The sequence below is a fragment of the Sciurus vulgaris genome (genome assembly GCF_902686455.1).
Source record: "Sciurus vulgaris genome assembly, chromosome: 11".
Classification (NCBI taxonomy): Eukaryota; Metazoa; Chordata; class Mammalia; order Rodentia; family Sciuridae; genus Sciurus; species Sciurus vulgaris.
In genome coordinates, this window is record NC_136472.1 from 37612539 (window position 1) to 37900896 (window position 288358).

Genomic DNA, 288358 nt, shown 5'->3' on the forward strand with positions numbered 1-288358 from the left:
TTACTCCCTATCAGGGGTTAATGCACTGATTGAGTTAGGGCTCTCATAACCCAATCATTTCACCTCTAAACCTTCTTGTCTTATTTCACCCATGAGGAGCTTTTGGAGCACACATCAAACCTAAACCCTAACAGGGACCTAAAGGCAAAATAAAAATACGACTCAGCTGAAGTTGGAAAGTCAATCTCTCCTTATAGCCTGTGTTCCTCAACCCCTGGTACCTGCCCCACCAAGGACTGCCACCTCCCTGCTAGAACGTGCTGGTTATATGGATGGTCATCCAGTTGCCTATCAAATGCATGCCCACCCCAGACCCTCCCCACACCCTCTCCTAGGCTGCTGGAAGGGATGAAGGGTGGGGCTAGAATACTGCCTTCCTGCCTGCCAACCTGACTCAGTAGCCACCTCAGGTGGAGTGGTGGCAGGAATCTGGCAGAGGGGTGGAGACTTGGAGACCGAACACCCAAATGGGACAGAACAAATGGAGGACGGGCAGGACCATGAGCAAGCTCCATTGTCCTGTGAAACTTTGCTTACAGAAGACAAATTGAAAGACAAATTTAAAAATGCAAAGCAGCAATGGCAATACATTAAACAAAAAGCAAGATCTTCTGAGTGTGGGTTCCTGAGCAACTGCACCACCTGTGTCCTGATGAGTCCGGCCTCCTCGCCCAGACATTTTTGTAGGGGATGTTTTCCATACGAGCTTCAATACATGTGTTGGTCATGTGTTAAGTGTGTGCAATGCTTGGTTGAATGCTATGGAAGAGCTTAGTGCTTATATTGTAAGATCTTTGGGGTGGTGCGGGGGAGGGTCAGAAATACTTTTTTTCTTTTTTATCCCAAAGCACCTAGAACGACGCTTTAGACACACGGCGCACTAACAGCTATCCACAAATCACATATTATATCACATCTTGAAATGCTGAAAGATAATATTCTGCTGCACATATGTGGAGTTGAGTCACAGCTTTGACTGCATGGCAATGTAGACTTTCTGACCAAAAAGCCTCATGTGGCATTTGAGAGTCTCTGATAGAATGGGTAACTTCAAGAGTCAACGTGGGAAAAGGGATTGAAGAGGGAGGTTTCTGAGAAAGATGTTGTTTGCTGGCTCAGAACCTCAGCTCACATCATTGATGCATATGCATCATAAAGCAATTTAGATTCTTCAGGGAGAATTAGGTAATGATGTACATTTGGAAATTATAAGAAAAAATGGAGACACGCCTTAAATGTTGTGGTTAAAAGCTGGAAACCACAACCTCTCAGCCCCTTAGGTGGAGACTTCTTAATAACAAAATCCTCTCCTGACTCCATGAATAATTACCTGGAAGTAGGAGCCCGAGATGAGATTCTTTCATTCTTTCTGGTTCCGATAACTACTGGGTAGATTCACTGGCTCCCTGCATTTTGAAACCTTCATGCTAAATGACTGCTAGAAGTCATGAAGCCAATGGATGGAAATAGCCCTGCCCTCTGGGAGAAAAGAGAATCTTGAAGGGCTCTTTTCTCATCCTCTTACAAATACCAATGAGGCATTTTTGCATCTCTGCCAGTTGCTATGGAGACCAAGTAGAGAACACATGTAAATATTGGGCATGCGTGAGACACGCAGAGGGCCTCCCGTGCAATGTGGTTCCTCTTTTCCTTGGCTTTTCCCTTTCTGGCTTAGAGCAGCAGTTTGCAGCCACATCAGTGACTACTGCGGTTTCAGGCCTCAGACGCGCTCAGTTTAAGGAACTCCTCTATCATGAGGGACTGAGGAGGACCCAATGTTGAGGGTCATGAGACCTGAGTTTGAAATGCTCTTCTGCTACTTTTTTGGTAGCAGAAAGTTACTTCAGCTCCCTGAGCTTCCGTCTTTCCATCTGTAAAATGGAGAAAAAGAAAGCCTTCGTGTGGGGGAAAAATGAGCAGCGACTCGCATGGGGAGGAGGAGAGTGGGAACAGACAGGACAGACTTTGTGAAGTTGAAAGCACCGCTGCATTCAGGAGCACTATTAGGTAATTGCTGGGTACTCCCCAAGGCTTGTCAGATCCTGGGCCTTATCTGAGCACCGGCATGCAGAAACCGTGCTGGCCCATTTCTGGAGTGAGTGGTGAGAAGTGTCCTCTCTCGTTTGGTGTGGGTGCTTCCAGGCCCTGCTCTAAGGTGAGCTTAGAGGAATCCAGGCCTTGGGGCCTTGCTCTTGGCCTCCTCTCCCTCCACTTTGCCCAGCCTCCAGGTGAGAGGCCCCATCTCCCAACCTTACATTCTCAAGAGAGCAGAAATCTTCGCTGTCAATCTCTTCTGACCCCCTTCGAAACAAACAAAAGAAAAACAAAACCCCAGCTCTTTCCTTTACAACCGCAGTGCTAAGCAGCCAACCGATCCAGCAAGGAGAACCTCCTTAAAGAGGCGCAGAGGACCAGAGAGTACGAGCGAGCAAGCGCAGGTTTGAATCCCAAAGGCGACCCCTCTCGCTCCAGCTCCACGTGCCACTTTTTCTGGGGTGTGGGAGGAGGAGGGGCGGAACCGAGGATCCGGGTGTCTTCCTTGCTGACTGATCGCATGCTGCCACCCACGCGCTCGGGAGGTCTCACCGGAACGTTCCTTCCGTCTCCTTGGTAACCGACAGGGTGCTGTGGTGACGGGAGGAAACAGCACAAACAGCCCGCAGGGCGGGGCGGGGCCTCGGCGGCTCTTTCCACCCTTCACTCCGTTCCGGAGTTCTAGATTTGTGCTTGTGATTTATCGTTCGGTGGCTCCCAACGAACAGCGACTCCACGGGTTGGCCCTGGGAAGCAGCAGCGAAGCACACGTTTCTGGTGCTACGCCATCGTGGAGGGGAGGCCGGGAACGCTGAGCCTCCGGGCTCTTGCAGCCCAGCCCAAAGGCGCCAATCGGCCGAGCAGAACTCACCAGGCAGGAATGTGAGAGCGTGTGCGTTGCAAGGGAGCGAGCGGGCGAAGGAGGCTGGGACAAGGGGAGAGCCCGACCAGGTCAAGAATTCCCCACATTCTCTTCCCTTGACACCTTGACACGCCACACCCTCAACTGCCCATCCGGGAGGGGCGGGGTATATACCAGAATATATATGTATCTCAGAGTTGCCATGAAAAAGGGGACCGTTGATTGCATTTTGCAATTTTTCGTTTTGTGTTTGCCAGGAAAAGGAAGAGGATTGAAAGGGAGAGGGAGGAAGGCCATGTTATCGTCAATACAAGAAGGGGAAAGAGAGCTGGGAACTTCATTCATTCATTTTGAAAATATGTGAGCATTCACTACAGACCAGGCGCTGTTTCAGGTGTTGGGGAGCCAGCCGTGTACAAAATAGGCAGAAATTCTGGAGCTCGTGAGAGAAGCTTACCATCTAGTAAGAGAGGTAGGCAATCAAAATTACACATTTATTTTAAAAATTGCCGCAGAATTACAAATCAGTAAATGATAGCGTGCCACACACATACATGAATCTGAGCAGCAGGGTGGGGGGCGTGGTTCAAGATAGGAAATCCAGAGTAGTCCTCACTGCTAAGATGGCATGTGGTCAAGTCTTGACAGATAATGCGAGCTGTTGGTGCTGGCTTGGGAAAGAACGTTCCGTTGCCAATCAGGAGGCTGCCATGGCTGAAGCAGTAGAGACGGGGTGCAAGCAGGGTGAAGCTGGAGTGAGAAGCGTCAGATCAGGAGGCTTGAGGGCCACTGAGGAACTTGGCTTTTCTTCTTCTGAGTCAAATGGGGAACCATTGGAGGTCTTAAGTGGCGAAGTGACATGATTCCACTTCTCCTGGGGAGAAGTGTGCAGAGCTGCAGGGAGGAGAGATGTGTGTGTGTGTGTGTGTGTGTGTGTAAGTGGGGGAGGCTTCTGGTACCCTGAGTCTGAAGTCTGCTCCCACTGTTAAAAGGGGGAATTGGAAAGTATTAGAGAGGCTAAAAAGCATGAATACCACCAGAGCTTTTGGATATGATCCTGACTGAAAGAAACTAAAAATGGGACAATTTGGGGGGTGCAGCGTTAATTAATGGTGTTCACATACCACCTCAAATCATCTTGGCTTTTGCCAGTGGCTCATCTCCCACTCCTTGGAAAATGTGGTCTCCAGAGAAGCCAAACACTCCCTACCTAGAGAGGCTATCATTTACTCAGGCCAGGAGGGTCTTGGCAGGCAGCTGCTATTCAGATGATTTAAGAGACCCTAATCTTGATCTTCCTTAATGGTTTAGCTCATAGGTTGGACTAAACTTCAAAATTAAAATATTTTATTCAAGTGCAATGCGGTCACCAATTCATTCACTACTCTTGGATGTGCAAATTGTACAACTCCTTTGTTTTCTGTGACTGATCAAATCTCCTGTGTGCTCCCTCAAACGAGTGCAGTATGAAAGAAAATACCAGACTTATACGGTTGGTCAGCGTATCTTGATCTCTCATAGCCTCTGGTCCTTTGATATTAGCACCTGCATCTGAGGTTAGAGGAAGTGCCATTACCATGTGGCTATAGGTGTGGAAATCAGCATGTGACCTCTGGTCTTGGTAAACTCCTCTGCTGGGTGTCTGGCTTAATTCCAGCCCAGAGCTAGTGTCCCACCCGCAAGGGGTTTCTGGTCCAGTTTGTTCACTGGCATGCAATGGTGTCCACAGCCGTGTGACACTGGCACATCATTGCCCCTAGATGTCAAAGTGCATGATCTCGGTAGGCTCCATTCCCAACCTCAGGTCTTTGCATCTCCAGTGGTCCCTCATCCACCTCTGACCTTTACCATATGTCACATGGCTACCTATGAAGGTCCTCCTATTGATACTGCACTATCTCACTCATGCCTTATTAGACTGGGTGCCAGGACAAATGTGGGGCTTCTCCCAGGTGCTTTCAGCCTCTTCAACACTCTGTTCTTACTTTCCCAGTATCCTTTTTAATACTTCTATAGCTCCCTTGACCCTGAGGAGCAGGGGAGGCAAAACCCTATATTTGAAAGTCTTACCTTGCCTCCACCTCTCTTTCCACGGCCTCCTTCTTGGACAGGAAAGAATGAACTTGCCCTTTCCACCCTTCCTTTCTGATAAGAACTTGATTTCCAACATACCCTTCCTCTTCATTAAATGGCACCTGTCCTGTCTGGTTCCCTGGTGGGATCAAATACGCCCTTAGGGAAGGAGACACTGAGGCAGTATTGAGCATGCCAGAGTCTTCTGGGCATCTTGGTTCCTTTGGGCTGTTAGAGTACCATACTGGGTGACTTGAACTGCAGAAGTTTATTTCCCACCGTTCCAGGACTAGAAGCTCAAATTCAGGGTAGCAGCATGATTCTCTGAGTTTCTGGTTGCAAACTCCTGCTGCTCACAATATCCTTGCCCTGTGGAAGGAGTGAATGAGTTCCCTGGGGTCCCTTCTGAGGGCACCGATCCTGGGCGCCACCCCCATGACCTAATTACTTCCTAAAGACTTCACCTCTGAGTATTTCCACATTTGGCTTGGGGCTTGGGATTTCCACATTTGGACTGTAGGGTGGGATCCTGAGTCCATTGAATTGGGGAATAACACTTGTGAAGATAACATGGGGAGGAAATAGACTTGGTCAGGTAGAGCATCCAACCACAGTGCAGACCTGAAAAAGTTTGGGCCAACCCAAAGGGGAATTCCAGAACAAAGATTGCTTGTTTGAGGAGCTCTGTTGTGAAGAAATGGCCATTTCCTGCCACACACTGTGCACTTAGCCATTCCTAGGGGCTGCCTGAGAAGAGGATAGCTCAACCTCAAAGGCAAGGTGATGCTAAAGTGCTACCAGCCCAGGCTGGAAGCTGGCCACGTGCCTTGAAGCTGAACAGCAGCTTCTTTCTTAGAGGGAAATCCAATGCCCACCTCCATTACTACCACAATGGTGGAAAGGTTGCTGGAGAATGATTGACAGGGAATAATGAAAATCCTATTAGTTAATACTTTGCTAAATTTTTTACATATTACCTATATTCTTAAAGGCATCACTGTACATAATCTTAGCCCACATCCTCTTCATTGCAGGTGAGGTTTACCCACTGTGACCACAGCAGAGAACAAATTACACAGATTTGACGTCTCTTGAACTTTTCCCAAGAATCTTCACACAATATAGGGCTGGCATGATGCTTCGAAACCATGAGCATGACCCCCACAGAGGCAGGCTGTTTTTCTAAGAGGTTTTCTGTAAAACCCCAAAATGTCCATTTTAATGCAATGTTTGGAACCAGTAAGTATGAACAGTATCATCTAAACCCAAGTTTTAACCAAGACAACACTGTGTGTGCTGCCAGGGAAATTTCAGTGGTTTGTTGATAGCAAACCAACATTAGTGTCACTAGTGGTGATAGACAGCTGCAAATCTATAGCAGAGAAACCTCCAGTGAGTCAGAAGCCAATCACCCAACTGTCTGCTCACCAGGTTTCCTTCCTGTGAGTCACTTTAAGAAGCTCAACTTCTTCTTTCTCTTTCCAGGGGTGGTTAGTGCCACATTTTAGTTCTTGGAAATGGGATCGATGCAACTGGTCCCCTCCCAGTACAGCTCTTGGAATGGAAGTGGTAGGAGATGATCGTAGGTGAGAAAGGTGGTATGTGGAGGGAGAAGCAAAAGGAGCTATAGGTCTAGAAATTTCTTGCTACTCTGTGAGTCAAATGTTGTTTAATTTGATCATAAGTTATTATAGAGTTGCCCAGTTTCCAACGAATAGTTCTATAGAGCAGGGAAAGAAGTTCAGTTTTAATTGTTCCAAGCAAAATGCAGAACTCCTAGTAAAATTTGAATTTTGAATAATGAATAATTTTTCGTATAGAAAGATCCCATGTAATATCAGATATACTTAACATTAGTTTATTTTTTTAATTCGTTTACCCAAAATTCAAATTTAACTCTGTATTTCATATTTTTACTTGATAAATCTGGTAACCCTACCTGGGAACTATTTCAGTTTCAAGGTCATCACCTTTGCTGGTTGAGGGTGATGAACTACCACAGTGAACAGGAAATAGAGTGGATAACTCCATCGTCCTATTATCTAGCAGAAGATCCGGGTTATTTGGACTTGATAGTTCATTCCTTCTGGGATGAGAAGGAGCCTTCCCAGCTCCTCTCAGTACTGAGCTGTTGAGATTGACCACTGATGCAAAGCCACCAGAAGATCACCGAAATTGGACTTGCTGTCCCTGCCTTAGTATCTTCTATGGCAATGTGAACTCAAATCCCACAAGCCTCGTGAGTTCCTTTCCCCTTAATTCCTGAAGTGTTGGTCCTGTCAATAGGACTGATATTTTGCATGGTCTCTGCCTATACCTGAGGCCTTGAACTCTAGAGTATTCAGTGTGGTCTTGACATTCTGCCTAGACCTTACAATTTGTCCTTTCAGAGGCCCCCTCAGCCCATGCCCAGGTGTATCTGCAATCCAAAATCATCACTGGCACTGTAGTAATGACCCCAACCTCACTATCTTCTAGAACAGAGGTCACCAAACATGTTCTGTAAAAGGCCAGGTAGAATATAGTTTTGGCATTGCAAACCCTGCAGTACCTGTCACAACTACGTGTTCTGCCATGGGAGGATATAAACAAACATGTGTTCCAATAAATCTTTATTTACAAAAACAAGTCATGGGACATGGCCCAAGAGTCATAGTTTGCTGACTCCAGTTCTAGTTGATCTTGTGATCTTGCTCTTCCTGCTGAAAACTTCCACTTAGACACAGAGATGCTGGTTCATGGAAGCCACACATTTCGCTTGATGTCTTGTTGATAGCTTCTTCATGCTCCCACAAGAAGCTAGTCCTGTTTTAATGTCTTGACATTTTGGTCTTAAACTTGGCAGTTCCCAGTCCTCTTCTCTTCTCCTCTACCAGCCCTGAGATTGAGACACCAGCCTGGTTTGAGGAACAGCACTCTCAAGTGAGCCAATGTGTGCTTTTGCTTCCAGGTTATCTCTGGGATCCATCCTCCCTTTCTTTCCACAAACACTACCTTAATTTGGGAGTTGGTTTACTAATGCTTTGGATTGGTTCGCTCTTCTTTGGACTTCTATCTGAGGAGTTCTCATTTGTCTTTCACTGCTGATGTGTTTTTGCTTGCATACTAAGTCGATGAGATTACTAATAGTACTAGAAATGGTTTTCCCTGTGATAGGTATGGATTTAGAGAAAACCCTTTTCCTTAGATGATTAAAACGACTTTGCAGAGCCAAGCAAAGATGGCTAGTGAATGACTTAGGGCTACACATTAAGTGTTTTAGCATGAAGAAAAATCAACATAATGAATTATATTGAAGCTGATATTTTTTTTCCAGTACTAGAGATTGAACCCAGGGATGCTCTATCACTAAACTACAACCTCAGCCCTTTTTATTTTTTATGTTGAGACAGGGCCTCAGCAAGTTGCCAACGCTATTTGTGAATTTACAATCCTCTTGCCTCAGCCTCCTGAGTGACTGGGATTACAGGCATGTGCCACCCTGCCTGCTTGAGACTGTTTTTAACAGTAATCATATGACTTTAGAAAAAGCACCTGTTTTTATTATGGTGTGAAGATGCAAAGCAGATTTTACAAGCAACATGTGTAAATATGGGAACATGATGAATAAGTTTAAAAAATAGAATATTACATTAGAAAAAAGTTTTGAAACAGCCTCACACAATCCTTCTAAAATAATGTTGAACAACTCTGGCTAATGCTCTGGATCCTTGTGACCACCTTGTTCTACACATCTTTTTATTTTATGGGGTGGGTATTTCTCTCAAAATTTTAGTGCAAATGAAGGTTTTATAAGCCCAAAGCTATTATTTTAAACAGAAAGTTCACTCTAATTTTGGAGTCTTTCTTCCTTCATTTAAAAACTGTTTTCTATTGATTTTCTTTCATAATAACAGATTTTTCAATAACCACTTTTACTCTAATTTGAAACTCTCTGTGATTGCTTCGGAAAAATACTCTTTTATTTATCTGAATGATCTCAAACCATTTAACTACTGTAATTTAATTATGATGACTTTGGAAGAAATCTTAAACTATCAGATCCTAGGTTACCACCATTTTGTGGGGGACTGTGGCCCTTAGGTACCCATCAAATACTAACTGAGACAAATCATTCTGCAATGATTGAGATCAGTAGCCAAAATTTGATATAATTGTTTTGTAGTAGACTGAATATATTTATAGCATACAATCTGATAAATTTTAACATATATATATAAACATGTGAAAACATTATTGCCATCAGTAAAATGAACATATCCAAACTCCTGAAAAGGCCTTAATTCCTCGGTAATCTGTACCTCTTGGGGCTCCCCATCTGCCTCCCATTCCCATTCTCATGCAGCCACAGATCTGATGTCACCACAGATTAATTTGCATTTCCTTTAATTTTACATACATGGCATCACATACTATGTATATTTTTTCTTTTCTGGCTTCTTTCATTCAGCAAAATTGTTTTCATATTCCTCCATGTAGAATAATGACATGTCAGTAGTTCATTCCTTTTTATTGATGAGTAATATTTCAATTTGTTTAGTAAGGGTTTAAAAATAGTTTATCCATTCACCTGCTAATGGACATTTGGATTGCTACCAGTTTAGGGATATTACAAATAAAGCTGCTATGAACATTCATAAATAGGTTTCCTATGCTTTAATTCATCTGAGGCAAGAATCTAAGAATCGAATGTTAGGTGTGTTTTAAACTTTTTAAGGTACAGCGGAATTATTGAATTATTTGACAAGTTATATGCACTATTCTGTAATCTCACCAGTCACGTCTGAGACCTCCAGTCTTTCTACATCCTTATCAATATTATGTGGTATGTATTTGGAAATTTCACTCATTCTAGTATGTGTGGTACTATCTCATTATTATTTAATTTGCATTTCCTTAATGAGTAATAATGCTAAAATCATTTCATGTGCTTATTTGACATCCGATATTTTCTTTGGTGAAATATGAGCTCAAATATTATCTTTTTAATTTTTTTCTTCTATGGAGTTTCGGGAATCTTTACATATTGTGGATTTGAATCATATCATAATTATACAATTTGAAGATATTTTCCATCACTCTGAGCTTGTCTTTTTTCATTCTCCTAATAAGATCTTTTATGGAAGAAAACTTTCTTCATTTTTGATGAAGTCTGATGTTTTTATTTTTCCTTCAATGTATAGTGCTTTGGTGTCAGGTCTAAAGAATTCTTTCTCTAGTTTTATATCTTGATGATTTTTCTCTTTTTTTTTCCCCTTAAAATTTTTGTTTTACGTGTAAATCCAAATCCATTTTCACTTAATTGTTGTGTAAGCCCTGAGTTTTCATTGCTGTGGTTTTGCTTAGGAATGTCCAGGTGTTTCTCTTATTGAGAGGACTATCCTTCCTCCATTGGCTGGCTTTCATAACACTGCAAAAAACTCAGTTGAGCATATCTGTGTTGGTCTCTTTCTGGGTTCTGTTTCTTTGGTCCATTTGTCAATCCCTCTACCAATATCACACAGTCTTGGTTACTCTAGCCACATAATAAGTCTTGAGACGGAGCCAAATGATTTCTGCCACTTCTTTTTATATATAGTTTTAATTATTTTTATTTACCTTTATGAATAATTTTTAGAATAATATTATCTCTATTTACAACATGTCTTGCAGAGCTTTTGAAAGGAATTGTATTAAACCTGTATGTCAATTTGGGGAGAATTAACATCTTTCCTATGTTGAGTTTCCCAATGCATGGGCAAGGTGTCACTCTGTTTATTTAAATTTTCCCAGTTTCTTTCATCAGCATTTTATGGTTTTCAGCTTACAAGTCATGCATATGTTTTCTTACATTTTCATTTAAGTACTTCTCTTTGTAAGTGTTTGTAAGCAATATTGTTTTAAATTTTGTTATCCACATGTTTGTCATAAGTATATAAAGATAAAATTGACTTCTCCATTCTTATCTTGTATCCTCTGTACTCATTTATTAGTTCTAGGAATGTTTTGTGGGTTCTTTGGCATTTTCTACAGACACATTCATGTCATCAGCCAATAAGGACAATTGTATTTTTTCTTTTCTAGTACATACCCCTTGTGTTTCCTTTTCTTGTCTTAATGTATCGGCTAGACCTAGCAATGCTATGTTGTATAAGGTACTACTCAATAAGGTGAACATCTTTGCTTTGTACCAATTTCAGGCGTATTCAGTCTCTTGACTGAATAAAAATGTAAGCTTTAGATTTTTTGTACATGATCTTTAATCAAGTTGAAGAAATTCCGTTTCTGTTTCTCTGAGAGTCTGTTTTTAAACATGAATGGATGTTTTATTATTATTATTATTATTATTATTATTATTATTATTATTATTATTTAGTACCAGGGATTGAACCCAAGGGTCCTTAACCACTGAGCCTTTTTATATTTTATCTAGAGACAGAGTCTCACTAAGTTGCTTAGAGCCTCACTAAGTTGCTGAGACTGGCTTCAAACTCACAATCCTCCTGCCTCAGCCTCCTGAGCTGCTGCGCTTACAAACATGGGCCACTGCACCTGGCTTGGATGTTGAAATTTGACGTCCATTGCTGTGATCACGTGGTTTCCCCCCTCTTTAGCCTGTTATAACGGGGATTACAAAGACTGATTTTTAAATATTGAAGCAGCTTTGCATCTCTGCAATAAATTCCAGTCTTTCATGGTATATAATTCTTTTTCAAATACTGCTGAATTCTATTTGCTAATATTTTTAAAGTGTATTTGCATTGATATGCCTGAGAGATAGTGATCTGCACATTCTGTTTTTGTACTGTCTTCATCTGCTTTATAATCAGGGTAACACTAGCTTCAGAAGATGAACAGGGAAGTGGCTCCTACCTCCACTTCTACTTTCTGAAAGACATTGTATAGAATTGATATTCTTTCTTTCTCAAATGTTTGGTAGAATTCTTCAGTGCTAATATCATCAGGGTGTGAAAATTTCTTTGGGGGAGGAGTTTTTATTTCAATTCTATTTCAGTTCCCTTAATATTTATACAGCTATTCAATTATCTGTTTCACAGTGGGCAGTTGCAGTAGTTTGTTTTGTTTTGCTGTTGTTCTTAGGAATTGTTCAAGTCCATCTAAGTTGCTGACCTTAAGTGTATACTGTTATTCATAGTATTACCTTATTGTCATTTTAAGTCTTCAGGGTTTATAGAAATATCTGTTTCATCATTTATATTGATTATTTGTGCTTTCTCTCTTTTTCATTGTCAATCTTTCTAGAAGTTTGTCTATTTTATTGATCTTTTCAAAGGACAAACTCTTGTTTTTGTTGATTTTCTTTACTTTTTTGTTCTTTATTTCATTGATTTATGCTCTCATCTTTATTATTCCCTTCCTTCTACTTGCATGACATTTATTTTTGCCCTTCTTTTTCTAGAATATTAACTTGAAAATATTTTTTCTAACGTGTGCTTGTAGTGCTATAAATTTTTCTCTCAGGACAGCTTGAGTATTTTGATACTTTGTATCAAGTGCAGTGCATTTTTTTTTATTCTCTTGAGTTTCCAAATGTTTGGAGAATTTTCTGTAATTTTCTAGCATTGATTTCTAGACTACATTGTATGATTTCAATTCTTTGAAATTTAATTTTTTTTGTTTTGTTTTTAGAGAAGGAGACATGATTTATCTTGGTCTATGTCCTGTGGGCACTTGAAAACATGTGTATTCTGTCACTGTTTCCATAGAGTGCTCTAGAAACATCAGTTCAATTCTCTCGGTTGATGGTGTTGGGTTCTTCTATATCCTTGCATTCAATATCCTTTCAATTTTGTTTCTGCTTTTTATCAATTGTTGTGAGGGAGATGCTACAGTATCCAACTATAATTGCTGTTTTATTTCTCTATTCAATAATATCAGTTTTGCTTCGCATATTTTGCATCTCTTTTGTTTAGTATGTGTGTGCACATATATTTGCACACATAACACACATATGTATATGTATATATGCATTAAGGTACCTTTTCAGTGGATTAAATTTTTATAACTATATAATGTCCTCTGATGATTTTCTTTGCTCTAAAGTTGACTATATATACTATTGTTATATTCTCTCCTTTTTTCCTTTGATGAGTTCTTGAGACACATCCTGCATGGGTGAGGGAAAGGGTTCCTGTAGGAGAATGGACTGACTGCCAAATAAAAGCTATGAAATTCATTTATCAGAAATAACAACAGAAGACAGAATTATCTTAAGAGCAAGGGCATGACCGATTGAACTCTCCAGGAGAGCCTGATTCGAACAAAGGAAGGAGTCTATGTTTGGTTTATTCATATCAGTACAGATCAAAAAGGACCAGTAGGAGCTTCTTCCGTGAAAAACAAGATAGGGGATGGAGGTAAGCAAGCTGTTTGGCTCTAGTAGGTCCCTCCCACATCCAATGCTTGTATTTGAATTTCAGCTGTGAACCAATGCAGGATAACCACATGACTTAGGTGGTCTCTTGAACAATTTTCAGTAATTGTGAGTTCCTGAGGCCAGAGCCTACTGCCTAATGACTCAACTACGCTTGGTTCTCATATAAGCCATGGATGGCTCCCTGCAATTAGTGTTTATATGTATGCCTTAGTCTTTTGTTTTCAACTTGTTAATATCTTATATTTAGGAAGTATTTTCTTGTGGATAGCAGATAGTTGGGTCATGTTAGTTAACTGTCAATTTCTGTCTTCTGATATATTTAGGTCATTTATATTTGGTGTAATTATTGATATGTTCAGACTTGAAGACTATCATTGTGCATTTTGTTTTCTGTTTCTTCTGTTTTTCATTTCTCCATTTTCTTTTTCCTTCTTTCTTGTGGTTACTTGAACATTTATATTTATTTGTAGTGTTTTTGAGTATATCTCTTTGTATAGGATTTTTAACGTATTGCATTATGTATATATATACATATATATATATACACATAATTTATCAGTCTATTGATTTTACCAATTTGAGGGAAGCATAGCAACTTCACCTCTCTTCACTTCCCTTCACTGCTCCACCTTTATAATTGTAAATATTAAATATTAAATATTTATAATTTGCCATCTAATTTGGATTTAATATTTGCCATCTAGTTTCTGTAGATGGTAAACAATATTAAAATTTTTGCTTCAGGTATCCAGTGTAATTTTAAAAATTCAAGAGAAGAGGGAAAGTCTTCTGTATTTCCTCATATTTTCACTTACCATATTCATTTTTCCTTCCTGATAGTCCATAATTCCTTCTTTCATAATACATTTCCTGTTTAGAGAGTTTCATTTACCTAGGCTAGCTCTCTTGGTGACAATTCTTTTGATTTCTTTCAACTGAGAGTGTCTTGATTTCTTCTTCATTCCAGAAGAACATTTTTGCTAAATAAAATTCTGCATGGACATTTCTTTTCTTTCATCACTTGACAAAAGATTGTGTCAATTCATTTTGGCCTTCCTAGCTTCTGAGGAGAAATCCATTGTCATTTGAAGTAGTTTTCCCCTAATAAGTAAGTTGTTCTTTCCTCACTACTTCCAATATTCTCTGTCTTTGGTTTTCAGAAGTTTGACTATAGTATAATTTGGTGTGGATTTATTCACTTAAAACCTCTTTGAAGATTTGCTCAAATTCTTGAATCTATAGATTTATGTCTTTTGGCAAATTTGGGGAATTTTCATGTATTTTTTTCCTTCTAATACTACACCCACATACACACTCTGCCATCTTTCTTGACTTCTGCTACTCTGATTACATAAATATCAGATCTTTTGTAATAGTTTCACTGATCCCTGAGGCTTTACCCAATTTTCCTTTAGTATATGTCTCTTCATTGTTGAAGTCGGGTAATTTCTATTACTCCAACTCCAAGTTCACTGATTCTTTCTTCTATCCCTTCCATTCTGCTGGTTAGGACATCCAGTGAGTTTTTATTTCTGTTATTGCACTTGTCAATTCTAGAATTCCTATTTGGCAATCTGTACTTTCTATTTCTTTGATGAGGCTTTCTGTTACTTTGCTATTTCTTTCTATTTTTTTGATGAGACTTTCTGTCACTTCACTAAGCCATCCTATTTTCACGTTTTTTCAAGTATGTTACGAATTGCTCCTTGGAACATTCTTATGATGACTGCTGCAAAATTATTGCCAAACAATTCAAACATCTCAGTGAGGGTACTAGTGTTTTTCTTATTCAGTTTGAGATCTTCCTGATTCCTGGTATAATGTGATTTAATGGAAACCTGAACATTTGGGGTATTATGCTGTGAGATTATGGATCCTATTTAAATCTGTTTCCGTTGTCTTCTTCTGACATCTCTCTTACAGGGGAAGTAGGGTCACCACCCAGCTACTGCTGCATGCAGATAGAAGTCCATAGTCTATGCTTTTCTATTAACAATGAAAGAATCTCCTCATTCCTGCTGGCTTGGAGTAGGGTTTTGGCTTCCCAGTAGACCTCCACCCATACCTTCCTGGATGGAAGGAACAGGAATGCCTCATAACTACTTCGCATGTGGCTTCCATGGTGCCATGGGGAGGGCAGTCACACCCCTGCCATGGCAAAGGTCCTGATTTTCTATTAGACTTCCTCTGTCACCATAGTTGGAGAGGAGAGGAAGAAGAGAAGGAGGAGAGGAGAGGTTCTTCACTTCTGGGTAAGAGTGAAAGTCCAGGCTGCCACTGATCCTGTGGTGGGAGTACTAATCACCACACGGAAGGAATACAGCCTTGGTTCCACCCTCAGCATTTTCTGACACCACACTGGGGAAATGGAAGAGGTAAGGGGTGGTGTTAGAGAGGCTCGCTACAGCCTGGTTAGGGTGGCACTCTAGACCTCATGAGGACTCTCCTGGCATGGGTAGGGGTGAGACCATAGTTATTTAATCTGTGTTGTTCAGATGAAGTAGAAGGAAGTCAGAGTCTAACACTTCTTTGTCTTGCTAGTCTACTCACTAACTGCTTCCTTGACTAGAGAGACTTTTGCTGAAGCTTTTTTTTTTTTTTTTTTTCTGTTCATCTCCATTGGCATTTCTGTTGCTAGTATCTTCATTTATAAATATGTGAAGAACTGGTCACTGTAGTGTTTCACGAATCCCACATTCCCAAATCACCCACCTGACTCTATTGCCTTCAGAGACTCATCATGTTTGCTCTATATATAATGTGCAGGATTTTCAGTTATATGCAGTAGGAACAACAGGGGAAAGTGCATCTGCTACACTTTCTTGGAAGCAGAGTTACCCACTTGTTTGTTGTTGTTTTAGTTATTCTCAGACTTCATTGTGAAAAATAACATGTCCTAGCAGATAATATTTTTTGTCTCAAATGTAAAAGAATTATATGTAGCTTTATTTTAAAGTCATATATACTGCTTCCGAAAAGAAATTTCTTTCAATGACAATAGAGAGTAGGAAGTCACCTAAAAATTGCATAATCATCTCCCAAGAAATTTTACATGACAGCTGGTGTTCCACCATGGGTGCAACCCTAGGGATGCACGTTCTCACCTACGAGTCCTTCAGAATCTGGGTGAGATGCTAGATGACTAGGGAATTGAGGAGCCATTTCTAGTCAGACACACATGCTGCACAGTGAAGCCCTTGCCTTCCCCATTGGACTGACCACTGAGGTCACTGACTGCCTGCTACCCACAGTGCTCTGTGGGTTCTCTCCTTATGTGTTCTAACCATAGAGCTTATCAGCCCGATCCTGCTCTCTCCACTTCTACTTAGTTTTTACTCCTGGAGGTCGGTTGTATGCTGGTTAAACTTTGGAGTCAGATAGATTTAAATTTGAATTGTATAACTGGTCTTACTCCCTCTCTTGTGGCTGGAGAATAGCTATAGCCTGTGACTGGGTGAGATGGGAATGGGAGATGGAGTGGTTTCTCTCTAACAAAGGGTGGTGAGCAAATAAACACAAAAGTCCATTTTGCCCTAAGTCAGGTTAGTGAGTCTGAGATGCACAGCAGGTGGGGTGAAAACTGAATTAGTTGACAGGGAGTTTCCCAAGACAGGACTGGTCATGTAGCAAAGGTTGTGAGAAGATAACAGAGATGAGGGCAGAAGTGGATAGACCAAAAACCAGTTCAGGGTCTGCTACAGTTCGAAGGTGTCTCCCAAAGGTCATGTGTTGGAAACTCAGAGCCATAAGTTAATTGTGTTTGAGAAGTGGGATTTCTGGGAGGTGAATGGGTCATGAGAGCTGCGCTGTGAGATTCATCTACTTGTGGATTAATGGATTAGTGAATTAATAGATTATTGCAGGAGTGGCTTTGTTAAAAATCCAGCTCTCTCTGGCTTGCTTTCTCTGTCTTGCCATGTGATGCCATGTGCCACCTTGGAACTCTAGAGAGTTCCCATCAGCAAGGCCTTAACAAGATGTGGCCCCTTGACCTCAAACTCCTCAACCTCCAGAACTGTAATAAATAACTTTCTCTTCTTTATAAGTTACTCATTCTCAGGTAGCCAATTATGGTGACATACTAAGACAAGGCTTAACTTTACCGACACCACCCAGCCACTGTAGCAGACCTATTGTGCTTAGCTGATGTGCTTTGTTAGAGAAAGCACCACCATACAAGTCCACATTTGCCAATGGTGGCTAGAGGAAAGGTGAGCAGGTCAGCAAGTCCCATGCAAATGGAATTTGGGTCTAGCAGGGGTATAGAGCTTAACCTGAGAGCTCAGACAAGGAGCTAAAGTAGAGTGAGTCATAGAGGAACAGCAGATCTGGAAAGGACAGAGGAGGCCTGGAGACTGAGGCTGGAGAACTAGGTGGGGTGGACTTCAAATGGAAACAGATTGAGAACTGTACATTAGGGTCACAGTTGCATCATCTAAGCATGGGGGAAGGTGTAGTCTATGGACAAGTAGGAGTAGAGATGGGATTCGAGCTGGTGGGACAGTTTTAGGGACCAGAAGAAAGAGGAAAATGATAGTACTTTCAGAGACCATCTTCCTATTATAACAAAGGAAAGCTTTAGTTTGACTTTCTTTTCCTGGTTTACCATAAAATCAACTCAGTGCTTCCATGGAAGGGCTACAGACACTTGCTGTTGATCTAAAAAGAAGCCAGGTTTAGATGAAGTCTTTGAAGAGAACTTTGTCAATCTGAGGACTAACCATGGGAGGTCGGATTGGGAAGCCTAGGGGAGGGCAACCAGGGCTCATGGGTCTCTGTAAAACAATCATTCAGCTTCCTCTCACCCAGCAGAACCATATTCTAAGTCAGGAAAGTGGCTACTTGTCTGGGTTACCACAGAAGAGGATTTTTGGCTTGGGGTCCTATTAAGACAAACTGACAAATCATAGGATCAATAGAGATTTCATTCTCTTTACCTACTTACTTCAAGCAACTTACCAAGGTCAAGCTACAACCCACCTGGCTTCCGCTGGACCTCCATCCTTCATCTCTTGATGACTTGATGACTTGATCCACTTTTCCCCAAACAAGTGCCCAGTAGTGAGCTTTAGACCCCTTCTCCAGGGAAAGCATCACAGAGAACTAACTCCCTAGACAATATACAAGAAAATGAAAAGGCAACAGAGCACGCCGAGGACAGCTGTTGGGTGGACCAGTGGTGCCCATCACCGGGGCGATTGGGATGTTCCTTTGCTTGATTTCCCACATAGAGGCAAACCACATCATTTGAAAGGCATTTTGGGGGATGTGATCTGCCTTCATGAGATCATGGGTATTACTGATGTCCTAGTTCAGGAGCAAGCAATTCCATTTTAAAATCCTGCTGTGACTCTCCAAAAATCATTTCCTAAGTTACATATAAAAGTAAGTCATAAAAAAATGCAACTTGCTTTTATTTCTATGTTTAGCCTGCAGTTCATTAAACCTCACCCTCTGGGCTAGAAGCCCACAAATATCTCATAGCACTTACTTGAAATGTGTCATGATCTGATGGATTTGTTTGTTTATTTCTTTGCCTTTCCTACTGCCTTTACTGTAAGATTCATCTGCTTGTTCACTGTTTTATCTGATGCATGCAGCCCCAAACCTGGGACAAAGTAGTCATTCAATAAAAAGGTGTGGAATAAATGAATGAATGAAAATCTTGCATGGGTAATCTTCCTGTCTTCAATGGGTGAGTCAAATCTTTGGAGCAGAACCTAGAACTCTCAATGTCTTCCCTAAATTTTTATTGAGCACTAAAGCTTGTTTTTAATATTTCCCTCTGTGGGTCCTGTTGAAGAGTCCCTGATGTCCTTCAGGGAGCACCATGGGACAGGTCCAGGAAAGAAGCCATTTCCATTGACTCCCATCACTGAGGGCCTGCAGGGTTTAGTTACAGCCAATACCATAGTCATCTCACCAGCTCCAAGACACAGAGAGTGAATTGTAACTCATGAATTGGGACCCTGGTTGAAGGTCAGAGAAAGGAGCTGTGTCTTTCCAACTCGCCAGGGAGCTCAACTTCCCCCCGCCCCTTTTTTTGCAGTGTGCCATACTCCCAAGGTGACTCAGAAGGAGCCTCATCCTGGCAGAGGTGGGCCCTGGCTGCATGAACACTACTCTGGCTTTCAGACGTGAGATCTCTAGACCACTTTCCCTGCTAGGAAGTTAAACAAACTAGAGTTTCTGGTGAACATGGGAGGAGGCAGGAGAGGAGGGAGGCCTTCCAGACAGGTACTAACCACCCAAGGCTTTGAAAACCACAGAATCATTCATTGTCCATTGCTTATTTGCCACAAAGGGAAAGAGAAGGAGAAAAGAATCAAGCTGGAAGTGGAGAGGAGTGGGTAGGGATGCCCAGTGTATGGAAGAATCATTGCAAAGAATGACAGCTTGGGTCTCTGGAAGGTGGGCTGCTGGAAAGTGCAGTGCAAGAAACATCTCTACTGACGTCATTTCTCCACCATCCGCTCTCCCTCTGTGGGTGGTATTTGTGACTGAGACTCCCTCGGACACATCCTGGGGAGCCTGAGTGGTGAAGAAAGCTAAGGAAGGGAGAAAACTGGGGAGCATTTCAAGGGCTTCTTCCCCTGCTTCTCTTTGTTGCCCCTTGTAATCTGGTTGTAGAGATAAAGATCAGCGGTGGAAAGCATTTCTGATTGCAGCCTTGTCGTGGCCCCAGCCTCTTCTTCTCTTCGTTCAAACCATGACTCCTGCATGGTTTTTATTAACTTTCCAGCAGGGATCCTGCTCATTTGATGATTCATTATAAGGAGAATGGAAAAACGTTAGGAGAGATTTTCAGCTAATGAGTAAAATGTGTGGGACAGCCCCTCTCCAGGCCCTTGCTGTCTGGAGGGCTACTGTCCTTGAGCCTTGAGTCTCCTTTCCAGAGTGGAAAGGATACCCTGCTCCCCCGGGAACTGCACTCTTCCAGGACAGCAGACTGTCCTGGGCTGGACTGACAGTTACAAAGAACGCTGCATGCTTGGAGAGTCAGTTCCGTGATGGACACTCCAAATTGCTAGTTCAAATCCCATCTGCGTGGGAATGGGGAGAGGAGGGCGTATTGACTGGGAATGCTTGCTCGTGCCCCTCACAGAAGGGTGGTCTCCACTGAGGTCCAATTTCCTGGACCTGGTGTTATTTCACTGTCTTCACACCTGTAACTAATCAGTCATCTGGCACAAAGCTCAACAGGCCCATTCCTCCATGATGAGGATATCTCCTTCCTGCAGCGGAAACCAGATCTAGGGCAGGGCTGATCTCAGAGGGCCCTTCCTTGGATGACTTCTCTTTTTTGTCTATATCCTCTCCCAAGGTGATCTCATCCAGTCTTATGTCTTTAAACACACACCCAAATTTATATCTTTAGTCCTGACTTCTCTTTTGAAGTCAGCCTTATTATGTCCAACTACCTCTTTATCATCTCCACTTGGATATCTAATAGATATCTCATCCTAACAAGTGCAAACAGCATCTGGAACCTTCCATCCACACCTACTCTACCCACGCTCAGTTGACAAGAATTCCATTCCTCCAGTTGCCTCCTCTCTTTGTCTCCCAACCCACCTCCAGATGGCACGACCTGTTTGTCTGCCATACAAGACTTTGGTTCTCACCATCTCCACTGCAGTTGCCCTGGTTTGAGGCACCACTACCTCTCACCTGTGCCACTCTCTTGGTCTAGTGACCTTCCTGCTTCTGCACCTACTCCTGTTCTGTGCATGCTTACCATGCTGCCTATGCAACTCTTAAAACTTAGTCAGACTGTTTCATTCTTTCCATTCAAAAACCCTCCAGTGCCTCCCATAATACTCAGAGGAAGAGCCAAGCCCTTGTGGTGGCTTCTCAGGCTCTCATGATCTGCTGGCGCCTTTCCCTCTCTGACTTCCCCTCCCACTGGTCTGGTCTCGGCTTCTGCCTCCCACCACACTGGCCTCCTGGCTGTTCTCCAGATTCTCACATACTCACCCTCTTTTCCTTCAGGTTTCTCACTGCTGGGTGAGACCTTCCCTGACACCCTCCATACAACAGCAAAGCCTTGCCCCTGGAATCTGCTGTCCCACACCACCAGGGGAACTCCCCACAGCATGTGCTAGCTCATCTGTGTATGCTGTGTATTCTTTTATGTGATGGTCAGTCAAGTGGGGCCGCAAGAGGAGACACAGGAGAGGTTCAGGAAAACAAATTATTATCCTCACAGGACCTAGAGACGAGAGGCACAGCACGCCACACAGGGCCACGTGGGAGAGCACCAGGTTAGGAGCAAGGGGGAGCATGAAACCACAGCCTTTACTGGGGTACCCACGGGAGAAGTAAGGCAAGACAGGGTAAATAGTTTAGGACTGAATAATTTTTGCAGGCTCCAAGCTCATTGGGGTGGACCCTATTTGCCTGGTACCTGATCCTGGGATAATTAAGGATATTGCCTTTTGGGGTGTCTGGGCCAAGTAGAGGAAGTATAGCTCTGGATTTTTGGTTTGCATATCAAAGACATGTTCCAGGATTGGCCCTTTATTGTCTCCAAGAATCGGCCCTGCAAGAGACAGTCTCCCAGACTAGAAAGACTCTTTAAGATATCAATATTAAAATATTTGCAAAAAGTGTACTTTCTACCTCTACTAGAATGTAAATTCCACGAGAACAGGGCCTTTTTCTCTTTTTCTCACCACTCTTTTCACAGCACCTAGAATAGTGCCTGAGTGTTTAATAAATATTTGTCAAATGAATGAGTGAATTTTGAATTCCCTCCACCCTTTCATCTCAGGATCACAACTGCTCTTGGACCCCCCATTTCTGTTTCCTTAACAATAAAGGGAAGGAGGGAGAGGCGTAATGGTTTCATTTTGAGGGTAGGGTTGTTTTTATTTTTTTTAAATAATGATCTTACAAGGAAGACATTTAACTTTTAAATTAAAAAAAAAGTCTGTTAATGAGGTGCATGCCTATAATCCCAGCAGTTTGGGAGGCTAAGGCAGGAGGATCACAAGTTCAAAGCCAGTCTCAGAACTTAGCAAGGCCCTAAGCAACTCAGCAAGACCCTGTCTCAAAAAAAAAAAAAAAAATCTGGGAATGTGACTCAGTGGTAAGTGTCCCCTGGGTTCAAACCCCAGTAAAAAAAAAAATCTGTTGAAATCCATTACATTTTTTTAAATTTTATTTTGACCCATGCATTTGGTGAGAACAAGTTCATATACCTGGGAAATTTGGATGTGGCAGCAGTGTCAGAAACAGGGAGGGAGAAACATTTATCACTTATTTAATAAGCATTCATTTATTTAAACTTTTTCCCCTTTAAGTGGAGTATACATACAAAAAAAAAAAAAAAAAAAAAGCACAAATCTTAACTGAACTATTGATGAATTCTTGCAAAGTCAACGCACCCATGCCCACACCACCCCGGTCAAGAAAGAGAACGCTACCAACACCCAGAGCTCTCTCCTCATGCCCCACTTCTGCTTCCTCCTTCCGCCTCAAAGGGACCACCACTATGCATTGCAACACCACAGATTGATTTTGCTTGGTTTTGAACTTTATACAAATGTAATGAGACCAACATGTATTCTTTTGCACCTGGCTTCCTTCATTGCACATTATATTTGAGAGAGTCATCAAGATCTTATGTAGCAATGGTTAATTTATTTTTATTGTGTACAGTATGCCATCCGATGAGTATGCCACCATTAATATATATGCCCTACTCTTGATGGACATTTGGGTACTTGCTATCTGGGAATATTGTGAATAATGCTGCAGTGCATGTCTTTGAGGAACGTATGCTTTCATTTCTGCCAGATGTCTGCCCAGGAATGAACTTCACAGTTCTTACACACTCTATTTAGGTTTAATAGATATGCTAAACTTTGTCCCAGGTGACTGTACCATGTTAAATTCTCTCCAGCAATGCATGAGAGTTCCAGTTTCTCCATATCATCGCCAACCTTCAGTGTGGTCTATTGTGTTAATTTGTGTTTAGTGGGTGTCCACTGACAACTCAATTTCTTTGTAGTTCCCTGATGACTGATGAGAGTGAACACCTTTTCATGTGTTCATTGACCATTCTATTTTCATGAGGTGCCTGTTGAGATCTTTTTACCCATGTGTTTTCAATTGGGCTGTGTCTGCTTTTGTAGGAGTTCTTTATATAGTCAGAATGTGATCCCTTTATTGGTTATTTGTGCTGTGTCTATTCTCTTTGTAACTTGTCTCCTTTTTAATCTTCTTAATGGTAAAAAAAAAATTAATTTTAATGGAATTTAATTTATAAATATTTTTCATTGTGGCTAGTACTTTCCTGCCCTATTTAGTAGTATTTGCCTACCCCAAGGCCAAGAAGATATTCTCCTCTATTTTCATTCCCTCCCCCACTCAGTCCCCTCCCCCTCTCTATCCTACAGCTCCCAGTATTTCCATCAGTCTTTTCACCCAAGTAACTAAAGAGGTCCAGTGCAGTGCTGCTTAGCTTCAGAGATCAGGCACATTCATGGTGGTATCACAGATAACTCCTCTGTATTATCTTCTAAGAAACTTTTATATTTACACTATAGACAACATAAAAGTGATTTTTTTTTTTTTTTTTTTTTTTGCTACAGTGTGAGAGAGAGGTTGAATTTTCTTCTTATCTTTCCATTCTGGTGTCTGTTTGGCCCAGCCCCATCTGTTTTAAGATGGTCTTTTCCCCACTATTCTGTGGTGCTACCTCTGTCATAAATCAAGTGCTCATACATCCATAAGTCTGTTCATGGATTCTGTTCCATTCCATTGGTTTCTTTGCTGCACCAATGTCACACTGTCTTATTTACTCTAGCTTTATGATAAGTCTTGATATCTGTTCATGTAAGTTCTCTGACTTTGTTCTTCCTTTAGGTTGTCTTGGCTATTCTCTGGAATTTGTATCATGACCTTGCTTTTATATGACATAGAAAGCATCTTTAAAAGTGAAATGTCTTCCCATTTTGGAGCACCTTCCCATCATCCAAGCCACCAGCTCTGGAAGTCATACCACACTTCATTCTACAAGTTGCCTCTGGCGTGGTCCTCACTGTCACATGAGGCACTGCCTGGTCCATTTCAGTTCTTCTCATCCCTCCATCATCTCCAAATACCACTTTCTTATGTGCGGCAGATCAGATCAGTGCTCCACAATATCCTGCAAGTTTCGACTACTAAGACTGCGCCACTTTTGCAGTAATAAAGTGTATTGTGTTCTTACCATTTCATCAGGCCTGGTGTTAACTGTTAAGTTATTTAATCTTTGCCACTACCCTAAGAAGGAGGTACCCTTTTTATGACCCTTTAAGGTCAAAACTCTAATTTCTTCATTCACTTTTCCTCCTTTTAGATTCAATGTGTCCTTAAGAACGTAACTTTTCTGAACTAGAAGGGACCTGAGGAATATTTGATTTGACAAATGAGGATGAACGACCAGAGAGGGAAATGAGTTACCCAGGGCCTCCTCCACTGGTTAGTGGTAGAAAAAGCATCAGAGCTCAACTCTCCAGACTCCATGATGTTATGAATCTCCTGTACACATTTCACAGGTATAGCACCTACCAGAAAGCCCCCAGCTTCCTCATTTATTTCCTTCCAGTTTCCAGAAGTAAAAGAGAATTTCCTCAAAGACTTGTCTATGAGGTTAGCTCTTTCTACTTCCTCATCTCCTTTTCCCTCCTCCACCCACTCCAATCTTGCTTCCTCAATGACACTTCTCTTACCCAGGCCACCTATGACTTCCATGTTGCCAACTGCTACAGTTTGGATCCTAAAAGTCTCCAAAAGACTCACATGGGAAAAATCAGAAGCTAAAAACTTTGTCAACACTGTGGCACTATTGGTAGGTAGTAGACCCTTTGGAAGCTGGGACCTAGTGGAAGGAAGTGAGGTCATCAGGGCGTGCCCTTGAAGGAAATATTGGGGACCCCACAGCTTCCTGTTTCTCTTTGCTTCCCAGTTGCCATGAGGTGAGCAACTTTGCTTGACCATGCACTCCCCACCATGATGTTCTGCACTGCCACAGACCCCAAAAGACTGTGAACCCCAACCTGAAACCATAAGCCAAAATGAATATTTCTTCCTCTTAAGTTGATTATCTTGGTTATTGACTTTGTTTTTTCTGTCTGGCTGCCTGGCTGGCTGTCTCTCTATCTCTCTCTCCTGTAGCTTTGATTCCGCACCCCCCATTGTTCCCATCTTTCTTGGGATTCTCTCTCCTTCTTTTTCCTCTATGACTACACCCCTTCAAGTTTTCATCTTCCTTGTTGGCTGTACTTTCTCAATTCCCCTTTGCTGGATCCACTCCCCTCAGCACACACACTTGAAAATGAGACATCAGAGCATGCTAGATTTGTTCCTTGGTCCATATTTACAATTTCTACACCCCTGACCCCCAGACCTGTGGTCTTAAATACCATACATCTTCTGATGTTTCCCAAGTTAATGCTTTTGATCCTGACTTCTTGCCTGAGTTCTAGACTTTTAACTTCTCACTTGACCTCTCCATTTGGATGTGGTGCTTCTTGGATTCTTTCTAAAACAGAACCTGAGACAAGCATTAATATACAATTTAATGGGGAGATGCAAATCCAAGGTATTGAGAGAGGGAGGCAAAAGAGGGTGAGGTATAATGAAGTGAGCTGCTTTATCATCCTGGCTGAATCTTCAGGGGGCTGACAAGACACCTTGCAGGTCACTCAGAATTGGGGTTCACTAAGTGTACAGGACTTCTCTGGAACCTTCTTGAACATACTGTACCTTGGAGTGGTACATCGGAGAAGGGGAAATGAAGGACTATCTGTCTGACTCCATGTTAGCTCCCATTTCCCCTTATCAGGACTCACCTCAGGGAGCTAAACTTTGAGCTTTTAGTGTGCTTTAAATGACCCTGTGTTGACTCAGGAACCACCCTGAGGTGTGATGTTTCAGTCGAGTCTGAAAATGGAATGACTCAGAGCTGAGAGATTAAAAGAGATAGAGAAAAACAATGAGGCTGTCCCATGTTTATGGTCCCATACAGATGTCCATCAGACTTGTCAAAATGACCAAGACTTGAGAGAACTCTTGACCCCTTTCTCCCAACCAAATTGATTCCCTCCTCCCCCACAGACTGTCCCATCTCAGGAGTTGGAACCCTGTCTCCACAGTGATGCCCTAGTCCATGGAATACCCTGTGAACTGTCTCATTGGTCCCACACTTGCTTTCTATTGGTGTATTCTTCATGCAACATGAGTTGCCTCTCAAAGACAATGAATGCAGGAAGATTCTCTTCCCAGCTCCCCAGCTTTGGAACTCTGCATCAGGTAGCTCTCAAAGCTCCTACTAGGAAACTTTTCCCAGAGACCCCTGTCAAGTTTCCCCTCCCCTAACATTCTCTTATTACCATGTCTTATTTCATTTCCACTATTTAACACTCCCTGAAATCACCGTGCTATGTGTGTGTGCTATGTTACATCTCCCCTCTATAATGAGCACTCCATTCAGGTGCTGAAGTCGTCTCCCTGTAGCCTGAGCACCTAGTAAAGGAGGAACTCTATAAATGCGTGTTGAACAAATGAGGAACCATAAGTAAATGGAAGAATTAACTGTGTGGCAAGAAATATATCTTCCTGCCTAACTTTACATCTAGGTCTTTCTACAAATAAAAATTATTTTAGTACAGAAAATATGGGAAACTTGAAGGGTATGATTTAGGTCCTGCTGAAGTTTAGAATGAGTTTAGGGAATCAGTTAACAGAATCTCTCCTGCCCCATTTTTTAAATTAAACTTTTATCTTGAGATAATTGTAGATTCACATCAGTTTTAAGAAACTATACAGAAAGATACAGTTTTAAGAAATGGATCCCAGTTTCTCCTAATGGTAAATCTCATTTTTTTAAAAAACAAGAACAACCACCACCACAAAGCACTATGGTCCAATATCACAACCAGGATGTTGGCATTGATATAGTCAAGGTACAGAATTTTCCATCACTTTGGGACTTTCCATGTTATTCTTTATGGCCACAGTTACTTCCCTCCTGTATCCACCACCTCAATGTCTGGAAACCTCTAACCTGCTCTCCATTTCTATTATATTTTCATTTCTTGAATATGGTGTAGACTGTTGAGATTTGCCTGTCACTCAGCATAATTTTCTGGAGATAAATCCAGGTTTTGTCAATGGTTTATTCTTTTTCTTGCAGAATAATATTCCACAGTGTCAGGAGCCACAAATGAATTATGGTCCTTGAACTGTGTGGCAACAGAAGTGATGTCCCTCCTGGGAACTCTCTAGCACAAAGGCATCAATTTGAGACTTCTCAGCTGCTGTGGTGATGTTCTGTTCAAAAGGAGGTTCCATGCCAGTCATGGAATTATCAGTTCATGACCTAGAGTTCAAACACCAGCTGCCTGGGGATAGAGAATTATGGGCACAAGCTGATAGTTCTAATTGGGCTGTTTATGCCCTCAACCTCAGTTTTGTTTATCTTAAAGAAACTTTCTCACAATAAATCCTTTTGATGTTAAAACCTACATAATAAACATGCTGAGCTTGTTCATGATCACTTCTTCCCTATTAGGGTTGTTAGTGAACCACCGGGACCTGGCTTTTTCTCTATTTGTGTGTCTGTTTGTATTTTCTTTATTCTCTCACCACCAGGTTTGGTTACCTGAATTAATGACCATGCAGGCTGTGGCACTGTAGTATGGATTTGTCACCATTTGCCTGACCATTCATTCATGGAAGAACACATGAGTTGTTCACAGTTTGGAGCTCTTATGATTAAAGCTATTAAAAATTCACATACAGGTTTGTGTATGAACATAGATTTCCTTTTCTATGGAAAAGGAAAATTGGGTAAATGGCCAAGGGTGAAATTGCCAGAGTGCATAGTAGTTGTGTATGTGTGTGTGTGTTTATATATATAAAAAATTATTTTTTTAATCACATATTGTTTTCCATGGTGGCTGTACCATTTTACATTCCCACCAGAAATATAGAAATGATCTAGTTTCTACACTACTCATCACATTTGGAAAAGTTGAGGAGCATTATTTAGATCCAGCTGGAGGTTCAGGTGTTTGTGGATTCATTAACAGAATTTCTTCTGCCCTCACTTTGTAAAAACACTGATACTGGGTCCCCAGTTTGACCGGGATAGGGAGTTATATTAGTGACAAAAGCCAACTGTCATCCAAATAAAACAGCCCACCAAGTGTTTTCCTCTAGATGACAAAAAGGAAACTCATATGCTTGCTGAACTTCCTAGTCAGTTTTAAATAACACCAGAAAAGATGAGGCATCCCTGGGATTTCTGAGCAGAGTATAACAGGATCTAGACTGAGACCTTGATCAGCCATGGGAAACCACACACGTGGGCCAAGCCAGGAGGTAGAGACAACTTCATCAGACTTCCTGGGACCTTTATCTGCAGATTCTGCGTGTAATCTTCTCTGAATCCAACCTGGATTAAAGGTTGCCTCTACAAGGGAAAAACTTGGTTTAATGTTTGTGACTTCAGTCATTCTGAAATTTTCATTCTTTAAGACAAATTGAGAAGCAGGAAAGTTGTCCTCAGTCCCCCTCATGATTGCCCATAGTATCTTATCCTTGTTTCCACCTCTTCCAGAGGCCCAGTGCCTCCTCAGCCCTCCCTCTCCTCTCCAGCCTTGCCCTTCATTAACCTCAAAATCATTTATTTTCTAATACCTCAATTATTCATTTTTTAAAAATTTAACACATTTATATAGTGCTTACTGTTTGCTAGGCATTGTCTTGTGAGTTTATACCTAGGAACTCCATTAAAACTCATAAATATCTGAGAGTTAGGAATTATTAGAGCCTCAACTTCACAGATGAAGGAACTTAGACACAGAGCAGTCAGGCAACTTGCCCAAGTTCACACAGCTCATAAGTAACAGAGGTGAGATGCAAGCATGAATTTGACTCCAGAATCCATGTTCTTCCATCATCACGGTAAGATGTCTTTCCATTATTGATAAATATGCCTAAAAATATAATTGTCCTCAAGGCCCTTCATTCCAAAGGACAGAAACCTTCAGGTAAAGAAATGAAACATTTGGAAGCGGGAATTCAAATTGCAAGTAACATGTATAGAGAGGCCCTACTACCTTGACCCATATCAGATCCTGTCATCCAGGACCTGCACAAGCAAGAATTAGTGCATGTAACACTGTCTCATGCAGATTGTTTCAGAGAATTACAACCAACATTTAGGAAAAAGAATTACTATGGGCCAGAGAATGTGCTGGAATTGTACATGCATTCTATCAACATCAGGATGGGGAAGATAAGAGTAAACTTTTTTAGAGTTTAGGACATGGAAGCATCAGGTGGATAAATAGTTAAGTCACACAACTTGAAAACAGAAGACCCAGGTCAGTCTGAATCCAACACCAGGTCTCTTTTTACTACACAGAATTGACTAAAGGAAGATTAAAGCTTCTAGTTTTGTTTTCTTTATTTTTGGTCAGAGCATCAATTTTGGCAAATGACGAAGTAAGAATAGAAGCCTCCATTTCTTCACCTGTGAGTCACTTACTCCCCCAGATTTTCTCATCTTAGAACATGGCACCACCCTCACCTCAGGCACCCGGATCAATAACTCAGGACTTGGCCTTTCATTTTTTCCTTATGTTATCTCCAGGTTGCATCTTCCAAGGTCCTGTGATTCTGCTTCCAAAATGCATCATGGGTCACCTGTTTCTGTCTCCTGCCCCTGCAGCCCCTGAGTCTAGGCCAGCACCATCCTATACCCCAACCACATCAGCAATGCCTCCTGCACACACCCGCCTCACCCACAGCCTGCCCCCACGGACGAGATCTGTGTGGTTGTCTTGAGATATGAACTGGATCTCCGTCCCTCTCCTGTCCAAGAGTTTTCTGACTGGATTTCATGCCCTCTGCTACTCTCTCACTAATCCCAAGCCACAGTAGGATGGGTGGCGCTGTTCCACACTCTGGAACTTTGCTCACTCCAGAACCTTTTCCCCCACTCTTCCTTCTGCTGTCACCTCCTCAAAAATGTCCTCTGAGTCTGGTGTAGACATCCTCCCTCTAGAAAGTCTCAATATAGTGACCCACCGTCAAAGTCATAGACGAGTGCCTAACACCATAAGAGCATTAGTTCTTGTTATTATTTGGGTTGTTGTCATAGTAAGTATCTAAAATACTTACTATGATTAGGACAGAGGAATAACAGCAGTGCCTGGACCCCCCAGGAGCTTCTAGAGAGGAAGGTAGATATTCTTAGAGGAAAAACAAGGTGGGCTTGTAAATGCTCTTTCCAGTCTTTACAATAAATGCTATTACTCCTCTTGTCACACATGCAAGTACGGTGTGCTGAATGGAAGTACATTTGCAATAACAGTGTAAAATGTATTTTTTAAAATATAAGAAAACATAATACACATTTTAAAAAGCAGTGTCTAGACCTGGCTGATTGATTTTCGTAAATGGTTTTGCCCACTTAAGTTTCTTCTATGAATTAGCAACGAGTACCTAAAATAGTTTTGTCTTCATTTAAATTTTCTGATCTCCTTACTAACAAGGTAGAGAATGGCTTCCAAAGACACAAAAAGATGAAGAGGGAAGATCAACTGGATATTGGCTCCAAGACCTTTGATCTGGATCATTAGATGCTGTCCCTTTAAGATCTGCCTTCTCACGGAGATGAAGGGCACAGCCATAAGGCCTCACACCCAACAGGGCTCCAGACTGGTCTCTTCTTCCACAAATGGTGCCCTAATGTGCGCGCAGAGAGACCATCCCAGCATTATTGTAATATTTCATGTCCAATGCCAGGGGCCTGGGTCACAAAACCATGGACAGACGTTCAGTGGAACATCATGAGGCCCTTAAGATAATAATAGCAAAGAAATGTCAAAGCCCAGGGAAACCAGGATGCTACAGTATTGAGTGATGCAGGAGGCCCACAGTGGACACGCACCACGATGGGCCAACAAATGAGCTGTACTCGAGACCCTTATCTTAGGAATCATTCCCGAGTGAGGCAGATGGGAATCGTGGGACCAGAGAGGACCGCTTCATGTTTGGCACAGTGCTAAGCTCTTCTTCCTGATCTAACATCCAGAATTGGAAATGCGCTGAAATATGAATACCGTTCATCTTTGCAGGATTCTTTTTTCTCTGTTCCTCTGTGTTTTGTAAATGTCCTAACACTTGTTTAATGAATACAGTCACAGGCTGGGGGTGTAGCTCAGTGACAGTGTGTTTGGTTAGCATGCCTGAATCCCTGGATACAACCCTCAACACTGGAAAGTTAAAAAAATCCAGTGTTCTTGAGCTGGGGATGTAGCTCAGTGGTACAGCATATTAGGCCCTGGGTTTGATCCCCAGCGCCACCAAATAAAATAAAATACAATACAATAAAATAAATAAAACACAAACCCACCATTATCCTTTTTTAAAGTTTCCCTGGGAACTTTAAAATGACAGCTGCTGTGGTTCACATCATCCGCCCTGCCTTCGCAAAGGTGTAAATAAAGAACCGCCTCTTTGCCTTCCTCTTGTTACACGCTCATCTTTCCCTGTAAGCTGATGCTCTGACCGGAAGTTTGCGGGTGGGATGGTGCTGTTTTTTTCTTGCTGTTGTAGCTTCTTTGGGCTGATAAACTAGTACTTAAGTGTTTCCCTTTTCCAAACCCCCAAATAACAAGTGTCTTTGTGGTGAGGTGACAGCCCAACTGTCACTGCCAATATGAACAGTCCTGGGGACACTTATTTTTAGTTTACTGTCAAAGCAAGGACTGGGCTGGGTAATGAGGACCTCAGGGTCCAAAGCTCCAAAATCCTGTGCAGGGAGCATTTATGGAAAAGGAAAGGTGAGGCAACCAGAGATCTTCTGGAAGGACCAACAGCTTTTCTCCCGGTGGGCCAGAAAGATAAGCAGAGGCCTGCAATCCTTTTTAATGTGACTTAATTTTATCAAACATGCTATAAACAGAAACATGCTGAGAATATTTTAAGAAATGTAAACCCAGGTAATTTTGGGTAACTAATTATAGCAACAAGATTGGTGATAACTCACAGAGACAGTGGCAGACAGCTGCTACCAAGACCTGCTCAGCCACCTGTTCAGCTAACAGAACCTTGAGATCCACTGGGGAGCTGCTGATCTCCTTGGCAACAGGGACCTCTGAAGCAAGGTGCTGATCTTCTGCCAGTTGTACTTGTCATGGCCAGTTAACATTTTCCAAAGGAAGTGACGCAGGAGATCCCTACCTAGTGAGTGATCCACTGGTATCTCCTACCTAGGTGTCCTAATTTCCTGTCCTGTGCAAAGTTAGATTCTTTAGTTTTTTATTTGATTCTATGAGCTTCCCTGTAGACTTCTAATATGTACATGTGTGTTCGGGGGGTATTTAATTAAATTAATTTATTTGCTTAAATTAGCTAAAGTTATTTTCCTTTGCTTGGAACAAAAGAACTGGGCCTAAAATGAGACTCAAAACATATTTCACTACATATGCAAATCTATGTCAGCTCTGAACAGAAGTGCTAGCCCCAGATAGCTTCATCTCAGAGAAAATGGAGTTTCCCTCCTTAAACAGGAACCATGGCATGCTGGGCTTGATGAAAGCATTGGTGATTTTTTTTTTTCCTTCCCTTTTCCATGGATGCAAGCTTTATAATATTTGTTAACCAGAAGCAAATAAGCAACTCCTGCCTGAGAGGAACCCCTCAGACAGAAGAGAGAGCAAGGAACTCCCCATCATCTTATCTCACATGGGGGTGTAGGTTCTGACTTCATGTATGGTTCTTGACTTGGAAACCAGGTTCCGGAATGACCTTTTGGACATTGACAACTCCTAACAGAAGAATCTGACTCCATGATGGAAGTTATTAGGTGTCAAAAAGCCATGTTTTCCTTATCACTATGTTCTGTCAAATACAGCTGTGTTAGCGCTAGCTCCCACTCACCGCCGGTGAAATATGGCTCCCGATCACAGTCACACACAGACAGCAGCTACATAAATGCTGACAGGATGGCATTGACACCATTGTTGCTGATACTTTCTTCTGTATGGATGCTACGCTTGTGTTCTCCCCAGAGTCACATGTAATAACCCAGTTCCCAAGACAATGGTATTAGGAGCCAAGTGGGAGGTCATCCTTATTTAAAAAAAAAAAAAAAAAAGGACCCAGCAGTGCCCTGCCCCTTCTGCTATGTGAAGACAGTGAGAAGGAGCCATCTGTGAGAAAGCAGGCCCTCACCAGGCACTGAATCTGCAGCCACCTTGATCTGGGGCTTTCCAGTCTCCAGGACTGAGAGCAATAAATCTCTGTTGTTCAGAAGCCATTCAGTCTATGGCAATTATTATGGCATCCCAAATATATTAAGGCAATGAACAAGGTCTCATGTCTCCATAATGCAAATTTATTTTTCAGGGACTCTCTTATTTCATTTGCTGTATATCATAATCCAGAAAGGTAGGAACGGCCAGTGACATTAGTCCCACTTATCAGTATAGAAACAGTACACTCCAGTATTATCACGTGAAGACTTGTAGCATTATTACTGAAAGTAACACTAGTGGTCATAGATTGAAATTATCAGATATCTCCCCAAGAACCTCTTCAGACCACCAAAAAAGAAAGATAGTTAATATTTATTGCATGCTCCCTATGCCCTTCAAATTGATGGAAGTAGATACATTTGCCCTTATTTTAAAATTGAAGAAACTGAGGCTCAAAAAGATTAAGTACTCTGACTCTAAAGATCTGATGCACTAGACGAGTGAACTTCATCTTCATTAGACCATTTTGAAGAAAAACTCCACCAAAGTAAGTCAACAAGACCCTTAGCCTTTGTTCTGTTCTCATCTAATTCCCTACTGGTAATACCTCTTCATCTGAGAGTAAATAGCTCATCTCCACTAGAAGTAAAACCAGCTCTTCACCAATACTTTCAGCTCAGAGTAAAAAGGCAGAAGAATTAAAAGGAAAAGGGTGTCCAAGTCCAGCTCATAGTCCCAGATGGTCAAAAGGACTTGGGTAAGCACTCAGCCCTAAAATACTAACAAAGCGCCCAGACTTGGCAGGTGACCTCACCAGGGTGTGCCAGGCCAAGGGAAGTGGTAGCCTGGAAAATGTCAAGGATCTGATAATTCAATTGGTGCTAAACTCACGCTTGACTTCCTTCTGCAGTGGGTAGCTCTGCCATCTTAGTCTCCACAACGCTTTAGGTACCCAATCTCGGCTACCAATTTACTTTCAAAGCAGGGTTAGGATCTGGGGAGGGACAGCAGAGGGAAGATAGAACATCAAAGGTCAGATCAGACCTGCCATCATTTGGATGATACCCACAGACAGTGCTAAGTGCTGTTTATAGGCAGTGCAGGGTGAAAGGATGAATCCAAGGGCCATGGTCAAGCGTAGTCTCCACCCTCCTTCAGCACATTCTTCCCTTGGAGAGCTCTCTCTTTGGGACACCCCCACCCTCAACCATCCATCTCCAGAGCTGGGGGCCTTTAAAGTGATTCCTACAGAACTCATCTGGCCTGACTAAGTCCCTGGGCCGGCTTTATTTATTTATTTTTCTTTATTAGAGAAGGAACTTGATATTTTCCCCTTGCTGTTCACTCCTTCAAGGTATTTGTAACTAAACTAAAACCAGTCAATTAATTCATGATTTCTATACTATTTAGCATTAATGACTTAATAAATTAACACTCTCAGAGTACTTTTGCAATTTGCTCTAACATTTCTAAAGAAATTTTCTGGCACTGGGAGGCTGGTGAAGTATAGTGTTTAAAGCTTACTTTTATCCCATTCTCTTCTCCTCTTAGAAAGGTCACATGACTGTGGCCTGTGCATCCCCCGTGGACCTTGGCATTTAACTGCCATTGAATGACCCTGCAGTATGTTCCCCCTCTGTTGTGACAGGTGCAGTCATTTGTTGAAATGGAGGTGTCGGAAGATTTAAGTGGCCTGGATCCCTGAGGCAAGTGTCCTAGAGAATCATCCAGACCTACAAAGGGCTTTGGGTGAAACAGTAATAAAATCCTTTGTGTTGATCTACTAACATGTTGGTGATTTGTGTTATAGCATCTCAATCTAGCACATCCTGACAGATACATCTAGTTACTTTTGATCACCTCAAATTACCACCATAGTTTGGTTCCTATCTACTATTAAGAGAAACTTGTGCTGCTTATTAGCTAGGTGACTTTGACCAGGTTGTTATACTTCCTAAGGATGAGTCTCAGTGTCCTCTGTGGGAAAAGGTCATTGGTCTCCTTCAGGAGTCACTTGACCTAAGTGACAATCTACAATCCAAAATTGTACTGTATCTGCTCCCAAAGGTAACTATTATATGCCAAGGCAAAGTAATTTGTCTTAAAATGAATGGGGATGTTTAACCTGAACCAAACACTTTTTACCTACTTATCTATGAACAGAAGTTTCAGTCTACTAAGCACATGTTTTAGGAGGTTTTTTGTTTTATTTTGGTTTTGTTTTGGTTTTGGTTTTGGTACCAAGGATTAACTCAGGGGTGCTTAACCCCTGAGCCACATCTCCAGCCCTTTTTAAAAATATTTTATTTAGAGACAAGGTCTCACTGAGTTGCTTAGTGGCTCCCTAAGTTACTAGGCTGACTTTGAACTTGTGATCCTCCTGCCTCAGCCTCCGGAGCCACTGGGATTAAAAGTGTGAGCAACCACACCCTGCTAGGAGGTTTGAAATTGTACTCAGGACTCATAACATCTCATTATCTTCTAGAATTGCTCATTCCTGCTCCTCTTAGCCATCAATGTTTGTCAAATAGAGCAGCTTGATGTGAAAACCAGGGAAATTTTCTTAGAGATGTTTATTGTTTGTTTTCTCTTTGGGGGAAATCCCCATTTAACATATGAAGAAGTTATAGCCATCTAAAACAGAGGATTTCAAGCCTTTTCACGTGAAAACACCTCTTCAAAACAAAAACACTCCCTGGATGTGTGTGTGTGTGTGTGTGTGTGTGTGTGTGTGTGTGTGTGTGTTTAGGGGGTACATTACCTGTTAGTGCCCACTGATCTAAAAATTCATCATTAAAAATCCGTTTCAGTGAATTGTCATTCATTTGAAAATGGCACATATTTGTTATATTTAGATATACTATACTTTCGGGGTACAGGCAATGTGTGTATATTTGCATACATACATTGTAAGTTACTCTTACAGTAACTCCAAGGTTCCCAGGAGCTACCGATACCCACAGTCTGGCAATTGTGAACTTAAGGAATCTAGAAGCACGTTGAAACCTTTGTTGGGTTCCTGTTTCCTCCACTTGACCCACAACCCCTTGTTCTCTGGGAAGCAGATGCTAAAACAGAATTAGCAGTATCTAAATTTGGGGGGAAGAAACACCTGTGAAATAAATGGGAGGAGGCAGGACTGAGTATGGGGAGCCGTGCAATCAGGACACAGTCTTTGACAGCCCAACATGGCTGCGTGTGGGAGCTGAGTCCTCATCAGACAGAAGTGGCCAGCTCTCCACTCCATGGCTGTGCTCAGCCTCTGACTTGGGCCATTCTGAGCAGAGTGTGTTGGACCCAGGGTTGGTAAGGGGAGGTGGTCAGCTGACTCCCCTCCCAGCAGCTGAGCAGGGAGTCCTTTACTGAAGGGGGCTCTGAGCCATGTGTCTCATCTGCCACAACCCACTTTTTCTCCTGATTCTATGAGGCAAGTTTTCCCCTTAAGGTTATTCACGGGGACTGCATAACACTGTTAGTGGCAGTGTGAAGTGTCCTTGGGAAATAGGCCACCTCTATACCAGATAGAAAATCGTGACCACATGGTTGCATTGACTAAGGGGGAAGGTTCCCCTAGGACAAGGGTTGAATTTCATTTAAGCAGAATCTCCTTCCATGGAGGGAGCTAATAACAAATCTGAAATAAGATTAGAGAAATGCTTGCCGCAGGAGTCTGGTTATAATCTGAAATACACGCAGTCATGAGTATTGACCATTCTCTGTGGGAAAGTAAACTGTGCTGAAGAAATTGAAGCAGGAAGGCAGGAAGTGAGCTGGGGAAGACAGTTCCCTGAGGAGGAGGAAGGACTCTATTCTAAGTGTCAGGCCTGAGCAGCGACAGCTCCTTCTGGGAAGCTGACTGTGAGGGTGTGTTCAGCACATGACACGAAGAGGCTGCGGTGGATCCAGCTAGTGGGCAACATCTGTAAGACCCGATCTAACAACAGGAATCATATTTTGTTAGTCTGCTTTCAAGCACTGAACCAGTTTAGTCTCCAAAACTGCAGCTTTCAGAGCTACCACACTGGTTTTCGAATAGGACTTCATACTGACCAAGGGGAGCTGAGCAGAGAAAATGGAACCCTGCAGGGCCGACCCATCCCCTACCCACTGCATCCAGCCCTCCTGCAAAGGAGCAGCCCAGCTTCCCCTATTTTCCAGGTTAGCATTTGGGGTATAGTTACCTTGAAGAAAATATTTTCTTTAATGAAAATAAATCAGTGAGATAATTACAGTTTCCTAGCTCTTCCTTGAAACCTGCTTGGAAAAAAAAAAAAAAAAAAAAAAAAAACTCTTTCAGGACTTTGCACTTCTAAAGAAGTTGCTCAGTGTACCTCCTGATGGAAGGACAGCTAGAGAGATGACAGATGTAGTAGAGGAGGGAGAGGGGAGGACAGACAGAGGAACAAAGGGAATGCATAGATAATATACATTTGCCAATATACGAAAATGTAATGCATATTGTAACATGTATGCAAAAATAGAAAATTTGAAAAGATGTAATGCAAAATCATATTTAATAAAGGCTCTAGTACTTTCTCTCATATCCGAAGGATCATCTTGATTTCCCTTCACGTAGGCCCTGCTGCATGGCAGAATTCTCAGTTTTGTTTATGATGGAAGTTTTCAGAAGTCGACTCATCCCTCTACTTTTTCAGGAGAGATTTCAGAGCCTCTGAGATAGTGTCGCTCCACATCCGAGTCTAGTCCTTCCTCTCACCAGGGCTAGGGGTTGGGATAGAATGAACAGTGATTTTAGTTGATTGCTAAGCTGGGAAGAGAGTACATATCTTTTTCCAAGCCTGATGCATTCTTCTCCTTACCCTTTAAGCACACATGAAATCCAACTTAAGTGTAGGTGAGATTTTAAAGATGATCCCTAATCAGTTACCAACATTTGGAACCACAAGTGGAATTGCTGACACTGTAGTTAATAAAATGCCCTGTTCCTCAACTCCACAAGCCAATCATAAAACAAAGTCACTGATGTCTGGGAGATTAAATGGTGAAAGTCTCTTCTGGGGCCATTGGATAGAGAGGAGACTTCAGGTTCTGAGCAAGCAAAGACAAACATCACCAACACCCCAGGGAATAAGGAGGTATAAGACAGAAACCAGAGATGTTTGTGTCACCTCTGTGACTCAGCTTCTATTTCAGCTACTTACAAATAAGGATCATTTCCAGGTATGCTATATTTGGCTAAACCCTAAACTTGGACATTAAGTATAACTCTAAGGTTACCAAAACTGCATTGCTCTAGGCCACAATTATTTCACACGTTAGATAAAAAAAAAAAAAATTAAATTTAGAAGCAAGAAAAATAATATGCACGACTGTGGATTTCCCACACAATCTGCAAATCTCCCTTCTCTATCAACATGACAGGAGAGTTCTGCTTCTGTTTTGACAGCCTTTTCCGTCTCGGAGACCCACTTTCAGAACTATTTCCCCAATGTGTTTTCCCACCTTGCCTTCATTCATGTCTCTTTCCCCCACTCCTTTCTTCTGAATCCCCATATGCCAGTTTCTTTCCAACCCCACCCCCAGGTGCATGTACAGGCTTTGCCCCAAAGCCTCCCCAGTGAGCAATATCTTTTTCTGGGGATAGTAAGCCCTGACTCATTCCTGCTTCTTACCACAGTTTCCAAAACACAGTCCTATTTCGCACCTGTCTCTATGCAGATCTCCATAGGTCTGGGCCACCATGTACATAGACAGACTCTTAATGGGGAATCCCTCCTCATCTTCCCAATGTGCTGTCATTCTTTATCTCTCTTCTAATGCCCGCCCTCCATAACTGAAGGAAGCAGAGCTTAAGGCATGCAGAACTTCGGGATCTGTTCTTGTCTGCATCTACAACTTTTGGTCCACAAAGGAAAACACACTTCTGTTACTAAAATGAGATTTCAAGACCCTCGGAGACATGGTACTGAAAAAGCAGACAACAGTACAGTCCGTTCTATCTTATCTTCACCATCTGGGCAGGAAAAATACAGTAAGAGGAGCCAAGGCTTTCTTTGACTCAGGTAGCTGAGTGAGTGAATTCTACCCCTGCCCTCCCAGCCTCCATGAAAAGCAGTAGGAGAGTTAAATATGGGTGGTGAGCGAGTGGAGTAGTTTATATCCTTGAATAGGGAGTACATGAAGATTCAAAATAGCAGGTTAAATGTAAGCATATTTATTCCCCTACCAGATTCCTACACGGCAGTGTCTTTAAAACATGGAAAAGTGTTGGGTCTGGTGGCACACGCCTGTAATCCCAGTGGCAGGAGGATCTCAAGTTCAAAGCCAGCCTCAGCAAAAAGCAAGGCGCTAAGCAACTCGGTGAGACCCTGTTTCTAAATAAAATACACAATAGGGAGGGAATGCGGCTCAGTGATCGAGTGCCCCTGAGTTCGATCCTCAGTACCAAATGAATAACTAACTAAATAAATAAAAACATGGCAACATAAGAGTTATTAATTTGAGTGTGTTAGGTTACAAACGAGAAAGATGGTGTTCAGCAAATCAATCAGCTTGTCCTCTGAACTGTTCCCAAACTCCTATCTCTGGTTGTTCTAATTGGATCTTCCCAACTCCAGACTCTTTTCTCTGGATTGATTCTTTAGCTCCTTCCCCATCTGGAACATGAGTCTCCTGGAGACGCAGATTAGTCTGGAGTGCTCCCTCACACCCCTGCCTTTCGGATAAAGACCTGCCTTTCCCATACTGATTTCTAACAATGACCTCAGCTTCCTTCCAGACTTCATCCCTACCAAGATGTGTGTGGCCCTCGGACCCAGAAGCAGAGGCAAGTGCCCGGAGCAACCTGTGCTTTAGGGCTCCACAGAGGTGATGTGCAGTTATGCATCAGCTTTCATGAAGGAACACACTGAGAAACTCTTTTGTCCAGAGGAGAAAATACCTTCTTGTGTTCTGAAACTTCACCTTATCTTGGCTTAGATTTTAGAGAAAATTTTATCTACAGAATTTATTAAAGGATTCTCATTCACGCCTTTGGAAGACCACTGAAATAAAATAAACCGAACAAGAGGGTGCGTGAAGCAGTCCCCTGTGAACGAAATGGAGATGTTTCACCTGAAACAATGCTATGGGTCCATGATTGGGACAGGGCCCCTAGAGGCAGCTTGGTTATTTAGACACCTGGTCAGAAGGATTTGCGTTCTACGCGCTTCCGTGTGAGTTCAAGAAGGTGCACTGCAGATCATCTGAGGACCTTTCTCAACATGTCCAATCCTGTTTGTGCATTAATTCTGACTCTGGTGAGTTTCTCAGTATACAGTGCCTGTTTCAGGATCGACCCATAAAGATTACATAAGCTCAGCGTTAGACAATAACAGAGGTAAATCAACCCTTCTTCCAGAACATTTGAAGAGAGCAGAACTTAAGGAGTCAGCACCTACAGGATTCGATTCTATTTGCATATCAAGACAATTACCAGATAAAGAAAGAGTGATTTTGCTGTTAAATAAGGTTCTCAGACTCTAACTTAAGGGACATCTAGAAAAGACCTAGAGAATACAGGTCATCACCTCCAACTTAAGTTCTTCACTCCAGCAGGAAACTCAAAGGTGAATCAATTTTCTCTAAAGAAACATTTCATTCATTTATTCAATTAACATTCCTCGTGTGTTCACACAGAGCTAAAGAGACGGCCATTGATATTTGCAACTCCTCTCATCTCCTTAGAGAGCATGGATCATAACGAGCACTTTTCCACTTTTCCAACACATTTTTTTTTTCCAAATAAAGAGAGTACTTAAGTGCACCATTGAGAATTTCTAGTGCCCAACTAGCACAACTTTGGGGAGCATTAATTTACCTCATCCACATGGTATGTCCCAGAGTGTGGAAGCACAAGCCACAGAAATCAACTCTGGATTAACTGAGGCAGAAAATAAATTTATTGGAAAAATTGAGGAACAATCACAGAACAAACACTAAGGCAGAAGAGTAAAGATGGGAAAATGCAAAAAACCAGAGCAGCTCCAGGGACGTGAGGAACAACACGCATGATCAAGGTCACTCCTTAGCGCCTGGCTGTGGTACACGCCTGCAATCCCAGCTGCTCAGGAGGCTGAGGCAGGAGGTGAGTTTCAGTCCAGCCTGAGCAACGTGGATGATTCTTTCTCAAAATAAAATTTTAAAAGGGTCAGGGGCTGGGGAAGTAGCTCATGGTAGAGCATTTGAGGATGTGTGGGGCCCTGGGTTTGATCCCCAGAATCAGAAAAAAAATCACTTCTTGGGAAGAACTTGTTTAAGATGTGCTATGAATACTGCCAATGCTGCAGCTATCACCTCCTGCCACCGTCACCACCATTACTGATGAATCATTACTGCTGCAATGCTCCTATTTCTATGTGTCCCTGCAGCCTTGTGTCACATTGAAGATTCCAGCACTCACATGGGAGGATCCAACTGGATAAGTATAGCATCCATCACATATTTCAGTCTTGCCCCCAGAAGTCAGCCCTGTGCTCCGTTCCTTATAGCGCTCTAACTTCCTCCCTCTTGTAAAGATACAGAGTTGGGCCTAAGTAAAGCCCTCAGCTTAAGGGACCCAGTTTTGAGCTGTATGGTCCTTACTTCTCACATTATTTGATCTTCTTTAGCAAATTCTGTCACTGTAAGTACATTGTTTGCACTCACATCTGTTTATTCCCAGTTAAATTGGAACACGTGTCTATCCATTCCAAGAAGGACTTGAAGCAGCTTGCAAAATTTAATACACTCTGAAGCACTCCAAGGCAAAATGAAGGCAGAACAGTGTGTGTGTCCCTGTGAAACACTCTGGTGCTCTAATGGCCGCTCCTCTTTAGAACTCGAGGGCTGGGGAGGCAGACGAGGAAGGTGAGTCAGCCTGGGTTCTCGGATACTCTCCATGAGTCAAGGGGGTCTTCTGCTGACAGGGGAGCTTTTTATTTATTTTATTTTATTTTTATTTTTGTTTAGTTTATTTATTTATTTCGGTACCAGGGATTGAACCCAGGGGTGCTTAACCACTGAGCCACATCCCCAGTCCCTTTTTCATACTTTATTTAGAGACAGGGTCTTGCTGAGCTGCTTAGGGTCTTGCTAAGTTGCTGAGGCTGGCTTTGAATTTGCCATCCTCCTGTCTCAGCCTCCAGAGCCGTTGGGATTATAGGCAAGCGCCACGGCACCCAGCGACAGTGGGGAAGCTTTTAGGAAGTCAGAGGATGGGTTTGCTGGCTCTGCAGGTGCTGAGCATGGCTTAGGTGTGTTCACAACAAGTAAGAATTGGCCAGTAAAGGGGTCCAGAGTCAAAGCAGGGACTGACCAGGTGGTTTAGGCAGGACTGCGGATGAATGGGCTGGAGGAAAGACCCCAGAAGGATGACTGGTGTCTGCAAGTCGCATCTGACACCAAAGACACCAAAAGGGTAGAAGTGTAAGGGCTGCGCTGAGGTCAGAGGACAGGGTTGGGTTTCACTAGACACACGAGTGGTGGGGCTTCCCTTGGAAGGGAGGCAGCCAACGGTCCTTCTTAGGCTTCACAGAACCCAGAACACCAGAATGGCAGTTCTGAATTTTCATCTAAAACTTACTCTTTAATCAGAAAAAAAAAAAAAAAAAAAAAAAAGTCAAACATTTCGAAGCAAGCCTTCCAGACAATGAGGGATGGTAGAAGGTGCCTGACTTTTGTTTGAACCCCTCTGTTCTTTAACTGGCTGTGTGACAACGGGCAAGCCGGTCTCTCAGAGCCTCCGTCTCCTTCCATGAAATGAGAAGACTGGGCCAAGTGTTGCCTAAAGACCATGCACTGTAGAAATGGCTGACTACCTCCAGCGCCTATGCGCATGTGCTGGTCTCACACAAAGCAGGTGGATGCTGCAGGACGGTTCCAGGGAGACAGCCACAGAGCCCTGTCCTCGCTGTGCGTCTCCTGTGCCTGAAGCTGGCTCTGGGAGGGGAGAACTTCCTCAAAACCACAGCTGTTGAAACGGCCCAAAGGAGGTTATGCTTGATTCCTGTTTCCTAACATCCTGAACGAGGAGCCCAGCAGAACCGATAACGGGGGTACTTCCCCCAAATTACAACCACAAACTGAAATGGGGACAACCAGGCTACCCAAGGGCTTATCCAGTAGTGGGTGACTATGGGAGAAATAACAGGCCTGTCCTGGGACCCACCAGGTCACAGCTCACGAATGCACGGTGGCAGCCCGAGGAGGATTTCCTCTTTTTCCAAGACAAACCGCACGGACTCTGATTAAACTCCAGGCTGTGCCCCGGTTTCCCTCCTTCTTCATATCATTCCTCCCCAGATTGCATTCCATCACTGGCAGTTTGTTGTTTGCAAATCTTAGAAATTACTCAGCTGTTCTAAGTGACATGCCATCACCAGCTTCTTCACTGAGCCACTTATTGAGTGTCTATGCTGAAGTCTCGGTTCTACATGTCAGGGACCCTGCAGTGCACGAGACTGGCATGATCGTGCCCTGTTGGGCCTGTAGTCCAAGGTGGCAGACAGAAAACGCAGAAAAAAGCAAATGCATATGTAATCATGATGAGTGGTAAAAGAAAGAGGTGATGTGCAATGGTGGATACTGATGATGGATATGGATGATTGATATTGATGAGGGAGGCAAAGGAAGCCTATTTGCATAAAGTGAATAGAAAATGTCTCTCCATGAAAGTGGCACTAAAGCTGAGACCTGAAGAATGATAAGGAGCCAGTTTTGTGAAATGGGGGTTGGGACAGGGTGTGTGTGTGCGTGTGTGTGCAGAGGGGGACGTGGTAGATTTCGTGGCAGAGGAAGGAATAGTTGATGGAAATTCCAGCTGAAAGAAGTCTTCTCTGAGGGACTGAAAGAAGTCTTATCGGAGTGAAGCCAAGGAGAACATGATACGAGATGAGTGGTGAATTTGGCAGATGCCAGATCGTGCAAAGACTTTGTGAAAATCTGATATTTTTCCATAAGCTTTTCTTTTCTAAATTCAATTGGAAAGCATTAAGACATTTTAGACAGAGGAATAGCTGAATCTTATTTCCATATTCCATTTGTTTTATGAACAATAAAGAAGTAGGAATAAAATTGAGAGCAAGAAGACCAGAGAACAGACTATGATTGTGGGTCAGGCAAGAAAGTCTGAGAGTTGGGGTAAGTCAGTGGTCCTTGATACCCCAGGGTCACATGGAAATGCCTGGAATCAGTTTTGATGGTCACATATAGGGGATACTGTTGCATCCACTCAGCAGAGGCCAGGGATGCTGCTAAGCAAGAAAGAATTACTTAGCCCCAAATGTCAATGGTGCTAAGTTTGAAAAACTTTGGATTAGATAATGGCAAGAGAAATGGAAAGGAGTGATTGGATTCAAGGTGCATTGTGAAGCTGAAATGACCAGGAATTCCACATGAATTGAATGTGGACAGTGAGGGAAAGAAAGAATCCAAAGATCACTTTCAGATTTCTGTCTCAAGAAACATGCCATGAGAACATGTTAGATGGTATCTGAATTTCCATCTAGGAGACAGAATCAACTTCAGTTTCAAATTCCAGATCTGCCATTAACCAGTCGTGGGTTGCAAGCTATGCTATGAGTTAGTTTCCCTATCTACAAAAGGGAGACGACAGTGTACCTACCTGAAGTACGTGATGAAGGTCAATTCCTCCACCATGTGAAGCACTTCAGGTTGACCTGGCATGTGGTAAGTTGGTTACTTTTGTGGTTTCCTCTTCTTCTTAGAGTGGGGACTTCATAAGAGCTGTCAAGTTTGGACATATGAATTTGGGAGCCATCAGCTTTTAGGTGGTACATGAGTGTCAACTAAAGCTTGGAAATAAGGATATAGATAGAGGAGAGAAAATGTCCAGGACTGAATCTTGGGCACTCCACAGTTGGGATATGGAGAGAATGAGCACCAACAACCAAAGCCACTGAGAAGACCAGTGAGTGAGGTAAGAGGAAACTGACCTAATGAAAGCATTTAAGGGGGAGTGCTTAGCTGGGTTGAGTTAGAAGAGGATGAAAAGTATCACTTGAGTGCCAAGGACATTGGTAACTTTGTCGAAAGCAATGTCAGTTAAGATGGAGATGGTAGCCAGTGTGGAATAAGCTGAAGATTAAATGGGCGAAGACATGGAAACAGAGTATGAAAACTGATCAATTCTGGCTAAGAAGAACAGAATGGGTACAGGACTGTGAATGAAGGATGGGACTTTTTTCTTTTTGTCTTGTGTTTTAAGATAAACACTACATACTATTTACATATTGGTAAGAATATTATGGTAGAAAGGGAAAAAATAGAAAAGGGAAAGGAGATGGGTAAGTTTCCATAGTTTTTCACATGATACGAGATCAGAGAGACTGCCTGGCTGTTGGTTGGATGAGAGTCACTTTGTGCTTTGAAACAGGAGGCAAGCAGATGATCCATGCTGTGTGGAGAGGTTTGTCATTTTTGTGTTAGGGAAACAAAGGCAGTGGAAGGCTTTATTTTCATATCGAAGCATGGGGAGAGGCACCCGCAGAGCTAAGTAGAGGAAGACAGTGAGTGTTTGGAGTACAAATAGTCACCTTGGAAAATGGGAAGTGTAGTGTGTTAGTCAGCTTTTTGTCATTGTGAAAAATACCTGAGAAAAAAACATTAAAGGAAGAAAGATTTATTTGGGTTCATGGCTTTAGTCTATGATCAACTTGGCTGTATCTATTGCTTTGGGCACGAGGTGAGGCAGAACATCGCAGCAGAGGAAAGCTGCTCAGCTCATGGCAGCAGGAAGCAGAGAGAGAGAAGGAAGAAGAAAAAGAAGAAGGAGAAAGAGGTAGAAGAGGAGGAGGAAGAGGACAGGGAAGAGGAGAGGGAGGAGAGGGAGAAGAAGGGGACAGTGACAAGAGGCTGTCTCAAGCACACCCCTCAAGGACCCGTCATTCAACTTCATCCCACGGCTCCACCACCCCCATTAATGTATTAATCCGCTGATGAAGTCAGAGTCCTTGTGATGGATCACTTCCCGAGAGCCCCACCTCGGAACATTGCTGCATGGAGACAAAGCCTTCAAGACGTGTTTTTTGGGGACACTTCATATCCAAACCATGACACATAGATTTCTAGATGGTAGAATTGTTGGGACACCTTTTGAAATGTACAATCATGAATTTTAAGTGAAACTAGTGAACATCATTTGTTTTGTACTTTATTTTTAATTGACCTATAGTAATTGTGTATATTTATGGGGCACAGTGGGACATTTTGATTCATGTATACAATGTGCAATGAACAGCTCAGGGTAATGGGTGTTCCTTGATCTTCTCTTGCTGTTCAGAGCAGAGGAGAGAGACTCCTCATTGGATTCACTGAGGAGCTGGAGTTTGGCCATATCCATAGGACACAGGATGAGTCAAGGAGGCTGAGAGTGGTAATAAGAGCAGGCTTCATGTGAATGAAGATAGGAGCTGGTATGTAGAGAGAGAGTGGCAGAGGGATCAAAGAACTGGTGGTAAGTTAAAGCAGAATGATAGAGGAGGTGAGATGGACGGGTATGTGACGGTCATAGAGGGGCACTGTGATCCAGATTCAAAGGTGGATTAATGTCTTGGGATGGCAATGTCCAGAATATGAACTGATGAGTGGGTGGCCGAGGAGGTGTGGAGTGGTGTGAGTGTCCCCAAGGGAATCAAGGAACCAAGGAACTAGGGTGCTGGGGAAGGTCCACCTGGAAGTGGAGTCACTGGCAGGACAGTGGGATCTGACCTAGAGAGGAAGACAGGCTTAAGTGCTCATAAAATGAAGTGTGACCTCACTAGGGACTGAGGATGGAAAGGAGAGGAACCTTGGCAAGGGAACAAGCATCCCAAAGGGACAGGAAGGCGAGGGACAAGAGGGCATGTCCACCTCCTGACCCTGAAGTATGTGGGGTGTGAGCAAATGAACAGCATCGGGCGGGGAGACTTAGAGGTGAACGGTAGACCCAGGGGCTGCCAGGTCCCCATTAGGGCAGCAAGGTGCAGTTCAGAGAAAAGGTCACACCATCTCCAACCCCCATCTGCAGCAAAGCCTGTCCCACACCACAGAGCGTGAACCTGCTTGTCAGAACCTCTGTTACTCCTATTCCCTCCGCTCCTCCACCATTCCCTACTTCCAGTGAAAAGAGAGGATTATCAGACATTTGCAGACTAAAAATAACCACAGAACAAGCTAATTAAGTGGTTTAAATAAAAACCCATACTTAGCGTCAAAGTGGATTAGGTGGAGGCTGTTTTTATGTGATCCACGTCGTTCTAAGAACATCCCCTCTAGTATTCAGGTTCAAAACAGACTTTTAAGCTTTGTTTTAAATACTGTAGATTCAAAATGCCTTATATGTATTATTAGAAAAAGAGAACTTGCCCAGTTAACCCAAAGTTTGCTATGACATTTTAAATCCAGTCCTTGCCCTTATATAATACAGACACTCCAAAGCTGTTTATGGTTAAGTGTCTAAGATCAGGAGTATCCCTGTTATAATAATTAATATTTATTAAGTGCTGACTGTGTCTCAGGCCTTTTTCTAAGTAACAGTCCCACATTGTTGCAATTAATATGAAACGCTTATGGGTTTTTATACCAGTTTACAAATTGAAAAAAAAAATCACCGAAGAGTTCAGTGATTTTTCCCAAATCACTAACCACAATAGGTAGAGATAAGATCATCTGAAAAGCTTGCACTTTTAACCATGGTCATGCTACTATACACTGCAAATACGAGGCATGCATACCTTTAGTCTCCCTTCTTCATTCAGAGCAGACAGCACTAATCTATCACAGAGCAATCCTACCAAACTTAATCTCCAATCCATTGCTCTGGGTTGATGAGTACTGGCATTAGAAGTCTCTGCTATTCCTGCCTAAGGTGCTCCTCCCTTGCTTGCTCTTATCCTCTCTCAAACCTTGTGTCTATTCAACTCCAGAGACTGGTTCTACCTTGCATCTGGCCCTCTGCACTTAGCCTATGGTCTTGACCTCCAAATTTGACCTAGGCAGCTCCGGATCTCTTGCCCTTGTCCCCATATCCTGGTCTCTTCATCCATCCATCCCATCTCTACCCTGCACTGGCTCTGTGTTCAGTGTTGACAAGGAGCTCGGGCACAGAGGTAAAGTCATGGTAACAAGCTGGACAGAAAAGGAAGGCTCAATAGCAATTTCACCCTCAGAATCCTGAGCTTTGAGCCATCTATAAAAATCTCTGTGTGAACAGCGTAGGTAGTTAGTTATGGAGGTGGTATCACCTGCCAAAGCTCGTACAGTTGGAAATCTACCACTGAATGAGGCTGACATCTTTTAAGATGGGGGGAAAAAAAAAACAAAAACACCTCAATTATAATCAACTGAATCATAAACAATAATTCTGGAGGAACAACTTAGATATTTGTTGTGTAACAAAGATGCCAGGTTGGGGATTGACAAGCAGTGACTTCTAGGCAGTCTGTAAGCCTGGAGAGTCACTTAGTCTCTCTGAGCTGAGGTTGGTGTGTAAAATGTGCCACTGACACCCAGGAGCTCTCAGGCCCCCGACAGTCCCAGCACGCTGGGTCAAAGTAACTCGCATTTCAGAAGCTGTGCCCCTGTCTGCTTTCACATCTGGGAGTCCCTGGGGTGCCCACAGGCATTTGTGGGGTCTTTTCAGTGTCCACAGATCGTGTGACACCTTATCTCTCATTCACTCTCTGACTCTGCTCACTATTTTGCCCACTGCTATTGTTCATGGGTCCCCTGGGGAGCAGGTTCTGGGGGTCTCATGCCCATCACCCATTGCCACCACCACAAGCAGGAGGCACTAATGTCCTCGAGGTGTCCAAGCTCTTTCAGGATCGTGCACTCTGGTGCTGGAACCAGAAGCAGGGCTGCCAAACTCTGACGCTGTCAGCAGAACCTGAGGCCACTTGTTAAGGGGCTCATTAAGTTGCCTTGAACACTGTCAGAGGCTCCGCTCAGATTCTCAACTGCCGTCTCCATTTCCACAAAGAGCAACGTGAGCTGGCTGAACACCCAAGACCCACAAAATATAGGACTGATCTAATCTGTCCCTGGAAACCATTGAGACAAACCCATTATCTGAGAAGCCAGGACAAGTTATAATTAGAAGCTGATGAGTCACAGCTCATGGGAGTCAGCTCAGAGGTTCTCACTCATAAAGCCAAGCACCAGTTTGACGTCTGCTGAGGTGCATCTGGGCGTCAGGATTCAGTCTTTTAAGAGGAGGAAGGGAATCTGTTAGGAGGACGAGTCACGCGCACAGGCTGGACCCAGCCTCGCCATGAAGATGGGCTCCCTCTGACACAGGAAGTCCAGACAAAGCGATAAAATTTTGCACTAGGAAAAAAAAAAATTCCCTTCACCACAAACCATTTCTCTTTAATTTTTCTTAAGGTGGTGCAGTTGCTAATTTAAGCTCTTCATATACTTTCCCAGATGCACCTTGAGTTTATGGTTTGACTGCACATCCTCACAGGCTTGGTGGGTTGAGAAGAGTATGGGTTTTCACATCTCAGTGCCACTACCGACCAGTTGTGACTGAGAGCAAGCCTGTCAACCTGTCTAAACCCAAGTCCCCTTGTTTATTAAATAGGGTTTTAGGAGGATTCGAAAACAGTAATAAGTACAACGCACCTGACGCTGGATCCCACACGTGACTGGTGAGCAGCACGCCTGAACCTTCCTAGAAGTCATCAGAGGAGACAGACGTTAGGTTTTCTGTCAGACACTGAAGGCACACTTCAAAGTGCTAAGGTTCTTTCAGCTCAGCAGACACCTCATCTCAGGAAAGCCATTAGAAACCCCCAAAGTACTATATTTTTCTCTTGGTAAGTACAGTAGCTCCCTCCCCTCAGCTTCCCACCACTTTGCATTAAGTGAGCCCAACAAATGAATCATGCAACTTACAGAAGCAAATTTGGGAGCCACACCCAAAACAGAGGTCCCTTGGTTCCTCCAGAGAAGCTGTCAGTACCGCCACCACCAAAAAAAAAAAAAAAAAAAAAAAAAAAGACGAAAAGGACACAGAGTTTGAAAACCAAGCTCCCGAGCTACCTTCAGAGTCATATGAAAACTGGAGAGCTTATTTCATTTGTTCTTTCAGTGAATTTCTATCCACGGCATTCAATGACATGAAAGAGTCACTGTTTTGCCATTTGGAAGGTGAATGTTTACTTTTAGGAAACATCTATTATGGCATTTCAATGATCACTATGATTTTCATGAAAATTTTTAAGAATTTGTCCATTGTATAAAAATAGACATACCTTTCTTTATATCATTCCTTTCTGACCTCAAGCAGAAAGCGAGAAAGTTCTTGGTGTTATGTCAGAGGACCAGGACTTACACACTGGGTCTCATCCTTGCTTATTGTGTGATGTGGGGCAAGTTTCTCTCTGAGCCTCAGAGTTCCTGCTATCAAATGGAGAGAACTCTTGCCCAACATGCCATGCCTTTTCTAAAATAATAAAGTGTATGATGCCATGTGGGAAAGCATAATGTGATATAAAATGTTAAGATTGCTTTAAAAAAGAATTATTAATTCTTTGTATTTGCCCTGTAGTCCTGGTACTAATTCCTGGAATTAAGTTTGATGGTCTATCTCAGCAGCCCTCTAAATCAATGTAAAAGGCTATAGCCTTTCAGAACATATGGAAACCATTCAGCTTTTTCACTGCTATAACAAAAAACCTTTGACAAGAACAATTTTAGGAGAAAGTTTATTTGGGGGCTTATGGTTTCAGAGGTCTCAGTCCATAGACAGCTGGCTCCATTCCTCAGGGCTCAAGGTGAGGCAGACCATCATGGCGGAAGAGTGTGATGGAGGGAAGCAGCTCAATGATGATCAGAAAGCAGAGAAAGAGAGACTCCACTTGCCAGGTACAAAATATATACACCAAATGCACACCCCTAATGCCTACTGCCCCAGCCACACCCTACCTGTCTCTGGTTCCTACTCAGTTAATACCTATGAAGGGATTAATTCACTGATTGGGTTAAGGCTCTCATAACCCAATTATTTCATCTCCAAACTTTCTTGCATTGTCTCACACATGAGCTTTTGGGGGACACCTCACATCCTAACCACAACATTCTACACTCATGATTGATTGACTAGAATGAAGATTGTTACAAAGTATTTAATAATCACATATCTAAAATTACACAATGGCATGGGATATAAATGTCGATTATAGAAAATTTAAAAACACTAGCCAACAAAAAATAAGAGTATATGTGAAAATTGCTGGTGGTATTGCCCTCCAGAAATAATTATGACCCACTTTTGGGTATATATTCCTTAAATATATTTTATATGCATGTATTTACATAAATAGACATGTATTTTGTTCATGATATGTATATATGGGTGCATGTGTATATTTGCATATGTGATATGCACACATACAATAAAAATTTGTTCTGGAAAATAAATCTATTTTCAAAGAGAAAGTTCATCAGATTCTTATCTGTCTGCACTGTCCTTGTTGTCCTACTTGTGGTCACAGTCATGGGATGTTACTCACATTTACACTGACATTCCACAAAAATACCCACTCATTCCACCAATGAAAACTGTTATTTTGGGGCAGAGACCAGAGACAGGTCTACCCTGTGGACCATCATACACATGAAGGTCACTTTATCCCTGACATTTCATTATGGACATTTTCAAACAGTACCTTTGAAATAACTTCATAATACTCACCACCTGCTTCCCTTCCTACTATTAAGATTTTTCTTGCTTATTTTATCTATTCTTCTCTCCATCCAATAAACCTAATTTTAAAAATTCATTTTCAAAGTAAATTACAGGTGTGAATACATAGCATCCTAAGTCCCCCAGCATATTTATTGTCAAATTGTATTAATATTCAAGTTTTTTCTTTCATGATGTTTAGTACAGTGAAATACACAAATCTTAAGTGTGCATTCACTGAGATTTGACAAATGCATGAAGCAGCTTAACCCAAACCTCATCAAACTGTAATATATCACCATCGTTCCAGAAAGTTCCCTGCTACCTCCTCCAATCACTCTGCCTGGAGGCAACAACTGTTCTGATTATTATGCACCATAGATTAGTTTTTCTTTCTGTAGGATTTCCTTTAAAGGGAACCAGGCTTCCACTCAGCATAACGAACACTTCTTATTCATGAGCTTAGATAGACGGGTGTAGGAACAATTTACTCCCTTCTGGTCTCCTCCTGGTGGGACACCCACTGGACACTGCTGCCACCCCTGCTGGCCACTTGATGCAGCAGCTAGCTGTGTGGGGGCCTCTGATGAAAATGTCAGCCATCATTCACTATAGTCAGAGAGAAATGGAAATTGGAGTCAGGTCTTTACAGAATATGTGCAGGACCCAGAAACTGATGGATGTGTCCTACTGCTGAGCATACACGCAGTTGTCTGAATAGCTTCATACATGGTTTGTATAGTATAAATCTACAACTATTTGTCTATTTTACTGTTCGACAGCACTGTTATTTTGCAACAGATCCTTTAGGCAACCATGAACCAAAACACTTTAACTATATTAAAAGTGTATGTCTAGTGAAAAATTAAATATGAAACTTCAATATCTCAAAACAACTAATAAATGTATGATGTACACAGTGTGTTTAAGTGTTTACCATCCACTAGGTAACACTAGAGGTGTTATAGTGGTATCACTGATCACAAAAACTAGACGGTACAAATTTGCTGCAGAAACAGCATATCTGTGTCCATTTAAAACTCGGGGAATATTTAAAGAAGAATGTGCCCCAAGGCAATGACTGCAGATAACGAATGTGCATTAGCAAGCTACTTCATAAAGTAACACTTTTCACCGAGATCAATGGAATTTTCTCTTAAATTAATTATGCTTGTTTTCAAGTTCAAGTTCATTGCACACATTCAGAAAGGGAAGTGAACCAACCTTACCTGTATAACTCCAAGTCAGAAGTTCTGTGCACCCAGCGTCCAGCCAGATGCCCTGTATGCAGAGTGCACATGGTCAGGTGTGGGCTGCTGCTCGTGGTGCTGCCCAAACCCGTCAGATTTATTCAAATCAAAACATTGTCATAACACATTCAAGTAACTCCTCCCAGAATACCTCAGCTGCCCTAATCCAGATAAAGCCACCACCAAGGAAGGCAGCTGTGCCCTGCGGTCAACAGCCTCCAAGAGACTTTATTCTCTTTCTGCAACTCTACTATTAAAAGATTCAGGTCAAGAAACATCTCCACTCCCCCCGCCCAAACCCAATTCAAATGGCATTTAAAATTCCCCACGGCATGGACAAAAAAAGTTTTTGTCAAATCTTCTAGTTCCACCCCTTATTTTATTGAAGCAGAAAATGCTGAAAATCCTAAATGGGATTGTTTTGAAGAAGACATAAGAGGTCTGACCAGAAGATGAGTGCCAACATTCAATATGGAGTTTCCTGTACAATATCCAATATTAGTTAAGAAATAATCTCCTTAAATGTGGATTAAGAAATATGAACACTTAAAACTTTATCTTGAAATAAATATTTACTTTATCTGGAGGTAAAGAATGGGATGTGGAATGGAGATTCGGTTTTCATTTGGTTCCTTGAATCTAAAGTCATAAAACAGGTAATATGAAAGGCTTCTATGATTCTAGTTATATATACATTAGAAGGAACTTTGAGGTATTACTGTAAACCTCAGTGTCCTGCTTCTGCAGTACTAATTTAATACTAACATACTCTCTTCTCGAGATAACATTTTACATTTTCATTTATCTTGGTCCTGTTGGGAACTGGAGTCTCTCTGAGGCATTGGATTTGACATTGTATTTGAATTTTTATGTTGCAATTGACATATTCCAGGGCAATGATGGATTGGAATCTATTCTAAATCCAAGAATAATGAGCAACTATTCCTTATGTACTTATAAAGTTCAACAGCAAATATTTCCCATTTCCTATTTCCACTCAACAGGAGCATTTGACTTATTGAGCTAGACTGATTTCAAAGAGAATCACATTGACTTTAATTTGAAAATGCTGACTTTTATTTCTGCATTTGTTGAATACTTTTTAAAATTAAAAATAAAATATGCTTTGAAGGCAAAGTTGGTAAATTTTGACATAAAAAAGGCAAATACAGCATATAAAGGAGCCACAACTATAAATCAAGTACTTGAGAAGGAGCATGGAACCTAACTTGCATTAAATTTACAAAGTTTTGTATGCATTCTGTAAGCACATTTTTAAATATTTTATAAATCAGAATAACCTTATTTGGAATATTAAATGTTAAAAGTCAGTGTTTTTGTATAGTCAGAACCTGAACCTGGTTCCAAACTTAATATGAACTTGATTCTGGAAAGTACATCTTTTACAACTTCCTTGAGACTCAGAAACCTTTTTAAAAATCATCTCTCCCTGAAGTCTTTTGTTTGTATGGCCACACACAGTTGCTGAGATATTCCAGTATCTAATACAGCTGCAGTGGTCCTGATACCTAGAGTAATTTTTTTCCAGTTTTAGAAACCTTCACAAAAGAACCCGGCTCAGCACACCTGAAGCTCCATGTGTATAAATGAACACTCTCTGTGCGTCACACCTGAGTGTTACACATGAATTCCGCATTATGTATCATATTTGTATATGAATGCTTTGATTCACCGTAACTTCTCATGTTATGGAATTGATTTTTATTGAACGTAGACTGCAAATAAAAAGTGATAAATAGCAGTGTGGAGATTCCTCAGAAAGCTTGGAATGGATCCATTATTTGACCCAGCTATCCCACTCCTTGGCCTATACCCAAAGGACTTAAAATCAGCATACTACAGAGATACAGCCACATCAATGTTCATAGATGCTCAATTCACAATAGCCAGATTGTGGAACCAACCTAGATGTCCTTCAATTGATGAATGGATAAAGAAACTGTGGCATATATATACAATGGAATATTACTCTGCCATGAAGAATGATAAAATTATGGCATTTGCAGGCAAATGGATGAAATTGGAGAATAGCATGCTAAGTGAGTTAAGCCAATCTCAAAAAACCAAAGGACAAATGATCTCGCTGATAAGCAGATGATGACACATAATGGGAGGTGGGAGGGGAGCAAGAATTGAGGAAGGAGGGACTGTATAGAGGGAAAAGAGGGGTAGGAGGGGTGGGGGGAAGGGAAAAACATAACAGAATGAATCAAAAACTATTACCCTATGTAAATGTGTGATTACGCAAATGGTACCTCTACTTCATGTACAGAGAAACAAGATGTATCCCATTTGTTTATAATAAAAATAAAATTTTTAAAAAAATTACATTCTATAGAATTAGTTGCTTCAAAGACCTTGCTGTATGTAAACTCTTCAGGCCTCTGTTCATCTGAAAAGTTCTTGATTTTGCTTTCAACCTTACTAGTAATTTAGAATTACTCATTCTAAGTTGCTAAGTATATGTATTTCATATTTTATTTTACATACAAATTACATAAAATTACATATTTTATATAGTAAAAAAGCAATAAATAGTTAAGAGTTTTTAAAAACAGTGAGGCAGTAGTCATTAATGAATTGACTTTATTACTAAAAGCATTTTGCAAACATTAAATGACTCCACTGTATGCACACAGTCACTTGGTTCCTAAAATAGAAAATCAGTTTATTTTCTGAAATTCGATTGTTGTAATCCAGCTCAAGGAAAGCCTATCCAAAGTAAAACCCTTGGCTTTTTTTTATATACTTTTATTTTACTTATTTATTTTTATGTAGTGCTGAGGATCAAACCCAGGGCCTCACATGTGCTAGGCAGGCACTCTACCACTGAGCTACAACCCTAGCCCAAACTCTTGACTTTTGAATGCTACCATACATTCAATTAAAATGTTTAACAATGATGATAAATTTATTGCTTTTGCATTGATAATACAAATAAAAATTTTGGTGGAGCAGGCACTGTAGTAAAAACAGTGTTCTTTCTGAAAGAAAACAGCCTATGGTGTAAACTTATACTCAGAATTGGTTAGGTACACACAAAACCGTCACCTCCAAAAAAGCTACAATAGTCTCCAGGAAAAATTATTGTCAAATTGAGAGAGAAAGAAAGAGAGGCAGAGAGAGAGAAAGGGCACACAACTAAACTACCAAATGTTTTTGACAAGGCTAATGGTGAATTTTTAAAATCTTGGCATAAATGAGGTGTATCTCTTTGTTGTCTGTCATCAATCCAATATTAGAATATTTTAAACCTTCAAATTATTATCAATAAACCTAAGTGTCCTACAATGAATTGAACTTTTACTTATTTACTCATTTAGAAATGAATGTTCTACAATTGAGTTTCATTTAAATCAGTTGGAAATCTTTAAGGTAGTTTACAATAAATGGTGGCCTCCTAATGATCAGCTTCTGAAGCTTTTGGAGAACTGCTGCCAGTTAAAAAAAATTAAGCAAAAAAAGCTTACAAATAAGGAGACATTGATATACATATTAAAGGAAAGGTGAACCTAAACAAATAAAGGGATGATCACTTAAACAGAAAATAGTAGGCGATTTGATCTGGAAACTTGGTAATTGAGCTTGGAATATTTCCTCATCTAGGAAAGCTGTTTGGGTGGAGATTCTATTTGTAATCATTCTGTGCTGGAATGACATGCAATTCAGAAAACCTATAATTTTTCAGCATCTAAATTCAGTGAAAGTTAAACAGACTAATAGAGAATATTTATAGTAAATTTTGTTTTTAAAAATACTTGTCAAAAAGATCGAATCTGAATGGAAGCTGAAAATAGTATTCATGGATTATTTAGTTATTTAATTTAAAAAATAGAACTGAAAATACCCTTCCTCCAATATAAATTGCTTTGATTTTACCATTATTGCGGAATCTGTAAAATAGGATATATTCTCAATTAAATATTTTTTGTACAAAGAAGAGTCAATTGATATGTCAAGAATTTCACTTTTATTAACCACAAATTATAACTTTGAAGATCTTAGGAATTTTATAAAAAGGACACAAAATAATTAAGATATACTGAAAAAAATATTCTCTGGAAATATTGTCATAATCTTAGACTTTTGGATGGCTGAGAATGAATGGGCAGAGCACAGAGAATTTTGAGGCAGTTAAACTGCTTTCTGTGAACAGACACATGACATGGCAGATGTGTGTCATCATTCATGGGTCCACACCCATAGAATGCACAATGCCAAGGGAGAACCCTCATGAACACTCTGGACTTGGGTGAATGACGCATCAGTGCACATTGATCAATTGCAACAAACCCACCACTCTGAGACGGGATGGTGATAGGAGGATACTAAGCAGAGGTCAGAGGAGGGAGCTGGTGGGAAATCTCTGTTCCTGCCACTCAGTTTTGCTGTGAACCTATAACTGCACTAAAAAATTGACTAAAAATATTAAAGCACAAAAACAAAGTTGTTAAAAGTATAATGACCTAATAAATCTATTTGCAGAAATGCAAGCCAGGAAATTTTTATGATAAGTCAAGATATGACATTAAGTCTTATCATTTTTATATTACATAAAATTCTGACACCAAATTAACTTTCTAAGTTTGCTTTGCTACTTTTGTATTACAATTTCATATGTTATGTTTTATAAGAAATAAAATACTTTTAAAGGAAAAAATGCCAAAGAAACTAAAGAACAAGAGAAGTTATTCTGATTATTTTTTTGATAGCCATACAGTCAATATATAAACATGATTTTTTTCACCAATATACCAGGATATGTGTTGAGTTTACTAGAAATAATTTTTGGAAATATTTTAATAGAATAACAGTTTTACTATTCCACCAATACAATGAAACCTTTTTTAGTCAACAAATATTTCAGAAACATAGAACAAATTATTTTATCACTCTTTTCTCCTCTCAGAAGTGTGCTGTTAACCTATTTTTTAAGAACAGTTGTAAGAATCCAGTGTGTCCTGGAAACAGTGTAAAAAAGAGGTCACACAGTGTTTTCAGCATGGAAATTTGTGTGTGTGTGTGTGTGTGTGTGTGTGTGCGCGTGTGTGCTGGGGATCAAACCCAGGGCCTCAGCCTGCTAAGAACAGGCTCTACCACTAAGCTACACCCCCGACCCCAGACATGCAATTTGCCCAAGGGAGACATGAACAGAGATGTGTCATTGAGAGTACCCAGCATGTGAAAAGTCAGTTCTACTAACCCAGTTCCTTCGTCTGTAAAAGGAAAGTCTGCCCTAAAGTGGATACCCCACGCCAGTCTATGGGAATCACCTGGGAGCTTTAACCACTGAACACAAATTTCTGAGTGAAACCCAGAATCCTTATTCTGAAAGGCTTCCCGGGAGACTGATGGGGAGCCCAGGAGCCTACTGAACCAGGTGACTGCTAAACTGTCTCGGAGACTCTCTGACTCCATAAGCTGGGCTCTCTGGTGTGCTTTAGATCTGGGGTCGGGCTCTTCCACCGCACCTTCTCTGTGTGAGACCCCAGGCTGTGTTTCACTGTGTGGTGAGAGGAGATGGTTTTGGTGGACTTACCTGTAGCCTTCTCCCCTTCCTAGTGAAGCTGCCCCTCACCCAAGTCTTCCTTGGGGAGGAAACTGTGCCCAGATTCCTTCTGCTGCAGAAGGTGGAGAACTGACCGGGGACCTGGTGCCCACCACGGTGACTCCTCTCACAGGCGGTATTGTGGTTCTCGTTTGCAAAGTGAGGACTGAAGCGTGAGACGTTTCCACCACTAGGAACGGTCTGTTTGTGGCATGCAGATGTGTGTTCATTTTTTCCCTCTTTCCCCAACCCTTGAACAGTTATTGCACTTTTTCCTCCTGTTGAGCAAACTTGATTTAGAGAAGTGAGGAAACATGGAAAATGATAAAAGAAAATTAACTAAAAATTATCTAAAATATCAATTTCAAGAGAAAATTAACAAGTGAAAACCCTGAAACAACTCTTGTTTTTTTTTAAATAGAGGTGGATTTATACTGCATATATGACCTTAATATCTTAAAAATTAATATTGTGAACATGACCAACGGGTGTGTCTTAAATTACTCTATCTAAACCCACTTTTACTGGAGATTAAAGCCTCAAAGTTGACTTTTTATTTTGGATTGGGGATCAAACCCAGGAGTGCTTTACCACTGAGCTACACCCCAAGTCCTTTTGATTTTTTATGTTGAGGCAGGGTCTCACGAAGTTGCTCAGGTTGGTCTTGAATTTGCGATCTCCTCCCTCAGCTTCCTGAGTTGCTGGGATTACAGATGTGCACCACCATGTCTGGCCTGTTTCTGTTTTTTGTTTTGTTTTTTATAGTAGAAGGAAAATGGGGATGTCTTATTAAAATTTGCGGGCTCCTGTCATGCCTTATTTATATAAGCAGCTTTCCTAATGTCAAGACTCCCTCTAACAAGACACAGACATTGGTGCCCCACAGCACATACATGATGAGATGCACACGTGTCAAACTTGGGCTGAGATGTGTCAGCTGTCTTGAGGGGAAAAATGAGAAAAGTAAGTTTCATTGATACATTTTCATGAACCCAGAGTCAAAGCAAAGAGCAACTTCTGTGTCACATTGTACTTGGGAAGAAAATCTAAATAAGATATATTCTGCTTCAAACAAAATTTGCTTGGTTCTGAAAGACTCCTCTTGTAGCCAAGGATTGCCTTCAGGGTTGACTCAAGGACTGAGTTACCAATTGGGATATCTGGTCTCCCAGTTTTGAGCGTCTGTAGTGCAACAACCTCAACTCATGAACACCACTGTTATGTTGAAAAACAGTTCACCTACAACCGGCATCAAACCACAAAACTAACTCATGTCTTTTTTTTTTTTTTCTAGTAGAATGCACTGCTGGCTAATTGTGCTCAATCTTTAAACTGGAAGAGAGACACCTAACCGCAGAACACAGAGAACCAGGTGATTTAATTATTTCTCACATTTCTCTTTCCTTTGTAGTTAACTAGCAAACATTCCTTTCTCCACCTTATCTCTGTGTTGAGGTCATATCAGCAATTATCTTCCCTCCAGTTTATGTAAAACTACCTGAATTATTCATCACACAGAAAAGCTTATCACCTTTCTTCCATGTCTTATTGGCAAGAATAATCAGCAATGGATTATTTCAAATACGCAGAAAGAGAAGTCAACAAAACCACCCAGATTCTCAAAGGTTAATCTTCTACCATTCGTGCCTAGGGTATTTTTAATAAAGCTCTTCAGTTATCACTGCTACATTTAGGAGAATATTTGACCTTTTGCTATAGTTCCTTCTGAACACTTTGCCATATGTAGGTGTTTTGTAGGTGTTTTGTAGATGTCTCTGAGGTGATTGCAGATCTGTCAGCTGCCTGGTCTTTATTGATCCAATATGGCCAACTCCACAGGGCAAGGCATGAGACCGAGGGCTGTAGTGGCTGCAGCGGCTGCAGCAGGGCTTTGAAGCCACAGACCTGAGTTTGAACCCCTGCTTCCTTGCTGGGCAGATGTGAGCCCAGTTTCTCACTTATAAAGCAGGGATAACAACACCAACCTTGTGGAGAGGCTGTGACATGAGCAGAGTAGAACAGTACCTCGCACATGGTACGTGGTTCCTGTCAGCTCGTGGGTCTGTCCTACGAGCTGAACAGGCCTCATAACGTTTGGTCCATCTTCTCCACAAACTCTATGTGCCCAGAGCCAGTCATTCACTGCCCAGAAAACAAATGACTCCTTATTTGTGGATTTACCAATACATGACATTTTCATCTGTGAGGCTAGAAATGGCAGTCTGCTTTAAAAAAAAAAAACACACCTGGAGGTGACTTTTCTTCATATTTCTGATTCCAAAAACATGATAGAATTTTAGTTTTATAGCACTTTGCATAAAGTTAAATGAGCCCATGAGATAAGAGAGCAGCTGGTCTTCACCATGAAGCAAGCCCCTTGGTGAACATGGCATCACTCAGCCACTTCATTTCTGTGAGCATCTTCTCTTCCTATGCGTATGTGTCCTATATGTCATTAAAGAAATTGCTTTTAAATGATCGTGTTATCTCAGAGGTTCTCAACAACGCCTGAGCTTCAAAACTCACCTGTGGTGTTGAAGACACACACACACACACACACACACACACACACACAAAACCAAGGTCCCATCCAAGTTATTCTGAGCATCTCTGAGAGTGACAGAATGGATAGGAAGAAGGTGGGAGGGGTTGATATTCCCCAGAGGAGGGGCTGTTATGGATCCAGAGTTGAGAAGCTCACTGGGTGAACCACTTGAAATGGTTATCTACCCAAAAGACAGTTCAAGACTTTGGAATTAATCAGGAAGCCACTGAAAAAAATTTGTTTTTTTATAGGCAGGATGCTGTTATCCCAAGTCTTCTGTTGCAAATTATGTCTTCCATAGGAGCGAAGCATACGGCGATCGGTCCAAGCGCTTAGTAAATCAAAACACATGTCCATGGCTGGAACAAAAGCATTAGGACCATCTGACTGGATTCCATGGGAGTGAGTCTGCGTGACACCACGCTGAAGAAAATGTAAATAATCACCCAAAGAAAGCTACACGAAGGATGGCCAAAAACCAATGAATTTAACTCAATTTTCTAAAGAATGGTATAATGTGCACATGCCATAGTTTTGTGAATAAACAGCACCAAATGTTGGAAACCCGCATCCGAGGACATCAACACGAAGCCCATGCCTCCCTTGACCAGAGCTTCTCATTTTTCCTTCCCCGCCTCCCTTCTCCATCCCCAGTAGCTAGATCCTCTTCAGGTAAGGGGCAGGGAGGAGCTTTTCCACTGGTCTTGAAAGCCACAATGCATCTAAAGCTGGAGGCCTTTCAAAAATCACGCTCCTCTTTATTTACTAGTTTCCATGGCAAGAGGAAAACAAAAGGCGACTGTGTTTGAAAGGAACGGCCATAAAAGGAGCCACAGAACTCAAGCAGGCAAACCTGAGTCCAGTTACACAGCCCTACTGGACAAGGCTGTGGACCTTTCCCACATCCAGGGGGTGACTCTTAGCTCTGGCTCTGCCAAGAGCCAAACTCTAGACCAAAAGCTACTCTTAAAAGGTGATAACTTTTGCATTTTCTTTTAGAGTTCTGCTGCCAAGCTTCTCTTTCAATTGGCCTTAAAAAATCAGAAGGTGAAAGCTACGGGGTTTCTGGGCCACATAATTCAAAGTAATCAGGCACCAGCACGGTTCAAAATGCTGACTGATGACTTATCAAACAGGAACTTGGAATTAGGGCTCCCAAGAGATTAAGCCAATTCTCTCTCTGAGGACAGAGTCTGCAGGCACAAAGCCCCAGGTGGTCAGTTCTCTGGTGTCTGTGGCAGGCAACTTTGAAGCTGCGTCCCCCTCCCTCTGAGGCATCAGGGACATCACCTTGAACCTGTTACATAGTCACATACTCCCCCTGAGGCAGCCTCAATCCTTCCACTGCTCACCTTTGCCTTACATCCTGGAGTCTCTTGGCCCCTGTGGATCTAGCACATTGCTTTCCTTTTCTATAGAGGCTCCAAGTTCCAAGTGGTCAGTCTCAAACTGTCAAACCCAATGACAGTGTCTCCTGGATTAATGTCCAATGGCTCCTCTCAGAAGGCAGTGAAGAAGTAAATGGGTATAGAAAGAATTGTGAAAGCAGTAGTTTCTAACAATTTGTTTTCCTTCTTCTAATGGAGGGGAATTCCCTCAGTGGATTTACTTAGAGCAAAAATGGCATCCCGCGTTAGACTTCCCCCGGCGTTCATTCATGCTGGTATTTTTCATTTAACTTTTTATAGTAGGTAGGTTTCCCCTCTACCTAAAAATCAAGGGGGAAACCCAGGTTCTTTCACTTGCTCACATTCTACAATGCTTCTTTGGGCTTTCCATTTTCATATCATCTTCAGCTACCACAGCCTGGTTTGAAGGACAGTGGGGACAGGTCAACTAGGAGGTGTCCTGACCTCAGAGCAGGAGAACTCCCGGGTGTCTCTTCCCTATAGCTCTGGGCTATTTGAAAATGTCAGCAGGTCTCATGATAGAAGAAAATACCACTTCTTTCCCAATCTGTCTGGGCTCAGTGAAATATAAAGAATAAATTGATTATTTCACAAAATCTGATAATTGTCAGTCCCCAAGACCCCAAGAGATAAACAGTAAGAGGTTATTTTCAACCTTCAGGGAAATGAAGAGACTTTCTTGATGTAACCAAAATAAAGGAATGATGCCTATCAATTAGGGGAGAGACTGTCCTCCTGCCCTGGGGGTTCCCTGTGTCCCTGGCTCTAGGAGACCACCTAACCGGTAAAACAGTTGCCCACAAGAAAAGCTTGAGCCATGGATTGGTTTTATCCTAAGCGTGATTTGTAATTCTTTTCTTCCTGTCAGGGCAGTTCACACTGTGCCCTGTCCCAGGCTTTGCACTGAGGTTAACTCACACTTCAATGAACTTTGAGCCTTGTGGAAGAAGGCACCACAATTGAGGAGGGAGGAAAAAGAGAGAATGGTACCCACCTGTGAGTCCAGTGACTTGGGAGGCTGAGGCAGGAGGATGACAAGTTCAAGGCCAGTCTCCCCAACTCTCAAGAACCTGTCTCAAGACAAAAAAGAAAAAAGGGCTGAGGGATGTAACTCAGCAGTAAAGTACCCCTGGGTTCAATCTCTGGTTCAAAACAAAACAAAACAAACAAACAAAAAACAAAGCCATGATGCTTACTTTGGCTAACAACAGTCATGATTTTGGAGAAGGGATGGTGGGGATTTTGTGCAGATAATACGTGAGAAGCAACTGTAAAATAAAGGCATCAATTTATTGCCTGGGTGGTGAAACCAACCAATCTCTTTACTCTGCTGTCACACTGAATGTATAGGAGCCACAGATCTTTTTTACTTTATATTTTTTTAGCTCCAGCTGATGAATCCACACTCTGCTCCAAATCCACCTCCTGCTCCTCTTATGCAGCCTCCTTAAATCCCTATCCACCCATCACCTACCACCAAAGACAAGTTCTATGGCTCTTGAAATACGGGAGTGCTCTTAGATTTGCTATCTAAAATTTTGCCCTGAGATTTTTTTTTCCTTCTGAATTCATGCACTGAGAGTTTGGTAAGGTAGACACCTCAGAGTCTTCCATTTTATGTCCATTCAGAAAGCCAAGCAAAACAGACTAGTTAATCCAGGAAAAGGCCAATTTAGTCTGATCATCTCATGGCCCAGTAGCCATGAACCTCTCTGAAAAGTGGCCTCTGATGAGAGGGAGCCCAAATGCGGGTTCTTGCTCTATTTCTAATAGCCACGTGACTTTAAGAAAAAGACCTCTTTGCTCTGACCTTGAGTTTTCTTCTCTCCTGCATAAAAACAAGAAGTCACATCTCTTTCAGCTTCATGCTCTATGCCATGAAGTTGAAGATACAACTTGTACTCACCAAAGGGGCTTAAAAATATTAGTACCTAACACTCATGCACTTTATATGTATTAACTCATTTAATCTTCTCAATAATCCTGTGAGGTAAGAATTATGATTGCAACCCCTAAATTTTAAATGATGAAAAAAGGCACGGAGAGAGACCTATGCCAGACAGTATTGTAGAACTGAGGTGTGCTTTTAATCACCATGTATACAGGAGAATAAGCAGATCTGAGGATTAAGCTTCCTTGACGTCTGCGTGCTTTGAAGGTAGAAAGGGAGCGTGAGAATCAGTTCACCTGTCAATCAACAGCATTTCAGAGAAGCAAGAGCAGAGCTAGAGTGTGCCCTCTCTGCTTCTTGTGGGTTTCCCTTGCATTATTTAGTTTTCAACATTACTACAGAAAAACACAAGCACTTCATGGAAATGTGTAAATCAGGATGATTCTGGCAGCAAAGCCTAGACTCACTCAAAGATAAAATGATCAGTTGGGATCTCTTTGCCACTTACTGACCTGCCTGCCAGTGTATTGAGATGGGAAATACTAAAAAGATAGTAGTAGATGAGAGAGTAAAAGAGGCTGGGTGGACAGACTGACGCTTGAGACAAACTTGGAGAAATATGTTATTTCCAGGGGTCTTCAAAATAGCCACTCTGAGGTTCACTACCTTATTCTAATCTCCAACATGAGACTCCTGGAAACAAGCACCTTTCACTGAGCCTGATCCTAGCAGATTAGGATCTTTGCAGAAGAAAAGACAACATGCTTGGTCATTTTAAAATAGGTCCATTGAGGACCCTCAAGTCAAACAAGACTGCGGGGAAGTTACCCATCAGTCCACTTCAGAAAGGCAGGGATGAGAACTCGTAATTCTCTTTTAAGTCCATTGATTCCAAGTTCTCTTCTTGATTCTTATACTCCGTAGAAAAGCTTCACAAAATTATTCAGGGTCATCTAGTTCTCTTCACTTCCGTTTTTTTTTTTTTTTTTTTTTTTTTTTTCTCTGTCAGTAATCCTTTGGGAGTAGGGTGGAGTTGCCATATCATTTGTCTTCATATGCAGCCCATCTACAAGTGAACACCTTTTGGGGCAAATCAACAAAATAGCGCCTCTTGATAGGATCTAGGTCGCTAGCGATAGGTACTACTGGAAACTTGGAATTCTATATATTGATACTTTCCACCAAATTTTTACATGCTATATATGCTATTGTACAGAATGAAATATGTTTCTTTCCCTTGAGCTGAAAGCACCCCATAATAAGCTGCAGATTCTTTGCTACTGTGCCATTGATTTACCTACTGTACTTTGTAACCAAGGAGAGCTATGAATCATCTTTCCTAACCCTTCAGCTTAAAAAAACAAGATCAGTTTTGATACGATCTCTTCTTTATCTAGATTTATGTGTGCAGAATACTGATGCATTCTGAGGACATTATTTCTTCTTGAAGACAGCCTGCCCTCAGTGTTTGTTTAATGATAATTTTTCTTTCAAGCTCTTCCTGTCTGCTTGCTCCCTTTCAAGGCTTTGTATTCACAGCAATCCCTGAGTCACATGCGGTTAGCTTTCCAGCATTCAGAAATCACAGGCAGGGAGCATATTTTTTGAGCTTTCTTTTCCATGGGTCACTAAACCCTCTTAAGATTCTGATTTCTTTAAGAGGGGGGCTCAAAGATAATCTTCCCACCCCCTTCTTATTCATTAATTTTCATGTCCAAGTAATGTCACAGATTTCATCCAAGTGTTGGACTCTCAACTGTATGCTGGGGATACCGAGATGAAGAATCATGATCGTGTTCTCAGAAGCTCACAACATGGTGAATGAGATAAGAAAGGTCATGATTAAACAAAGTTGGAAGTGCTCTAAGGAAAAGCAAACGGCATTTGCAAGCACGCAGAGGAATGCTTGACAGAATCTGGAAGATCCCAGGGAAACCCATTCCAGAGCCAAGAGGAAGTTATGCTTGGGATAGCAGTCATGGCGGGTTGCACCCAAAGCAATGAATGGGTTGATGAGAATGTAGCAAAGGGGCATAATTAAAGGGAAAGTTGGAAGGGGTCATGGTCAGAGCATGAAGGGCTTTGTCCCTTGAGCAAAGAATTTTGAACTTAAAGTAGAAAGGTGTTACCAAAGGGCAGAGATGCCAGAATTGTAATATAGCGTGGTCATTTATGGAGGGACAAAACCCCTGCTAAGTTCATGTACATTAGTAAGATTTTGTGTTTGTCTCATCTGACATTGCTTCTTGGTCCTAGTGACAGCATTCCAGTACAGTCACAGGGAGGCCTTTTCAGGCTTAGTGCCAAATCCCAGAGCCAGTCTACCTCTCCTGGAGATGCAGTGATGACCTTCTTTAAACTCTCACAAAGCTTCTGGTCTACAGGTCAGAGAAGAGTGTTCAACCTGGAACAGGATCTGTGCACAAAGTCATGAAGTGAGGGACCCAGAGAAAGAGAACAGTGCAAATGACCCTTAGGGAAGATAGCATGTGAGGAGGCAGAGACACAAGTCCACAGACCCCACCTGTCATGTCCAGTACGGGAGCGAGGGGGTATGGTGGGGAACAAGGAACAGGGATCAAAAGAGCCAGTGGTTCCCTTGGTTCTGTGGAAACGTTGTTGCACAGAATATTATACCATTTCCAAGTTGGAAAAACTAAGGAACAAAGAAACAAATTAAAATGACTAAGGAAGAAAGAGAGGCGGTAGTAAATTAATGAACTAAATCAAGGCCTTTGTTTCCAGTATTTTTTCCATGTCCAAGAGGAGCCTGTCTTATCAAGTGAGACATTCTTCCTCTGAAATCATGCATTCTCTGAGCTCAGGAAAGGTTTCAAATGGAAATGTCCTAACCCTCAAGTAATGCCCTAATCATCACCTATTGTCACTCCTATCCGTAGCATAGCTCATGTGCAACTAAGTACTTAAGTCTCATCTTAGGACTTGGAACCTGCATAAGCAAACAATTGCATTTCCAGTGATACCTGAACAATTCCTCCTATTTTTTCCTCTGGTCCTTGACCTGTTCATTTTTCACAAGAAATTTTGGATCAAGTTAATACATTATTAAATTTCCTGAGTGCATGGTACATTTGGCTTTTCTGATTTCAAGGCACATCTGCCTCCCAGCTTTTCGACAACTCCTAATCTTTTCCCTCACAGGAATGTGTATAATGGACTTTTCAGGCATTTAAAATGAAAGTTTAAAACTTTCACTGAAGCTCAGGTGCTTGAGTCAATTTTTATTGGTGACTTCACTGACCAGGATGTTATAGGGACTACCAAAGCAGTTTCAAAATGACTGGCTCAGTCTCGTGTTGCCCAAGTGACTTTCAGCCCAGCAAAAAAGGTCTTCGTGTTGTTAACTGTCCTGAACACACCCTTAAGTTAGGGTGTAACTCCCCAGTCCTCCCCTTTGGGTCACATTTCCTATTTTATAGTTGAAACCAAGTTCTGGATGCTGTACACTTAATATAGATTTAGTGTAATATGTACAATTCTGCAAACATGCACAAAGGAGGATTTTTTATAAGCACCATTTAAAACTACTGAAGGGTAGTTTCTAAGAAACTTTCTATGAATCTGTTTATAACGCAACAACCTTTTTGAAAACAATATCACTCCCTGTATCAGTGTACTAATTTCATTGTATTAATTTTACACAATTGTAGAGGCGACCATTCTTTTTTGTTCACTAAGCAAGCTCCACACCAGCAGAAGAACCAACCACACTTTGTCCTTAAGCTTTACTAAATAATATTTAAAAATGTGGGCCACTGAGACAGAAACTTCCCTGATGAGTCAGTAACTAAGCCCAGCAAAAGATCTCATGGTTCCAAGTAACTAGTCCACGGCCTTTTATACACAGTTCTGCTTTCTGCATGGTCTGTGTCTAATTTCTGGTTAGGAACTGAGAAATTGAGTTGATTTCTACTTCCGTAGGACAGTAGTGATGCTAGTCAAGACATCCCATGCTAACAGAAAAAGTGGCAGAATCCCAGGCTCTGGGAACTCTTTCCCACTTTAGCCCCCCACCCCACCCCATCTCCATGAGGTCCTAAGGGATGCAATAGAGAGCAGAGAACAAGACCAGACAAAGAAAGGGACACTGTTAATGGGCTCCTACCTCAAACCCTGACGAAGTGGGCCCTGGTGAGCTGGCCTGGCCCAAAGCACTCCGTTTGCTAGAGGAATTGTTCCTAAATCTGGTTGCACACCCCAACCCCCTGAGAGGTTTGTATTTTCTTTTGTGCTAGAGTTCCAAGTCTTACCCAGACTTTTCTGCAGGGGTGGGCCCTGGATTCTGTTTTAAAAGCAGGGGTATTGACATGTGTCATGATGCCCATCTGCCATCTCCTGGTCTTAGGGAACCACCCATCTAAGTTAAAAGGCTTAGGTTCGTGGTTTGCTGCAGCTGAACAGTACCAGCTTGTGGAGCCAACTGTTACATTTTCAGGAATTTTGCAAGTGAGTACACAGCCATTAAACTGAATTTTATCAGCTTAAGAATAAAAATTCTATCCAAAACAAATAACCAAAGCTCATCACTTCCTAATAATTTACTATTATTCATGTTCTTGAGATTTTATGTCTTTCATATTTTAATGGTGAAATGATATACAATGATGTACTAATCTACATCTTTTCCCAATTTCCCATTCAGTGACATCACATTGGATGCTTGAAATCAGAACACTTCACAGCATGGAAATCAACCACCATAACAAATCAGAGCTTGATAGGTTGATTGTCTCTAGACTTAAGAAAATGATGGAGAAAATGTAAATAATACAGGTGAAACTTAAAATGTCATGCCTAAAAAAATTAAAAAAACAACAAAAAAGTCATGTCTATCACTAGTACATTGTAAGCAGCACAAAAATCTGAGGACATATTCTTCTAGTATTTGAGAACTGTATAAGAAAGTATTCTTTTCATTGACAAACATGTGAAATAACATAAATCCCTTTTGCTTCTGGTAAAGGAAAACACTAACTTTCATGTTGGGAGCCAAATTTATTCATCAACTGCAACTGCAATTGAATTACATATATATATATATATATGATATATATATATCAAGTATATATATATATCTGATTTTACAGACTCATATATATATGAGCATTTTGTGAAAATTACCTATATAAAATTAAAAATAAGAGTACTGCATATTCTAGTATTTGTCAATTATGTACCTTATTATTTGTACATGAGTAAAGTTTATAGTAGACTTACATTTGGTTGTATATGCACATTTCCTCCCTAGAGGGCTGGTTGTTAAACATTTACCAGCACATCACTGACCAAACCAAGAACAGAAACAGTGTGCAGCCTCATGGGCTTCTATTCTACAGGTCTTCAGTTTGCCATTCTCTTGTCATGAAAAGTACAAAGGATTATACAGGTACATCAAAAGGAAAAGAAATTGTCCTTAAGAGCCAAAGCAGATAATTTAATGTGCCTGAGTCCTTGGTAAGATAAGCTGCCTGACCTCTCCTGCCAAGTGGGAAAATTGAGTGAATCCTAACAAGAGGACACTGTTGGAATCACAATCTGATGAACACCTTCCCTCTAGCGGAGTCCCCATCAGATGTTGGCTCCTTGGGGGCAGAGCAGAGGGGTATAGGGACCAGGAGAGAACACAAGAAGTTTGAATTTCCTGGCCAAATTTGGTACATAACCAAGAACACTACCTTCCAGCAAATGGAGTACAGGTGAACACCACAGCTCCTTACACATTTCGAAATCATCACTTGGCGATTTGAAAATGTCTTCACAAAGGTCAAATAAAACACAATTACCGAAGTATAGAAATTTCTAAAATCCTGTTACCTAATGGTCTTGTTTGGTAACTTTAAGCCAATAACCAACATTAAGCATTAAGGGGTTTTCTTTAGTGCAGGTTGTGTGGGGGAAGCAATGAAACTTATTTTTTTGGAATGGTAAGTCCTGTCTCTAATCATATCAGAGTACTGACTGTCCATGTTATTCTTAAGTTCTTGTCCATGTGACTATTCAATTTTTTACATACAGTAAAAACTATAACCGGTGTTCCATATTTTTTTTCATTTTGTCTTAATCCACCCATCTTATTGCCTCTTTAATGATTTTTTTCTTTTAAAGATGTGGGGGGAAGAAAAGTCCACCAAGTATCTCTTGTTATCATCTAGTATAATGAGGTAGAAACCTTTGCTAAAAGGTCATCTTCCATAAATTTTCATTTATGGAAAAAACACAACTGTTCAATAACAGACTCTTTAGGTAAATTGCTTTTGAACTCCCTACTCATGGTTGCAAAAAATAAATGTGCAAAAAGACTTCTCTGGCCTCCAAATATGAGATGAGTCAATGCTACCACCTTAAAATGTTCATGTATCAATCCAAAATAAAAGGGACATTGGCCTTAGAACATTTCACAAAATGCATATTATGGGCCAGTCTTCGATATTAATAATGCTTTTACTTAATAGTATGTTCTTGAAAGCTAGGCACAGAACTGCTCCAAAGGGATTTCCCCAGTCCCTTAAAAAAAAGGAATATTTGGTGAAAGTCAAACTGACCCCTAGTGGGGTCAGCTGGGGAACAGTGGAGAAACCCAATCAGCCTGGCATCCTACAAGGTAGAAGTCTGCTGTCAATACTTCACCAACTAATATCTGTGTGATATTACGTATGATAGTACGTCCTGGGTGGAAAGTGATATACTCGATACAAAAGCATATCCAAGAAACTTAGAAAACAACTCAGAAACCTATCAAGCTTTGGTGGCTGCATAGAAGGAACATGTGTTTTTAACCACAAAGACATTTACTATATCTTGTTTTAAAAATTTGTCAGACATTTCTTTTTCTGTAACTTATTATCCCAGAGGAAAATTTTTAAAACTCTTCGGTTATCACCCACTTGCTCTAAAAGTGAGACGTAGAAGTGGTTTTCTCATTTGACCCTTAATTATTAATCCATACAGGCTTACCCCTTCATGAAACAAAAGTTAAAGAAATACCTCCCTTATCAATAGTAAAATCCAGGAGAAGCTAAAATGTCAGACTTCTGTGGTTTCAGCCACAGATTTACTTTTATGGTATGTGCAACGCCAGAAGATGCTCCTGGAAAGCTCACCGAGCTGTTCCCACTGTCCCAACACAGCAGCTCTTCCCCAACTAACCATTCCTGCTAATGTGCTAAACTCATTTTCTGCGTGATCTTGGACAAGCTACTCGTCTTCTGTGAAGTACTGCTGATACTTAAACACCTATTTTATTGGTTGCGATGAGGACTCTTGATTTAATAACACTTGCAGAGTATTTGGAGCAATGCTTGGAACACAGTAGGCTAGCTATCAGAACTGTATTATTCTATTTTCATGGATAGCATATGCAGTTTGAAGGTTTGTAGATATTTATGAGAACTAATTTCCATATAAAATGACTTTTGTTTTTGATTAATCTATACTTATTTTACCAGTTTCTCCATTTTGAAGTTTTTTTTTTTTTTTAAACAAAGCCATTCCTCTTGATAGTCTCCAAAGTTGCAATGGTTTATTCCAAAGATGAGAAAACAAATATGCAAAAGTCCTACACATCACTGAATATGCACTTCCATTTTGCCCAATTCACTAACTCATACAGCAAAGAACATTTTATTTTTGAGAAGTAAAATGTAAAGTTCTTTCTATCTAAGCAGCTCCCTATATGAGCAAATTTCCTCCTAACTAAAAATTTCTTATTGTAGTGATATGTACAGGTACTGAGTCAAGGTCTTAGAAATGAACTGGTGAGCTTGTGTATTTGGGTAACAAAATTTTGGTTAGTGAAATCAGACCGAAAAACAAAAAAAGAGGGGAGTTGGTTATAAGAGCAATTTAAAACCTGGTTAAAATGTCACCTGCTCTGTGAAGTCTCTCTCTCTTGTTGAATTGTATTCAGGCACATAAATATCCCTATGGTTTAAGCTGATTGCAGTTAAGGGCTCTCAGCTATGCACAATAGGTGTTCACAACTGTTTAATGAATAATGGCTTTCAACATTTTACTTAAATGTCTCTTCCAGCAAATCAGGTATTTTATTTTACATGGAGTGACAATATTTTCCGAATAATTCCTATAACTGGACAGATTTCTACCTACAAAGGTTCTAACACGATCTGCTATTCAAACTGTCTGAACATTTGTTCTTATTCTAAATTGTGAAATTACATTTTACTTCCCAGGTTGTCGACCTCTTGTGCTAGCAGTTACTAATTCACTGTCTCAGATTGAAAGATACCCTGTGAGGCCAGCTCTACCATAATAAATGCCACTTTAAAAACCATTTCTCCTTTACAGAAGCCCATTACTCAGCTTCCTCAGTGAAAGACACTTGAGAGACATCGATAGTTCTGCTGCTGCATGGCTGGTCAGCAGCTGTAGAACATCCAGGAATGATTTGGCCCTGCTGTGAGTCTGGAATGGCGGCTCCAGTCGGCTGAGGACCACCTTCCCATGTTCCCAACATAGACACCACGTGCTCCAGACTCCACCCTCAGTCCTGCTTCCCTCAGCAAGCCAGTCCACCAGCTGAGGCACACTGAGTCCTGGAGACTGGCTTGGTGATAGGGACAAATCTGGCCTGGGCAACCGAATGAACTTCTCTGCCATCACCCATTGGTCCTGATTGAGTGGATGCTGACTTAACTGACTTAACTTACAGAAGCCTGGAATCACTGAAATAAAAGCTAAGTTAACTTTGGCTTTGAACTTGGACAAGATTCAAAACTATTTACAAAAGGTAAAGTAAAATGTTTTATATACTTATCCTTACAGGCACTAAACCCCTAAATTTTTTTTTCTTTAATTTTTCTAAATCTTCCATTAGAAACATGAGTCAAAGCACTTAAGTTTAGCATTTCAGGTTATCAGTAGTTGTTTACAATAAAAACAACAAAAAAATTCCTCAGTATTTTCTGCACACTTTTATCAGAAAAAGAACCATGACAGAGAAAATATGAAGGTATGGTCATGTAATAAACACACTAGTGTTATCACTGAAGAACAGGCCTTTCAGTAGAACCATCTCACCTGCAGTATCAGCTTAGAAATCTCTTATTTTGCAATACGGAAAGCTTGACCTTTTGCACCACAAAACTGAGTTCAAACTCCAGCTGTGGCACCTCTGAGCTTTGGCCCTTCTGTGTACCCTCTGGGTATGTATGTGTAATCTCTGAGATTCTACGGAGGTATATTGTTGCAAAACAGAATACACCTCCCACATAGAATGGAAGAAATTAAACAGGATAAGCTACCAGTACAATGATTTTTCCTTGTTTCCTCATTTTATAGGTAAAAATATGGAAACAGAGATAGTTTTATGCCAAAAGCACAGCAATTTATAAAGCTGAAATTAGGTTTAAACTACTTCTCAGTTTATAAGTATACAAACTTGGGAAGTAAAGTATGTACTAACTACCAGTAAGTAGTTCCATTGGGACTGACGACAATTCATTACCATCCTGTAACAGCCTGATACACACCATTCCTTAAGAGATTGATGCTGAGGCAATGATAACAAGTGGAATGTGAAACTTTTTATGATCAAAGAAACAAAAAAGGCTGCTAGTGAAACAGGTTCATAATCATATTTCAAAGTACATCCGTACACTACCTTACAATTTCAATTAAATGGTATCTTCAATATTATAATAGTACACAAATCACATGTCCCTCCAGCCCTGTTTCCATCTCCCAACACCAATGGACACTAGAAAAAAAATTTAAAAAACATAACACTATTTAAAATGACTTCATTGAAAAACTATTGCTTTTTCCAATTACAAAAAAAATTTAAATGTCTTCTGAAATATACCATTTGCTATATGTAACTTATCAGTCTTACTTTTTGATATTGGCAAAAGTGAGCCAAGGGGGACTGTGCTTTGGATGGGAAAGGACGCCATTGTTGCTGAATGTCTGATCAAACACACCCAGCCACGTGTTCAAAGCACCCCACAACATCCCTCTTTAAAGACACTGACCTAGAGCAGATCCCAAGGAGTGAGTGCTTTCACTGGAGCAAAAACTTCCAGAAGATTCCTGCTGACAGGAATTTTCCCATTTTTACATACATTGCATATAGGGCCAGATGAATCTTTAAAAGTAATTCTGCATTGTTACCTCCTTCTTCAAAAATTCAGAGTTTCCCATTAAAAACACCACGTTTAAATTAATGGTTAATTCTTACCTACAGCATACTTGGTTCTTTCATTTTGCTTTACCTGAGACAAAGTCCATCAGGATGCAATGTGTAAAGAGGACAGATTTTCCTTGGAAACCAAGATTTAAGTGCCATTTGAACTCCTCTCCTGTACTCTCACTATAATACATTAACTCACAGCACCACCTATCTGTCAATGAAAGATTAGAAAACAAGGCTTTCCACATAACAGCCACATGGCTGGTCTATACAATTTATTGTGAAATTAAGCCCAAAGTCTAAAAAAGGAAAAAATTCTAAAAAGAGGTTGCATTGGACATTTTATATAAAATAACTTCTACTGGTATATATAAATGTCTTGGTCATGTTTCAAATAAAAGTCTCATTAGCAGGATTCACATGTTTTTAATCTAGTATAAAACAATGAATAGACTGTCTGTAAATATTAACTAGAAATTGCAGTTAGGGAGAAGCAGAGTCATTTTGACTTATAAATCCCAACATTCTTAGGTATTTTCATGCTTAAGTGTTAACTGGAATGTGTGCGGCTTTTTCCTTAGAAAGATTTTAGTCATTTCCTGTTTAAATAAGAAACAAGACCAGTTACAGCATTCCATTTTTCTATCCTTTCTATATGACATCTATCTACTAGAAATAAATCAGTATAATGTAGCAGGGGCCTGTTGATGCACATACAGTTCAAAAGTATACCAAATTCTTTTCTCAAGTCAGCATTATTCTTTGATCTTACACTGTAATCAAATTCTTTTCAGAAATGACAATTTCCTATACAAACCTTATCTCTATAGAAATATTTGACAAAATATTTGTAGTAAGAATGAATAAGCGTTTGTAGTAAAAGCTGAAAATTCAAACCACAAGAAGTGTTACATGAACAGCCCAGGTGGGATGTCTACAAAGAATCAAAATATCTTCAATTGATACTACACATGTGTGCAGTTTACAGCAGTTCTACAAGGCAGGTTTAGGCGGGTATCAACACCCATTTCATCTACAGGGAAATGGTACACTACTGTCTATGGACATTAGTCCATGGAAACGAGAACTCCAAGGCAAGGTTTATGTATGCTCCAATGTTCAAAACAACCAGCGGGGGGACCCTCCAAATAATTTCAACAAAAACGGACCTTGGGGCCAGGTGCAGTGGTACAACAACTCAGGAGGCTAAGACAAGATGATTGCAAGGTCAAGGCTGGCCTCAGCAACTTGACAAGACCTTGACTCAAAATAAAAAATAAACAAACAAAACACAAATAAAACACAAAAAGAGATGGGGATGTGGCTCAATGGTAAAGCACCCCTAGGTTAAATCCCCAGTACCAACAAAAAAAATGAACTAAACCAAACAACAACAACAACAAAAACTGAACTTGAAATAATGTAATTTATAAAAGTTATTTTGAAAATTGCATTTGATTACAAATTTCAGAATGTTAATTATGACTTTTAAAGCCTATTGTTAAAAAAATGGCTATTAAAAATGAGTAAATTAAGCATCTTCTTAGCAATTGATACATTGAGGCAGTAATTATTTTAGAAGGCTCTTTTGTTAGGGCTTATAGCTCATCATGTCATACCTAATACAACTTGTATCATGCAGTCTTTCTTCTGGTGATTTATGACAGCCGATACTAGTGGAAACCTTTATGTGACTGGTGAATTAAATTACCATTCGTTACTATCCAATTTTTTAAATACAGTTATTTCACCGGTATAGCAGAGTTGCCAAATCAGAGTTCTTCTAACATTTGTAAGTCATCTGTTTTGCTGCTTGAGTCTTCTGTTCTACTCCTTCCAAAGTTTTACATTCCTTATCAGTTACTTTCTAATATTATATTATTTAAATTCCTTCTTTCCTCCTGTAGAAAATCCTTTTTAAGATGTGCTAGAGAACTTACTAATCTACTTCCAGGTTTTAGTTAAACTTCTATGTCCTAACGTTCAGAGTAAAATAGAAATTTTTATATTCTCATATTTTATTGCACAATACAAACTTGATTAAAATGCACTAAGAAACAACATTTATGTTTAAATCAACACTAACTTAAAGTGTTTGGTAGGAGAGATAACAATTTATTCAAATATATCTCAACTCAGGATGAAGGTGAGCACTTACTTATGAAGTAGTTTAAATAAAGAAAGGTTTTTCATTGAACCAAACAACTTTTTTAGTTTCTCTTTTTTCATTTTTCTTTTATCTTCTCAAAAGTTCACAGTGTTACAGAAGTGAAAAATAAAACGGATAGAAACATATATGGCTAAAACATATATGGCTTTATATACATAAAAAATTTAATAATGTTGCCACAACCCCTGATACAGTGTGATCCTCATTTATTTACTACTATCCAGAATAAACTTCTGTACATATTAAATTGTTCAAGTATATCTACAGCAGTGTTTGTAAAAAAGAGGTCCCACTGCTAATTCTCTTTGAAATCTCTTTGAAGACTACTTCTAACTTCAACACAGTTAAGGTAGACTGTTATATTTGCATTTACAACATATTGTACATTCTAAAATATTCCAAAATGTTCAAATGAGCCAAATGTAAAATCTGATTTTTTACCTAGTTTAATATCCCTTCTGTACAGCACCAGAGGTTAAAAATGGATCTGGCTAAGCAAATGTTCTCTTTCCTTTATTAGTTACAGTTTATCTTCACTTATTTCTATAATAATAAACCCAAATTGAAAATGAAGACAACTTGAGTCAAATGCTTTCCCCTTAAATAAATAAATGTTTCCTTTCCTTCATACTTAAATACTTAATTGTTTACTTGGTAACAGCTACTCAATTAGCCTCTTGACTTAGAGGACTAGGCAAGTCGGATAGGATTCTCTAGGTTTGCTTTAAAACTTTCAAGGAACTTGGTAGCCAGTTCGTCATCAACCACTCGACTGTCACTTGACATTGTGACCGTTATGAGCTGGTGCTGCTGCAGTCTGGCATTCCCCTCTTCATCCTCGGTGAGCTTGAGCACAGGTCGGAATCTCCCAACAGCCAGAATGCAGGCCTGTGGAGGGTTGATCACTGCAGTGAATTCATCGATGCCGAACATCCCCAGGTTGGAAATACTAGAGAGGGAAAAAGCAGCAGAAGGTGGTGTGTCCGCGGTCAAAGTATGTTCTCCCTGAAGCATTATCTTTTTACTTTACTAAAAAACAGTACTGTGCTACTGAACCTTCTACCAAGCTACTCAAAGACTAAAGAATATGTATAAGCACACACATAAACATTATATCTATTATCAAACATTCAGCGTTGGACTGGAGGTCCTAGGCAGTGAACTATGGAAAGAAAAAGAAAGAAAAGGAGTAAGTACTATAAAAAAGAGTAAGAATTGCTATTATTCAGTTGATTATGTACATGGAAAATTGGAGGCTCTATGGATAAATTATTAATAAGTGAATTTAAGTCACTAGATAAAAAGTCATATAATTATAAACAAGTTACTGCGATTAGACAAATAAACTGAAAAACAGTACCATTTATAATGGTATTGAATACCAAACACCAAGAAATAAATGTAATGAAAAAAACATACATGAGACCTCTACAAAGAAAATTATAAAACATAACTGAAAGAAATCAGAGAGTTCAACAGGACTCAATACTTGGAAGATGATAATTTTCCTCAAGTCATTCAAAAGAGTTAATGCAATCAAAATACCAGAGGGTGCAGAATGTGTATGTGTGTGTGTGTTGTGTGTATGTATAAAATATGTCAAGTTGATTTTAAAATTTATTTGGAATATAAAAAGCTAGAAAAGATAATCTTTGAAAAAAATGTGGAAGATTTTCCTTAATATATACCAAAGTTATTATAGCTTAGCTATAACTGAGCAAGAGATAGAAAATAGGACAATGGAGAAGAAGATAGAACATAGAAAACAGAAACATATTAATACATACATGGTCACCTTCTCAATGCTATGGAGGAGAAACTATTTCAATAAATGATGCTGGGTTCAATTAATATCCATATGGAGGGAAAAAGAAAACCCTGATTTCTTCATTACCATGTAAAAAAATCCAATTTCAGATGGACTATGATCTACATGTGAAAAGTAAAGATAGATTGCTTCATAATGACAACTTAGAAGAATTAATTTCATGACTATTGGTCAGGCAAAAAATTCCCAACAAAACAAATAATGCCAAGTGCCATTAAAAAAAAAAAAAAAAAAAAAAAAAAAAAAAAAAAAAAAAAGAAACCTTGATAAATAGAAATCATTAAAATTCAGCACTTCTGTTCATTAAAAAAAAAAAAAAAAAAAAAAAATCACCAAGAAAGACAAAAAGCAAGTCACAATGGGAAAAGGCACTTGAATTAGTACCTCTACACAAAGGCCTGTGAATCTGGAAATAACAATAACTCCTACAAATAATTTTTAAATCTGGATGCAAGACTTCAACAGGTACTTTATCTGATGAGTTACCAAATACCCAAATGGCTGAGAAATGCAAAAGTACTCAACATTATTAACTGAAATTTCCCTGACCAAAAAGAGCACCACTATACCCTCCAAGAATCATTAAAATTTATAAGCTAACATTAAAATGTTGGCAAGAACATAGAGCACTGGGAATTCTCATGCACTACTGAAGGAAGTGTAAATCTGTATAGCCATTTTGGAAAATTATTTGGCAGTATCTATTAGAGCTTTTAATTCAAGAATTCTACCTTTAGGTCTATACTGTGTCTATAAAGCAAAAATGTCATATATTCACCATAATACAGTAGGAAGAACATCTACAGTATCATTATTTCCAATGTACCAATCTGGAAATGACACAATACCGAGTAAAATGGATACTTGGCACTTTCATACAACAGAAGGTTATATTCTGCAAAACTGAATAAATGGCTGCTTCACATGACATTTGGTGAATTAGACATTAGTGATGAGTGAAAAAAAAATCAGGCAATAAAGAATATACAGTATGTACATAAAGATCAAAATAAGTAGAGTGGTTACCTTTGAGAGGGGTGATGATTAGGAAGAATAAAAGGAAGCCTCTAGGATATTAGTGATGTTCTCTACCTTTCTTTGGGTCATTATTTAAGTTTCTTCACTTTGTAAAATACTCATGGTATGCTCAGTGCACTTTACTGTATGTGATACTTAAAAATATAGTTGATAATAACAAAAATAGAGATCATAAGTAGAAAGAAAACTTCTGAAGTTTATAAATCAATCATATTCATAAATTCATTTAAAATAAAAGTTTAAGAACCTGAATGTCATTTTGTGCTGGTCACTGTCCATTCAAAAGAATGCTTCCTTCAACACTAATGGGTTCCTATAACTTTAACGGGAAAGCATAACTAGTCTAAAAAATATTTTATATATTCTGTTATCTAAATAAGTTATGTGATATTTTGCTTAAATTAAAAAATGTTTCATATAAATAAAACAGGTTGACATGGACTTCATAAGTTATATCTATTTCTTTGATGCTACTGATAATTAAGGATTTAAATCTTACCTAAAAGATCCTCCTTGGTATTCTTCAGGTAACAATTTTCCATCTCTTGCTTTCTTTGATAATGCCTGAGAAAAATACAAATGAAGCATGACAACAAAAAATGTTATACATTTAATCATGTCACTTGAAATATTTGTACAGGCTACATTCTGACCTGATATGTCCGAACTTAACTTTTAAAGATGTTAGATCTATAATTTTCTCTAATACAATTTTAAGAACAAACAAGTTACAGATAACCCAACAAGCTGAAGTCCAGCAAGTCCTTAAAAATTTTTCAAATGTTGGACTAACCCTGTGCATCAATAATATGCATAATGTTTCAGTATCTTCTATATATCCAAAGAAATTTTCTATTTTGCCTATAACTCTTTTTCTTGTAAGACAAAAATTCTAAAAAACGCATCTGCCAAAATTTACTTAATCATTTTCCCAGTGTTATAATTTGGTTCATTGGTTTCTTCTGAACTAGTCCAGATAAATTTTCAGAAGTGGAATTACAGTGCCTGGAGAACGCCTTTTTTATTTCTGGACACCACAGCTGAAACACTGCTTAAATGAACCAATCCAGTTTATACTGCCACAAGGAATATAAAGACATCCTAGTTTCACACTGCTCTTTTTATACTGATTTCTAAAAACTGAGAAGGAAGTGCCAGATGACATTGGCATTTAGGAACTAGTTAAAATTTTCTCTCACTTGCACTTTAAATTAACAACAGTTCTGTTAATCTTTATTTCTCAATGCTTCAAAAGCAAGGAACAGAGGTTGAGTCGTCATACACAAAAATTAGTAATTTATTTATGAGAGGAAGGGTAGAAAAAAAGTAAAGTCAGTCATTTGGTAGATGAAATAAATTTGGGGCTTATGTAATACTTTGTACTTATGTAATACACAGCCAACAAAGACACTATTACAATCATAGTTGAGAACTATTTAATTCTAAGTCACAGACAACTTAAGTACAAAAGTGATCAACACACTATTTTAACTTATTGTCAACTGAAACAATTATAAATGTATACTATTTGGATATAGCTACTGATAAAACTATATGAATTTAAAGTGAAAATGAAGATAAGCTTTGACTTGTATAGTCTTTGGAATATCAGAAACAGTACAATTTACAAATGTATTATTTTTTTGCCTTTAAGCAATATAGTAATGCACATGATTTGAACAAACACATACCACATGAACTTTGAAAGACATTGTTTTTTAAAGGCAGATGATCTCAAACAGATCCTAATGAATTACCAGGATGGAATAAATAAATAAATTTCATCATATGAAATAGATTCAAATAAACATGTTATATCTTTAAAAAAATCTCTGTAGACAAACTACCAGCAGGATATGTTTGTCTATGAACTCGAATGAGAAACTAGAATACATATAAAGTCTGATGAGAATTGCTGATTCTGAAAATTTGCAATTCTAACTGGGATCTCCTGGCAATGCGAACTTAAAACCAAAGTGCGTTACCTGAACAGGCCTAACAAATGTTTCTAGATATTTCATAAGCTTTGCTGATTCATTCAGAAAAATTCATTGGGTCCTTATGAGGTAAACTTTGTCTCTGCCTTTAAAAACTCTTACAATTAATGAAGAATTAAGCATAGCATGGGATCTAGGGCTTAATACTATTGTACTAAGGGAATTACACAGTTGAACTTGGTTGGCACCTACACTGACATCCTTACAATTAATTACTGATGGTTAAAAAGTGAATATTTAGCACAGGTGTCTTTAATGAAGCGTCTACAGCTCTACAAACACTTCAAAAATTATCAATAAATGTTTTTATTGAAAAAAAATTTAAAAATAAGTTCACTGAGAAACTACTATTCCAAGCTATCTACATACAGACATACATGAAATGCCTCAAAAAATGGTAAAGAAAAAAAATAGTCTGTCTAGGATTGGATAGATGGCAATGAACAAGACAGTTAACAAGACAGTAGGGCACACAGAAAGGTCAGCAAATAAATAAACAAGACAATTTCAAAGACCAATAAGCTAACGGAATAATGGGATAAGTTAAGGGCTACTAAAGTATGGAAGCTATAGCAAGACTTATAAAGTGGCATCTGATGAAAAGTAGTCAGTCAAATGATAATAAGGAAAAATGCGTACAGGAGGTCTGTGTCACTAACAAGAGTCCAGAGCTCCACCTGTCCATGATCCGACAGTCCCCTCAAAAAGTCTGCTCCTGCCCTGTCAGGTAGAGCATGCTTTGTTCTCTTCATTGCAGGTTTTCTTGTCCACTGCCTGCTGCAAAGGCCACAGCCTCACATTCCTGCTGAGTCTTCACTACTTCTTTGGGAGACTATTCTCTGAACTCAGGTCTCTCCTTTCTCATCTTTTTTTGCCCCAGTCATGTATCCCAAATTCTGAGAGAATACCAAAAGCTGTAGTCCTTTGTGCACTGAGTCAGCAATTACATTGCATTTGGTCTATAACTGTCTGATTCTTCAGACAGTCTTGACGTGTTTATTTCCAGAAGTCTGGGAACTATTTATCGAATACTTTCTTGAGAGGACATACTACGGATTCTGGAAGGATAATGATCCGACTATGACAGACAAACACGGCTGTGTAATTACTAAACGAGCAGTAACAAAGCTGCTGGGGAGCACAGCCTGTCACCCAATCTACGGGGTCCAACTACCTGCTCTATCTTTCAATAGATAAGATCATGGACACATTACTTCACTTTTTTTCCTTATCAGTAACTTCACTGACTTGATAAATTATCATTATGTTCTTGGTAGAGTGGTTTTAAAGATGACTGAAAAGAGTTTATATAAAAGGCTACAAGAAAGTTGACACAGTAATGCCAGTTGCCATTATTATAATTATTCACTGTACAAATAAATACCTTTAGGATTCTTTAAGCAAGATTACTAATACTATATTAATATTGAATTAGGCATATTGTTCTATCTGGTCTGAAGCAGATTTTATTTGTAGAATTAAAACCATTCTGAATTTTGTCTGTTCAAATACATAAATATTGCACTTTTTAACAAACCACAGTATGAAGCTTGATGTAGAAATGGTGACATGATTCCAACCAAGTAAAAATGACACTCTAAAAGTGAGCCTTTATTGTCTGTTTTGGAGAGTAGGGTCAAAATATAAGAATACCTGAAGCATAAGAGAGTGCATTTATTACCAAAAGAAAAAATACAGCTATACTTGGATACCTAGACAGATGCTGTTTTCTGCAAAGCAGGACAGATTCCAATATAATTTTGCTTGATTTGGACTAAATCAAAATCTTTATCGGATATGAAGGACGCACACACACACACACACACACATTCTCTCTCTCTCTCTCTGAAGGTTTCTAATATATACTCAATTCATACATAAAAACAGACACAAGCATACATATAAACAGACACACACACATATTAATAAACATATGCTCTTGGTTTCTAATTGCTGGACAAATGCTTTTTAATGCTTGCTAATTCACAACAGCTAAATGAACATTATCTTTGTGAAAAATATATAAAACAGTTTTGAAGCCACAGTTAAAAAAGTAAGACAAACAATACCACCCAAGGTTTTTTCTTTTTTAAATCATGTTTTTATCTTCTAAACCATTTCAGCAAGAAGCTAATTTTGGAAAAAAAATCAGAGGTTTCTCTCTCTCTCTCTTACATGTACTCGTGTACACATGCCTCTGTACACTAAAGAACTACTATGCCGATATACCAAGCAAGGAGCCTGTTTCTCACGAAAAGCTTTAGGGTGGCTCCAAGCTTTTTCACTCCTGAATGCAACCAATGATGCTTATATCCATAAAAGTCGTTATGCTTTGTACCACGTGATCCACAGGTCTGGCATGAGACACGACCAGCAAGAGTGGTCCATAGAAGATTGTACGTGTGGTGGACCAATAGAATCCAATTATTTGGTAACCAGGAGCGGGAGAAAGAAAAGGTGGCGACAAAGAAGTGGAGTTAGGAAAGTAAATAAATCAAAATGAAAGTAAACAGTGAGGAGGAGAGAGGTAGTTTGGCATAGAAGTGATGATGAGATTTAGGATCAAACTGCCTGGGTTTAAATAAATCCTCACTTCTACCACTACATCACCCTGGGCTAACAGGATTATATGAAATACTTGGCCCAATGCCTGGTGCATCAGAGGATCAAGGGTGGAATGTTGATCACAGACAGGAGAGTGGGAAAGAAGCAGGTAGAATGGAAAGCACAGAGATGCACCAAAGCTTGGCAAGCCTTAGCAGTGCCAAGTGCCAGGAAGTGCTCAAGGACTACCAGGGACCATCACCTTCCAAAGGTTCTGACTGCCTTCCCACTGCTGGCAGGCCCAGCTGAGGTCTGCTCTAGGGCCTCACTATCTCTAAAACGTGGCTGTTTCAGGACTCGAGGAAAGAGAATGCTACCATAACTGTTCTATGTATTACCACAGGAAAATTGCTGAATTGTCAGGAATCAAAGAAACTATACCCTAATGGTTAATTTTTAAAATTTAATGAATATAAAAAATAAAACTCTAGGTCTACGGTTAAGGTTGGTAACTAACGTTTAAATAGTACCTTACACTTCACATGTAATCTCAACACTTAATCTCACTTGGACTTCACGACAACACTGAAATGCATGTGTTCTCAGTGCTACTAAAAACCTTTGATAAAGGCATGTATAATAGACCTTGTGTCTACTGATTCACTTTTCCACAGCTTCAGTTAGTTACCCATGGTCAACCTCAGTCTACAACCATTAAATGGAAAATTTCAGGCATAAACAGTAGGTTTTAAATTGCCTGCTGCTCTGAGTAGCAGGATAAAATCTTGAACCAACCAACCTGCCCAGGACATGAATCATCCCGTTGTCCAGTGTATCCACACTAAATACAGCTGCTTGCCCACCAGTCACTCAGCCTGTCTTGGTACTAAATCAACTGTGCTAGAATCACAGTGCTTATATTCAAATAATTCTTATTTTACTGAAAAATGGTGGCCCGAGGGGGCAAGAATAATGATACTGGCAATTTTATTATAATGTACTATTATAATTATTCTACTTCATTATTAGTTGTTGATCTCTTACTGTGCCTAATTTATAAATTAAACTTCATCATGGGTAAGTAGGTAAAGGAAAAAAACCCAGCATATTTAGGGTCGTTTCAGGCATCCACTGGGGATTTTGGAATGCATCCCCAGTGGATAAGGGCAGATTACTGTATGATGTCTCAGTAAATCAGTGACTTTTGACTTGGATAAATTTGTATCATCCTTCAATTAAGAAAAAGTTGTATTTTTCATCTATGCAAATATACTCTGCAAATCTTCCAAGGAGGAAAAAACATCTTAAAATGTCAACTACACTAAGTTCATTTTTAATTACATCTGAGTCTAAAATTCAAGTGAGCTCAACATTTAGGGGTATGCATTTAAAACCAAACTAACTTCCATTCACTTATTTTGGGTAAATAGTCCTACACATTTATACTAACAGTTCACCAAGTAAGTCTTCTGTCTTTTATTCACCTTATAACTTGTTTCACCACTAAACATACAATAGGTCCTTGGTAGATGGAAAAATGAAATACATCACTTACTCAAATGAACCTGAAGATTTCAATATAAACACTTCAAAGTCCTATGATACTTCTGCCAAGAAATACCCTTGCAAATTACTGAGGCTGTAAAGGCTGGCCAACTGCCTGTATTTCTGCTTATTCAACAAGATTTTTAGTGAAATCAGATTCCTCCATATTGAAGCTAAAAAAGAAAACTGCTTTTCAAGATATAGAAAAATAAAGTACCTTGCCTGGAATGCTAATTACTTTTAGAAGTCTCAATTTTAAAGAGGAAATGAATAAAATAAACTTGATGAATGGAATGTTGTTAACACTGAAGTCTGGCTATGATGACTTTCATAGAAACGTAGTTTCAGCTTTATTTCAAATTTAAATAATCTAAAGCTGTCCTAAACAGCATCTTTAGGACTGAATTCTGGACTCTGTGAAATAAAACTTGTATCTGGAACTTAAATGAAGTCACCTTCTAACTTATCTATATTTTATTTCTGAATTTTTGAATATTAAGTTTTCTTAAATTGGGTCATATCTGAATAAAAACTTAAATGTTTCTAATAGGCAAATGAGAATCACTTGAAGTATCTCCTCCCCCGAAATCCAGTGTAACCAGAATGTCAGGACTTTATTGGAAAGTAATTACTTGAAAGGGCAGTCTAACAATTTGAAAGCACAGTATTTGTTAAGACATACCTTTACAGAGTCAGCAATTTCCTGTATACCTTTAGCAGCAGCATCTTTTATGATTGGTGTAATTAAACCTTTATCTGTTGCCACGGCCACTGAAATGTCAATAGAGGGCAGTTGCTTTGGACCCTCTCCATCCCAGCTTACATTCACTCCTGGCATTTGCTGAAAATAGAAAAAAAAAAAAGTGTTATTAAAGAAGTGGCTTTTCTAGTTACAGAAAAATAATTAATAGTTAATGCATTTTCCAAAGTGAATATAACTGAACAGAAGAAAATAAATAATAATTTGGTTTAAATCTCTATATTGTTTATATTTGAGAAAAATAATTAACATAATCTAATGCTGTCTTAAACAGCATCTTTAGGACTGAATTCTGGACTCTGAAATAAAACTTGTATCTGGAACTTAAATGAAGTTGTCTTCTAATTTATCTATATTTTATTTCTGAATTTTTGATTATTAAGTTTTCTTAAATTGGGTCATATCTGAATAAAAACTTAAACGTTTATAATAGGCAGATGAGAAGCAAGCATGAGGAAATTCTGATGGTGTACATATTTTGATCTTTTTACAGCATGGCTAAAAAAGGGTTTCCTTTGTTAAAAATAATTGCCAGAAGGCAGCTGATGTTCATTATGCTTCCTGTCGCATGATAAGCAATATGACCTTGAGGAGGAGAAGGGAGCAGAAAGGGTTAGTGATATTCAACCTCATTCCTTTGCCATAAAGGAAGCCTGACTTTTTAGCACAGTTCTGGAATATATATTAGCCTACCCTCAATAAATGACTACCCTATTTAAAAAGAATTTCCAAGTTTCATGAGCTATACGCTACATATGAGTATACATTTAACATATAAGCAACTATATTGAAAGATGGTGGGGGATAACAGATGGGATGACTAAATGCATGAAAACAGTGCACTGATAATGACGCCGAATATCACAAGATAAGGTGGTGATGAAAACAGGCGTCAAAAGGTAACTTCTCATCCCCCAAATTCTTTGCTTTCTACAGAATAAGATCCAAACTGTTCATTATGCCATTTAAGAATGGCAGTCCACAATCCGGAGTTGCTCTATTGAAGTCATTTTACTTGCAATCACCACTAAGTCTCCATCTTAGTCCAATTTCCCACTGCCATGCTGGGCTTGGACACACTTCAGGATTACCTTCACATCATTTCTTGACTGCTCTTTCCATTTCTCCATCTTTCAAGGCTCACATAATTTATTCATTCAACAATGAGACAATGTCAAAAGAATAAAATATGAAGTTCCAACCCCCTGTAAGATTTTTAAATTCTTCAGACAACACTAAAGTAAAACCAAAACCCAACCAAAATCAAAAACCCCTCCCAAATGAAGACTATCTGGCAACAAATTCAATTAGAAAACTATGTAATAAAAAACCATGGAACATGGTCTAAGTTGCAGTCAAAGGAAAATTTATTATAATGTTAAGCCTTGTTAATAAAAATAGAATTAAAATGAATTACACATTCAGTTTTCTAACCAATATGAGGTTAAAGAAATAAAGGAAGAAATACAAAATAAACTGAGAATACAAACATGCAATTATAGATTCAAGACAGTTTCAAATAGTTTCAGACAAGAAGGACATTTAAAAGATTATAAGAAATAAATTTAAATGATGCTAAGTTAGTAAGTGGGAATAGGAATACAGCTGAAGAAGGTGATTTTTCTGGGGAAATAAAAGCTTCCATAGTTGGTTTAAGAGAAAGTTAAAAATTAAAGAGATCAAAAACTATGGGGGGAAAAATTGAAAAACAGCCAAATGCCCTTCTAAAAATAGAACTAGGTTCAAAATTTCACTGGTGAGTTCTATAAAACTTTAAGAAATAAAAATCCTCATTAAAATGAGTACAGAGAAAACAAATTAAAGAAAAAAAAACCTGACATGGCTAGTACAAAATTTAAATTACAATTACTTATGGTTTCTGATATATGAGAAACATTAACAAATAGCTAATGACCACTAGAGAGTCACTTAAGGAGTATGAAGTTGAACCATGATTAGAAAATCATTACTATAATTCAAAATATTTGGTTAAGAGAAAAGCCATATGAACATTAAGAAAAATGTTAAAAAGGCTTGCCTTCAAAATTATCCATGATTGTATTTTTTGAGAAATAAAAATGAATTCATGTTAAGTGCACTACAAATACATTATTAAACAAGCAGCAATTCAGAAAACAGACTCATTACAGAGAGAAGGCAGGATGGAAAATGGCATTGAGTGGGAAGGCAGGAAGCTGGGTTCTAGATGATATCTCCAGTCAGCCTCCTCCACTTCACTTGCCTTTCTGCTATCCACGCTTCAACATCTATTAGGCTCCTCTAACTTAACACATCCAGAACCAAACTGGAGATTCCCTACCTCAAACTTGCTTCTCTCCCAGTTTTCCCAATCTTAGTAGATGGATTAAGTCTACCTCCCACTGCTTGAAAAGAACTCCTTATTCTTTCTTTCTCTCATGTCCCACATTAAACCCTTTAGTCAGACCCACTGGCTCTACTTCTGAGATGTAACCAGCTCCACTGTTACCCATCGTCCTTTGTGTCATGGTCATTTTCTGCAGCCTCCTAGGAAGGCTCCCTGGCCTCTCTACTGACTATAGTCACATGTGAACAGAGCAGACTCTCTCTCTCTCTTTTTTTCTTTTTTTCAAGTAAGTCTGATTACATTCATTCTTTGCTTAAAACTTTCCAAAGGCATCCTTCTCATTCACAATAAAATCACTAGTCTTCACTGTGGCTGACAAGGCCTCATGGAGGCCTTTGGTTTCCCTTTAACTCCTCCCTCTTTTTTTTTTCTTCTTACAAAACAAAACAAAATAAAAAAACAACTCTCCACCCTGTTCACTCTTGACACACACCCTCAGGGCTGTGACTCTGGATAACAGGATACACTCCTCAGAGCCACTGGTCTGGAGTGCTCCTCCATCACATATCTAATTGGCTCACTCCCCCTCTTTTGTTGATCCCTGTCTGTTATCACCTTGTCAGAGAGGACTTCCTTAACTCTTGAAAACAGCACCTAGTATTCTGGCTCCTTATCCCACTTTTTATCCTCATCATTTTCACCACCTGCCATGTTTATTGTTCCCCTTCTAGAATACAATACCCACGAGAGCAGAAGCTACACGGGCTTTTGTTCACTACTATCTCTCTATTGCTTAGAATGTATTCGGCACAAGATAGTGTGGTTCAATTAGTATTTGTTTTGGTACCAGGGATAACCTAGGGGCCCTGAACCACTGAGCCACATCCCCAGCCCTTTTAACTTATTTTGAGACAGGGTATCACTAAGTTGCTCAGGGTCTTGATAAGTTGCTAAGGCTGGCCTTGAACTTTATTACAGGCGTGCGCCACCACACCAGGTTCTTCAATTAGTATTTCTTGAATAAATGGTCTTTAAACTGCTAATATTAGTTTGGGAGCCCCTTTGATTTTCAATTTCTTCATTTGGAAAAGAGTGAGATTAAATGATAGGTTATTCTAGCAATAAAATAGTAAAATTTGTGTAACTTAAAAATGAGTTTTATTCTTTTTTATAAAAATCCCAAGACATGAGACTATTTTACAAGCCGAAATTATTTTGAGACTGACTAGTCACTTACTTTAAGAGTAACGGCTGCTGCCTTGATGATAAAATCATTTACTGACACTTTAATGTCATCTGAAAGAAAAGTAAACATATTAAAATTAGTTTCACAATAAAACTTTTAACATTGACCTTTACAATGAAAAACTTGTAAATTATGGACTGCTCTGACAAACAATGATGAAAAATATCACAGATTTTTATTTTCTGGCTTAGTTAATAAAGTTCCCCTGATGAGAAAAACTTGTGTTTATATGGTTCCTAGATAAACAATAAGTGTAAAGTTCACTTCTAGGGATTGAGGGTGTATCTTAGTGATAGATCATATATGCTTAGCATGCTCGAAGCCTTTGACTTGATTCCCAGCACTGCCCGCTCCCCACATATCACTTCTGAGTCTTAATTACAATTTTTTGCAAGCACTCAGATATTCTGCATGAGACATTAAAGGCTATATTACAACTATAATTAGAAAGGAACCAACTCCCATGTCTCTAAAAAGACAAAAGGTCTCTTTGTGTTTTGTGTAACAGGAAGTTTTCAAGATTATTCTTTTTTTCCTCATTCTCTTCAAATGTCCTTATTCTGTGCTTGCTTTATAATATATTGACTGTAGTTGAAAGTGGTATAGGTAAGTACTTTAGATAAACAATTATATGTATTTATAGGGTGTGTTCAAAAATTTCTTCTTACTAATGGGTGTAAAAAGAATTTAAGATGACCACTACATTAAACAAGAGCTGCCTTTAAACTCAACGTGACAGCATCCAACAAATGCCAAAGATGAAGCAATGCTGGTGTCAGTCCTAGTGCAATGAATAAAATGAGGTTCTCTGTCTAGATTTATGGTGAATCCATTTGAATTTATTTCCTCCCAGTATAAATAATGATTTTATGATAAAGCTGGGTTGGGGCAGGGGGTCCTGTCCCTTTCTACAGAACTGATCACAGCTAAAGCATTAGCTTTATACCTCAGCTTTTGCAATGGTATGAAGGTGTTGGAAAACATAAACCACAAGTGATTCTTTCTTACAAGAGATTCTTGAAAAAGATCTAGACGATGGTATGTGGCAAGAAACACATATCTTGTTACCACAGTATCATGGAATTTTACATGAACAATTGCTCTCTCCAGAAGTATGCTGGAGATTTTAGAAAGAGATAACTGCCAGAAACTTGATACTGATAAACTGTCATAGTAAATGTTGGCTCCACGATAACACAGCTCTTCTAATTCTAATATCCAGAAACACATGAACGTTCTGGATTGTTTGTTTAAAACCCCTTTATGAGTAGCAATGTAAATAGATCTTCAGTGTTCAGAGACTTTTTTATAATAACAACACAACAGATTTGGTCTGAAAAAACTCAATCGTGTCCCTCAGTCTCTTTCTTACTTTACCTACTATCTTAAGTACAGAGTGAAAACCCACAGCCACCTCCCTGCTGATGACTCCCAAGTCTACTGCCTAAGCCACAGTGCTCACCGAGAATTCTGTCCTCACCACAATCCAATACTTGGAAGCACCCTTGAGTTGATCATTTTCTTCCCTTTAAAACACCTTCACTTATTGCTTCCTATGTCACCACACTCTACTGGGCTTCTTCCACTCTCTATCTACTCACTCAGTCCCTCCCTTTCAATGTTGGTATCACCCAAAAAGGAATTTTGGTTTCATGATTTTCATACCATTTATATAATGCTGACCCCTCCAAATTCTGTCTATCCTCACCTGTTTGGATCTTCAGACTTGCATATCTTAACTTTTTATGTGATATTTCTACCTACACAACTAACAGGCATCTCGATTCTAGCATGTACAAAGGAGATTTCTTCCCAAGTTCCTCTATTTGTAACTTGTTTTTATTATGGAGATTTCAAACACTGATGACACTTATTGAGTAGGAAATAGTTTGTTATGATGTATTAACAATAAAAACCAAATGTTTCCATTTGTATATTGTTTAGTTACAAATGTAAAACATGGAACAAGCTTGTGGATATTTATAAGAAAAAGGAATGAAGATAATGTGGGTTCTCTGAAGACTCATGAGAAAATCCCTAATTGTAAGGGCATACAAAATTATGTAAAGATAATAAGTTAACTCATATCTCCACTGAAATATTACTGCCTCCTGTCACACAAGAGGAAGGAAAATTATTTATGACTAAACAAGTATAATTTGAGATATGGAAGGGCTGCTTCCATTGTTAATTTCTTTTTCAAAAGGTATCCCTTTCTCTGGAATGGCCTTCCATTTGGTTCCTTGAACTTTAAATAGTTGTCAGGTTATCTTCATATGAAATGCTGAAAGTCAGTATACAAACTGACTTATCACTCTGGCTTTCATTCAGGACCTAAAAAGCTGCAAGAAAGTCATTTCCACCCTATCAGGGTGGGGAAAAAAAGCAGGAAAATCTTTTCTTGAGTCCCTTAGGGAGCTGAGGTTATAAAGCAAACAGATGAATTGAATGCCTAAGGGAGATAATCTTCTGAGGAGATCAACACAGGAAATGATTACCCACTGTCAGGGCATGGGAGCGTATAGGACAGAGTATGTCACCATATGCATGAACAGACGGGGAGTATCAGCAGAGATGGAAACCATGAAACACATTCGAGTGGAAATCCAAGGAGAAAACATATGCTATCAGATATAAATAACAGTTTTTGTCAAGTTTTATAGACTAAACAAAGCAGAAGAGAATCTGAATTTCAAGTTCCATAAATAAAAGTTATCCAAACTGAAACACATGGAAGAAAATAAACAGTGCACCAAAAAGAACAGAGCATCTAATGGCTTCAGACAATCCAGTCTAACACTATAACTTGACTTTCAAAGAGGAAAATGCACAAAGCAGAAGATACAGTTAATAATTTGAGAAATTTTCCAAAATTATAGTTAGACAATAAACTACAAGTCCAAGAAGTCAAGAAAAATCCAAACAGGATAAATATAATATGGGGGGAAATCCTAAGTATTTAATAGTCAAATTGCTAATAGAGAAAATCTTGAAAGCAACAAGAAGGGGAAAAAGCATACACAGGGGAACAAAAATTAAGAATAGCAGAAGACATTCTGCAAGCCAAAGGACAATGGATATTAAAGTTCTGAAACAAAAGACCCTTAACCCAATAGTTTACAGTCAGCAGAATTATCTTTCAAAAATGAAGGTGACACATCCACCAGGATATTCTTTTTTAATATAAAAAAATTAGAAGATAACAAGTGTTGGATGGGAAGAAATTAGAACCCTTGTGCACAATGTTGATGGGAATGCAAAATGGTACAATCAGATTACTCAGCAATTCTGCTTCTGGGGACGTACCCAAAAAATTTAAAAGTAAGAATACAGAGGTACTGCATTCATGGCAGTACCGCTCACAACAGCAAAAAGGAAGAAACATACCAAGTATCCACTGATAGATGAGTGGATGAACGAAATACGGTCTGTATATACAATGGAATATCAGCCTTAAAAAGGAAGGAAAGTCTGATCCATGCCAGTTAAAAATGGATGAACCTTGAAAACATTGCATTAAGTAAAATGATAAGCCAGTAAAACACCAAGTACTTTATGATTCCACTCATATGAGGTGCTCACAGTAAACATATTCAGAAAGTAGAATGGCAGTTGTCAGGGGCTGGGAGAAAAGAGTAATGGGAGTTATTGTTTAATGAAAAATGTCTCAATTTTGCAAAATGAAAGAAGTTCTGTGATGGACAGAGATGATGGTTGTATAAGAATATGAATGTTCTTAATACTACTGAAATAACATTTAAGATAATTTAAACATTTAAAATAATTAAATGTTTAAAATGTTTAAAATACTGAGTTATGTATATTTTACCAGAATTAAAAATTTTAAGATGGAAAAAGTGAAAGAGAAAAGTAATTTTGCAGAAAGCTGAGAAAATTTACTGCCAGTCAATCTGAGCTACAAGAAATATTAAAGAAAATTTTTTACAAAGAGGATGATAGCGATAGCACTTTAGAGTCATATGAAGGAATGAGAACTTTTGGAAATAGAAAAAGTATGGATATACAAAGAGAGCCCCCCCATTTTAAACTCTTTAAAAAAGACGGTTGATTTACTACGACAAAAATCATTAAACATGTATCCTGGGCTGGCCTACACAAAGAAAAGATGACAATAATAGCACAAAATATAAGAGAGAGAAAATGTAAGGAAATGGTTGTAAGGCTTTTATATTATACATGAATTGGTGTCATAAAAGTTGAATACAGACTGGGATAAGTTAAAGAATTAGATTGTAAACTCTAAGAAACACATTTCAAAAACAGAAAAAATGGGATAAAATAGAAATAAAATGCAATCATAAAAAGAACTAATCTAAAAGGAGATAAGAGGTGAAAAAAGGAAGAAGAGACAGGACAACTAAAAGTCAAAGAACAAAATGGTAGATCTAAATCAAACCATTACATCAAATGTGAATGGTCTAAACACCCTAATCATAACAGAGACTGCAAAGTTGCATAAAAAAGCAAGAACCAACCATGCACTGTCTGCAAGAAACCTATTTAAATATAAGCACATAGATTAAAAGTAAAGGGATATTCTACAAAAATACAAATCAAAATATTCTTGAGTGGCTAATAAAAGTAGAAATCAATGAAATCAAACTCACAGAAACAACTGAGAAGCTTAAAACCAAATGTGGTTCTTTGAAGAGATTAAGAAAACTGATAAACCTCTAGTCTGACAAAGAAAGCAAAAGAAGACTCAAATTACTAACATCAAAAACAGGCTATCACTTCAGATTACAAAAGGGTTACAAGTATAACAATATGTTATTATGAACAACAATATGTTATTTGCCAAGAAATTTGGTAACTGATACAAATGATAAAAATACAATTCCTTAAACGCATATATTATAACAAGTTAAAAAAAAAGATCTCTGTATCTGGTTTTAAAAATTGAATTTGTAGTTAAAAAAGAAGATCCCAGGCCTAGACAGCTTCACATTTGAATTCTGCCAAACAATTGAAAAAGAAATAATACAAACCCTACCAAAACTTTTCCAGAAAATAAAGGAGGAGGAAACATTTCCCAACCTATCTATAAAATCTGGTAACCCAGAAAAACAATCTCAAAAAAAGAAAACTGCAGGCCAGTATTTCTCATAGGCATATGCTTACAGACTCTCAACAAAATATTAGAAAATGAAATCAAACAATATATGAGAAAGTTAATGATTTAATGATTTTATATGTGGAATATCAAGTTCATTTCACATGTGAAATCCAGTCAATATTAACAAGTGGGAAAAAGATTATATCAAAAGATGCACAGAAAACATCTGACAAAATTCAACATCTCTGGAAACTAGGAATGGGAATTTCCATAACCTGATAAAAGAGTATCTACAAAAACCCTACTTTTAATGTTAAAGACTAAATGTTTCTGCCAAGTCAAGAATTTCTGCTTATACCACTTATATTCATTGTACCAAAAGCCATAGCCAGTGAAATAAGGAAGGAAAACAATAAAAAGGCAAAAAGGTTGTAAAGACAGAACTAAAACCAACATGCTAAAAAAATCCATGTTTCTAGACTGTTTGATTATTAATTGATTTTTGGGAAGAGTATTACATATTTAATAACCTAAAAATACATTTTGAAAAAATATAAAATTAAAATTTGTGAAAAAACCATATTAAGATGTTTGTAACCTAAAATAGTCTTAATAAGTGTTCAATTTTAAGCTTGCTAAAATGTTAATGATGTTTTGTTCAGATGTCATTATCAAAAACTATTCAAAATAAAAGTAACCATCTAGCTTGAGTAAGTCATGCATGTGTCCTTACAAAAAAATCCACCTATGTGAAAGTGAAAAAGTATTAAAAAAAAAGTCAATTTTTACCAAACTAAACAAATCAAAGAAACTACAACAACCATCCAACGAACCAAACCATAACATTATTTATAGAGCTGAGTGTGTGGCACAGAGCTAGACTCAACTACATGCCAAAAGAATGCTAAATAATTGTACCTTATTGAAATATCAAAAAGAGATTCTGTAATAAAAGCAAGACAGAACAGAAATCCTTATTCTGCACAAAGGTAACACATCTGTGATTTATTCATAACTATGGAACCAATTTAAATTTACACATAAGAAAAGAGAATCAATTCTTTTCTCTAACACTAAAATATACCCAGAGTGCGATTATGAAACTGAAATTAAAAGCTACATAAATGTGAATTTTAAAAATAATGGGTTCCATGATAGTTAAGTTAGAATATGTTATTTATTGCATTAAGTACATTCAACTTAACTAACCTTTGACCAGATCTTGTCTAACTTTTAAAACTGCTCCAAGGTCACAATTGGCAGTAGCATATGCATGAGGTACAGTACTTTTAGATTCAGTTAACCTCTTGGCAATAACTCTTCGTATATTGCTAGCAGGAATTTCAGTGAATGTGCCCTGAAAACAAAAAACAAAAAAACAAATAAATAAAATCACAGCAATGTGTCCATTGAACTATAAGTAGAATGGAAAAAGACAGAACAACTTTCTATCTGAAATCCAGTCTCTGACCCAATTAATGATATTAATTAAAGATTAATATAGAAAAAATACTATTAATAACTTTAAAGGGGAGAGGAATATAAAAAATCTGAGAAGTTTTAGGCTTTGGTATACAACTATAGGAAAAAGTAAAATTCAAGTTTCAGTTGTAAATGGGACATCTTACGTTACTATGTTTAAGATAATTCAAAAACACTTCTACTAAATGATGATTAATTCCCCCATGGATGCATGTGATGAGTACATCTGTATGTATATATGCATACAGGTACTATATATGTATACTACACACACACACACACACACACATAAACATATGTATATTACATATAAATTGATATATAGATACAGATATGTGGACTATAAGCAGCTTTTGTTATTTAATAAAACTCAAAGCAGCCAATAAAACTACAGGAAATTCTTATAAAAAAATGGCATATAGAAGAAAAAGATAATCCAATATAATGGACAGTCTGTCAAATTATTTATTTTGGTTTGCAACTTGAAATAAAATCATGAGTATCTTATACCTAGGAATTAAAAATATACAGTATGAATAAGATAATAAAATCTTCCTATAACTTTACTGTAGCTTTTCCATTCTGTTCCTTGAACCTCTTGCAAATGCATGATGGACCTCAAAAAACATCTAATCCCTTCCTTCTCCTTCACTCCATTCTGGGACAGGACTACATCAGGATAATATAATGCAACAAAAAAATACAGCTGATTTCTTTCTTTCTTTTTTTAAAAATATTTATTTATTTATTTCTATGTGATGTGAGGATTGAACCCACACATGTGCTAGGCAAGCACTCTACACTGTGCCACAACCCAAGACCCTGATTTTTTTTTTAATAAATCATTTCTTTGAAATTAAACATCTTATGTTAGTAAAGTATTTGACCAAACAAAATAAATGTTCTCTACATAGTGTAAGCATTTGAAAGTAAGGCTTTATAAGACTCAACTATGAACAAAGTATATACAGTCATGAATCATTAATGTACATTAAAAAATCTGTCTCCCATAAATTTGTACTCTTTTCATCTCTTTTCAAATATTAATATGAAATGTATTTCTCCCTAAGTAAAAACAATACAGGTATTCATTCCTTTTTATTTTTTTAAGTGCTATTCAATCTTTAATCTGACTATTCTGAATTTCTTTGATGCCAAGAAAAGGAATACAGAGAGGAAAAATCTGAAAACAAAACAACTAGCTGTTCAACTGCATATGTCTGAGAAGTAAAGTATGATTAGTTATGATTCGGTCTATATGGTTTTTCATTGTGAGTCTATCAATTCTCTAGCCAAAAATGAAAACATAGCCATAAAAAAGGAGCCAATGTCACCTAAAATTATTATTACCTCCATGAAAAAAAGAAAAGACATGCAGCATCATGACTGTAGAGCATACGCATGATATTGATGCTGTGGAACTTATAAATTTAAGCTGAATCATAGTTACAATGTTCTATGTAGAAGTTGGTGCAAATTCAGTCTGTGCTGGGAAATCTGCAAGCAAAGCATTTGGAGCATTTTTTTCTTTATAACTTTACTACTAATATAACTTTAAAACTACCACTACAATAAAAATACTCATAAAACACAGTAATTGTCCTACTTTTCCCTCTTGCTTATCTAAAAAAATGAAAACCTTACTCAAAGGACATTACCACAGCATTGGGTTGTCCAGGAATTGATATTGCTGGGATCATTGGCCGGGGATAAGATGGTCCAGCTGTGGCTTGCGGGGGCAAAGGTGCTATGGGAGTGGTCGGCGGAGCTGGGGCTGGTCTGGATTCAGTAATCTTGCCCATCTGTTTCAACTGGACCAGGTTGAGAGCATCTCTGGAGGTAGGAGGAAATCAGGTATATATAAGATATATAAGACAGTTTTTAGAAAATAGAGGCAAGACATGAAGATACAGAAATACAAAGACTAAAAGCATATAAAGGAAATCAATTATTTGAGCTAGAAAAGTAAATTTCTTTTAATTCTTCTACCCACGTGCGAGCACACTGTTCATCATCTCTTAAATGGATAACCTTATGAGACAGCCATACCTCAACTTCCTCCTTACCTCATATCTTTGCCCCAACTCATTTCACACAATCTTGAAGAACCAATCCTTCTAAAGTGTAGCTGTGATTATTTTGCATTCAGCCCAGTATTAGTTATCAATATTAAACATGAAATGAGTGCACTGCTTTGGAACACTAACTCAACTTGAAATGTTTGATGTGACCGCCAAGAGAAATGTAGCTCATATCACTATGGTGGTTTTACATTATTAGTTCATAAACCTATTTGCTTATTCTTTGTCTACTCTCTTAGACTGAGTCCCAAGAAAAAAGGGGTCATCTATTTTAATATCAAGTCTTGAAAGACTTGAACATTTGAACAAATGGGAAGACATATCAGTTTCTTGAGTAGAACTATTCATTATCATAAAGATGTTAGTTACTTAGAAATTAATTTAGTACAATCCCATAAAAATACCATAGCACTCCCATCCCACATAGAGTTAAAAAACTTGTTTTAAAATTCGTTTGGGATTGTTACATTACCTGCAGGTTTGATTACACGTGGCTGCCGCCATTTTGAGACAACAGCCAGGCCCTGTAGGACCCCTGACCGGACTGACTGAGTCCCGTCTCCAGGATCCCTCAGCCCGACCGATCACTCCCTGCCTCTGGGGCCCTCACATCAACTGACTGCTCCCTGCCGCCAGGACCCCCAGACCAACTGACTGTGCCCTATCACCGGGAACCCAGACCAACTGATTACACCCGGCCTCCTGGATCCCACAACCACACCAAACACACCCGACCGCCAGGACCACTGCCGGACAACTGCATTCTGTCTCCAGGACCTCCAACTGACCACGTCCACCCCTGAGCTGCAGCTCCCCATTTGCCAACACATTTGGAAGCCAGAGCAGCCATCTTGGGATAATCCTGGAAGCCGTAGCTCTAATCTTCGGGTGGGGCAAATCCCATCCTGAGACGCCTGCTGGAGGCTTGAAGCTCACTGTCAGGTACCTCTCATACATCAGGTTACTGAACACTGGGAGGTTTCATTAGTATATGACTGTTATACAGTAGATTTTCTTTTTTCTCCTTTTTAAAAAAAAATATTTACGTTTTTATTTCTTTACTTTTCTTGCTTTCTTTTCCTTCTGTGTACTTGTTCCCTCAGAGTTGCTTTCTCCCTTATTTACATGCTAACATCCGATTTCTTTTGATTACACGCTCACCCTTTCTATTTTCTAGAACTTCCGTATATTCTTTTATTATCCCATTAACAGCCATATTCTTCATCCCTCTGCATCCTCTTTGTCCTCCATTACAAACTGCAGACATTATTGTAAACCTGTTTGTTTTACCAAAGATAACATTTGAACACATTTTGTTTATTATGACAATTTTGGTATTGTCCCCATAGGGGCTATTTGGTCTAGGATTGCATAGTGTCTGATTTGGGCACTGCTAATATTGATCTCCCCTTAAAGAAAGGGTTTTGGAAACCTATAGGGCCACTATAAGCCTATAGGGGGAAATCTGCAATACCCCAGATCTGCACTGCCAGAGGGGAAGATGAATGAACAACATGAAAAAACAAGGGAAGAAAATGATCCAAACAAATCTAGATTCTATAGTAATAGAATCCAATGACAGTATGTTAGAAGAAATGTCAGAAAAGGACTTCAGATTATACATGATTAAGATGATTCGCGAAGCAAAGGATGAGATAAGAGAGCGAATGCAGGCAATGAATGATAATACCAATAAGCTGAAAGAGCACCTGCAGGAAGCAAAAGATCATTTCAACAAAGAGATAGAGATTCTCAAAAAAAAACACAAACAAACAGAAATCCTTGAAATGAAGGAGACAATAAACCAAATAAAAAACTCAATGGAAAGCATCACCAACAGACTAGACCACTTGGAAGACAGAACCTCAGACAAGAAGACAAAATATTTAATCTTGAAAATAAAGTCGCCCAAACAGAGAAGATGGTAAGAAATCATGAACAGAATCTCCAAGAACTATGGGACATCATGAAAAGACCAAATTTAAGAATTATTGGGATTGAGGAAGGCACAGAGATACAAACCAAAGGAATGAACAACCTATTCAATGAAATAATATCAGAAAATTTCCCAGCCTGAAGAATGAAATGGAAAATCAAATACAAGAGGCTTACAGAACACCAAATGCACAGCATCACAACAGATCTACACCAAGGCACATTATAATGAAAATGCCTAACATTCAAAATAAAGATAGGATGTTGAAGGCTGCGAGAGAAAAGCATCAGATTACATATAGGGGGAGACCAATACGGATAGCAGTAGACTTCTCAACCCAGACTCTAAAAGCTAGAAGGGCCTGGACCAACATATTTCAAGCTCTGAAAGAACATGGTTGCCAACCAAGAATCCTATACCCAGCAAAACTAACCTTCAGATTTGAAGATGAAATAAAATCCTTCCATGATAAACAAAAGTTAAAAGAATTTACAAATAGAAAGCCTGTGCTACAGAATGTTCTCAACAAAATATTCCATGAGGAGGAAATGAAAAACAACAATGGAGGTCAGCAAAGGGAGGAGCTACCTTAGAGAAAAATCACTCAAAGGAGAAACCAAGCCAACTTAAAAACCAAAATAAGCCAAATGACTGGGAATACAAATCATTTCTCAATAATAACCCTGAACGTTAATGGCCTAAACTCCTCAATCAAAAGACATAGACTGGCAGAATGGATTAAAAAGAAAGACCCAACAATATGCTGCCTGCAAGAGACTCATCTCATAGAAAAAGACATCCACAGAATAAAGGTGAAAGGATGGGAAAAAAACCTACCACGCACATGGAATCAGTAAAAAAGCAGGGGTTTCCATCCTTAAATCAGATAAAGTGGACTTCAAGCCAAAGTTAGTTAGAAGGCATAAAGAAGGACATTTCATACTGCTTAAGGGAACCATAAATCAGGAAGACATAACGATAGTAAATATTTATGCCCCAAACAATGGTGCATCCCTGTACATCAAACAAATCCTTCTCAATTTCAGGAATCATATAGACCACAATACAATAATTCTGGGCGACTTTAATGCACCGCTGTCACCACTAGATAGATCTTCCAAACAAAATCCAACCAAAGAAACCATAGAACTCAATAACACAATCAATAACCTAGACTTAATAGACATATATAGAATATTCCATACATCAACGAGCAGATACACTTTCTCAGCAGCACATGGAACCATCTCGAAAACAGACCATATGTTATGCCACAAAGCAGCCCTTAGGAAATGCAAAAAAATAGAGATACTGCCTTGTGTTCTATCAGATCATAATGGACTGAGAGTAGAAATCAATGACAGAATGAAAAAAGGAAATTACTCCAACACTTGAAGATTAAATAATATGCTATTGAATGAAACATGGATAACAAAAAACATCAGGGAGGAGATTAAAAAATTCTTAGAGGTCAATGAGAATGATGATACAACATATCAAAATCTCTGGGACACTATGAAAGCGGTACTAACAGGAAAATTCATTACATGGAGCGTATTCCAGAAAAGAATGAAAAGTCAACAATTAAATGACCTAACATTACAGCTCAAAGCCCTAGAAAAAGAAGAACAGAATAACAGCAAAAGTAGTAGAAGACAGGAAATAATTAAAATCAGAGCTGAAATCAATGAAATTGAAACAAAAGAAACTATTCAAAAAATTGACATAACAAAAAGTTGGTTCTTTGAGAAAGTAAACAAAATAGATAAACCCTTATCCACACTAACAAAGAGAAGGAGAGAAAGACTCAAATTACTAAAATACATGATGCAAAAGGAAATATCACAACAGACACCACTGAGATACAGAACATAATGAGAAACTACTTTGAAAATCTGTATTCCAACAAAATAGAAACTACCGAAGATATTGACAAATTTCTAGAGACATATGCTCCTCCCAAACTGAACCAGGAGGACACACACGATTTAAACAGATCAATATCAAGCAATGAAATAGAAGAAGCCATTAAAAATCTACCATCCAAGAAAAGCCCAGGACCAGACGGATTCTCAGCCGAGTTCTACAAGACCTTCAAAGAAGAACTCAGTCCAATACTTCTCAAAGTATTCCAGGAAATAGAAAAGGAGGGTACCCTACCAAACTCATTCTATGAAGCTAATAGCACCCTCATACCCAAACCAGGCAAAGACACATCAAGGCAAGAAACTTTTAGACCAATATACTTGATGAATATAGATGCAAAGATCCTTAACAAAATATTGGCAAACCGTATCCAAAAACATATTAAGAAAATTGTACACCACGATCAAGTGGGATTCATTCCTGGAATGCAAGGATGGTTCAACACTCATAAATCAATAAACGTAATCCATCATATCAATAGACTTAAGGATAAGAATCACATGGTTATTTCAATTGACGCAGAAAAAGCATTTGACAATATACAACACCCCTTCATGCTGAAAACACTAGAAAAAATAGGGATAGTAGGAACATACCTGAACATTTTAAAGGCTATTTATGCTAAGCCCATGGCCAACATCATTCTTAATGGAGAAAAACTGAAACCATTCCCTTTAAAAATGAGAACAAGACAGGGATGTCCTCTTTCACCACTTCTATTCAACATTGTCCTCGAAACTCTAGCCAGAGCAATTAGGCAGAATAAAGAAATTAAAGGGATACGAATAGGAAAAGAGGAACTTAAGCTGTCGCTATTTGCGGGTAACATGATTCTATATTTAGAGGATCCAAAAACCTCCTCCAGAAAACTTCTAGACCTCATCAATGAATTCAGCAAAATAGCAGGCTATAAAATCAACATGCATAAATCTACAGCATTTTTATATGCAAGCGATGAAACAGCTGAAAGGGAAATGAGGAAAACAACTCCATTTGCCATAGCCTCAAAAAAAATAAAATACTTGCGTATCAATCTAACCAAAGAGGTAAAAGATCTCTACAATGAAAACTAAAAAACACTGAAGAAAGAAATTAAGGAAGACCTTAGAAGATGGAAAGATCTCCCATGTTCTTGGATAGGCAGAATTAATATTGTCAAAATGGCCATACTACCAAAAGTGCTATACAGATTCAATGCAATTCCAATTAAAATCCCAATGACATACCTCTCAGAAATAGAGCAAGCAATCATGAAATTCATCTGGAAGAATAAGAAACCCAGAACAGCTAAAGCAATCCTTAGCAGGAAGAATGAAACAGGGGGTATCGCAATACCAGAACTTCAACTATACTACAAAGCAATAGTAATAAAAATGGCATGGTATTGGCACCAAAATAGACAGGTAGATCAATGGTACAGAATAGAGGACACGGACACAAACCCAAATAAATACAATTTTCTCATACTAGACAAAGGTGCCAAAAATATGCAATGGAGAAAAGATAGCCTCTTCAACAAATGGTGCTGGGAAAACTGGAAATCCATATGCAACAGAATGAAACTAAACCCCTATCTCTCACCCTGCACAAAACTCAACTTACAATGGATCAAGGACCTTGAAATCAGACCAGAGACCCTGCATCTTATAGAAGAAAAAGTAGGTCCAAATCCTCACCTTGTTGGCTTAGGATCAGACTTCCTTAACAGGACTCCCATAGCACAAGAAATAAAAGCAAGAATCAATAACTGGGATAGATTCAAACTAAATAGCTTTCTCTCAGCAAAAGGAAACTATCAGCAATGCGAAGAGAGAGCCTACAGAGTGGGTGAATATCTTTGCTACTCATACTTCAGATAGAGCAGTAATTTCCAGAATATATAAAGAACTCAAAAAACGCTACACCAAGAATACAAAAAACCCAATCAACAAATGGGCTAAGGAAATGAACAGACACTTCACAGAAGAAGATGTACAAGCAATCAACAGATATATGAAAAAATGCTCAACATCTTTAGTAATAAGAGAAATGCAAATCAAAACCACCCTAAGATTCCATCTCGCCCCAATTAGAATGGTGATTATCAAGAATACAAGCAACAATAGGTGTTTGAGAGGGTGTGGGGAAAAAGGTACATTCATAACATTGCTGGTGGGACTGCAAATTAGTGTAGCCACTCTGGAAAGCAGTGTGGAGATTCCTTAGAAAACTTGGAATGGAACCACCATTTGACCCAGCTATCCCACTCCTCGGCCTATACTCAAAGGACTTAAAATTAGCACACTACAGAGATACAGCCCACATCAATGTTCATAGTGGCTCAATTCACAATAGACAGACTATGGAACCAACCTAGATGCCCTTCGATTGATGAATGGATAAAGAAACTGTGGTATATATATACAATGGAATATTACTCAGCTATAAAGAATAATAAAATTATGGCATTTGCAGGCAAATGAATGAAATTGGAGAATGTCATGTTAAGTGAGATAAGCCAATCTCAAAAGTCCAAAAGAGGAATGATCTCACTGATAAGTGGATGATGACACTTAATGGGGGGTGGGAGGGGACAAGAATGGAGGAAGGAGGGACTGTATAGAGGGAAAAGAGAGGTGGGAGGGGTGGGGGGGGAGGAAAAAAATAACGGAATGAATAAAACATCATTACTCTAGGTAAATATATGAATATGCAAATGGTATGCTGTTACTCCATGTAGAAACTGAAACAACATGTATCCCATTTGTTTACAATAAAAATAAATTAAAAAAATTCATTTGGGAGAATGAAATAAGAACATACTAAGAAAATTAGTTTATTGAAAAAGAAGACCAATGGAAAAACATGGTATCTCTATCAGCTTTTAAGGTATAACTATAAAATCCTTTTAATTTTAAGTATGGTGCTAAAAATGTATGGTACTAACACAGAAAAACATCAATGGAATAGAAATGGAAATACAAAAAGAACCAAATGCTTTGTACCAAGCGAATTACACTGAAATACACAGGAATTAAATTATTTTTAAAAATGTATTTCCATAGTTTAGAAATTTAAATGTGATTGGGTGACAGTTTAACACAAACTTGAAACAATATGAAGTTTTACTGTTCTACACTTAATTTTCTGCTTTTGTCAGAATCTTAGTTGCTATATTAGAACTGTTTAACAGGGATGCTGCAGTTACTCAGAAAACAATCCTGTTCACACCACAATTTAGTGACAAAAGCAATTAAAAGCACAAAGGAACAGCGTATCTCCTTTTTAATGTTAACACTGAATAGGCTCTTTCTAAATTCTTTCAGGGAAAAAAGATAATGGACTTGATTATTATAGAAAGCACACACATACTCTTTAGTGAATATCCCCCGAGGGCCAGTAGCTGTACCCTGGCTGGCATTCAGTGCATGTTTTTCCAGAATATTTCGGGCAGCTGGACTTAAACGGAACCTAAGGAAAAAGCATGAATATTAATGGAACTAATTAACACATATGGATTCAAATAGATCTACATGTCAACAGTTTGCTGATAATTACAAAAAATAAAATCTTATACTAAAATGACAGATGAACAGTCAAATAAATCTGTATCAATCTAGTTTATTATATTGTCAAACATTTTTGTAAAACTTTAGTTACTATTTCAAACTATTTGTTTAATAAGAGTAAATATTTTAGTGAAAAAAGCTTCAATTTTGAACTAATTATGTTTCACATGGTTCCTATCATATACACCAAAAGGAATTAACTATATTATTCCTCTATTTTTTTCTTTACTGCAGTAAACACATATAATTTACCATTTTAAGCATTTTTAGGTGTACAGTTGAGTGGTATTAAGTACAATTCCACTGTTGGGAAACTATTATCACCATCAATCCCCGGAACTTTCTCAGCTGCCCAAATCAAAACTCTGGGTACATTAAACGATAACAGTCCATTTCTCCCTCCTCCCAAATGCTGACAACCACTGTTCTATTCTTTCTCTGTACCAATCTGAATACTCTGGGTGCTTCTTCCTGTAAGTGGAGTCATAATATCTGTCTTTTGGTGAATTGCTTAGTTTACTCAGTATAATGTCTTCAGAGTTCATCTATGTTGTAGCATGTCTCAGAATGTCCTTCCTTTTCTGACAGAATAACATTTCAAGGTATGTACACAGCATTTTAGACACGAATTGCCACCATTTTGCTACTGTGAATAATGATGTATGAACCTGGATGTACAAACACTGACAGTCTGCTTTAAATTCTTTAAAGCATATACCCAGAAGTGCAATTGCTAGATGAGAAGGTAATTCTCTTTTTCTGAGGAAATGCCATATTGTTTTCCATAGCAGTTATGCCATTTTCCATTCTCATCAGCAATGCATAGAGTTCCAATTTTTCCACATCCTCACCAACACTTGTTATATTCTGAGGTGTTTTTGTTATTGCTTGTTCTTGTTTTTTGGACAATAGCCATACTAATCAATGTGTGCTCAGCCGGTGGTTTTGTTTTGCCCTTCTCTAATGATTAGTGGCACTGAGTAACTTTTCCGGTGCCTACTAGTCATTTGTTTATCTTCTTTGGAATAATGTCTATTTAAATCTTTAAGCCATTTTCAAATTAGGTTGTTTCATAATTACTAAACTATATCCTTAATATATTTTTTAAGTCCTTGGTATTACCTTGAAAATGGTTCTATTTTTACATATACTCCAGAAGAGTAAGAGGGGGGAAAGACAAATTGATGGATTTTATGGGCTAGTAAGCCCACAGTCATCACTAGTAAGCATCAACTCTTTATTTAAGGACTTTGAGCAAAGTAGCAAATATAAATAACTTACATACTCTCATGAGGAAAATGAGTAGAATGGATTGGGTCTGAGAGTTTAAAACTGACAAATGAAGAAGAACATTTTAATGTATTTGCTACTGTGAAAACATCTACTTAATATAGGCCTACTGTCACCAAATTTTTAGATTTTACAAGAAAAACTTAAGTTTTAGACTGCTGAATAAGATTAAATAGTAACCAAACAATTCAAAAAAACTTTCTAAATCACTGCATGGACCAGTATCATACAGGTTTACAGGCCAGTTGGTGTTTAAGAAAATATATAGTGGGACTTCAGATTTGTGAGTCTCTAATGATGACAGATTTTTGACCTAGAACACACAGTTTGTCATCTTTACAAGGGGAGAAAATCATTAAGTACTGTGAGACTATTTTCTGATTTTCATAATAAAAGAAAAGGAAATTAAGAGAGTCCAGATACTGAAGTAAGAAATACTTTGTGTGGTAAAGGAAATTAGAAAATTAGCACTAATTACCCTGATCTATCATTAAGCATTGTATACATATATGGAATTATTATATCTCATAAATACCTACAAAATTAAAAAGAAAAAAGAAAAAGAAAAATCAGTACCTAAAAATTACTATGATTTTTTTTCTGACAAGCACTGACAATGGTAAACTAAAGAAACACTATTAAAAAATGAAAAGGTTCACATTTTTACTCAAGTTGAAAAAAGATCCTAATAAGACCTTGTCACTCTGAAGAACTTATTAAGAAAAAAAAAAAACTTTGTATAATTATAAGGAATATTAAATAAATGAAACTTAGAATTTACAGAGTTCATCCATTATACCTATGTAAAGCTAAAGTAAAATGATATTTACTAAGTATCAGTGTGGTTACAAAGCAATTAGACAAAACTGAGCTCTCATCTATGTGTGAATCTCAAATGCAGGGTAGTTTGAAAAGGAATACATGTTTAATTGGTAATTAGAATTCCATGAATGGGAACACAATAATGAAGTTTGGAATACTGAATTCCACTCTGAAATTCTAAAACCTAATTCAAGTTCAATGTGAAAACAAAAGCAACAAAAACAAGTTGTTTTTGTTCTCCACTGGGCAAGAAGGATCTTCAGAGCACCTGGAACATAGCAGATATTCAATAGCTATTGCTAAATGAAAAATAATGGTAGAATAATCATTCCTAGACCTCAGTTTGCTCACAGAAATAAGGGAAATTCAACAACTTCCTATGAAATGTACAAAGAGGCTTTAAATAAGATAATGATTAAAAACTGTAAGTGTCAATAACCATTGCTTTTTTTAACATTATCATACAAATAAACATACTCACTGCGGTGTCCCTGCTGTATGTTCCTTCTTAACAGGGAGAGAAATCTGTGGTTCTGGTGAGGGGCCAGGCACTGATGGTTTTGAAACTGGTGGTGGGGGACCTACATCTTTAGGTATTTCAACATGTTTCCAATCTTGTCCTTCTTCAACCATCAAACCAATCAGGGAACCCAGTTTTATGTTTTTAGCTCCTTCTTCAACCTATATTAAAAAAAAAAAAATTGCATAGATACAAAGGCTCATGACTGCATCAGGTAGTTTATGCCATGGAAAGATCTCTTAATCTGAGCTGAACGTTACTTTCGGATAGCTTGCCTCCACCCTCAACCTGCTACTTTCTTTCCCTTATGCCTCTAACTTGTGTCCCCCTTCACTACCCTTCCTCTCCCAGTTATTAGTAATACTTTCTGAGATGGAAGGAAAAATCTAGATTCTTTCCTTTCTTGGCAGCCTTCAAATATATGAGTTACCATTACTATTGTTTTTGATGTCAATTAATACATATCTAAAACAGGCGACTGTGGTTACATACCTCAATTATTTGTCTTTTTCAATTTCTACACTTTGGCTTTGTAATTTCAAGAGTTCATAAGGCCTTACTCCCCCCAAATTAGTTCTATCTACTAAAATGAATTTAAAATAAAATCTTTTCAGTAAACTTTAGTCTCTGGGGGAGGGGCAGGGAGGGATATTCCATTGTACAGATAGAACTGGTTAACTTCTGGTTAATATTAAGTTAAATAATATCAATATTTAACTTTATTATTTAATTCTTTCCCTGAATATCTAATTATAAAAGCTGAAAATAAAACAAAATCATGAGTTTTTTTTTTTTAAGTGCATCAGTTATACTATGGTGTCCTAGCTAACTAGCTTTTCAGATAATATTTACCAACTAAAGACCTAAGTAAGATCAAAGATGATTTTTTTAAAATTAAAAAAATATATATTTTAAGCATTTCAGCAGCATTAATTTATAAAGAAAAGGATGATTCTGATTTACTCGTTAGTTAAAAGATGTCCCTAGAAAATCTGTAGATAACAATAGTTCATAGGCTCAGTACTGGAAGAAAATGTCAGTCCTTTAAAATTTTCTATTACTCCCTTTCAATTATTCTAAATAAGGCTCATTATAGATGTATTTAATGAATAGCAGAATGGCTGTAGGACATTCATTAATACAGTAATTAGAAGGAAAAGCATAACACCTAGAATGCCTTTGATGTTTCAGAGTGACACTAATTCTGATGCTTATTAGTATGTGCATTATTCTTAAAACAACAAGGCATAAATTCTGAGGGTTTGGAAACCTTCTAAATTTATTAATTACCAATGGGGAAGAAAAGGAGTAATACCTTAATGAAGCACATGTATATATACATGCACACATTCATGTGTATATATATATATATATATGCATATATATATAAACAGATACATGAAACTAAATAAGAATATGTAATGAACTGCAGGCTGTGGGAAAATACTAAACAGTCCAAGAAAAATGTAGTTGCAAAAACATTTTACTTTGCAAACTGTTCATTTTTCTTTATGTCGAAAAGATGAATTAAGATTATTATTAGGTTAACATTTTCTCAATCTAAGAGTGTTTAATTATCTGTCTATGGGTTGCCTACTAAAAGTCACAAAGTAAAATGAGTAATTCTTTAAAAACTTATAGAAATAAGAAGAATTAAATGATATGAAGTCCACTTGATAATTACTTTCAAAAGTGAACCAGACATAAGATCTGTATCCAAGTGCAAAGAATGTGATTCAAATGTAAACCATTTTCTTTTGGGGTAAAGTTTTGTTTTAAAAATATCAACAGTTTTCTGAAATAGAGTCAGATACAGTATTACATCTGAAACTGACATCTCTTCTGATTAATTTACTGCAAATCATATGAATGATTCCACACATAGCCTTATCAACACATTAACATTTTCAAAAAGAGGCAGTAAAAAGCTTTTATTATTGTTTCAATTTTTACTCTATCTAAATATCAAACAAAATTTAATTTTAAGTACTCACATTTGTCTCATTCTTAAAAAAAAATGAGACCATGAAGCATAAATATTCAGAACTGGTATACGCTTACTACACAGGAGCAAATAATACTCTGTAAAATTGTGTTTAGAAACCAAATAGGTCTTTGGTATTTTTCTGTCTCCCCTGTCTGAATTAGCACTGTAGATGCTAAAGTACCTGGAGCTTTAGGTCATCTGAAACATACAGGATACACCCTTGGCTTACTTGATCAAAGCTTTCTATTACTCTTGTGGAACTGATTTCTTAATATTAAATGAAAATAATTTGCACTTAGCCCTATAGAACTTACAGCTCATTAATACTGAAATTCTGAATTAAGTCTGTCATTCAAAGAATTAGCCTTCCTTCCCAGTTGTGTACAGATTTCCTGGGTTTCACTGCTGGCTACATTAGTTACTTGTTATATAGTCTTAGTAAGGTTTGTCTATTTCACCATGCCTATTTCTTGATCTGTAAAATAAAAAAACAGTAACAGCAGCTATGTGTAGAGATGTTATAAAGAATAAATGAGTTATATATAAGGCACTTAGAAGAACATGTCACCACCACAAATGTTAAAGGTACTATTATTATTGGCTGGTGGGGTTTCCTACAAGTTACTTATTTTTAAAACAAGAAATACTATCAAAAAGGATCAAGATTAGGTGCATCTTGATAAGGGTTAAAAATTCATGCCTGATGGTCCAGCATGTGGCTGATAGCACAGAGGGCAAAGAGCAACATATAATGGGTGGTAAGGCCTGTGGCAAATTCTTAATAATAGTCATAGGTTGAATTCCATCCCTCCATCTGCACCAGAGATGTTCCCAAGGGGTGATATCAAACATCCACAAATGTACTAAATACAGCCCACCTAAATTTATCAGCATACCCAAAGACATGGAATGCTGAAGTAGAGGCATGAAGTATCTACAGCAGTATTTCCCAACAGAGCAAATTGTTTGAAAGGGTTCACTCTGTTAAAAGTACTGATAAAAACTGTCTTTTTGCTTCGGGCATTATAAATAACCAATATCAAGCAACTATTTAAATATTTTTATTCTTTCAAATTGAGTAATTTGAGAGGTAACTAAATGAGCTGAGTCACGTGACTGACTTACTTGGTTTAACTATGGTTTTCCAGCACAGTGTGAATTACTATGCCTTTAAATTACTTTTATTCTTTAAGATAACCTGTTTAATTTATATGCATAATTAATTCTGGTTTAAAAGGAAGATACATAAGAAACAATGAAGATGAAATCAAATCAATGACAGCTAAAATGCAGTGAACACAAAGAAACAGTAAGTCCTTGAATCCTTTCAAGTGCTAGGTATGATCCGAACACACTTATTAACTCATTTAATTCTGTTAACAACCTTACTGAAGTAGTATTATTTCCATTTGTACACATGGAAACTGAGGCACAGAAAGACTATATAACGTGTTCAAGATCACAAGGATACTAGGTGACAGATCAGGATTTGAATTCTGAGAGAGCATTCAAAGTGATCAGCATCATATCTGAAAATCACAACCACTGATCAAAACTATCATCCAGTATCTCAAGAGGGTTCTAGTATTAAATTAAAAAAAAAAAGCTTAAAACAGAAGACAGAAAGTAGATACAACTGATTTAGCTTTTAATTCATAGAGAAATAGACTACCTTTCCTCACAATTTGTCATTTACCCATTTCAATAGAAAAAAATAAAACTGAGAATAAGCTTGATTTAGTAGAATGTTTTGAGCTTTGAGATGGTATTTTTTCAATTAAAAATATCAAGATCTACAGAGAAGAATCTACTCAAGGTTTTGCTGCTTCAAATTTTAGCCATAAACTTTCAAACAATAACATGCATTTTTAAAGGTAATTGTGGGCCACTTAATGAAAAATAAGAATGGGGGAGGGGTAATCTAAGAAATAATCATACTGAAAAAAAATACATATTTTTAGGAAAATACCAGAGACATAGCATTAAGAGTGAGATACAGTTAAGAAACTAACTGAGGAATATGACTAGCATCAGGTGTAATTATTCTATTGTTTTCAATATTCAGATGATCACAAGTGTTTTTTAAATTGCTTTAATACCCATGGATGTTATGTTTCAGAATGACCTTTTTGAAAATTGTTTTGAATAATGGTCTAATATAATAAAAATTATCAATAGAGATATTGTCAGTCAATAAAATAAAATTTAAAAAATATATGTTTAAATAATTTTAACATCTTATACCCTTTTCACCCCCAGAATTTATAGCAACTCTAAATATACTGGAAGGCAGATCACAAAACCTCTAATAAACCCTCCATGTATGTCAACCTAAGATTTTGCTGTATTAGTTTATCATTTAAAACACCTGCAAGTCCAATCTGCTGAACACTAAATTTAAAACTAAGTTGATGAACTGATCTCTGTGTAATAATTAAAGGTTTTCTGCACAATTTATTAGGAATTGAAAGGGAATTTAAAACTTTTTAAATTAACTGAAATATATTAGAAATAAATAATAAAATTATACACAATGAGCAATTATTCTTTATTAACATAGTAGGAACACAAAACAAAATGTAAATATAAAATTAAAGTGTAATAAATATTTTATATTTAAAATGAAATTCAGATGCAAAACTTATGAGTATTTAGAAAGCCAAATCATGAAGATAAAATACAAAAATCTCTTAAATTCCTAAGAGTAAAATGTACTGTAATTTCTAATCCTTTCAAATATGTGAGCGCAAACTAACCATTAGAGTTGTAGTACTTATTTTCAGTGTTCAGTTTAGTTTTATTATTATCCCTTGCCCTTTAATAAGCTCAATTATCCAACTCCTTGATTTTGAAAGTACAAGTCTCTGGAATGTACTTCTGTAAAAATCATTTTATTCTGTTTGCAAAAATGAGAATTATTCCACAGTGAAAGATAAGGGTGCAACTTTTGCTAGCGGTGATGGTGGTGCAGGCTGGAGTGGGGTAGGAGACAAAAACTAAAAGGCACTAGAAATACCACCTTGATTTGTTCCCTCTGTAAAACTGCCTAACATTGTGACACGAATATACTCCCATTCCCATTATCCAGAAAGCATGTAAAATAATAATAAAAACACAAAACCCTAAAGTACACAGTCTTTTCTTTGGTAGGAAATACTACTCCGACCTTTCAGAGCTTTAGGGACCCTAAGAATAGGCACTACTGAACCACCCACATGGTTAGCCAGTTGAAATGCATTATTAAGCAGTTAAATGGAAAATGTTATAAATTCTGAGAGATTTTTTTCAGCCAAGTAATTCAGAACTAGGGCCAAGAACATAGCCTGTCAAAAGCACACACAATAAAATGCAAACTGGATTTATTACATTTAAGCAATCTTTTTCTTCTTCAAAATACTGCACATATTATTCAAATTATTTTTGGTACGAATATTTTTATTTTCCTAGTTATAAAGGTAAAACAAACATTTTGTTCCTTTGGTTCAGACTTCCGTTAAGGAAGTCAAATGTATTTTCAACAATGTGCTTCAATCATATACAGATGTTTGACATACTAGAATGTCAGGAATAAAACAAGTGGCTAGAAAAAATACATACAAGAGGACGTTCTAGTAAGAAACACAGATTGAAAAGTGTTATGAGACCTCTATCTAAATAGAATGTAACATTCCAAAGTATAGTCTTTGGACCAAAAAGACAATGGAAGGTGTTATATCCATCTTAATGCAGAGGTGAACTGCTGGCTCAGAACCAAAAACATATCCGCAAGGAACTACCACTAGAGGTATGTCTTACCTGTACAAATCAAACTGTAGAAGCATAAATGAATACCTATTATCCAGTCACAAACAACCAATACAAATGCTTAGACACACAGAATGACATGGGTCATTTATGTATTCTCTCACTTAAACGCCCCCACTAACCTAGGATCTTATAATCTTCTCTATTATGAAGTAAAAGGCACCAAGGATAAAGAATTTGCTTCTCATTATGGAGTTATAACTGCAGAAGACTTTAGTTACATACATCAGGCAGCACTGTGACTCCCAGAGACCACAGTATTAGCTGCTATACCATTCTGTCTGGCAAATGTTCTAGAAATGAAGAAATAATAACATATTGGTTGGTTCCATCAGTAGAGATGTACTTTACCATATGTAAATTTATGCATTTTATTTTACTTATTTTTTCACATTTTAAAATTCCATTTAAAAATAACATGCACTAACAATAAAATAAAAATAGAAGCTACTCTAACACCTGCAGACTAAATAATACACTATTGAATAATGAATGGACAGCAGGAGAAATTAAGGATTCATTTAAGTATAAAAAAATACTTAGAGGTAAATGAGAATACTGATAAAACATATCAAAATCTCTGGGACAAGGGCTGGGGATACAGTTCAGTTGGTAGAGTGCTTGCCTCGCAAGCCCAAGACCCTGAGTTCAAATCCCCAGTACCGCAAAAAAAAAAAAAAAAAAAAAAAAATCTCTGGGACACTATGAAGGCATTACTAAGATCAACACTGCATGAGCTCAATCATTAAAAGAATGAAAAGTCAACAACTAAATGACCTAATATTATATCTCAAAGCCTTAGAAAAAGAAGAACAGATCAACACCAAAAGTAGTAGAAGACAGGAAATAGTTAAAATCAGAGTTGAAATCAATGAAACTGAAACAAAAGAAACTGAAAATATTAACAAAACAAAGTTGGTTCTGTGAAAAAATAAATAAAATTAATAAGCTCCCAGCCACACTAAAGAGAAAAAGAGAGAAGACTCAAATTATTAAAATATGTGATGAAAGAGAAAATATCACAATGGACACAACTGAGATACAGAAGGTAATTAGAAACATTTTGAAAATTTATACTCCAATAAAATAGAAAATCTTGAAGACAGTGACAAATTTCTAGAGACATATGAACTACCCAAACTGAGTAAGAAGTACATATACAATTTAGATTGATCAATTTCCAGCAATGAAATAGAAAATGTCATCAAAATTCAACAATCAAGAAAAGCCCAGGACCAGAAGGAATCTCAGCAGAGTTCTAACAAGACCTTCACAGAAAAATAAACGCCAATACCCCTCAAAATAGTCCATGAAATAGGAGGAAACCCCTCCAAACTCCTATGAGGCTAATATCACCCTGATACCAACCAGACAAAGACGCGTCAAAGAAAGAAAACTTCAGACCAGTATCCCTGATAAACATAGATGCAAAAATTCTCAATAAAATTCTGGAAAATCACATACAAAAACATATTTAAAAGATAATGCACCATGATCAAATAGGGTTCATCCCAGAGATGCAAGGTAGTCCAACAAACAATATATATAATTCATCACATCAATATACTTAAAAACGAATCATACGACCATCTCAATAGATGCAGAAAAAGTATTTAACAAAATACAGTACACCTTCATTTCAAAACACCAGAAAAAATAGGAATAGTAGGAATGTACCTCAACATTGTAAAAGCTATGTATGCTAAACCCAAGACCAATATCATTCTAAATGGAGAAAAATTGAAAGCATTCCCTCTAAAAACTGGAAGAAGACAAGGATGTCCTCTTTCACCACTTCTATTCAACATATCCTTGAAATTCTAGCCAGAGCAATTAGACAGGAGAACAAAATAAAAGGGATATGAAAAGGAAAAGAATTTAAACTATCACTATTTGCCAATGACATGATTCTATATTTAGAAGATCCAAAAAATTCCACCAGAAAACTTCTAGAACTCATAAATGAATTCAGCAATGTAGCAGGTTATAAAATTAACACCTATAAATCAAACACATTCTTATACATCAGTGATGAATCCTCTGAAAGAGAAATTAGGAAAACTACCCCCATTCACAAAAGCCTCAAAAAATATATATATATATATTTGTGAATAAATCTAACAAAAGAGGTAAAAGATCTCTACAATGAAATCTCCAGAATGCTAAACAAAGAAATTGAAGTTCTTAGAGGATGGAAAGACCTGGATAGGCAGAATTAATATTGTCAAAATGGCCATACTACCAAAAGCATTATACAGATTTAATGCAATTCCTATTAAAAATCCCAATGACATTCTTCATAGAACTAGAAAAAGCAATCATGAAATTCATTTGGAAAAATAAGATACCCAGAACAGCCAAAGCAATCCTTAGGAAGAAGAGTGAAGCGGGAGGCATCACAATACCAGACCTTAAACTATACTACAAAGCCACAGTAACAAAAACAGCATGGTATTGGCACCAAAACACTCATTTAGACCAATGGTACAGAACAGAGGACACAGAGACAAACCCACATAAAAACCGTCATCTCCTACTAGACAAAGGTACCAAAAACATTCACTGGAGAAAAGATAGCCTATTCAACAAACGCTGCTAAGAAAACTGGAAATCGACATGTAATGAAATGAAATTAAATCCCTATCTCTCATCCTGCATGACACTCAAAGTGGATCAAAGACTTAGGCACCAGAACAGAGACCCTGCAGCTAATAGAAGAAAAAGCAGGCCCCAAATCTTTACCATGTGGGGTTAGGATCTGACTTACTTAACAAGACTCCTAAAGTGCAAGAAGTAAAATCAAGAATCAATTAATGGTAATAATGTGTGTTTCACTCTACTATTCAGACATTATTACCTCATATACATATATGACTGCATGACCGATGTGATCCTACAATCAGAAAAATGAGAAATTATACTCCATTTGTGTATGATTTATCAAAATGCATAAATGCATTCTACTGTCATGTATAACTAATTGGAACAAATAAAAAATTTTTAAAAAGAATCAATAAATGGGTTGGATTCAAACTAAAAAGTTGCTTCTCAGCAAAGGAAACGATCAGTAATGTGAAGAGAGAGCCTACAGAATGGGAGAAAATCTTTACCACATGCACCTCAGATAGTGCATTAATCTCCAGGATATATAAAGAACTCAAAAAACTTAACACCAAAAAATTAAACAGTTCAATCAATAAATGGGCTAAGGAACTGAACAGACCCTTCACAGAAGAAATACAACTGATCAACAAATTACATGAAAAAAATGCAAATGAAAATTACTCTTTCATCTCACTCCAGTCAGAATGGCAATTATCAAGAACACAGGCAACAATATATGTTGGCGAGGATGTGAGGGAAAAGGTACACTCATACATTGCTTGTGGGACTGCAAATTGGTGCAGCCATTAGGGAAAGCAGTATGGAGATCCTCAGAAAACTTGGAACCACCATTTGACCCAGTTACCCCACTCCTTGGTTTATACCCAAAGAACTTAAAATCAGCATATTACAGTGATACAGCAACATCAATGTTTACAGCAACACAACTCACAATAACTAAACTATGACACCAACCTAGATGTCCTTCAACAGATGAATGGATAAAGAAAATGTGGTCTATATACACAATGGACAATTACTCAGCATTAAAGAAGAATGAAATGATAACATTTGCCAGTAAATGGATGGAGCTGGAGAATATCATCATGCTAAGCAAAATAAGCCAATCCTAAAACACCAAAGGTTGAACATTTTCTCTGATATGAAGAAGCTAATTCATAATAAGTTGGGGGGTAGCGGGGGAAGAATAGAGTTACTTTAGATTAGGTAGAAGGAGTGAAGGGAGAGGAGGGGAGGGGAATGGGGGCAGGAAGGATAGTAAGGATAGTAGAATGAATCAGACATTATTACCCTATGTACATACAACTGGTGTGATTCTACATCATGAACAAGAAGAATGAGAACTTATACTTCATGCAGTATGATGTATCAAAGTGCATTCTACTATCATGTATAACTAATTAGAACAAATAAAAAATGAATTACAGAAAATTTAGAAAATACAGAAAAAAGGCTATTATTAGACCTTAACAATAAAATACTTTAAACATTTGAATTAAAAATGTACTATGCAAGAAATAATACAACAATATAAATAGAGGTTAAAAATAAAAGGTGACTTTATTCCAAAGAGCTTTACATTTAAGAAATCTTTATCCTACCAATGTAATTCCACATGATATACACCAGAAAAATGGGAAGTTGTAGTCCATATGTGTATAATATGTCAAAATACATTCTACTGTCATGTATAACTAGAAGACAACCAAAATACAAACTTACCACTATTTTGGCCAAGATGCCATCATCACTTGCATCTAAGGTGACCACAGCTTTGTCAGTCTCAATTTCACATAATGCATCTCCAGCACTCACAGCTTCACCTACAAAACAAGACTGGGTTTGTTTTGTTTTTTTCTTTTTTTAAATATGAATATCTGTATTTGTGTGTAAAACATGATTAACCACCAAATACTCTGCAGTTATTTTTAGGTTGTGGAATTATAAGCAGGTCTCATCTCACATACATGTGTGTGTGTATATATGTATATGTATATATTCTGTTATATTTTCTAAAAGCTTTATTGGGGTATAATTCATTTGTTATAATAAAAAGCTATATTGCTAAGATAACTGAACAAATATTATAAGTAAAACCACACTTTAGAGACAATAGCAACAAATGAATATACTCTTTAGAACAAACCAATTCAGACCCCATATCTCATTTTCTTTTAACAGTGCTGAGGATCAAACCCAAGGCCTCATCATGCCAGGCAAAATCTCTATCTCTCAGCTAAACTCCCACCCCATCTCTTCCTTTTTAATGCAATTCAACTATTATTCTATGGAGAGAAACTTCATAATTAATAGCACTTTTTAGTTTATATTTTAGGGTAAGTTCAGAAATCCTATCAGCACAAATGAAATCCACACAGCATAAATGAATAAAGCATATACAGCATAAAAAGAGAAAATTAAACACATGGCTAATGTCAAATTAAGGATCAGTTCTGTGCAACAGAAGAAAATATAAAAACTTAAAAATCTGAGCAGGACCTGACATTACAGACATGCTGGTTTCTGGATCTAAAAGTAGGTTTGTGGTGGGAGGGAAGTGGAGAAAGAGATTTCTGTCAGGAAGTACAGGGAACTAAAAGCAGCCTGGTGGAGCCAGGGCACTCAAATAAGCTTCACCACCTGAAGCTAGGGCTAAGTCAGGCTGATGAAATGAGCAATCAAAACCTGCCTGAGGTTATGGCTTTATTTAGAAAATGTGGGTGTAGGAGATGGGGGACAAAAGCACTGCCCCAATATCAGAAAGTAAGTCAAACAACCTTCTGGCTTCAGGAATGCCATCTGCCAATATTCCCAGTATCAATAGCAAAATCCAGGGGCTAGGGGGAGGATAAGGGATGGGAAGGAGGGAAGACACTGAGAAAAAAAGAAAAAACTTCCACTCAAAAGTAAACCATAAAACAAGATCCTGAAACATATTAAGAAACCTAATGCTAAGAAAGCAAGTTACAAAATCAATAATTGGAACAGAAACAGATTTGAGAAGCAATCCATTTAGTGCAATCTGCCAAAGATTTTAAAATAAGTATCTAGAGGATGTTAAAAATATAAGTGAAGATAAAACAGTCATCACAAGAACAATAAAAATTTTTAAAAATGTACAGAAATGAAAGGAAATAGCATCAAGTAGAAAGGAAAAAAGCTAATTAGAAATCTTGGAAATAAAAATTTAAGTCACTGAAAATAAAAAAAAATCAGTGGTATATATTCTAGAGTGGACATAGTGAAAGAGTGAGTGATATTGAAAGCTGGCACCAAGGAACTATCTGAAACTTAATACACGCAGATAAAAAATTAAAAAAAAAAAATAGAAAGGAAAAGAAAAGAGCAGTTAAGTGACATAGACCAAGGCTGCAATGTGTGGGTTATGGACTTCCTAGGAAAGACTGGGGGTGCTGGTGGAGAGGAGATACATGAAGAGATAATTGCAAAAATTTTTCAGAAATAGAGAAGTGTACCTCACAATATCAAGAGTTTGAAATAGTTGTTATTGACAGAGAGGGGGCACAAGAGAGCCTTGTGGCAGGTCCTAAATCTAGTAGGTGGTAGTAACATAGGCATATGTACATATAAATCTTGAGATTACATTCTATGCAAGTTATACGTTGACAAAAATTTAACAGGAAAAAGAGTATTAGAGCATGTAAACATAATCCACATTTAGATACACTGTAGAGAAACTGCATACTATCAACAATAAAAACAATTTTAAAAGCTATCAGAGGAAAAAAAACATTACCTCAATGGAATGACAGACTGAGAGCACACTTCTCAGCAGCTGCAATAGAGGTCAGAAGACAATGAAGTAATATCTTCAAAACGCTGGGGAAAAAGAACTGTCTAGAATTTTACATGCAGCCAAACCATCAATTAAGAATGATAAAAGTGTTTTTTAGACACATAAAGGCTAGAAAATTAACCACTATGGCCAGTCACTTAAAAGAGCTCATACAAGATTCAGTCATCAAGAAGGAAAGTAGAAACATAAAGGACCCATGGGACAATAAGAAACAAGTTACCACAAAAGTTGCTATAATGCCAACCATTTACTATTTAAAAGGTTGTGTTTGAAGGTCAAAAAAGTAAAAACTCAAAAACTAAACATCAATAAAATGAATAAGGGAATGCTCAGGTGATAGTTAACCATATTGAATGTTGATACAATTAAGGAAAAATATTGAATAACTACACATTTTGGGGCAAAATTTAAGAATTTAAAAATAGAATTATCATCTAGAGCAATAAAAAAAATCAGAGGCAAAATAGAAAATAAAAATGATCACTTAAAGAAAGTATGTCCATGGAAAGAAAAGCAGAGAATAAAAACAGAAATGTACCAAAAACCGCAGAAATAAATCCAAATGTATGAGTAACCACAATAATTATAATCAGATTAAAACTACCTATAAAAGTAGTAGTTATGAAAATGCACTCAGAAATAAAATCTCGGTAAAGGTAGCTTAAAAGAGACAGACCTAAATTATAAACAGAACAAAAAATAAAGAGATAGAAAATATAAGACATACAAATACACCCCCATCTCTTCACATACACTCCTAAAATAGCTGGAATAGCAAAATTAACAGGTGAATGCAATAAGAAAATGTGAAAGAAAATCTAAAACACTAGTAGGTTAACAAGTACGCTCTGAAAGACTCCTTAGAATGGTATCTCTTCTGAGCCTGAAAAGATGAGGAGGATATAAAAGGATAGTGTGATTCAGGCAAAAAGCAGAATACCCACAGCCCTGGGGGCAAGAAACAGGCCACTTTGGGGGAACTGACAAACAGTACATGAGAGAAAAAAATGAAAGATTGGGCTGATGAGACAAGCAGGAAGGGACCAAAAAGGACATTTGTATGTCATACAGAGAAAGCACCAGTGTCAGATTATATATATATATATTTATATATATATATATCTTACATCTTTTTTTTTTTTTTTTTTTTGCGATGCTCGGGATTGAACCCAGGGCTTTCTGCGTGAGAGGCAAGCACTCTACCAATTGAGCTACATCCCCAGCCCTACATACTTCTTTATACATCTGGTGTTTCAGTTAAAACAGATTATATTTCAAAAGGAAAAATAAAAAAGCACTATTCTGTTTCTGTAGTAACCATGGGAGAGATCACTGATCTATGCAACCTAGCCATTAAACCACGTCTTAGATGGAAAATAAGTTCTGGTCATAATAAACCAAGTCAAATATCATTGTGCTCAGTTTCAACCACTCTTTAAGAACTATCTATAATTTCACTTCAGTCATACAACTTTCTCTGGTTACTTCAACTGACAAGTTTTTGTTTCTATTCCTGAATTCCTATAACCATTAAAATTAATTTGAAAAGAACCACAAACTGCAATATAAAATGTCATACTGCTGCTATTAATTACTTTTTAACAATTGTATTTTTTTCTACTTACTAGACTGTGAGCTTTTCCACAACAGAAACAGGGCACACTTAGAGATGTTTTATATCCCACTCCCATTCCTCAGGTCTCAGGTCAGTGCTCCACATGTAATGAATTTAAGATTAAATGCTTTATAAACAAACTGTGATAACTTCGCAAATCCTCATTTCCTCATAAGGTATACATCAAACTGTCCTTTACATGTCTTTTCATTCTCCCATTTGATTTGTAGAATGCTTCACATTTTAAATAGGTAGTCCTGTTTCTTATATTCTTCAAACAATACCCACATCTAACCACATAACATAGGCATATACGTCAGCTAAATAAGAATGCTGAGAGAGAGAGAGAGAGAGAGAGAGAGAGAGAGAGAGAGAGAGAGAGAGAGAGAAGGAGAGAGAAGGAGAGAGAAACAGAGTGTTGTAGCGTGGAAAGCTTTGTCCATGAACCACAGCAAAATGTAAAACATTATACTTTTATATAAAGAAGCATTAACCCTAATTTATTATGAAACTAAAGTTCAATCTACTGATAATCAAATACAATGTAAATGCCAAAAGAAAACTTTGAGACTAAATAATTAGTCACAACGATCCAAGTCTGCTAAGTTTCAGCTTTGATCAACAAGTTAGCACTATATTGAGAAAGACTGCTTGGTAGAGTAGTTAAAAGGAACCTCTCCCAAGACAGAACTAAGTTTCATTTAAGGCTGAACGCTTACTAGTGATCAGTCACTTAATCTTCTTTTGCTCTTGGGAAAACATTATTTAAAAAAAAAATCATGGAGCTGCAAGTGTTAGGTTAACACTTCACTTACATCTCTACATAACACTTCACATCTTCAGGTAGAAATAAAGACAAAACATTAGGTGTAGCTACTAACAACCATTAAGACTCAAGATCCATTGTAGCTCCCTATTCCATGGTCTATTCCTTCAAACAGATCATTCAACAAACATTAATGTATAAGACATTGTAGTAAGCACTGGGTACAAAAACAAGATACGTTTCTATTTGTAAAGAGTCTATAGTCTAGTAGAAAAGACTGAGCAGCCAGGACAGGCTCATGGACGATGTGAGGGGCAGAAGGCTTCTCAGCTGTCACGTTGATGGCTGACTGGCTGCAGAAGATGGCAGCCCTGGAGCGTTCCTGAGCCATCTCCTCGTTGTCGGTGTCAGTGGCGTAGGTGGAGCGGGCCCGGAGCGAGAGTGCGGGCCCCAGGAGGGGCCAGACCAGAGGCCCGCCCGGGGGCCGCTCCCCAGCACCGACGCCAGCATTATATCCTGTTCCTTTGTCCAGATGAGCAGCTGTCAGAGCTGAGAATGGCAGTACACAGAAGCTTCCCTCTCTCTTAGTAAATTCTAGACGTGAAATAGTGTCTCAGTCAAACACAGTTTATATTAACTAAACATTATAGTAACCAAACACATCTTGTGGTTTTTTACAAAATATTTTTGTTCTGCCAAAAAATTAAGAACAAGTCTTTATTTCAAATTTGTATATGATGGTAGAAGGCTACTTATTGTCTGTAAGACCAAATAAATCAGATCTACATAAACACAAAAGAGAAAAACCTCTTCTTATTGCTATGGTGAACCACAATGACAACTGTGATTAGAGACATGGAATTATTTGCTCAAAAACATTTACAAGTTGCCCCTATGTGAATGACATTGTACAAGACACCATGGTTAAAATTAGTAAGACAGAAATGCTACAAGAAGTTCCTAATCAGACTGAAGAAGAGTACAAGCTGGCAATGCCAATCCCATCCAATTAGGACACAGCCGAGTTCGAACAGAGAGGAGGGACCCCTATCTGTCAGTGTTTATCATTTCATCACAATAAAAAGGATGGACCCAAGACCTGAGGCAACCTGGCTGCTAGGCCAGGAGAAGTCCTGCCCCGAGGGCTGAGAGCACAAGTGGTAGTTTGAGAAGGAGCCTGTCATGTCAGGTTCAACTCCAAACATCCCTTTGGCCTCTTCTTTACCTGTTCAGTGGCTACTATATTGTACAGTTAAGGAAAGAACATTTCTATCACCACAGAAAGTTCTATTAATAATCTACAATTCATTCACCAATTTTAAAATTCTGATCTAAAGAGCAGCAATAACTATAAAAAAGCATAATGGTGAATGCAATTCAGCAAAAAAGGAATGAACCACTAATCCATGTTACAGTATGGATGATCTCAACCACGCTAAATGAAAATTCCACATTATTCTGACTCTATTTACATGAAATGTCCAAAAAAGGCAAAATTTTAAGAGATAGAACCCAGATCAAAGTCGTCTAAAGCTAGGGATGGGAGAAGCAAGCAACTGCAATCAGGCAGTGGAAACCATTCTGGGATAACAGAAGTGTTCTAAAAATGGACTATGGTGATAGTTGCACAATCTATGCCTTCACTAAAAGTAACTGGATTGTGCACAAAAAATAGATGAATGTTTAAATTATACTTCAAAAAAGTTGTTAAAATAGTAGTATACAGAAAAAAATACTGAGGCTATTTATGAAATGTACTTTTCAAAAATTTTCCACTTTAGCACCACAAACAAATTCCCAGAAAAAAAACCAGAAACCAAAGCTTCTTCTATAGTAGAATCCAGAATCTTGTGTAATGGTAACTAGTGATATAGGATAAAGCCTCCTTCAGAACAATTTTACTTCTCAAACACTAAGCTTGAGACAGTCTTAAGACTTATACAAAGCTACATGAAATATTCAAAAGTCTCAGTCACATGACATAAGAAAGGCTCACTAAGAATGATAAGTCTCTGTATTGGGGAATCACACCCAGAGCAGCAGGGGTCATCACTTACTGAGCACCTATGTCTGTTCCAGACACTATGTGCCTAAGCATGTTACACAATTGTCCAGGGTGGTTTTGTTTCATAGTGCTTCCTGGCAGAGCAAAAATCTCAAATATTAATCTCAAGGAAAATAAATATTTTTTATACATGCAAATATTCTCTCATGAAAGGGGAACAAAAATTTTTCTTTTAACAGATTTGACTTTTCAATTGATGAAAAAATAAACTATGGCCACTTAAATTAAATAGAAATGACCTGAAGCAAACTTTCTGTACCACAATCCTCCCCCTAAAAAAATCTGTAATAAAGATATAGAATTATAGTTCAACTCACCTTTTAAGAGATTTTGAAACTGTGTTATTTAGCACTTTCAAAGTGTCTTCTCTACTGTCTTCTTATATTGGCAGTACAGAGGATTGAACCCAGGGCCTTGTGCACACTAGAGAAGTGCTCTGCTATTGAGTTATATAACCAGGCCTTTTTAGTTTTATTTTTTGAGACAGGGTCTTGTTAAGTGCCTCAGGCTGGCCTCCACTTTGCAATCCTCCTGCCCCAGCCTCTCAAGTAGCTGTGATTACAGATGTGCACCACCACACCCAGTTTCTACTAATTTTATGATGATACTTTTAATTCAATCCTGACTAAATAAGCATCCTAATACTTAATATTAAATCATGTTCTAAGATTCATTAGCTCAAAAAGATGAAAATAATTTATATGCTATGTTACTGCATGTAACTTAGAACATAAAAATAAGTTATGATTGAATTTTGAAGCCATCATATACTTTAGACTTCATCTAGCTTGACTCACTCCCAGGTAGTTCTCATGGCAATGCAGAAGCTCTCAAGGGCAAATCATGTTTCCTGAGTCAGAGTTCTTTTACTGCACCCTTACCTCGCTAGCTTATAATACGCAGTATTAACAAAAGTGGCTGTGAATTAGGGTCTCAGATTTTTAAGAAACCTTTATATAACTAAACTTCTATCGACAGGCTATCAGATCATTATCTATCCTTTGCTTAAAAATAAACTAGATTCATAATTAGATACAAAAGCATTATTTTTCATGAAAAATTTTTCAATATTCTGAATATTTTAAATTCTAAAATAATTATTTTAAATAACAGTAACCATACACTAATAAAGATCTCAATATAAACAAAAAACATAGCTAATGAGAGAGGTATACAAAAGAGGACTACTTGTTAGACTATACATTTGTTGTCAATATAAAATGAATGAGCCAAGTCATCATCAACATACAAAGCCCCAAGCACAGACTTATCCCAATGACTACATAAACATTAACGAAAAGAAGGTATACTCAAAAGAACACAATTAGATGACAAAGTTTAAAAAACAAGCTAGTGGATTATCAAGAAATTAGGCTTTCAATAGCTCTCAATTATTTACTGTATTGGTAAACAAGATTTTCCCTTCATTAGGCAGAACACAGAATTTTAAGAGCAACCTTCAGGGAAATATGATTCGGGACTTCAAATACATCTTGGCCTGCCCTACATGAAAACTGCACATTGTCATTGAAAGTAAAAAAGATAAAATGATGAGACCGTGTGCCTTCTGGCCCATAATCACAGTCCATATTTTAATGGGTATGCACAACTTATTATCAGTGAGCTAGAAGTCTGAGAAAGAAATGTGGCCTGATTTAAAAAACAAAAACAAACTCCCATCTGCTTGGCTATCCATTCTCAAAGTGTGAAGAAATTTAGTCTTTTTCTCAGAAAGCCTTTTACTACTCTACCACTGAGCCACACCCCCAGCCCTAATCTTTTTTTTAAAGACCCATATCAAATACCACCTCATCTACAAAGCCTTCCTGGATCCCTGTCACATTCCCTGCTTTTGGTTTACTCTCCCTTCTGTCCCTATATTTACTAATCAACTGTTTACGGTGCTGTCAGGTCTGTTCCAATTACTGCATTAGTCATTCGAGGGGAGGGAACACATTAACACATTTAGACATATTCCCTACTATGGAAGAGAATTTAGCAATGCTTCCAATCACACGGGTACTTCCAAAACCAGGCACAGTCATCTGGATAGCCTCACTGTGCCACATCTCCTTTATGGATACCGGCCTAATCCAGAGGACCACGCTTCTGCTCTGAGGCCCATTTTATTATCTATCTTCTTGCTTTTCCTAGCACCCCAGAAACCCTCAAAGAATGGCAGCCTTGTCCCAAATTCCCAAGCTTACTTCACTAGTACTCCCAAGTAAGTACTAGTGCCAGCCCTCTTCCCAAGCCTCACATGTTATCCCTGGCAAATGTAATAACACGAGTGGCTAGACCTCTTGGAATCAGAACTCTGCCACACTCTCAGTTCTTGCCTATTACTTCCTCTATATATTTGTTGCACAATGCCTAACAGACTGAAGAAATTGTCTTCTTTCCTCCTGTGAAGCTTAACCTGGTGCAGAATGAGTATAGCAGGGAGGGAAAGATGCCTATACCACATGCTAAGAGGCTACCTGAAGGGGTGACCCAACCACACATGGCAATGATGAAAAGAAGAGAAAAAGGAACAGAAAGCTGCTGCCAGAAAAATCAAAACATTTTCCCCCAGCTTTCTGTTTCTGTTCTTTTTTTTTTTTTTTTTTTTTTTTGGGGGGTAGTGGGGATCAAACCCAGGGGCACTTGCACCACTGAGGTACATCCTTTTTATTCTTTATTTTGAGACAGGGTCTTGCTAAATTGCCAAGGGCCTCACCAAGCTATAGTAGCTGGCCTCGAACTTGGCAGTCCTCCCCAGGCGCTGGGATTACCGGTGTGGCCCTTTGTCCTTTTAACTGATGAGCACCGTGGCATACTCTTACTGTTTTGCCTTCACATGCTCAGACTTAATTTTAAGCACCGTGCGAGGTACTTAATATAGTTGGTATAGTATCAAATATTCTCTTAATAACATCAGAATTCAAATTCATCTAGTGCTTATAAAAAATGGAGTAGTTTTCCACCTCAAATTATATCCTGCAATACATACAACTTTTAAAAATATGCATAATTACAAAAGTTTCAAATTTATACAAAAGTAGTGGAGAAAATTAATGAAGCCACACATGCCCCTTACCTGACATATAATTTTTAGCTGATTCATTTAGTCTTGTTTCATCTACACTCCTCTCTACCCTCTTATCTTTAAACAGGATTATTATGCAATGAATCGCAGACATCCTATCATTTTATACATACATATTTTGACCCTCTTAAAGATAACATTTTTTAAAAATGTAACTGCAGTGTCATTATTAAACCTCTAAAATTAGTACTTCCTTAACACTGTTAAAATGATCAGCCAGTTTTCAAATATTTCCGTTTTATTTGCTTGAATCATAATCAAAATAAGGTGTACATATTGGCAATGATCTCATAAATATTTTATGCTACACATTTGCCTGCCTCACCCCTTTGAAATCTGTCTGTTGAAGAAACTGACTTGTAGAATTCCTCACAGTCTGGGTATTGTGATATACTTCTCCTGATGTCGCTGAACATGTTCCACTTTCCCCTGAATTTCCTGGAAAATGGTAGCTTAAGCTACAGGGCTGAGCATATTCAGTTCAATTTTCTGGTGAGATTACATCATATGAGGTGGGTGTACTAACACCTGAAAGCACATAACATATGGTTGTCTCTCTATTTTGATGTTAGAAGCCATGGCTGATCACTGACTACATCCATTATCAGTTTTTGAAGTGAGTTAATTTCTTAGCATCCTCCAAAGCTAACAAAATATAAATATACTTAATTTATATTTTAAAATACTATAATTATTATAATTATTGATCCTCAAACTGTCTTCTATCTTTGACTCCTGAGTCATCCTGTAAGAAGCCCTCAGAAGTTTTTGAGAACTTCCTTGTTTTCTGAACTGAAAAGATATTCCAAGTTGATATGTACACTTCCTGCCACAGAACAGAAAGTAGCTAGGAACCTTCAATCCCTTCAGTGGGAACTGTCTTTAGAGAATACAGTTTGGGTTCTGGATGCTCATACTACCTAGCTGGCCCTTGTTTACAGACATGACAGGGGACAAACACAGAAAATCACCATCAAAAGGGATTTTCTTAGCCTTAACCATCTTTTTTCTGTTTCTTCTTTAAGCCACACCAAAGTCCAGGTTCTTAATATCATCTTAATCATTCATTTGCTTTATCCCATAAAATACACATAAAAGACTGAAGAGTAACAACACCAAAATAACCACATAATATGATTACTCTAACAGTTTAGGATAATCTTTGGGAGATGCTTCATCCTTCAGTTAAAATCTATTAGGGATACATAGTCAAATTTACCAATATTTCAAATAGCTCTCCTCTGTATGGTTATACCAGCCACTTGATATATAATCAGTTCATTTCTTCATTTTACTTTAACTGTACAAGGCTCTTTAAAAATTTTAATTGTTTTAAAATATGCACAATGTGTCTATGCTTCCAAAGTGAGAGATAAACCAAGATATATTCAGAAGTCTAACTTCTACTACTTTTTCCACCATAATATTCCCTCCATTAGTTCATAGATAATTATTTACTGTTTTTTAATTTGTTTTATCCTTTTTAAATTTTTATAACATTAGCACTGCCATCCCTTTCTTTGATGAATAATATACTATAAATACTTGTCTCTACTCTGCTTTTTCACTACAGATCCCTTTGTAGTGATAAAAAGAGGTATTTTTCATTCCTTTATGTAGTTGTAATTATTATGAAAATTATGTAACAAATCCTGAATGGATCAACACTTCAATTGCTTCCACTTACTGCTTTATAAACAGTGCAGTGATAAAATAGCTTTGTTTCTTATTTTTGCTAGTATAATACTGAGATAGGTCCTGAAAGCAGAGTTGCTGGGCCAACTGTAACTTTTCTAGATATTGCTAAACTCTCTTCCCTGGAGTTTATATTATTTTGCATTTCCTCTAGCAATGTTTGAGAGTGCCTGCTTCCCACTATTCCCTCCACAGCCACATTAACAGAACAGCTTGTCAAACTTCTTGTCAATATGATTAGTAAGAAATGATAACTCAATGTAGTATTTGTAGGTTTGTTTTCTTATCAGTATAAAGGTTAAGTGTCTTTTTCTATGTTTATGAGTCATTTACAACTCTTTTCCGTAAAGTATCTGTTCATATTATCTTGCCAATTTTACTACTGAGTTGACAGTCTTATTCTCTATTTTTTAGGGGTATTAGCCCTTTGTCATATAAACTAAAAATGTTCTTTTTCATTTTTTCTTGATTTTTTTCTTTTTTACTTTTCATGTTTTCAGCTATGTAAGTTATTAATTTTACCATCAAATCTATCAATATTCTCCTTATTGTATCTGGATTTGGAGTTATGGTTAGGATGTTTACTTTCTGGTTCAGAGGAATTGATCATCAATTTCTTTCCCTAGTATTTATAGTATACTGTTTCATGTAAGCTTCTCATCCATTTGTAATTTATTCTTGGCATAATACAAATACTAACCTAATATTGCCTTCCTTCATCATGCACCAAGTATCCAAGTATACCTACTTCCTCATTTTCTATTCAGTTCCATTAATCTGTCTTTTAAAACACCAACTCCACTGTTTTAATTATAAAGACAATATGTTTCAATAACTAGGAGTCTACCTTCTCTATTGCTCTTCTTTTGAGGCTTTTCCTTATTATTCAGACTCATTTGCCCTCTTCTAATCAACTTCCCTAGCTCCAGGAAAACAGGCCGTCACACAGTCATGATAAAGTTATAAACTAAGGAAACTGATAAAAGCATGAGGTTGAAACTAAAATCTAAGAATAAGGATCGAAAATTGAGGAAAACCCTTAAAATATTTTAAAATTCAGTGCTTGTGGAAACACAGGATCTACCAAGAAAACTTTGCTACATTAACATGGAAGATTTTTATTTAAACAAACCTATATTAGTAGCAAAGAAACAATTTACTTCATTTATATTATGTATGTATAATACAACTGATCAGAAAACATCAGAATGATCAGGAAGAGTGATCAACAAAGCACAACAGACCTCAGTGAGGTTCTTAACTCACCTTCCTTTTTCAGCCATTTGACAATGTTTCCTTCTTCCATTGTAGGTGACAGTGATGGCATTAGGACCTTAATAGGATCAACTGAAAGTGAAAAAAAAGAAAAGATTAGCCTCCTCCCAAAAAGTTCTTTACAAGGCATCAATATCAGTTCCAGTAAATTACTATCAACTTCTGTTGAGAAAGAGGGTCCTCCAGAGACAACTCCCAAATGGCAAATAAAAAAGTGTTCAGTAAATACTAAGGAAACATAAAATTCTCAACTGTGCTTTTAATAAAACTCTATTAAAAAAAAAAAAAAACTTTTGACTCTTTTATGCAAGGTGCTTACAAGTTAAAAAAAAAAAACAGAAAAACTGATTTAGGATTGATTTAGGTTTCTCCTTTCCCTTTTGTCTCTGCAAAAAGTATTTATAGGTAAAATGATCAAAAGAAAAGAAAAAAAAAAAAAAACATCAAAACAGGGTTTTGATGACCTACAGAATAATCGAGATTAGACTTTAAGAAATTGGTTGTTCTAATGTACCTCTAAATCTATACTATGCAATATTCAAAGGTATAATATACTTTTCAATATTCAATACTATTCAGTATTCAAACAGTATATTATAGCACTCAATATTCAATGCTAGCAAGACTGAAAGGAAAAGTTTACCTAGTCAAGGATAATCAGGCAACAGAACCTAAGCAGTTGAACTGATCTCAGATTTTGTTCCCTACCACAATTCAACTGGGGATCCAAAAAGGCTGACCTTAAACCTGAGACACCTCTCACTGAAGCAAGCTACTTTTTCTTTAGACACCTAGAAAAGGAGACAGTATGTATTTGTCCTGCTCTACTTCCCAATAATTACCCACTGTCCAGGACCATACTCAAAGAGCACACAGCTTTTGATTAAAATTTATATAAAGCTTATACTATAAATTATCATAACAACAAATTACATTTTTTGAAATCTTTCACAGAACCATGCTCTCCTCAGATTATTCAACATTCAAGACCGAAACAAGTAAAATACCGCAGCACAGCTAACATATTTCAAATGTAGAAGAGGACAGAATTTTTTTTTTTTTTCCTCCGTTAATGTATTAGGGTTAAAAGTAAAGAAATTTAGATTCAAGTTAAATGAAGGTTAAGTATTTCTTTTGGGAAATGAACTAATATTATAGTAACTTTTGAAGAATTCTGATGGTTTCATGTTAAACGTACTTCCAAGTACATATTAAGAAGAACGGTTCTGTCTATTCTCTACTTCCTCACTCCTCCGTAAAGGACTGGGAAAAAGCATGTCTAACTGCCTCAACTTTGGTCTCATTTTCTTTTAAGAACTTCCTGTCTATAAGGAACCTGAATTTTCCTCTCATGAGGCTCTTTCATGGTCCAGGCAACAATGAACCTGCCTTTCAAAGACAGATCCACAGGATCACCTCTCACTGTTCCCATGATCAGGTCCCACTGGGTGTGAAGTGACAATTCACGTATGTGTGTTTGCTTTGTATACACAACTCTCTCCCTCAAACAAAAAGTCAAAGTATAGATACAGGGTTGTACTGGGTAGTCCAACTGTACAAGGCCTCAGTTCTAAATCACATTCTCCAATCCAACCTAGCAGCATTAAGACTTCACCCACTCATTCAATCCTTACACACCTGACTCCTTTCCTCTCTCTAAATTTGGTACCAAATTCTAAGACAGCTAGAATTATCACTCCTAATGGTCCAACAATGATAGAGCCCAAACTAAACTCAAAGTGAGCATGACCATTTCATCAAAAAGAAGACTACAGTTCAGATTAAGGGACCTGAATCTCTTAGCCTAGCTCTCTAGGCTGGTCTCTATTAGACTGTGTTACTTTGCATCTCAATGTTCCTTACAAATACTGATCACCAATTGATTGTTGATTATTTATAGCCTATTCATCAAACACAGTAAATTCAAATACAGCAAACCAGACACATCAACTCCAAGTGAGCATTCTTCATATACTGAATGCAGTATTCTAATAAACCCTTGCCCTGCTTTGGGCATATAGAATTCCAATATTAAGAAATCACCTTTAATAATGACAATGAACATTTCAAATGCAGAATAAAACATTTGCTAAGTCCATTATATATCAGAAACATGTAAGGAAAAATAACCACAATCAATAACTGAAGTCACTTAATTATTAATAATTTTATTAATAATATATTTTTAATTTTAAAAAATTTAATGTAATTTGGGGGGGGGGGTTGGAGATTGAGCCCAGAAGCACTTTACCACTGAGCTATATACTCACACTTCAAATTTTTTTGAGTCAGGGTCTCATTAAGTTGCAAGGCTGGCCTCCAACTTGTGATCCCCCTGCCTCAGACTCCCAAGTAACTAGGATTGAAAGTATGTACCACTGTTCCCAGTGTAACTTACTAGTATAACTCAGTTACTGCCAGGCACTGCCCCTGTAACCCCAGAGACCCAGGAAGCCAAGGCAGAGACTGCAGGTTTGGGGCCAACCTCAGTGACTTAGTGAGACCTTATCTCAAAATAAAAAATAGAAAGGGCTGGGGATGTAGCTCAGTGGTAATGCATTCTTAGGTTCAATCCCCAGTATACACACACACACACACACACACACACACACACACACACACACACACAGAGTTGTTTTGGAAAGGACTACAGAATATAGGGCATCCAACTCCTGTCTCAATAATTGATGTTCCAAGTTTCATTTAATTTCCAAGCTAACTCTAATCAAAAGACAAGTTATAATACTGTATAGCTTTATAAATTTTTGTACTTTTTCTTAGTAAAATAAGTCCTTGTGGACTAAAACAGGCACATCAAGACATTACATAGGTAGAAAACAAAGCAAACTACTATGCACAACCTTAATGCATAGGATCTATAGAACACTGGAATGCCAAATTCTTGAATGAACTATAATTAGTGAAGTGTGCTTAGGAAGAACACCCCCACACAGATCAAATCCAAACCACAACAATCCTACATTTGCAAATAAAAGAATTTTAAAGTGCTAAAGTATAATACTCTAAACATATTTGGAAACAATAAATTTTCTAATTTCCTAGATTATTTTGTCTGAGTCTGTTGCCTTTCTTTTTTTTACATGGATCGATGAAAAAAGTTTGCCTAAGGCATGCAGAGCCAACTCAACCTCTAGCATTTATTTTTTAAGCTTATAATGAAAAATGTGTTTTGAGTTTAAAACAAAAAAACAAAAAACCCTTAATTTTGAAATAGCATCATGGTAAGAAGCACAGTTTAAAAAAAGAAGTTCCAATGTGCTGATTCTATCAACAAGTTTAAGCCTGGCATTATGAAACTGAATACTTTGTGTGTGTGTGTGTATGTGTGTGTGTGTGCGTTTGTGTGTGTATGGAAAAATAAATATGAATTCATCAAATAAAGTTCCACTTCAAGGTGCAAAATAAATGAACCTCAATGATTCTACATTCAGATTCCAATTTATGACAAATCCTAAATCAATTCTCTCAAAACAAAGTCTCTCCTCAATATTTTAATACTTTGGTTCAGTTGCCATGATAAAATTCATATTTTATGACTCTATCTCCTATTATAATTTCTCACCTAGAGACCTTCACGTTTGCATTATTCTTGACGTTAAGGACTATTTTATGAAATGTCTGCATTTATTAAGTATTTTTTTCCAAAGCACAACATCAAGCACCTCAAAAACTTTCATGTTTTAAAAATTCAAAAAACAAAAATCATTCTTCACATAGTCACCCTTCATGGATGAACTGAAATTGCTTCTCTGAATAATGATAATAAAATATAAAAATTCTGTAATAGATCACTATCCTTATTCTGCAATGAAGGTGACATAAATGGAAGAAAGATTTTGACATCTCCATTATTCAGTACCATCTCTTGATTGATTATACTGGCTTATTATGGAATAAAATGTGTAATATATTCTCTGACTACTCTAACCGATCTATCCTGACTTTTATGGTAGAAAAAACATTTCAAAATAAAAGCATTAATTTATTAGTAAGAGAACATATTTCATTCTAGTACTTTCTTTGGATTGGAACATTATATACATTTTCCAAATGTATTTTTCTGATGGGAAAATAATTTATATAATCATAATATCAGCTTTGAGTGTCAAGGTTGCACATAATTAATATCTATCTTTTAGGGTGCTGTCAACTGTCTTAAGATAGTGGAGGCTTTTCTAGACTCCTTTGGAATGGAAATGCCCTATGTATACATTATTTAATTTTCATAAGAAATTAATGATAGTCCCCCTCTTCATTTCAGTAAGCAGTACATTCCACCATTATTCTGTTAAAATGCATAGTAAGTGCAAATGCACCCATTATTATTTCCTACTAAAACCAACTGGCATAACTACAGGTAAGAAAAAAGGAAACGTGATTTTTCTAAACTGGTTATATAGGTTATTTCAATTAGCACTCAAAAATATTCAAAAATTAGAATCTAACCCATTTGTAGCAATCTATTGTTCTATTCCTTTCTATAAAACTAGCAAATTATACCTAATTTTCTTATAAAGTCTGCCATTCTGTAGCAGTTATAAAACATTAAAAAGTCTTAAGATGACTCTGGTAATGTATATTTCCAGTAATTTAAATATATTGATTTTAAAGGTAAATGTCTCATAAATCATTATAACTATCTTCATGTCTTTTTGCCTCAACAGAATGACACGATAAATTAAACTGTTTAGTTTACTGCTGCTTTACCTGCCATATCAACCACATGATCAACCTATCAATCACTGAATTTTATAGAAGCTTCTGTAACCCATTTGTGTTTCTTCAAATTTGTTCTTCCGATTTTTCTACAGCATACTTCTGACTTTCATTTCAAATATAGTACACTGACCTAATTCTCATTTATTTGTAGTTCTTTTGTTCTAAAAATAAAACACTCATACTTAAACAAAATCAATTATGTTACATATTTTAAACCAATGATAAACAAGAATTATAAAAGGTGTCTGGATTAAAACAGAACACAAGCAAACTCTTAAAATATAAATGCAGAACAAACTGCTTTGTGTTTAATATGAAGCAGATCTAAGCTCCATTACTTTGACTAAAGTAATTAAGAAATCCAGCAGTTTACATATGGTACACTTAAAGCATCATGCTCTGGTCCATTTAGGCGACTATATTCTAAGCACACAAAAATTGTGAAATAGATCGACCAAATGAAGAAGTAAATTACCCAGTACTTTCTTAGTATGGCCCCTGTCCCTAACATTAATTTGCTTCTTCTCTAATAGGCAGAGAGATCACTCATTTAATTACTTCTTGTTCCAATGCAAGAACTTACTAAATAAATTGAACCTTTAAAATTGCTGTTTAAACAAACCAATTGTGCCATCTGCAGGCTGAATTAAATAAAGCAGAATGAAATACAGGTAATTTTAAATCCGCATCAGGGCACAGAATATTAAAGTGGGATCTTTGAATAAAGACAGCGGTAGCTTTTTTTTTAATGAGTGCTTATCACATGTTTTATGTGTTCAAAGTTATTTTGGTATGGTACTGGTATAAAAATAGACAAAATGCCAATGGCCCACAACAGAAATGAATGTACAACAGTTTGTGTGAAAATAGCATTTAGACAAAGAACCTACCAACAGTACATAAGTCATAATCCAATCCATAATCTGCCCAGCTTGTACATACACAAGGACTGAAAGGACATACTCCAAAATGACAGCAGTAGTTACCTCTAGCTAGTGGTATTATTATAGTTATTTATATTTGTTTCTTATCTACAATAAGTTTATCCAATTTCACTCCCTCTCCAAAACTTACCTAAATATAAAACTGTGCTTTCAGATTTTGTTATTTTTAAACAGAAACCATCAAGGACGTGGAGTGGGAACAATGGTTCAGAACTTTAGAAGGAAAAAAATAAAGAGCTAGGTAGTAACTAACTAAAGGGACCCTAAAAAACTGAATCCTATGCCAGAGAGGATTTGGGTCAACACTGAAAAGCAGTTAGTGCCTGGTCCCTCAGTCCAGAGATTAGGTAACAACACCATCCTCTTTCAATACAAGACTGGAGATTGTTCTCTTTGGAAGGGTAAAAAGAAGACCTTTGGTACAGAGGTTCGACCTACATGGCTGCAGATCAATAAAAACTGCAGAATTAAGTTAACTGAAAAGTGAGTTGATGTGACTGATGTAATAGAAAATTCTGAGTAGACACTATTAGATGGTGTGTGATAGTTACACACAAAATTAAACAATTTTAAAAGTTGGTAATTATCATAAAGAAAAATCGAAGGTAACAAGTAAAATATAGGACAATATCAGACAATCTTCAGCAGTGCACAGTATTTGTCTACTATTAATAATGAATATGGATTTAACCAAAAATGACAAAATAACTACACAGAGTAGGGAAAACAGGATAGCATTGACCAAATGTCATCCACAAACAATGTTTAAACACAAATACGGAAGTGGGCAAATGCCAGAAGAAACTGAGACAGGGACTTACCATATGGTTATATACTTTTAGAATTATTAAACTATGTGCGTGTATCACTGTGCTAAATATTATTTAATAAATATTAATAAAAAATATTTAATTATTTTTAAAAATCTTATGGAAAAGCAGGGTACTGAAGCAGTTTTACAAGCAATCACTGGAGACAAACTGCTTAGGTTTAAATTATAGATCCTCCACCTGCAAGTTACTTAGTCATTCTGTGCTTAAGTTTCCTCTTCTACAAAATGATAATATAAGCAGATTTTTATAAAGAAATAAGGTAACACAAACAAACTCTACAATAGAGCCTGGCAAAGAGTAAGTCTCAAAAATGTTAACTTATTGCTAGAAGCACAGAAATGTGGTTAAGAGATGGACTTCAAAGGCATCCAGAGAGCTAGAGGTATCCCAATATCCTATACCATTACGGGCTATCACAATTACTTCCTGGAGGAATGAAAGATGAATTCACAGGTTTCTTTAACCTTCCCTACCTAAACTTGAAACTTCCTTTTTATTCTCTCCTATACCCAACCTTGTCCTTATGGCTGATGTTCACTCACTCTTAATTTCTATTCTAACTGCATTTCACATTTGAAAAGCAAACTATCATTAGAATCACCAGCCAGTGTTCCACTTTCAGTGCAGTTATAATATTCACTACCAGAGCTTAAAGCCAAAGTAAGCATTTGTCAAATGTCTATGAAGTGCCTGTTATCTTAGCCTAGACCTAGACAGTTTCAAAAGCATTATAATAAAGATAGGAAGATAAATACACAAGTACTTCAGAGTTTAAATAAAAGTGCCATGAGACCATAGAAAAAAAGAGCTGAGATTCTAGTTTATTGAGAAACGAGAAAAATTTGGGCTAGTTCCACTTAATATCCATTAGGATGGTATTATAAAAAAAATTCTAAAAACAGAACAAATGTTGGTGAGAATGTGAAGAAAACAGAATTCTACACACCGCTGGTATAAATGTAAAATGGTTTACTCACTGTGGAAAATAACAGAGCAGTTCCTCAAAAAACTATACAAAGGATTACCATGTTATGCAGCAATTGCATTTGCAGGTATGTACCCCCAAAAATTGAAATCAGGGACTTGAATAGATATTTGTTCACCCTTGTTCCTAATAGTATTATTCACAAAAGTCAAAAGATTAAAACAACTCAGATGTATACCAGGATAAAAATGGTGGAAATATGACTGAGCCATAAAAATGAAATTGAAACATCTGCCATCAAGTAAAATGTCAGACACAAAAGTTCAAATATCTTATAACCCCATTAATATGAGGTACACAGAATAAGCAAACTCAGAGACAGAGAACAGCAGTTGCCAGATACTGGAGAAGGGACCTGGGGGGTTACTGTTTACTGGGCAGAGTTTCAATATGAAGTGATGAAGAGTTCTGTGACGGCTGCACAGTGACACAAACATCAGGGAAACGGTACACTTAAAAATGTTTAAAATGATGTGATTTATATGTCTTTTACCTTGGTATAATGAACTTTAAAAAAAATCTGTGCTGGGCAAACAGAACAAGGGGAGAAGAGGAATAGACATTCCAGGTAATGGAAGCATTTCTATGCACAGAAATAGGCGGCAACTGTTGCTTAATTTTCCTGAGGAATAGAATGTAACAAAAATGAAGAGTGGGCCATGGAAGTTAAAAAGTACACTCGGACTACTTTGTAGTCATCTATAGCACCATACTGTCTTAAGGTACTGTATAGATCAAGTTAATTTTGGTATTATTTAAATAGAAATGAGAAGCCAGGGAAATTTTTTGGAGCAAGTAAAGAAAATGATAACAAAAAAATTGGACTTATTTGGAGTTCCACATCTACAGTTAATTTTCCCAAATCTATAAATTACAAAAACAAAACAAAAGAAAAAAACCTAAAATTCATTAAACCTTGCACATCCTTTTGAGGTGGTCACAATAATAAACCTTGCAGAGGAACTAAAATTAACAAGCCTTCAGATTTTAAGTAAAAAGTAAAGATACCCATGCCCGTTTTTACTCGTGTACCCCTGATTTGACCTGAGACTAAAAAGGCACCTGGGGTCCCAGATATTTCTAAGTTTGAGCTTCAACATCACAGGGACAGAAATAGTAGAGTTTAACACATTTTGCCCCATTATCTCAGAAATGAACACCCATAAAATCTTAAACAGAGAGGCTGGGGAGATAGCTCAGTCAGTAGAGTGCTTGCCTTACAAGCACAAGGCCCTGGGTTCAATCCCCAGCACCACAAAAAAAAAAAAAAAAAAAAAAAAAAAAAATCTTAAACAGAGCAACAAATATGCCACTTATATTAACTCCAAAACAATTATTCTGCTTTTGGACATCTTTTGAGAAAATAGATGAATGACAAATGCTTGAAAATATTTTTAAAATTTATTGTGAAAAAGTTGGAGTAGTGTTCTTTGAAGATGGAGAGAAGAGACTAGTTAGAAAGGGCAAGGAAATAGATTCTCTCCCACAGAGCCTCTTAAAGGAACACTTCTCTGCCAGCCTCTTAATTTTAGGTCCTCTGACCTTTACTACCACAAGGAATTAAACCTGGCTGGGCACAATGGTGCACGCCTATAATTCCAGTGGCTTGGGAGGCTGAGGCAGGAGGACTGAGAGTTCAAAGCCAGCCTTAGCAATGGTGAGGCCCTAAGCAACTCAGTGAGACCCTATGTCTCCCTAGCCTATAGGGCTGGGGATGTGGCTCAATGGTCAAACACCCCTCAGTTCAATCCCCAGTATCCGCCCCCCCCCCAAAAAAAAATTAAACCTGGATTATTTTTATATTATATTTATATTATTTTCAATTTGTGGTGCTTTGTACAGCTGCAATAGGAAAATAATATACATCTTACAAAAAATTATTTTGCATTGTCAGTTATCTACAATTCAAGCTGTAAAATAACTCAAAAGCAATGTGTTATGGACTATCTGTGTCCCCCCAAACTCCTATGTTGAGGCCTTAATGCCCAGTGTGACTGTATTTAGAGATGGGTTCTCTAAGAAAGTGATCATTTAATATGAGGTCACGTATATGAAGCCTAATGCAATAGGATTAGCATCCTTCTCAAAAGAGACAGTAGACCACTCATGTTCACGGGCACACACTCTCTCTCCTCTTCTCCCTTTTGTGTACAAACACTGAGGAAAGGTAATGTGAGGACATAGAAGATGGCCATCTATAAGCCAGAAGTTAGCCATCACTGGAAACAAAATCAGCCAGAACTTTGGTCTTGGGCTTAAAACCTCCAGAATTGAGTAAATAAATTTCAGTTTAAGCCCCCCTCACACAACAACAAAAAAAAATTATGGTGAAAATGGCAACACTTTGTGGTGAAAGTTACTTCTACCAAGTGTTCAACTGAACAAAATAAGCACATACATAACTTACATGTAAATTATTTTCTAGAACTAGGTAGTCATTTTGAGGAATGCACTGTAATTCAAATTATGTATGGTGGAAAATAGCTGTCCTGCACACAGGACACTAGTGTATGCTGTGTAATCATGTGCAGTGCAGTGGACTGCTGCCTGACAGACTCTTAACATTTGCCAGTTGTCGTTATTTGTGGACAAGTTGTGACCTTTCTTCATGCTATTGCACTTATTGCTGTAACATTATTTATAAGAGGTAAATTCATAAGATATATAAATTCTATGCACTGTGAAATGTTGAGATTTTGCTATAATTGATGTATATTATAGAAAAGGTGCTCACCAAGGATCTTTTGCTTGGAAGGAAGGTATTTCTACAAATGTATGAAGTGGTGGAGAACATACACTGTTTTATTCAACAGTCTCTTCACTGGTTATGACTTGATGGTAATGGATTCCAAGGTACAAGCATCATGAAGGAAAACAAACTAAATAAGTGCCCTCTGAAACTGACTAGAACTGATGTAAAAAAAGAGGGCCATTCAATGAGGGAAAAAAGAAACAGAGTGAAGTCAATATGTCTCAACTAGGTAGCTATAATAATTTCAGTGGCTGCGGGGATGAATGCAATCAGTTGGTTTCCTAATATTACATTTGTTAGAGGTAAAAAAAATAGTATTGGCTTTTGTTCATCTGAATAATTGATAAATTATAGTATACATAGGAATTACAAAATTTGTGAAGAAAATTCTGTTGCTGGATTTCAAAAGAGACACCTGCTAGGCATATCTAAAATGATGCAAGAAGAAACTATGAGGAAGAAAGCATACTACAATCCAAGATAATCAGATTTGATATGAAAAGTCATATTATTTTCAAGGCAAAATGAAAACATCTAAACAAGCCCCATCATGTGAAATCAACAACACATTGTCAAAAATGTAATATAACACCGTTTGAAGTGTTTTGTTCCCTTCTACCAAAAATAACAATTGAACAGATCATGAAAGTCACTTCTTTGTATACGGTGTAACATATGAAAGGATACCCTATTTGCCCAATGCTCCATTTATAGGATGGCTCATCCTATTTGCCCAATGCTCCATTTATAGGATGGCTCATATATATGTAAAAGATACTATGTTGTCCGAGGGTCCTATTTATAGGACAAACTATATTTTCATCCTTAACAATAATAAAGGATATGTAAGTTCTAGATTACAATTTCTAACCTATTTTAATGTACCTGTATAGACTTTGTTAAACTATTCTCAGAATTGAAAACTTGGGACTTAATGGGTTAAAGCTAGAAAGCAGGATCCTCTGACATACATTTCTGGAAGATTATTTCATGGCACAGGAGTAGAGTGAAGTGGAGGAGAAAGGCTGAAGACGAGATCTGCTTTTTCACTCATTCATTTATTTAACAAGTATTTCTTTGGCACTTACCATAAGCTAATTAGGCTTTCTTCTGGTGTTAAAAATATCAAAAGTGAATTAAAACAGATGAAAATCCCTACTTTTCTGAAGCTTTCATTTTAAAGTAGAGAGAAAAGAAATAAAATTTCTGGTGGTGATAAAAAACAAAAAAATTAAACAAAGGTACAGAGACAATGACAAGGGAGGAACTATTTTATTGGTTGATCACAGAAGGTCTCTTTGAATAGGTGTGTTAGCTTCTCATCCCTACGACCAAAATACCTGATAAGAACAACTTAGAGAAGTTTATTTTGGGCTCACAGTTTTCAGAGGTTCAGTCCATGGTGGCGGAAGGGTGTGGCAGAGGAAAGTTGCTCAGTTCATGGCAGCCAGGAAGCTGAGAGAGAATGAGCAAGCAAGGAAGCAAGGACGAGATATAGTCCAAGGCCACACCTCCAGTGACCTACTTCCTCCAGTTACCACCTACTAGTCCATTCCAATTATTGATCCATTGAACAAATTCATCCACTTATTAGGTTACAGCTCTCACAATTCAATCTCTTCACTTTGAACATTACTACATTGCCTAATACCGGAAATCTTTAGGGACATTTTTAGATCCAAACCTTAACAGTGAGTTGAGCTAAACGGAGGAAGCCAGTATACATATCTGATGAAAAATCCTCTGAACATGGTTAACAGAAAGCACAAAGAATGAAGAGACAGTGTTTGTTATGTCAAAACATAACAAGCAAATCCGTTAGTTAGCTGCCAGAGTGGGAGTGAGTGAGCTCAGTGGAGCATGGGAAGAACTGGGATCAGGGGTGGGGGGCATTCATTTCCCGGGGCCTTGTAAACCACAGTAAGGGGTTTCAATTTTAGTCTGAGGATAATGGAAGTTCTTGGAAGGTTTTCAGCAAAAAAACTGACAGCATCTGGCTTCCAATTTAAAAGCAGCACTCTTGAAAGCTATGCAGCTTGTGAAGAAGACCTCTAAGGGGAGGGATCCGTGTGTTCTGCAGTGGAGGATGCAGCCAGTCCCAGGTGACCTGATAGGAGGGACAGAGCCAGGGAAGAAATGCCCTGCCCAAACGCCTGTTTCCCTTCATTCTCCTGCCTGTGCTGCCCATTGGTAAACCCAACTGAAAGGCAGGTAGTGTGGGGAAGGGCAAATGGAAGATACCCATCCCTACCTGAATCGTCCCCACCAGTCATGACACTTTATTTCTACCTCAGTTTAAGCACTTAAACTGTCAGGAACTGTATGTGTGTGTATGTGGTAGCACTATACTGGGGCAAAAGATGGCAGTGAGGACACCTACTGGGACACTCCGTGTAATCCAGATTAGTGATGGTGGCTGCACGGAACAGTCCAGTGGACAGAAGCAGAGTGGTGAGGAGGGTTTAGATTACATTTTAAAGGTAAAGCAAACAGGAATTTCTGAGAGACTGGATGTGGAATATGAAAATAAGGAGTAAAAGGTGACTCTCGTTAGGAGCACAAGTGAGAGAACAAAAGCAGTCAGATGTCATGGCTCCAAAATAAAAAATCTTTCTTCCTATAAAGTGTCCAAGTAGCCTTATAAACTACAAACTTAATTCTTATTCAGCTATTCAAATGAAAGACAAAAAAAAAAAAAAATCTCATTAAAAGTCAGTCAGTTTAAAAGATCCTGATGTAGAGTACTTAGCATGCATGAGGCTCTGGGTACAACCCCCAGCACCACAAAAAACAAAATAATAAAATATCCTGTGCTTACACTTATGCAAGTCACTAGCCTACAGGCACAATCCAGAGAAAGTACTTGATTTAAATGTAGAAATTATACTTGATCTCTTCCCTTCTCTTAGCATGAGAACTACCCACACACAACCACACACAATACAGTGTTTGACAGTTTAAGTGCTCAAACTGAGGTACAAACAAAGTGTCATGACTGATGGGAATGAGTCAGCTGCGGGTGGGTGTCTTCCACTTGCCCTTCCCCTCAGTACTGTATCACCTGGCTTCCTTGCACTTGGCTTTCAACTGTGTTCAGCCAATGGGCAACACAGGCAGAAGGAGGAAAGGAGAGAGGAGTTTGGTCAGACTACTTCTTCCCTCACTCCCTTTCTCCTGTGGGGCACTGCAGCTGGCTGCATCCTTCACTGCAGGGCACACAGCTCCCCTCCCTGTGAAGGTTCTCCCGCAGGCTCTCTCCCTTCCCATGCCTCTTAAAATCTCTTGGTAGCGGTGACAGTACCTTCTTCCAAACAGCCCTACAGGATAGCACTGTATTTACATCTGAACTCACAAAACTGGTCACTTATTAAATTCTCCTCAAGTTAACATTTTGAGACTGCTGTTTTCTGCTTAAGACTCCCTCAATTATACGGAAAGAATTGGGAGAGTGGCAGCTAAAAGAGAAAGATGTCAAACTCTAGGCAAGCTCAGTCCATCTGAAGGAATAGAACAGCACAAGAAAGGAGAAAGAAGCACAGATGTTTTGGGAAAGGTAAATGGTCTAATAAGCCTAAATGCAGGAGTAAAATTAACTCATATCCAGATGAATCAGAATTCCCAAATTGCTGGTTTGTAGTCACACATACATGTATCCACTAGTCATATATTTATGTTGAAACTTCTACATTAAAACACAACTTTCTTGTTCTCAGATACATTAAATATTCTTGCAAGGTAGCATAACTATTTTCTGCAGGAAATGGCCAAAATGTTTATGGATATAAGTTGGAGACTAGGTAGTACATTATGGGTAACTTATATGGAGAATCTTGAGTCCCTCAGAATCACATAAAAAATTTGCATGTATGCATTTTTCTGAGGAAATGTTATAGTTTTTGAAAGAGTTTTCAAGTAGATTTGTGCCCCTCTAAACACCGGTGATAGTATATTCCCAAGCAAACTGTCCTAAATGATACATATCAATCCCAATTCATCCCTAGAAATATTTCATATAGTAGTAATAGAGAAGAAAGTCCTTTATACAATTACAGAAATGTACCAAGTAGATCACTACCTACAGTAAATATACTGCCTTTAAAAAAAATCACCATACACATATTTTGTTAAAGACCCTGTTGATTTTTTTATATGTGTGTGTGTGTGTGTACATTTTCACATAGTATTCACTGGTACATTTAAAAAGAGACTAGCTGGAATTATTGTGCAGTATACTGCTGCAGCATGAATTTCCTCTGAATGAAGAGATTTCAGTTTGCAAAACTGGTCTTCTTGGTTCTAAACCATATTAAAATTCTACATGAATTCCTGTTTATTTTGCAATTTTGGGACAAGAGCTAAAAGAAAGCATCGATCCACTTTAGGAAAGAAATCAATGCATACATAATTATGTATTAGGGGCACTGACACATTTGTCACAAAAAGTAAAGAAAGCTCAAGATAGCAATAAAAAGGCATATTTAAGAGTATACCATTTTAGAAACTTAAGACAGCAAGAAATTACAAATTTTTTCTCTTAAGTAGTCCTGTTACCTGTTATACGGTCTAGAATTTTAGTACTTTAAATTGTTACATGAGTAGCATGACAACTATTACCGAAATATTTCACAATGTAGTTATTATTAAAATAAGTCTCACTTCACAAAACAAAAAAGTGGAAATGTTCTCTTGTAATATATAAATGGTTAATAAAACTCTAGCATGCTGACACGGTTCTGCTGGTATCTATAACCAGTCACTTGATACTAAGGTTGACTGTGTTTAAGGTAACAGGCTTTGGTGCTTAGCAGACATGGTTGAAATGGGAACTCTATCCCTAGAGCACAGCATTAGCTGTAAACAATAAATGAGGGGTGCATGGTACACTGTAAGCTCTGAAAACATGCTATTTATTATTCTAAAACCCACTCGCTCCAACTTCTTTCTTGCTGCTAGAGGCTCACTTTTGCTCAACTGTTTTTCTTGTGTTCAAGGTTAGTGACCCCATCACCCAGCTCCTTCATTAAACCAAACCAATCCATTTGTCCCAACAGTAAAGTCAAGGTAGTGACTGGCTTAGGAAAGAGCACATGAACTAATTCTAGTCAACACAATAAGGGAATTCTGTGGCCTTAACACATAAAGACGTTTCCCTGTTTTGCAAAAAAGGGACCCAAGGAGAAAGACCCTCTTCTACTGGGCATCATCAAGCACATAATTTAAAGTAATTATCCATTTAATTACTATTCTTGGGCAAATTATTAAAGCCTCTTTCAATCTCTACTTACCAATACAATTTGATTAATCCTTTCAGTGTTCTTATAATGATTACAAGTGATGCAAATAATCAAAAATGAAGCCTGACAAATAGTGAATGCCCAGGATGTGATAGCTACTTCTAACGTCCCACTTTCACAAACAAAATGTTCTAAAGCAAAGCAAACATGCAGAAAGTATTCTTAGCTTCTCATGTTGCTACTTCTACTCATTTAACCTCCTTTAATCTTTTCCTATTTTCCCTGGATGTTCATACAGCTCAACTACTGAGTGGCGTAAAACTACTTTGCTTGGATGATTTTACTTGGTCATAACTTAGCCTAAAATAACTACTACACTGTGGTCTCATTTTAATCAGACTGTAGCAGTAGACATGCCAGTTGTCGGTTCATAACTCATAATTCCTTCTTAAAAAAAGTATTCAAACTTCAGCCTTTGAAAGAATTAGCTCTTGAGTGTTCCATGCCATTACAAATTCATACTGGATTAATTGGCCTCTTTTTTCAAGAAATTTGGAATTAGATCACAGAATGATGCTGGGTACTTGAACAAAACTGAAAGAGCATGGAACAAAAAGGACTGACTCAGCATTAAGGCAAGGTAAGCTGACATCATAAAGGAAGAAAATGTGAATAAGTAGCTTGGCAAGCTTGCAGAGAAAAACAAAGCACACAGAGAAACAAACAACAAACAATAGGAGCCCTAGAAGATACAGATGGAGTTGTTATGGTTACTGTGTAACCCTGCATCATTTCATATTTTTGGTGTTGTATACGTTCAATAAATCCCACTTTTACTTCAGCTTTCTGTGTTTTTGTTTCCACAGTTATTTTAAATGAGAATTTGAGAAAGACTATCAATCTCATCAATATCAGTATAGAAGCACATAATAAGAATCAGTCCTAAAAGAGCATCCAAGTCCTGGCAAAAATATCGTACCAGCAATTTTGTTATCAAAGAAAAGATGCTGCCTTGTTGTTATAGAACCTGCTGTCAAAAACTCAGGTGCCTAGGGTGAACAGGTAGGTAAGAGGAGGAGGCTAGCATCTTCAGGTTGTTGCTGCTCTTCTGCTGCTGCTGCTGCTTCTTCTTTAGACTTGTTTATTTTCATATTAACTGGATAAAATTTTTCCTTCTTCAAACACACATTCATTTACTCTCTCCCATTTTTCTCAGTTTATCTTTTATTTTCTGCATTCCACAGAGATGAGAGTATGTCTCAGTCCATTTTCTCTTGCCATAACAGAATACCTGGGACTTAGTAATTGATAAAGAACAGAGATTTATTTAGCTCAAGGTTTTGGAGACTGGGGGTTCAATAGCACAGTGCCAGCACCTGGTAAGGGCCCTCTTGTTAAATTATAACATAACAAAGCATCACAGGGCAAGACAGAGCAAGTATGCTGGCATAAGCCTGATTTATCTTCCTCTTCCTATAAAGCCACTAAAGCCATCAAGGGGCCCAACCTCACAATCTCATCTGATCCTAATTACCTCCCAAAGGGTTTGCCCTATTATATAATTAAATATGAATTTGGGGATTAAGTTTCCAAAACAAATTTGGAAGGATATATTCAAATCATAGCAGGATACATGAAAAGAATGACTAGAGGTGATGGTATGTACCAAGGCTGACTGAGAGGGTATAGAGGAAGGTAATGGTAAACTAGGAAGTAATTTTCTTCATTTAAAAAAAAATCATTACCGAGTCTCAGGTGGTGTCACCATTATATGCTCTAACTTGAAGTTTACAAGAGAAGACAACCATCTAGATTTTTATGTAAAGTCTCGAAGTTTTAAAATGTTGTCCATAAATTTTCTTCTACAATCAAGTGGGTCAGTTCACTGGCTGTTGAATTGTAATCCCACTGCAGACTTTAGGGTCATTTGAAACTTCCAATATTTCTAACTTCCTTAGATTATGTTTAACACCTATAATATACAAAGCCTATAATTATGTACTAGGGAAATTACTATCAAAGTTGAACTCATTTGTTTTTCTATTCACTTAATTCAAAATTCAATGTTGTTCCTTGGCAATTAACTTAAAACAAGTGTTAATTAATACTAAATGCCAAATCATACCACATACTCTTAACAGGGCAGCAACATAAACTCTTCAAAGTTAACTGCCTAGAGTGGGTTGAAAAACCACTTACAAATGCTGTCAGTTCTGTAAATGTTACATTGTGCCCTCTGGATCCTTGTTTCTGTTGTTCCTTCAGCCTGGAAGGGCTGGCACTTCTTCCACTACATACAACTTCCTTATCATCCTGAACTTAGCACTCAGAGCTCACGGCACACTCTACTGAAATCATGTCTTTATTGTTTATCTCCCCAAACAGACTATAAATACTTTAAGGATAAGGTCTATATCAAATTTGGGGTTGTACAACTGGAGCTAAATATGAAAAAAATGGACCATAAGGCAGAACACTGAAAGTATTATTTAGTAGATCACTTTTATCCAAGGACGCTACCATGTACCTGGCACCTAACAGATGCTCATTCCTTTACTCAAATAATATTAGTCAAGTTGCGAACAACATATTCATCCTTTTCAATAAACATGTCAGTTGAAAGAATGAAATAAATGAAGGATTTGTTAAACATAAATGAATGTAGATATGCCCTTTGGTTCACTAACATTAAAGATGTACAGTTTAATTTCTCTACACTTAATTTAGTATTTTTACCCAACTAAATACAGACAAAGCCAAATTTACTAGGTTGTTGTGAGAAGTGAATGAAGGGCAGTCATAATTCGTAAAAATGCTGCCAGCAAACATCTTTTAGGGAAACCAAAACCCTAAGGATACTTCCAAATGACAAATTTTTAAATCTTAGATGTGTGAGAGAGGGAACAGTTCAATAATTGTTGCTTAATTTATATAGTCAACAGTTATCCAAATAGTTATTTAGTTTTATTAAACTAGTTTTTTTTTTTTTAAATCAAACTCTAAGAAAAACTGTCTATATATAAAGGCAAACAAACACCATTGCAAATTCATATTTGCTGTGCAAGTATTCAGCATGGCAAAACAAAAAACTGTGGCTGGAAGTTAGGAGATAAATTTTGGCTCAGTGTTGGGGCGGGGGAGTGCAATTTTTCCACATAACAGCAATCTAACAACACAGCTTCAAATGTAGCATAAACCTCCTCTTCTGAGAATTAAGGCTGCTAATCAACTGACTTGAAAATGAAGAGACTACGGTGGGCCCTGTGGGCCCTGGAAGAAGGAAAGCAGGAGGGAGTGGCAAGAGAGATGTAATGTGATAAATAATGGACCAGTCATGGAGGACAGCCATGAGTCAAAGAACCTGAGAGGCCTTTAGAAGCTGGAAAAGGCAAGGAAACAAATCTCTCCTAGAACCTCCAGGAAACAAAAAAGCCTCTGCCAAACATCTTGATGTTAGCCTACTGAGAGTCATTTTGTACTCTGACCTCTCAAACTATAACATAAGGATTTGTCTGTGGCAGCAGCAACAGGAAATTAATTCATCTTGCCTTGGAATGTAAAACTCTTTCCCTTATAGATGAAATCCAGAGTTAGACAATCCTGGTGCTGTTCATGGTGTACCTCTGAAGAACAGGGCAGGGGGAGTACTAAAATGTCAAGATACATTAGATAAAGACTGCCTAAGAGAAATTGTAAAAGCAGGAGGAATTAAATTGTTTCTAAGGAAAACGTCTAAAACTGCATGCACATTCTTGTGTGTGACCATGTAAGTTCTTTTCTTTGTTGTCCGGAGCATTCAAAGATTTTTCAAAAGGATATTTTGTAAACAAGAGTAAGCACCTTTCTAGATTATTTCCAACACATGGCTTTTAACATTCCATGATTTTCTAAGGCAGTAAGTCTCAAAGTATAGACCATCAACCCCCAAATAAAGGTTAAAGCTCACTTAACGTTGTTAGTAAAATGCAGACTCCCAAACTCCACCTGAAACAAAATCTCTAGGAGCTGTAGGAAAGTTCAATACTTTAAAACTTAAAGAGGGTGGAGAAGCGAATCCTAACACACTGTAAAAGAACCACTGCTCTAAGGAATGTTGTATAAAATATTGCACTGGAAATTGAAATAAGTTGTTTCCATCGCCCAATCTTTAGAAACCTCAGTCATTTTACCGTCAGACTGTGTAAGCTGTTGTTTTTTTCTGAACCTCAGACAGCATCAATGCATCTAATTTTTTGGATGCAAATTCATTATGTGATGTGCCAAGAATGATGACAAGCAGGTAATCTATCAAACTAAAAAAAAATTAGTTTTATTCTCCAATCCCTCGCTCCAAACCCCTATCCCAGACTCCCCGGTTTAAGAAAGAATAATGTTTGCCATGCGTTTTACATACTGTCCTGCTAAATATTGGAAGAATTATGTTTTTGTGCCAGAATCATTACTAGACAAATTTCTACAATGAATTTATTTTCCCGTCCTAAATTTTCATTTTTCAAGCGAATGCTTTACTTGAAACATTATCCCGATCGTACGAATGTGATACTACAGATATTTACAAATTAAATCTTATAAATTACGTGTCATCAGGTGGGGCAACAAGACTGGCAGTCAAGACCTTAAATCTCCCAAAAAGGACAGGTCCTGAGAATGAATAAGAACAGCAAGCAGAGGCTTTAGAATCTAAGTAACCTCAGGCAGCTTTTCTCGGTCAGAGATTCCTGACAACAGTGAAAGAATCTCAAGTGTGACTGGGAAGGGGCCCCGAGAAGGACGTTTAAAGCGAAACTCTCTCGATGCCTCACACACAGACCAAATTCCAAGGCAAGGTCACAGAGAAGCCATACAAGCCAGGGGGTCGGAGTCAAGCTTTCTCTCAGCGCCCAAGGCATCCCTTTGTGGCACGCATTAGACCCAGCCAGCAGACCCCTCTCTGAAGGGAATAAGAGACCCGGCACCTTCATACCCAGACCGAGGCCCTCAAGCAAGAATGCACTCAGGCCCATTGCTCAGCTACACAGAGAAACTGAGCGAGCCTCGGCCACTCACCCCGCAGCCAGTGAGTGCTGTGAAACCATCTCCAGCTAGCTCCACGGCCGACAGACCACCCGGCAGCGCCTCTGGATACTCCCAGGTTTCGCCGGCCACCGAGGCCCAAGAGGTAGCGGAGCAGCGGAGGGTCACAGCCCAGCTTCCAGGAGGCCGCCATCTTCCCGGCTTTCCCTCGGGCTGCCCGCAACACAGCCTGACCGCCAGCCTCAGGCCCCTCCCAGGCCCCGCCTTCCACCTGGCTAGCCACGCCCCCTCGCTCCCGCCTAGCCTGTGGGTGTCGCAGGCTTACTCTCTTAGCCCCGCCTCCAGCCTCGTTGGCCACGCCTCCTGACCGGGCAGTAACACCAGCACCTCTCCCAACCAGCGAGGCCCTCCCAGATCCCGCCTCCCGACCTGTCCGCTCCGCCCCCGGGATGCCCCTATCGCCGCCTGTCTGCACTGTGGCCTGGCCGCAGTAGACCAGGCGGAGCGCCGGGCGCAGAGCCGTGTAGAGGCTGGAAACCGGGGGTGCCCCTCGTCCGGACCATGTCTGGCTGCCACGCTCCGGAGGGAGACTGCTGCATGCGACGAGGCAGCGCGCAGGTAGGGGCGGGGCCGTCGGCGCCGCTCTTCCGAGGCGGCGGGGCGCTGGCGTGGGGTCGCGAGCCGCGGGGTCGTGGGCGGGGCTTCGGCCTGTGCGAGCGCGGCTCCGCGTCTTGGCTGCGCGCTCGACGGCAAGAGCGGGGTCCCAAAACTGATAAAGCGAGTGACCGAGTGAGGAGCGCCTTTGGGCTGCTGTCGCATGTGTTTGTCGGGAAAACAGACCGAAGGAGTCTTGAGGCACCGGAGTACAACGAGCGAAAGCTGAGCTCCTCGAGCTCCTTTTCTGCGTCCGGCGACCAGCTTCACGCTGCGGAACCGGAGCTGGGCCTTCGGAGCCCTCGTGGAGTTGCTCCCTACCTGTTTAGATGAATGACGGGATGGTTCTGCCTAACGATTCTTCCTTAAGCAGAAAGGCCTGCAGGTTTTTCATTCACTTACACCAACAATCTTACGGAAGTCTTACCGAACGCCGCCTAAGTGCTCAGAGTGGTGAATACGAAAAATGGCCCGGAGTCCAGAGGAGAACTAGACCAGTTAACAAATGCAGTACAATGCATAAGAGGCGGGAAAAGCCCCCTAAAGTTGGCTCCGTTATCAAAGGGCTGAAAGTCTCAGTTAAACACTGGGGAGCTTTTATTGCTAAGCATTTGTGAACCGTTATGTTGCTTTGAATAAGTGACTTTTCCCAAATTAGCAAAGACGACAGGTTTAGAATGCTGGATAGACACGATTGAATGAGGAAGAAGGTGATCTTGGATACAGATCGGATCACTGGGGATCATTCCTAGGCAGGTGGGTGTGGAGAATGAGGAAAATAAAAGCAGTCCGTTAGTATAATCATTGCTAAGCCATTTCAGCACAAGTGTTCATGCCCCCAGTAATTAAATCGTTGGCATTGTCTAAGAGAGCAGCATGTCTAAGCCTTAAAGAGCCTGAAACAAGAGACCTGAAAGTAAACTAGGATTCTCAAACCAAAAATGGCCAGAGGACAACATGAAGAACTGGCATCTTTTGTTTGCTTCACTCAGTGGTCATGAAAAATCTGAGCTAATTTTCAGAGTCCAGAAAAATTGTGACTTCTACTGGAGCTTAAGAACATATGGTATCACTGGGCCCTTATTTCTTCATGCGTTCTGGATTGAGCTGACTAATAGCTACCAATTTAACCCAAGGCATGGGCTTCCACTTCTCAAACTAGATTTGCATGTGCACTTAAATATATTAATCCCACTAGACATTTTTGTTTGCCTGGTTTTACAAAAATAAATAAGAACAGCAGTAAGAAAAGTTTTAAGACAAATTTTCAGTGTAGTTTTAGAGGGTTCAGCTGAAAGAGTTTATTCTTAAGAGAGGAGTGTCCACCTGTTGTGATAATTTCAACAAATACTGAATGAGGGCCTACTGTGTGCCAGACATTGTGAATTTAACATAATGCAAGTTACATCTAATTCCTTACCCAATAGAGAATGCCATGTAATAGGAGATACAGCAAAGAGACAGCATGACAACATGACAGCACTATTATGGGAAAGTTTTAGATGCAGTAGTGTTAGAAAAAGCCTCTGGAAGAAATAAAGCTATCAACTGGAGGCTAAAGGATCAGGATGTCCAAAAAGTTTTAATTTCCTAGTGCATGTAAAAGTTGTGTTTATACTGTAGTCTATTAAGTATGCAATAGCATTCTGTCTAGAAAATGAACATAATGTAAAAATACTTATTACTAAAAAAAAAGTAATTATCATCTGAACTATTGAGAATAATGGTACTACTGATAGATTTATACAACTCAGGGTTGCCACAAACCATCAATTTGTAAAAAAATGCAGTATCCAAAGTGCAATAACATAAAGCACAGTAAAGGTATGCCCGTAGAAAGGAGTAGTGTGCACAGAATCTTAGAGACAAGGGCATTGTATGTTTTCATATCAAAAGAATCTTGGTGTAATGGGAACAAAGTAGGGGACAGGACTTGGGAATGGGGAGGCGAAAAAGATTAAAGTTAGGACCTGACTAGAGGGCTCTTTAAGCCATCTTAGAAATACACATTCTTATATTAGGGACAATGAGATAATAAGAAAGATGACTAAAGAAAGTGTATGGGGTGCTAACTGGAGTTGGAATCTGGAGGCTTGGAGACAAACCAGGAAGCTGTAGCAACAACCCAGGCAAGAAATGGCAGTGGCCTAAGTGAGGGATTTAGGCAGTAAAGTCAGGAGGACTTAGTGTTGATTAAATGGGTATGGGGAGAGAAGGAAACAAGAATGACTTTCAGGTTTCTGATGGAATGGCTGGGGCCTGGTGGACTCTCAGAAAGAACATGGGAGGAAGAAACAGTTGATGATAAGCCTGTTGTAGACATAACGAATTTGAGGTCCCTAGTTGGGGTGAGATATTAAAGGCTGAGTATTTGTGGCTCTTAAGCTCAGGAAAGAGCTGTTTTGGAAAACTTGATCACCAAAACCTTTCCCCTTGAGACATGTATTTATTGTTCTTTATTTGATGAATACCCTCTCCCTAAACTCCTATTACATTAGTTGCCATCCTCTGTAGGCTTTTCAGTAATATTATTTACCATGCTTGGCTATAACTTTTAGGTGATTTGTTTCATGGACTTTCTTTTAGTAATACAAAGTTTTCTCCGGCACTGAATGTATTATTTTCAAAATAGGTTCAGCCTATACCAGTAATGTCTAGGCTGATTTTACAGTTCAAAAATTCAATCCCCAATGACTTCTGACTCTTGGTCTAAATTTTTTAGCACCAAAAAGTCAAGGGGTATTTCCCTAAAAGAGAAAGTGTTTACTTAGAAACTATATATTAACAAATTTCAGATTCTAAAAGTGCAAACATGAATAAGTCACTATTCCCTGCTCTTAGGAAACTAAGGCAATTATAAATGCATACAAGTAACTAATATATGATATACCAGAATTGGACAGTGAAAGGAAGAGGAAAAGACTAAGTTCTTAAGGAAGAACAAAGCATTTTGCAAATGCAGAGGAGAGGAAAGATGATTTGAAACATCTATTCATAGAGGGTTTTATGGAGAATTTTGGATTGGCAGGGTTCTAAGAGGAATACCAAAAGACACTTACTTAGGATGACCATTTGCCCTGTCTTAAGAGTTTACAATACACAACTCTGACTTTTTTGTAATGGAGTATGGACTTCTGCTATTTTAGGGAAACCAGAAACTGGGATTTTGTATGTAATCTTTTGATTTTAAAATGTCAACTCAGATTCTAAGCATTGTGTAGGCCAAATTAACTATTTCCTGGAAGTCTGATCCAATTCACAAATTATCAGTTTGTAACCTTTATATTTCGTTCTTTAATGTAAGATATGTGATCTTAATTCACAAAGAATTAAGCACTGTGGTAGGGGTAACTTAGAAAGAGCGTGTTGTCTATCCTTTAGTGAGCTGTGTACAGTTGGGGAGAAAAATCAGGTAGGCACTGTTTTTACTTTTTATTTTAGCTTATGTTACAGTGTCCCTGAATAAATATTTGTTCTTTGTTATTACTGCAACACAAGACCATCCAACTTCCTGCCCTTTGTTTTCCTTGACCTCAACAGTTCTGTGGAAGCAACCCAGTCTCATGGTCATCTCCTCGCTGCCCAACACCTACCACACAGATTTGGGGGTGAAGGAATTTTTTGTTCTGTGGTTCCTTCTGTGTGCCCTCTATCAGAGGATCCTCCACACTATATTATAAATAGGTGCCTTTACTGGGAGGCCTCCCACCAAGTCAGCCTAGCACATTCCCAGGAAAGGGTAGGAATTGCTCAACTGTACAAATTGATGTCTCTACAAATATGGTGTCCTACCACAGCTAGCCCACCTTTGTTCCTCCACTAGCAGCTGAAAATTCCTGGAGATTATATTCCTCAACTGTGCTATCTGAGCTCACTTCAGACTCATGATTTCAACCTCACACTGCCAGCAACCCTCCTGTGTCCCCAGTCGTGCCCAATCCCTACTGCCCACTCCCCAGATGACCTTTATTCTCTTGTCATGCCTTTCAGACCCTATCCCCATACTTTCAGCTCATGATTCCATTTGTACTTAAGAAAACAGAAGTCTTTCAATGTGAACTTCTTCACTTTCCTACCATAAAACCTACAGATATGCCTAAAAATGAAACCAACTTCTCATTTCATAAAATGGAAGCGGCCCAGTTCTTCCACCAGTCACAGGATCTCCACATCTTCACCTTCTGAAGTTACTTCTCTCCCGCTCCCTGTCTTACCATCAATCATTTCCTCTCTGGGAGGACTGTTCTCATCAGCATGGTTTTCAAACCTCTACATGATCTGGTCCCTGCGGTCATTTTCCACCACTCTCAGCAGTAATCCCTGTGCCCTATCCAGCTGGTCTTCCTCGGGCCAAGCGCTTTCTCACTCCAAGACCTTCACACCTGTTGTTTCCTTTGCCTGCAGTTACTTGCCTCTCCCAGTGAAGTAGGACAGAAGAGGCTGGACATCTGAGGAATTTTCAAGAAGCAGGTTTATTGACTGCAGGGTTCAGAAGTGGCTCTCACCTAAGAATTCTTCCTCTGAACAAATATTTTGGAAATTCTTTGAACTTTTTACCCAGTGGCAGGGGGTGAGGAGTGTTCACATGACAGGTGCTCTCTGTGCCATCCCCTCAACCAGAAATAGGTTTCACAGTTAGTTTGTTTTAACCAAGAAAACAGAGATAGTATCTTTTCATACAAGGAGTTTGCAGACTTCCCATCTTTTCCCATCTTTTGTGGGAGCCTGGCATTTACAAGGAGGAAGCTTCAACCACAGTCACCTCTGCAGGCATCCTGCTCATCTGACCAGAGGAGAAGCTTAATTATGTCAAGGGTCATTTGGGTAGGGGGCTCTGACCTGCTCCACCACAAAGTTTAAATGCCACTTGCTTAGGCCTTAACAACCTTGCTTGAAGTTGATTCCAGCTGTTTTTTTCCAAGTCCCTCTTTGTTTCTTAGCATTTATTACAACTTACTTATCCTTTCATTCTACTCTTTTAACATTCTACCCTGGAGTGTAAACTCTGTTAGGGCAAGACTTGGTCTTGTTTGTGGCTGAATTCCTAGAAAAGTGCTGTGCACGTAGTAAGCCCTCAGTAAGTGTTTATGACTGACATCCCAGAGAATGGTATGACTGGCCCACTCAGCTGTTCCGCCAACCAGAATTCCCAAGTCTTTGAAGTGTTCTTTCTTTCCTTCAGTTTCCTCACCTAGAAACCTTTCTTTTTAAATCTCTTCCAAATCCATTTCTGCCATCACTCCCTCACAAGTTCATTTTTAAACTCTCAGCAGCCTCCTTACTGCCGAGGTCTTTTTCTTTACCACTCTTCAGCCTCTTCTGTTCACTGACACCATAGAACATTTCAAAACCAAAATCCGGTCATCTTAAATTCCTCAGTGGTTTTTGGTTTTAAATAAATCCCAAACTCCATGAAAGATCCTTTATATGCTACCTCCCTCCCGCCTCCACCCCACCAAACCTAATTTGTAACCACTTCCAACTACTGGGAGTTCTCTCCAACTGCAATGCCCTTCCTCTTCATCTACCCAGTGTACTTCCACCATCCTTCAACACTGGCCTTAGTCATCCTTTGTGAAGCTTTTCCCAATTCCTGTCCCCTTCCATCAGGAGCTTCTGTACCATAATGCCCTGGGCCATCTTGTATTTATGAAAGCTTTTGTCATTTTGTAACAATTTCTTTACTAGGTTGTACTCCTCAGAGGTAAGGATTTTTATCTTATATTTGTGGCTTCAGGCCTTACCACAGTATCTAGCACTCAGAGTTCACTGAATGAATGAAAGGAGTATGTGATAAATACACAAGAAAAGTGCAGAGTGCAAATGCCAAGGCACAGCACTGGAGGAAGGGTGGCCGCTTCCCACTGGGAGATGAGCGAAGGCATCATGAGGGGAGTGAGCAGGAGCCTGGTGTAAAGGCTCTCAAGGAGGAGTTGACGGGGTTGTGGTAATTGGATATTCAGCATGAGCAGTAAGAGTGCAAAGAAAATTTTAAAAGATGTATCCTTGACTGGTAAGGATAATGTCTTACTTATCTCTTGCTGCATAGCAAATGACCCCATAACTTAGCAACTGAAAACACAAAAAGGGATAAGTGTCCTATAGTTGATGAGGATCAGGAATCCAGGAGCTGCTGAGCTCAAGTTCTGGCTCAGCATCTCTCATGAGGTGGCAGTCAGGCTGTCGGGTGTTTGATAGTCAACCCAGGGCTTGATGATAGCTATAGGCTCTTCTAAGATCACTGAAGTGAGTTTAGCAGGCCTTAATTTCTCATTGGTCATTGACCTTGGTCCTTTCCAGATGGCCATCTTCATGGGCTTTCTGATTATCCTTAAACCTCAGCAGGTGGCTTCCCCACAAAGCCAATGATTCAGAGAGAGAGAGATCAATCAAGATGTAAGCTATAGTCTTTCAGGACCTAATCTCAGAACTGACATACTGTTGCCTCTGCCATAGTTTCTTGGTCACACAATCAACTTGAATACAATGGAATGTTCTTCAGGAGGTGGGGAACTTTTAAGAGCCATCCTATAAGTTGACTACTTTAGGGTGACTAGAACTGAGAGATTTGTATAAATGTATACAAAGTGAAAGAAAATACTTGAAAAGTTAAATTGGGATAAGAGAGGACCTAGCAGACCATGGAGCATTTGAGCATTAAATGATTTGAGGAATGTAGTTCAGTGATCAAAATAGTGGATTAGTTTATGACTCATATTAGAATGGAGGGTAAGCTGGAAGAGAAGGAGAAATTGTAGGCAAGGAGACTAAATGGGAAAAGTTACATCCGTACCCCCCGAATGTCAGTCACTGGGAGAGTTTTTACTAGGACAAAAATAAAGACAGCAAAAATTCACAAAATTTAATTGCATTCAATTTTAAAGACTAGTTTTTATTCTGAGATTATCTCCCTATTCTTTTTATGTTAAAAATGCATTTCCTTTTTGAAGAAGGTGGTAATGAATAGTTAAATGTAATTAATGTCATAACCTGACAATCTCAGGTCATTTCCTAAAATCAAAAGAAAAAAAAGTGAAATTGCTATTGAAATTCACAAGTCTGAGAATCACTGATCCAGATTATTAATATAAGGAAACAGCAGAAAATGTCATCAACTTGACTTAGGGCACACAGCTACCGGTGGTCAAAGCTGAAACCAGACTCTTTGTCTTTGATTTCTAGTCAGCACTTGACTGATGTGCAGAAGAAAGAGAAGAATTTTTTAGTGTGGCAAGAGGAAGAGAGAGAAGGGGCTTCTGAGTGAAGGTGATACTGAAAAGCAAAGCATTATGCACAGAGAGGAGAGTGAAATAGATGTGCAGAAAGACACACGGTCCAAGCACAGAGAGGAAGTCTTGACAACTACTGGACATACATCAGTCCCTTCCTGAAGCCAGTGTCAGGAAAAACTATGAAAAACTTTGAAATGAGTGAAAAAGATGACTAGGTGTTTTGGGATTATCTTTAAGCTATTTTGTAAGTATGTAAATTACAGAATACTGGCAGTAATGCACATGACTTGTTTATGACAGTAAGCTGTGTTCAGTAGAGATTCAATTTATTGTTACCCACCTGTGGATATTGTCTAATTCAGCTTTATTTGTGAATTCAGGATTCTTGATTACTGTTTAGGTGCTTGTTTTGGGGATAAACCTGGGGGTGCTTTACCAGTGAATTTCATCCCTAGTAGTTTTTGTTTGTTTTGTTTTGTTTTAATTTTGTGACAGGGTTTCCCAAAATTGCTGATCCTGACCTGATCCTCCCCTGCCTTTGCCTCCTGAGCCACTGGGGTTGTAGGCGTGTGCCACTGTGCCCAGTTAGGATTCCTGATTACTCATATAAGTGTATTGAATTCTCCTGAACCAGTTCTAACATCCTACTGGTTTCCTTATTAATTCATGAGCAAAGTACTATTTTTGATATTGTTTCCTCCTCCTCCTAATCATCATTTTTGGTGCTGAAGGTTGAACCCAGGACTTTGCACGTGCTAGACATGCACTCTGCCACTGAACTATATCCCCATCCCAACACATTTATTTTATATTTGTATGAGTCTCCCAGGAAAACTATATTTGAGTAACAGGTGCCTGAATGTTCATTTTTTCTTGTACTGGAGATTGAACCCAGGTGCACTGAACCACTGAGCCACATCTCCAGCCTTTTTTTATATTTTATTTCCAGACAGGGTCTCACTAAGTCTCTTATGGCCCTTGCTAAATTGCTGAGGCTGGCTTTGAACTTACGATCCTCCTGCCTCAGCCTTCTGAGCTGCTGGGATTAGAGGTGTGTACCACTGAGCCCAGCTAGTGCCTGGATTTTCTTAAATTAAAAGAAAACATTGGAGAAGGAATTAGAGCCATTATAGGCTACAAATAGGTATCTCAGTGACAAGTCTGATTTCCTTAAAATAACTAAATTAATAATTGGAAAAAATAAAATACTAAACCAAAAACTTTTAGGGCTTTAATATTTTTAATATGTACTAAATACTGTTAAATATGTTTCTGTCTCATAATAGAACATCCATTTTAAATAGTTTATTATAATGAATCTTTATATACTTATTTTAAATTTAATAATCAAATTGAAAACCAGATCTAACAACAGAAAAATAATACTGTTGATATTCGGAAGAGAACTAGATACTAATTAAACCTTTCTTTCTTGTCAATTCTCATTAAAATATATATTCTGATTTTTACTCTCTTATTCTGGAAAGTTTTCTAGGGCTGCATTTTTCACCACATGTCTCTGTCAGTGACTTTTAACGGATCATGTTGCTTTAATTGAAATTTTACAGGTCTGAATGACTGAATGAAAATGTACTCACAGCAGCTGCCTTATTGTTATTTGTTATTCCTGTAAGCAGGAAGCTTGCTAATTGCTACAATACCTCAGTTCTGGAAAAGATGAAGAGGAGGGGGAGACCCATAATAACAGACCATTTTCAATAATGTTTGCAGTTTGCTGTGCGAATTTGCTTTTAAGGATTGGAAAGCTGCAGGAGTCTTCCCATTAACTCTATTTTAATATGTAATTAAAATATCATTTATGTACTTAAAAAAGGAAATGGTGAATTATACAGGGCATGGATAATTTGGGCTGGATTCTTTAAGGACAGATATGAGAAATATCTTTAATTTTAAGTAATAACAAAATAAATTTTAATTCAAGAATTTTTAACTCTTTAAAACAGGAGAGAAGTTGTCATTGACTATGTTATACATTGTGCTTGGTGCTTTATATTTATTACATTCATTGCATCTCTTTTTAACCCTGACAGCATGCTCATTCTGTGAATGAGTAAACTGAACCACAAAGCCATGTCAGCAGTGAGTGATGTCATGTGGGTTTGACTTTATGTGTCCTAGCTCTAGAGCCTGTATTTCTAGGTTCCCATGTTCCTGATCGTATATTTTGAAGGCTGCTCCATCAATTATCATTCATAATACTTCCCTAAAATGAAATGTATATATAAAACATTAACAATAAATTGGGAAAAACGTTATAATTTCAGGCATCCAGTTAAGTAGCTAAGAATTCGGTTCATTATATAATGGTTCTTCTTTTCACTCAAAGATATTTTCTCCCTTTATGCGGCACCAAGATCAGTAAAGGCAAGCTTGCTTGCCTGTGCTTTTCTGCATAGTACGTTTGTTTCTTGTTTGCCCTTTCCTGGAAGGTGTAGCCCTTGGGTTCTCAAGCTTATATGGGGATTTTGAGCGAGCCTTAGGATTTACGGCATTTTTCTAATGGCTTGTATAACCATCAGATTGAAGCTCAATGTCATCAGAGTTTTGCAGATACCTTCAAGAAAAATTTTGGCTTTGGAGCTCCCAGTTTTCCTCCCAGATAGTATCACTCTCATTTCTGTATGGACACTATGAAACTTTACTTTCTTGCTAGTTCAACAACTTATTTTAAAATATTTGTAAAAATAATTTACTTAGTTTCAAGGACTGTGTTGAATAGAAGTGGTGCAAGAAGGCATCCCTGTCTTTTTCCAGTTTTTAGAGGGAATGCTTTCAATTTTTCTCCATTTTGAATAATGTTTTCCTTGGGCTTAGCATAGATGGCTTTTACAGTGTTGAGGTATGTTCCTCCTGTCCCTATTTTTTCTAGTGCTTTGAACATGAAGGGGTGCTGTATTATGTCATATGCCTTTTCTGCATCTATTGAGATGATCATATGATTCTTATCTTTAAGTCTATTGATATGATGTATTATGTTTATTGATTTCTGGATGTTGAACCAACCTTGCATCCTGAGATGAACCCCACTTGATCATGTTCCAGTATCTTTCTAATATGTTTTTGTATGTGATTTGCCAGATTTTATTAAGAATTTTTGCATGAATGTTCTTCAGGGATATTGGTCTGAAGTTTTCTTTCCTTGATGTGTCTTTATCTGGTTTAGAAGGGATCCCTCCTTTTCTATTTCATGGAATATTTTGAGGGGTATTGGTATTAGTTCATCTTTGCAGGTCTTGTAGAACTCAGCTGAGAATCTGTCTGGTCCTGAACTTTTCTTGGTTGGTAGGTTTTTGATGGCGTCTTCTATTTCTTTGCTTGAAATTGATCTGTTAAAATTGTATATGTCCTCCTGATTCAGTTTGAGTGGATTGTATGTCTCTAGAAAATTGTCTGTCTTCGAGATTTTCTATTTTATTGGAGTACAAATTTTCAAAATAGTTTCTAATTGTATTCAGTATTTCAATAGTGTCTGTTGTTATATTTCCTTTTTCATCATGAATTTTAGTAATTTGAGTTTTCTCTGTCCTTCTCTTCATTAGTGTGGCTAGGGGTTTATCAGTTTTGTTTCTTTTTTTTCAAAGAACCAACTTTCTATTTTGTCAGTTTTTTCAGTTATTTCTTTTACTTTAATGTCATTAATTTCAGCTCTGATTTTATTTTTTTTTTTTTCTGTCTTCTTTGGTGTTGATTTGTTCTTTTTCTAGGACTTTGAGATGTAATGTTAGGTCATTTATTTGTTGACTTTTCATTCTTTTAATGAATGAGCTCAACACAGTGAACTTTCCTCTTAGCATTGCCTTCATAGTGTCCCACAGATTTTTATATGTTGTATCAGTATTCTCATTTACCTCTAAGAATTTTTTAATCTCCTCTCTAATGTCATTTGTTATTCCTGTTTCATTCAATAGCATATTTAGTCGACTGTTGGAGTAGCTTCTATTTTTTATTTTATCATTGATTTCTAGTTTCATTCAACCATGATCTGATAGAATGCAAGGTAGTATCTCTGTACTTTTGTATTTGCTAAGAATTGCTTTGTGGCATAACATGATCTGTTTCAGAGAAGGATCCCTGTGCTGCTGAGACAAAGTATATTCACTGGTGGGTGAAATATTGGTCTGCTAAGTCTAAGTTATTGATTGTATTGTTGAGTTCTTTAGTTTCTTTGTTTAGTTTTCATTTGGAAGATCTATCCAATGGTGGATGTAGGAGTCACCCAGTATTGTTGTGTTGTGGTCTATTTGATTCCTGAAATTGCGGAGAGGTTGTTTGGTGTATTTAGAAGCTCCATTGTTTGGGGCATAAATATTTACAATTGTTATGTCTTGTTGATGTATGATTCCTTTAAGCAGTATGAAATGTCCTTCTTTATCTCTTCTGACTTACTTTGGGTTGAAGTCCACTTTATCTGATATGAGGATGGAAACCCCTGCTTTTTTACACAGAACATGAGAGTGATGTACAATTAGACAAAAGAAATTATAGGGATACAAATAGGAAAAGAAGAACTCAAACTATTATGATTATATATTTAGAGGATCCAAAAAATTCCACCAGAAAAACTTCTAGAACTAATAAATGAATTCAGCAAAGTAGCAGGATATAAAATCAGCACTCTTAAATCTAATGCATTTTCTATTCTTAAGTGATGAATCCTCTGAAAGAGAAATTAGGAAAACTACCCCATTCACAATAGTCTCAAAAAATAAAATACTTGGGAATCAGTCTTACAAAAGAGGTGAAAGACCTCTACATTAAAAACTACAGAACACTAAAGAAAGAAATCAAAGAAGACTTTAGAAGATGGAAAAATCTTCCATGCTGTTGGATAGGGAGAAATAATATTGTAAAAATGGCCACACTACCAAAAGCATTATACAGATTCAATGCAATTCCAATTAAAATCTCAACATCTTTCCTCATGGAAATAGAGAAAGCAATCATGAAATTCATTTGGAAAAATAAGAGACGCAGAATAGCCAAAGCAATCCTTAGCAGGAAGAGTGAAGCAGGAGGCATCACAATACCAGACCTTAAACTACACTATAGAGCAATTATAACAAAAACGCATGGTATTGGCACCAAAATAGACAGGTAGACCAATGGTACAGAATAGAGGACACAGAGACAAACCCACATAAATGCAGTCATCTCATACTAGACAAAGGAGCCAAAAACATTCACTGAAGAAAAGATAGCCTCTTCAACAAATGGTGCTGGGAAAACTAGAAATCCATATGCAGCAAAATGAAATTAAACCCCTGTGTCTCACCCTGCACAAAACTCAACTCAAAATGGATCAAGGACCTAGGAATTACTCCAGAGATCCTGCACCTAATAGAAGAAACAGCAGGCCCAGATCTTCATCTTGTCGGCTTAGGACCTGACTTCCTTAACAAGACTCCCAAAGCACAAGAAATAAAATCGAGAATCAACAAATGGGTTGCACTCAAACGAAAAAGCTTCTCAGCAAAGGAAACAATAATGTGGTGAAGAGAGCACCTCCAGAATGGGAGAGAATACTTACCACAAGCACCTCAGATAGAGCACTAATTATCAGGATATATAAAGAACACCAAAAAATAAATAACCTAGTCAATAAATGGGCTAAGGCACACTAACAAAGAGAAGAGAGAAAACCCAAATCACTAAAATTCGGAATGTACAAGGAAATATCACAACAGACACGATTGAAATACAAAACATAATTAGAAGCTATTTTGAAAATCTATACTCCAACAAAATAGAAAATTTTGAAGACATCAGCAGGTTTCTAGAGACATATGAATTGCCTAAACTGAACGAGGAGGACATACACAATTTAAATAGACCAATTTCAAGTAATAAAATAGAAGAAGTCATCAAAAGCCTACCAACAAAGAAAAGTCCAGGACCAGATGGGTTTTCAGCCGAGTTCTACAAAACCTTTAAAGAAGAGCTCATTCCAATACTCCTCAAAGTATTCCATGAAATAGAAGAGGAGGGAACCCTCCCAAACTCATTCTATGAAGCCAGTATCACCCTGATACCTAGACAGAGACACATCGAGGAAAGAAAATTTCAGACCAATATCCTTAATGAACATCGACGCAAAAATTCTCAACAAAATTTTAGCAAATCGCATACAAAAACATATTAAAAAGATAGTGCACCATGATCAAGTGGGTTTCATCCCAGGGATGCAAGGTTGGTTCAACATCTGGAAATCAATAAATGTAATTCACCATATCAATAGACCTAAAGTCAGGAATCACATGATTATTTCAATAGATGCAGAAAAAGCATTTGATAAAATACAGCACCCCTTCATGCTCAAAACACTAGAAAAAATAGGGATAGTGGAAACATTCCTTAACATTATAAAGGCCATCTATGCTAAGCCCATGGCTAATATTCTAAATGGTGAAAAACTGAAAGCATTCCCCCTAAAAACTGGAACAAGGCAGGGATGCCCCCTTTCACCACTTCTATTCAGCATTGTCCTTGAAACTCTAGCCAGAGCAATGAGACAGACCAAAGACATTAAAGGGATACGAATAGGAAAAGAAGAACTCAAACTATCCCTATTTGCTGATGATATGATTATGTACTTAGAGGAACCAGGAAATTCCACCAGAAAACTTTTAGAACTCGTGAGTGAATTCAGTAAAGTAGCGGGATATAAGTTCAATGCACATAAATCTAATGCATTTTTATACATAAGTGATGAATCTCTGGAAAGAACAATTAGGAAAACTACCCCATTCACAATAGCCTCGAAAAAAATAAAATACTTGGGAATCAATCTCACAAAGGAGGTGAAAGACCTCTACAATGAGAACTACAGAACACTAAAGAAAGAAAGTAAGGAAAACCTTAGAAGATGGAAAGATCTCCCATGTTCTTGGATAGGCAGAATTAATTTTGTCAAAATGGCCATACTATCTAAAGTACTATACAGATTCAATGCAATTCCAATTAAAATCCCAATGACGTACCTTACAGAAATAGAGCAAGCAATTATGAAATTCATCTGGAAGAATAAAAAACCCACAGTAGCTGAAGCAATCCTTAGCAGCAAGAGCGAAGCAGGGGGTATCGCAATACCAGATCTTCAACTCTACTACAAAGCAACAGTAACAAAAATGGCATGGTATTGGTACCAAAATAGAAAGGTAGATCAATGATACAGAATACAGGAATACAGGACACAGACACAAACCCAAATAAATACAATTTCCTCATACTAGACAAAGGTGCCAAAAATATGCAATGGAGAAAAGATAGCCTCTTCAACAAATGGTGCTGGGAGAATTGGAAATCCATATGCAACAGAATGAAACTAAACCCATATCTCTCACCATGCACGAAACTAAACTCAAAATGGATTAAGGACCTCGAAATCAGACCAGAGACCCAGCAGATTATAGAAGAAAAAATAGGTCCAGATCTTCAACATGTCGGCTTAGGACCAGACTTCCTCAACAGGACTCCCATAGCACAAGAAATAAAAGCAAGAATCAATAACTGGGATAGATTCAAACTAAAAAGCTTTCTCTCAGCAAAGGAAACTATCAGCAATGCGAAGAAAGAGCCTACAGAGTGGGAGAAAATCTTTGCCAATCATACTTCAGATAGAGCACTAATCTCCAGAATCTATAAAGAACTCAAAAAACTCTACACCAAGAATGCAAATAACCCAATTGACAAATGGGCTAAGGAAATGAACAGACAGTTCACAGAAGAAGATCTACAAGCAATCAACGAACATATGAAAAAATGTTCAACATCTCTAGTAATAAGAGAAATGCAAATCAAAACCACCCTAAGATTCCATCTCACCCCAATTAGAATGGCGATTATCAAGAATACAAGCAACAATAGGTGTTTGCAAGGATGTGGGAAGAAAGGTACACTCATACATTGCTGGTGGGGCTGCAGATTAATGCAGCCACTCTGGAAAGCAGTGTGGAGATCCCTTAGAAAACTTGGAATGGAACCGCCATTTGACCCAGCTATCCCACTCCTTGGCCTATACCCAAAGGACTTAAAATCAGCATACTACAGAGATACAGCCACATCAATGTTCATAGCTGTTCAATTCACAGTAGCCAAATTGTGGAACCAACCTAGATGCCCTTCAATTGATGCATGGATAAAGAAACTGGCATATATGTACAATGGAATATTACTCAGCCATAAAGAATGATAAAATTATGGCATTTGCAGGCAAATGGATGAAATTGGAGAATATCATGCTAAGTGAGATAAGCCAATCTCAAAAAACTAAAGGACGAATGATCTCGCTGATAAGCGGATGAGGACATATAAGGGGGGGGTATGAGGGATTAGTGTTAGGGTTAGGTTTAGGGTTAGGGATAAGGAGGGTGGTAAGAATGGAGGAAGGAAGGACTGTATAGAGGGAAAAGAGGGGTGGGAGGGGTGGCGGGAAGAGAAAAAATAACAGAATGAATCAAACAACATTACCCTATGTAAATTTATGATTACACAAATGGTACGCCTTTACTCCATGTACAAACAACATGTATCCCATTTGTTCACAATAAAAATAAATAAATAAAAAATAAATGGGCTAAGGAACTGAGCAGGCACTTCACAGAATATATACAAACCATCAACAAATATATGAAAAAATGTCCAACATCTCTAGTAATTAGAGAAATTCAAATCAAAACTACTCTAAGATATCATCTCACTCCACTCAGAGTGGCAGTGATCAAGGATACAAGCAATAATAAGTGTTGGTGAGGATGTGGGGAAAAAGGTACAATCGTACATTGCTGGCGGGACTGCAAATTAGTGCAACCACTCTGGAAGACAGTATTAGAGATTCCTTAGAAAACTTGGAATGGAACCACCATATGTCCCAAATATACCACTTCTTGGTCTATACCCAAAAGACTTAAAATCTGCTTACTACAGTGATACAACCACATCAATGTTTATAGCAGCACAATTCACAATAGCTAAGCTAACCTTGATGCCCTTCAGTAGATGAATGGATAAAGAAACTGTGGCATATACACACAATGGAATATTACTGAGCCTTAAAAGAGAATAAAATTATAGCATTTGCAGGTGAATAGGTGGAGTTGGAGAATATCATGCTAAGCAAAATAAGCCAATCCCAAAAAAATTAAAGGCCAAATGTTTTCTCTGATATGTGGATGCTGATTCATAATGGGGCAGGGGGGATGAATGAAGGAACTTTGGATAAGACAGAGGGGAGGGAGAGGAGGGAAGGGGTCAGGGGAGTGGGAAAGATGGTGGAATGAGATTGACATCATTAACCCAGGTACTTGTATGATTGCACGAATGGTATAGACTCTACATCATGTACAGCTAGAGAAATGAATAGTTGTGCTCCATTTGTGTACAATGAATCGAAATGCATTCTGCTATCTTCTATAACTAATTAGAACAAATAAAAATTAAAATTAAAAAAAAATTTACTTAGCATTTTAACTTGATTTCAAGTTAAGGATTGTATATCATACTTCATATTGCCAAAAATGGAATTCATTGTATTTCTATTTGTTTTGTTTTTAATAAGTTGTTTAAAAAGCAGGGGAAGTCATTGGTGTGTTTTTTCTGAAGAAGTCATTATTGGACTTGCAGGTAGGGTTTGATGTTTATCACAGCCTTTATGCATATACTCATACACACATCTTCATAAAAGTGGATTCAGCAGGTATTGTGATTGTATCTGAATGTTTTTTAATACTCTTTGCTTGATTTTATTTTCCATGATGAGCATATATTACTTTATAATAAGAACTGTAAAGTCGTAGGGGGTACCAGGCTAGCTCAGGCAGAGGTAAGAGCTGCCGAGTCAGGACCCAGACCCCAGGAGTTGGGTAGGAGCAGGCTTGTGGCAAGCAGCCTGCAAACTCGTTTATTGCAGGAAAAACCATACATTTTGTAGACTTTTAGCCCAATCACAATGTGCCACGGGGGATCAAACCACCAGGCTCCCTTGGTAACACTAGGTCAACTTGGGGCAGTTGTTTACATTCCTAGGTGGTCAGAGCAGAATGCTCCTCTCTGCAAGTTTACACACTTGAGACATTAACTGCTGCAAGCCAAGAACTAGAATTTCTCCCAACATCTCCCCATTTTTATTAATTTGTACAAGGGATTCCTTCAGGAGGACCTAATTCACCTGAACCCTCATGAGTCTCTTGTTGAAAATGGACCATAAACATTTAAGAACCGCAAGAATTATAAGGAAGACTTTAGCATATTAAGCAGGTTCTATTTAAAGGTAGTAACACAGACCTCTCCCCGGGAGGGAGAAGGGGGCCACAGCTGATGTTTCAAAGCCCCAAGAAGCGAGCACACCTTAAATCCATTATAGGTTAAGGTCTCTTTTGTTCTCCAGTTCTTTCCCCCTTATCTCTCCTCCTTGCCTATGTGATTAGGTCTAGTTTTGCAGGTGAGATGCATAAAATGAGAAGTGAATGGGCAGGGGAAAGTGATTCAGCCAGGCAAATCTGGTCATTAATGGGCTCTGCAGATCCTGACATTACATTTTCCCAGGGGTAGTCTCCAATTTCCAGAGGCAGATGGCTCTCATGGCCTCCATAAAGTCACTTTGGAAAAAAGAATATTTTTAAAATAAAAATAAAATTGAACAAACAGAGTCTAGGTTGAACATGTAGCTATCATAATCTCATGTATACCCTGCCTTAATTGATAAGGTGTTTTGTAATAATAAGGTGTTTGTAAATTTTCTGGACAGACTGAAGCATGTTCCTTTCAACACCAGTTTTTTTCTCTTTCAGCCATTTCAGTGGGCCCTTTGTAGTATGTACTGGGCATCCTGCCTTGTTATTGCAGCCCGTTCCATCGTGTTGAACTATATGGTTCCATACTGAATAATCACAGGTTGCCAAATAATATAGTAAATCTACTTCCTGAACATTAAAAACAAAATATGTTTGTAATAGTTTTTTCCCTCTCTTTCCCCTCTGTATAGTAGATTTTCTTAAGCTTCTTCAAATGAGCTTCTTTTTTTTTTTTTTATTTTTTTTTATTTTATTTTATTGTAAACAAATGGGATACATGTTGCCTCTCTGTTTGTACATGGTGCAAAGGCATACCATTTGTGTAATCATAAATCCACATACAATAATGTTGTTTGATTCATTCTGTTATTTTTTCCCCTTCCCCCCACCCCTCCCACCCCTCTTTACCCTCTATACAGTACTTTCTTCCTCCATACTTGCCCCCCTCCCTAACCCTAATTCTAACCCTAACACTAACACTTCCCTCCCCCCCATTATGTGTCATCCTCCACTTATTAGCGATATCATTCGTCCCTTGTCTTTTTGAGATTGGCTTATCTCACTTAGCATGATATTCTCCAATTTCATCCATTTGCCTGCAAATGCCATAATTTTGTCATTCTTTATGGCTGAGTAATATTCCATTGTGTATATATACCACAGTGTCTTTATCCACTCGTCAATTGAAGGGCATCTAGGTTGGTTCCATAGTCTAGCTATTGTGAATTGAGCAGCTATGAACATTGATGTGGCTGTATCTCTGTAGTATGCTGATTTTAGATCCTTTGGGTATAGGCCAAGGAGTGGGATAGCTGGGTCAAATGGAGGGTCCATTCCAAGTTTTCTAAGGAATCTCCACACTGCTTTCCAGAGTGGCTGCACTAATTTGCAGCCCCACCAGCAATGTATGAGTGTACCTTTCTCCCCACATCCTCGCCAACACCTGTTGCTTGTATTTTTGATAATTGCCATTCTAATTGGGGTGAGATGGAATCTTAGGGTGGTTTTGATTTGCATTTCTCTTATTACTAGAGATGTTGAACATTTTTTCATATGTTTATTGATTGCTTGTACATCTTCTTCTGTGAAGTGTCTGTTCATTTCCTTAGCCCATTGTCGATTGGATTATTTGTATTCTTGGTGTAGAGTTTTTTGAGTTCTTTATAGATTCTGGAGATTAGTGCTCTATCTGAAGTATGATTGGCAAAGATATTCTCCCACTCTGTAGGCTCTTTCTTCACATTACTGATAGTTTCCTTTGCTGAGAGAAAGCTTTTTAGTTTGAATCTATCCCAGTTATTGATTCTTGCTTTTATTTCTTGTGCTATGGGAGTCCTGTTGAGGAAGTCTGGTCCTAGGCCGACATGTTGAAGATCGGGACCTACTTTTTCTTCTATAATCTGCAGAGTCTCTGGTCTGATTCCAAGGTCCTTAATCCATTTTGAGTTGAGTTTTGTGCAGGGTGAGAGATATGGGTTTAGTTTCATTCTGTTGCATATGGATTTCCAATTCTCCCAGCACCATTTGTTGAAGAGGCTATCTTTTCTCCATTGCATATTTTTGGCGCCTTTGTCTAGTATTAGAAAGTTGTATTTATTTGGGTTTGTGTCCGTGTCCTCTATTCTGTACCATTGATCTACCTGTCTATTTTGGTACCAGTACCATGCCGTCTTTGTTACTATTGCTTTGTAATAAAGTTGAAGTTCGGGTATTGCGATACCCCCTGCTTCATTTTTCCTGCGAAGGATTGCTTTAGCTATTCTGGGTTTCTTATTCTTCCAGATGAATTTCATGATTGCTTGCTCTATTTCTGTAAGGTACGTCATTGGGATTTTAATTGGGATTGCATTGAATCTGTATAGCACTTTTGGTAGTATGGCCATTTTGACAATATTAATTCGGCCTATCCAAGAACATGGGAGATCTTTCCATCTTCTAAGGTTTTCTTCGATTTCTTTCTTTAGTGTTCTGTAGTTCTCATTGTAGAGGTCTTTTACCTCTTTTGTGAGATTGATTCCCAAGTATTTTATTTTTTTCGATGCTATGGTGAATGGGGTAGTTTTCATAATTTCTCTTTCTGAGGATTCCTCACTTATGTATAAAAATGCATTGGATTTATGAGCATTGATCTTGTAACCTGCCACTTTACTGAATTCACTTATGAGTTCTAACAGTTTTCTGGTGGAATTTCCTGGTTCCTCTAAGTATATAATCATATCATCCACAAATAGGGATAGTTTGAGTTCTTCTTTTCCTATTCATATTCCTTTAATTTCCTTGGTCTGTCTAATTGCTCTGGCTAGAGTCTCAAGAACGATATTGAATAGGAGTGGTGAAAGAGGGCATCCCTGTCTTGTTCCAGTTTTTAGGGGGAATGCTTTCAGTTTTTCACCGTTTAGAATGATATTAGCCATGGGCTTAGCATAGATGGCCTTTACAATGTTAAGGAATGTTCCCACTATCCCTATTTTTTCTAGAGTTTTGAGCATGAAGGGGTGTTGTATTTTATCAAATGCTTTTTCTGCATCTATTGAAATAATCATGTGGTTCCTGACTTTAGGTCTATTGATATGGTGAATTACATTTATTGATTTCCAGATGTTGAACCAACCTTGCATCCCTGGGATAAAACCCACTTGATCGTGGTGCACTATCTTTTTAATATATTTTTGTATGCGATTTGCTAAAATTTTATTGAGAATTTTTGCGTCAATGTTCATTAATGATATCGGTCTGAAATTTTCTTTCCTCGATTTATCTCTGTCTGGCTTGGGTATCAGGGTAATATTGGTTTCATAGAATGAGTTTGGGAGGGTACCCTCCTCTTCTATTTCATGGAATACTTTGAGAAGTATTGGAATGAGCTCTTCTTTAAAGATTTTGTAGAACTCGGCTGAGAACCCGTCTGGTCCTGGACTTTTCTTTGTTGGTAGGCTTTTGATGACCTCTTCTACTTCATTACTTGAAATTGATCTATTTAAATTTTGTATGTCCTCCTCGTTCAATTTAGGCAATTCATATGTCTCTAGAAACCTGTTGATGTCTTCGAAATTTTCTATTTGGTTAGAATATAGATTTTCAAAATAGCTTCTAATAATGTTTTGTATTTCAATCGTGTCTGTTGTGATATTTCCTTGTTCATTCCGAATTTTGGTGATTTGGGTTTTCTCTCGTCTTCTCTTTGTTAGAGTGGCTAAGGGTTTATCAATTTTGTTTATTTTTTCAAAGAACCAACTATTTATTTTGTCAATTTTTTGTATAGTTTCTTTTGTTTCAATTTCGTTGATTTCAGCTCTGAGTTTAACTATTTCCTGTCTTCTACTACTTTTAGTGTTGGTCTGTTCTTCTTTTTCTAGGGCTTTGAGCTGAAGTGTTAGGTTGTTTATTTGTTGATTTTTACTTCTTTTATTGAATGCGCTCCATGAAATAAATTTTCCTCTAAGTACTGCTTTCATAGTGTCCCAAAGATTTGATATGATGTTTCTTTGTTCTCATTTACCTCTAAGAATTTTTTAATTTCCTTCCTAATATCTTCTGTTATCCATTCATCATGTAATAGCATATTGTTTAATCTCCAGGTGTTGGAGTAGCTTCTGTTTTTTACTCTTTCATTTATTTCTAACTTCAAACCATTATGATCTGATAGAATACAAGGTAGTGTCTCTATCTTCTTGTATTTGCTTACATTAGCTTTGTGGCATAATATATGGTCTATTTTAGAGAAGGATCCATGTGCTGCTGAGAAGAAAGTGTATTCGCTCTTGGTTGGATGGTATATTCTATAAATGTCCGTTAAGTCTAAATTATTGATTGTGTTATTGAGATCTATGGTTTCTTTGTTCAATTTTTGTTTGGAAGATCTGTCCAGTGGTGAGAGAGGCGTGTTAAAATCACCTAGTATTATTGTGTTATGGTCTATTTGGTTTCTGAAATTGAGAAGGATTTGTTTGACATACATGGATGAGCCACTGTTTGGGGCATGGATGTTTATGATTGTTATGTCTTGCTGATTTATGGTTCCCTTAAGCAGTATGTAATGTCCTTCTTTATCCCTTTTGACTAGTTTTGACTTGAAGTCCACCTTATCTGAAATGAGGATGGATACCCCAGCTTTTTTGCTGAGTCCATGTGCATGATATATTTTCCCCCATCCTTTCACCTTTAGTCTATGTGTATCTCTTTCTACGAGGTGAGTCTCTTGCAGGCAACATATTGTTGGATCTTTCTTTTTGATCCAATCTGCCAGTCTATGTCTTTTGATTGATGAGTTCAGGCCATTAATATTCAGGGTTATTATTGAGATATGATTAGTATTCCCGGTCATTTGGTTCATTTTATTTATTTATTTATTTATTTATTTATTTATTTATTTATTTATTTATTTATTTATTTTGAGGCGACTTGGTTCTTCCTTTATTTGACAATCTTTTAGGATGGTTCCTCCCATTGCTGATTTGTTTCTTTGTTTTTCATCTCTTCCTCATGGAATATTTTGCTGAGAATGTTCTGTAATGCTGGCTTTCTTTTTGTAAATTCTTTTAGCTTTTGTTTATCATGGAAGGATTTTATTTCATCATCAAATTTGAAGGTAAGTTTTGCTGGGTATAAGATTCTTGGTTGGCATCCATTTTCTTTCAGGGCTTGAAAAATGTTGTTCCAGGCCCTTCTAGCTTTTAGGGTCTGGATTGAAAAATCTGCTGATATCCGTATTGGTTTCCCCCTGAATGTAATTTGATTCCTCTCTCTTGCGGCCTTTAAAATTCTGTCTTTATTTTGTATGTTGGGCATTTTCATTATAATGTGCCTTGGTGTGGGTCTGTTGTAATTTTGTATATTTGGAGTCCTATAAGCCTCTTGTACTTGATCTTCCATTTCATTCTTCAGATTTGGGAAATTTTCTGATAGTATTTCATTGAATAGATTGTTCATTCCTTTGGTCTGTTTCTCTAAGCCTTCCTCAATTCCAATAATTCTCAAATTTGGCCTCTTCATGATATCCCATAGTTCTTGGAGATTCTGTTCATGATTTCTTACCATCTTCTCTGTTTGTTCAACTTTGTTTCAGGTTAAATATTTTATCTTCAATGTCTGATGTTCTGTCTTCCAGGTGTTCTATTCTATTGGTTATGCTTTCTATGGAGTTCTTAATTTGGTTTATTGTTTCCTTCATTTCAAGGATTTCTGTTTGGTTTTTTTTCAATATCTCTAACTCTTTATTGAAGTGATCTTTTGCTTCCTGTATTTGCTCTTTTAACTGTCGATTGGTGCGATCATTCAGTGCCTGCATTTGCTCTTGCATCTCGTCATTTGCTTCCCTGAGCATTTTAATTATGTACATTCTGAACTCCCTTTCTGTCATTTCTTCTGCCATGCTGTCGTTGGGTTTCATTGATGTAACATCTAGATTTGTTTGCAGCATTTTCTTTCCTTGTTTTCTCATATTGTTCAGGTATCAGTTGACCGCTGTGATATTGCAGATTTCCTCTATTGTCTTATAATATCCCTGAAGATTTCTATTATATCCCCTCTTAGTCTTCAGTAGCCTGAAATCTTGGAGGAAGTTGATAATGCAGTGATCCACAAGGGAGCTGACTCCCTAGGGGTGGTGGCCTCCTGGTGGGGTATATTCCCTGCTAGTGGGCAGAGGTACCTTCACTTGCTGATGAATGGTCATCCAGAAGGGAAGTAGGTTGTGGGCTGATGCAAGACCAGTTTGGGCCTGTGTCTCTGATTTTACGGTCCTTTTGGGAGAACCTCACCCAACGGGGAGGAGTCATCCGGTGGGGAGGTCTCGCTGGTCGGTTTTCCTCCCAGAGGTTCCGTTCAATTCACAACTACCGCCTGGGCTGGGCAGCCTTCTTCTGCAATGTTCCCAGGGACCCGGACCTACCTCCTGGGCCTGGAAGCCTCACCCTTCACAAACTAATCTCCTTCGGCTGCCTTTCCTCAGAGAAGCTTCCTGCAGTCCTGAAGCCTTCGCTCCGCCCCTCAGTTTGTCTGTGGGGCCCTTCCACCAAGAAGCCGTCTAGGACCCTGCTCTGCACTTTTCGCCTGGCTATGCGGCCCCTCCTCTGAGCAGCCACCTGGAGCCCCTTACAATCGCTCCGAGTCCCAGTGACCCGCCACACGCCTTTTCCTCTGGCAGCCACCTGTTGTTCCGTGCGGTCGCTCTAAGACCAAGTGACCCACCACGCACCACTTTCTCCACCAGGCAGTCACCCAGAGATCTGGTGCGTCACGAGTCCCAAGAAACTCACTGTGCACCTTCTTGTCCCCGACTGCCTCCCGTAGCCCTGGTGCAGTCACTTCGAGCCCAAGCACCCCGCCGCGCTCCTCCTCCTTCTCCAGACAACCCCTATGTTCAGGAGCGGATGCTCTGGGACCAAACCACTCACCACGCTGTTCCACCGGATAGCCGCCCAGAGCCCTGGCGCAGCTGTTCCAATTCCAAGCGACGTGCCGAGCCGTATTTCTCCTTCTCCTCTGGGCAGCCCCCTGTGTTCAGGGGTGGTCACGTTCAGTCCAAACAGCTCACAAGCACCTTCTCCTTTGGGCAGCCTCCCAGAGCGCGGGTGGGTTGCGCCGAGTCTAAGCGCTGTGGTGAACAGCCACCTCTCCAATGCTCCCAGCTGTGTGCGATCACTGCTCCCGAGGGGGGAGGGGCGCCTCGCCGGCAGTTCTACTTTGCAAAGATCCCTGCTTTCGGGGCTACCGCCCTGTCCGGGGGCTACCGCCCCGTCCGCCTGCCCAGTGGGAAACACTCACCCGGCTGCTTTGAGTTGGTCCCAAGTCTCTCAATATCTCCTTTTCTTGAGTCCTGCGTCCACGCTGCTCCTCCGGATAGCCGCCCGGAGCCCTGGCGCAGCTGATCCAATTCCAAGCGACGTGCCGAGCCCGTATTTCTCCTTCTCCTCTGGGCAGCCCCCTCTTCAATGCTCCCAGCTGTCTGCGATCACTGCTCCGGCGGGGGGAGGGGCGCCTCGCCGGCAGTTCTACTTTGCAAAGATCCCTGCTTTTGGGCTACCGCCCCGTCCAGGGCTCCTGCCCCGTCCGGGGCGCCTGCCCAGTGGGAGATTCTCACCCGGCTGCTTTGAGTGGTCCCAAGGCTCTCTATATCTCCTCTTCTTGAGTCCTGAGTCCTGGAGCAACACGGAACGCAGCCACCTCTAGTCCGCCATCTTGAATCTCAAATGAGCTTCTTATTAGAAATATCAGCTGAAATAGTTATTTGATGAAATATGCCTATTTTAAATTTTTTTTTTTTTTTTTAAGGACAATGAACATCCAAGATACCTGATCCCAGAACTTTGCAAACAGTTTTACCATTTGGGTTGGGTCACTGGGACTGGAGGAGGAATTAGCTTGAAGCATGGGTAAGTTTCTGGCTGGCTTATCTCTGGGAATTTTCCATATGAGCAGACCACAGGGAGCCTAATATGTGGTATGTCCAAAGAGCAGCTAAAGATAAGTTCTATGTGATACTGAATGTATTTAGTTTCTAAATAATCAAATGGCTATTTGTATAACTAAATGGAACCAGTGTGCAGAAATAGTTATAATAAATACCTGAGGATTTATGAACTGCCCTGCCATTTCTAATCAGTATTTTTTCCTCAGTTCTTGGAGTACCAAAGTTAGATCATGTGTTGCAAGTATGTCCATATGTCTGGAATTATAAAGATCCTTTCTAGGTAGACAAGATTTGTTTCAAAGTTCAGATACTTATTTTTTAAAAAATATTTTTGTTTTAGTTGTAGATGGATACAATACCTTTATTTTATTTATTTTTATATGGTGCTGAGGATGGAACCAAGTGCCTCACACGTGGAAGGCAAAGTGCTCCTCCACTGAGCTACAACCCCAGCCCAGATACTTATTTTAAAATCACTCAATACTGATTATTAACCATTAAAATTGTAAAAGTTATGCTTTGTTGAGTCAAAAGAAAGACTATGTGCTAGTCTAAATATATGTATCATTATTTATGGGACATAGCACCTGCTGAGCTTTATTCCTCAGAGGACAAAAAAAGAGGTATTGGACTTGTATCAAACAAAAAGAATAAATAGTTCGTTAGATTGTTCATTAGATTTATTCAGTGTCTTTCCTCCAGGAAGATGAAGAATAAATACCCCTACTAACAATGAAAAGAAAGATTGTGGAGTCTTAATTCTCTCACAGGTTTATAAAATAGGGTTAATTTTTTTCTTCTGAAATATTTTAGGAATATTACTGTCTGGAGACTAAATGTTTAGCTGAGTGACATTGATGACATTGATATATTATTTATCCTGATCCACTTTCTTTAACAAAATTGGATTGTTAAAAACATTTATATGCTATGAGTGTGAGTGATAGATAGATAGATAGTAATGCCCCCAAGGAGGCTGCATTGCATAATAAAAAACAGATATGAAATAAAATCAGAGCGTTTTGGACAAAAAGGATTTTATGACATTCCACAAGATGGTGCCATTGTAATTTCACCTGCTTCAAATTAGTAAGTATAAAATATTAATTGATCAATGGGAAATAACAGGAGTGGCCTTGGTCAAAAACAGGCACCGTTGTGGATTAAGCATGCACTCAGAGTCCAGTAGGACCTTCTTCCACTGGTAGATCAGTGTGTCCCTCTGTGCCGCCCTGTTGCTATCACCCCGGCTGCTAACATGTCAGTTCAGTTGTGCGTGATTTCGAATGATTTTGCCAAAACTTTTCAAGTTGATCTGCTCACAGCAGACTTTATGCTAACAACAATTTATTCATTTCACTTACCATTTAGAAGCTGAGTCACAGTAGTTGGTTTCCCCACTGTATTATTTATAATAAATCATATTCTAAATGTTACCTTTAATTAGCTGCTGTTTGCATGTGTGAGAATAGTTTTTGTATGTACAAAACAAAGCTGTCTCTCAAACTGAGCTAAAATAACCATTTCTGACTCTTAAAAAATATCAGAGTTAAAATAGAATACAGAACTCAAGAGGGTTTTTTGTTTTAACCAAGTCATGAAGACTGTTTCTTTCTAGCAGAACTTTCCTACTCTATGCACTGTGTGTGGCCACCATAAACCACTTATTGGTACATCTTTTAAAATTAAATGGCTTTTTATAGCACTACCATCAATTTATAGGAAAGTTGCATCATGTGTAAATACTTTTCTATAGATTCTTACGGGTGAGGAGCTCCTCCTGGAGGTCACAGATAGAAAAAGCCACAGTCTCATGGCACTATTTGGAACTGTGCTAAATTTGAGCTTTACAGACAGAAATAGATATTTTGGAGTAAAATGTTGAATTTCGTTTCTGATATTTAAATGACTTCGTGAGCTCACATCCCTAGCTTTATCAGCAGTATCATTCTCATGTCAGTGATAGTTTTGGTTTTCTTTTCTGCCTGTTAAGGCAAATACATTTGGAATGTGTTTTCAGAATAGTACTGACAATAAGCCCTTTGGCTGATCCTGAGGTTTGCTAATACCATGCCAGCTTACCCCCTGATTTGTGATATGAAAAGATGTATGTAAGAGATAGCTAAGGACAGACTTAAGAGGTAAATGAGAAGGAAGAAATGGAGGACTAAGAAAATAACAGTAACCTAGGTAATTCCAGGACACTCTGCTACCATTGTGTTTAGGTTGGGTCCTCACCATTCAAATTTTACATTTTGTATTTTCACAGTGTAATACTGATAGGTGTCAGAGACACTAACCCTGTTTCTCACTATTAGGATTACAATTTAAACCCATATCATAGATGAGATCATTGAGTCATAGTAATATCCTAACGATTTTTTTATGAGCAGAGAATAAATAAAAATAGAAGTGACCACAAATCTATTATGAATTATTGTTTTTATTCCCCTGATTACCACATAGTGAAAGATCAGGGAGAATAGAGAAGTAAATCCCAAATCTTAATACCTTAAAACTCAAAATTCTTATGTGTGGCTTACAGTACCAAGTAAACACTCACTGAGTCTGGCATTTTTCCCTCCTAAAATAAAAGCCCTGTCATCTTTGTATTTATTCTGCTATCTCTTTCTTTGTAGGTGTTAATATGTTTTGGCCTAAAACCCATTTAGCTAATCTTTTAATTGCCCAAAGTTGATCAAAGTCTAAATCGATTTCCATTTTACAAAGGCAGTAATAAAGACCAATTAGATTGATAAATCACTAGAGTAAACAGAATAAATACCCTGGGTTTTCCTGCGTCATTGATGGGTTTTATTTGCTAGCAGGCCATTTTGTACTTTATTTTGGTCTGTTCCCAGGACTGCATAAATTTCTTCCTATACCAAAGATCTATGAGTCCACTTACCTGTGGAGGTGAGTAGATGCCATACTACCCAATGATTCTAGATTCTTTTGTGTTACACAAAGAGAAGAGTTTTAGATGACTGCTCTTTGTAAAAGGTCCCTTTTAACAGTGATTCCTACCCATTCCACTGGTCCTGAGGAGTGCCCTCTGTTTTATCCTGAGCAGCAGAACTCTAGAACATAGCTGCTTTGTGAAACCCGTTGCATGCATGCAGCTTATTGTGCATTGGCCTTCACTCATATTATCAGGCATTGATTTTCTAGACTTAAATTTACCAATGGAACTTTAAAGAAACTTTATTCACCTCACATTTTGTTAGTTCCAAATCTACAGGTTTATTAGTAACCCAAACTTTGATAGACCCTCATCCTAATTTTCACTATGAAGCATTTAATATTTGTTGAGTGTCCCTATGTCTGTTCCTCAGTAGCAGAAAGCATCAAGTGGTGCTGGCATTTTCTTGGTTTGTGTTTATGTGACAGCTCATAAACACTTTCCACAGCAACTGAAACTTGCAAGTGAGCCAAAGAACTCTTGATTAGGGTGGAAGGAGTATAGAGAAGATTTTGAAATTAATTTGCAAATCAAATTTGAGAGTGCCTTGTAGAAAATGGTAGAGTGTAGCATCTCCCTTAGTACCATATCCTGTAGTAAAGAGATCTCCACATGTGGCCATTCTTATATTTATACCTTTTTGCATTTGTTTTAGCTTCATTATCAATTATTTTCCAAGATATGTGCTTATCAAACAGGATAGAGTTCTATCCAAAACACTATTATGCTGTAATTTAATAATCTGCCCAGCAGAGGTCTCTGAACTTCATGGTTTGTAGTAAGCATTTCAGCAATAAAATTAAACCTATGTCTTTGCACACAGAAATCTCCTGTTGAGCACATTTTCCTGATTGGATTTTAGAATAGCTGTATTTCACATATGATACGATGAACTCTACTTACATCTTAAGATGCTAAAAGCTTACATGTTCAGATTTTTACTTCTTCCAACTAGGTAAAAGCCAGGTCAACACTGATTTTACAACCATAAAAAGAAATAAATGTATTTGAAAAACAAACAGCTACTAGTTTTGTGTTATTGCCAACCAGCATTACCAAGGCATTAAAGTACTTTGGTGTTCTCTCTATGCTCCTAAATCCTTAATTAAACCAGGAAACCATATAAACGTGATTTATAAATAACATTAATGATTGTACTGCAAAGATATTTTTGTGGCATAAAATTAAATAAATACAATTTCCATATTTTGTGTTACCAGCAATGAAATCTACATTGCTCCTTCAGGAGTGCAAAAGGAACGAATTCAGGTATGGTAATGGTCCTTTTTTAACCCAAATGTCTTGTCTTTTTCTTCTTGACTATTATTTTATGAAATGATTATGTTAGTTTTGAGGGGTAGTTATACTGTGATAATTTAAATAACTAATCACAAACATTTGTTGAGTAAAAAAATATTTATTGAATAATTTAATTTTTGAAAGCGGTAAGTATCCTCCATGCAACCAATATAATAATCTCACTACCAATAGGTAGAGGGCAAAAGTCAATAGTGTAATTGTAAATCATATTAAAAAGTGATTATAATTTTGTAGCCTTAAGCGTCTTGCTATCTTTATCAGGTTAGTTGGGTAATCAGGTTACTGGTTTCAGATGGCCCAAACTGATTCTCATTTCGTGTTAACAAAACTATTTCAATTTTATGTTATAAAACTTCATTTCAAAGTTTTGAGAAGTTTTATTTTATATTAATACTGGAATCAAGCCCAAAATCTTAAGATAAACATATAATACTTCTAAGGCAAGAGAAAAGAAAATATATTTATTGTGGTTTGTAGTAAGCTCTGACAAAAGTTATAGATCAGAAATACACATGCATTACTAAGAAAAGTCTGCAGGTCTATATGGTTCCTTTAAACCTGAAGTATAAACCAAGTGTAGTGGCATACTCTATAATCTCAGTTGCTCAGGAGGCTGAAACAGGAAGATCCCAAGTTCAAGGCCAGCCTGGTCAACTTAGCCAAGATTCTGTCTCAAAATATTTTTAAAAGGAAACTGGGGATGTAGCTCATGGTAGAGTGCTTTCCTAGCACACTAGAGGCCTTGGGTTTGATCCCCAATATTAAAAAAAAAAAATACTTTAAGAATAATATACTTCATTGAAATCAACCTTTCTGAATGCCAATTATGTTTCTCAGGAGATAGGAAATTTTTACTTTAAGATTATCCTCAATGTGGGGAAAAAGGTACACATACATTGCTGGTGGAACTGCAAATTGGTGCAACTGATCTGGAAAGCAATATGGAGATTCCTTAGAAAACTTGGAATGGAACCAGCATTTGACCCAGCTAACCCACTCCTCAATTTATACCCAAAGGAGTTAAAATCAGCATACTACAGTCACACAGCCACATCAATGTTTATAGCAACCCAATTCACAATAGCTAAGCTATGGAACCAACCTAGGTACCCTTCAACAGATGAATGGATAAAGAAAATGTGGTACATATACACAATGGAATATTACTCAGCCATAAAAAAGAATGACTTTATGACATTTGCTTGTAAATGGATGGAACTGGAGATTATCATACTAAGTGAAATAAGCCAATCCCCAAAAATCTAAGGCCACATGTTCTCTGATATGCAGATGGTGACTCACAATAGATGTGGGGCAGGGGGGGAGAAGGGAGTGGGATGGGAATGGGAAAAACAGTAGAATGATTCAGACATAACTTTCCTATGTTCACATATGAATACCTGACCAGTGTAACTCCATGTCACATATAACCACAAGAATGGGAAGTAATACTCCATGTATATGAGACATATGAAATGTGGAAAAAAAATTGTAACACCCATCTGGGAATGTTGTTTTATTTAATCTCCCTGAACTATAGTTGAGAAATCACAGGGCCAAATTAAGCTAAATGAATAAAATGACATTAGCATCATTACATGTATATTAGTTTTTCCTATCAATTTTTTTCTTCACATTGTATTTTTAAACTCTCAAGAAGGGAACTATTTTTATTTTTCAATAAAAAGGGTGCTTCTAATCGATATTTTTAAGTCATCTTTTTCTTTCTCTCCTTCTCTAAGTAGCCGGAAGACATGTTTGTTTGTGATATAAATGAGCAGGATATAAGTGGACCTCCAGCATCTAAGAAGCTAAAAAAAAGCCAGTGCACTCCTCTTTTCATGAATGCTTACACGATGAGAGGTATGCCGGAAATGCCTTTGGCACCAAGAGTATTTGCAGAGTGGGCTCCCCAGTAATAATAGTTCTTATTTTAGTTAACATTTCTTGAATATGTATCCTGTACAAGAACATTAATTCATTTGGCTCTCACATCAGTCTTTGAAGAATGTCCAGTATTACTCCACTTCCCCTCCTACCTATTTCAGGCAGTGTGTGTGTGTGTGTGTGCGTGTGCGTGTTTGTGCGTGTGCGTGTGCGTGTGTGTGTGTGCTCTTTAAAAGCTATAATTTGTCTTCAGTAAGCATGGGACCTTATTCTTCCTCCTCCAGGAGCAGGCGCAGTGATTCATTCCCACTCTAAAGCTGCTGTCATGGCTACCCTCCTCTTTCCAGGACGAGAGTTTAAAATTACACATCAAGAGATGATCAAAGGAATAAGGAAATGTACCTCAGGCGGGTATTTTAGGTATTATTGCTGTCATTTTTTTCTTAAATAATTTGAAATTATTTTTCCTTTTTGATAAATAGGATACTGATCATTTATGTGTATAAAGAAATGCTGTGGGATCTGTGTTAAATAATGCCCCACTTAATATTACATTTCCAGATCTATTCTCAGTGACACAGATCCTCCTCCACTCTTCTTCAGCCATGGTAAATTACTAGCAACATGAATAATGAAATGTTCATTAAAGTGAAGTGAAAAAAAAAAAATCCTTGGCTGCAATTTCTTTAGAAGTGGAAAAATCCTGTCCCTATATTGAGGCACCCAAAGAGCAAGATCTACCCACCTTCACTTTGTCTTCAGGAGGTCTGAACTGCCTCTAGAGTCTAGAATTCATGTTGACCCAGTTTAGCATTTCTAGAATGTTTTCATATTTTTTAAAAGTTTTCTACTCATTTTAATTAAGTAGGTCTCTATGTTTTAGAATTTTTCAGCGTGGAAGGTAGCTTGGATTGTAAGTGTAGAACAGTGACCTTCTAGATAAGCTTAAGTAAATCCTTCAGCCCACAAAAAAGTGGTCATTATTCGTAAATCTAGAATATTATGGCTTGAAGAAGCAGGTTCTTGGTGCCCCGGCACAAGCCAAGCCTTGCCTTTAAATTTAGTGGCATTCTTCCTGAGATGTCACCCTTCTTGATTTCCTAAGGGCCTGGTGGCTTGCCTTGTTTGGAGGAAAGCCGTGCCAGTTTTACCATGGTGTGCTCATAGCAGTGTCTTCTTGTTATTGCAGGTAGTAGCAACTGCACAAACTGGTGTGCTGAGAACTTAATTTGATTTCAGTTAATATTTGTTGTGTGCCTAAAGCATTCCTCACCACCACGAAACACCTGTTTACTAAAGTTAAATATTTAAATTGTGGAAAGCGCACGTACTGGAGAAAGGATAGCCTGTGTTGCCCTTTCCGTCTCTGGGTCTCAAAGGAGAAGCCACATGGTGCTATCAGTTTCACATGCATTTGATTGCTTTGGTGAACAAATAAAAGTAAGTCAGAACAGTGTGGGGAAGTGTGAGTTAGGAGCAGAGCATAATAGAGAGACTCTTGAATTTTGTGGAGAAAAGAATGATATCAATGAAACAATGCTATTTGATATATATAACATACATTTATATATATTTTCAGTGTCAGAATTTAAAGAATAAAAACGTGTGGTGGGGGGGCTAGGGATTGGACCCAGGGCCTTGCACTGAGCTATACCCCCAGCCTAAAACTCTTTTTAAATGCCCTTTGCAATTTTATTTTGGCTTTGTTGGGAAATGAGTAACAGGTTCATTATCACAACTCAGGAGGTAGTGATATTTTATCTGCATTTAGGGAGAATCCTAAGGATCTAATCAAAAGAAGCGTTTGTGAAAGCTGGAAGAAGGAAGAAAGGATGGAGCTTTGATATTCTCTACTCTTAGTTTTATTTAAATCATCCTTAAAAATAGGGGGGGGGGGGCGCTTAAAATACTTAGCTTTTGCCCAGGGAAGTCAGCATGTGCGATCGTCGTCCCTTTTGGAAGCAACGTGCCTGGTGAAGTGAACAGAGCACAGTGGTCAAGGAACCATCCCCGTTTCCTGTTGAACTTGCTGAGATCAGTGTCCTCCCTGTGAGGTGGGCGATTGGCTTGGATTAGCTCTCAAGTCCTATTTTGCACTTGGAAATATTTCTGATGAGTGTATGCTAGAGGAAAATAGAAGTTGTGGTTCTCCTGCACAGTTTTAGGAAAGATTTTGAACTAGCAACTCGTTCCTTCCGTGTTTGAGGATGTTTTATAATTCTGTCTTCATCTAATGTTAAACAATGGGCAATTCCTAACTATTAATGATAATGGTTGGCCACATGATTAATCACATGACAGATACTTAATCTATACCCACCCTAAAGCAATAATTTCTGGTACCACTTTAAGTAGAACTTTTTTTGTTGTTGTTAGGTTTACACACTACAGAGATGGGAAAAGGCAGATATTACATTAACAATGTAAGGGAAATTCTTGTGAAAAGGAAAACTTGTCTAAGCTTTATTTGTTTCTAAGTGACTTCAAGAAATAGACTTAATAGATTTTATTGTAACCAAGTTTTTTCCTTGAACATTGTTACATTCTGTTCTCATCATAAGTATTTACTGAAATAAAGTAGAAATAAAAGAAGTTCTGATGCTACATTTTTGAGAATATTCATACCTTTAGTAGTTACCTCTAGAAAGTTTTTCTTATCATACTGCCACAAACCACACCTATATTTATTGATTTGTCTGCCTAAGACACTTTGGAGTTCTACAGAAATAAAACACAATGATCTTAGATTGTTGGGAAATTCCTACTTAATATTTAGTTCACTTTTTAGTCCTATCAACACTTCTGATTCTAAGATTTTCCTTCTTCTATTAAAAATATTATGATTGTCTCTGCTTCAAGGAAATACTTGTATGATCTTGATGGTTTCTTTGTTAGATTTTGGGATACTATACAGATTTCTACCACATAGACTTAGGATTGTCTGCCAAATTCCCAAGGTGTCTTTTGATACAGATATTTATGCAAGATACACAGAATAACATGCAACATCTTGTTCATAATTTGGAATGACTTTCCAGATGTAAAGAGAATATTTAACTGGTTACTTGACAAAATTACATATTATATATGAATACCTTTATTTATTTTAACGGAAAAAATGGCTCATTTTGTCTATAATTGTAGGTATGATGATATGTTAGTGGTACCTATTGTTGAGAACACACCTGAGGAAAAAGACCTCAAAGAGCGAATGGCCCGTGCAATGAATGAATACCCCGACTCCTGTGCAGTCCTGGTCAGGCGCCATGGAGTGTATGTGTGGGGAGAAACGTGGGAGAAGGCTAAAACCATGTAAGTGTAAATCAGACAGTTGGGATAAGTCACCATGCCCTGAATGTGCAAATGAACAAAAAATGTGTTATGATTTAAAATGAAGGGTAATTGTCGTGTTTCATTGGTCAAGTGGGTTTAAATTTGAAGGGTTGATCGTTTCCAGATATTTGATTTTTACTGTGTATTGATTCATTGAGAATTATTTACTGGATGATCCAATATTTGGGAAGGCCCTGTGGACAGGTAAAAGGGAGACACAGATTCGAAATAATATGCCCTATTTCAAAAAATAGCACACAGTAAAAACTATAAATTCTTGTAAGTTGTCTGTTTAAAACCCTCTTTCATTTCCTGAGAACTATATGACATGGTTGCCTGATTCAGTATGACTCCTTTACATGTTTTTAAATTGTTGAGAGCAAAATATTCTTATATGGGGGAAATACGCAGGTACTAGGAATAAAGCCCCGTTAACTGGATGGAGAAGACGTGGTTATTTAGGATTGGAACTCCATTTCAGTAAACACCTTCATTTTTTTCTTTTTGCTTTTTCTCTTCCAGGTGTGAATGTTATGACTATTTGTTTGATATTGCTGTATCAATGAAGAAAGTAGGACTTGATCCTACACAGCTCCCAGTTGGAGAAAATGGAATTGTATAAGCCAAACAAGTTTAATTATGCAGATGTAAAACTGAACTTGATTATTATTTCAGTGAAACCTGATCATTTTTTAAATGAATTGAAATTTTCCAAAACACCATTAATTTGTCACTAAATACTACAGATGATCACATTTAATCTTTTCTGACATTGAATGGTATTTGCTCATATTCTCCTAATTTTAAATGACAAGACAGTGGACTAAAAGTGTTTTACTCAGTGTGCTTTATGTTTAAAATCTGTGACAGCAAAATATTTGTCTACAAATTAATACCTTTTTTATATGCATTCAGAGAATTCCTTTTAATCTTTAAAGCTGCTGGTGATAACAGAATTCATAGTAAATTTTCATGTAATTATGAAATGAGCATTTTCTTGTTTTAATGTTTGTACATAAAATTTATGTGAAACATTAAGACCTAACGTATCCCCCATATTTGATGTCAAAACAACTTTGTAGATCTCACCTATAAACAAGCATTGCACTCTACAGGCTGAGCAGCCATGATCAGAAAACCCAAAATTCAAAACTTTTTGAGCATAGACATTTGCCACCAACCTGTGACTGGTCATGGTCAAAACACAGGTATGCTCATTCATTGCTGGTGGGGCTGCAAACTGGTGCAACCACTGTGAAAAGCAGTATGGAGATTCCTTACAACACTTGGAATGGAACCACCATCTGACCTAGCTATCCCACTCCTCAATCTATACCCAAAGGACTAAAGAGCAGCATACTACAGTGATGCAGTCACATCAATGTTTATAGCAGCTCAATTTGCAATAGCTATACTGTGGAACCAACCTCGATGCCCTTCAATAGATGAATAGATGAAGAAACTGTGTTATGTATACACAATGGAATATTACTTGGCCTTAAAGAAGAATGAAGTTATGGCATTTGCAGGTAAATAGATGGAGCTAAGTGAACTAAGGCAATCCTAAAAAACCAAAGACCATATGTTTTCTTTGATAAATGGATGCTAATCCATAATGAGGTGGGGGTGTGGACAAGGGAAGAATGAAGTAACTTTGGATGGGGCAGAGGGGAGGGAGGGAAGGAAGAGGGTATGAGAGTAGGAAAGATGATGGAATGAAATGGACATGATTACCCTATGTATGTGTATGATTAGACAAACAATGTGACTGCAGCATGTACAACCAGAGAAATGAGAAGTTGTGCTCCATTTGTGTACAGTGAGTCAAAATGCATTCTGCTGTCATGTGTAACTAATTAGAACAAATTAAATAAACACAGGTGCACTAAAAAACACTAAAAATACTGTATAAAATTGCCTTCAGGACAAATTGTTTATGAAACAAATGCATTGTGTGTTTAAACTTGGGTCCCATCCCCAAGATATCTCATTATGTATGCGCAAATATTCTAGAATCCAAAACTTCTGGACCCAAGCATTTCAGATAAGGGATATTTAGCCTGTGATATAATATAGGACACCCTTGTATATTGAGAACATTTATGAAATTCAAGTCAGAGGATATTAAGTCCAATCTCCTTACCAAACCCTGACCAAACCAGAGATTCAACTAATCAGAAAATACTTATTTTTTAATGAGGCCAAAAAGAATATCAACTTGATTATAAAGGTCTTATTCGGTTAATACTTTCTACAATTAAGGGAGAATATCAATAATGCACCATCTCCAAAATGTTAATGTCATATTCCCTCCCCTCCTCATTATCATCTTCCACCCTTTGAGATCGTGTACCAGATCTTCCCATCAGCCATTCTCTAACCTCACCCAGATGTCTAGCCCTTGCTCTTGCCATTTTTCATTACCCCTTACTCTTCATGGCCTTAATTCCCTGTGAAGCACCCTGGATTCACACCACTCCACTGCAGACACCCCAAGCTCTTGTATCTTGCGTCCTCAGTGATACTCACCTGGAGAAGACCTCAGTCTCCAGTAAGCCGCTTAGCACCCGTATCCATGCAGCAAGGCCTGATGGGGGAAATTACATACCTGGTTAACTGATTTCAGATTCAAGACCACAGATGACAGGGGAATTCTGGGTACTATGAACAAATCTACCACATTTCCCTGCTGAATTCATTTGCCCAATCTCAAGAATATCTCTCTTTATCCTTCCTTTTCTTTAGTCCAGTCTCCGATGGTCTGTCAGACCAACTCTCAGATGATAACTTCATCTTATATTTGAGAGAGAAAATCGATTCATTCCAAGAGCCAACTCTGCCCCTCTTCACAGCTCGCCAGCCTCTTGCCTGCAGCCACCCTGCCTTTCCTTCCCCAGGTTTGGTTAAGGCTCGTTCTTCCACTTAGGCCTTGGACCCTTTGTCTTTAGATTTTTTTTTCCCCCAAGGGATTTGCTTCTGGTCGAGATCCCCACATTTATCCCATTTCTCTTTTGTATTGTCAGGTATTTGCCCCCAACTATGTCTTTTCACTGATATAAAACACTGCCGTTAATGTCTTCCATTTTAAAACCTACATACAAGTTTTGAAGTTTTTTAAAATAATTGTTCACTCCTACCATTTTGTTTTCCCCTACTTGCTCCAATCAGGCCACAAAACTCCACTGAAAGGCTCTTACCAAGAGTGACCAAATCTCCCATGTCCTCATCCTTCCCCTAAAGGCAGTTTCCCCGAAGAGAAAGAGGTGGTTTCTACTTCCTCTGACCACTGGGCCTGGGGCTGAGATGAATGAATTCCTTGAATGCTAAATGTCCCTCTTCCCCTTGTTCCATTGCACTCAGCAAACTTTCCTTCATGGTTCCAGCTGTCTTCTGACACCACACCTGTACATATGCATGTGGATATATTAGGGGGGAAAAGCAACCATGTTAATGTCAAGTGGGTCTTCAATGCTGCCAGCGAATTTTACCTTACTGCACTTGTCTACTCATTCTCCCATTTTCTGGTCAACTGTTTCTCTATTTTCAAACTCGAAGAGTGCATGCTCACTCTGGGCTGATGACCTTGACTGCTCTTTCACTTAAAAAAAAAAAAAAAATCAAGATGTGAAGTGAGAACTTCCATAGTCTTCCCACCTCTGCATGTGCTGTGCAGCTCAGGGGAGCTGTCCCTGCTGCCCACTGAGGCCAGACTCCTTCTGTAGTAGAGCTCCCCTTCTCCTGCTCAAAGACAGCATTGCACCAATTTCTTCCTCCTCCTACAGCATCAGTTCTGTTCTCTCTACTTGATCTTTCCTTTAGCATATATAGTCTCAAACTCACTTTCTGGGTACTGCCTCATTTCTCTGCTTTTGTCTTCAGCGTTTCTCAGAAGAGTCACTATAATATTCTGTCCTTATGCCTCTTTCTATTTTGCTCTCGAATTCACTCCAATCCGGTTTTTGTCCATCCTGCTCTGCTGAAACCATCCTCACAGCCTCTAACAATGATTAAGCTACTAGATCCAATGGTAAGTTCTCTGTCCTCAACTTAACCTGTCAGCGTTTGACCTTACCAAATCATCCAGGTCACAACACTCTGATTTTCCACATGGTGCTCGTTCTTTAGCTACAAAGCCAAGGGTGTCCCATGCAAGAGCCATTGCATGACTTTTTTTCTCCATCCTCCCTTGGGGATCTCATCTAGTTTCATGGAGTATACTGTCTGTACTCTGGGAATTCCTAAGTGTCTATGTCTTCAGCCACTTATTTTTCCTAATCTCCAAACTCAGCTTTTTTTATGTCATCACAGTAATGTTCAGTAGATACCTTAAAACATTCAAAAGCAGTCCATTTTCTGAAGCCTTTCCTTGACTCAGTTAATGGTAACCATCCTTACCTTCACTCGGGCTGACAATCTTAATGCTTAATGGTTTCTTTCACACACTATATCCAACTAATCAGCAAATTCAGTTTTACGTACAAAATATGTTTGGTCTCTAAACTTCTCACTGTACTCACTGTTACCACTTGGCCCAAGATCCTCCATTTTTCACCTAAATTATTCCAATTGTTACTAATCAATTTCTCTGCCTCAGCCCTTGCCCCAGCACCCCCTGCTCCCCGCAGCCCATCATCAGTGCCAATCTAGGTGAACTGTTAACCTGGAGGTCAGCCAGTGTCACTCCTCTCTGAAAACCCTGGCTTCCTGTCTCAGAGCAAAGGCTCAACAGCCTTTGCCCCTCTCCTCTTGCTTCATTCAGTTACCTTCCTCCTTTACTCCTCTCTGACCACTCTGGAAGGCTGTGTCATCACACTTTCCAGCCATTTTTTGCACATTTTACTCCATTTTTAATTGTTCTTCCTCCAAACACCCTTGTAGCTCACTCCCTACTAGTTCCCATTCCAATGTGCTTGGCCGCCATATTTGAAATCACAACTCCTCTCCGCACAAACTCTCCTTCCCTGATTTAGTTTTCTGTAGCTAACTAACATACTCTTATCTGTCTTTTCCCTTCCAATGGAATGCTAATCCCATGAAGGTAGCACTCTTGTGTTTGTTCAGTGTGTATCCATCGCTTCTCCCTCAGGTAGTGTTTGGCACACAGTTGGAACTCCAAAAATATTTGTTGAATGAAAGACCACATTTTTGTCAAGACCAGGAGTCAGTTCTCTATATCTTGCCCAACTTTTCAGCTGCATTACTAGCGATTACTCCTTCCTGCAAATGTTTCTGTCCATGTTTCCATGACTCCAAACTCCAATTTTACATCACTGGTCACTTCTGTGAATCTTTCCTCGACTGTTTCTCCTTTATCACACTTCTAAATGTGGAGGGGCTCAGGGCTCTGTTCCTAACAAGGTCCACTATACTTTTTTCCTAGTGAATGTCATTTGGTGCCATAACTTTAAATGTCACCTCTCTGTGGTGATTCGTGGTGTTTTATCTCTGATCTATGCCTTCTTCACATTCCAGCTATTCCCAGCCCTTACTCTACATTTCCCCTTGGATATCTAACATCTACCATCTTAAACCCACCATGATCAGAACTGCACAATTGATTTTTCTTCCCTGTAAGACATTACCTCACCCCATTTCCAAACACTTTCTGGATGCTTATGCCAAAAATTTCTTTGAGACAGACTTCATCTTGTTCACTACAACCAACAAAAATACCTGCCACGTTGTAATCACTCAATAAATATTTATTTTCTGGATTCTTAGTGGAGGTTCCTCTACTGGGGAAAAATAGTTTGGATCATTTCTGTTTAACTTCATTTTCCTTATTTTTAAAGTGGAGCTAAGAATGAGATAAAGTATGAGAAAAGACAAACCATAATCTTTGATCCATGGTATGTGTTCAATAAATATTAGTTACCTTCTTTTCTATAATTCCATTTAATCTTCATGATAATTATCAAGATGAGATTAAGAGAAACTTCACATAATTATCTTGTGGGATCATTATCGTCTCGATTAAGGTATTATTGCCATTTTTTTTAAAATGAGGAAATTAAAACTCAGGAATAATGTAGAATTTAAAGAAGGGAAAGCATATAAATTTTTAATACAATACCTGTCTTATAGTAGGTATGCGATCCAACATAAGCTTCCTTTCCTAAGAACCCCTTGCCCAGTTATCCTCCACCTCACTGTTATTCACATAAATCATTTAAGCCACGATGCAACAGCACATCTCCACTGTATGCTTTTTTTCATTTTTTATTTTTATTTTTATTTTTATTTATATTTTTATTTATTTATTTATTTTTTATTTTTATAAACAAATGGGATACATGTTGTTTCTCTACATGGAGTAAAGGCATACCATTTGTGTAATCATAAATTTACATAGGGTAATGTTTGATTCATCTGTTATTTTTTCCCCTTCCCCCCACCCCTCCCACCCCTCCCACCCCTCTTTTCCCTCCATACAGTCCTTCCTTCCTCCATTCTTGCCCCCTCCCTAACCCTAACTCTAACCCTAACACTAACCCCTCCCTCCCCCCATTATGTGTCATCATCCACTTATTAGCGATATCATTCATCCTTTGGTTTTTTGAGATTGGCTTATCTCACTAAGCATGATATTCTCCAATTTCATCCATTTGCCTGCAAATGCCATAATTTTATCATTCTTTATGGCTGAGTAATATTCCATTGTATATATATACCACAGTTTTCTTTAATCCATTCATCAATTGAAGGACATCTAGGTTGGTTCCACAATCTGGCTATTGTGAATTGAGCAGCTATGAACATTGATGTGGCTGTATCTCTGTAGTATGCTGATTTAAGTCCTTTGGTATAGGCCAAGGAGTGGGATAGCTGGGTCAAATGGCGGTTCCATTCCAAGTTTTCTAAGGGATCTCCACATGCTTTCCAGAGTGGCTGCACTAATTTGCAGCCCACCAGCAATGTATGAGTGTGCCTTTCTCCCCACATCCTCACCAACAAGCAACCTGTTGTTGCTTGTATTCTTGATAATCGCCATTCTAATTGGGGTGAGATGGAAATCTTAGGGTGGTTTTGATTTCCATTTCTCTTATTACTAGAGATGTTGAACATTTTCCATATGTTTGTTGATTGCTTGTAGATCTTCTTCTGTGAACTGTCTATTCATTTCCTTAGCCCATTTGTCGATTGGATTATTTGCATTCTTGGTGTAGAGTTTTTTGAGTTCTTTTATAGATTCTGGAGATTAGTGCTCTATCGGAAGTATGAGTGGCAAAGATTTTCTCCCATTCTGTAGGCTCTTTCTTCGCATTGCTGATAGTTTCCTTTGCTGAGAGAAAGCTTTTTAGTTTGAATCTATCCCAGTTATTGATTCTTGCTTTTATTTCTTGTGCTATGGGAGTCCTGTTGAGGAAGTCTGGTCCTAAGCCGACATGTTGAAGATCTGGACCTACTTTTTCTTCTATAATCTGCAGGGTCTCTGGTCTGATTTCGAGGTCCTTAATCCATTTTGAGTTTAGTTTCGTGCATGGTGAGAGATATGGGTTTAGTTTCATTGTGTTGCATATAGATTTCCAATTCTCCCAGCACCATTTGTTGAAGAGGCCATCTTTTCTCCATTGCATATTTTTGGCACCTTTGTCTAGTATGAGAAAATTGTATTTATTTGGGTTTGTGTCTTCATCACAGGAAATGCAAAAAGGATTTGCAAACCTGGTCTAGAGAGAGGAGGGCAGCTTGTGGAACCCCATATTTCTGAGTTGATATTCTTTGTTTTTAAGAATACGATCCCTCCTGTGTGGTTACAAGGAACCAAGTTCCAAAAGTGAATCCAAACACAGCCTGAGCGGGCTAATTCCCAGTGGTTGGCACATAGCTGTTCAGTGACTGGGAGAGAGCAGCAGGCGTTCTTTGCAGGTCCTAATGACTTATTCTTTCAATGACTTCTACTCCTTGAGAGGGGAAGGAAAGCGATCTAGAGCAAACATTTTTTATTTCATCAAGTGCAGTACATGCTAGTCATGCTCAAATTAAATAAGGGATTAACATTTTAATCAGAAAATTGTCATTAATTTCTCAAATGATTTTAGAACCCTTTGACCTCATTCAATTCTTTTGTGAGAGATCTTTTAAAGTAATACATTTCCCCCAGAGAATGTTCTGAACAATCAGAAAAATAGGTCATAATCTGAAGGTTGTTCTCATGTTGCGTTTTGATTTGTTCAAATACTTCACATCAATGTTTATAGCAGCTTAATTCACAATAGCTAGATTGTGGAACCAACCTAGATGCCCTTCAACTGATGAATGGATAAAGAAACTGTGGTATATATACACAATGAAATATTATTCAGCCATAAAGAAGAATATTATGGCATTTGCAGATAAATGGATGGAGTTGGAGAATATTATGCTAAGTGAAATAGTCAATCCCAAAAAACCAAAGAGTGAATGTTTTCCCTGATAAGTGGATGATGATATATAATGGGGGTGGGGGTGAGAGAAGAATGGAGGAACATTAGATTACGTAGAGGGAAATAAGAGGGAGGGGGGTATAAAAAATGGTGGAATGAAACACACCATTACCCTATGTACACGTGTGGTTACACGAATGATATGAATCTACATCATGCACAACCATAGAAACTAAATGATATACCCCATTTGTGTACAATGAATGAAAATGCAGTCTGTTAAAAATAAATAAATAAGTAAATAAATAAAAATATAGGAAAAAGAAAAAGTAAACCTTGCCAGCTCTCGTCAGCAGCTCTAGGCAAGGTCGATATGGGACTAACATTACTGATATCCCTTCTCAAGAGACAATTAGAATTCTCCCACCAAGACTCACTAAGACAGGACTACAAGAGTGCGTTTCCATTCTGCTGATCAGTAATCTGTAAGCAGTGAAGCATCAAGTTTTGAAGATGATCACTGAAATAAGTATTGCCTTAAGATTATAAGTAATAAGGAAGGTTTCATCTCTTTGTCACAGTTCTGTGTGGTTTTGATTGCTTGAATGTATATTTTCTGAAAATTAGACCTGAATTAAGAAAAAAAAAATTCCTCCATTTACTACCTCATTGTTATGTAAATTTTTAATTACTGGCCTTTATGGAGCCAGAAAAGACACAATGCAGTTCTTATCATAACTGCTGTTGTAATCCCTATCAGGGTCCTCGAAGGATAAGATGAACTTACACATGTCATGAGAACAGCACCCGGAACAGGTCAGCTGAAACTAATGATCAGACAGCCTCTTATGAGGAACCCGGCACTAGGCTAAGGACCTTTCACATCACTGCATTCATTTCTTACAACAACCTTGGAAGGCATTATTACTCTGTTTTATGGATGAAGAAAATGAAGTTCAGAAACTAGATAACCTGAGCCAAAAAATTATGGAAATCACCCAGCAAGCCCTTTCTACTTCCTCAGTATCTCTCTTTTATCTCATCAATATAAAACTAATTGGTCTTTGGATATAAAGAAAGTGGATACCACATTTCAAAAGGCAATTACAACTCTCCAAGCAAGGTTCTTTAAAACAGAACCACAAGAGGAAGAGTTTTTGGTTTCCATATCACTGATGTGTAATCTGTAAGCATTGAAGCATCAAATTTTGAATGATCACTGAAATAAGTATTCTTCTGCAGTTAGAAGTTGTAAACACAACTATATTTTTATATTACATAAACCTTCTGATATAGGTATGGAGGACTTTGGGTTCTAAAAGAATTTTTTTATATGGTCACAAAGAAGCATCTTTGCCCTAGGGGCTTAACATTTCTTTTGGGACCATTTATTGAAAATGGGTTGCATTTATCGTTCGACTGTATGATTTAATTTTTATTCTTTTAAATATAAATACAGTATTCTCTTCCTTCTATTATTTTACTTATACTTTCAGTAAGTACCTTTTGCTCACCCTACTTAATATTTATTGTTGCAATAAAGATCATATCTTTACAAATGAAACCAGAGAATTGTTTCTTTCGATAGTTGCAATCTTAGGTTGGAAAGTTGAGTAAAGTGAAAAATCTCCAATGGCCAAAAATTACTGTAAACATTTTCTTTAAATCATTCATAAAGTACAGCACTGTACATATGACATGTGAATTTAATCTAGGTTCTCTTACTCATTCAGTAATGTTTATCCGTGGTCCTCAATTAATCACACTTTGTTTCCTTTCTTGAGGATTTTGATAAAACAGTCACAATCACAAAACCATCACAATCACTTACTACTTTAACAATGTGTTTTAAAATCATTCACAAATTTTCCCATTGGTTTCACACATGTTCATTGTTGATTTCAGATTTAATTACATCAATTGTTCTCTTTTTTTTCTTTTGGTGGTGCTGGGGATTGAACCCAAGGCGTGTGCATGCTAGGCAAGCTCTTGACCAACAGAGCTATATCCCAGCCCCTTCGATTGTTTTAATATAAGCACAGAAAAGGAAACATTGTCCTGTGATTTAATCCCTTTAGATACAACTTTAAAATAATTCACTATCCCTATAATGAGAACACACTCACTAGCCAGTACTTGTTCCTTCCTCAAAGCGGGGTTGAACTTTCCTATTAATAAACATTTGTGTGTGTGTGTGTGCTCTTATGCTTATTTAGGTTTGCATTATAAGAACTGAGTGAAAAAATAGCCTAGACCAAGGAAATGCCATGTGTGAAGCAGTCAGTTGTGTTGGTGCCAAATGTAAGGCTCCAGGTCCAAGCCCTGATGGCCATCTGTAAGTGCATCTGTTGGATATAGTTGAACCCCTCAAGAAAGTTACAGCAAGGGAGAGAATGGGAGCAGACCTCCTCAGGGCACCGAATGTTCCTGCCCAAGACAGGAAATGATCTTGCTGTAAGCCTTGTCCGTCAACACCTCTCCAAAGAATCGAATTAGTAAGTCGATGTCGGTCACTGTTGAATGGTTGACTCTTGGTCCTCCAGAATCATTACAGCAGATGGAAACGAGGAGTAAAAAGAAATGTCTACCTCACTTCCTCCTCCCAATACCACTGTGAGAGAATTGAGCCTAAGAAGAACAAATGTCACATTAAGTTCATTGTACAAAAGAACATATTGTCATTACGTATAATGACATAATTGGCCATTGTCGTTAAAGGAGTAGGACTGGAAAAGTCTCAAATCCCTGTTCAGGAAAGAATTGGGAGGGAGAATTATAAAAACAAATCTGCAATAAATTACCTCTTGAAGGAATTTGGAGTAACAGGATTATAAAATCTTGATCCAACAAAGCTTATCTGATATCTCTTTATTCAATGTCTTTAATTTTATGAGCCTTCCCATTAACATACTCTGAATCACTTGATACACTGGGTTTAATAATGATCGCATACAATATGATAGTTTAGCCAGCACTTTCTCTCTGCCAGTCATCTTCCCAACAGGTCTGTGATTTCAGTGTTGTCACCCATCTACTAACGATCGTGAGCTTCTGGCCAGCTGGAGCCATGTCCTGTATGTTTTCCATAGCCCTGTACCCACTCATGGTGACAATCAAAAGATATTTTCTTTTCAGATAAATGCCACAGGAAGATACAGGTTCAGAAAGGTGAATTTACTTGAGACCTATACACCTTAGGGCTGGGAATTTGTTCTAGGCCTTTAGCTCTAAATTCTTTTTTAAATTTATTTACTTGGTTCTTTTTAGATATACATGACAGTAGTGTATTTTGACGTGTTATACATACATAGAGTATAATTTATTCTAATTAAGATCCCATTTTTGTGGTTGTACATGATGTGGAGTTTTACAGATGATGTGTTCATATGTGAACATAGGAAAGTTGCGTCTGATTCATTCTACTGTCTTTCTTATTCCTATGCCCCCTCCCTTACCTTCATTCCCCTTTGTCAAATCTAATGAACTTCTATTCTTTGTCCCCCACATTGTTGTGTGTTAGCATCCACATATGAAAGAGAACATTTGACCTTTGTTTTTGGGGGGATTGGTTTATTTCAATTAGCATGGTATTCTTGAGTTCCATCAGCTTACTGGCAAATGTCATAAAGTCATTCTTTGTTATGGATGAATAATATTCTATTGTGCATATATAACACATTTTCTTTATCCATTAATCTGTTCAAGGGCACCCAGCCACAATAGCTTAGCTATTGTGAATTGAGTGCTATAAACATTGATGATGTGGCCGTGTCACTATGGTATGCTGATTTTAAGTCCTTTGGGTATATACCAAGGAGTGGGATAGCTGGATTAAATAGTGGTTCCATTCCAAGTTTTCTGAAGAATTTCCATATTTCTTTACATAGTGATTGCACCAATTTGCAAGCCCACCAGCAATGTATGAGTGAACTTTTCCCCATATCCTTGGCAACAGTTATTGTTACTTCTATTCTCGGTAGTTGCCATTCTGACTGGAGTGAGTTGGAATCTCAGTGTGATTTTAATTTGCATTTCTCTAATTGCTAGAGATGTTGAACATATATTTTTTCATATATTTGTTGATCATTTGTATTTCTTCTTCTGTGAAGTGCCTATTCGGTTCTTTTGCCCATTTGTTGATTAGGTTATTTATTTATTTTTCTGATGTTGTTTTTTGAGTTCTTTATGTGTCCTGGAGATTAATGCTCTATCTGAAATGCAGACGGCAAAGATTATCTCCCATTCTATAGGCTCTCTCTTCATGCTTTTGTTTCCTTTGCTGAGAAGAAGCTTTTTAGTTTGATACTTCACATTTATTATTCTTGAGCTCTAAATTCTATGGCATTTGCTCAATGTGGATAAACTGATGTCTCCCAGCAAAGGCACATCTAAGCATTCAATTTGTGCTTTTCAAAAATTTTTAAGATCATATACATAGGGACACTTTCAGGTTGATTTGTCTGTTCTTATTCCTCATGTAAATTTCAGGCATTTTCTCTCTGACATTTTAGTAAAACTGCAAAATTATTTTAATAATATTTGCTGAGGTGATTAACATCACAGTGTTAGAATATTAGGATGTTATCAAAGAAACAACCCTTTCCCTATTTCCTTCTACTGTAGGTTTTTAAGAATAAACCTAAGAAAACTGATAAACCTGCATGTTTCTTCTCTTTCCACTTTGAGTAGCTGTTAAGGGAAATGAGGATCCTCCATCCTGTCACGTGGCGCTTGGCAATGTATTGATTGTTTTAAATTCAAGCCTCTAAGAGCTTCTCCCTCAAGTGATGCTTTCCAAGGCACTTGCAAAGCCACTTACAGGATGCGAGCTTCAGTTCTGTTCTTTACAGCCCCCTGTTTTCTAGCAATTATTGCAATTAATCTAATTGTACGGCATCTTGAACTGGTGATCACATCACACAATAGAATGAATTAACTCTTTTCCATCAACGTTCATCAGTGTCACATCAGCAACCAATGTGTGCCTGTTGTAGAAATCCCCCAAAAGGACTTCTTTCCTCTCTTTTCCTCACAACCTTTTATGGGTTTTCTCTTTTTTGCCTCTTTTTATCCAGAGAGCTCAGTGGAACTCTTGATTGTTGATTTCCTTTTCCAAACCAAGAGTGACATTGTTTCAAAAACCTCCTGTGTTGCGAAAGCTGGCAATTTGAAGGAAATGACTTTTGCCTGGGGTAGTTGGTAAGAATTGCCATTTACCATCCACAGTGATTCTGACTCATCAAAAGTACAAATGATTGTGATTTTAAGTAAAAGCCTTAACTACTTCTAGCTGTTAATCTTTAATCATTCAATGCCATTCACATATTCTTCAGGCATGTTTCCTACTTAAGACACAAATCACCACTTATCGTTGCAATATGAAATAAAACTTCACTGTGAAACAAATTCACAATATATTTATTATCACTCATAATCTTTCTTAATGCTTTTACCCCCTGGAACTCAAATTCCTACTAGCGTTCCTTTCTTCTGTCCATTTTATTTCTTTATCCCATCCCCCACCATCCACCCACTCCCATACTTTTTGTTTGTTTGTTTGTTTGTTTGTTTGTTACACTGGGAATTGAACTCAAATTGTGCCAGGCAAGTCTTCTGCCATTGATCCACATTGGTAGTTCCCTGTTCATTTTTAATAAGGGAAATTCAATTCATTGTCTTAATAGGTTTTTTGACTTTTTCTTATCATGCTTCTTTTTTATTCTTTAATCACGCATCTTTGGTTTTATTTTTACTACCATCTTGACTTACTCTTTCTCTCCTGTCACCTATTTTCTTAGTATTACTATGTGTTAGTATTTTTGATATTTTTATGTTGACCTTATGCAGAATCATTTAACTTTTTTCCAGTTTTTTGGTTTGCATTTCCTAAGGATTTTTTTTTTTTTAACCTCTAATTTCAGCAAATCCCATTTAATAGTCAGACTACGTCAATCCTCAGGTATGGTCCACATGCACAGGTATGCTATAGCTGGTATCTACCCAGTTTCCCTCTGCTCCACCCCCTATTTCATGAGCTCTAGAATGACTGTCAGTCTCACTGTCCTGCCTGCCCTTTGACTGTAGGCATGAACAGTGACCCAGGCACTGACCTGGTCAGATATGGCACATGGTTCCCCAGTCCACAGAGATCATTCCAAATATTAGATTTCTGACTCAAGGAGAAGCTACCAGAGCCCATCTTCCCTGCCACACAGAGAAAACCTGTTTGTGATTGAAGAGAATGAAACCAAGACACAAAGAGAAGCATTAAAAAAAGAGTCAAGATAGAGAAACAGAGCTCTAGCCACATGGTGTCAGCCCCAAGATTCACCTGGCCCTTTGGATTTGTCTTCAGTCTTATAAGTGAGAAGGTATAATTTTTTTTTTAATTTATTTTGAGATGGTGGTTTCTTTCATAGCAAAGTCTTAACTAATGTAATGCCCAATACTAAGTCAAACCAAATGTTAGAAAATATTAGGAGATAAAAGGCTAACTCACATTCATGTTGAGGAAAATGGTCTCCCGTGCTCAGTAGGGGCAGAATTGGTAAATCAAATAATGATGTTGGTACCCTGGCCTAATAAGAAAGCTGTGCAGTTCATCTCTTTTTCTTAGCATATTGTTTAAAGCAGTGAGAACAAGACTTCTCATACTTAACAAGAAACTTTAGAAACATATGAAAACCTTACGGGGAAAAATTTGCAGAAAAATCTTCTGAAAATCTGCAGAAGTCCCTTATTATGGCAAAAAGGAAAGCTGATTTTATTTTATTTTATTTTTTTCGGTACTGGGGATTGAACCCAGGAGCTTAACCAGGGACTAGGAAGCTGAGTTTTGAAGATTCAGGAAGCTTCAGCATCTCTTCTATCCGGTTACCTGTGACCGACATGGACGAAGACAGCAGAAAGATGTTTCCACGCACAAACGGTGATTGGTTAATGAGGAAGGCCACTAACTTGAGCAGATTTCCAAATATGATCCTTTTAGAAGGAGATGCCCTCTAATATGTTAAAGAAGGAAGCACCACCCAGGGAATTACAAGGAAGGAATTGATTGGCAGTGAAAGAGAGCTAATTGTGCCAGCATTTTTATTAGTAATATTTTTATTACTGTTATAAGGTTCCATATAAATATTTAGTGCCTGCCCCTATCTTGTCTATCCAATTTGGCTTATTATTTTGGATAGATTTTTAACCATTATTTTATATGGATTTCTCAGGAATATATACATGTAGTGTTAGAGTATTTGTATCACATTTGTATACCCTTCTTCTAAAGAAGACTTGAGGACTACAGAAACATTTACACAATAAAGTGATCTGGGGTGAAAGGGAGGGAAAGGAAGAAATAGAAATAGAGATATTACAGTTGAAGGGTAGGGTTAAGACAGAAACAAAATGAACGGTGCGGAGTCCTATGTTGGTTTATATACTATTCTGATTTTGTATAAAATAAGGTGACAATTCCAGAACAAAACTAGTTTATTAACATTCTTTTTCTTATGCTACCCAGCTGGCTATGTTGGTTAGACTGAAAAATAAGAGGATGAATGGAGTAGGAGAACTTGAATAATTTTACCCATTTTGTTAACAAGACATGTAGTAGACATTTAGATTCATGAGAAATGAGATTTTGTACATTTTCTCACTTTCGGATCCCTAGGATCCTGACACATGATAGATGCCCAATAAATACTTGTTAATTGAATTTTTAAGAAAATGATGTAGATCCTTAAGTTCTAAGTTATTTCATGTTATTTCCATAGAATACTTATTTGTTAAATAGATTTTCAACTTAAATTCATGCCTGCAATTTATACATATGCTTAACATGATTTTTAAAAATTCAAAACAGAGGAGTGTATCATTAGAGACTCCTTCCCCCACCCAGTTCTGGTCATCCCCTTCCTGTTTGGAGGCAGCCACTGTGACAAGTTTCTTGTGCATCCCTGCACGGATGGTCCATGTGAATGTAAGAATATGACCACCCACATCAGCATTGAGCTCTGCCCTTAGCCACCAGACAACTTCTCAAAGGGGGGCGTGTTGTACCACGTCAGAAGGGTATTGTCAGCCAGCAGTCTGTTTGCTAATTTTAGAGGTCTTCTTAGCTGCAGAGTTGCTCTTTCAAGGCCATAAACTTCCTAGGAAAGTGCACAGCCAGTGACAGAAGGAGCAGGGACATAAAGGTCCAGCCATGTCAGCCCAATGCTAGAAATGTCCAGTGAGCCCATTTAATTACAGAGCTCTTCAAGGGATCAACTGAGGCCATCAGGCCTGAAGTACAATTTGCCTTATCTTTGGTTAAATCCCGCTTCTACCCTGTCCCTTTCACAGAGAGCACCACAAACGGTCCCCGTTCCCAGAATGCTGGATTTTCAGTGCTAAAACTGAGACTTCCAGGAGAAATAACAAAGACGTCATCCTGTCCATATGTGTTGATCTTAGGACACCAGCTAATAAACATCCTGAACACTGAACTCAGTCTCATCACCAGCTTCAAGGCTAACTTGGCCTGTGACAATAGCAAGAGTGATCTGAGAAGGTAGGGATCTGGTACAGTTTGGAGATGAATCTCTTACCACCAAGCCGGCATTGAGAATCCCATCTAATGGGAAGTGTAACAGGTAGACCTTGGCACAAGGTGGTGGCCTAACCGTTGACATTTTTGCTGATGACAAAGTGGGATTGTTCACAAAGGAAGGAAAATTACTCGCACATGCAACCTAGCAAGAATTTGAAAATCATGGAGGAGAGAGCCACTTCAAGGACATAGGGATTGGATACACTGTGATTGTTTCTCTGTTAAAGATAACAAAAGGCCGAGAGTGATTCATGGGCAATTAAAAGCTAAGTGTGAAAGCCAGAGGGCTTCCTTGGAAGCCAAGAGACTTACTTCCTGCAGTGGGAGGGCAAAGAAAGCCCAAGAACATGCTCAGGTTTTGTTCATCAGAATACCTGGGAGTCAAAGAATGTTAAACTCCCAACTAGGGCCCACCTGCCTTGACAAGGTCCTGGCTCTGTTGGGAAAGAGTAGGACCCTAACCCATTGGATGGATAAATTAGCTCTGATGGCCTTGGAAATCTTTTGAATCCCAGATTCCCTGAACTTTCTTAGCCCATGGAAGGAATGTCCCTCCTTTTAAGAGTTGGCATTCCTCTCCTATTGCTCCCACTCCTTCCCCTGTCCTCCTGGCCACTAGGTGCATATCTGGGATTAAATTAAAGAATAATCCACCCAGGATTTCAAAAGACCCAATAAGTGAGGAAAAGGACCCTGAAAGAGCTGCGTCCCCAAACTATCCTGTACTGGCAAAAGCCACAGAAGTTGCATAGAAATGAAATCCAAGGGTGTTGGTCAACAAGCCTGGGACATACGACTGGTTATGGGAGAGTTTATTTATTTTCCGAACATGCATCACACTCTGGCTAGGTTCCCAACAGATAGGGTCAACTTACAGTGTTAGATACTAAATAATAAACACATTCAATCAGATACCATCTCACTCCAGGAAGAATGGCTGTTATTGAAAACCAAAATATAACAAGTAATGGTGAGGATGTGGGGGAAAAAAAGGAACTCTCATATGCTGCTGGTAGAATGTAAAAGAATATAGCCATCATGGGAACAGTATGCAGGTACCTCAAAAATTAAAATGGATCTGCCGCATGATCCAGCTATCCAAGTTTTGGATATATATCCAAAAGAAATGAAATCATCACACTAAAGAGATACTTTATGTCCATGTTTATTGCAGCACTATTCATAATACTTAAGTTACAGAATCAGCCTAAGTACCCATCAACAGATGAATGGATAAAGAAAATATTGTGTAGAGAATGGGATATTATTCAACCATAAAGAAGAATGAAATCTTGTCATTTGTAGCAAAGCAAATGGAACTAAAGAATATTATGTGAAGCCATATAAACCAGACACAGGAAGCAGGGTATCATATGTTCTTTCTCAAATGTGGAAGCTGAAAAAAATGTTGAATGGTAATTAATAGAGGTGTAGCAGGGTGTGAATTAAAGAAGTTTGGATTTGATCAGCACATACCATATGCATGTCAGAAAGATCACACTGAACCCCATTAATGTGTGCTATTAGTACATGTACATCAAAAATAAAAATTCATATCCTTGGAGAACTGACAAATTAATATCACATTTAAGGATTTAAAGGAGGTAGGGGTAGAGATCCACATTTTATTTCCACTTAGTTCACCAGCTTGGGCCCATGCAGGTATTAGATAGATGTCCTGGATGGTAAGCGTGGACTACCTCAAACCCAACCACATCTGCCTTGCCAGATATGCAATCTTTGCTGGAGCAGATTAACACGGCCTTGGGTGCGTGGTATGGAACCATTGACTTCCATCAGTAAAGAAGATCAGATACAGTTCACCTTCATGTGAGACAGGCAACAATTATAGTTTTCTCCTAAGGGTTGCGTTAGTTCTTTACTCTTGTAATACAGTCTGAAATTGTTTGGGACTTTTTGTATACCTCACAAAATATCATATTGATCCACTATATTTATAACATTATGTTAAATGGGCTCGATAATTAAAAAGGGACTAACATCTGCCTTAGGGGTAGTAGGGAACTTATGAAGACTCAGGGTCTTGACACATCAGCAAAAATTCAAAGGTCCAATGGTCAGGGACATGCTGGAGTCCCCAGTCCAAAGTAAAAGACAAAGTATTACATCTGTACTTCCCATTAGGAAGGAGGAAGCACCTTGAAGTGTTGGCCTCTTTGGGTTCTGAGGTCAGTACACTTTACACATGGTAACATTCCTCCAGTCCCATATACTGGGTGTCTTGAAAAGTTGCCCTTTAAGTGGAACCCTGAGCAGAAAAGAGCTCCATAGCAACTCCCTGGAATTTGAGCCAGATGACCCAGAAGACCCTGTGACATTTGAGAATCCATGGTAGGAAAAGATGTCATACATAGTTTTTGGTAAATTCCAGTAAGAGAGTCACCATGCAGGTCCCATGGCTCCTGGATCAAGGCCATGCTATCTACAGGGGAGAATGGATTTGCCTTTGGAAAACCCTAGTGTGCTACTGGGCCCTGACGGAGAAGGAGCCTGCCCATGAGACCGAGAGGGATGATTAACTTTATGTGCCAACCTGGCTAGGCTCTCGGGCCCAGATGTTTGGCTGAGCACCAGAGAAGATGTTGCTCCAAAGGTACTTTTAAAAAAAATATATTTTTGTTTTTTCAGTTGTAGGTGGACACAATACCTTTATTTTATTTTTATGTGGTGCTGAGGATTGAACCCAGGGCCTCACACATGCTAGGCGAGCGCTCTACCAGCCACAACCCCAGCCCCCAAAGATGTAGTCGACATTTTAATCAGTAGACTTTGAATAAAGCAGATTACCCTCCATTAAATGAATGGGCATCATCTGATCCAATGGGAAGGCCTTAAAGGGGTGGGGTCGGGGGAGACTGATATCCCTTGAGAAGGAGGAAATTCACCTCCATACTGCCTTTGGACCCAAGACTGCAGCATCAGTTTTACCTGTCTCTAGTCTGTCTCTTGCTTTGCAAATTGTGGACATGCCAACCACCACACTCACATAAACCAATTCTTTAAAATAAATCTCTCTCTCTCTCCCTCTTCCTCCCCATATCTACACACATATATGTGTATATACTTACATACAGATCGATGCTCCTCCACTTACAATGAAGTTATGTCTTATAAACCATCATAAACCAAAAAAGTCATAAGTTGAAAATACTCTCAACCTACTAAACATCATAATTTAGCCCAGTCTACTGTAAACATGCTTGGAGCACTTAACAATTACCTACAGATCAGCAAAATCATTTACCACAAAGCCTATTTTATAGTCAAGTATTGAAAACCTCATGTAATTCATTGAATACAGAGTACTACAGAGTACGGTATTGGTTGTTAACCATCAGAATCACTTGACTGGGAGCTGTGACCACCTGCTGCTGCTCAGTATCACAGGAGGGTATCATGCGACATGTTGCTAGTCTGGGGAAATATCAAAATTTGAAGTATTGTTTCTGCTAACTATGTATCACTTTCACACCATCGTAAAGTCAAAAAAATTCTAAGTCAAATCATTGTAAATCAGGGACCATCTGTATGGATGTATAGATTTATAAATCCTAGTGGATCTGTTTTTCTGGAAAACCTCAACTAATATACCAAGTGACCATGCATTCCAAATAACCATCACCATGAGCTGGGTTCTGTCAGACCCAACAAGTCAAGTTCAGACAGGCCCAGCCACCGTACTTCATAAACAAGCAATACACCTGGGGCCAAGCATGAGCTAGACCAGAGGTCCCAAACACGTTGCAATCCCAGGCCTCTATGCCATTCGTTATGTTACCCCAGCTTCTCTCAGTTAGCTTCCTGTGACCACATTGGGGAGTTCCTGACAAACAGTTGACAGAGGAGGAAAGAGCCTTTGCTTCGTGAGTGGACAGGCAACTCAGTATAGGGGTGCAAGTTAAACATGGCCAGAAGCTGTGCCCTTTGTGAGTGGCCCTGAAAGATTGTGGTGAGGGAAAACTTCTTCCAATGGGCAGAGTTTCAGGTGATGAATCAGGCCACCCACTTTGTACGAACAAAATAAATTGCCCGAGGTTAAAATAGAATCAGAATTTTCAGCAGTGGAAAATGGCCTGGCTGGCTGATCTGAAGTCTGGAAGGAGGAAGATGAGAAAATGGGGATCAAATCAGTCTGGGACAGAAGCCTGAGAACAGGTAACCATGGTGGGCATGAAGCGCTGAAGATCTTTGAATCACGTGTCAAGGCCCACCAGAGGGCGTGTGCTACAGGACAGGTATGAAAGGACAGATGGGCAGCATGACTAAGCCAGCAGATGTCATCCAGCCTCTCAGTCTCTCTTCGGTAATCCCTCCCATAAAAAGTCATTTGATTAATTATTTCGGACTGAACAAGTCCTCAGTGGACCACACCCTTAGTAACTAAAGACAACCTCCAACTTTGGCGTTCACAGCCAAATTTTATGGGCATATTTGAGGACTCACAGTAGGAGGAGGCAAGCAAAAGAAAGATCTGGAAGCCCTGATAGGATCGTGACTCTTCATGGCTATGAGCTCATTATGCTGCCAGGTCTAGACTTGACCTGGAATTAAGTCTCTTCTGTGCTCTCAACATTAGAACATTTACCCAAATGAAGGTGGTGATATTATCACCCCTGAATGAGCTACCAGGTGTTTCAGATCTACCTGTCCTCTTTCCATGTCTACTTAGCAAAGGCCACCCAGTTGCTGCACAGGGACCCTTTTCAAGGAACTCATACCCATGGCATTGGAAGAATCAAGCAGCTCTTCTCCACCATGGAAGATCTGTGTCCCACCTTGGTAAATGGCTGCCTCCACTGAGAAAATGATGAAAAAGTCCAACTGGTATTGCAGCCTCAGGAAGTTGTTGAAACCCTCAATAGATACATCAAACTCTTACTACCATTTTATAGTAATGGTAGGACTCTGATATATAGTAGGTACTTTGAGAAAAAACAATATTTAAGAATACTCAGCAGCTCAGCGGTTCACCCATCCATTCAGCCATTTATTTTTCCAACAATGTGTATGGAACACCTACTATATGTCAGTCACTCTTCAAGATCCTAGGGATTTGGCAGTGAATTAAGAGCAATCTGGTCTCTGTTGTCCTAGAATTTAGAGTCTGGTGGGATCACGGAAGTGTTAACTGAAACCGAAGGTGTGAAGAAACACTAAGTTCTGGGGCACATTCTGGAGTATAAGAGAGAAAAGAGGAAGTAGAAAAGGAAATAGAGAAAGTAGGAGATAGATGGAGAATCAGATGAAAGTAGATTTAGTTTAAGATGTGGGAATTTCAAAAGTGAGCAAGAAGGTAAAATATCATTGATTGCTAAAATGTCAAGAATAAGATGAAGAAAATAGTATAGTACTGGGTCAAGAACATGGGCTCTAGCTTCAGAAAAATCTAATTTTGAGTCCTACTCCACCACCTATTAGTGAGTTGAACTAGGACAAGTCTCTTTCAGTATGGATTAAAAGGTTCCCTTTAAAGGTTGTATAAATGAGGTTATGTATGCCAAGTGTCAAGTGTACTGATTAATACATGATTTGGGTGTTTTGTTTTTCACCCTTGAATTTTGACAAAAAGGAGAATTGGAAAGACACTTTGCCTGAAGTTCGTAAACATTAAAATATAGTAAGTTCTTCCTTACAACACTTTGTTGTGTTTTTCTACTATGTGACCCTCCGATAAAATATAGGAAGAGGGGAAATAAAAGGGAGCTTTTGTGACAACAATTTAGGGTCACTGTTTGGCATTCAGATGCTTGACCTTTCAGTTTAAAGGATGTGGTCAGTTACACAACTGGACATTTAAACCAAGAATATATCTTGGTTTCCACAACTCAGAACCGTAGTACAGGAATAAACCAAGCAGGAAAGTCACCCCAAGTTAGAAATATTTTCCTTGTGCCTGTACTTCGACTTTGGAGCTAAGGACAGGAGCAGGGAACCAGTAAGGAGAGCAGCAGAGACAAACGTAGGGAGTACTAACAACTCAGATTCAACGTGGGAGATGACCCAGCTCAGGGAAAACAAGTAAAAAATAAAAGCTAATGTCAGAGGGTTAAGGAGACAGTGCCCTAAAATACATGCATAGGCCACTCTGAAGCAGTTTGGTAGTGAAGACGGAGACCTGGGGAGTTCTGGCTGGACCACTACCAAATGCAACCCCAGCTCAAACCAATTATTTAGGCCAAGTCCTGTTTGATGAGGTAATTTCACAAGCAAGAAGTCTGTCTCAGCTATTTCCCAGGGCCTGGCTGTCTCTTGTCCCATAAGCAGAGAGGATCTTAAATCCCTGCTGAAATGTCAGCGAGGCAGACTCTACTTTCTAGCACGCCCCAAGATAATGATCTTGACTAGAAGGTTGCAAGGTAGTTAAGGTGTCAGGTCACCCCGTCCTTATTTCAGTGGTGGAAAGATCACTTTTCCTATGTGTAGCTTATGCAAGTAAAGTAGTCACTGGAAGCGCTGTTCCCTGCAAGGACTCCGAAGAAGGATATGAGGTCAGGTCCTGCCCTGGGATGCAGGTAGGGCAGAATCTAGGTTAATCAGTGAGGATCTGGCCTTTGTAGGACACTGACAGTTGAAGACTTAATTTTAGGGTCAGATAATTTTCTCTGATGGATCAACTGGAGGTGACAGTGGGTGAAGGTTCTGGTTTGTCTCAAAAATCTTAAGATACTCTCCCATCTCAAATCTGTTCCAGAGCATCTTCTAGTATGCCCAATTGGTCCTAGATTGGACCCAAAGTACACAAACTCCTCTGGCCCTGAATTGAGGAAGATGGGACCTTAGGTAGAATTCTTCCCCTCTCACTTCCAGCTCCTCCCTCTGGATGCTGAAGTGGCTCTTCCAGTTAGTATGAGCATGGCTGGATTCACCACTGGGTCTTCCTTTGGCTCACTTTGTATGTCAACCAAGGAGTGTGTGTGTGGAGGTGGGGGACTGTCGGTCAAAATGCTCATCCCAGTGGTCAGAAAGCATGATGACCGACTGTTCATGGTAAAGTCTTGCTGATGGATTTTAAAGCCCCCTAAAGCTCATGATAAAATTTTAATTTACATACTAATTTTATGGTCATTCAAAGAAATGAGAAGGGAAGCCCTTGTCAGCGTTGTCTCTGAGTACCTTGGTACCCAGCATAGATCATTGGTTGTTATGGGACAGGTGAGCCTTTAAAAGTGAAGAGATTTTCCCACAAATTTCCATTGTTTAATTTAAATCAAATATTCTGACATTAGGTTCCATGGGTGGGGTAGATACAAATAAATAAGAAGATCTTACTTCAATTTTTTTTCCATTTTTTTAACACATATATTTTGAGCACCAACTGTATGGTTGCAGGTACACATGCCTCACACCTGGGAAAGATGAAATCACGCTGTGCTGAGTGCTCAAGGTGTGCATGAACCAGACCAGCCAGGTTCCTGTTCCCATGGGATTAGGAGAGTGCACAGTAAGTGCTACAAGGGATGCTATGGGTTGCTACGTAAATGTACGTTGAAGAAACTGGACCTAGTTTGGGTGGCGGAAACGGTGGTTAGGAAGGAATATCCTGAAGTTCAATTGCCAAGGACACAGAGGGCATGAACATCCCCTCATTTTGGCAGCCTCAGGACACTGAGCTATCGTGAACCTCCTGTATTCTTATCCAGTTGTTTCACATTTCCTTCTGGATGGAAAGGGAAGAGTAGAAAGTATTCTTACAAATTTAGTGGGCAGGGTTTGGATAAAGAAATAGTCCCAGAATGGAACTTGATTTCTTAATTTGCTAAATGCAAAGGCAGTCTATGGTAATTGAAAACTTGAAAATGAAAAAGTATCAGGTAAAACCATAAAAAACATTATATTCAACTTTTTTGATTCATAAAAGCGCAATTTCACCTGGTTCAGGTCACCTAACTAAGAGGCTTCTGATAAACAACTGTAAAGTGCTGATACTGAAACAAGTTGACCTTGAACCATAGATCAAGCAGTAGTACCAAAACAGGATTCTTTTTGGTTGTTGTTTGTTTGGTTGGTTGGTTGGGTGGGTGAGTGGGTGGATGGGTGATTGTCTTGCAAGACAAGTGTCAGTAGACTCTGTGGAAGCTAAAGAGGTGGCAGAAAGACCACTAGCCTGGGTGCCAGGACACTTTGGCTCTATCCCCAGCGAGGCCACTAACATTTTCTCTGTATTGCATAAGTGGCTTTCTGTCTCTGAGGCAATAGTTCCTCAGGTGTGAAATGATTGGACTGGACCCATGTTATTTACGTTTCTATCCCTTCAAGACTCTTTCCTTGCTGCTTGATACTATAAGACGGCTGGACTTAGAGTAACACACTTCTATAATCCCCAGATCAGAGTACAACCATTTCTCATTTCCAATGCCTCACAGTGTGGACAGGTGCAGTCAAACAGCAGTATGGCTCATATCTAAACTGTCAATCACGTGTGCGAGTCTCCATGTGGGCCAAGATAGAACTAGGATTTACCTTTCTTGGTCAGATGATTTTTGACTTGAGGAATCAGATTTGGATCTAAGCTAGCATTAATCATTTACTACCTGTGTCACCTGGGTAACTTAGTTCAACTTTCTGAGACTCTATTTGCTACTGTAGAATGGAGATGACAATCAGCACCTCTCAGGATTGTCATGTGCCTGGCATATAATAAATGCAGGCAGAATGACTTTGTGGTTACATGCTAAAACACCAGTGTCCTATCTCACATCCACCATTTACCAGCCCTTGGTCACTTTACTTTCCCCACATTTCACTTTCCAGTCTGTAAAGTGGACATGATAATTATAACATCATGCATCAAATGTAATGATATGCATAGAACAGTGCATGACTCTTGGTTAGAGCTCAATAAAAGTTAGCCATTATTACTGATAAGTGTAGCTAGTATTTTATATATTAAGGATGCATATTATATATCAGACAAGCAAACATTCAGTGGGAAACCATTAATGAGGATATTACCCAAAGCATCAGAAAAATAATCAATCTAACAATCAGCTTAAGCAAATGCAAATTAATTACTAACATTTTGCTTTTCCCCTTTCTTGAAAATAGAGATAATATTACTCAGAGCTTAGGAGCCAAGTTTAAAGGAATTGGAAAGGAAATGCTTTCCGAGGTCCAGCTTGGTTTGTGATACTAATTATCCTTACTCTACTGACCAGTGTGACCATGTGCCAGGAGTCAAAGCTTTGCACCTTCCAGCAGAGGGGCAAGTGGTAGCCACAGGGGTGTTAGGCCAGCAAAGATAGGCCGTCTGTGTGTGAAGTCATGATTCAGGGATTTGACTCAAACAGTGCTGACAAAAACCCACTATTTTCCCTGACAGTACAGAGTCGTATTACTGCACATGCAAGTGTCTCACACCTGGGAAAGATGAAATTACACTGAGCTTAATCCTCCGAAACCAGCTTAACAAGAAGTCACTTAACACATTTAGGACAGGAGTTGTCTTCTGATAAAGAAAATATTGCAAGACAACAGGGCAGTCAGTCCCACTAACTCGAAGGGCCTGCGTGTGTCAGTTGAAGTGATCTTCGATCCTTGATTCCCTTTATTAGTTACACCTTGAGGGGTCCAAGCACTATCTCTTTTACAGGGACACTTGGCTTCTTCGAACTCATCCTTATTAACTGAGGAAATGAAACTTTTGGTGAGACGACATAAGCATATGAAGCCCAAGCAGACCAATTCCAGATTCTTTACCAAAAAAAACAGATCTAGAAATGCTAAGAGAGATAAGCCATTCCCCAAAAACCGAAGACCGAATTATCTCTCTGATTGATAAGCAGATGATGACACATAATGGGGGTGGGAGGGAGGCAAGAATTGAGGAAGGATGGATTGTACAGAAGAAAAAGAGGGGTGAGGAGGGGTGGGGGAAGGAAAAATAACAGAATGAGACAGACATCATTACCCTATGTACATGTATGATTACACAAATGGTGTGACTCTACTTTGTGTACAACCAGAGAAACAACAGTTGTACCCCATTTGTGTACAATGAGTCTAAATAAAAATAATTTAAAAAAAAGAAATGCATCCCTTTGCTCTAATTCAGGTCAGTGAGGATTTCTTCTGTATTGCGACGTGTCAGCAAACACATACCGAGTTGTCACCCAAATTGAGGCCAGATAAGAGTTTCACAACCTTTGTCTCTGGTGTTCACTAATCAGAAAGCCAGCATTTGGAAAACTGTGTAAACAGAATCTTCCCAGGAGCTCTGCCGCATAGCTTCCCCTACAGGCACATGGTCTCCCACCTGCCCTTCCTGCAGGGAGGCCAGTGACTTGGCTCCACTCCATGAGGTGGGCAGAAGCCGCAGCCTCCCCAGCCATCTGTACCCTGCTCCCTCCTGCAGGACGCTAACTCCGTTTGGAGTTCTATGGCAACTCAATTCCATGAAGTGTACATTAATTGCCCATCCCACCAAATGAAGGACTATGCAATAAAGGTCAATCAACATTTTCAAACTTAGCAATTGAGATCCAGAAAATAGATGGTAAGATAAAAAATGAAAACAGGCAACGTATAGCCAAATCCTCAGACGATCCATAACTCATACAAGAAATACATGGTCACCATCCCTTTCTCCTCAGCAAGTTTCCTTCCCTAGAGGCAATCAGTTCCATCAAGTTCTTAGGATTCTTCCAGAAGTCTTTAATGCATTTTTAAACCTCTGCGTATCTATTTCTTTAAATACACATGCATTCGTGCATGTGCGTGTGTGTGTGTGTGTGTGTGTGTGTATGTGGGTGTGTGGTTATAAATCAAAGTTGCCGTTATATAGTTCATATTTTTCACCATCTGTTGGTGTTTCTGCCACTTTGATTACACATAAAGACAGACTTACTCTTTTAAAGTCAGTAAAGAATTCCAGGTTACAGATGCACTGTAAAGGACTTAACCAGTTCCTTAAAGGACATTTAGTTTTTTTCCTTAATCTTTTATATACATGTTGTCATAGGTACAACATCACATTGATATGTGAGTCTAGCTGCAGAACAAATTCCCAGGGGTGGAATTGTTAGGTTGAAAATTATGCACATAAAGAATTTTGACAGATAATTGCCCTCTCAGAGACGGTGCCAGTTCACCCTCATACAAGCAGTGTTTGAGAATGGCTGTTTCTCTAAACACTGGTCAGGTCAACGTGTCATCGAACTTTTTGAACTTTGCCAAACCAACAGTGACAATGATATCTCACTCTTGGTTTCATTTGCATGTCTCTTAGAAGTACCCAGAGCACTTTCTATAAATTTACAGAAGAGCCTTTCTATAAATTGTCTGTTTGCTGACTTTGCCTCTTGATTTGTTGGACTTTGGTTCCCTTCTATGCTTGCTTGTATGTTTTTGCGTAGTTGGATTCATGGAGATTTTCTTTCATGGTTTTGAAGGGAGAGCCAGTCAGCATCTAACTAACCAAAGTCAAAACTGATCAAAGGCAAAACTTCTCACAGTAATTAGTAAGGCTCTGTTTTCCTTGGTTCTCTTTCAAGTCCCATCTCTATAATCCTCTAGCAAATTGAATTCCAGTCATCCAAACTGTTCACATCTCTCAGAACAAATCATGGTATCTGTTTTATCCTTACAGATTATGGCCTTGGCTGTTCTTTCTGCTTGGAACGCCTTTCTGGATCCTATACTCTCTACCTGTGCCTGTTGACCAGATTCCTGTTTCATCAAAAACAACTCAAATATCACCTCCTTTGTGAGGATCTGACTATTTCACCCTACCTGTACCTAATCAGCCGTGTGGTGTGGCACTTTCTACAAACCCTGCTGTTTACTAACACGTGAGTCCAGTTCATACTCTAGAAGTAGAAGCTGGGCTCTGGAACCAGGCTGTCTGGGCTCAGATCCCAGTTGTGCTGTTTATCTGTTTGTGATTGACCTTGTACTTCAATGACCTACCCTATAAAATGTGCTAATAATGATGCCCAATAAGACATTTAATTCTGAGAATTAAATGGGCTAATATTTGTAAAAGCGTTAAAATAATACCTGTGCTGAACTAGTACTGGACACACAGAATGCACTTAAATAAATAAAAATATGTGGAGCCTAGTGTGAGTCTCAGCCTCAGCCTGTAAACCTCCAAGAGGTCCAACAACTGCTTTCCTGTCCATCTTGTTTAATGGAGGGTGAATGGCTTGAAGGAGGGGGATAAATATTGTTTAACTCAACTTTGCATCCCAAGCACCCGACACATGATAGTTTTGTTGAATGAATACAGGCATGAATAAAGGCTTCTCTTCCAAGGCCTTCACTTTAGTTGAAATATCACATAAATGCATAAAATAGATTTTAGGTGGTCTTCTAAAATAAAAACAGGGTTGAAATGTGTCTATAATAAGCAAATCAAAGTCTATGTGTGAAGAAATAGTCACATAGACTAGTGGAGTAGAATAAAGAAAAAAATAAAGCGAAGTTCTTTCACAGGTTTAAAGTGGAGAAAGGACATAAATTGTGGAGAAAATCAGAGTATCCCAGAGAAGGGGAATAATTTCCACTCAGTGCCACTGGAGGATCCTTAAGTCCTAGCGAGGCAGTTTCTCTTACTTCTTACCAAACATATTCAAATGTACCCATGTCCCATATAATTTGAGGACCAAAAAAAAGAGCATTTTCTAATTGGACTCTTATTTTTGTATTTGTAACTCTTTGATTCATAATTGGTACGATTTTATATAATTAAATTTTTAAGTAATTAAATTATTTTAATTATTTGATAATTGGTAAATGATTTTTAAAGCCATCATTGGGTATCCATGTGAGATTTTAAATGAGAAAATCAAACTCACACATGGCTTTTAACTATAATACGATGTTCATGAATATTGACTTTAATCCTGGATGAAGTTGACACATTATTATTTATAATTATGTCACTACACATTTTAAAATTCTGATATCACAGCATTCAAGAGGAAATTTCTTTCTTTCTTTTTCTCCCCCACCCCCGGGTCTCAGGTATTTGAGTCAGCTTTTGAAATGTTTCTGAGCCCTTGCCTGGGCACTCTGCCTATGGTGGCTGATGGATAAGGCAGCTCTGCTTGTTGGTAAGCCTGAAGGCGAGTGCCATCAAGCTTTATGCTGAATATGGCAAATCTATTTTCTTTGTTGAAGCCAAGTATCTGTGTGGGGGATTAGCTGGATGCACACTTCTTAAGGGAACTAGCTGTTCACGTAAGTAAAGGCTGACAGTGAGAACAAACAATCCTAAGTAGGATTGAGGGGGATGGGGGACACTACCATTTCCAATCGCTTGCCAGGAACACCTTGCCTTCATTTCATCTCAACACCAGACACACAATCTGGGATCTCAAACGCTGTTTTCCATCACAAAGCTACTTCTCACACCTTTTTCAGAACAATGTTCCAACCTCTTCAGAGCACCTTAAACACTTCTTTTTAACCCCCATCCCCAGCCTCTATTGTGGCAGATATTGCACGTAATAATCCTTCGCACGGATGAAGGAACCCATCTTTGATGAATAGGAGGAGATAAAAACAGAGTGAGGTTAAAAAAATCATTTCACCTGAGTCAGGTGGTGGTGAAGGAATGCTAAAATGGAAAGCAGTTATAAATAGGAATGGCCCTAAGATAAAGCAACCAGTGAGGATGTTTTGTCCATTGCCAGGGGCAACATTTAACCGTGTTCCACGGCCACGGTTCTCCCTGGAGTTCTGTGAACTGCTGGGTCTGGAAGTCACGCTCATCTGTCTCTCATTTCCAGGGGAAAGAGCAAAAATGACCCTGGAGAGAAGAAAGCACGTATTAGCAAGTTGCAGGTAAGCTACAAACAGTCCCCAAACTGCAATTGATTTCACGCCCAACTCTTGCTACACCTGAGATTTGCATAACCCAGTGCTGGGGAGATTTGGGGGGAAAACCAGAATTCCAGCCCTGAAATCAAGCCAAACTTTTGGTGACTAGAGACTGGGAAAGTTGCCTTTCTCAAATGTAATCTCGTTTCTCTTTCCCAAGAGCATTTAAAGGACAAACGTGTTCTGTTCTGCAGCCCTGGAACTCATTCTTCGTGGTTAAGTTGTTACCTGTGAGGACTTTATAAGGGTTATAGGAAGTTTAGCTTTACAGTAAGTGTAGCGTAATTCACACAATAAAATGAAGTCCCTTGCTTAATTACTTGCCTCACCTATTGAGAACATTTTGCATTTCTTGGGTCAAGGTTTTTACTTAGGGCGATAACTATAAGATTGGCGTTGCTATGAAACACTTTTGAACCCCTCAGAATGAAGACTTCTTGACTACACCTAAAGAGCAACTCGCCAAAAACAATGAATGGTGTTTCACAATTGGAGTGGGTGTATTTTACTAACTTAGATGTAAATAAAGGAGTGACAAGGTAGCAGCTTATGCCAGAGGGGCATCTCAAAAAAGTTTGGCTACTAGAAATGAAGGGTAACTTCACTCTCATCCTGGGACACTGTGTGAAAATTAAGGCATATCAAGTTGCTTGACCTGGACCAAAGGAAGGACAAACATCTCCTCTCTGTCTTTGGAGCTCACCCACGTCCAGCAAGAAGGGGCACCAGGAAGCACGACTTCATAGCTAATTCTGAATCCCGCCCCCCATGTAGTTATTATTCCAACCCTCCCACCCCCATTTAAAACCACCAGAGAATTAAAGAGCAGAAAAGATCAATGTTGCACATGAGAGTTGACTTCCAGCTTGCCATGAGCAAAAGTCCAGTCAAGCCTTGTAGCCTGAGGGAGTAGAACCACACAGAACTAGCCAGACAAAGGAAAACGGGGACCCTGCAAGAGGAAGAAGAATAAGTAGGTATTAATGGCATCACAACAGCAGCAATAATTCAAATGGCTCATGTTTACTAGGAACTCTGATCCTCACAAATTCTGCCCACCTTCCAGGGCTTTCTGGGAAAGCCTAGGTGATGTTTCAGAAGGATTCATAAATTTCCCTGTAAGTTCCCACCCCAGCCTCTGTGTTAATGTTCAGTGCCCCAGTTTCCCTCTGTGCCCTTCCCCCAAGCCCAACGATTCTGGAATCTGGGCTAAGGTCAGAGCTGTTAACCCGAAAGGAACCTAACTGGTGTTGTCTTCCTCCCTGGGCACCAAAGCATCTCACAGCTCCTTCGGCTTCTCCTGTGTCCCTATATCTCTCTGGGAGGGCCACACAGGAGTTCTGATGGACTGGACTGATTCACTTGGGAGTTGACATCTAAAATGGGTATGATAAAATGGATATGATATGACACTTTTCTCTCTACTTCATCCCTTTCCCTACCCTTTACTCCCCTGGTCCTCCCTCCACCCATTCTGTTTCAAAATATCAAGTAAACCCAAATAATTTACTTTTGTAAGTTCTTCAGGGATCCAGAAACCACCTTCTCAGAAACAACTCTGTGGTCATTAAAAGGTTATCTACAGCCTTGTGACTAAGGCTGTAAAGTCAGACCTAGATCTGATTACAGCTCCACCACCTCTTACCATGTCCTTGAGCAAGTATTAACCTCTTTGTGGCCTGGTCTCCTCAATTACCAATGGAGATAACAAGGAACTTAGCTCATAGGGTTGTGGTTATAATTCCATGAGATCGTTCACTTATATCTTCCTTTTGAAAAATACTTTATTGAGGACCTGGAATGTTCCATCTATATACTGCTCTAGATATTATGGATACAATACAGAACAAAAGACACAAGACCTCTGTCCTTTTGGAGCTTAAATTTCAGGTGGGGATACAGAAAACACACAGGGAAATAATAGAATATGATGTCGAGTGGTGATAAATTCTAAGAAGCACAAAGCCTGGTGGAGTATAGACAGAGAGAGGAAGTTCTATGAGATAGGATGGTTAGAAAGATTTCTTTGAGCAGATGACATGTAAGCAAAGATCTGAATATAAACTACTTAGCATAGCTCAGGCATAAAATGTTTAATAACTGGAACATTAATATTACTTTCCAGGGTCTCATCTTCGAGATGCTTATGGGCCTGAGATGAACCTGGAGATGTCAGAGGTGCTTTAATTTATCTTTCAAAGTACATCTCTAAACAACATCTTTAAAAATCATCTCATAACTAGTTTCGATTTAATTATTGTATCTCTGTAATACAATTCTTAGTCTTTCACTCTTAGTCTTTCACTTTACTACTTAGTACCGGAGGAAGGTCCAGAACTGGATGTTTTGACCACTGGTCCATTGAGCCCCCAAATAGTCTGTCAGTACCTGAGAGGGGCAGCAAAACGTTTCCTATGGTGGAGCCATTGTTTATTTGCTTTGGTGGAATCTGGGGAAGGAAAGAATGAGGAAGGAAGGAAGGAACATTTAGTAGATGACACTGTGCATCACTCAGGAGCACCATTCTATTGGCATGAATAGTATCACGCTAGAACTGCTCAGGAACCACTGCAAACTTGTATTACTGTAAAGCCAGTGTTTCCAAAGGGTGTTCCTTGAATCATTTGTTCTACAGGGTTCCATGTTCACAATCCTGGGAAAACACTGCAGACCAAATTTCTTTGCTGGAGATTCATAGGCATATTAACAGATTAGGTCAATGGACTTGAGAAGTTCTGCAACAAAGATATTTGATTAACCTGAATCCATCCAGACTTTTTTGACTATGGAATCTTTTTCTACCTTGATGCCTGCTAGCCTGTACTTTTTGAAATGCTACTGTAAAGGAAGGACACTAAATTGTCATCAATTCACTGTGTCCTAGAACCCTAGAATCTCAGAACTAGACAATGAGTAAATATGGGGTGAATGACTGAATGAAGTTTCTATCAGGGGCACGTTCAGCTTGTTCTCAAGCTTATGTATAAAAGTGTGCACCTCTTTCAAGAAGCACAGCGGTGTTGAATCATACAAAGATTTCAGAACTTCTTTCAGGCGGAGTCATTTTTAGAATCTCTAACTTGGGAGGCAGAAAGTTATCTTAAAAAAAAAAAACATTTTTAACTACCAGTTTTGAACCATGTTGTCAAAGCATGACAACATTTGTTCAAAGTAATTTTTAAAAACATCATTAAAATTTGATAGATTATGGATGACATTTGAACCAACAAATTAGGTTGTCCCTATCATATCATCTGACTTTTACCCTTTGCTTTCCAGTATCCTCTCTTGAATGGGAGGGAGGGGTGCTGTTAGAGGCTGCCTGTCGGGAACCTCTGGGAACTGCACATACCGTGCACCTCTCGTGGTTCCAAGGACCACACCCTTGGGAGTGTGTCATGCCTGTAAATCTTATCTGTCATGTCTGTTATCTGATGAGAGAAGGTTAAGAAATGCTGAACCAATGCAAACACCATGTTTTACACTTGAGAAGATGGAGGCCTAGAAAGAGAAAATAGCATACCTGGCTCATTCAACCAGAGGAAAACTGTAGAACTAAGACTCAAGTGTTCTATCTCCTGACTGAATAATCTGGTCTCTTCTGAAGTACTTGTCTCAGGTCAGTTTCCCGGGCAGTAGAGGCTGAGATGGGAATGCTAGTTTAAGAGATACCCTGGAGGAACTTCCTAGACCCCAGTCTACCTAGGATTCTTCTAGGTTGCCCCACAAAATGGTCAAGTAGTCCAATATGGAATGTGCTGCCTCCTAAACCCAAAGACATCTGTCAAGTATTGTGCTCCTTTCTTAGTGGTATAAAGTGCAAAGTACAAAAGCTTCTTAGATAGGATGACCTAGCACTCTCCAGGTCACTGGATTCCTGAGAGCTTCACCAACATGACAAGCATTTATTTCCTACCCCTGGAAGCCAGTGTACCTTGACAAGGTATCCAGAGGATCTGCCACTTCTCTACTTCTTCTGTGGCTTGATTAACATGTCAACAATGTTGCAAATCTGTGTGACTGTTCTGCATAACTTTCAGGTGGTCCAGGTCTCTTTGGACCGTAGAGTGACAGAGAGAGGGAAACAATCACAGCCCTGAGGCAAAACTGTGGACATATATTGTTTATCACGTCCGCATGTCAACTGCTTTGGACCTTTTTGTTTGTTTCTTTTTAGGTCCTGGGGATAGAACCTAGGGCCTCACTCGTACTAGGTAAGCTCCCTAACACTGAGTTACACTCTCGTCCTTCTTTCTGATTGGAATTTAAAATATTTTCCAGGAAATAGCTAAATACCATGCATAGGAGAATGTGTTAATCTTCTCTAGTGAAAAATAGCTGTAGTTGTGTTAAAATTTGTAGCAGTAGACTGTGTTTCTCTTGATCCAGTTTTTTGGGGCCTGGTCTGATAAATTCCAAGATAGTATTATGAGAACTACCGTCCCTATATCTGTTATGTCTCTAAGGGTGGCCCCATTTTTCCATTCCCCCAGGACACAGAGAGTTTTGATGCACTATCTTAACCAAATAACAGAGTTCAATTTGGGGGATTTCTTCATGGACTTTTGTACCACAATTGCTTTTACTCTGGTCACAAAACCAACTTAAGTGTTCTGCCAGCTGTTCACAACTTCTGTCCCATTTATACATTTGGGAGTTGGGAAGATGACCATTTGGGTAGATCCACAAAGTTCATCCTAGTCAGGACTCCATTCATTGCCTGAAGGCACTTTGAGTTCTAATGTGTCAGGATCACCTTTAATCTTGTATCCAATATCTCTGGAAACAACTAGGATTCCAGTTATCTTTGCAAAATGGTCATGGTTGCCTTTGGTGAAGGACTGGGGGAATCCTTGCAGTAGATACTTGATGTGATGCTTCAGGAGTCTCTCACATGAGGAACAAACCCTTTTTGCAGTCAGTGAGTTCTGGATTTGAAAATTGTCTCAGTTCTGGAAGCTGGGCAAGAGATCCTAGTGTTCTATTAGGATGGCTGACTTCAACCTTCTGTTCATCCATTTTGTTTTCTTTCTTTTTTTGGTGGTGCTGGGCATTGAACTCAGGGCCTTGTGCATGTGAGGCAAGCACTCTACCAACTGAGCTATATTCCCAGCCCTGTTCATCCATTCTTGATCTCATTTGAATTTGTTCAGCAAATATTCACATTGACCACAATCTATCTTTCCTCTAGGAACAACATGATCTGTTGGCCACTTTCATAAGATACCTTTAGGCCAGACCTCCCTGGGTGCTGTTCCAGTGTTGCTGTCCTTAGAGTCTTTATGTCCACACTGCTTCTTGTAGGGAAGCATTACCACCTGGCCTCTGCTATCTGAGACGTCATGTTCTCATTGATACTGGAGAACCAGTTCTGGAATGGCATCTTCTATTGTCAGCCTCAGCCTCAAGGAAGCAGCCTCTGTAGAGCTTCTTGGTAGTTCTGGTATCCACCCTCAGCCCTTCCCAGATTGCTCCTTTTCACCTTGGTAAATGGAGGGACGCTGTCAGCTGGTGGGTTTTCCAGTCTTACGTAACTGATCCACTGTAGCACACTAAGTTCTCCATGACATTTAATCCTTCCTCTGCAATAATTCCACAGTCTATTACATAGTTTGGCACCTCTACCTCATTTAATGCAACCAACTGCTTTTTCTAAGCTACTAATAACTAGCCCAGCAGTACCTTAGATGTGTCTCCTAAGGCTCTGAACCCCATTTTGGCAAACAATCCCTTATCCTCCCAACTCTGTCCAGCATTCTCATGTCCCACTCACCCGATTCCTATACTTCCTTTGGCATATAATTCTTCTCCTCTCTTTGTAGGCCTGGTGCTGTCCTCGTATCAAGTGATAGTTGGCTGCAATGATACATCTGGTGGCCAAGAGAGAATGTGATGGCTGATCTTAAGAATAGCAAGTATTATCTTATAGAGCACCTGTCTCATTTGAGGCTAGTATTATCTTCACTAACCCCCAGAAAAGAAAGGGGGGTTACTGTCTAACCACAGGGGAGTAGACCATTTATGCACATCAAGAGGATTTAGGGAAATCTGAAATCTGATTCTCAAGTGCATCTTCCCAGACACCTGCATCCCAAGCCTTAGGGGTCCAGTGTTTTCCCTTTCTTTGGCACAGGGTATTTGCCTAAGCTGGGAATTGTCTGCTATAGAGTTCTGCCTTCCTTACAATTAGGTGCTGCCCTGTCTGCTGTCTGCCTGCAGGAGATGAGTGCCTCTAAGTGATACCAAGGTGGACTCTCTACTTTGAATTGCTGATGAACTTGAACCTGGGTTTTCTCTCCTCAGTGAATAAATGACACTTAGCAGCAGTCTCCCCGCAGTTCCATTGTATTATTTGCTGCTATCTCTCAAATGCCAGAGACACTACACTAACGAGTGCCTCCCCCTCTACCTGCATCCTGTTCCAGGCCTCCACAGGCACGTCTCAGTCATTGTGCTATTACAGCAGGGCGGAGATGATGACTACTTTATCTGTTTCAGGAGGGGTCCTCGTTGTCACCCATCAGTGAGTGATCCACCTCCAGCATTCCATCCTTCTACTTCACTGTTTACAACCACTGTGGGCACCAACTGTCTTTGCAAAGCCTAAGCTGGGGATGCTTTTGAAACTGTATAGAGGGAAAAGAGGGGTGGGAGGGGTGGGGGGGAAGAGGAAAAAAATAACAGAATGAATCAAACTACATTGCCCTATGTAAATTTATGATTTTTAATTAAAATAAATAAATTTTTTTAAAAAAGAAAGTAATTTATTGAAAAGTTGCTTTCAGGAGAAGGGAATTGAGGGAGGCAGACCAGACAGAGCAAGAGAAAACAACAACAACAACAAAACCCACAAACACTAAACAAGGATATAATCTTACTGAAGACCAGTATCTGTCTGGTTCCACAGAATTTCTGGAGCACGAATTGTATCAAATTGTTGTGCCCCTTTGAGACATGTCAGCCTTTGGAATCTCTGTGTTGGTCATTAGCCAATGACTGGCCACCCTGGGGAGGGTGATAACCTATGAGAGGTTAAGAACCTATGAGGGGAATCTGGGGAATGCGAGCCAGCCCGATGGAGAAGGATCTAGGCAGGACACCAACAGTGTGCACTACAGATGACTGCTGTAATAAAAACTCTAGTCCCTTGAGTGTAGATTGATATTAGCAGACAGCCAAAATATTATTTGGATCCAACTTGGCAAATAAAGTTAGTGAGCAATATAGTATTGCATTTCTTAAAATACAAGTAACATTTTTAAAGATGATAATAATGCTTCAAAGTATTTCTTATGCTATTTATTTTGCATGTCAATTATCATAAAGGAATTCTAAATATTTTCTATCAAATGGTATTGTCATTCAGTGTCTCATTGATCACACCTGTGGGGACAACACTCACTTTGAGGCATAAGCCCAAGAATGTGTGAATAAATATTAGGTTACTCTCATTAGAGAAAAATAAACCATAAAAATGAGCAGACAGTTCACTCTAAAAAAAAATATACTATCAGCAATGTGAGGAGAGAGCCTACAGAGTGGGAGAAAATCTTTGCCACTCATACTTCAGATAGAGCACTAATTTCCAGAATATATAAAGAACTCAAAAAACTCCACACCAAGAATACAAATACCCATTCAACAAATGGGCTAAGGAAATGAACAGACTCTTCACCAGAAGAAGATCTACAAGCAATCAACAGATATATGAAAAAATGTTCAACATCTTTAGTAATAAGAGAAATGCAAATCAAAACTACCCTAAGATTTCATCTCACCCCAATTAGAATGGCGATTATCAAGAACACAAGCAACAATAGGTGTTGGCGAGGATGTGGGGAAAAAGGAACACTCATACATTGCTGGTGGGGTTGCAAATTAGTGCAGCTACTCTGGAAAGCAGTGTGGAGATTCTTTAGAACACTTGGAATGGAACCACCATTTGACCCAGCTATCCCACTCCTTGGCTTATACCCAAAGGACTTAAAATCAGCATACTACAGAGATACAGCCACATCAATGTTCACAGCTGCTCAATTCACAATAGCCAGATTGAGGAACCAACCTAGATGCCCCTCAATTGATGAATGGATAAAGAAACTGTAGTGTATATATATATATATATATATATATATATATACACACACACACACACACAATGGAATATTACTCAGTCATAAAGAAGAATAAAATTATGGCATTTGCAGGCAAATGGATGAAATTGGAGAATATCATGCTAAGTGAGATAAGCCAATCTCAAAAAACCAAAGGACAAATGATCTCGCTGATAAATGGATGATGATACATAATGGGGAGTGGGAGGGAGGCAAAAATGGAGGAAGAAGGGACTGTAATAGAGGGAAAAGAGGGTTTGGGGGGGGAGGAAAAATAACAGAATGAATCAAACACCATTACCCTATGTAAATGTATGATTGCACAAATGGTATGCCTCTACTTCATGTACAAAGAAAGAAACAAGTTGTAACCCATTTGTTTACAGTAAAAAATAAATAAATAAATAAATATAAATGGTCAAAGAAGATTTTAAGTGGTGTTTGGTTAAAGAAATGCCTAGTAAAGAATGGAAACGTTTTGCCTTATCTATTAGGTTTGCAAAATCATCACTAAGGATTAATCGACACAAGTCCTCTTCCAGTATTTGAGGTGGAAGTGTGAATGGATATAAATATAATGGAAAACAATCCACTGACATGTATCAAAATTCTGAAAAACTAATACACCCCTACCAAATATTTGAATTTCTGAGAATTTATTACAAGGAAATAATCAGAGATTGTAACAAAGTTATATGTTGAAGGACATTCAGTATTGTTTTATAGTTCTAGTAATAAAAAATTAAAAACTTAATTTTCCAAAAGTTGTAGACTAGGTGATAAATTTTAGAATATGCAGATGAAAAAATACTATACCTTGGGATTGCCTGGGTTTGAATTCCAACTCTGTCCTTCCCTTGCTGTGTAACCCTGAACAAAGTTAAGTAACTTAATTCATTTATTAGGAATCGATGACATTTTTTAAAATGGACATTATGATAATTCTAAAGATTGCTCTGTGAAGTACTTGGGAGAGCAACTAGCTCATAGACGTCCTATTACTATTGTCTAGAAGATATTTAATAATGTACACATTAATATTATATATATTTATTTCTAACTAAATGAAACTAAATGAAAAAGCAGGATGCAAAGCATAAATATAATAAGATATCTTTTTTTATGATTAGACACCATCACAGGCCAAAGACTGGAAAAAATATACTGTATACTAAAGCAATAGTTCTCAAAGAGTTGGCTCTCAGGACACTTTCATACTCTTGAAAATTATTAAGGAATTTTGTTTGCATGCATTACATCTATCAATATTCACTATGTTCAGAATTTAAATTAGAAAATCTAGAAGCAGGAAGACCCAAGCACACAGCTGTTAGAGCTAGGAGGTCACCACTTGTCAGGTAGCTTCTGGAAACTTCACTGTACACTCATAAAAGAACAGAGTGAACAGACATATAAAAGCTTAGTATTGCTATGAAAAGAATTCTGGCCCAGTGGACCCCCCCAAACATCTCAGGGATCCCACGAGGGTCTTTGGATCGTACTTTGATAATACTGCATGAAACCACAAATTATTAGTCTAAATTATTCATATACTTCATCTTCTGTATCTTTCAGCCTTTCTATAATAAGCATTTATCATTTTATAATCACACAACATAATGATTAATTAACAAATGTGTTTATTATTTTATAGTCGCACCATATGTACACACATTGAGTTGGATCAGAGTTTCTTCTACCTGAACATGGGCCTACATTTTCTTGAGCTCCAAGAAGAGAGTTCCTCAAATGATTTTTTAAGACCTCCAAGAAAACAGGAACAATGGTTCCTATGCTGTGGCACTTATTTTGGAGGCTTTTCACAGACCAGACCACCAATGAAAGAGAACTGTCCAGAACTATCTGGAAGAAGCCAGATAAGAGTGGGGAGAGCTGCTGATGGGCAACCTTTCTCTGAGAGTGCTTCTCCTTCACAACAGAGGGACATTGCCCTTCGAAAGCATCTTAGCTGTGAATTCAAATCTGCCTACTTCTCTCACTCTAAATCGATCCCATGATCCCAACCCACTCTTGTGTTCTCACCTGACACACAGTAGTGATTCACTATTTGTCAATGCATGAGCAAGAGAAGCCTGAAAGCTGGCAAAGTGTGCTCTGCTAAAAGTCCGTACTGAGCACTTTCCGTGCATGGTCCCATCTCAACCTCCCGCACCTCTCAGAGGTGGTGGCATTATTCCTGCTTTGCAGACAAGCACACAGAAGTTCAGAGAGTTTCAGTTACTTGGCTGAGGTCACCCTGTCTGAGTGGCAGAATCTCTTTACCTAACTCTATATCATGCCACCTCCTTAATAGGTTGATAAGAGCTCAGAGGTGCTACAGGAGGCTCCCATCTGAGGAACTGCTGGGACCAAGATTACCTGGAACTCTGCTGTTCAAGTCTCACCCTTAGAAGTCCCTGCCTCTGGCTGAAAACCTGAAAGATGTAGTTCTCTAAATATACATTGCCATGGTTGGGACCCAGTTTGTCAGTATGGAAAAAGCCTACAGTGTCATATACCTGGGGGGATTGAGGGTCCATGACCCTCTCTACCCTGTAGGTGTCCTGGCAACTGGAACCTGGGAACCAGAAAGGAAGCAAAGCTCCCTTAGGGACCGAGTTGACACGTAAGCTTCCTGGAAACAAGGAAGGATGGAGGAAGCAGATGGGCCTAAGCTTCCTGAAATAGGCCAAAGTCTCTCAGAGACCTGAAGGCTTGCTTTCCCCAACACCTCAGCAGAACCCTGAGTGGTACAAAACTCTAGAGACTTCAGTGTACACAGGGAGATGGAGTCTTGGGAATGAGAAAAAAAAAAAAAAAAAAAAAAAAAAAAACTATCCCTAAAGAAGTAGAGAACAGGGGAGAGATTGGCAGGAGAAGCCTGAGACGTCCCACTGAGTTGCTTAGCGTCTCGCTTTGGCTGGATTTGGCTTTGAATTTATGATCCTCCTGCCTCAGCCTCCTGAGCTGCTGGGATCACAGGCATGGGCCACTGCACCTGGCACTTTATGCAATCTTTACCTGTCTATCAAAAACTCATTCTAAGACTCAGAGAGACTGCTCCCTCCAGGAAGCCACTCGGGATTCTTCCTCCTTCCCCATTCACCCCCTCATTTCCTAGCCAGATGTGGATTATGATGCTCCATATCTGTAATGGCCTGTGGTATGTAGCTTTGTCCTACATAAACTGATCTGAAATAATCTGTTTCTAGGATTATCTCCTTGGCTAAATTGACATTCCTTGAAGGGCTGTGTCTTATTGATCTTTGTATCTCCTATGCTTGGCACTTAGTAGATGCCCAGTAAATATCTGTTGCATCAACGTTGTTGATTCTCTATCCCCCATACCATTGGTTACTCAGATGCATTCAGTGAAAGACACATTCTTTATCTTATAGGATAAAGAACATACTGTAACAATCAGACCCAACTTCTAGTCCTGGCCCTACCACTTTCCAGATCGGTAGCGTGGAGTGAGTTGCTCAAACTCTCTGAGTTTTGGTTTCCTCATTTATAAACTGGAGCTAAAATTCCCCATCTCGCAGAGCCGTTTTAAGACTCTCATGAACCATTTATGCTCCTGGTGCAATTTCTGGCACAGAGGGGATACCTAGTAACTATTAATTTCTTTTTCCTCTATTAATACATTATCGTAGAAGGTCACATGGGGTTGGCAGGGCTGGGTAGGCAGTCATTTGGCCTTGATAAGGAATAAAGTCTACTGCCCTCTGGAGGCTGCTGAGTACTGTGGACCTGCCTAGCGTCATATACAGAGCTCCCAGCAGGAGTCCTTCATGGTCCACCAAGTGGGAAGTGGGGAACCTGACCGAGGATACACTAAGAACCCATTACCACTTCCTTCTGGGGCAGGCACACATTAAAGAGAGGGCTTTTGGTAAAAAGAACCTCAATGGAGAGGACACAATAGGAGCAGCAGCAGGGAGCAGGGGCAGCCCCTATGCAGTGAACACAGCTACCTGTCTGATAGATGTCTGGCTGGCTGGTGGTCAGGCTCACCTCAGCCTCTTCTATCCTAAAACACAGCCCCCCTAAAGCCTCTCCGTGTTGAGCCAGGACAAATGATCACCACACCAAAAACCAGAGGAAGGGGCATGGCACAAGTAAGCTTACTGGGAGGAAAAATGTCAGGTGAAGAACAAGTAGAAGAATTAAGGAAGCCCAGGGGCCCAAAGGGGGGCTGTGAGATCAGAAAACCCCTACCCTGGGAAGAGAGGGGTTCCCCGAGGGGCCAGGGGAGCAGAAGCCTTTCTGGATTCTGTGCCAAAGATACTCACCAGTCCAAGGTGGTCCACTGCAGACCTTAGGAAGGAGCAGAGCTAGAGGTTCATTTGAATTCAATATGAGTTATCAGGGACATGCTGTTGGTAATGGGTTGCACCTTCCTGCCTTCTGATTTTAAAAGCAAAGTCAGACCATTTGGCAGAGACTGCTAATTGTTCTCTGAAACACCCTGTCCTTCTTCCTCAGCAATAGACCCTCCTCCATTTTAGCTCGATGTGTAGCTGGCTGCCCAGAACAAAGACTACATTTCCCAGCCTACCTTGCAGTGAAAGTTGGGCATCAGACCAAGTTGTGGTCTGTAAGATGGATGCAGAGGCAGGTGTGCAACTTTTATGAAATATTCTGAAAGGCAGGGGGTATCCCTCCTCCTTGCAGCTGGCTGGATGCAGAGATGACGTCTGGGGCTGGAGAAGCTACCCAGAACCATGTGGCAGGATCTTCTTATTGAGATAACAGCAAAAAGCCAGGATTCTTGGTACCGGAAGTTGCCATACCAGTTGGCCACGCCTTATCATAACTGACATGAGGGGCTCTGTGATTGTTTCAAAAACCCAAATCTTCCATTTCCCTGGGGAAAAAAAAACACATGTAAGCTAACAATGGTGAGTAACGTCTATTGAATGCTTACTGTGTCTCAGTCCCTGTCTTAAACACTTTACATGCATTAATTCGTTTAATCCTCACAATAATCCTGTCAAGTAAGTGCTATGTTATCCTTGTTTTATAGCTGAGGAAGCAGGCGTGAGGTAAAACAACTAGCTTATTTGCGCTCACCGAGTAAGTAGTAGAACTGGTATCTAGTACAGATCACCAGGCTCCAAACAGACTCCTAACCGCCACATTAACTAAGATGCAGTCATCTCGGAAGTCCACATCAGATTATCTCTCGTTGTTCCCTGTCCGGCTTTCTACCACCCAGAGTTGCTTTTGTCTTTCATTAATTTCACAAGAAGGGAATAATTGCATTTCTTAATATAGCAGCTTGGGAGGACTTTTTTTTGAAACATGGGGCCCATGTTGGAAAGGGAAGTGTAGATGTGAAATGATACAAAGGGGGTTCTTTTATTAAGTTGGGCACCCCTACTCTAAATTGGGAGTCCCCAAACTTTCTGGATGGCATACCCCTATCACTATAAGGTTTTGAGGTACACAGTCCTCAAAGTGTGTGTGTGTGTGTGTGTGTGTGTGTGTGTGTGTGTGTGCATGTGTGAAACCCACATGGATTGTTGTAGGAATGGATTATTTTCGATCAGTTCTTTTTAGTTATATGTAATATTAGGATTCATTTTTCTCATGATTATAAAAGCATGGACTACAATTTGCTCTAATTCAGTCTCCAGTACTTCCCCTTTCCCTCCCTTCCTCCTTCCTCTCCACCATTTCCTTCCTTCTTCTCTACTGATCTTTCTGCTCTTTGTAGATTTTTTTGAATTTATGCCTCATGGACATACATAAATGTGGGAGTCACTGTGGTTTATTCATATGTGAACATAGGAAAGTTAGTTCACGTTCATTCCACTCCTCTTCCCTTCCCCATCCCTCCTGCCTCCTCCTCTATTTCCTTTCTCTACTCCACTGATTGCTCTTCTATTTTGATGGAATCCACCCTCTTGCCTTTTCTTTCTTTTCCCCCAGTATTTTGGACTAGAGTCCACATACCAGGGAAAACAGTTGACCTTGGACTTTCTGGGTCTGGCTTATTTCACTTAGGTATCCAGGTCCTTCCATTTTCCAGCAAATGCCATAATTTTATTCTTCTTTATGGTTGCATAAAACTCCATTGTCTATATATACCACGTTTTCTTTATCTGTTCGTCTGTCGATGGGCACTTGGGCTGTTCCACAGTTTGGCTATTGTGAATTGTGCTGCTATAAACAACGATGTGACTATATCCCTATAGTATGTTGATTGTCGATGTTTTGGGATATACACAGAGGAGCACGATAGCAGGGTCATATGGTGGTTCCGAGGCACGGATTCCTGTGGTGAACACTGTGGTGCTCTGCCCAGATGCCCTCTGTAGGCCAGACTCCTCCACCTCCCAGCAGCTGGGAACGTCAGTTGCTGTTGCCTCGTGGATGTATTCCTGATGGAAACTGCTCTTGATTACAGGAAACTGCTAGCCCAAGGTCATGCCCTCTTAGCGAGTGGCTCATGGACTGATTGGGGTATAAGGTTCAACTTCTTTGCCTCAATTCTGGGTCACTCCAAAGGGCTATGCAAGCCCCAGAGCTCTCTCTAGAGCTGGCTGAGGCCTCTCTTGCCTGTGCATGTAGGTCCGCTTCTCTGCCTAGTCCCACCTTCCTCACTTCCACACAGGTGTATCGCTCTGGACCTGACCACGTCCCCAGTGAACCTGCCGTGGCTCCGTGTTTCTGAGTCTGCTTCTAGGGGCCCAACTTTATAGATTGTAAAACATGCTCCCAAATAAAAATTCAAACAAGGATGAGGTGAAAATAAATAAAATAAGCTATAATAGCTTCTTTTTATATCTCAACAGTTGTCTTGTGAACCCCTAACTTTGCCTACCTGCTATAGAGGTGATTTCCCAAAACTTACAACTGAGCACATACATCACATTAATCCCAGTCCTAGGATGGGAGGCAGAGGCCAAGGAGGAAGACCACAGGAACAGGAAGAAGAAAAGGCAGACCTTCTTTGACTCTTCCCTCTCAGACAAGTTTAGATTCCCCTGACATGGGGTCCGATGGTCCCATTCCTTCCCTTTGGGTACATTCATCATATTTGCAATGACTTTTTTAACGACCATCTTTTCAAAAGACTGAAGATTGATGAAATCCAGTTCTGTGTCCATCTTGTGCACGATTGTGTATTTGATACCTAATAGTCCCTGGAAGGCAGTAGGTGCCCAAAATATCTTTGAGAGAGGGTAGTGGGGGTGGGGCGTTACTCACAGATAGACACTTGAGAATAGACAAGGTCCCTGACTTTGTACATCTTTGATCAAGGGGATAGACATTCATCAAACTTGGAGCACAGAGACATAATGACTAATGTAAGTATCCAGAAGGAAAGAAGGGAAGTGCTCTGGAATGGCTTAGTCTGCTGTGCATTTGGGTTAGTGGAGGTGGGAGGTGAGGATGGCAAGAAAGTATAGTCAGAGCCCACCTCCCTGGAGGAGGAAGTGATGCTTCAGTGGGCGGATCTGGCTACCTAGAGTCATTCCTCAACCCCACATTATTGACACTTTGGGCTGGCTAGCACTTTGTTGAGGGCAGGCGTGTGCATGATGGGAGGCTGTCCTGTGTATTATAGAATCTTGAGCAGCACTCTTGACCTTCTACCCACTGGAAGCCAGCAGCCCCCTGCTCCAAGCCCCAGTTGGGACAACCATTTTATGTGTGGACATCACCAAGTGTCCCCTGCAAGGCAAAATCCAGTTGAAAATCACTGAGCAGAGGGTAGAGGCCAGCTGATTGGGGAGAGGAGCAGGGTGGGAAGGAGAATCTGCAGAGGCCACAGGATGGGAGAGCTGTGCTGCTGTAGGATGAGAAAAAAGGAAATGAACTGAATCCTGCCGGAAGCTGAGATCCAAAGGTTATCTTTGTGGTCCCTAGTGGTTAACCAATGAATTCATGACAGAACGTGTGGGAACTCAATGGCCAGGTAAGGATGCATGTCTACTTCCTGGTAAAGAAAACAGAACATGCAGAGAGAGGGTGGGAGCCTACAGGGGTAATGACAGGATCTCATGACTCTAATCCTTGGGATCCAAAAATTAAGAAATAAGCCTCCATAAATCCAGAGCTGTGAGACAATATTAATGGAACTTGGTTAGCACACGTCGCCCTTGCACCCCGGCTTGCTCCCAGGGCTGAGGAGGGGATGACAGATGAATCCAATGAGGCAGAAGGATGTGCCAAAGGCTTCATTCAATAAATCAGCGGACACTCCCCTGCATTTGCATTATTAATGGCACTACCTAAACCTCAGTATTGCTGCAGAAACTTGTCAGGCAGCTGCCTCCCCATCGGTAACTTCCCAAGCCAGTTGGCAAAGGGTAACAGAATGCTGAGTGGTTGGGTCTGAAACCATTTTAAAATCAGCCTTCGATTGGAAGCTAGGTAAAATGGCCAGAATATCTGGCAGCAGATGTGCAGATGTGTAGGTTTGATGTGCTGATGAACACTTCCTGGGACACAGAGCCCCCAAGACAGAGGTGACCTGGAATAGGACACCAGAGCCTCCAGTCCCCAAATGCATTCTTGCCATCGAGCCATTAATTCACATTCTGCCATTAATTTATTGGACAACCAGTGGTGACCTCCAAAGTTGATCTCTTTGGAACTCAGTTTCCTACAAATCCAATAAATATTGAAATAATTCTTTTCTTTAGGCATGGGGGTAGGATACTGATATCAGAATGACCTAGGCAGCTTATTCAATGTGCACCCATTACCCTTCCTCCTGGGAGGCCCACGTGTCTCAAGGGAGAGGGGTTTTGTTCTTCAGGTCCTTGTTGCTGGTTTTTTCTCTTGCCTGAGTCTCTATTGTGGTTTGATAGGACACTGTCCCTGATCTCCTTATTTAAAATTTTGATATTTTTTCCTCATGGACTTCTTTTTGCATTCATTTTGATCTTTTAAAATATTGCATTCAAATATCACCTTTTTTTTTTTTTTCAGTGCCCTTTATATTTTTTCTTATTTTGAATTGTGGTAAAATAACTAAAACATAAAATTTTACCATCGTAACCATTTTTCAATGTATCATTCAGGGTCATTAAGTTTTGTGACCATTGAGACATCGATCTCCAGAACACTTCAGCTTCCCAAACTGAAACTCTGTGCTCACCACTTCATAACTTCCCATTCACCCCTCCTTGGATTCTCTGCAAACTACCATTCTATTTTCTGTCTGTATGAATATGACAATGAGGTACCTCACATAAGTAGAATCATACGGTATTTGTTTTTTGACTGGCTTGTTTCATTCACCATAATGTTCACAATGTTCATCCATGATGTAGCATGCATCAGTGTTCCATTACTTTTTAAGACCAAATAATATTTTACTCTGTGTGTGTGTGTGTGTGTGTGTGTGTGTGTGTATGTATGTACTTTGATTTTTATTCTTTGATCCATTTGTGAACTTGGGTTGCTTATACCTTCTGACTACTGTTAATAATGCTGTTACGATCATGAGTATAAAAACATCTGTTTGGGATCCTGCTTTGAATTTTTCTTGGCATATAGCCAGAAGTAGCACTGCTGGATTATATGATGACTCCATTTTCAATTTCTTCAGGAACCGCCATACTTTTTTTTATAATGGTTGCACCATTTTGTGTTCTCACCAACAGTGCACAGGGTTCTGATTTCTCCCAGATTTTTGCCAACACTTGTTATTTTCTGTTTTTTAAAAAATTTGTTCTGATTAGTTCTACATGACAGAATGCATTTATGCATTTTGATAAATCATACATAATCAATCTAACAAAAGAGGTGAAGGACCTCTACAATGAAAACTACAGAACACTAAAGAAAAAAATTAAAGAAAACCTTAGAAGATAGAAAGACCTCCCATGCCCCTGGATAAGCAGAATTAATATTGTCAAAATAGTCACTCTACCAAAAGAGTTATACAAATTCAATGTGATGCCTATTAAAATCCCAATGACATTCTTCATAGAACTATAAAATGCAATAATGAAATTCATTTGGAAAAATAAGAGACCCAGAATAGCTAAAGCAATCCTCAGCAAGAAAAGTGAAGCAGGAGGCATCACAATAACAGACCTCAAACTATATTACAGAGCTATAGTAATAAAAACAGCATGGTATTGGCACCAAAACAGACATGTAGACCAATGGTACAAAATAGAAGACACAGAGACAAACCCACATAAATACAGTTATCTCATACTAGACAAAGGTGCCAAAAACATTCACTGGAGAAAAGATAGCCTCTTCAATAAGTGGGGCTGAGAAAAATGGAAAGCCACATGTAACAAAAATGAAATTAAACCTTTATCTCTCACACCGCGTGAAACTCAACTCAAAGTGGATCAAAGACTTAGACACTAGAACAGAGATCCTACATCTAATAGAAGAAAAAGTAGGTCCAAATTTTCACCACTTTAGCCTAGGATCTGACTTTCTCAACAAGATCCCTAAAGCATAAGAAGTTAAATCAAGAACCAAAAATTGGGATAGATTCAAACTAAAAAGTTTCTTGATTTGTTTTTGACAGTAGCCATCCTAATGGGAGTGAGGAGGTAATATCTCCTTCAATTCTGCAGTCAGGAGTGAGTCTCGATTGATTCATTAGAGGCTCAGCCTTGCCCCTGGGTACAGATCATCACCCATGAGCCTCTGGTCCTGAAACATGTTCTCACCTCCCTCATTTGGGGTGATGAAAAAAAAAAAAATACTGCTATTTGGATTAGTAGACTTGTACCATTTAGTAGCTGTGTGACCTTGGCCAAGATGCAACTTGCCTGTGCCTTAGTTTCCTTGTCAATACAAATAAGACAACAATTTTATTTACCTGATAAAATTATCATGAATAAATGAATTAGTACATACAAAGTTCTTAGACATCATAACCTCCATAACTACTATTACAGAGCTTACCTGCAGATCCAAATGCTTTCACTTTTAAATAAACTTAAAATTTTGGAATGGTTTCGATTTATAAAATGTTGCAAAGATAGTGAGGTAAGTGACCCTATACCCTTCACTTATCTTTTTCTAATATTAGCATGTCACACAAGCATTTACCTTTGTCAAAATAAGAAATTAACATTGGCATGTTAGCTAAACTACAGGCTTTATTTGCATTTCAATGATTGTTCCAGCAATGTCACTCTTCTATTCCTGGCCCAAGCAAGTGTACCACCTTGCATTTAGGATATAGCTCTTTTTGTTTGTTTCACTTTGTGTTTGTCATTTATCTGGTGTGGTTCTTCAGATGGGGCCTGGGTCTCCATTCTGCCACAATCATCCACCATGAGGATTGGCATAAATTTGTTTCACACAGGTGCATTTACTTGCCTGTCCAGGGAAGCATGTGAATCTGCAACCCTGGATTAGGTGATGGCTTGGTCCCTTCCCTTTGGAGGGACTGTACTTTCATGATCAATTTTTCTGGGTTTCAAAAAATACCCCATTAAAATTCAAATACTCATCTCAGGTAGCTAGTTCAAGCCAATTCACAGCTAAATTGTCTTGGTAGAAACTGGTTGGCCGTGTGGAAGTACCTGGAGGTGTGAGGCCAACATGGGATGGAGAGTTACCTTCGAGGGAAGGCTGCCAAGTGCTGATGCTGGACTTTTCTGCCTTATGTCTCAGGAGAGGTCCTGCCTGCATTAGGCCCTGACTCCTATTGCTGGGTTTTGTGCCTCCACACCCAAGGGTGCTCCCTGGCATCATGGACTCTGAACTTGCTAGCGCCCACTGGGTTTCACCGTTGGTCTTAAGTCATCCCTGTGGCTTTGCCTCCTCCCTTTACAGAATGTGTGTAACTCAATCCCTTAGTGCTGAGTGAGAAAGAAAGGCTAAAGAACTGGACCATCTTAAACAATTCATTAGGGGCCTTCTCTCTTCCCAGGGCAATTCAAAGTGCTACCTAGGGACTTAAAAAGAAAGGCCTGGCATGTAAATGACTGCAGCAGTATTTTCTTATTTTTTTCCATCGACTGGCTTGTTTTCTCCTTTATATATCAGATATAAAAATATATCTGGATATATAAATCCAAAATTTATATATTAGCATTGCCTTTTTCATATCTGAATATTTAGAGAATTCTACCATGGACTAATAGCACGGATGGCCAAGAAAAGAGAAGAAGGTTGATTTAAAAAAATAAGGGAGATCGTTCCCCTAATTTAGATTCGTGTTCTTACTTGTGGGTCAAGCTTACCTGATGCCTCTGATTTCAGCCTCACAAATACCCCTGCCACCACCCTTGTGCCTTTCTTGGTGCTATAGCACAGCCAGACAATAGAGTGGATCAGCAAGACCTCACTGTGAGTACCGGCTTCACCACTAATTGGCTGTGTGAACTTGAGCAAGTTACTCAACCTCTTTGTGTCTTACCTTCACCTGTCAGATGGGGATAATTGCAGCACCTGCATCCCAAGGTGGTTGTGAGGTTAAATAAAAGGCAGATGAGGCAACACAGGCAAAGGGCTTAGTGCAATGCCTGGCATGTACCAAGCCCTTCAGGAGTTCAGCTCTTGCTATTCAGAATGTTCAGGCGATGGCAGCAGAATCATTACCAAAATGGCAGCCACCGTGGAAGTAAGGGAAAAGAATAGGCAAGAATGAGAAAGGAGAGCTCTGTGTCTTGTGAAGGGCTGACATCTCTTGGTCTGAGCAGCTTTCACATGGAGCAGCTTGTTATTTCTGACAAGAACCACAACAGCTCTCTCCATTTGCCAAATGAGAAAAGTTGAAGAGTCCAGAGGATAACCCAGCAATCACATGGTATAGCTGCCCTTGAAATGGTGCAGAGGTGTAGTTAGAAGTGTGAACCCTGGTGTCAGGATGCTGGAGGTGAAATCCTGCCTATCTGCCACCTCAGACTAGCTATGTGGTAGGGGGAGTCTAAGTTCTGTGCCTCAGTTATGTCTAACTGTCCAGGTTTGTTGTTGTACTTCATTATGGCAACTCTAGAGAGCAAATATAAGTGGGAATTATCATTGTATCTCACAGGAATATTGAAAAGACTAAGAGAGAGCGAGAAAGAGAGAGAGAGAGAAACCCATTAATCCATACTAGTCTTTATAAGTGTTTCAGCAAACAAACCTAGAAACCCAGACCCTCTAAGTCTCCTGCCCTTTGGAGACAGAATTGGGAGAAACATTCTTTCTTTAACCCCACTTCACAGATGAGAAAACTAAGCCCATGGAAATGGAAGATTTTTTTTTTTATTGTGATTTTTCAGGTTAGGAAACTAAATTAGGGGGAAGAGATTTTTTTTTTTTCAAAAGCACCTAACAAAAATGTCAGCGAGACATAATAACATCAGTGCCAGATGGAAGAGAACTAGACAGAATGTCCACAGCGATGTGAAGGCTGAGAAGGTTAACACAACAGTAATGTCATTTCTGGTGACGTGATAGCCAGAAAGAACCAAGCCCAGCTGTCCAGCACCCCCCACACGCCAGCGGCAGTCTGGCCCATGTGCAGCCTACGCTCCGTGTTCCTTTAAACCCAGCTCAGCCACACCTGGGGGCATTTCCAGTGAGCCCCTTGAGAAGATACTCTCTGATACTCCTGTCTTTTTGGCTGGCTCCCTGCTTGGTCCCCACCTTGGTCACCCTGCTCCTGGACAGCCCAGCGAAGTCAGGGTGTTCAGAAGGGACTGCTGGACAAAGAACACCCGGAAGCCTGGGGCCCAGGGAATTAGCATGTGCTGTCACACACGTGGGATCTTTCTGTTTCCGCTATTGGTCAAACAATTCTGTTTGGCCTGCGCAGGGCCATAGTCGTGGCCTGCAGAGTGACTACGAGTCAGCCAGTGGCAAGATAAGACAGGTAAGATTGCTCAGAGCCAGGGCCAGGGGAGGGCAGAGGCTCTGAGGTGTGTTCTTTGGCCCCTGTGAACACTTGTCCTCCCTAGTAAACAACAGCACATGAGTGTCCAACCTGCACACCCCCCACGTGGAGAGTGCGCATGCCTACTTACAGCTCCCCTCCCAGGAGGATGAGGTCATCCCCTGAGTTCTTTCCTGTGTATCTGAGTGTAGCTGGCAGACTCTTTGATCTCCTGTCTCCCTCTCCCCCAGGTGACCTCTGAGTGGCCCCAGGTGGGGGCTGAGACAACAGAGGCTCTGGGCAAAATGTGTAGCTTCTGCCTACAGGGAGTGGAGCCCAGCCCCAGCTCACCCCAGCAGGTCCCAGACCAGATCTCCCCAGCTGGTCCTCACTCTGCATGACTTCATCCTGCTCAAGAGAGGCAGTTTATTAAATGTCCCATTCCCTGTGATGGGATCTTTATGCTTTGATGGAATAGATGGAGTTGTTGCTCATGGACACACTCATGTGCCTGAGAACCTGCCTGTACAATTCCTTATCCTCATGGATGCCGACAATGCTCCATTGGTCAGAGAAGCGCAGGAAACTAGAAAGAGTAATCGTTCAAAGAACATTTTGAGAGACCTGCTTTATTTTTCAGAGTTTTCAAAAATTACATGCAGCAAAATTTACACTTAGTAGTGTACAGCTCTTTTGACTTTTCACAAAATCATGCATCCATGAAGCCACCACCACAATTAAGATACACTAGAACATTTCCAGCTTCAAAACATTTCCGTATGCCTTTGTTATGGGTTGAATGGGGTCACCAAAATTTATATATAATGTTTTAACCCCCAGAGTCACAGAAGGTGACCTTATTTGGAGATAGGGTCTTTACAGAGGTAATCAAATTAAAAATGAAGTCATGAGGGTGTGCCTTACTCCAACACCGTAAGTACCCTCAGTAACAGGGGAAGCCTGGAGACAGATGTTTGCATGGAAGACTCAAGTGACATGAAGACAGCCATCTGCAAGCCAAGGGGAACTAACCCTACCAGCATCCCGAGTTCAGAACCCCAGTCTCCAGAACTGGGAGACAATCGATTCCTGCTCTGAAGCCACCAGTTTGTGGTGCTTTGCTTTGGCAGTCCTGTGACACTAATATAACACCTTCATACTTGATGGTATCCTTCCACCTCAGCTTGACAATTGCTGAACTGACTTTTGTCACTGTAGATCGCTTTTCCCCCGAATGTCATACAAATGGAATCCCAGACATAAGCTGAATCCAGCTTAATTCAGCATAATGCTTTTGAGATTCATCCATGTTTCTTTTTTTTTTCCATTGATTTTTATCACTCAGTAATAACCCATTGTATGGATATACAGTTTGTTTATCCATTCACCGGTTGAAGGACATTTGGATTATTTCCAGGTTTTGGTTATTATAACTAATGCCTCTGTAAATGCTCATATATGCAAGTTTTGGGTGTGAACAGGTGTTTTGATTTCTCTTGGGTAAATACATAGGGGTAAGATTTCTGGGTCGGATGAGAAATATATGTGTAAATTCATAAGAAACTACTGTCATCATTCTTGAAGTGATGCTCCATTTTTTCATTTCCACCAGCAGTCCATGAATGTTTAGGTGGTTCACATCCTCACTGCACATGGTATCACTTATCACTTTTCTGTTTTTACCAACCTCTTCGGTATGCACGGGTATTTCATTTCAGTGTTTTTTTTTAGTACCAAGGATTGAACCCAGGGGTGCTTTACTACAGAGGAGCCACATCCCTTATCCCCAGCCCTTTTTATTTATGTATTTTTTTTTTAATTTTGAGACAGGGTCTTACTAAGTTGCTTAGGGTCTTTGCTAAGTTGCTGCTGCTGGCCTTGAACTTGTGATCCTCCTGCCTCAGCCTTCCAAATCACTGGGATTGCAGGTGTGCACTACCATGACCAGCTCATAGCAGTTTTAATTAGCATTTTCTAATAACTAAAGATGTTAAGCATCTTTTCCTGTGAATATTTGCCATTCACATGCCTAACTTTTTTTGTGAAGTATCTATTCAGATCTTTCCCATTTTTATTTATATTTTTGAATTGGTGCATTATAATTATACATGATGGTAGAATTTATTGTTACATTCATACATGCAGACAATTTAACAATATAATTTAGTCAATTTTGTTCCCCACTACTTTCCCTTACCTTTCTCCCTTTACCCAATTTTTAACTGAATTGTTTGCTTTATCATTGAGTTTTGTGAAGATTAAAATCCTTTATCAAATGTGCATTTTACAAATATTTTCTACAGTCTGTGACTTACCCTTTTCCTTTTCTTTTGAAGAGTAAGTTTTAAGCTTTTGTTAAAGACAAAAACAAAAAACCTGTCAAATTTAGGCACAGTTTCCCTCCTTCCCTCCCTCCCTTTCTTCCTTCCTTCCTTCCCTCCTTCCTTCCTTCCTTCCCTCCTTCCTTCCTTCCTTCCTTCCTTCCTTCCTTCCCTCCTTCCTTCCTTCCTTCCTTCCTTCCTTCCTTCCTTCCTTCCTTCCTTCCTTCCTTCCTTCCTTCCCTCCTTCCTTCCTTCCTTCCTTCCTTCCTTCCTTCCTTCCTTCCTTCCTTCCTTCCTCCCTCCCTCCCTCCCTCCCTCCCTTCCTTCCTTCCTTCCTTCCTTCCTTCCTTCCTTCCTTCCTTCCTTCCTTCCTTCCTCCCTTCCTTCCTTCCTTCCCTCCTTCCTTCCTTCCTTCCTTCCTTCCTTCCTCCCTTCCTTCCTTCCTTCCCTCCTTCCTTCCTCCCTTCCTCCCTCCCTTCCTTCCTTCCCTCCCTCCTTCCTTCCCTCCTTCCTTCCTTCCTTCCTTCCTTCCTTCCTTCCTTCCTCCCTTCCTTCCTTCCTTCCTTCCTTCCTTCCTTCCTTCCTTCCTTCCTTCCTTCCTTCCTCCCTCCCTCCCTTCCCTCTTTCCTTCTTCCATCCATCCTTCCCTGCATCCTTCCTTCCTCCCCTCCTTCCCTTCTTTCTTTTCTTTCTAGTTCTGGGGGTGTTTTACCCTTGAGCTGCATTCCCAGTCTTTGATCTTTTTGTTTTGAGACAGGGTCTCTCAACGTTGCTGACACTGGCCTTGAACCTGCTATCCTCCTGAGTTGGTCCCAAGTCACAGAGATTACAGGTACATACTACTGTGCCTGGCAAGCACTTTTTCAATTTTGATGTAGACTAATTTATCAATTTTTAATGTTTCTTAAATCATATCTAAGAAATCTTTGCCTAACCCAAAGTCACAAAGATTTTTCAAAGCATCTGCTGTCCCTCCTGACTAGGAGCGGATTCTGATCATTCATCTTGATTCATCCTTAGTTAATCCCTTTGTGAAAAGCAGAGATTGAAATAGGTATTTTTCAAACTTCTGGAAAGCAAGGGACCTACTTTTCGCTGAGACCATGCATGGTACCCCCAAATATAAAACAGATAAAATCATCCCTGGGGCCCTCCCCCACTGAGGTCTCCAGAACAGTCATTCCCTTTCTTTCATACATGCACAAACCTCATAAGCACTACTTGAAAATGCAAATTCTGATTCACAGGCCTGGATATAAATTTGCACTTCTAATAAGTCCTTAGGTGATAACCACTGCTTTTGAGAGGACCTTGCTTCAAGGCCAAGATGGGAAATCTGCCTTCATCAACATAAAAGACTCCAGATTTCTACAGCATGTTTCTGCCAGGGAGATCAAAAATCTCCCACATCAGTAATTCTCTTTTCCTCGCTCCTACCTGCTCCATCACAACCCCCACTTAACTGGTGGGTACACCTGGTCAAGGTTTGAGTCAAGTTCACTGAAACCTCAAGAATTAGGGAAAGAAGATTGCTGCCAACGGCTGGAGACAAGATCCATTGTGAACCCATAAAATGAAGACATCGTGATGCCAAGAACTTGCTCTGTTGAGTCAGACACCCAAACTGGCATAAAGGGAAGTGGGGAAGAACTTTTTGGCTGGAGTAATTAAAAATGTCTGAAGTTAGACTGACTTAGGTATAGTCAGATCTCCTTGTCTGAATGATATCACTAAAAATATGTCTCTCTCAAAGTTCTAGCTCTGTGCTCCTTTAACTTGGTTTCTCTCCCAGGTAGTCTCTTCATATGCTGTGGTAAGAAGCCCACTAGCTGTCTAGACATACATTCCATCAGCTTAGCACCACCAGCAGAAAGACAGCTCCCCTACTGGCTTGGCTCAGTCCCCCTGCCTGTTCGTGTAATCGTGACTTCAGTTAGCCAGACTATGGGACGCAGTGATTTGATGGATCAGAACTAGCTGATGTCTGGAGCCTGGGTGTGAAGTTAGCTTTACCTGAAGCACATGCACCCAAAGAATGGAAGAAAGAAGTGCCCAAAATAAAGGGGAGTGCCATTTGGTTTGTGGGCGAATCACACCCTCCCCACACAGTCATTATGAATTTATGTGTGTGAAAGGCTGTGTTTTCATTGTTGTTGTTTGAAAGGAAGAGGAAACAAGAATCTTTAACTCAGGCAACCCAGGAAACTCCATTGTGCCTTTGATACCGCAATTCTTTCTTAGTACTCAACCTCTTCCCCATCTCTTTGGACTCCCTTCTGCCATTTTTTAGGGCCACTCCCTCACCCCCAACACCTTTCCCCATCATGCAACCTTTCCCAATCAGGTAAATGAATTCACCTTTCAATGCTAGAGACTCATATTACCACTCTCCCGGCGTTATCTGGATTCCAGGTGAGAATTGCCACAAAGGATGATGCTGGACATAAAATAAATGTGCACTAAAGATGGCATTTCAGGCAATTGGGGGAATTTTTTTTCCCCAAGAGAAGAGGTTCTCCTTGGTCTTATCAAATCATAGGGCCAAGGTCATAGCCTTCTAGCCCTAGAGCAATGCCCTCTGCCTGGAGGTGGCAATAGAAACCGGTGGAGTTGCAGCTGGGTGATGAAAGGCGATGTCAGGTCTGTCCTGGGAGGAACCTCTAAACAGGAGTACAGGTGGCAACCCTTGCTCAATTATCAATGCGAAAAGCCTGTAAAGCGAGACCTCAGGAGGGGAACATTCCAGCTTTGTCTCTGGCAGACAGAAGAGGCCAGTTGGGGCCTGAGAGCCATCAACTTCAGTCATTCAGAGACTTAGAGACACCCCCAACTGTCAACCTACAGACAGGCCAGAGGGCTCCCCAGCTGGAGGAGGGCGGCTCTGGCTATGAAAGAACCAGTTCTGGCCAGTTTGTGGGATCTCATTGATGTTCTGTGATGTCAGGTTGGGCTGATAGGGTATTTTATTGAATGACACAAATTCCAGCTTCAGTAACAGTACCCCAGTGTCAATAGTGAAGGTAAATAGATTGTCTTATAAAATGAGAAAACATGCACACAGCGTCCCAGCCTCCCCTCTCCTGAGCAGACAAGCTGAGACCACACTTGGCACCTGGCGGTTCCTCTCACTTTTTCACCCAAAGCATACAATGGCCCCTTTATGTACTGCCTGCCAGGCTCCATGGGAAGGGCCCTTGGTGTGTGCAGTTTGACTACAGTAGTACTGTACGTGGTAATCATTAACCCCAGATGGCATTTATGATGATGAGATGGTGGTGTGTGCTACTCTCCCTCATCCCTCCAGCAAACAGAATGTACTGACTCTCAAACTGGTAGGACCAGTTGCTGCCAGGCCCTCAAAGACACAGTGTTCTGCTGTGGAATCAGCCATGCATAATGGGCCCATTGACTTGGGCGGCAGGTGCCTTCCTCCCCAGGCAACGCAAATACAGGAGTTGGGCCTCGACCCCCAGGAAGGTGGGGAGGTTGGTATTTCTAAATGGGCTTTGTGCACTCACTGGAAGGGAAAGCTCCCACGCTGAGCTAACCTTCTTGAACTGAATCGAAAGCTTCAAATGCTTCCCCTCATTTGGAAGTCAGGGCAGAATAGTACCTTTGGTGGCTGCATAACTGAAACAAGTTTTATCACCTTAGAGTCTTTTTGCACAGTGGCTTGGTAAGTAGGGGCAGGTCAGGTTTTGAGGGCAGCTATGGTAGAGGTGAGGCAAAAGGCACAGAGGAATTAGGTGATGACATAGCCAGCCTGGATCAGCACTGAAAGTAACACAGTCCTCCTGAGTTTGTGTTCTGGCCTGTGTTTGGAGGATGCACCACCTGGCTCAGTTCTAAGAAAGTCTCTTCACATAAGGAATTCAGGCCTCACTCCTTCTTCTTCTTCTTCTTCTTTTTTTTTTTTTTTTTGTCTTTTTGGTATCAGGGATTGAACTCAGGGGCACTTTACCAATGAGCCATCCTCAGCCCTTTTCACATTTTATTTTGAGATAGGGTCTTACTAAATGGCTCAGGGCCTAAGTTGCTGAGGCTGGCCTCAAATTTGCTATCCTCCTGCCTTAGCCTCCTGAGTTGCTGGGATTACAGGCATGTGCCACTATACCTAGCTACATCACTCCTTCCTTGTGCCCCTCCTATTTACTTGAATAGAGCAGGAGAAGCTTAATATGGCAAACTTAAATCAAAGGAAGTGGATCCCTGTCCAGCTCAGTGACCTCTCACTGTGTGATTGCGATGGCAGGTAGATCCATTCATGTCATAGAACCTCAGTTCCCTCATCTGCAGAGAGAGCCAGGAGTGGTGGTCCCCAGGGTTGACCACAGCACTCGCGTTCACTAGAAAGCACCCCACCATAAGCAGGAGCTCTCCCTCCCAGCAACCTCTGGGAGAGCACGGGGTGAAGTGGGGTAAGGGTGGAGATGTTAGGAGGGAAAAGGAAGTGCCTTCAAAAAGCCCACCACTGATCTGGAGCTTATATCTTCTTCCCAGTGACTCATTCGATTCCTCCTGGAAAATGATGAGGTGCTAGTCAAAAATCTTGTGTTTATTTTATTTAACTCTTGTCATCAGCCCCTGGTTTTCAGATCTAGTGACTTGCCCCAGGCCACAGGGAGAAGTGGTGGTAGATCTGCTTCCTGGTGATAGCTCATTCCACTGATTATGTAGCTGTTAGTGCTCAGTAGCTGGTGACTTGACCATCCCTCCATTGGTAGCAGTAGCAAGAAATGTAGATTCCTGTGGACATCTAGTAATGACGTGCTATCATGGATGCGCTGAGACACTGTGAAATGCACATTCCCTCCATCAGCTCATGGACTTTTCTTTTTTAAATGATGTACCTGTGATGCATGAGCTCTTCTCAGCTCCATATGAAGACATGGGAACTAAAACTGAGACTTCAGGGACTGTAGTTCATTTGAATACAAACATTCTGGAAGCAGAAACAGTTCACCTAACTGGTACCCCACACTGTCTTGCCAACAGGGAAATGTGGGGGCCATGGGCTCTGGTTCCAGGTCATGGAAATAATCTACAAAAATGACCTCAGAATTTATGATTAGAATACCAGTTGGCCAAACACAGCTCTTCTCATGGGCTGGGGTTATCCTTGGTATACTGGGCCAGGGCCCTGGGGACAGAGTCCCTGTTGCCCTTCACTGTCTTCTCTGGCCCCTATCTCAAAAGCGACTTCCTGTCTCTGTGTGGTGTTGCCAGGCTGACCTGTGCTCTGGACCTGGCCGGTGGGAGCCCTCACCCACAGTGAGCATTTGTGCAGAAGCTTCCAGAGAGGAAGAAAACAACAGCATCACTCTCTGGTCCCTGCTGCTGTGGCCAACAAGACATCAGGCCCAAGATCCTGGAAACATTTGCCTGAAGGAGATTATGTGTCTCATGTGACAGTTGGTGGGAGGGGGGAGTGGTGGAGCAATCAGCCTTGGCAGTTCTTATCTGGATGCCACTGTCAAAATGACCAGACCAACAGCCAGAGCTTGTCACTATCTCATACAGTGGAGACTTGTTCCTGACACAATCCTCAGAATTAGTAGGTGGGGCGTATGCCTGTTTACTAATTGGGTAGGCCAAATCTGGCCCTGAGAGACTAAGGGATGGGATATTCTGTCCTGGAACCCTGGGGTGGGAGCAAAGAGACCCGATTCCCTGATGTGTTGCCAAGTGCCTCTTTCGTGCTGGGTTATCATGACACCAGGTCATATAATGTGCCTCCCTGTAATATTCAATTCTAGGACAAATGCTTGGCTCTGGTAAAGAGAGCTAGCCGACCTTGGGAGAGAGTACACCCCGAGGCATGTGGCGCCTTGTGGCAGACTTGAGGTAGTCGCTGGAGTTTTCAAACAACTGCGTTTGTGGAGTCAAAGTTCATGAAACATAGCCCACAAGGCTGTGATTTGGGTTAGGCAAACTGTGCCCTCCCCAAGCCCCCCTGGGGCAATATCTCTTCTTCAGGCAAGCCTTCCCACAACCTTCTGTCAAGATTGGGACCCCTGTAGTTTCTTTTCTGTGGTTCTCCCTAGAAGTTCTTATCAAAATAGTAATTTAAGTTTATACTTCTATTTGTTAAGTGTCAATCATCCCTCAAGCTGCCAGTTCCACAGAGGAGGTTCCGGTCTGGCCAACACGTTAGGATCCGGTACAGTGCTGGCAGTTCATAAGCCCTCGACACACATTTGTTGGAGAAAGGAGGAGTGGATATAGAGACTGTTACCTTAAAACACGGACAGGAAGATGTTAGAACTAGACGTTGCCTCATGTGTTTATTTTAACCTGGAAAGCAAGGGCTGGAGTGATAGTGACTTGTTTAGGGTCACTTGACTGGTGAGAGCCACCTAGAACTAAATCCAAGACCCTCCACTTTGGTACATTAATTGGAGGGTTACCTCAATGACTCCTATGGCTTGAGTTTGGGAGTGTCCCTGAAGGCCCGGGTATTAAAGACTGGTCCCAGAGTGGTGTCGTTGGGAGGCGCTGTGGACCTGTAGGAGGTAGGGCCTGGAGGATTTGGAGGGAGATCCTCAGCTCATTGGAGGCACAATCCAAAGGGAATAGGGTGCCCAGCCTGTCCTCTTGCTCTCTGCTTCCTGGCTCATGGTGTGAGTGGTTTGCTCCAACACGTGCTTACCATCACTGCCACCCACCATCTTCACCAAGGCCCAAGGCAATGGGACCGCCCAAGCATGGATTGGAGCTTCTGAAACTGAGTTCGATAAACTTTTTATCTATAAATAAATGGCCCCAGGTATTTCATTATAGTAACTGCTCTTGGCTGTACAGGATCCTAGTTCCTCTTCGGAGTCTCTCCCATCCCTCTGCATCCAGATAGAACATCACTATTACTATTACTGTAGGCCAAACCACAATCATCTCTTGCCTGGAATTCTAGAGTTTTCCAGTCTCTCCATTGCTCCCCTGTTTTTTCCAGGCCCTTCTACACACATGTACTGCAGGGATCTCTTTCAAGTGGCCACGATGGTATGGCATTCCCCTGCGCGAAGCCCGTCAGCGGTGACCTACACACCTTACCTCCCGTGACCCCTGTGCCCTCCAAGCCCCTCTACCTCTCACTCTCACTAGCTACACTCCACCCTTACTGACTTCATTTTTATGTTGTTCAAACATTTCAACACTTTCTGGCAGGTCTGCACATTCTTTTCAAATAATGTCACATCCTTCGATCATCCTGAATAAAGTAGCCCTTCCACGCCACCAAACACATGCTCTGTCATGTTTTCCCATTTTTGTGACTCCATGGTACATATTTCTCTCTGAAATAATTTTCTTTCTTTGTGTTCTTGCATGTTATCTGTCAACTCACACGACAATGAGGGTGCTTGAAAATAAGGACTTTGTCTTGTACATCATTACGTGCCCAGCACTGAAGAGCCTTGTGTATATAGTTATTGGATTTATTTATATTAATTGAATGAATTAGGGATTGTAAACAGTTTTAGTTGGAGGTCCTACCATTGATTTATTCCTGAAGATGGTGAAAAAGAGAAAAGCCACATTAAAAAATATTAGAGTATGTACTCGGAAAATGAGTACTCTTGGATAGGTTAGATATTTGCCAAATTGGTCAACATCAGATTTACCAGGAGAGTTGGTTCTTGGGAATCACCCAGTGTCTATGGGGATCAAACATCCAGGGCTGAGCCAGGAAGCTGCTGACTCTTGGCAGAAAGTAGACCAGTTTGGAAAAACAGTAGGTGATAGGATTCAGAGCCAAGTACATGTTCTTACCTTTGACCTTGTATCTGTACTTCGGGGAAATGATCCTAACCACAGAAAAGAGTTGGTGTGCAAAGATATTTATCTCATCATTTTTTTTATAAAAGTGAAAATTTACAAATAACATAAATGTCCTAAAGTAGCAGAAGTGATTAAGAAAACCATGATATGGTCACTCGATGGAAATTAAAACAAATACTTGTATGTTTCTACATGGAAAACATTTGTGTTTTCATGCTAGATTGTAAAATTCTCTGTTTAGCATGATGTGCTTAAATGCATAACCCATATTGGATGTTGACAACATGGACTGAAATTCTTACTCTGACCATGTATCTGATCTTGGGCAAGTCACAATCTTTCTCTGTTTCTGTTTTCTAACCTTTAAAATGGAGTTCATCACACTACTGGGCTAAAGGAGTTATTGTAATGATTAAATGAGTTAATGCAGATCACATATTAAGCCCTTAACAAATAGCAGATATTATTACTCTATATGTAAGGGATAAAGACTAGAAGGGATTAAATTGAAACACTAATAGCCATGATGCTAAACTTGTTGGATATGAATGATTTTTGTTTTCTCCAGAGGTAGTTCTTTTTTCTCTATACTTTATTAGGTGGACTTAGTGAGAGCCAGATCTCCAGCGTTGGAGTGAGGTTAGAAGCAGAAAGAAGGCAAATGAACCCAAGAATCTCTGCACATACAAAATTTTATATTAAGATATAAATTGTGAAGTTAATAAAAATGATAGCAAAAATTACAGCAAGCACTTATTCACCCATGCCTATATCCAGATGCTAAGTGGCTAGGCTGCATTTATAATCTGGAATAGTCTAACTCCAGAGCACATGCTCCTTGCTCTGAACCATATCCTTTCTCCAAAAATATATTTGTATTTCCTGTTCTCTCTCTCCTCATCAGTCTTCAATCTAACTATCCATGTATTTATTTAAATACTTATAAAATGCCTCCTTGCAGGGGAACCATGCTACCTTGGCTTCCTGGCTATGGTCTGCATATCCACATAGATAGGCCACTCAGGCAGAGGCTTGGAATGTAACTTAGCTGAGTCTCGTCAAATGTCTTGTGGTCCTCCTGGAGTCCCAGGACAGGGGAGGCTCGTGCCAAGCTGCTCTGAGGCCATCTCCTGTTCACCTTTCACCTTAACCAGACAGGCTATCTTGGGAACACTTCTCATCGGCTCCTGGGTACTGAGGAGGTAAGGGGCTTTCTGCCCCACACTTCCCAAAATAGTGCTGTAGAATGTAAAACCACTAGCCACATTCTAAAACCACCTCGCTTGTCAGCCGCAGGGCATCCCACAAGTCACACTAGGAGTCATCAGATGACTTTAGCTTCAGTTTTGTCCCTTTTGGTGTATGGACAAGGGTCACGGGAACTGGTAAGCTTTGGCTTCTTCTTTTCATTGTCTGTTTAAGTAATAAACTGTGTAAATCTAAAAATGGCTGGTGGCATCTTTCCCTGTCACATCACTCAGGCCTTGGCCGTGGTCTTTCCTTTTCTTGTTGGCTGCATCAGTGAACAGAAGAGATGACATTCCTTTTCTCATGGAGCTTCCATTCCTGTGGAGTGACAGACCACAGAAATATGCGCACAATAAATAAGTGAAGTCTGTGCGCTAGAAGTTGTATGGGAAACAGAAGGGGCAGGGAGAGGGAAGGGGATCAGCTTTTCAGCCTCAGGGGACAGACCCCTATATTCAGGAGGGTCGACAATGGACACCTCAGTTTACCTCATGAGAGCTGAGCCAAACTGGAGAGAGCCAAGCGCCTTAGCCAGGGGATGTCTAGGCAGAGGAAAGGGCTTGAGCAATATGCCTGGAACATTCGAGAAGCAAGTGACAACTCTGGGGCGGAGAAAGAAAACCAGTTGCAGCAGATGCAAGTAAGCCAGCAGAGGATGGATTGAAGAGGTAAGGGTGGGCAGGTCTGCTAAGGCCTTGGGGACAGTTTTGAGTTCCTCTTTTGACTGAGAGGCTATGAGCTGCCATCAGAATATTTTTATTGAAAAATAAATGATACCAAAGAAGAAAACCACATAAAACACATAGCTTCATGAAATATTGAGACTTATACTCTGGACTACATTCCAAATCAAGAATTAAATTTGCCACATACCCCAGAGACCTTCCCCCAGGCTGGCTCCCTGTCAGAGCTCCCTGCCTCTGTCCAAATGTGACTTCTATCCCAACTTTTAGATCAGTCACTTCCTTGGCTTCTCTGTATTCCGTCATCCAGTTTGCATCTCTAGTTTAATCTTGTCACTCTCTTTTCACCCACAGGTCCTCCTCCATCCCCTTTTTCTTACAAATTATCTATTAAAATCCGAGATCTGACTGCCAGTGGATTTTGTTAAGCCATTGAATGACCTTGAGCACAGGAGTTTCATGATCCAAGTCAGATTTTAAAAGGATCATAGTGCATGGGTTTATATGTCACTGGGTTCAGGTAAGGGACATTAATATGCAGCTTTTTTTCTTGAGAAATTTTTGTCTGGCTTTAAGTATCAGGGTGACCCTGGCTTCATGGTATGAATTAGAAAGTTTCCCCCTCTCACATTCTATTTTCTTGTCATGTTTAGTGCGTGGTAGAATTTACACAGGAAGCCAGGCAAATAGGCTTATTCAAATTGTTTATTTCTTCTTCAGTCAGGTGTCATGAGTTTGTGTCTTTCTAGGAATTTATCCAATTTATCTAAGTGATCTTATTTGTTAGCACACGGTGGCTCATGGTAATCTGTTAGAATCCTTTTTATTTCTGTTGGATCAATAACCCCTCTTTTATTCTTGATTTTAGTCTTCCATGTCTTCTCATTTCTATTTTTCAGTCAGTGTAGCTTGAGGTTTGTCAATTTTGTTGATGGTTTCAATCAACTTTTTATTTTATTTTCTCTATTACTTTTCTATTCTAAATTTCACCCATGTACACTCTATATTATATTACATTACATTACATTGTAATGTAATTAATTACATTGTTGTCAGAGAACACCTATTTTATGATTTAAATTCCTTTAGATTTATGAAGATTTGCTTTATGACTTTAGATGTGGTCTATCCTGGAGGAGTTTGTGTTTTCTGCTGTTGTTGAGTGGAGTGTTCTATAGATGTCTGTGAGATAAATTGGTTCTAGTGTTTTGCAAGTCTATTTTTGTGCTGGTCTTCTTAGTTGTTCTATTCATTAATGAAGTGTTACACTGGAATTTCCAACTGCTATTGTTGAAATACCTACTTATCCATTCGATTTTGTCAGGTTTTATTTCCTGATTTATTGCAGTATAAAAACTGTATGCATTTATGATGTACAATATTATGTTTTGATATTTGATTATAAAATGATTACCACAATGAATTAATTAGCATATCTATTATTCTATATAATTCTGTCAGTTTTTGCTTTATGCACTTGGGACTCCGTTGTTAAATGCATACTTGTTCCTAATTATTATATCTTCTTTTTTTTTTTTCTTTTTTTTTTTATTGTAAACAAATGGGATACATGTTGTTTCTCTGATTGTACATGGCGTAAAGGCATACCATTTGTGTAATCATAAATTTACATAGAGCATTGTTGTTTGATTCATTCTGTTATTTTTTTCCCTTCCCCCCACCCCTCCCACCCCTCTTTACCCTCTATACAGTAGTTCCTTCCTCCATACTTGCCCCCCTCCCTAACCCTAACTCTAACCCTTCCCTCCCCCCCATTATGTGTCAACCTCCACTTATTAGCGATATCATTCGTCCTTTGGCTTTTTGAGATTGGCTTATCTCACTTAGCATGATATTCTCCAATTTCATCCATTTGCCTGCAAATGTCATAATTTTATCATTCTTTATGGCTGAGTAATATTCCATAGTATATATATACCACAGTTTCTTTATCCACTCATCAATTGAAGGGCATCTAGGTTGGTTCCACAGTCTGGCTATTGTGAATTGAGCAGCTATGAACATTGATGTGGCTGTATTTCTGTAGTATGCAGATTTTAAGTCCTTTGGGTATAGGCCAAGGAGTGGGATAGCTGGGTCAAATGGTGGTTCCATTCCAAGTTTTCTAAGGAATCTCCACACTGCTTTCCATAGTGGCTGCACTAATTTGCAGCCCCACCAGCAGTGTATGAGTGTACCTTTCTCCCCACATCCTCGCCAACACCTGTTGTTGCTCGTATTCTTGATAATCGCCATTCTAATTGGGGTGAGATGGAACCTTAGGGTGGTTTTGATTTGCATTTCTCTTATTACTAGAGATGTTGAACATTTTTCCATATGTTTGTTGATTGCTTGTAGATCTTCTTCTGTGAAGTGTCTATTCATTTCCTTAGCCCATTTGTTGACTGGACTGTTTGAATTCTTGGAGTAGAGTTTTTGAGTTCTTTATAGATTCTGGAGATTAGTGCTCTATCTGAAGTATGATTGGCAAAGATATTCTCCCACTCTGTAGGCTCTTTCTTCGCATTGCTGATAGTTTCCTTTGCTGAGAGAAAGCTTTTTAGTTTGAATCTATCCCAGTGGTTGATTCTAGCTTTTATTTCTTGTGCTATGGGAGTCCTGTTAAGGAAGTCTGGTCCTAGACCAACAAGATGAAGATTTGGACCTACTTTTTCTTCTATAATCTGCAGGGTCTCTGGTCTGATTCCGAGGTCCTTAATCCATTTTGAGTTTAGTTTCGTGCATGGTGAGAGATATGGGTTTAGTTTCATTCTGTTGCATATGGATTTCCAATTCTCCCAGCACCATTTGTTGAAGAGGCTATCTTTTCTCCATTGCATATTTTTGGCACCTTTGTCTAGTATGAGAAAATTGTATTTATTTGGGTTTGTGTCCGTGTCCTCTATTCTGTACCATTGATCTACCTTTCTATTTTGGTACCAATACCATGCCGTTTTTGTTACTATTGCTTTGTAGTAGAGTTGAAGATCTGGTATTGCAATACCCCCTGTTTCACTCTTCCTGCTAAGGATTGCTTTCGCTATTCTGGGTTTCTTATTCTTCCAGATGAATCTCATAATTGCCTGCTCTATTTCTGTAAGGTACGTCATTGGGATTTTAATTGGAATTGCATTGAATTTGTATAGCACTTTAGGTAGTATGGCCATTTTGACAATATTAATTCTTCCTATCCAAGAACATGGAAGATCTTTCCATCTTCTAAGGTGTTCTTTAATTTCTTTCTTTAGTGTTGTATAGTTCTCATTGTAGAGGTCTTTCACCTCTTTTGTGAGATTGATTCCCAAGTATTTTATTTTTTTCGAGGCTATTGTGAATGGGGTAGTTTTCCTAATTTCTCTTTCTGAAGATTCATCACTTATGTATAAAAATGCGTTGGATTTATGGGCATTGATCTTGTAACCTGCTACTTTACTGAAATCACTTATGAGTTCTAAGAGTTTTCTGGTGGAATTTCCAGGTTCCTCTAAATATATAATCATGTCATCAGCGAACAGGGATAGTTTGAGTTCTTCTTTTCCAATTCGTATCCCTTTAATTTCTTTGGTTTGTCTAATTGCTCTGGCCAGAGTCTCAAGAACGATGTTGAATAGAAGTGGTGAAAGAGGGCATCCCTGCCTTGTTCCAGTTTTTAGGGGGAATGCTTTCAGTTTTTCACCATTTAGAATGATATTAGCCATGGGCTTAGCATAAATGGCCTTTACAATATTAAGGAATGTTCCCACTATCCCTATTTTTTCTAGTGTTTTAAGCATGAAGGGGTGCTGTATTTTATCAAATGCTTTTTCTTCATCTATTGAAATAATCATGTGATTCTTGACTTTAAGTCTATTAATATGGTGAATTACGTTTATTGATTTCCTGATGTTGAACCAACCTTGCATCCCTGGGATGAAACCCACTTGATCATGGTGCACTATCTTTTTAATATGTTTTTGTATGCGATTTGCTAAAATTTTGTTGAGAATTTTTGCGTCGATGTTCATTAAGGATATTGGTCTGAAATTTTCTTTCCTTGATGAGTCTCTGTCTGGTTTAGGTATCAGTGTGATATTGGCTTCATAGAATGAGTTTGGGAGGGTTCCCTCCTCTTCTATTTTATGAAATACTTTGAGAAGTATTGGAATGAGCTCTTCCTTAAAGGTTTTGTAGAACTCGGCTGAGAACCCATCTGGTCCCGGACTTTTCTTTGTTGGTAGGCTTTTGATGACTTCTTCTATTTCAGTACTTGAAATTGGTCTATTTAAATTGTTTATGTCCTCCTCATTCAGTTTAGGCAATTCATATGTCTCTAGAAACCTGTTGATGTCTTCGAAATTTTCTATTTTGTTGGAGTATAGATTTTCAAAATAGCTTCTAATTATGTTTTGTATTTCCATCCTGTCTGTTGTGATATTTCCTTGTTCATTCCGAATTTTAGTGATTTGGGTTTTCTCTCGTCTTCTCTTTGTTAGTGTGGCTAAAGGTTTATCAATTTTGTTTATTTTTTCGAAGAACCAACTATTTATTTTGTCAATTTTTTGTATTGTTTCTTTTGTTTCAATTTCATTGATTTCAGCTCTGAGTTTAACAATTTCCTGTCTTCTTCTACTTTTGGTGCTGTTCTGTTCTTCTTTTTCTAAGGCTTTGAGCTGTAGTGTTAGGTTGTTTATTTGTTGAGTTTTACTTCTTTTATTAAATGCGCTCCATGAAATAAATTTCCCTCTAAGTACTGCTTTCATAGTGTCCCAGAGGTTTTGATATGATGTTTCTTTGTTCTCATTTACCTCTAAGAATTTTTTAATTTCCTTCCTAATATCTTCTGTCATCCATTCATCATATAATAGCATATTGTTTAATCTCCAGATGTTGGAATAGTTTCTGTGTTTTACTCTTTCATTTATTTCTAACTTCAATCCATTATGATCTGATAGAATACATGCTAGTGTCTCTATCTTCTTGTATTTGCTAACATTAGCTTTGTGGCATAATATATGGTCTATTTTAGAGAAGGATCCATGTGCTGCTGAGAAGAAAGTGTATTCACTCTTGGTTGGATGGAATATTCTATAAATGTCCGTTAAGTCTAAATTATTGATTGTGTTGTTGAGATCTATGGTTTCTTTGCTCAATTTTTGTCTGGAAGATCTGTCCAGTGGTGAGAGCGGCGTGTTAAAATCACCTAGTATTATTGTGTTGTGGTCTATTTGGTTTCTGAAATTGAGAAGGATTTGTTTGACATACATAGATGAGCCACTGTTTGGGGCATAGATGTTTATGATTGTTATATCTTGCTGATTTATGCTTCCCTTAAGCAGTATGAAATGACCTTCTTTATCCCTTCTGACTAACTTTGGCTTGAAGTCCACATTATCGGAAATGAGGATGGATACTCCAGCTTTTTTGCTGAGTCCATGTGCATGGTATGTTTTTCCCCATCCTTTCACCTTTAATCTATGGGTATCTTTTTCTATGAGGTGAGTCTCTTGCAGGCAACATATTGTTGGATCTTTCTTTTTAATCCAGTCTGCCAGTCTATGTCTTTTGATTGATGAATTCAGGCCATTAACGTTCAGGGTTATTATAGAGAAATGATTTGGTTTCCCGGTCATTTGGTTCATTTTTAAAATTTTGTTTATTTATTTGTTTGACACAACTTGTTTCCTCCTTTATTTGACAATTCCTTTAGGATAATTCCTCCCTTTGCTGATTTGCTTCTTTGTTTTTCATCTCTTCCTCATGGAATATTTTGTTGAGAATGTTCTGTAATGCTGGCTTTCTTTTTGTAAATTCTTTTAGCTTTTGTTTATCATGGAAGGATTTTATTTCATCGTCAAATTTGAAGGTAAGTTTTGCTGGGTATAAGATTCTTGGTTGGCATCCATTTTCTTTCAGGGCTTGAAAAATGTTGTTCCAGGACCTTCTAGCTTTTAGGGTCTGGATTGAAAAATCTGCTGATATGCGTATTGGTTTCCCCCTGAATGTAATTTGGTTCTTTTCTCTCACAGCCTTTAAAATTCTGTCTTTATTTTGTATGTTCGGTATTTTCATTATAATGTGCCTTGGTGTGGGTCTGTTGTAATTTTGTGTATTTGGAGTCCTGTAAGCCTCTTGAACTTGATTTTCCATTTCATTCTTCAGATTTGGGAAATTTTCTGATATTATTTCATTGAATAGGTTGTTCATTCCTTTGGCTTGTTTCTCTAGGCCTTCCTCAATCCCAATAATTCTTAAATTTGGCCTTTTCATGATATCCCATAGTTCTTGTAGATTCTGTTCATGATTTCTTACCATCTTCTCTGTTTGTTCAGCTTTGTTTTCAAGGTTAAATATTTTGTCTTCAATGTCTGAGGTTCTGTCTTCCAGGTGTTCTATCCTATTGGATATGCTTTCTATGGAGTTCTTAATTTGGTTTATTGTTTCCTTCATGTCAAGGATTTCTGTTTGGTTTTTTTTCAATATCTCTAACTCTTTATTGAAATGATCTTTTGCTTCCTGTATTTGCTCTTTTAACTGTCGATTGGTGCGATCAATCAATGCTTGCATTTGCTCTTTCATCTCATCATTCAATGCTTGCATTTGCTCTTTCATCTCCTCGTTTGCTTCTCTGATCATTTTAATTATGTACATTCTGAACTCCTTTTCTGTCATTTCTTCTGCCATGCTGTCATTGGGTTTTATTGATGTAACATCTAGATTTGTTTGCAGCATTTTCTTTCCTTGTTTTCTCATGTTGTTCAGATATCAGTGGACCGCTGAGATATTGCAGATTTCCTTTGTTGATTTACAATGACCCTGAAGATTTCTATATATATCCCCTCTTAGCCTTCAGTAGGCTGAAGTCTTGGAGGAGGTTGATAATGCGGTGCTCCACAAGGAAGCTGCCTCTCTAGGAGTGGTGGCCTTCAGGTGGGGTATATTCCCTGCTAGTGGGCAGAGGTGCCTCCACTTGTTGACCAATGGTCATCCAAAGGGGACCTAGGCTGTGGGCTGAGGCAAGGCCTGTTTGGGCCTGAGCCTCTGGTTTTACCGTCCTTGTGGGAAACGTCACCCAGCAGGGAAGACTCACCCGGTGGGGAGGTCTCGCTGGTCAGTTTCCTCCTAGAGGTTCCCCTCAATTTACAGCTACTGCCTGGGCTGGGCTGCCTTCCTCTGCAAAGTTTCCAGGGGCCCGGCCCTACCTCCTGGGCCTGGGAGCCTCACTCTTCGCAGATGAATCTCCTTAGGCTGCCCCTCCTCAGAGAATTTGCCCATAGGCCTGGAACCTTCGCTCCGCCCTAAGCCTGTCTCTGTGCGGCTCTTCCACCCAGAAGCCTCCTAGATCCTGGGACCCTGTTCTGCACCTAATCGCCTGGCTGCGTGGCCCCTCCTCTGAGCAGCCACCTGTGGCCCCGAACAATCGCTCTGAGTCCCAGAGACCCGCCACAGGCCTCTTCCTCCAGACAGCCGCCCAGTATGCCGGTGCGGTCACTAGGAGTCCAAGAAACTCACTTCGTGCCTCCTCCTCCCACCAACCACCCGTAGCCCGGGGCAATCAATCACTCCGAGTCGAAGTGACCCTGCCCGTTCCTCCTCCTTCTCCAGATAACCCCCCGGGTGTTCAGGAGCAGTCCCTCTGAGTGGCTCTGAATCCACGTGACCCGCTGCACGGGTCCTCTGGGCAACCGCCCGGAGCTCTGGTGTGGTCCCTCAAGACCAAGCGTCCCACCACGCTTCTCCTCCAGGCAGCCCCCCTGTGTTCAGGAGCTGTCACTTTAAGACCAAACAACTCACCACTCGCCTTCTCCTCTGAGCAGCCGCCTGGAGCGCTAATGCAGTCACTGCGAGTCCAAAGGACCCGCCGCGCTCCTTCTCCTCCTTCTCCTACTCCTCCGGGCAGGCCCCGGGGTTCAGAAGTGGTCAGGGTCCAAACAGCTCGCCACGCAGCCCCTTCTCTGGCAACCGCCTGTAGTTCCCGTATAGTCACCCGAATCCAAGCGGCCGCTCCTCTTCCTCCTCGTCCTCAGGGCAGGCCCCGGGGTTCAGAAGCGTCGTTCTGATTCCAAACAGCTCGCCGCGCAGCTTCTCCTCTGGCAACCGCCTGCAGCTCTGGCGCAGTCTCTCCTGAATCCAAGTGGCCACGCTCCTCTCCTCCTCCTCAGGGCAGGCCCCGGTGTCCTGAGTCCACACAGTTCTCCCCGCCACTCCTCCCCCGGGCAGCCGCCGGAGCCCCAGTGGCAGCTCCGAGTCCCAGCGCTGTGCCGAGCTGCCTCCTCTATGGCGCTCCAGCGGGGGGAGGGGCGTCTCGCCGGCAGTTCTACTTCACAAAGTTTCCTGCGTTCCGGGACCCCCGTCCCATCTGGGATGCCCCCCCAGGGGGTGAGAGTCACCCGGCTACTTTGAGTTGGTCCCAAGCGTCTCAATATCTCCTCTCTTGAATCCTGAGTTCTGGAGCAACACGTAATGCAGCCACCCTCTAGGCCGCCATCTTGAAGACCTCCTTATTATATCTTCTTGACGGATTCAACTTTCATTGCATTTTGAGTATTCCTTATCTGAAATGCTTGGACCCAGAAGCAATTCAGATACCAGATCTTTTCAGATTTACAAATATATAAGGAGTTATCTTGGAAATAGAACCCAAGTCTAAACATAGAATTCATTTATGCTTCTTGTACACCTTTCTTCTACACCTTGCCTAAAGGTAATTTTGTGCATATTTTTAGTACCTGCATTTTGATGTTGACCCATCTTATGAAGTCAGGTATGAAATTTTCCACTTGTAGCATCATGACAGAAAATTTTAGATTTAGAAGCATTTAAGATTTTGGATTTTCATATTGTGGATGTTCTACTTGTGCTCTGAAATAGCCTTCTTTGTTTCTACTAACAACTTTTGTCTTGGTGTCTGTTTTGTATGATGTTAGTATAGCCACTCCAGCTGTCTCTGGTTACTGCTTGTACATCTTTTACATCCTTCCACTTTTATCATATTTGAAATCTAAAGTAAATATTTTGTGTAGATAATATGTAATAATATCATTTCCCATTAATTCTGTAATATATGCTTTTTATATGGAATGGAGTGTTTAATCCATTGATATTTAATGCAATGATAAGGTAAGATTTATGAGTGTCATTTTGCTATTGATTTTTTTCCATGTCATACCTTTTTTTGTTCCTTTATTCTCAATTCCTGGCTTCTCTTATAGATGATAAATATTTATTACTGTGCTACTTTAGTTTCCTTGCTGCTTCTTTAATATTTTATATGTTATCATATACTATATTACATTGATACATATATAATAATATACATTACATATTTTCTTAGTGGCAAATACAATTAGTATCTTAGACAATCTACTTTAAAGTAAGACTAACTTAATTTCAATAGAATACAAAATCTATGCTCCAACATGCCTCCGACCCCACCCTCTTCCCTTGTTCAAACAAACTGCATCTTTATTTATTACAAACCCATCGCCACGGTTTTCTAATCACTGCTTTACCTTTTAAATCAGATATGAGAAAAAAGAGTTACAAACAAAATGCATAACTCTTTAATCGTGTGTATTTCCCTGCATAGTTAACTAACTTTATTAGTGCTCCTTACTTCTTTGTGCTTTCCCATCACCATCTATGTCCTTTCACTTCAGCTTGAAGGATTCTCTGCAGTGTTTCTTGTAGTTTGGGTCTTGTAGCAATGAATTTTCTGAGATTTTATCTACCTGGGAATGTCTAATTTCTCCTTCTATTTGAAGGAAAGTTGTGGTTGACAGCCTTTTTCTTTCAGTACTGAAAATGGCATTGCACTGTATTATAGCCTGCATGGATAATTACTGATAATATCAACCTCAATTCAACCTCCCCATACCATCAGACAGAAGAAAAAAGAGTACCCATTTTCAGGTGTAAATACTAAGCTTAATGTTTATTACACTAGGGCACAGTTTGAAAGGAAGGAAATAAAAATATTATGTAAAAATTTTTACTCTGCTGTTAAAGCAGACCATAGTGTCAAATTTGCAACATCATATGCTTCTATGAGGGAAACAGATCTCAAATTGTTATTCTAAGCTATCCTTTAAGTAACTAGAAAAAGTGTAAATCAAATCCAAAGCAGGTAGAAGAAAGAAAAAGTTCAAGGCAGAAATCAATGAAATGGATAATAGAAAAACAATAGAGAAAAATCAATGAAACTAAAAGCTAGTTTTTTCAAAATATCAATGGAATTAATAAGCTTTCAGTCTGATTGAGAGTAAGAGAGAGTGAGATATTAAGGACTTAAGAGATTGAATCACAACGTATTCTAGACATCAGCAGGATAATAAGGTAATGGCATAAATACCTTGAAGACAATGAAATTTGAGAAGTTAGATGAAATGAGTTCCTCAAATGATATAAATGACCATAGATTGCATATGATGAAGAAACATGTAATCTGAACAATCACTTTATTTGTTAAGGAATTTTGATTCACTGTTTAAATCTTTTCCAAAGAAAACTTCAAAATCAAATGGTTTTTGTTGGTAAAATCTCCTAAACTTTTAAGAAAGAGATCAAATCAGTTCTTCACAAACACTTTCAGAAAATAGAAGAGGGAGGACCACATCAGGAGGCACTTTATTAAGCCAGTATTATTCCACTACCAAAACCAGAAAAAAAATGGCAAGAACTAATAATTATAGGCCAAAGGAACACAAAAACCCTCAACAAAATTTTAGCAAATCAAATCCACAAAAATACAAAATAAAATACATTATGACCAACATGTGTATATACATGGAATGCAAAGTTGGCTCAATAGTTTTTAAAAATCAATCAATCAACTAACAAGGTAAACATGAAAACCATATGATCATCCCAATAACTGAAGAGAGGCAATTAAATAAAGCTTGTTTTTGAAAGGCTCAGCAAACTAAGAATAAGAGAATAGAAAGACATTCTCTCCTTTTGGTAAAAGGCAAACACTAAGTGTGAATCCTTTCACTTACAGCTAACACCATGCTTAATGTTGAATAAGTAAGAATTGGCTTTATTTCTTCCTTATATATTTGGTAGATTTTTTAACAGCAAAACCATTTGAGCATGGAATTTTCATTGTGGTACGGTTTCTAACAATTAATTTAAAATTTTAATAGACATGGGAGTAAAGCAAGGATTTTTAAAAATTTATTTATTTTGATTCATCATAAACAAATGGGGTAAAACTTATTTCTCTGGTTGTACATGAAGTAGAGTCATACTGTTTGTGTAATCATACATGTACATAAGGTAATGATGTTTGTCTCAATCTGTTATTTTTTCCTTCCCCCCACTCCCCCACCCCTCTTTCCCCTATACAATCCATCCTTCCTCCATTCTTGCCTCCCTCCCACCCCCCATTATGTATCATCATCTGCTTATCAGAACGATCATTCAGCCTTTGGTTTTTTGGAATTGGCTTATCTCACTTAGCATGATATTCTCCAACTTCATCCATTTGCCTGCAGATGCCATAATTTTATTCTTCTTTGTGGCTGAGTAATATTCCATTGTGTATATATACCACAGTTTCTTTATCGGTTCATCCATTGAAGGGCATCTAGGTTGGTTTCACAATCTAGCTATTGTGAATTGAGCAGCTCTGAACATTCATGTGGCTGCATCACTGTAGTATGCTGATTTTAAGTCCTTTGGGTGTAAAGCAAGGATATTTTCCCTCACTTTTACTTAACATTTTTCTGGAGATTATGAACAGTGAAATAAGGCAAGAAAAAAGTTTAAAAGACACACAGATTTAAAAAAAAAAAAAGAAATAAAACAAGTACTAGTAAGAGCAACATGTTCTTGACATACAGATATGGAAAAAAATAAAAGAAAAAACAGAACAGAGGGTCCAGAAATGGACTCATTTATCTATGGAAAATAGATTTTGACAAAAGTCCCAAAATAACTTTGGGGAAAAGAATAATGTTTTCATCATACATTCAGGAACTGTTGAACTGTTGAAAATCCACATACAAAAAATTGACCCCTCCCCAACCTTTACCATGAATCATATACCAAAAATTAATTTTGAATGGATCATAGTCATAAATTTCAGATTTAAAATTATACAGTTTCTCAGAGAAAATAGAGATCTTTGTGATGTCACAAAAATTTCTTAGATTTGACACACAGAAAAAGCAAACTATAAAAGTTGATAAATTAAACTTTATCAAATTAAAATGTTTGCTCTTTGAAAGATAACATTAGGAAAATAAAAAACATAACCCACAGGTAAACATTTGTATATACTTTGTTCATAATTGCTCTCAACTGGAAACAACTGAAATGTCTATCATCTGGTGAATGGCTGAACAAATTGTTTCACATCCATACATTTGGATACAATTCAGTGATGTATAGGAATAAACAAATGAATCCGGCAACAAATATGGAAGAATCTCAAAAGCACTGTGCAGGGAGAAAGTGCCATTTACAAAGTGCTCCGGGACTATAGGAATCCATTTACATGACACTTTGTAAAAGTTCCGAAACATGGAGACAAGTATCAGATCAGGGGTCACTAGGGATAGAGTTGGGAGAAGGGACTGAATGCTAAGGGTTCCCAGGGAACATCTTGCAGTGAAGGGTATGTCATGTACTTTGATTATAGTGGTGACTACATCACCAATAATATTTTTTTTTCCAAAAGTAAGCTACAAATGGGTAAATTTAAAATTTTACTGTTTATGTATTACATTTCAAAATATCTGAGCAAAAAAAAGTAAATAGTAGGCAGGGGATAGGGGATTATAGACATCAAAGAGAGACAAGTCCCTCAAGGAGTATGCTGAAAATCACAGTCATTTACTAGTGAGGGACATCAAGTAAAAGTGCAGTGAAGGTTTCAAAATTTATTTTGCAATTTTTTTTTTTTTTTTTTTTTTTTTTTTTTTTTTTTTGATGCTGAAAGTAAGAGCAGTGAGTTTGTTTGTGGATGGGAATCATCTGATGGTGACAGAAAAGACTTACTGGAACAATGACCCTGAATTGGAAGATGGGATCTAGAGTGGAGGCACTGACTTCAGATTGGAGCAAGGACAATTCTCCAGTGGTACCAAGAGGGAGGGAATGACATGTGGGTCTTGATGCTGACAGGTGGTAGATGCTGTGTTGGGAGTCTGAAGTTCTCTTCTGATTGCTTTCACTGTCTCCACTCAGTAGAAAGCAAAGTCATCAGCCGAGGGAGATATGTACTCGTAAATGACTACTTGAACCTGACCCCTTCTATTCATTTCCACCAGCTATAAACAGGTATGAAAAGTGCTTTGCATATGACTATATCACCAGGGGACTCTTCAAGTACAGCCAACAGATCAGGTAATTGAGCCACATAATGTTGAGTGATTCCATTTTTTTGTTGTTGTTGCTGTTGATTTTTAAAAATGAAATGTTATGGTTTGAATGTGAAGTGTCCCACAATAGCTCATGTGTGAGACAATGCAAGAAGGTTTAGAAATGATTGGGTTATTAGAATCAACCTAACTAGTGAATTAATCCCCTGATAGGATTAACCGAGTGGTAACTGAAGATGGGAGGGTATGGTGCATGACTTTGGGGTACATATTTTGTATCTGGCCAGTGGAGTCTCTCTCTCTACTTCTGATCATCATGTGAGCTGCTTCCCTTTGCCACACTCTTCTGCCATGATGTTTTGCCCCAAGAATGGAGTCTGCTGTCTATGGACTGAGACCTCTGAAACAGTGAACCCACAAATAAACTTTTCTTCCTCTAAAATTGTTCTGACTGGGCATTTTAAGTCACAGCAGTGAAAAAGCAGACTGAAACACTAAATTCATCAGTAATTTTCTGTCCAGGTATTTCTGTAATTCTTGTCTTTGTTGTCTCTTTATTCGACTGTCTATTTTTCAACTAAATAAGGTGTGAGATCTCTGGCTTTTAAATATATGCTGCCTCCTATCTGCAGGTGACTTTTGTAATACTTGGGTCCTTCTCAATACCTAAAATAAACTTGATTTCCCTCTCCCCCCAATAACCTTATAGCAGGCTAACTTTCTGGATTGTGCGTTACAGATAAGATACTTTATCCAGCATCCCATCTTAGTTACTGCTCAAGCCAATAACTGTGGAATTAGACTTATGTCCTCCATTTGTCCCCATCTCCCTTTGCCTCCACTTTCAGGCCATCAATAGTTAACTCTTTGTCCTTTCTTCAAGACATCTCGAGGACATCTCATCTCTGCTTCTCATCACTTTAACCCAAGCCACCCCACCATCTTTCACCTGAACAACTGCGACAAGCTGGAACCCGTTCTCCACCACAGTGTACAAAGTTCTGCCTGGCCGAATCTGGACCACTTCCCACAGCTCACATGTCCGCTTCCTTGGCTTCCTACTGGCTAACTTCACAGACGTTTCATTTCTTTGGACCTACTGTGTTCTCTCCAGCTTAGAGTATTTTCTCTTCCCCTTAGCATGGAATGTTCTCACTCTGTTCCTCACATGGCTAGCTCTTCTCATCTTCAAGAAGACCACAGAATTGTCACCTCCTCAAAGAGGCCTTCCTTGATTATTTTATCCAAAGATTTGTCTAGCCCAACTGTCATTGTCCCTATAATGATCTAATCTTTGTTTTGTAACTGTTCCCCGTAAGCCTCTTTCATTCTTTTTTTCCCCATTAGACTAAGAACCAGACCATTTATAAAAACAGAACTCTGACCCACTACCAGTCATATTCTCCAGGAAACCAACACCCTTATCTGTAATAAACAATCCAGGAAGCTAGACTACTGTAAGTTAGACTTTCAGGAAACCAGATTGCTATCTCTAGTGACAATATAAGAAGCTAAACAATAACTTGTATAACAATTGTCCCCAAGTGACCAGGAATTAATAGCTGACAGCTTCCCTAATTTTTGTTCTTACTTCCAACTTAGGACCAATCAGAGAAAACCAAATATTCATCTGGAACGAATCACTTAGGATGCCTAGTTTTATCTATCCTACCTACACCTTCCTAGTGCCCATGCAGCCTCCAATCAAGGCAGACTCGAAGTCTTCCCTTTTCTCTCCCATTAAGTCTTCACCATTCTCTGTACTGATGAAATGCAAATGATAGAGACTGATTTCCTTGTGATACAAGCTCAGAATAAGTAGGCTTCGCCTTTCTCATTTGGTTGATGTTCCTTTATTTCCACAAAAGTATAAAATAGGAATGGATCATAGCTTGCTTATGATTGTATCCCCAGACAACAATGTCTAGAACCTCCATAGTCTCTCAATAAATACTTGTAGAATAAATGAATGAATGAATGAATGAATGAATGGAAATTCAAAATCATCAGTCATATGGTCAATTCTTCTCCAGCCTAGCTTAAAATTTATTCCTCATTATGTAAACTCTTACATCATTCAAGCATACTTTCCTCAACCAAATCTCTCTGCCTGTGCGCCTCGTAATTCTTTCCTATAATACAACTAGTATCCTTTCTTCTCCACAAAATTGTTGATGGATGATGTTTTTTTTTTTAACTCTTTGTGGTGGCTAACACCTGCTGCAGCAATTTACTCTTACTAAAACCCTGGGGGGGGTATATACTGTTATTATTCCCATTTTACAGATGAGGAAATTATATAACAGAGGAACAGAGACCAATTCCTTTGCCTACAGAGGTAGAGCTGAGGTTTGAATTCACTTCTGCCTGACTTATGTAGTATGTCTGCCCAAAGTTATATACCACCCGAGGTACACAAACTAACTTTTGTACATTGTGCTCAATAGTGATTCTGAAATCAATGAAATAATCAAAGTTCAAAAGTTGCATAAACAAAAGAGAGAAGGGAGCAGAACCCTTTGGAAAGGACATGGTGACTAGAGTTCAGTTACTGACCCCCAAATTCTCAACTCCTGCTTTGACCCAGGGGTAAGCCATTCTGTTTCCAGGGCTTCTTCGCCCTTCTCATTATTACATTGTTTCTTTGACCTGCCTTTAGTCTGCCTCTAGAGATGGCACCAAACAATGGTTGACGGATGTCTGGTGACAAAGGCTGGCAGTTCTTTTCTTGGTGATGTACATCACCAGTATACATCAATTCAACCATTTTTTCCTTCTTTGGCCATTCTGGGATCAAACCAGGGCATTATGCATGCTAGGCAAGCACTCTACCATTGTGCTACATCCCCAGCCCTCAACCACCTTTTTGAAGTATGGTGCCAAGTACGAAGGAGGATGCCAATGCTAGCCAGACACAGAGCATGTCCTTTAGTAGTTTGTCATAAAGAACCATGAAACAGCAATTCCATGAAGACAGACCATACCCAGCCCTGCTGTGTCCAAGCTAGGATTAATCATTATTTTGTGTGATTATAGATTCCTTTCCTTGGGCAGAAGTTTTGGAAAACTTTTGATTGGCTAAATGTGAGATGTTCTAGTACCTGCAAAGTTGTCAAGAAACTAGCTCAGAAAAGATTTGAAAGCAATTGGGAAAAGAGAGTTGGATGAAGCAAATATAAACGTAATCTTTGTTCGGGAATGTGTCTTTGAGAAGGTCTAGGTGGCATTGTATCTGTCCTGTATCTCACGAACTATTGCAAGGAAGAACAAATTACCAGAGCAACTACCACAGGAAAATCAACCAGGGTCACTAACCCTGTCCAGCATTCCTCATCTCAGCCCTATTATGTCAGCAACAAGCTTCACTTCATGAGACATTAACAAAGGAGATTGGTGAGTGGGTCATTATTGAATCCCTGAGAACTACAACCCCAGCACTATCTCAACTACTTGATAAGTAGGTAAATATTATATATATGTTATTACACACACACACACACACACACACACACACACACACACACACGAGTATACCCACACCAAATTGTAAAGGGGAAACCAAAACCAGAATTCTGGGTACATGTAATTTTAATTTTTCTTTTCCATGTTTTTCTGGATTTTTCAAATTTTCTATCATGCCCATGAGTTATTTTAAGATTAGGGGGAAAATCACCAGATATGTATATTAATACATATCACCAGAAAAGGGACAATTTCTGAGAGTAACTTCTGATAAATATTCCCTTTAATATCCTAAGGATTTCAAAGCCTGTAGATTTAAAATGTGTTCTAAGAGATGCGCCTGCGTACATGTTGCACTCAATACTGGGCCAGCAGCTCCCAATTCAAGATGTGGTTGGAAAGCTGACAATCTTTCTTTATTTAAAAGGTAGGGGCAGTTACCTCTTGGGCTCAGATAGTGTTGTCAATGGATTTGGCAGTGCACATCAATATCTCTGTGTGTTTGTTGCTTTCTGTGTCTGTGTGTGATGACTAGTTTCCTCTGTCTCTGTCTCTGTCTTGTCTCTGTCCCTGTTGGGCAGAAATGGGGGACAAAGGGGCCAGGAAGAATCTAAAACTCAGAAAGGAGAGAAGGCACAAAGATGATTTTTAAAAATTTATTTTTATTTTTATTTTTTTATTAAAAATCATAAATTTACATAGGGCAATGTTGTTTGATTCATTCTGTTATTTTTTTCCCCTTCCCCCCCACCCTCCCCTCTTTTCCCTCTATACAGTCCTTCCTTCCTCCATTCTTACCACCCTCCTTATCCCTAACCCTAAACCTAACCCTAACCCTAATACTAACCCCTCCTACCCCACATTATATGTCCTCATCCGCTTATCAGCGAGATCATTCGTCCTTTTGTTTTTTGAGATTGGCTTATCTCACTTAGCATGATATTCTCCAATTTCATCCATTTGCCTGCAAATGCCATAATTTTATCATTCTTCATGGTGGAGTAATATTAGTAATATTCCATTGTATATATATGCCACAGTTTCTTTATCCACTCATTAACTGAAGGACATCTAGGTTGGTTCCACAATCTGGCTATAGTGAATTGAGCAGCTATGAACATTGATGTGGTTGTATCTCTGTAGTATGCTGATTTTAAGTCCTTTGGGTATAGGCCAAGGATTTTTGAAATTAAAGTGCCCTAACCAAAAGCTGTTAGAAAAGCTGTCGGATTTGAGGCGATGTCACTGGGAAGGGCTTTTAATATTAAGCTGTCCTGAAGTCCCAGAGTTTTATCCCATTGATGTTATATACTAAAGGATGTGTTAGCCAAAAAGAATTTTAATCCACCTCTGGGATAGAGCCAGGGTTAGCCTAAGTGGCAATTACTGACAGTCAGAGGCAATGAAAAAAGCACCCATTAAAATTCAAATAGATTTATTGAAACTTAGACTTTTAAAGTAAACTTGGGAAATATCCAGCCCAAACCTTCTACTACTTACAAAGGGCAAAGAAAGCTCAAAGGAGCCATTTTTGGCAGAGGTCACACAGCTGATTTTTGTAGCGCTGACCCTGGCACCATGGTTTTGAGCATTCTGATCTTTCAAACATACAACATTGCCTATCAACCCTGAGCTAATATTTCTTCTTTTTATTAGTGCATATTAATTATATAGGATAGTGGGTTTCATTTATCATATTCATCTATGATATCCAAGTTAATATATCTTATGAAAAAACCGGCCTCACAGATATAATTTTATGAGTGATTCTTCCGTTGCCCTTTATTTACAGCCAGTAGTAAATTTTAATTTTTAAAAACTCTATTTCTCTGAAAAAGAAAGCAATGGAAAATGAATGATTATAGTCTGAATTTCACATAACCGATATACCCTATTGTATAGTGTAGGTCAGGAGACCTGATGGACGAAGGTAACTGATTTCATCTAGAAGCAGTGCGTTCAATTCATCAAGGTTTGCTTCTGCTGACTGATGAATAACCCATTTGAAATTCAAATTTGCCAGCTGTTACCATCATCATCACAAACAGGTGTAACTCTGGAGTTTTAGAGTTCGGGGAAAGCGCTACTGGTTTTTGTTTGCTTTTGTTTTTGGCATGAGTGTAAGAGAATTGAAGAAAGATGTGGAGATGTGTTTTCCTTGGCAAAAATTAAGAGAGAGTGTCCTTCTTCAGAGTCCAGTGGCCAAGGACTGAATTATTTCCTGTGTGTTCCTGTGTCCCAGCTGAGGGAAGTTCTAATGATGCTCAATGTTTTGGTTTGTCCCTTACTGAGAGTAATGCCAATATGAATGTCCATTGACCAAACTGGGAAAGAAGTGGAAGTAGGAATGTGTGTGTGTGTGTGTGTGTGTGTGTGTGTGTGTGTGTGTGTGAGAGAGAGAGAGAGAGAGAGAGAGAGAGAGAGAGAGAGAGAGAGAGAGAGAGAGAGAGAGAGTTAGTTTTAGGGGGTGGGGATGGTGGCTTCGGGTTTTTTACTTTTCTCAGTCATGCCCCTTCTCTTTGGCATCACTGTGGTCACATGCCAAATCAAGTTTGGCCATTTTTCTTTTATTCTTTGATGGACTGAGAACAGAAAAAAATTCATTTCCTGTTGTTTTGGTTCTGAAACCTGAACAGTCCTAGTAGAAGCTTGGGACAGTTCTTGGAATTCTGGGTACCTAAGTACCCACTGAACACCCTTACCTGATTGCTGATTAGGTTTGGAAGAGTGGAAGGAGATGAGGGAGAGGAACAGATGGGCTATCTTCTCGTCTCATGCCTCTTGGTCATGTGGAAGTCCTCTTCTTCTCTGGGACCTGCTTGTGTGTTGGGTTGCTTATGTTTAAAAAAACATTGTCTCCACCTTTCTACTTGTTAGGACTTTGAGGTAATCCTAGAATGGCTTATGATAAGGAAAATGAGTACAACCATCATTATTACCCAGTGTAGAAAAAAAAATCTTACCTTGCTTACCAAGAAAGTTCATGTGTAGTTTTCCTAGCTTAAGACTACACTCTGTATTTTGCTCCTTATCAGCTGGAGCACAACAGCTTAGCTTTGTCAGTAACACAAAAAGCCAAACCCATTCTTAGGAATCAAATTCAAAAGTAATGGAAGATGGATCTTGAAAGGGAACCGAGAACCAATTGACTCTAATGGGTAAAAATCAAACCAAGGCTGGCGAGGATGAGTGGCCTGGTCATGCTCACATCATCTCTCAAAGCACACCAACTGGACTCACCAGGCTTCCAGTTGATTCTCTGATGAGAACTCAAACATGGGGAAACACAAACATGAGGAAAATCCTAATACCATTAATGTAAAAACTCAGATATTTTCCCGACATTTCCAGGTTGACCATAACCTCGTACTGCTGCCTCAACTTGTTGGCTAGTCAATAACCTTGAGGCATAAATACAAACTGGGCTGCTCAAGTGGACCAGTGTAACCTGAAGACATTAGAAAATCCTTCGGCAGAAGCAGAGAATATCAAATGATTCAACTCCCCACATGTTCCAACGTGCCAGGCTTATCTGTGTTTCCCCATGTTGAAAATGTCCTATCCCCAAGACAGCGAGCTAGTCAGGGCCGGTGGCACTGGTTAGCTGTTAGGGAGAGCTCATGAGGTCAGCGTCTTAGGGGCACATGACACCCATGAAATCTCGTGGTATCATAGAGACCTTATTCAGCAGGCGACTGAAGAAATGGTGGACAAACATTGCTTGAGAAATTGCTGTTTCCTCTGAGCCCCTGATGTCCTAAAGCAAGTCTAGGACACAGAAAGAGCTTCCATCACAGATCCCCTGGCCGCTAGCCCAGTGGGCTCTCAACAAATACTTGTCTAGGGAAGGAATAAACCTCTCATTTTACCTCACATGTCCTAGTCCATCAAAGAATAAGAGAGTATAGAGGACAGATCCAATTTTTAAAATTCTCTTTTGACCCAGAAAAGAAAAACTGAAAAGGGTTCTTTATGGAATAATCACTAGTACTGGCTCCTGGCTTAGAGACTTCAGTGGACTTTTCTTCAGACCAGTTCCTCAAATTTTATTCATGATTCCCTCTGAGCTTTAGCATCTTCATCTGAAAGATGCCACTGGTACAGTCCATACTTCATGAGGTTGCTGCAAGCCACAAGGGAGAGAGTTCAGACGAAGGGTATCTTAGGTTTGTAGTGAACTACCTAGACATTATTCCATAACTTTCTTTCCTAACATCCTCCTCTGTAAAAAGAAGAGTACTCCTTGCCATTAAAGTAGGATGTACAGAAGAAATAATTCCAGAAGCTAACATGCGAGTTCCTCCTGTAGGCAAAATATTATTCTAATCACTTTGCATTTATTACAGATCCATTATAAACATTTTTTTTGAGTCAGGTAGCATTATTATCCTTGTATCTCAAATAAGAAAATTGAAGTCCAGATGGGGCAAGTACCTGCTCAAGGTCACACGGTTAGTAGATAACAGAGCCAGGATTGGGATCCAAACAATTAATTTCAGAGCATTAACCACAGGCCTATGTAGGTAAAGCACTTAGCACAGTGTCTGGTGTCTATCTGCTGTTTAATTGTATTCAATACATGTTACCAAGAAATGATGATAGACATAGCAATTTATTTGTATTTACTACTGAATGGAGTATTTGTTTATTTTTACTCAGGACTACGGTGGCATTAGGAAATACTATTATCCCTTCAGCGTTGCTCTGTCTAGTATCCCTTTAGCTACAGGAAAGCACAGACTTTGCAAAGAAACTCTCACCTTGAGAACACAACAGGATAAAATTACATATGCATTTAACCCATGGGAATTCAACTACACATGCTTGACAAAAATATCAAAATGCTCTTAGAAATTGGAAGAGCAAATTTTGCATACACACATACACACACACACACATGTATTTATATATAAACTCTAAACTTACAAATGCATTATGAATTCATATATACATATTGATTTTGGGGGTTATAAACAAAATCAAGTACACAATTCTCTGAGGGGATTGGGTGATATTTTTGAACCAGGGATTGAACTCAGAAGTGGTTTAACACTGAGCCACATTCCCAGCCCTTTTTATATTTTATTTTTAGATACAGTCTCTTTAAGTTGCCTTAGTGCCTTGCTAAGTTGCTGAGGCTGGCTTTGAACTTGAGATTCTCCTGCCTCAGCCTCCAGAGCCGCTGGGAACATAGGCGTGCATCACTGCACCCAGCTGGGAGGTATTTTCAAGAGAAATTGATTTTCAGCTTTGGAACCCAACCTCTGTACAGGGCAAGAGTCTTCTGGATGTACTGTGTCAATCACAAATGTAGTGATGGAAGAGTAGGGAGAGGCAGTAGCAACTTCTTCCCACTATTAGCAATAACAAATAGTAGATCATATTTGTTTAGTTCTCCATATGTGCCAGGAACCTTGTTAAGCACTGAGCATGGATAATCTCATTTAATACTCACAAAAGGCTTGTAATATAGATACAGTGGAAATCTTCCTTCTTTTACAGATTAGCAAAGTGAACCACAGAGGCATCAGATAAATTGTTCCAGGTCACACCTCCAGCAAGGGGCAGAGCTGAGATTCAGATGTAGGCGACATGTCTTTTGAAATGAGCTTCCATTCATTCTATGTTACTGCCACTTTATTTGGGAAGCAATATAGGAACGTTCTCCCTTAAAGTGGAAAAAGGCATTGATTTCTTTTTTCTCCCTACAGTGTATTTGTAAAAACTCACATACTATAATGAGAAGAATGTATGTCAAGATAATGAGAGATACCATTACCGAAAGTCTATTATGCAGCCGGCATATCCCTTATCTCTTTCATCAGAACCCTGCAAGGCAGGTAATTATTATCCTCATTTTACAGGTAGGAAAAATGGAAATTCATAGTGTTAGGTAACTTGCTCAAGGTCACAAAGCTGCTAAGTGGCTGAGTCAAGACTGGAGCACAAAGTTTGTGTTCATTGCACCACACAGCCATCTCTTTGCAGGGAACCAGCTCTATGCAAGAAGATGCATTTTCATCTGCTGTTACCTATCAGTGAGCAAATGGCCCTGGGTTTGATCTCCAGTACTGCAAAACAGAAGAAGAAAACAGAAAACCATGCCATGAGCAGACAGAAATGGGAAAGTCTTTTTATTCTCAGTAGAAGGCCATAACTGACTGCAAAAGGCAGAACCTAAGAATCTTCCTTTGCCTCTGTCCCTTTCACCCAGTCCATCAACATGTCCTCTACCTCCAGACATTCCACATTCTTCCCTGTAATGCTATCCCATAATTGAAGACATCATCCTGCCTTGCCTGGAGGATTGAATAACTCATCCTGCTTCTCCTGGGACTTTCTGTGTGTTAGTACTGCAAGTTCTGCCCTCAGGGAACCCCTCAGTGCTGGGAAAAACAGAATGGATTGGTCACCCATGGCCCGACCTTTCACAGAAGTCTCCCAGTTCCCAGGTCCACTCACTTTTACATTATTAAAATTCATAATTTTACATCCCAGTTATTTGTTAAAATCCTGCCTTTTAAGAAAATCATAACTCCTTAGCACGGCTTACAAGGTACTGTGTGATTTGGTCCTTGGCTATTTCTCTGATCTCAACCCATTTCCCGTTCCTCCTTCAATATTCCATCCACGTTGGTTTCTATACTTCTGTAGGAACTTTTTCCTTATGAAGGAAGTTCTTTGCATGCAATGTGCTTTCTCCAACTCTTTGTATGCTGCCTTTTGAAATCCAGTGAAAGTGTGGCTCTTTGATTAATGTCTACCTCTGAGCATTGAAGCTCTTCAACTCCCTATCTCATCATTTAATCCGTGACACTGAAGCTCACACCTATTAAGGTCCCATGAAATATTTACTGAGTGAATTGATGACTGAGTGAACAAATCAATAAATGCTTATGGATTTGCTAATGGAATTGCAAGTGGAATTTGCGACTGAGATTTCAAGACCTGAAAGACCAGGTTGCTAGGATACAATGAGCAAATCCCACCGAGTTGAATGGGAGGCATAGGTCATGCAAAGGAGATGGAACACTGACCAGAGGATAATGGGGAGCCTTCAAGAGATTTTTTTTTTTATTCTATTTAGTTATACCTGACAGCCATATGCATTTTTTATTAAAATCTTTTTTATTTTTACAGACTGCATTTTGATTCATTTTACACAAACGGGGTACAACTTTTCATTTCTACAGCTGTACACAATGTAGATTCACACCATTCATGTAATCATACATATACATAGGATAATACTGTCTGTTTCATTCTACTATCTTTCTGTCCCCCACCCCCCCTTCTACCCCATTTTCCTCTACACCATCCAAAGTTCCTTTATTTTTCTCTTCCCCCTGGTATCCCCCTCATTATATATTGGCATGCACTTATCAGAGAAAACATTTGGCCTTTGATTTTTTGGACTTGGCCTATTTCACTTAGCATGGTATATTCTAACTTCATCCATTTACCAGAAAATGCCATAATTTTATTCTTCTTTATAGTTGAGTAATATTCCATTGTGTATATATATCACAGTTTCTTTATCCATTCATCAATTGAAGGGCATCTAGGTTGGTTCCACAATCTAGTTATTGTGAATTGAGTTGCTATGAACATTGATGTGGGTGCATCACTGTAGTATGCTGATTTTAAGTCCTTTGGGTATAAACTGAGGAGTGGGATAGCTGGGTCAAATGGTGGGTTCATTCCAAGTTTTCTGAGGAATCTCCATACTGCTTTCCAGAGTGGCTGCACCAATTTGCAACTCCACCTGCAATGTATGAGTGTACCTTTTTCACCACATCCACGCCAATACCTATTATTGCTTGTGTTCTTGATTATAGCCATTCTAATTAGAGTTAGATGAAATCTTAGGGTGGTTTTACTATGCATTTCTCTAATTACTAGGGATGATGAGCACTTTTTCATATATTTGTTAATCACCTGTATATCTTCTGTGAAGTGTCTTCCCATTTCCTTAGCCCATTTATTGATTGGGTTCTTTGTATTTTGGGTATAAAAGTTTTTTAAGTTCTTAATAAATTTTGGAGATGAGTGCTCTGTCTGAAGTGTGTGTGGAAAAGATTTTCTCCTACTCTGTAGGCTCTCTTTTTCACATTATTGTTTCCTTTGCTAAGAAAAAACTTTTTATTTTGAATCTATCCCATTTATTGATTCTTGCTTTTATTTCTTGTGCTATGACATTTCTAATAGAAACAGAAAAAGCAATCATGAAATTCATCTGGAAGAACAAAAGACCCAGAATAACCCCAGCAATCCTGGGCAGGAAGAGTGATGCAGGAGGTATCACAATACCAGAACTTAAACTCTACTATAGAACAATAATAACAAAAACAGCATGGTATTGGCACCAAAATAGACAGGTAGATCAATGGTACAGGATAGAAGAAACAGAGACATATCCACATAAGTACAGTTATCTCATACTAGACAAAGGTGCCAAAAACTTACAATGGAGAAAAGATAGCCTCTTTAACAAATAGTGCTGGCAAAACTGGAAATCCATATGCAGTAAAATGAAATTAAACCCCTATCTCTCACCCTGTACAAAACACAACTCAAAATGGATCAAGGATCTAGGAATTAGACCAGAGACCCTGTACCAAATAGAAGAAAAAGTAGGCCCGAATCTCCATCACATTGGCTTAGGACTAGACTTCCTTAACAAGACCCCCATAGCACCATATCCTTTTTGATTCATCGTATACAAATGAATACAACTTTTCATTTCTCTGGTTATACATGATATAGAGTCACACCATTTGTGCAATTATACATGTATAAAGGGTAATGATGTCTGTCTCATTCCACCATCTTTCCCACTCCCTGCCCCCTCTCCTCCCCTCTTCCCCTCTGCACAATCCAAAGTTCCTCCATTCTTCCCTTACCCCGCTCCACCCTGTTATGTATCAGCATCCACTTACTAGAGAAAACATTAGGCCTTTGGTTTTTGGGGATTGGCTTATCTTGCTTAGCATGATGTTCTCCAACTCCATCCACTTACCTGCAACTGCTGTAATTTTCTTCTTCTTTAAAGTTGAGTAATATTCCGTTATATACCACACTATTTATCCATTCATCTATTGAAGGGCATCTAGGTTGGTTGCACAATTTAGTTATTGTGAATTGAGCTGCTCTAAACACTGATGTGGCTGTGTCACTGTAGTATGCTGATTTTAAGTCCTTTGGGTATAGGCCAAGGAGTGGGATAGCTGGGACAAAGGGTGGTTCCATTCCAAGTGTTCTAAGGAATCTCCATACTGCTTTCCAGAGTGGCTGCACCAATTTGCAATCCTACCAACAATGTATGAATGTACCTTTTCCCACATAACCTTGCTAACATTTATTGTTGCTTGTAATCTTGATAATTGCCATTCGGATTGGAGTGAGATGAAATCTTAGTTTTGATTTGCATTTTTCTAAGTATTAGAGATGTTGAACATTTTTTCATATATTTGTTGATCAATTGTATCTTCTTTTGTGAAGTGTCTGCCGAGTTCCTTGGCCCATTTATTTGATTGGGTTGTTTGTATTTTGGGTGTTTAGTTTTTTGAGTTCTTTATGAATTCTGGAGATTCATGCTCTATCTGAAGTGCATGTGGTAAGGATTTTCTCCTACTCTATAAACCCTCTCTTCATGTTATTCATTATTTCCTTTGCAGAGAAGAAGCTTTTTAGTTTGAATCCATCCCATTTATTGATTCTTGATTTTATTTCTTGCACATTGGGAGTCTTGTTAAGGAAGTCTAGTCCTAAGCCACATGAAGATTTGGGCCTACTTTTTCTTCTATTTGGTGCAGGGTATCTGGTCTAATTCCTAGATCCTTGATCCATTTTGAGTTGCGTTTTGTGCGGGGTGACAGATAGGGGTTTAATTTCATTTAGCTGCATATGGATTTCTAGTTTTCCCAGCACCATTTGTTGAAGAGGCTATCTTTTCTCCATCGTATGTTTTTGGCACCTTTGTCTAGAATGAGATAACTGTATTTATGTGGGTTAGTCTCTGTATCTTCTATTCCGTACCATTGATCTATCTGTCTATTGTGGTGCCAGTTCCAATGCTGTTTTTGTTACGACTGTTCTGTAGTATAGTTTAAGATCTGATATTGTGATGCCTCCTGCATCACTCTTCCTGCCCAGGATTGCTTTGGATATTCTGGGTCTCTTATTTTTCCAAATGAATTTCATGGGCTTTCTCTATTTCTATGAGGTATATCATTGGGATTTTTATTGGAATTGCATTGAATCTGTACAGCACTTTTGGTAGTATGGCCATTTTGACAATATTAATTCTTCCTATCCAAGAACATGGGAGATCTTTCCACCTTCTAAGGTTTTCTGTAATTTCTTTCTTTAGTGTTCTGTAGTTTTCATTGTAGAGGTCTTTCACCTCTTTGGTTAGATTGATTCCCAAGAATTTTATTTTTTTTAGGCTATTTTTTTTTTATAATTTATTTTTTTTTTTATTGTAAACAAATGGGATACATGTTGTTTCTCTGTTTGTACATGGCACAAAGGCATACCATTTGTGTAATCATAAATTTACATAGAGTAATGTTGTTTGATTCATTCTGTTATTTTTTCCCTTCCCCCCACCCCTCCCACCCCTCTTTACCCTCTATACAGTCCTTCCTTCCTCCATACTTGCCCCCCTCCCTAACCCTAACTCTAACCCTAACACTAACCCTTCCCTCCCCCCCATTATGTGTCATCCTCCACTTATTAGCGATATCATTCGTCCCTTGGCTTTTTGAGATTGGCTTATCTCACTTAGCATGATATTCTCCAATTTCATCCATTTGCCTGCAAATGCCATAATTTTATCATTCTTTATGGCTGAGTAATATTCCATTGTATATATATACCACAGTTTCTTTATCCACTCATCCATTGAAGGGCATCTAGGTTGGTTCCACAGTCTGGCTATTGTGAATTGAGCAGCTATGAACATTGATGTGGCTGTGTCTCTGTAGTATGCTGATTTTAAGTCCTTTGGGTATAGGCCAAGGAGTGGGATAGCTGGGTCAAATGGAGGGTCCATTCCGAGTTTTCTAAGGAATCTCCACACTGTTTTCCAGAGTGGCTGCACTAATTTGCAGCCCCACCAGCAATGTAAGAGTGTACCTTTCTCCCCACATCCTCGCCAACACTTGTTGTTGCTCGTATTCTTGATAATCGCCATTCTAATTGGGGTGAGATGGAATCTTAGGGTAGTTTTGATTTGCATTTCTCTTATTACTAGAGATGTTGAACATTTTTCCATATGTTTGTTGATTGCCTGTAGATCTTCTTCTGTGAAGTGTCTATTCATTTCCTTAGCCCATTTGTCGATTGGATTATTTGCATTCTTGGTGTAAAGTTTTTTGAGTTCTTTTATAGATTCTGGAGATTAGTGCTCTATCTGAAGTATGATTGGCAAAGATATTCTCCCACTCTGTAGGCTCTTTCTTCGCATTGCTGATAGTTTCCTTTGCTGAGAGAAAGCTTTTTAGTTGGAATCTATCCCAGTGGTTGATTCTAGCTTTTATTTCTTGCGCTATGGGAGTCCTGTTAAGGAAGTCTGGTCCTAGACCTACAAGGTGAAGATTTGGACCTACTTTTTCTTCTATAAGATGCAGGGTCTCTGGTCTGATTCCGAGGTGCTTAATCCATTTTGAGTTTAGTTTCGTGCATGGTGAGAGATATGGGTTTAGTTTCATTCTGTTGCATATGGATTTCCAATTCTCCCAGCACCATTTGTTGAAGAGGCTATCTTTTCTCCATTGCATATTTTTGGCACCTTTGTCTAGTATGAGAAAATTGTATTTATTTGGGTTTGTGTCCGTGTCCTCTATTCTGTACCATTGATCTACCTTTCTATTTTGGTACCAATACCATGCCGTTTTTGTTACTATTGCTTTGTAGTAGAGTTGAAGATCTGGTATTGCAATACCCCCTGTTTCACTCTTCCTGCTAAGGATTGCTTTAGCTATTCTGGGTTTCTTATTCTTCCAGATGAATTTCATGATTGCTTGCTCTATTTCTGTAAGGTACGTCATTGGGATTTTAATTGGAATTGCATTGAATTTGTATAGCACTTTAGGTAGTATGGCCATTTTGACAATATTAATTCTTCCTATCCAAGAACATGGAAGATCTTTCCATCTTCTAAGGTGTTCTTTAATTTCTTTCTTTAGTGTTGTATAGTTCTCATTGTAGAGGTCTTTCACCTCTTTTGTGAGATTGATTCCCAAGTATTTTATTTTTTTCGAGGCTATAGTGAATGGGGTAGTTTTCCTAATTTCTCTTTCCGAAGATTCATCACTTATGTATAAAAATGCGTTGGATTTATGGGCATTGATCTTGTAACCTGCTACTTTACTGAATTCACTTATGAGTTCTAAGAGTTTTCTGGTGGAATTTCCAGGTTCCTCTAAATATATAATCATGTCATCAGCGAACAGGGATAGTTTGAGTTCTTCTTTTCCAATTCGTATCCCTTTAATTTCTTTGGTTTGTCTAATTGCTCTGGCCAGAGTCTCAAGAACGATGTTGAATAGAAGTGGTGAAAGAGGGCATCCCTGCCTTGTTCCACTTTTTAGGGGGAATGCTTTCAGTTTTTCACCATTTAGAATGATATTAGCCATGGGCTTAGCATAAATGGCCTTTACAATGTTAAGGAATGTTCCCACTATCCCTATTTTTTCTAGTGTTTTGAGCATGAAGGGGTGCTGTATTTTATCAAATGCTTTTTCTGCATCTATTGAAATAATCATGTGATTCTTGACTTTAAGTCTATTAATATGGTGAATTACGTTTATTGATTTCCTGATGTTGAACCAACCTTGCATACCTGGGATAAAGCCCACTTGATCATGGTGCACTATCTTTTTAATATGTTTTTGTATGCGATTTGCTAAAATTTTGTTGAGAATTTTTGCGTCGATGTTCATTAAGGATATTGGTCTGAAATTTTCTTTCCTTGATGAGTCTCTGTCTGGTTTAGGTATCAGTGTGATATTGGCTTCATAGAATGAGTTTGGGAGGGTTCCCTCCTCTTCTATTTTATGGAATACTTTGAGAAGTATTGGAATGAGCTCTTCTTTAAAGGTTTTGTAGAACTCGGCTGAGAACCCATCTGGTCCCGGACTTTTCTTTGTTGGAAGGCTTTTGATGACTTCTTCTATTTCAGTACTTGAAATTGGTCTATTTAAATTGTTTATGTCCTCCTCATTCAGTTTAGGCAATTCATATGTCTCTAGAAACCTGTTGATGTCTTCGAAATTTTCTATTTTGTTGGAGTATAGATTTTCAAAATAGCTTCTAATTATGTTTTGTATTTCAATCCTGTCTGTTGTGATATTTCCTTGTTCATTCCGAATTTTAGTGATTTGGGTTTTCTCTCGTCTTCTCTTTGTTAGTGTGGCTAAAGGTTTATCAATTTTGTTTATTTTTTCGAAGAACCAACTATTTATTTTGTCAATTTTTTGTATTGTTTCTTTTGTTTCAATTTCATTGATTTCAGCTCTGAGTTTAACTATTTCCTGTCTCCTACTACTTTTGGTGTTGGTCTGTTCTTCTTTTTCTAGGGCTTTGAGCTGTAGCGTTAGGTCGTTTATTTGTTGAGTTTTACTTCTTTTATTAAATGCGCTCCATGAAATAAATTTCCCTCTAAGTACTGCTTTCATAGTGTCCCAGAGATTTTGATATGATGTTTCTTTGTTCTCATTTACCTCTAAGAATTTTTTAATTTCCTTCCTAATATCTTCTGTTATCCATTCATCATATAATAGCATATTGTTTAATCTCCAGATGTTGGAATAGATTCTGTGTTTTACTCTTTCATTTATTTCTAACTTCAATCCATTATGATCTGATAGAATACATGCTAGTGTCTCTATCTTCTTGTATTTGCTAACATTAGCTTTGTGGCATAATATATGGTCTATTTTAGAGATGGATCCATGTGCTGCTGAGAAGAAAGTGTATTTGCTCTTGGTTGGATGGTATATTCTATAAATGTCCATTAAGTCTAAATTATTGATTGTGTTATTGAGATCTATGGTTTCTTTGTTCAATTTTTGTCTGGAAGATCTGTCGAGTGGTGAGAGAGGCGTGTTAAAATCACCTAGTATTATTGTGTTATGGTCTATTTGGTTTCTGAAATTGAGAAGGATTTGTTTGACATACATGGATGAGCCACTGTTTGGGGCATAGATGTTTATGATTGTTATATCTTGCTGATTCATGCTTCCCTTAAGCAGTATGAAATGACCTTCTTTATCCCTTCTGACTAACTTTGGCTTGAAGTCCACACTATCGGAAATGAGGATGGATACTCCATCTTTTTTGCTGAGTCCATGTGCATGGTATGTTTTTCCCCATCCTTTCACCTTTAGTCTATGGGTATCTTTTTCTATGAGGTGAGTCTCTTGCCGGCAACATATTGTTGGATCTTTCTTTTTAATCCAATCTGCCAGTCTATGTCTTTTGATTGATGAATTCAGGCCATTAACATTCAGGGTTATTATAGAGATATGATTTGGTTTCCCGGTCATTTGGTTCATTTTTTAAATTTTATTTATTTATTTGTTTGACACAACTTGTTTCCTCCTTTATTTGACAATTCCTTTAGGATAATTCCTCCCTTTGCTGATTTGCTGCTTTGTTTTTCATCTCTTCCTCATGGAATATTTTGCTGAGAATGTTTTGTAACGCTGGCTTTCTTTTTGTAAATTCTTTTAGCTTTTGTTTATCATGGAAGGATTTTATTTCATCGTCAAATTTGAAGGTAAGTTTTGCTGGGTATAAGATTCTTGGTTGGCATCCATTTTCTTTCAGGGCTTGAAAAATGTTGTTCCAGGACCTTCTAGCTTTTAGGGTCTGGATTGAAAAGTCTGCTGATATCCGTATTGGTTTCCCCCTGAATGTAATTTGGTTCTTTTCTCTCACAGCTTTTAAAATTCTGTCTTTATTTTGTATGTTAGGTATTTTCATTATAATGTGCCTTGGTGTGGGTCTGTTGTAATTTTGTGTATTTGGAGTCCTATAAGCCTCTTGTACTTGATTTTCCATTTCATTCTTCAGATTTGGGAAATTTTCTGATATTATTTCATTGAATAAATTGTTCATTCCTTTGGCTTGTTTCTCTAGGCCTTCCTCAATCCCAATAATTCTTAAATTTGGCCTTTTCATGATATCCCATAGTTCTTGTAGATTCTGTTCATGATTTCTTACCATCTTCTCTGTTTGTTCAACTTTGTTTTCAAGGTTAAATATTTTGTCTTCAATGTCTGAGGTTCTGTCTTCCAGGTGTTCTATCCTATTGGATATGCTTTCTATGGAGTTCTTAATTTGGTTTATTGTTTCTTTCATGTCAAGGATTTCTGTTTGGTTTTTTTTCAATATCTCTAACTCTTTATTGAAATGATCTTTTGCTTCCTGTATTTGCTCTTTTAACTGTCGATTGGTGCGATCATTCAATGCTTGCATTTGCTCTTTCATCTCATTGTTTGCTTCTCTGATCATTTTAATTATGTACATTCTGAACTCCTTTTCTGTCATTTCTTCTGCCATGCTGTCATTGGGTTTTATTGATGTAACATCTAGATTTGTTTGCAGCATTTTCTTTCCTTGTTTTCTCATATTGTTCAGGTATCAGTTGACCGCTGAGATATTGCAGATTTCCTCTATTGACTTACAATGTCCCTGAAGATTTCTATATATATCCCCCCTTAGCCTTCAGTAGGCTGAAGTCTTGGAGGAGGTTGATAATGCGGTGCTCCACAAGGAAGCTGCCTCTCTAGGAGTGGTGGCCTTCAGGTGGGGTATATTCCCTGCTAGTGGGCAGAGGTGCCTCCACTTGTTGACCAATGGTCATCAAAAGGGGACCTAGGCTGCGGGCTGAGGCAAGGCCTGTTTGGGCCTGAGTCTCTAGTTTTACCGTCCTTGTGGGGAAACCTCACCCAGCAGGGAAGACTCACCCGGTGGGGAGGTCTCGCTGGTCAGTACCCTCCTAGAGGTTCCCCTCAATTTACAGCTACCGCCTGGGCTGGGCTGCCTTCCTCTGCAAAGTTCTCAGGGGCCCGGCCCTACCTCCTGGGCCTGGGAGCCTCACCCTTCGCAGATGAATCTCCTTAGGCTGCCCCTCCTCAGAGAATCTGCCCGCAGGCCTGGACCCTTCGCTCCGCCCTAAGCCTGTCTCTGTGCGGCTCTTCCACCCAGAAGCCTCCTAGATCCTGGGACCCTGCTCTGCACCTAATTGCCTGGCTATGCGGCCCCTCCTCTGAGCAGCCACCTGGGGCCCCGTACAATCTCTGAGTCCCAGAGACCCGTCACACGCCTCTTCCTCCAGACAGCCGCCCAGTATTCCGATGTGGTCACTAGGAGTCCAAGAAACTCACTGCGTGCCTCCACCTCCCACCAACCACCCGTAGCCCTAGGCAATCAATCACTCCGAGTCGAAGTGACCCTCCCCGTTCCTCCTCCTTCTCCAGATAACCCCCCGAGTGTTCAGGAGTGGTCGGTCTGAGTGGCTCTGAATCCACGTGACCCGCTGCACGGGTCCTATGGGCAACCGCCCGGAGCTCTTGGTGCGGCCACTCAAGACCAAGCGACCCACCACGCTTCCTCTCCAGGCAGCCCCCCTGTGTTCAGGCGCTGTCACTTTAATTCCAAATAACTCACCACTCGCCTTCTCCTCTGAGCAGCCGCCTGGAACGCTAATGCAGTCACTGCGAGTCCAAAGGACCCGCCACGCTTCTCCTCCTCCTCCGGGCAGGCCCCGGGGTTCAGAAGTGGTCTGAGTCCAAACAGCTCACCACGCAGCCCCTCCTCTGGCAACCGCCTGAAGCTCTGGTGTAGTCACCCCGAATCCAAGCGGCCGTACTCCTCTTCCTCCTCCTCGTCCTCAGGGCAGGCCCCGGGGTTCAGAAGCGTCGTTCTGAGTCCAAACAGCTCGCCGCAGAGCTTCTCTTCTGGCAACTGCCTGTAGCTCTGGTGCAGTCACTCCGAATCCAAGTGGCCACGCTCCTCCTCCTCTTCCTCAGGGCAGGCCCCGGTGTCCTGAGTCCACACAGCTCTCCTCGCCACTCCTCCCCTGGGCAGCCGCCGGAGCCCCAGTGGTTGCTCCGAGTCCCAGCGCTGTGCCGAGCGGCCTCCTTTTCGGCGCTCCTAGTTGTCCGAGTTCACTGCTCCAGCGGGGGAGGGGCGTCTCCTTTTTTAGGCTATTGTGAATGGGGTTGTTTTCCTTATTTTTCTTTCAGAGGATTCATCACTTATGAATCACTTATGTATTAGGTTTAAGAGTGCGATTTTATATCCTACTGCTTTACTGAATTCATTTATGAGTTCTAGAGGTTTTCTGGTGGAATTTTTTGGATCTTCTAAATAGAGAATTATATTATTGGCAAATAGTGATAGTCTGAGTTCTTTTCCTATTCATATCCCTTTAATTTCTTTGGCCTGTCTAATTGCTCTCGCTAGAGTATCAAGGACAATGTTGAATAGAAGTGGTGAAAGAGGGCATGCCTGTCTTGTTCTAGTTTTTAGAAGGAATGCTATGAATTTTTCTCCATTTTATAGTGATGTTGACCTTGGGCTTAGCATAGCTAGCCTTTACAATATTGAGGTACGTTTCTACTATCCCTAGTTTTTCTAGAGTTTTGAACATGAAGGGGTGCTATATTTTATCAAATGCTTTTTCTGCATCTATTGAAATGATCATATGATTCTATTGTGATGTATTACATTTATTGATTTTTGCCTATTGAAACAACCTTGCATCCCTGGGATGATCCCTACTTGATCATGGGGCACTATCTTTTTAATATGCTTTCATATGCGATTTGCCAGAATTTTATTAAGAATTTTTGCATGAATGTTCATCCGGGATATTGATCTGAAGTTTTTTTTTTTTTTCCTTGTTGTGTCTTTGCCTGGTTTTGGTATCAGGGTGATACTATCTTCATAGATTGAGTTTTGGAGGGTTCCTTCCTTTTCTATTTCATGAAATACTTTGAGAAGTATTGGTATTAGTTCATCTTTGAAGGTCTTGAAGAAGTCAGCTGAGAATCCATCTGGTTCTGGGCTTTTCTTTGTTGGTAGGCTTTTGATGGCTTCTTCTATTTCTTTGCTTGAAATTGATCTGTTAAATTGATTTGTTTAAATTGATCTGTTCCTGGCTCAGTTTGGAAGGATCATATGTCCCTAGAATTTTTTCAAAGCCTTCAAGGTTTTCTATTTTGTTGGAGTTTAGATTTTCAAAATAGTTCCAATTATGTTTTGTATTTCAATAGTGTCCATGGTGATATTTCCTTTTTCATCATGAATTTTAGTAATTTGAGTTTTCTTTCTCCTTCTCTTCATTAGTGTGGCTAAGGTTTTATCAATTTTGTTTATTTTTTCAAATAACAAACTTTTTGTTTTGTCAGTTTTTTCAGTTGTTTCTTTTGTTTCAATTTCATTGATTTCAGCTCTGGTTTTAATTATTTCCTGTCTTCTACTGGTTTTGGTATTGATTTGTTCTTTTTCTAGGACTTTCAGATGTAATGTTAGGTCATTTATTTGTTGACTTTGATTCTTTTAATGAATGAGCTCAATGCAATGAATTTTCCTCTTAGTACTGCTTTCATGGTGTCCCAGAGATTTTGATATGTTGTATTGTTGTTCTCACTTGCATCTAAGAATGTTTTTATTTCCTCCCCGATGTCTTCTGCTATTCATGCATCATTCAATAGTGTATTTTTTAGTTTCTAGGTGTTGGAGTAGTT

General features: G+C 39.0%; 2 protein-coding genes and 1 long non-coding RNA gene across 4 annotated transcripts; 2 read left to right on the top strand and 1 right to left on the bottom strand.

Annotated features, from left to right (window-relative positions):
• Positions 1–3256: 3256 nt before the first annotated feature.
• Positions 3257–63429, top strand: LOC306640076. The gene is made up of 3 exons (XR_013757733.1): positions 3257–3368; positions 60391–60468; positions 61893–63429. It is a non-coding gene; the product is annotated as an uncharacterized lncRNA (long non-coding RNA).
• Positions 63430–74396: 10967 nt separating this feature from the next.
• On the bottom strand, positions 74397–152704 carry PDHX (pyruvate dehydrogenase complex component X). Its single transcript, XM_079104675.1, has 11 exons — positions 152517–152704; positions 131974–132054; positions 119384–119484; positions 109207–109406; positions 106417–106515; positions 98781–98955; positions 96850–96997; positions 90555–90613; positions 86914–87072; positions 80645–80709; positions 74397–78228 (listed from the first exon to the last, which is right to left on the bottom strand). The coding sequence occupies exons 1-11, from the start codon at positions 152674–152676 to the stop codon at positions 77970–77972; spliced, it is 1506 nt and encodes a 501-aa protein (XP_078960801.1). The 5' UTR covers positions 152677–152704; the 3' UTR covers positions 74397–77969.
• Positions 152705–152932: 228 nt separating this feature from the next.
• APIP (APAF1 interacting protein) lies at positions 152933–188936 on the top strand. Of its 2 annotated transcripts, XM_079104676.1 has the most exons (7): positions 152933–153101; positions 178450–178550; positions 182771–182819; positions 184616–184733; positions 185042–185177; positions 187902–188069; positions 188613–188936. In XM_079104676.1, the coding sequence occupies exons 1-7, from the start codon at positions 153045–153047 to the stop codon at positions 188710–188712; spliced, it is 729 nt and encodes a 242-aa protein (XP_078960802.1). In that variant the 5' UTR covers positions 152933–153044; the 3' UTR covers positions 188713–188936. The 2 variants fall into 2 exon arrangements, with proteins under 2 accessions (XP_078960802.1, XP_078960803.1); XM_079104677.1 differs by lacking the exon at positions 152933–153101 and having other exon boundaries at positions 178457–178550; positions 184613–184733.
• The last annotated feature ends 99422 nt before the right edge of the window (positions 188937–288358 follow it).

Excerpts from the sequence above, each read along its gene's own strand:
- PDHX (XM_079104675.1), bottom strand. The coding sequence starts at position 152,676 with ATGGCGGCCTCCTGGAAGCTGGGCTGTGACCCTCCGCTGCTCCGCTAC. Across the intron at positions 109,407-119,383 it reads GCATCTTGGCCAAAATAGTG|GTTGAAGAAGGAGCTAAAAA; the intron begins GTAAGTTTGTAT and ends TTTTTAATATAG. Across the intron at positions 96,998-98,780 it reads CTGGACAACCCAATGCTGTG|GGCACATTCACTGAAATTCC; the intron begins GTAATGTCCTTT and ends TTTTGTTTTCAG.
- APIP (XM_079104676.1), top strand. The coding sequence starts at position 153,045 with ATGTCTGGCTGCCACGCTCCGGAGGGAGACTGCTGCATGCGACGAGGC. Across the intron at positions 185,178-187,901 it reads ACCTCAGGCGGGTATTTTAG|GTATGATGATATGTTAGTGG; the intron begins GTATTATTGCTG and ends CTATAATTGTAG. Across the intron at positions 188,070-188,612 it reads TGGGAGAAGGCTAAAACCAT|GTGTGAATGTTATGACTATT; the intron begins GTAAGTGTAAAT and ends TTTCTCTTCCAG.